We start from the raw sequence: 288358 nt of genomic DNA, 5'->3' as shown, positions 1-288358 counted from the left end.
TGCCGCCGGACTGGCGAGAGTTTGCAGCTGAGTAGCTTTGACATCTTGTGAATTCACACAAGCGTGCCGGTGTGAGAATTTCCAGCTGCCCTGAGCTGCGACTGGCTCACATGTTGCTGCGGGGGGGGTGGGTGCTGGAGCTGTGGGAAAAGCGCTGGAAGGTGAACTCTTTGGGCACGATTCTCCGGAAAGATATCTAAGTGTGGTCACAAGCAGGAACCGCCGCGAGCTTCCCACCGCTCGGCTTGGCGAGGCCGGCAACGCAATACAACATTAATTGGCCCACTTGACGAGGCCCCTAAGGCTTCACGCCGCAAATCAAGGCTCGCCAGCCAATTTCCAGGTCCGCACTGGCCAACCCCCCCCCCCCCCCCCCCCCCCCCGCCCCCCCCCCCCCCCCCCCCCCCCCCCCGCCTAACAAGGTTGAAATGCACTTAAACAGCACTTGCTCAGCCAAACCCACTCAGCTCGCAGCCATGGCGCCGAGACGACCAGCCCCAAGGTTTGGAGGCGCAGACCTGGGGAGGCTCCTAGGTACGGCAGAGGCCGAGGGGATCTCCTGCTCCCCGAGGGTCCCAAAGGGTGAGCCACAGGGCAGCCAGTGCTACCTGGCTTGAAGTGGCAGCGGCCGTCAGCTCGGGAAGCCTGACTAGGAGGACTGGCCTCCAGTTCCGCAAGATGGCCTACACCAGGCCACATGCGTGTGTTGACAGCTTCCCCTCGATCCTGCCCCCATGCGACCAGTCCCCCCCACCCCATCCTTCAACCTCCTCACTGCACCCACTCTCTTTACCCCAACCTTCCCTTCACCCCCCCCCCCCCCCCCCCCCCCCGTGTGAACCGCATGTGTGGCTAACCATGCCCTCTCTGTCTCCGCAGGAGAAACTGTCCGACAATTGGCGGGAGAGCGGCCCGTACTGGCGGAGGGGAGCCAGGCATAAGAATCCTCATGACCTTCGAGGAACGGGCCCTGGAGGTTTTGGGGATAGAAAAGGACAGAGCGTTTATCAATGTGGAGATCGGCGCACGCCGCAAAGGTGAGGATCCACCACGCCCCGCCCGGGAGATCTGTTAAACTTGAGTTGTTATTGCCATACTGACTGACCTATCCCTCCCACTGACCACCTGTCCATTCTCCCGCAGGTCTTCAGGAGCCCCGCGGTCAGTGGGAGTTACGGGTGGCCATTGGCAAACAGGCAATAACGCCAGCCCATCCTGGGTGGCCCCCTCCCTTGCCTCCCATGAGACCACTTCGGAGGAGAGCTCCGAGGATCCCACAATGTCACAGCTGTCATCCCCACCCTCCACCAGCACAGAGACACGTACCTCAGTGGGCATCGTTAGTCGACAGGGTTCTGGGGCACAATCTGCAGAGTAACACACAGTTGCTGATGCACGTCCGGTGGAGGCAGAACGCCCAGGCGAGACTGCAGTGGGAGGGCTGCTGGATCCCAGGTCCCAGCTGGGGTCCACTTTCCTTTGTTGCCATTTCTTTTCTTTCCTTTTATTATTCTGGTCCATGGACCCATAATCGGGATGTGCCTTTAAGCGGAAGACTCAAGGCTGTAACAGCCTGCTTGGGAAGGAGAACCCAAGCACGTTAGGAATCAGGTTTGGAGGGATTTGGTTCAATTCGTTAACTGGCAGCCGGTGGTTAGTCAGGGACAGTGATCTGGCTGTCAGTGATTGGTAAGTGATTAGTTCCTGTGCCTTGTTTTCTGAGAGAACTGGGCAGAAATGTTTCGACCTGGGATGTGAATGGAACTCTTCCTCTCTCTCTCTTCTGCTTACTGAAGTGAAAGAACTGCTCTATTGTTCTGAAAGCACATCCTTTGCTGTGAACCAGAACTGATGCTGAGTCTGCAGAGAAAGTAGACAACCTTGCCAGAGAAAACCATCTCAAGTACTAAAACGAAAGCCTGGACTTCAGAAAGGGCAACCCTAGTCCCTGCCACCCGTAACTCCCACTGACCGCGGAGGCCTCTGGCCTTGCGGCTGAAGGTTATTGCTAATAGGGAATTGGCAATCTTGGTTAGGTGAGCGCTTGACACATGCCAAGTAGATTCCCGTGGGTGGGTGGGCCATGTAGCATGTGGGAGTCATTGCCTCACATCCCAATCAGACCTTGATGCTTGGTCACTGTGCGGGAGGCAACACCACACACGCAACTTCCGAACACCCAGGGGATGGGACAGAGCTCCGGGGACATGTCCACGGCCAGAGGGTGGGTGAGTGCAATGGAGACGGCGGGGGGAGGGGGTGCTTGGAGAGATGGGCAAAGGGTTCTGGGGTCGGTTCACATTGCAGAAGGAGAGTCAGAGGCATCAGAATAGTTTTGCAAAAAGGTGTTTAATGTGTTGTACAAACCGGACACCCGATGATTTTGTGCACCCACCCCCCGCGCACCAACCCAGGGTGACTGCGCACTAGCCCAGGGTGACTGCGCACTAGCCCAGGGTGACTGCGCACCAACCCAGGGTGACTGCGCACTAGCCCAGGGTGACTGCTCACTAGCCCAGGGTGACTGCGCACTAGCCCAGGGTGACTGCGCACCATCCCAGGGTGACTGCACACTAGCCCAGGGTGACTGTGCTCCAGCCCAGGGTGATTGCGCACCAGCCCAGGGTGACTGCGCACTAGCCCAGGGTGACTGCGCACTAGCCCAGGGTGACTGCGCACTAGCCCAGGGTGACTGCGCACTAGCCCAGGGTGACTGCGCACTAGCCCAGGGTGACTGTGCTCCAGCCCAGGGTGACTGTGCTCCAGCCCAGGGTGACTGCGCACCAGCCCAGGGTGACTGCGCACCAGCCCAGGGTGACTGCGCACTAGCCCAGGGTGACGGCGCACCAACCCAGGGTGACTGCGCACTAGCCCAGTGTGACTGCGCACTAGCCCAGGGTGACTGTGCTCCAGCCCAGGGTGACTGCGCACTAGCCCAGGGTGACTGCGCACCAGCCCAGGGTGACTGCACACTAGCCCAGGGTGGCTGCACACTAGCCCAGGGTGACTGCGCACCAGCCCAGGGTGACTGCGCACTAGCCCAGGGTGACTGCGCACTAGCCCAGTGTGACTGCGCACTAGCCCAGGGTGACTGTGCTCCAGCCCAGGGTGACTGCGCACTAGCCCAGGGTGACTGCGCACTAGCCCAGGGTGACTGCGCACTAGCCCAGGGTGACTGCGCACCAACCCAGGGTGACTGCACACTAGCCCACGGTGGCTGCGCACCAGCCCAGGGTGACTGCACACTAGCCCAAGGTGACTGTGCTCCAGCCCAGGGTGACTGCACACTAGCCCAAGGTGACTGTGCTCCAGCCCAGGGTGTTGGCGCACTAGCCCAGGGTGACTGTGCACAAGCCCAGGGTGACTGCGCTCCAGCCCAGGGTGACTGCGCACTAGCCCAGGGTGACTGTGCACAAGCCCAGGGTGACTGTGCTCCAGCCCAGGGTGACTGCGCACTAGCCCAGGGTGACTGTGCTCCAGCCCAGGGTGACTGCGCACTAGCCCAGGGTGACTGCGCACCAGCCCAGGGTGACTGCGCACTAGCCCAGGGTGACTGCGCACCAGCCCAGGGTGACTGCGCACTAGCCCAGGGTGACTGCGCACCAGCCCAGGGTGACTGCGCACTAGCCCAGGGTGACTGCGCACCAGCTCAGGGTGACTGCGCACCATCCCAGGGTGACTGCACACGAGCCCAGGGTGGCTGCACATGAGCCCAGGGTGACTGCGCACTAGCCCAGGGTGACTGCGCACTAGCCCAGGGTGACTGCGCACTAGCCCAGGGTGACTGCGCACTAGCCCAGGGTGACTGCGCACTAGCCCAGGGTGACTGCACACTAGCCCAGGGTGACTGTGCTCCAGCCCAGGGTGACTGCGCACCAGCCCAGGGTGACTGCACACTAGCCCAGGGTGACTACGCACTAGCCCAGGGTGACTGCGCACCAACCCAGGGTGACTGCACACCAACCCAGGGTGTCGTACACTGCACTTCAAAAGTAATTCTTTGCTCATAATGTTCTTTAGGGCATTGATCCTGAGGTCATTATTTCATGTGGTGCCTTTCCTCTGGAATTGGAAGGCTGTGAGTTCAGAGCAAGGGAACAATATAGGCTGGCTAGGCAGTGCAGTACTTAGATGGTACTGCATGGTTAAAGATGCTATCGTTCAGATGAGATGTTAAACTGAGGCTCCGACTGCCTGACCTACACTTCAAAGGTAAATTGGTGGAATGGAGAGCTCTGGCCTGCTCTGAGGGAGTGGAGATACTTCATAATATTTTTTAGATCATTCTATTCAAGGTGAGAATGGTGCCGTCAATGCCGGTATTTTTTTTTGCTGATTCCCAGCTGCTCTTGCTAAGATGGTGGTCGGTGGTCTTCTGACCTGTTGCATCAACGTGATGAAAATCTGATGGAAATCTGTCGTCCTTACCTGGTGCGGCCTACATGTGACTCCAGACCTACAGCAATATGGTTGCTGTTCACTGCCCACTCAAGGGCAATTAGGGGTGGGCAATAAATGCTGGCCCAGCCAGAGACGCCCATGTCACTTGAATGAATAAAAAATCAAATTAATTCACCAGTTGGGCACGTGGCCTGTGGACTAAATAATTTCTCCAGGATTTATTTAAATAAGGCAGAATAATTTTTGATCCACCGATTTTTAATCATGAGGAACATGTTTCACTGCCATTGTGTCCAAAAGCTTCTGCCTGCCATGGTCTTGTCACTTCTGAGACCAAAGTTCTTGAGTTTAGTTCCCACTCTAGATTCACGAGCACATACTCCAGCCTGGCCCGCGGTCGGGGCCCACCGATCTGCGGGCGGGCCTGTGCCGTGTGGGCACTCTTTTCCTCCGCATCGGCCGTGTCAGCCTCCGCGATGGCCAACCTGTAGGTGAACCCCCCCTCGCATACGCAGGGATGGCATCAGCAGCCGCTGACACTCTCACGCATGTGCGGACACGCGCCGGCTGGCGGAGTCCCTTCGGACCCGGCAGGCGTGGCGCCAAAGGGCTTCCACGCCAGCCGGCGGGGCGCAAACCACTCCAGCGCAGGCCTAGCCCCTTTGGGGCAGGCCGACGCCGGAGTGGTTCACGTCACTCCATCCCGCCGGGACCCCCCGCCACACCGCGTACGGGAGAATCCCGCCCAATGTGTTCGAGAATCCCGCTTGGAAGTTCTCACGGCAGGGATGACCCAGCCATTGCCCAGAAACACAAACTCCCCCTGGACAATTCCGTTAGGCTGGAATCATCTGACGAAGCGATTTAAGTCGTTAACTCCGGATGATTCTGCCTGTTTGACACATGTTGGTGGGATATTCCGCTCCCGTTTTAGGTGGGCCAGAATGGCGGTGGGGGTGGAGAATCCAACTTGACTCCCAAAATGGCATTTCGCCTTTGGGATTTTCCGTTCCAATTGTCCCCATTCCCTGCCAATGATGCAATGGGATTGCCTCCATGAAAGGTCGGGAACCCCATTGCCAGAGATTTTCATTCGCGCGCATCCCCGCTCCATTATCCACACGTTAGGATTTTCCTCCCACTGGAATGACATCATGTCGGCTGGGTTTACAACAGTTTTTCCCAAACAGGGACCTGCCGAACAGTCCCCACCGGGAGCACATGGGTAGGTACAGCACCCAGGAAGGAGAGGATCAGGCCTCTGCAGTACCCTGGCAGTTGCCCAGAAATTGCCCCAGCACTTCGCCCAGCATTCGCTCAGCACTGCCCCTTGACACTGCCCCTCGGCACGTCCCCCAGGGCGATGTCAGGGGACTGTGCCAGGGAGGGGGGCTTCAGTTGGGGAAGACCATGGGGGGGGGGGGGGGGGGTTTCCCGTGTCCATGGAGGGGTTCCCATGGTGCCCTGGGAGAGGTGGCGGTGGGGGGGGGGGGGGGGGGGGGGGGGGGGTGGTCTGATGTGTCCATTATATTTTTCTGGCGGTCCGAGGGCGCACTGACCAGCGTGACGTCATGGGACTCACTTCCAGCACTTTCAAAAAATCAAGCGGGAAAAGCCATCAATGGAGCTAGAGGATTCCACACCGCCTTTCCCACCCAAGTTAACACTCCGTTAAAAATGCCAAAAGCCGAGCTATAGATATTCTGAAAGAGTTGGAAGAAAAATAACACTTCTAAATATTTTAAAGACCCAGACCAAGCCCAGCACAGGTGACCCGCCCTGAAGTTTTGTGTTCCAGAACTTGCCCTGTTTCAGCTCTTACGGTACAGCTCCAAAACTGGCATCCACCCAACAATGTGACAAATAGTCCAGGTGTGATTGATCAACAAATCCAACCCGGCCTATTACAGGTTCACTACCAAATATCAGCAAAGCGATGGAATATGTGGTCGACAGTGCTTTCAAACAGCCCATACTCAGCAATAATCTGCTCATTGACGCTCAGTTTTGGTTCTACTAGGCCTGCTTGGTTCCAACCTCAATACAATCTTGGTCCAAACATGTACAAAATGGCTGAACTCCAGAGGGGAGATGAGAGGGACTGTCCTTCACATCAAAAGATACTGGGCGGGATTCTCCCAACGGGAGACTAAGGGCGCGATTCTCCGCTCCTCACGCCGGGTGGGAGAATCGCGGGAGGGCCGGGCGAATCACGCCACGCCGCCTGGCACCCCCCGCGATTCTCCCACCGCCCCCCCTCCAAAACGCGACACGCCGCTCGGTGAATCGCTGCTCGCCATTTTTCCCGGCAACCGGCGATTCTCCGGCCCAAATGGGCCGAGCGGCCTGACGACCCCGACCGGTTCACGCCGGCAGCAACCACACCTGGTCGCTGCCGGCATGAATATCGCGCGACAGGTAAGTGTGGGGCCTGTGGGGGGGCGGAGAGAGGATTGAGCACCACGGGCGTGCTCGTGAGGTGACTGGCCCGCGATCGATGCCCACCGATCGTCGGGCCGGCGTCTCTAAGAGACGCACTCTTTCCCCTCCGCCGCCCCGCAAGATCAAGCCGCCACGTCTTGCGGGGCAACGGAGGGGAAGACAGCAACCGCGCATGCGCGGGTTGGAGCCGGCCAACCTGCACATGCGCGGCTGACGTCACTTAGGCGCCGCCGGCCGCGTCATTCTCGGCGCGCCGCTTTGACGCAAGCGTCAAGGCCCGGTGCCCGAGATTCGCGCAACGCCGCTCCTAGCCCCCCAGGGGAGGGGGGGGGGGCTGGGGGGGGGGGGGGGGTGGGAATCGTGTGCAGGTGCGGGGGGGGTCATGGTGGGACTCGCCCGGCGCCCCCGCGATTCTCCGACCCGGCGTGGCGGGGGGGGGGGGGGGGGGGGGAGAATTGCGCCCACTGAAAGTAAAGTATGATTTGGTGAGAATGAAGATGTCAGGCGTCTGTGAGACAGTTCTCCCAATTTTGGCACAAGCCCCCAGGTATTTGTAAGGAGGTTTTTTGCAGTGTCAACAGAGCAGGGTGTACCTGTCATTTCTGGTGCCTAAGTCAATAATGCCAGGTGGTCCACCTGGTTTTATTCCTTTTTGACTTTTCCATTGCAATTTGATATAACTGATGACTTTCCAGCCAGCCTCCCCGGACAGGCGCCGGAATGTGGCGGCTAGGGGCTTTTCACAGTAACTTCATTGAAGCCTACTCGTGACAATAAGCGATTTTCATTTCATTTCATTATTTCATAGGGCAGGTAATAATCAACCACATTGCTGTGGGTCTGGAGTCACTTTATAGGCCAGACCAGGTAAAGGCGGCAGATCTCCTTCCCTAAAGGACATTAGGGGGCCCGATGGGTTTTGACAACAGTTGGAGGCTGGCTTTTAATTTATTCAATTTATTTATTGAATTTAAATTCCACCAACTGTCACCATTTCCCCAGAGCATTAAGCCTTGGCCTTTGGTGACATTACCACGATGCTACCTTCTCACCCTAATCAAAGCTTAACCAGTTTGTGCTTTAACTTGGCCTAACCATTCCGCCCCTTCTCCCCCGTCGCCGCTTCAAACTGAGTGGCAGCATTTTCTTTGCATCCAATTTGCAGGATTCCTGCCCTGAACATTCATTCCTGAATTGAAATGAAGCACGTCAGAAGGATCTAAAAGTGATGCATGGTGGGGCACTTGGAACTTGCGTCTGGTTTTCCCGCTCCTGGCTCTCTTGTTTCACATCAGTATCATTGGCCATGTGGAATAGAAAACGTCCCCCTAGAACTGCAGCCTTCAATGTCACCAGCCTACCATAACTAATCAATCCCTTTACATGGATTTCTTTACAACCATTTATCGTAATGCTTCATGGATATACATCCATGTTTGATTTTTATAGAACATAGAAAACACAGCACAGAACAGGCCCTTTGGCCCACGATGTTGTGCCGAATTTTTGTCCTAGATTAAGAGCAAATTAATCTACACCCCATCATTCTACCGTAATCCATGTACCTATTCAATAGCCGCTTGAAGGTCCCTAATGTTTCCGACTCAACTACTTCCACGGGCAGTGCATTCCATGCCCCCACTACTCTCTGAGTAAAGAAGCTACCTCTGACATCCCCCCCATATCTTCCACCATTCATCTTAAATTTATGTCCCCTTGTAATGGTTTGTTCTACCCGGGGAAAAAGTCTCTGACCGTCTACTCTATCTATTCCCCTGATCATCTTATTAACCTCTATCATGTCTCCCTCATCCTTCTCCATTCTAATGAGAAAAGACCGAGCACCCTCAACCTTTCCTCATAAGACCTACTCTCCATTCCAAGCAACATTCTGGTAAATCTCCTTTCCACCTTTTCCAAAGCTTCCACATCCTTCCTAAAATGAGGGGACCAGAACTGCACACAGTACTCCAAATGTGGCCTTACCAAGGTTTTGTATAGCTGCATCATCACCTCACGGCTCTTAAATTCAATCCGTCTGCTAATGAACGCCAGCACACATAGGCCTTCTTCACAGCTCTATCCACTTGAGTGGCAACTTTCAAAGATCTATGAACATAGACCCCAAGACCTCTCTGCTCCTCCACATTGCCAAGAACCCTACCATTAACCCTGTATTCCGCATTCATATTTGTCCTTCCAAAATGGACAACCTCACACTTTTCAGGGTTAAACTCCATCTGCCATTTCTCAGCCCAGCACTGCATCCTACAACAGCCATCCTCACTATCCACAACTCTACCAATCTTCGTATCGTCTGCAATATTACTGACCCACCCTTCAACTCCCTCATCCAAGTCATTAATGAAAATCACAAACAGCAGAGGACTAGAACTGATCCCTGCGGTACGCCACTGGTAACTGGGCTCCAGGCTGAATATTTGCCATCCACCACCACTCTCTGACTTCTATGGTTAGCCAGTTCGCTATCCAATTGGCCACATTTCCCACTATCCCATGCCTCCTTACTTTCTGTATAAGCCTACCATGGGGAACCTAATCAAATGCCTGACTAAAATCCATGTACATCCACTGCTTTACCTTCATCCATGTGCTTGGTCACCTCCTCAAAGAACTCAATAAGACTTGTGAGGCAAGACCTACCCCTCACAAATCCATGCTGACTATCCCTAATCAGACAGTGTCTTTCCAGATTCTCAGAAATCCTATCCCTCAGCTATCCCTCAGTACCCCCCCCCCCCCCCCCCCCCCCCCCCCCCCATTACTTTGCCTACCACCGAAGTAAGACTAACTGGCCTGTAATTCCCAGGGTTATCCCTATTCCCTTTTTTGAACAGGGGCACGACATATACCACACTCCAATCCCCTGGTACCACCCCTGTTGACAGTGAGGACGAAAAGATAATTGCCAACGGCTCTGCAATTTCATCTCTTGCTTCCCATAGAATCCTTGGATATATCCCGTCAGGCCCCGGGGACTTGTCTATCCTCAAGTTTTTCAAAATGCCCAACACATCTTCCTTCCTAACAAGTATCTCCTCGAGCTTACCAGTCTGTTTCACGCTGTCCTCCCCAACAATATGGACCCTCTCATTCGTAAATACTGAAGAAAAGTACTCGTTCAAGACCTCTCCTATCTCTTCAGACTCAATACACAATCTCCCGCTACAGTCCTTGATCGGACCTACCCTCGCTCTAGTCATTCTCATATTTCTCACATATGTGTAAAAGGCCTTGGGGTTTTCCTTGATCTACACGCCAAAGATTTTTCATGCCCCCTCTTAGCTCTCCAAGTCCCTTTCTTCAGTTCCCTCCTGGCTAACTTCTATCCCTCCAGCACCCTGTCTGAATCTTGTTTCCTCAGCCTTACATAAGTCTCCTTCTTCCTCTTAACAAGACATTCAACCTCCCTTGTCAAGCATGGTTCCCTCACTTGACCATCTCATCCCTGGCTGACAGGGACATACATATCAAGGACACGTAGTATCTGTTCCGTGAACAAGTTCCACATTTCAATTGTGTCCTTCCCTGATAGCCTATGTTCCCAACTTATGCACTTAGTTCTTGTCTGACAGCATCGTATTTACTCTTCCCCCCCAATTGTAAACCTAGCCCTGTTGCACGCACCTATCCCTCTCCATTACTAAAGTGAAAGTCACAGAATTGTGGTCACTATCTCCAAAATGCTCCCCCACTAACAAATCTATCACTTGCCCTGGTTCATTACCAAGTACCAAATCCAATATGGCCTCCCCTCTGGTCGGACAATCTACATGCTGTGTTAGAAAAGCTTCCTGGACACACTGCACAAACACCACCCCATCCAAACTATTTGATCTAAAGAGTTTCCACTCAATATTTGGGAAGTTGAAGTCACCCATGACTACTACCCTGTGACATCTGCACCTTTCCAAAATCTGTTTCCCAATCTGTTCCTTCACATCTCTTCTGCTATTGGGGGGCTCATAGAAAACTCCCAACAAGGCGACTGCCCCTTCCTATTTCTGACTTCAACCCATACTATCTCAGTAGGCAGATCCTCCTCAAACTGCCTTTCTGCAGCTGTTAAACAATCTCTATTTAACTATGCCCCCCCCCCCCACCTCTTTTATCACTCTCCCTAATCTTGTTGAAACATCTATAACCAGGAACCTCCAACAACCATTTCTGCCCCTCTTCTATCCAAGCTTCCGTGATGGCCACCACATCGTAGTCCCAAGTACTGATCCATGCCTTAAGTTCACCCACCTTATTTCTGATGCATCTCGCGTTGAAGTATACACACTTCAACCCATCTCCGTGCCTGCAAGTACTCTCCTTCCTCACTGCCTCACTACGTGCTTTGACGTCCTGAACACCGGCTACCTTTAGTTGCTGGACTACAAATCCGGTTCGCATTCCCCCGCCAAATTAGTTTAAACCCTCCCAAAGACTACTAGAAAACCTCCCTCCCAGGATATTGGTGCCCCTCTGGTTCAGATGCAACCCGTCCTGCTTGTAGAGGTCCCACCTTCCCCAGACTGAGCTCCAATTATCCAAATAACTGAAGCCCTCCCTCCTACACCATTCCTGCTGCCACATGTTCAACGGGAGGCAAAAGTAGACATTGGGCCGCTCCAAAATGACGCTGGTAATCTAGTGATGGGAGACAAGGAAATAGCTGAGGAACTTAATAAGTACTTTGCGTCAGTCTTCACAGTAGAAGACATGAGTAATATCCCAACAATTCAGGAAAGTCAGGGGGCAGAGTTGAATATGGTTGCCATCACAAAGGAGAAGGTGCTAGAGAAACTAAAAGGTCTGAAAATTGATAAATCTCCGGGCCCAGATGGGCTACATCCTAGAGTTCTAAAGGAGATAGCTGAAGAAATAGTGGAGGCGTTAGTTATGATCTTTCAAAAGTCACTGGAATCAGGGAAAGTCCCAGAGGATTGGAAAATCGCTTTTGTAACCCCCCTGTTCAAGAAGGGAACAAGAAAAAAGATGGAAAATTATAGGCCAATTAGCCTAACCTCGGTTGTTGGCAAAATTCTAGAATCCATCGTTAAGGATGAGATTTCTAAATTCTTGGAAGTGCAGGGTCGGATTAGGACAAGTCAGCATGGATTTAGTAAGGGGAGGTCGTGCCTGACAAACCTGTTAGAGTTCTTTGAAGAGATAACAAATAGGTTAGACCAAGGAGAGCCAATGGATGTTATCTATCTTGACTTCCAAAAGGCCTTTGACAAGGTGTCTCACGGGAGACTGCTGAGTAAAATAAGGGCCCATGGTATTCGAGGCAAGGTACTAACATGGATTGACGATTGGCTGTCAGACAGAAGGCAGAGAGTTGGGATAAAAGGTTCTTTTTCGGAATGGCAACCGGTGACAAGTGGTGTCCCTCAGGGTTCAGTGTTGGGGCCACAGCTGTTCTCTTTATATATTAACGATCTAGATGACGGGACTGGGGGCATTCTGGCCAAGTTTGCCGATGATACAAAGATAGGTGAAGGGGCAGGTAGTATTGAGGAGGTGGGGAGGCTGCAGAAAGATTTAGACAGTTTAGGAGAATGGTCCAAGAAGTGGCTGATGAAATTCAACGTGGGCAAGTGCGAGGTCTTGCACTTTGGAAAAAAGAATAGAGGCATGGACTATTTTCTAAACGGTGACAAAATTCATAATGCTAAAGTGCAAAGGGACTTGGGAGTCCTAGTCCAGGATTCTCTAAAGGTAAACTTGCAGGTTGAGTCCGTAATTAAGAAAGCAAATGTAATGTTGTCATTTATCTCAAGAGGCTTGGAATATAAAAGCAGGGATGTACTTCTGGGGCTTTATAAAGCACTAGTTAGGCCCCATTTAGAATACTGTGAGCAATTTTGGGCCCCATACCTCAGGAAGGACATACTGGCACTGGAGCGGGTCCAGCGGAGATTCACACGGATGATCCCAGGAATGGTAGGCCTGACATACGATGAACGTCTGAGGATCGTGGGATTATATTCATTGGAGTTTAGGAGGTTGAGGGGAGATCTAATAGAAACGTACAAGATAATGAATGGCTTGGATAGGATGGACGTACGGAAGTTGTTTCCATTAGCAGGGGAGACTAGGACGCGGGGGCACAGCCTTAGAATAAAAGGGAGTCACTTTAGAACAGAGATGAGGAGAAATTTCTTCAGCCAGAGAGTGGTAGGTCTGTGGAATTCATTGCCACAGAGGGCGGTGGAGGCCGGGACATTGAGTGTCTTTAAGACAGAAATTGATAAATTCTTGATTTCTCGAGGAATTAAGGGCTATGGGGAGAGAGCGGGTAAATGGAGTTGAAATCAACCATGATTGAATGGTGGAGTGGACTCGATGGGCCGAATGGCCTTACTTCCACTCCTATGTCTTATGGTCTTATGGTCTTATGCACTCTCTCCCTATTCCTCGCCTCGCTATCACGTGGCACCGGCAACAAACCAGAGATGACAACTCTGTCTGTCCTAGCTTTTAACTTCCAGCCTAACTCCCTGAACTCGTTTATTACATCTACGCCCCTTTGCCTACCTACGTCATTGATAACATTGTGCACCACGATTTCTGGCTGCTTCCCTTCCCCCTTAAGGATCCTAAAGACATGATCCGAGACGTCATGGATCCTGGCATCCAGGAGGCAACAAACCATCCAAGAGTCTCGCCCGTCAACACAGAACCGCCTGTCTGTACCTCTAACTATTGAGTCCCCCATAACTAGTGCTCTCCTAATCTCCCCCCTTCCCTCCTGACCCCCAGAGCCGGACCTCGTTCCAGAGACCCGGTAACTGCAGCCTACCCCTATATATACTGAGAAGGATAGTTTGGGAGCAGTTACTAATCAGGAACATGATTGAAAGGTTCGGATATAATCACAAACTATGGTCAAGTGGTCTGTAATTACTGTAACTCCAAAACTAAATGATATGATATGACTTCCTGGTGCATGTCAGTATTTAAATCATGTGTCCATCCCTCTTAAAATTTCAAACAAGGGTTCTTGCTGTCGATGTATACAGTGTCTGTCAGCACGATGAATCCATGGTTTTTAATTCATTTTGTGGAATATGTCTGGTTAGGCCAGCATTCATTACCTATCCCTAATTGCCCTTGAGAAGGTGATAGTGGGTGAGCTGATTTCTTGAACCACTGCAGTCCATGTGGTGTAGGTGCATCCACAGTGCTGTTCGGGAGGGAGTTCCAGGATTTTGACCCAGCAACAGTGAAGGAACGCTGATGCATTTCCAAGACAAGATGGTGAGTGACTTGGAGTGGAACCATCAGGTGGTGGGGTTTCCAGGTATCAGCTGCCCTTGTCCTTCTAGATGGTAGTGGTCATTGATTGGAAGGTGCTGTCTAAGGAGCCTTGGTGAATTCCTGAAGTGCATCTTGTAGATGGTACACTCTGCTGCCACTGTTCATCGGTGGTGGAGGGATTGAATGTTTGTGGAATGGGTAGCAATCAAGTGGGCTCCTTTGTCCTGGATGGTGTCAAACTTCTTGAATGTTGTTGGAGCTGCACTCATCCACACAAATGGGGAGTATTCCATCACACTCCTGACTTGTCCCTTGTAGGTGGTGGACAGGCTTTGGGGAGTCAGGAGGTGAGTTACTCGCCACAGGATGTCTCTGACTGGCTCTTGTAGCCACAGTATTTCTATGTCTAGTCCAGTTCATCTTCAGTCAATGGTAACCTCCAGGGTGTTGATTGTGGGGGTTTCAGCAATGGTAGTGCATTTGAATGTCAAAGGGCGATACTTTGATCCTCCTGTGTTCAAAATGGTCATTGCCTGGCACTTGGTCGGACAAATGTTACTTGCCACTTGTCATCCATGCCTTTTAGCATGTGTAATAATCGCCAAACCAGGCAAAAGTGGCTAAATTAAGCAACCTGAGCCCACCGCTGAATTTTCTCATGGGGCAGTTTTCAATGATGTGAGTTATTGATTGGGGTGCACCACAGCTACAGTCCCAGTTCCTTGCAAGGCTCCACTTGTACTAATTTGCTACACAAAGGCCTTAGCCAGATGAACGGGTTGTGGGATCAGTGACAAGGAAGTGGTTTTTAATGATGGCATGTTGGTCCCATTCCTACTGCCGTAGGGCCTCAGCTGCTATTCCTTGGCACGGTGGTCTTAGCCACACAGGCTGCCAAGATGGGAGGCAAGCAGCAGGTGGATTGGTAAGGTCCTTGTATAGCGGCGCCCTTGGGTTGAGGTGAACCTTCTCCAGGAGCTTTCTTGTTGCAATTTCCCTCCTCATGTGAGGGGCGGCATGCTGCTCAGCATCGAGAGCCAGAGGAGTTGAGTTGATTGGAGGGTACCCAAGATGATACCCATTGTTGTGTTGAGCTGGGTATCTACAAGACTTGGTGCGGGATGAGTTGTGCCATACTGGTGCACAGTACTCTGCAGCCGAGTGGATGTTGGCTAGAGCTGAGGTCCTTAAGTTTGAGCATCTGCACCCCACGAAGAGCCAGCAAGTTTGCTGAGGAGGTTGTTTCACGTTATGATCTTTGCTGCTGTCTTTCACAGATGTTTTGTCTGCCAGTGTTCGGTCAGGGTAACATGGAGATAAGTGTCTGCACATTCTCCCCGTGTGTGCGTGGGTTTCCTCCGGGTGCTCCGGTTTCCTCCCACAGTCCAAAGATGTGCAGGTTAGGTGGATTGGCCATGATAAATTGCCCTTAGTGTCCAAAATTGCCCTTAGTGTTGGGTGGGGTTACTGGGTTATGGGGATGGGGTGGAGGTGTTAACCTTGGGTAGGGTGCTCTTTCCAGGAGCCGGTGCAGACTCGATGGGCCAAATGGCCTCCTTCTGCACTGTAAATTCTCTGAGCTAAGTGGGAAGTTGTTCGTGATTCAGTCTCTTGCCATTCAAGGAGGTGTTGAGTTCCTTCTTGGCTGGTATTGTGGAGGTGGAATATATTTGAGACTGTTTTGTTGCTGCTGGGCTGAAGATTTGGGCCAACTTTGCAATACCATTGTTTTTTTTTTGGAAATGTTTTTTATTGAGTTTTCATATTTCATATCCAACAAGTTACAAATTATTAGAAAAAAAACACGCAAAAATTAACATGTATATTTACAAGCAAGCATCTTCATAATAACAACTGTGGCCACCCCTTTTAACCGGCACACATATTTTACATTCCCCAATATGGCCGAGGCACATGTTTATAGACATTTATTTACAATTTAGTTTTGGGCCTTAGCTTGCAATCAGACTGTTGCTTGCGGCTTTGTCTTTTTTGGAATAATTTTTATTCAAGTTTTCAACAACAAATTTTATCACAACAGAGAAAAACAGTAACCTCTCCCCTCCAATACAATAACAATAAATTAACAAGAAAAAGAAATAAGCATAAAACCATGAGAACAAACCCCCATAACGAACCCGTAGCCACCCCCCCCCGGTTACCTTCCCCCGATTCCCGTCCATTTTCCCCTGATTCTTGGCCGCCCGACTATTCTTCCTCTTGTTCGTTGGCCACAAACAGGTCCCGGAACAATTGCGTGAATGGCTCCCACATTCTGTGGAAGCCGTCGTCCGACCCTCGGATGGCGAATTTGATTTTCTCCATTTGGAGAGATTCCGAGAGGTCGGACAGCCAGTCTGCAGCTCTGGGCGGTGCTGCTGACCGGCAGCCAAACAGGATTCTACGGCGGGCGATCAGGGAGGCAAAGGCAAGGGCGTCCGCCCTCCTCCCCAGGAATAGATCTGGCTGGTCTGAAACCCCGAAGACCGCCACTATCGGGCATGGCTCCACCCTCACCCCCACCACTTTGGACATAGCCTCGAAGAAGGCTGTCCAGTACTCCACAAGGCTGAGGCAAGACCAGAACATGTGGGCGTGGTTGGCCGGGCCTCTTTGGCACCGTTCACATCTGTCCTCCACCTCCGGGAAGAACCTACTCATATGGTTTCTTGTTAAGTGGGCTCTATGTACCACTTTTAGTTGCGTCAGGCTGAGCCTTGCGCACGTGGAGGTGGAGTTGACCCTATGCAGTGCTTCGCTCCAGAGTCCCCACCCTATCTCAATCCCCAGGTCATCCTCCCATTTCTTTCTTGTTGCGTCCAGTACGGTGTCGGCCGTTTCTACCAGTCGGACATACATGTCGCTACAGTTCCCTTTCTCTAGGATACTTGCGTCCAGTAGGCCTTCCAGTAGTGTCTGTCGTGGCGGTTGTGGGTACGTCCTTGTCTCCTTTCGTATGAAGTTTTTGAGCTACAGATACCGTAGCTCGTTCCCCCTGGCTAGCCGAAATTTCTCTGTCAGTTCGTGTATAGGTCCCTGTCAGTGTCCCTCCGTCCTGCCTCCACCTTTTGAAGGTGGCGTCAGTCAATGCTGGTGTGAACCTATGGTTGTTGCAGATGGGAGCCTTGTCCGACATTTTGGTCAGGCCAAATTACTGCCGCTGTTGGTTGCAACACCATTGTTTAATGTTGCCTCTGGTTTAGAAAATGTCTGAGCCTGAGAGGCGCAGCAAATATCGTCAGAATCCATGCAGGAGGAGGAGTAATAGTAACGTCATTTCTGCAGGTTTACCTTGAATTACTTTACATTTCAGCATCCAGTGTATATGTTAGAAAGCTTTTGTTTTCTCATGCACCTCTTATATAATTGTGAATAAACGTTTTACATGTTTACAATTTTGAACATTTGCTTATATCCTTCACAATATATTCACGTCCGCTTGCAGATCAGTGTAACTAGTTTTATCCCCCACCCTACTCTCCATACTTGTGGGGAAATGTGAACTAATCCACTTAGGCAGGGAGAATAAAATAATAAAAATGAAAAATGAAAATGAAATGAAATGAATAAAAAGCAGTTTGATATTTAAACGGAAAGAGATTACAGAACACTGCAGTACAGAGTGATCTGGGCATCCTGGTATTTGAGTCATATAAAGTTATTATGCAGGTGTTGTGATATAAAAGCCCCAATCACTCATAAAGGATTGGGTAAACACATTGTGGGTTCATTTATTTAGACTATGCACACAAGGGTAGTTTTACATAGATAGAAAGCTTGAAGATATCAGCAGCAGAGCTGTGCGCGTATGTTTGTGCTCGGCTCAAAAGGTAAAAGTGAAACTAAGACAAGATCGCATGACACATTTCCTTTCTAGTAATGACATGCTGCTATCTCTTAAAGGCCAACAGCAGGTGCAGCATGTGATTGCGAAAGCAAATGGAATATTGGCCTTTATTAGGGAAGTGCTGAAACAGCTTTTACAGGACCTGAGCGAGACTGCATCCGAAGTACTGTGTACAGTTTTAGTCTGTTCACGTAGGAAAGGATATAATTGCATTGGAAGAACTTCAGAGAAGGTTCACTGAACTGATTCCTGGGATGAAGGCTTTACCTGATGGGGAAAGGTAGGACAGGTTGGGCCCATACCCATTAGAGTTTATAAGAATGAGAGGTGAACTTATTGAAGGATATAAGACTCTGAGGGAACTTAACAGAGTGGATACTGAAAAATGAAAAATTAAAATTGCTTATTGTCATGAGTAGGCTTCAAATGAAGTTACTGTGAAAAGCCCCTAGTCGCCACATTCCGGCGCCTGTTCGGGGAGGCTGGTACAGGAATTGAACCATACTGCTGGCCTGCCTTGGTCGGCTTTAAAAGGCAGCGATTTAGCCCAGTGTGCTGTACCAGCCCCTGAATGGATGTTTCCCCCTGAGGGGTGCCTAGGTTTAGGGGACACTGTTTTAAAATTAGGGTTGTCCCATTTAAGAATGAGACGAGGATAATGTTTTCTCTCGGAGAGTCGTCAGTCTGTGGAGTTCTATTCCCCAGCAAGCAATGGAATCTGGCTCATTGAATATATTCATGGCTGAGTTAGACAGATTTTAATTGACAGGGGAATCAAGGGAGAGGGGGGTTGGGGGCAGACAGGAACATGGAGTTGAAGCCACAATCAGATCAGCCACGATCTTATTGCATGGTGGGGCCGACGCAAGGGGACAAAATACTTGCCTTCTTTCCTCTCGCTGAAGAGCTGGTTCAAGTATTGTATGTGACAAGTGCTGTTGGTCATTAACCTTAAAACCACATATTTCTAAATGATCCCTAGTAGTGGTCACTGAAGCAGAAGCTTTAAAGGGAGAAGTTCATTATCACTGTTTAAAGGTTCACATTAACCGAATAAAAATTGATTTCTGCCCCTCCAGTTCCTAGGCCTGGGAGAGCTCTGCAGAAGTATAAGCCGGACTTTAGTTTGCAGCTGCACTGGATCTCCCCGACTTGTACATGGAAGAGAAATTCTACCAGAAGAGTGAGGCCTAATGCTTCTCCTGGGGTCTCCTCCACTATGGTAACATCAGGAGATGTTTTCCCCTTGGTTTACCCAATCCAAAGGTGCTGCTTCATACTGACATGGCTCTTTCATTTGCCTGTGTCTCATACCTGCTGCCATAGTTAGTGTGAGACCCCATGGCTTTGTGCGATAGTGCATTGATAACCGGATTACATCTCCCGATTTCCAAAAGAAAATAAATAAAAGATGTTGCATGCCCACATACTCTTTCCAGCAGATATCGCTGGATAGCAGTCAGACGTGAGAGCCTGGGAAACGTTACCTTTTCCCTGCCAAGAGACACTGAGGTCAATGAGAGAGCTCCCAGAAGCACCTGTCCAAAAATCAGCCCCCCAGCACAGCATTGGGATCAATACGGCATTTGTACATCTATGCTAGGTGGTATCATTATCCCTGAGGGGAACCAGAGATTGTCAAACTGCACCTACACAACAACCAGAATTTGGAAATTATACATATAGAAACATAGAAATTAGAAGGAGGAGGAGGTCACTCGGTCCTTCGAGCCTGCTCTGACATTCATTATGATCATGGCTGATCATGAAGTTCAAGACCCTGATCCCGCCTTCCCCCCATATCCCTTGATCTCTTTAGCTCCACACAACCCCATTTCACTAGCTAACATGGAAATATGCACTGAAATTACAATTCACTAAGATTCAGAGCGAAATTCTTCTTTGCCCCATGCCAAAATTGGGAACGGCCATCGGTTAGAGAATGGGTCCCGACGCCGAAATCGGCAGGCGACGGTGTGACACCGGATCGTGATGTTCCGCTCCCTCCAAATCGGCATCATCGTGATGCGCGGCGTGCGCAGTCGCACCCAGTTGGAATGTCATTAGTGGCCCACCCACGATGCTCCGCCTCCGATGGGCCAAGTTGCAAACGGATCGTCTCAGCGGTCGTGAGCCTGGCATGACAGCTACGGAGAAAGAGAGAGGGCGTGTGGACAGTGTACAGTACAGCCACATTCGGTTGAAATCCGTGCCGCTGGACGGGGGCCTTCTGCCAGGGTTGGGGGTAGTGGTGGGGGGATTGCAGGAGGTGGGCTGTGGAGTCGGGACGGGGGGGGGGTTACACATTCCAGCACAGCCGCGCCATCTTTTGCAGCGCGATTGGTGCAGGCGGTGGGGGGGGTTTCCGTGCGTTCCGTGGGTGTTTCACATGGCACCGGTGCTAGCCCCTCACCACTAGCAAAATTGGTGCGGGTTTCCGTCGTGAAACCCCACGGATCCTCCGTTGGCGTCAGCGGGAACGGAGAATCCAGCACTCTGTCTTCTGTTTCCCACCAAGGAGACTGATGACACTCCTGAAAGGAATTTTGTTTTCTTTTATGCGCCACTTTCCTTTGAAACCTGTGAGATATCAAACATATATAACACTTCCTTTATTCAATCTTGACAGCTTCTAATGGGATTGCACAAAAGACATCTTTGCACCGAGAACACTGCACGGACTGCTGGTGAAAGAAACCAGCTGCTGTGTGCCGTTTACCTACAGCAGACAGCCCTGCGGCAGCACCTTCGTTTTCATAATGCAGATGTTGAAAGTTGGGAGCCTGTCAGGAGTGTACCCAAATGACTGGAGGCAATGTGCTTGGATAAGTAAAAGATCTAAGTGCTAACTCCTTTAATGTAACGTGAGAGCAGTTGGAGTACACTACCTTTTTGATGTAATAAATGAGGACGCTGAGTTAATGGATGTGCGCTGAATATAATTCAAACCCTGAGTGGGAAGGGAAAAAAGTACAGGTGTGATATTTGAACAGTAAAGACATCTAAAGATGGGGAAAACACCCAGAATGCTCCAGAGTGTGTGCACTTGTCATCCAAACCTCGAGGCCAAAGCATAGAGCTTTGGAAAGCATTAGTATTCCACAGAAGGCCATAGGTCAGCGTGAATGTATGCCTTATAGTCTAGAAATGTATGCTTACGTCATGTTACTGATTACATGAAAGTCTGGTGACAGCTGTGTTCATACCTGTGCATAGAACTTAGTGATAGAACATAGAACAGTACAGCACAGAACAGGCCCTTCGACCCTAGATGTTGTGCCGAGCAATGATCACCCTACTCAAACCCACGTATCCACCCTATACCAGTAACCCAACAACCCCCCCTAACCTTACTTTTTAGGACACTACGGGCAATTTAGCCTGGCCAATCCACCTAACCCGCACATCTTTGGACTGTGGGAGGAAACCGGAGCACCCGGAGGAAACCCACGCACACATGGGGAGGACGTGCAGACTCCGCACAGACAGTGACCCAGCCGGGAACTGAACCTGGGACCCTGGAGCTGTGAAGCATTTATGCTAACCACCATGCTACCGTGCTGCCCCAATATAAGATATAAGATAGAACTTTGTCAAATGAAAGATAATGCGTATTGTAAAAAGTTACATGCATGATTGTCAGCTGGGCTCAGTAAGTAGATGCTGAGTCACAAAGTTCCAGCTTCAAGTCTACCCCAGGGCCTGGGCACAAAACGTAAGGCAGACAATCTAACAACGTACTGAGGGAGTGCTGCACTGTCGGAGGTACCGTCTTTCAGATAAGCCTTTAAACAAAGTCTCGTCTGCATCTTTGTGTGGAAACAAAGATCCCATGGCACTACTTTGAAGAAGAGCAGGGGTGTGGTGATTGGCCCTTGAAAGGGCAACTCAGCAGATTGAGGGGTCAATCACTACAAGGGGAGTTATCTCTGGTGTCCTTGACCCTCAAACTACAATAGAAGAACATCATTACATTGCTGTTGGTGGGAGCTTGCTGTGCACAGAATGGCTGCTGTGTTTCCGACAAATGCGACAAAATCTCAGGAAGTAACTCCATTGACTTTAAAGCACTTTGAGGCCTCTGATGACTGTGAAAGTCATTTGGTGTAGTATATAGCATTTACAGCACAATCTGGCTCAACGAGTCCGCAATGCTCCACACAAACCTCCTGCCACCCTATTTCACATAATCCTATCAGCACAACCTTCTATTCTTTTCTCCCCATTAGTGACGGTCTTATATACATATGGCCTTCAGAATGATCCGTGTAAAGAAACTTCTCCCATTCACCCTCCTCACTGTAGAACCCTGGACAGAGAGAAGGAGCTGGATGCAGCAGATCTCTCAAAAAATGGGAATATTTGTCAGAACTGATGACCCTTTTGTTTGAAGGACTCATGTTGGCACAGTGGTTAGCACTGCTGCCTCACAGTGCCAGGGATCTGGTTCAATTTCAGCCTTGAGTGACTGTGTGGAGGTTGCACATTCTCCCCGTGACTGCGCGGGTTTCGTCCGGGTGCTCCCGTTTCCTCCCACAGTCCAAAGATGTGCAGGTTGGATGGATTGGCCAGGCTAAAAAAAAATTGTGCCGTAATGCCTAACGATCGGGACGTCAGATGGGGTTATGGGGATAGGGCAGGGGAGTGGCCCTGGGGAGGCCCACTCAATGATTCTCCCTCGGACTGATCTGATCCCTGTAAGACACTATTCATTTTGCCCAATGCTGCTCTTTCCCCTGTGGTATTTGATGTAACCAATTACCTATTTATCGATGTACTTTGTTGATTATTCTTTTTGTCTGCTGTTTACATCCTGTGTATTTTCCTTTGGCTGCAGAAAAATACTTTTCACTGTACTTCGGTACATGTGACAATAAATCAATCAATCGACCTGCCGCTTGGGAGCGGTGGGGGAGCAGCCCGAATAATCCCAGCCTCCGAGTCTCTAGCACAGGGTGGCTGGTGTGACAGATTTCAAAACCTGCCCAAACAATGTTCACAGGCGAGAAAACGTTCTGTACCACTTTCGACGTTTGACATTCTGTTTGACATTCCTGATCGACCATTCGCTCGGTCAGCTGCATCAGTTAATAATGAGTACTTTACAGACAGCAAATCCCAAACCATCACCAATTCCATATTTGTATAGGAACATTTGGCTCTGACTGAAAATGTCTTCCTCCCTCCATTCCCTCCAGTCGGAACTTTTACCCTGGGTGCAGCTACCACCTGCATTTGCCGGAACATCAAGTTCCAACCCTGGTTGGCCCAACAAATGTGCCTTAAGCAACTGAAAATGGTAATGATGGTAGCACTGGACAACATTTATTGCCAGAACTGATCCTTCTCCGAGTGCAATTTGCCCTAGTGTTGAAGTATTATTTTCCCCAGTTCGGGCTGTGGGATCACCCAAAGCAGTTTATACTACCTGTGACTTGTGACTAACTTCCCCTATTTTCTACCTTTCCCCTACTGCAGGTACCAGACTATTTCTGGGGAATAGGTCCAGAGCCTCTGACCAGTCTTCAGCACCTCATTCAATGAAGTTATTCATCACAGTCCAGATCTGAAGGTGCATATTCAACCTTGGTGGGACATTTCAGCTGACAGAATCCTGTCATTACCGAATTCCCCCTTTCATGTACTTACTAATTAGAATCACTGATAGAATCGTAGAATCATAGAATTTACAGTGCAGAAGGAGGCCATTTAGCCCGTTAAGTCTGCACCCGCCCTTGGAAAGAGCACCCTACTTAAGCCACACCTCCACCCTATCCCCGTAACCCAGTAACTCCACCTAACCTTTTTGGACACTAAGGCTAATTTATCATGGCCAATGCACCTATCCTGCACATCGTTACACTGTGGGAGGAAACCGGAACAACCGGAGGAAGCCCATGCAGACACGGGGAGAACGTGCAGACTCCACACAGACAGTGACCCAAGCCGGGAATCGAACCTGGTACCCTGGAGCTGTGAAGCATGTCGCCCATAGGGAGCAGGAACAGGCAGGGTCAGGTTATTGGGCACCAATTACAGATCATGGAGGTCTTGTGGCGCAGTGGGTAGCGTCCTTCCCTCTGAGCCAGAAGCACGGGGTTCAAATCCCACCCCCCAGACTTGAAGACCAAAGAAGGTGTGTTTATAACGCAGTCAAACAAGTTGAGTGTCAACCTGCAAAATCCTTCCAACATACCAATAGCTGGCAGTAAGAGCAGGAGAGACCTCTGGATAGCCACGCATGAAGTAACGCCCCCAAGCTATAAATCTCTGTTGATAGACTAGCGACCTGTTTCAGGTATTACTGGAAACAGATGGAAATCTGCCTCAATGCACCAGGAAGTGCGGGAAGAGAATTGGAATTACAGATAAAGTCTAAAACCTTCACCTTATGTGTCATTCAGTACCACACTGCAGTTATCAAGGACAGTCTCTCTGCATAACATTAAAATCATGTGATCGTCCTTGAAAACATTCCCTGGAATAGGTTTGCAAAAAGAAAAATATCCAGTCATTTGATCACAGACGCAATAGTAACACAACAAACGTGCCTCTATTTAAAAAATAAGTTGACATCAAGGCAGCAACTTTGTGAAATTCCACTCTTGAGTTTGTGCCCAATCGGGCCCGCAGCATGAGGGAGTATACCACTGAGCCTTGCAATACAAGCCCCAGCCTGTGCTCTGAATGGGCCAGAGACACAGCAATAACTTCTCCAGCAACATTGGCCTATAACACACTTGGCTGGAGTTCAGGAAATCCAGCGTGCGGTCAGCTCTTAAAGGAACAGGGCTCTTCATGGAAAGGGGAAATAATGGTGATGACAGAATGTCACTGCTGGCAAACTTGAAGCTGAAACTCCAGTGTGGCAGTGAGGGAATAGTGCACTGTCCTGGACGCCATCTTTTCTACGAGATGTCAAACAAGGTCCTGTGTGCTTTCTTTAGGTTGATGTGAAAGATCCCACAGCCCTATTCTGAAGAAGAGCGGGGAGTTTGCCACAAATGTTCGGGGCAAAACTTTTCCCTCAGGCAAGGTTACTAAAAAAATAGTAATTACCTGGTCATTATCACATTGATGTCGGTGGGAGCTTGCTGTGCACAAATTGGCTGTTGTGTTTCCTAAACCACAATTCAAAAGTACGACATTGGCTAACAGGTTCTGTGAGATGTCCCAAGGCTGTGATCATTCTTTCTTTCTACTTTCCTGCTCCCTTTGTTGTTGACAAAGTCAAAATCCTGCTGCATAAAGGGGCAGCACGATGGCCTCACGCGCTGAGAACCCAGGATCGATCACGGGCCCGTGTATCTGCCTGTATGAAGTTGCCACATTCTCCCCGTGTCTGCGTGGGTCTCACCTCCACAACCCAAAGATGTGCAGGGAAGGTGGATTGGCCACGCTAAATTGCCCCTTAATTGGACAGAAAGGATAGGCATGAAGAAGCCCTGTTTGTGGCCAGACGCCACATGCAGTCTAAGCAGAGATGTGAGCTGAATGAATGAACTCCCTGACCAGGTCAACAGTCATCCAGGTTCCTTGGCAGTGAAATCTGTCTCTGCGGCTGGCACAAGACGAGCGACAGCTGGAAAAGCGAATCAGGCGGAAACGCGTTGGGGGTGGTCAAAGGGGTTGCTGATTCGCACTTGCCCCTTTTACGATGTCATCCCTTTCAGTATGTGCCTAACCTGCATGACCAACTCTGCTAAAGGGTGAAGATGGTAACGCATGCTGAGGTGCTCATGCAAGCCCAAGATTAGCAGGTTTCTCCATGGGATCATCATCCATAGGTGAGGAGGATTTGAGAAGTACAATGGACTCCGGAGTACAACGTTCTCTGGTGTTCAGAAGAACAAGACGTGGTCCCACTGAAAGGTATAACGTTTGGAGGATTTTGATAAGGGAGATGCTTGGAGGTTGTTGCTCGTGGTTGGAGAGGTGACGTGGAAGATCAGCCATTAAATTACAGAGTTAGTTTCAGGAGGCACACAGCTACTCCTGCTCCTATCTCTTATGTTCGAGGATAGCACTACTCATCTAAAAGTTGTCCATCCACTCCATCTTCTCCAAATTAATGTAGAATAACCCTGCAACAATGTAAGCATTATGGCTGTTTTTCAGATGACTAAAATTTAAAGTAAGAAGTCTTACAACACCAGGTTAAAGTCCAACAGATGTGTTTCGAATCACTAGCTTTCGGAGCACTGCTCCTTCTGAAGGAGCAGTGCTCCGAAAGCTAGTGATTTGAAACAAACCTTTGATCATAGAACATACAGTGCAGAAGGAGGCTATTCGGCCCATTGAGTCTGAACCGGCCCACTTAAGCCGTCACTTCCACCCTATCCCCGTACCCCTCCTAACCTTTATTTGGTCATTAAGGGCAAAAAGAACCTGTTGGACTTTAACCAGGTGTTGTAAGACTTCTTACTGTGCTCACCCCAGTCCAACGCCGGTATCTCCATGTCAAAATTTAAAGCACATATAAAGATATTGAAGGAACGGATAGATTTACCAGAATGATAGCAGATTGAAGAGGTTGTACCCATCAGGAAAGATAGAATAGGTCAGGTCTCTTTGCTTTAGAAAAGAAAAAGTTGAAATGAAATGAAAATCGCTTATTGTCACAAGTAGGCTTCAATTAAGTTACTGTGAAAAGCCCCTAGTTGCCACATTCCAGCGCCTGTTCGGGGAGGCTGTTACGGTAATCGAACCATGCTGCTGGCCTGCCTTGGTCTGCTTTAAAAGCCAGCGATTTAGCCCAGTGTGCTAAACAGCCCCTGAATAGAATAGTGCACCTTTAAGATCATCAAAGCATTTGATATTGTGGGTGTGAAGAAAATGTTGGGGGGAAACCAAAGCTAGAGCCATGATTATGGGACAGACATAAATAAATTGGACAGGGGATTCAGGAGAACCAGAGAGTGGCTGGTTCCGCACAACAAGTAACCGAAAAGAATAACCTAGATGCATTTCAGAGGAAAATAAATAAACACATGAGGAGGAGAGGAGTCATGCTGATAAGTTTGGATGGAGAGGAATGGGAGGAGACTTGCACAAAATATAAACAGTGGCATTGAACCAAATAGCCAATTTCTATGCTGGAAACACTATGCAGTTCAATTTTTGAAAAGAAAAATACTGGAAAAGCAGATGGAGCCTTTGGTGCCAAACAAATTTTATTCAGCAGCCAACATCGTATTGTGTCAGCTTGGTCGAGACAGGTTAGCCTGAAAGGGAAGCTGGAAGCAGCGTCCAAGCTTAATGTTGAGCCGGAAAAACAAAACAAAAACGAAGGGCTGAATTTTCCGGCGCCTCCCGCTGGAAGGGGAGCCGCCTCCGTTGCCGGTGGCGGGAAAACCCCGCCCGAAGCCTTCAGCACTTTAGTTGTGACTCGCGCCGGTGGAACGCTGAATCGAGTCTTACGGGGGGGGGGGGGGGGGGGGGTGAACTGGGCGCTGAGTCAGTGCGTTCGACATTGAGACAACAAGGTGCTGAGTCAGCGCGGACATCTGTCTGCTTGGCCCGGCCGTGCCAGACGCGATGGCACCATGGCACCGCTCCCAATCTATCCTCCTGCACCTGTTACCATCCGGCCTGAGAAGAGAGCTCTCATCACCCTCTGTGTGTTCCAGCTTTATTAAATCCAGGGGCACATTCGGGGTTACTCTCAGTTGAAACTTTCAGGATCTGCCAGCAACCCCAGCAGCAACAAACAAACCCCTCAGCTTTAACATCTTCCGCCAGACGTGAATGAGGTGCTGGGGTGGAGGGGTTTTAAATGTCAGCCAGGTGCCACCCACTGGAGTCACCATTTTGACAGGCAGGGTTGAGGGCCAGGAGGTCAGGAGTGAAGACATGTAACTCAAGCCCTAAATACATTTTTGACTGGCATTGGAACGCATTGACAGTCTGGTGCGACCGAAATCCACCACCACGGATTGGCAGTGCTCGGAGAAGGCCAAAGAGGTAAAGATACGTTAGAATCGTAGAATGTGACACAGAAAGGATTCACTAGGCCCATCACGTCTACGCCAAACAAAAAATTAACCATCTCCTCTAACCCCACTTTCCAGCATTTGGGCCGCAGCCCTGCAGGTCACAGCACTTGAGGCGATATCTTTTTAATGTTTCTTTGGGGTTGACAAGGTGGCATCAGATCTGATATGGAATCCTTGGGTCTCCCCTGCCCTGGGTTTCCACTTGGGCTGCACAGTGACACAGTGGTTAGCATTGCTGCCTCACAGCGCCAGGTACCCATGTTCAATTCCGACCTTGGGTGACTGACTGCGTAGAGTTTGTGCGTTCTCCCCGTGTGTGTGTGGGTTTCCTCCGGGTGCTCCGGTTTCCTCCCACAGTCCAGAGATGTGCAGGTTAGATGGATTGGCCATGCTAAATTTCCCCTTAGTGTCCAAAAGGTTAGGTGGGGTTACAGGGATAGGGCCTGGGTGTGGGCCTAGGTCGAGTGCTCCTTCAGAGGCTGGGAGCAGACTCGATGGGCCAAATGGCCTCCTTGTACACTGTAGGGATTCTATGATAATCAAGTAACATCATCCCTCCCTCACCTTAGACCATAAGATGTAGGAATAGAAGAGGGCCATTTGGTCCTTCAAACTTTTTTCGCTGATCTCTCACCATAGCCTCCTGCACAACTCACCCAACTTTGGCAAGGGTTACCAAGATTGGCCTGGTGTCTCTAGGAATTGAAGTGCAACCCTGGAGAAAAATCATTGGGACTTTTTTTTTAATTGTCAATTTCTGAACATTTCTCTTTGTCAGTTATAACATTATTGAAAACTGGGACAAAATGGCTGTTCGACTAATAGTTAAGCATCGTCCAATTGGATAGTGAGCCTTTATGCTTTCCAATTTGTGTAGGAAGGCAGTGGGCTGGATTCTCCGCACCGCCGTGCCACATTTCTGTTTCATCCCGCCGGAGGGATTCTCCGTTATGCCGGCTGGTCAAAGGGGTTCCCCATTGTGGGGCAGCCCCACGCTGTCGGGAAACCCCTGTGCTGTCGGCAAAACGGAGCATCCTGCCAGCGGAGAATCCAGCCCAGTGTGTCAGAAGGATGGGCGCGTTGCCCGACTAATGGGTGAAGCATGAGGAAAGCCATGTGATAAAACCTCCAGGAATACATTCAATCACAGTTGGCAACCCTACTCCCACCTGCCAGCCTGATATCATTGACACCAGGTTCAGGAGGAAAGTAGGCCTGTTGTGTGTAATTGAGGCCTGAGAGTCAAAATGGCTCAGGTCTCACATTCCTCTTTGTTCCTGTCCCAGCAAATAAAAGACTCGGGGACAAATGGGCAGGTGTTACCCTTCATGTGGTGAGATTTCTTTTCCCTTCTGGAAAGCTTTAGAAGTGGGTTTCACATAAATGCACTTTTTTAAAAATCTGAATTGGAAAGCTGTCCAAGATTAAAATGAATTCAAAACACACTTGATATTCATGTTCTCTTTGTAATTGTATAAAAGAGCCAAATGCAATTTGATCATGGTGCATTTTGTTTTAGGTTCCAAGCTAAAATGCTTGCTTAAACCCCTGGGAAAATCATGACAGACTGACCTGGTGAAACTTTCCAGTTTGTGCTTGCTTGCTGGTGAATTTTTCCCTGATGTTCCTGAACTGGAGACTCGCTACTGCTGATGGCCATGGTAAAGGTCTTACAATTCCACCGGGCTAGAGCAATCAGAGAGATCAGTGGGCTATCTGCTGGGGTAGGATATCTATGCTCTAACCACTGTTAATACTCCAAAATGATGGAAGATGCTTAACTATTTGGATTAATAAGGACACGGGGGGGGGGGGGGGGGGGGGGGGGAGTCCACACCATGTAAACTAAAGACCTTATTGATTTAATTACAATTACAGTATGTACACTTCCTGGTAGATCTCTTATCAGGTCTCTTTCTGGTCGGTGCCTTACTGGCTGATCCTTTATACATTACTCAATGGAGTTCCCCCACCCCTCAGCGGGGTATCTCATACTCCGCAAGAATCACGGGGAAGATAATGATTCCCACCCCTTAAGTCATGTGCGGGATATTAGAGGTGCCTTATCAGGCCAGTCTTAAATTGAACAAGGTAATCGGATTCTGGAACTAAATAATACCTTCAATTTTAAAATTCTTGTCCTCATGTTCAAATCTCTCCCTGGCTTTGCTCTTGCCCTTCTTGATAACCTTCTTGATCCCAACAACCCTCCAGAACTCTGAGTTCCTTCAAATATTGCCTCTTGTGCATTTCCCCACTTACTTCATCCGACCATTGCCGCCCATACCTTCAGACATCCATGCCCTGAGCTCTGTATGTAATTCCCTCCCCAAGCCTCTTTACACCTCTACATCTCTCTCGTCCTTTTAGATGCTAATTAAAACCTGCCTCTCAGTGTCGTTGCTTTGTCTGATTGTACCCCTGTGTAGCACCTCGGGACATTTCACCAATCTATGTAAATTCAAGTTATCATTGTGGCAATGCTTATTTTTCCTCGCGAGGCCAGTGCAATGCCTGTGAGAGAGTTTGAGCAGATTTGGAATGGGAAAATCAGCATTCAGCAGTGAACCAGAAAAGCAACGTACTTTGAATTGCATTTGTGTTGCCTCTGCGCTGGTTTAGGGAAAGTGTTGTCCTCAGTGTTGCTCTACTGTTCTTAAAATCCCCAATTTTACAGCTCACAGCTACATTTACAACAGCAAAGTGCAATTATTATTATATGTGATATCACTGCAAACCAATCCCAATGTAAGGTTAAACATCACGTGATGCATGTAAAATCACTGATCTGCATCCCTGGTTTCATAATGCTTTTACTACTGGGCAGTAAAACACAGCTAAACCATAAATGTAAAGTTCCCAGAGCGAATTCAGCAGAAACTGTCTCCTGTACGCCAATAAATGCTCTTGATCTCTATGTTTGCTCAGTGTGGTGGAGTCATTTATTGGCCTGGACAATCGGGTATTCCCCGATTTATTATTTCATTGTATTCCCAAAACAAAGTTGAGAAGAATTCTGTAAGATTTAAAGAGACATGGGGAAGAATTTTAACAGATCAACATTGGATGGCCTCACATCGGGAAAGGCACCACATAATTACAAATCGTTCTTTCTTTCTTACATTACACATTTGGTGAGTACTTTGTTGACTGTAAAGTGCTTTGGGACATCCTGAAAGGCACTATATAAATGTAAGCTGCTTCTGTATTTTTAATCATACGCTCTTTTTCCTATTCTGAACATGTCTGCAAGTGAGTGTCAGCCATGCCTTCATTGGCAGCACACACCTTCAGTGGGAGTTCAAATCTCATTTCAGGGCTTGATCATAAAAAGCAAGGCTGACACCCCTATGCAATACTGTAGGAGAGTTACACTGTCAGAGGTACTGTCTTCCGGATGAGCTGTTAACCCAAGGACTCATCTCCTGCCAGGGCAGGCACAGTGGGTAGCACTGTTGCTTCACAGCCCCAGAGTCCCAGGTTCGATTCCCGGCTTGGGTCACTGTCTGTGCGGAGTCTGCACGTTCCCTGTGTCTGCGCGGGTTTCCTCCGGGTGCTCCGGTTTCCTCCTACAGGTTCCAAAAGACGTGCTGTTAGGTAATTTGGACATTCTGAATTCTCCCTCTATGTACCCGAACAGGTGCCGGAGTGTGGCGACTCGGGGATTTTCACAGTAAATTCATTGCAATGTTAATGTAAGCCTACTTGTGACAATAAAGATTATAAGATTATTATTATTATTTAAAGATTCCAAGGCGCTATTCCGAAGACGAGTAGGGGAGTTATCCTGGCTGATATTTATCCCTCGCCCAACAGCACAAAATAGGATTATCTGTCCATTTTGTCTTGGCCCTTGTGGGAGTTTGCTGTGGAATTCGTAGCTGCTGTGTACTTTGTTGACTGTAAAAAGCGCTGGTGATTATGAAGGGCACTATCCAAATGTAAGTCTGTTTCAAAATAAAAAGCCATTTGCAAAGTTTTCTGCCCATGGCTGTCTACCTGTCTAACGTTAGGTGAGCAGCACCCCTCGTTATTAGCAGAAGGCCAGGCACAGTGGTACACAGCACTAATAGCATTATGAATGTGCAGTCATTGCTGCATCACAAAGCACCTTCAATGATCTATCAATACAATTGCTGCTCTGGCACCATCGAAAAGCATTGGCGCAGAGAAAGAAGCAAAAAACGTACAATTATGTACCACACCAGTAAGTCTAGAAGCCCTTTACAGCCATTGAGGTATTTTGCAAGTATGGTTACTGTCGTGATGTACGGAAACACGGAGTTCAATTTCCGCACAGCAAGATTCCACAAAGAGGTGCTCCATGGAAAGGCATGTTGCAAGGAGTTTTTTTGCACCAATCCAAGATAAATTTGAACTAGGGATTAATAATGCTGACAGTGGATGCCCAAAATGTTTCATTTAGTACTCAACGTGTATTATTAAACAAAATGGAAAAGATAAAAAAAAGACTACTCAGACATTCCATATCCTTGCCAGATTCGTGAGTTCAGGAATGTCTCCTTTTAGCTCCCCCCTGCTTTGGTTGCTGATGCTGTGCATCATAGACCAGACTTGAAAAAGGAACAGCGAAAGAGTTCTTGGCTGGAGCGGCAATGTTGCACAATGGTGGCACATCGATATTATAGGGTCAAAGGTTGCATGCTCAAGTTGATGGAAACAATTGTTAAAATTGTGTTCTGGTTTTTCCTTTTAATGGACCGTTGGCGCTAAGTAACCATGCAGGAATAAGGGAAACGCTGTTCCTATAGGACGGCAGTAAGCACTCACACATATTTTGCTGCCAGCAAGAGCTTTACGGGCGCCACACAAAATGGTCTCCACCCCTCAGACCGTGACCTGTTCGGCCACTGGAGTCAGCAATTTGATAATGATCGCCACTGCCTAGGAACTCTTTAACTATAATCATTTTGTGCAAAGGTTTTGCATGCATCCAGAGGCAAGCAAAATAGTTGGCTGATGACACATCACCAATGTTGCAACTTGGACCATTTGTATTTGTCATATTACCCACAATTGCAAGTGATGCTGAACAGATTTCCAGTTGAAATGATCCGCAAGGACTCTGAATATAAAGATCATCGTCCGGAAATGTTTACAACTACTCCCCTCTCTCCAGTAATGCTGCGTGGCCTTCTGAGCATTTTCAGCATTCTCTATTTCTGAGTGAAAGTTCCAGCATTCATAGTATTCTATTTTTGTTTCAGTGTTTGAGGCGGAACAGCGGCACAGTGGTTAGCACTGCTGCCTCACGGTGCCAGGAACCCGGGTTCGATTCCGACCTTGGGTGACTGTCTGCTGTGAGTTCGCACTTTCTCCCCGTGTCTGCGTGGGTTTCCTCCAGGCGCTTTGGTTTCCTCCCACAGTCCAAAGATGCCCAGGTGAGGTGGATTGGCCATGATAAATTGCCCTTAGTGTCCAAAAGTTAAGTGGAGTTACGGGGATAGGGTGGGAGAGTGGGCCTTGGTAGGGTGCTTTATCGGAGGGTCGGTGCAGACCTGATGGGCCAAATGGCCTCCTTCTGCACTGTAACGATTTTATGAGGGATTCTATTAAGTCAGCTCTAGGGTTTGGTTTTGATGGTACTGCCTCATCCTATCCTTTATGAAACTCTTAAAAATAAGAACAAAACTGCTTATTTTTAAAATGCTGAATCAGTGCACCCAGATGATTCCAGGTCTGCTCCGGGTTGCCATTGGGTCTAGGATGGCAACAGATGTGTGAGCAAATTATTTTACTCATGTGTGATTGAAGATTCCGTAGAATGAGAAGGCCATCCTATGGTTGGTAAGTCACTGACAAGGTGTTGCTAATTTAACATTTTCCCTAAAAGAATGAGACAAGAGGTTCGAACAAATATGTTTGCCCAGTGGGGCAAGTGTTTGAAATGAACAGAGGTTGATCAGCATCTAAAATAAATTAGGGTGGGGTTTGTCTTGGGTTGATACAAAACGGGGGGCACCACATTGTCATGATATGCAGACATGCACATAATGAGATACAAACAGGCAGCTAATGAATACAGAGTACAGGGCATAACCAATCAGCAGGCAGAACACTTGGGGGTGGTTTCCCACTATAAAAGGCACGAGGCACTCACACTCTGCTTCTTTCCACTGGTGACATCTACAGTGTGAGTCAGGGTGTACATATATAACTCCTACAGCACGTGGCTAAGAGCTAGTCTGGTTCAGTCAGACAGATTAATCACACTAGGTTAGCAGAGAGTCGAACTCACAGAGGATTAAGCTACCTGTGACAGGTTCAATAAATCATATTGAACTAACTTCAAGGTGTGGAGTATCCCTCAGGTAAAGCTGCATCCAGTTGCAGCCCGTGTTATCTTACTGTGCTTAACACGACACGCAACTGCTGTCAAAGTTCACTTCCATGAACATAACAGAACTGAATATCAATTGGGATGAGTAATGGGATCGGCACCGTCTGCTTTGCATCTTCCTGTCCCCACAACTTAACTCACCCGATACGCACCAGGATGAATCTCACCAGCATAAAAGACAAGTTAGGACCAATTTTAACTCAGGACTGGAATCAGAGGTGCATGAGGCCCAAAGCCGTTGATAATCCATCAAACCCCTAGATCCTGAGGCCTGGGCGAATTTGACTTCCAGCTGTCATTTAAATCCCTCCCTATAGATTCCCACTCGAAGCCAGAGGATTGAGGTCGGTGATGGGCAGGACCGTGAAATCACTTAAGAGGAGGAAACTGGTCCAAATTGTGAGCCGATAAACTGGTGAGAGAAATGAGGGCCTGCTGGAAATACGCTGACAAGGTTCAATAGGCCCAATTATGGATGAGCCTTGGCCTCTTGCCTTGTGCCAAATGTTTGCTGATAGTTTTAGGCTGCAAAAAAAGGGGCTGTTTAGCACACTGGGCTAAATCGCTGGCTTTGAAAGCAGACCAAGCAGGCCAGCAGCACGGTTCGATTCCCGTAACAGCCTCCCCGAACAGGCGCCGGAATGTGGCGACTAGGGGCTTTTCACAGTAACTTCATTGAAGTCTGCTCGTGACAATAAGCGATTTTCATTTCATTACAAATGGTCTGTACACCTCCAAATGCAATCACAAATACGCTGTCAAATTCCCCAACAATCCAGCCAGCCACCACTAGAGCTACAAGGCTTTCAATACCTTGGGCGAAATTCTCCCCCCCCCCCACGACGGGTGGGAGAATAGCGGGAGGGCCTTCCCGACTTTTTTGACGCCCTCCCGCTATTCTCCCCCCCCCCCCCCCCCCGCCGAAATCCCGACACGAATCGCTGCCGCCGTTTTTTTACGGCCGGCAGCGATTCTCAGCTGTTAGAAGGGCCGAAGTCCCAGCCCTTTACGACCTTTTTACGAACGGCAAACACACCTGGTCCTGCCGTTCGTAAAAACGTCGTGACAAACTCGCAAAAAATAACCATGGCACCGATTGGCACGGCAGTACCACGGCCGTGCCAAGGGTGCCATGGGCCCGCGATCGGTGGGCACCGATCGCGGGCAGCGGGCCCGCTGCCCGCGCACTATTTGTCCTTCCGCCGCCCCGCAGTATCAATACGCGGGGCGGCTGAGGGGCAACCCGGCCCGCGCATGCGCGGGTTTCGCGCAAAAACGCGATGACGTCACCCGCGCATGCGCGGGTGGAGTCTTCCCACCTGCGCATGCGCGGCTGACGTCATATGACGCGTCAGCCGGCGCTAACTCCGGCAAGCGGGTTTAACGATTTTCGTTAAGCCCGACTTGTCGGGGCCTCCGACGTCGGGCTGCTAGCCCCGACGGGGGACCAGAATCGGTCCCCCGTCGGGAAGGGGCGCGCTGCCGTAAAACCCGCCCGGGTTTTACGGCAGTTTTACGATTTCTCCCGTTTTGGGAGAATCTCGCCCCTTATTCCTCAAAGTTATCTGGAGATAGATTGCCATATGCCATCAGCAAAATGAGAATGATGTTACCAGGTCATTATAGTTAACAATGTTCTCAAGCCTGGTTCAATTGACTGGGAACTAAAAGGTGGCTGTTTTAAATGTTATGGGTCCGGACCAGAACCCCAATTTTGCTTAAGGTTCCAGATTCAAACCTGACTATTTGCATTTGCTAAAACTGTGAGGAAACATTACTGTGCCACAGGAGTGATAACACTGACCAGTAGACAGTTTTTATATTAACCCTCCTACATTTATATCTAAATCATTATAAAGTGCAAACAGAACTCCAACACTGATCTCGGCACAGGCTTCCAGTCAGAAACACACCCCTCAACCATCACCCTCTGCTTCCTGCCACCCAGCCAATTTTGGATCCAATTCGCCAAATTTCCTTGGATCCCATGGGCTATCAGTCTCCCATGTGGGACCTTATCAAAAGCCTTGCTGAGTCCAAGTAGACTACGTGCGATGCATTTCCCTCATCTACACACATGGTCACCTCTTTGAAAAACTCAATGAAGTTGGTCAGACATGCTTAACCATGCTGAATTTTCTTAATTAATCCCCACCTGCCCAAATGCAAATTAATTCTGTCTCTAAGAATTGCTTCCAGTGCCAATAGTCTAACCACTGAGGTTAGACTAATTTGTTTGTAGTTTCCTGGTTTATCCCTTCATCCCTTCTTGAATAATGGTATCACATTGGCTATCCTCCAGTCCTCCGGCACCTCTCCTGTGGCCAGAGAGGAATTGAAAATTATTGCCAGCGCCCCTGCTATTTCCTCCCATGCCTCACTCAACAGCCTTGGATACATTTAGCCCTGGAGATTTGTCTACCTTCAAGTCTGCCAGACCACTCAAAGCCTCCTATCTGTCTATGTTAATTTCTTTAACTTTTTCACAGTCCTTCTCCCTGATTTCTATAACCACTTTTTTCTAATCACTGTCCCTCTCATGAATGAACACTGACACAAAGTATTCATTTCGAACCCTACCTACTTCCTCCGGCTCCAGATACAAATTATCACTGTGGCCCTTAATGGGCCCTCCTCTTTCCCTAGTTATCCTTTTTCCCTTAATGTACTTGCAAGACAATTTAGGATTTGTCTTTATTTTAACTGCCAGTATCCTTTCATGTCTCCTTTTTTGCTCCCCTAATTTCCTTTTGAAGATCCCTCTTGCCCATCCTCTACGCCTCCAAGGCTTCTGCTGTTTTGAGCCCTCGATATCTGCCATAAGCCTCCCTTTTGCTCCATATTCAGTGTTGGACATCCCTTGATATCCAGGGTTCACTGGATTTGTTGGTCCCTTCCTTTTTCTTTATTGGAACATGTTGGCCCTGCACTCTCATTATTTCCTTGTTGAATGTGTCCCACTGTTCTGGCACAGATTTACTTAAAAGTGTCTTTTCTGATCTGATATCTGATCTTATTAAAATCGGCCTTCCCCCAGTTTAGAACTTTGATCTCAGCCCATCGTTGTCCTTTTCCACAACAATCTGGAATCTAATGGAATTATGATCACTGTCTGCAAAATGTTCCTCCATTGATACTTCAGCCACCTGCTCAGCTTTGTTACCTAAAAGTAAATCCATGACCGCCTCCCTCTTGTAGGTCCTTCGACATACTGGTTTAAAAAGTTCTCTTGGACGCATTTTATGAATTTCGCTCCTTCTAAACCTTCCACGCTTTGGCTTCCTCAGTTAATATTGGGGAAGTTAAAATCCCCCACTGTCACTATCCTATTACTTTTACACTTCTCTGAAATTTGCCTACATATCTGCTCTTCTATTTCTCTCAGACTGTTTGGGGGCCTATAGAATCATAGAATCATGGAATTTACAGGTCAGAAGGAGGCCATTCGGCCATCGGGTCTGCACCGGCCCTTCGAAAGGGCATCCTACTTAAACCCACGTTTCCCGTAGCCCTGTAACCCTACCTCACCTTTTGGACACTAAGGGGCAGTTTAGCATGGCCAGTCCACCTAACCTGCACATCATTAGACTGTGGGAGGAAACCGGAGCACCTGCAGGAAACACACACACAGGGAGAAAGTGCAAACTCCACTTTGTCACCCGAGGCTGGAATTGAACTCGGGACCCGGGAGCTGTGAGGCAGCAGTGCTAACAACTGTGCCACCGTGCCGCCCCAAACACCCCTACCAATGTGAATGCTCCTTTTTGGTTTTTATGTTCAACCGTAAAGCCTCAGTTGAAGAGTCTTCTAAGATGTCATCTCTCCTTATTGTTGTAATTGATTCCCTGATCAAGTTGCGACACACCCTCCTCTTTTACCTCCTTCCCTAACTCGCCTGAAGATACTGTATCCTGGAATACTAAGCTGCCAATCAAGCCCCTCTCTCAACCATGTCTCAATGACAGCAATAACATTATATCCCCATGTTTTATTTTGTGCCCTCAATTCATCTGCTTTGTTCGTCAGACTCCTCGCATTAAAATAAATATCATTCCATCTTACCAAACCTCCTGGTGGCTTAACTGGTCTAATTAACTGGCCGTATGCCTTCCTGACTCGCTTGATGTCTCCTCTAATTTTGGCTGTGCATCTATCTCTGCTGAACTTTCTCTCAGCATCCCACCCTCCTGCCAAGTTAGTTGAAACCCTCCCCAACAGCATGAACAAACCTCCGTGCAAGGACACTGGTCCCATTTCGATTCAGGTGCAACCTTTCCTCCTTCTACACGTCCCACCGTCCCCAAACATGGTCCCAAGGTCCTAGAAATCTAAAGCCCTCCCTCCTGCACCATTTTCCCAGCCTCACATTCATCTGGACTAACCTCCTATTTCTACACTCACTGGCATGTAGCACCAGAAGTAATCCAGAGATTACTACCTTCCGTTTTTTTTTTATAAATTTAGATTAGCCAATTATTTTTTCCAATTAAGGGGCAATTTAGCGTGGCCAATCCACCTACTCTGCACATTTTTGGGTTGTGGGGGCGAAACCCACGCAGACACGGGGAGAATGTGCAAACTCCACACGGACAGTGACCCAGAGCCGGGATTGAACCTGGGACCTCAGCGCCGTGAGGCGGGTGTGCTAACCACTAGGCCACCGTGCTGCCCTACCTTCCGTTTTTTAATCTTCTTCCTAGCTCTCTAAATTCTGCTTTCAGGCCCTCATCCTTTTTTCTGCCTATGTTGTTGGTACCAATATGTAACACGCTATCTGTCTGTTTGCCTTCATCCTTCTGCAACGGTTCAGTGACATCCCTGACACCAGGGAGGCAACATACCATCCTTGAGTCCGTTTTGCGGCCTGTCTGGAGCTTTCATGATTTGCCACATAGTACAGGAGGAGCACATCACGGGTGCAAACTCTCCTGCATGACTACCTTTAAGACCCTTACTTACTCCCTTTTAACCAAATTTAAGCTATGTAAGAATACTATTTACCTCCCTTAAGCTAACTTTACTTCCCTCACCCTACTTTGTTTACATATATTACTTTATTGTAATGACCTTTGGCTTACACTTGTTTGTGCTGTCCAACAAAAAATCTATTCACTCTGCCTTCAAAATAGTCAATAATCCCAATTGCACTGCCTGCTGAGGCAGACAGTTCCAGAGTCGCAAAATCCTCTGATAGAAAAGGTTTCTCCATATCTCTGTCCTAGAAGAGCAACTTCGAAACTTAAACAGTGCCCCTTAGTTCTGGACTCACCACAAGAGGAATCATCCTTTCCACGTACACCTTGTCAAGACCATTCAGGATCTTATATATTTCAACCAAGTTACCCCTCACTCTTCTAAACTCCAGTGGAAACAAACCCAGTCTGTCCACCTGTTCATTCCAAGTATCAATCTCGTAAAACTCTCTGGATTGCTTGCAATGCATTTACAACCTTTCTTTAAAAGGACACCAAAACTGTGGACAATATTCGAGATGCGGTCTCATCAATTCCCTGCATAACATCCTTACTTTTATATTCAATTCTTGCAATAATAAAGGATAGCATTGCATTGGCCTTCGTGATTACATGCTGCACGCACAAGCTAACTTTTTGCCACTCATGCACTAAAACAGGAGGTCTTGTGGCGCAATGGGTGGTGTCGCTATTGCTGAGCCAAGATTTGCCAGATTCAATGTCCCACCCCAGGATTTGATGGCCAAAGAAGATGCATTCACAATGTAGCCAACAAGTTGAGTATCAACCTGCAAAATTATTCCAATATGTCAATAGCAGATGGTCAGAGTGAGTAGTCTCCTGGTCAGTTATGCTTGGTATGGGGTGGTGCCCCTCAATCTATAAGCCTCTGGTGACAGGCTAGTATCTGTATCTCGCTATGGGGACAGATGGAAGACTGCCTTGTGCACCACTAGGTATGGGAAGAGGAACAACAACATTGCACTGGAACACATGGATCCCTCTGCGCCGTAGAATTTGCCAGTCATTCTCTGCTGAGTAATACTGCTTTTTTAATTGTTCATGCCAAAAGGAAAAACTTCACTTTTTCCCACAGGAATCGGTTTGTGTTAGTCCACTCCGTCCATCAATGGTGGTCTTTGTTTCCTGCCATCCAATGCTGGGAATTTAATTTGAATGCATTTACATATCAGCATTGTGCCTGCATGCCGGAATCATCACCCCACATCCGGTGAACCTCCTGCATCACCAGGTGCACACCTGGTGAATGGAATTTCGGGGAGGAACACGGAGGTGAGTGCACACATCCTTGCGCCGCACTTGTGAGCGTCACCCGTGGGACATCAAGGAAGAGGCACAGTGCATTCATGGGCGGGGAAGGGGGGGGGGGGTGCACAGGGAAGTAATTTTTTCCTGGCTGTCTTTCAGCGCAGTACCAGGGCAAGGGCTCATGTGTGGTGAGACCAGGGGGAGCCAAGGCAGCACAGATAGATGGAAGTACACAAGAACACGCCGGTGCGTTAATTAATATGCCTATTAGAAACCCTTGGACGACTGGGCACATTTTAGAATCTGCTTGAGATGGCTAACCAGGGAGCAGTCACTTGTGGAGGCACTCACACCCCCTTGCAATGCCTTTATTCAGGTTTGGACCAGTAATATTCATGGTGCAGGCGCAGCTTTGCAGTGTGGGTTAGGAGAATTCCTGTGCCTGAGATAAGAAGACAGCATGGAGTTGACTGGCCGAAGCTGTGGCTAGTTGGTCAAGAGGAGTGGGACAGAAGTGGATAAGGTTTCGGGCAGCCATGAACGCACTAAACACTGACCATCCAACTGGTTGCCAGCATTCTCTGGCATGCATAAAGGGGCCTTGAGATGCAGCCAGAACTGTAGACTTAACCCACGAGGTCCCTGGGAGACCAATGCCAACCTACGTACCTCTTTCTTTCATCCTGTCGGGGAGTACATCAGAAGCATGTAGCCTGGTGACTTTTAAGGCTTACAGGGAGCAGAAATGAGGCTGGTCAAAGGGAGGAGCAGCACACTCAGGAACAAGGGGTGGCTGGAGCTCCTTCCCAAGCGTTTGTCATACCTGTTGGTGACCAAGAACCAGTGTTGCTGAAGACTGTGCATATCCAGAGAACTGGGGCATCACATATGCCACCCGCTGTAGGGTTTTGTGCCACGGGGACTTGGGAGGGAATCCATTGCCAGTGGCTGTGAAAGTGACAATGGAGTTCAGCTTTTGTGCCAGTGGCTCTTTCCAGGGCTCCACAGGCGACCTGTGCAGGATCCCGCAAGTTTCCACACACATATGCCTCCCGGAGGTCATGGATGCCACCTTCATGAAGGCACAAAAACTTGTGCATTTCAGCCAGGGTCAGGCAAGCCAAGAAGCAGGATTTGCGCAGGTCTTCGGCTTTCCATGGGCTGGATTCTCCCAAAATGAGACTATGTCCCCACGCCGGCATAAAAACAGTGGAGCTTTACTCCCGAAATTCCGATTAAAAAGTTGAACTAATTCAATGCCCTGCAGAGGGCTAGCAGGGACCCGGAGTAAATCTCACAGCTTTAGCTGTGGATATGGGCACCCGCACTTCTGGTTCGGAGTCCACGCATGCACACAGTGGCGGCCTCCAGCCGCCGTGCCGAGCTCCACGGCGACTCGGACAGCAGAGCCACACAGAGATGCCCCCCCCCCCCCGATTGGCCACGCACCCAAGCCTGAAAACACACAGATTTAATCCCCGGCTGCCTATAAGGCCCCCCTGGTCTCCAATTCCCCTGCCCCCGACCAGGGGGGCCGCGGACTGAGTCCACAGCCACCACGCCAGCATCCCGGCCGGCAATAGGTGGTTAGTTCCATGCCATCGGAAACCAGGCCGGTCGGGAGCGGGGGCTTGCTGGGCGGGCCTCTGGCAATGGCCCCCCTGGCAGCAAGACGTACTCCGCGGTAACGCCGATTTTCGGGACCTAGAGAATCGCAGGACTGGCTCCAGGTCGGATTACGGCGTGAAAGTGGATTTTCTGCCCCCGCGCCGGCCACGATTTTGGCGCAGGGGCTGTGGACAATCCAGCCCCATATGTGTAAGGTGCCATCGACTGCACTCATGTGGCACTCAGATCTCCATAGCAACAATCAGTGTGGTACATGAACCACAAGGCCTTCCACTTGCTGAATGTTCAGCTGGTCTGCAACCACAGCAAATGCATCATCCAGGTGAGTGCTCAATTCCCAGGGAGTGTGCACTGCTTACTACATCCTCAGCAGCTCTGAGGTCTCTGTTGTCTTCCAGGGTCCACAGAGGATGCAGGGCTGGCTCCTATGGGGCAAGGGATACCCATAGAGGATGTGGCTGATGGTGCCTGTGCGTGGCCAAAAACTGCAGAAGAGAGAAGATACAATGATGCTCATGTTGCAATGCGCACTTTGATGAAGCAGATGATTGACAAATAAGGGGTGGGATTCTCCCTTCTGGGGACTAAGTCCCCATGCCGGCGGGAAAACCAGCGCCAACCGCTCCGGCATCAACAGCCCCCGAAAGTAAGGAATTCTCTGAACGTTCGGGTGCTAGGTGGACGCCATAAGGGTTGGCGCTGCTCCAGCTGGTGCTGAAGGGCTGGCGTGCGTCTGCGCAAGCGCGGAACAGTCGGCGTGATCTCGCGCATGCACAGACCGGCCGGTGTATTTTCGTGTATGCGCAGACCGGCCGGCGTATTTCCGTGCATGTGCGGGTTGTTCTCTTCCCTGCGCCAGCCTCCGGGCAATATGGCAGAGCTCTACAGGGGCCCGGCACGGAGGAAAGAAGTCCCCCTATGGAACAAGCCCGCCCGCAGATCGGTGGGCCCTGATCGCAGGCCAGGCCTCCGTGGGGGCCCCCCCAGGGTCGGATCCCCCCGCACCCCACCTGAGGACCACCCCCGCACACTCACCTGCCAGTCTCACCGTACGTGAGGTGAGTAATTCACACCGTCGGGACTGGCCAAAACTGGACGGCCGCTCAGCCCATCGGGGCCCGGAGAATAGCCGGGGGGGGGGGGGGGGGGGGGGGGGCACTGTCAACGGCCCCCAACCGGCGTGGCGGGAATCCCGCTGCTGCCCGAAAAATGGCACCGGAGAATAGGACAGCCGGAGTCGGGGCGGCGGAGCGGGATTCGCGCCTCCCCCCAGGGATTCTCCAACCCAGCGGGGGGTTGGAGAATCCCGGCCAAGGTTCTGGTGCCTCGACAGGTTAACTGGAGCCCAGACATGCAGTCCCCAAAGAGTTTCACGCATCATCGTAGCTTTCTGTGCCCTGCATAAACTGGAGTTGCAACAGGGAGAGGACAGGCCTGAGGAGGAGATGCAAGCGCTGCGTGTCTCCTCTGATGAGGATGCCGAAGGGGAAAAGGGTTATGGTGGACGCGATCCAATGGCTACGCTGCACTGGAAAGGTAGATCGCCACGTCGCAGCAAGGCCGATAAAAGCCAGGAAACCGCGCTCCCAGGATCAAGGCCTTGCGAGACGTTCTGATGTAAATCTCGGCCATTGTTGACGGGATCACTTTCTGGCAAATCTGCCTATTAGAGCAAGATAGCATCACTCTAATATACAGATTCCTGAGGTACCTGAGGCTTTGAGATTCATCCCCTTTGTCTTGAAGACCTCGGTTGAGTGCCAGTCAGTACTGGTGCCCACATCAAGCTAACTGGCCTATAGTTTCTTGTTCCCTGCCTCCCCTCCCTTCTTGAATAGAGGAGTTATATTTGCTACTTTCCAGTCTGATGGAACTTTTCCAGAATCTAGCAAATTTTGTAAAATTATCACCATCACATCTACTACCTCACTTGCCACCTCTTTCAGATCCTAGGATGAAGCCCAATAGGACCTGGAAACTTGTCAGCCGCACAGCTTCATCAGTTTGTTCAGTACCGTTTCCATCGTGATTGTAATTTCAAGTTCCCCTCTCCCTTCCACCTCCCAATTTACAACAATTACTGGAATATTTTTATATCCTCTACAGTGAAGACAAAAGCAAATTATTTGTTAATTTAATCTGCCGTTTTCTTTAACTCCCTATTGTAACTGACTAGAGGACCAACACTCACGTTACCTGTTCATGCACCTTAGAATCGTCTTGCTGTCTGTTTTTGCATTTAAAGCTGTCCTCCTCTCATATTCTAATTTCTTTCTCCTGATTAACCTTTTAGTTATTCTCTGCCCTTCTTTATATTCTGACCAATTATCTGACCCGTCACTCATTTTTGCACAGTTATGTGCTGTTTCCTTAAGTTTTATACTTTCCCTAATATTGATAGTTAACCATGGATGGTAGATCCACCCTTTAGAAGTTAGAAACTATGGCCAGTCTAGTTGAGTTTCTTATCAATGGTACCCCAGGATGTTGATAGTGGGGGATTCAGCGATGGTAATGCCATTGAATGTCAAGGGGCGATGGTTAGATCCTCTCTTGTTGGAGATGGTCATTGCCTGGCACTTGTGTGGTGTAATTGTTACTTAGCAGTTGCAAACCCAAACCTGGATATTGTCCAGGACTTGCTACGTTTGGACATGGACTGCTTCAGCATCTGAGGAGTCACTAATGGTACTGAACATTGTGCAAAAATCAGCTATCGTCCCTACTTCTAATCTTATGGTTGAAGGAAGGTTATTGAACCAGCCAAAGATGGTCAGACCTCAGAGACTCCCCGGCGGAACTCCTGCAGTGACATCCTGGAGCTGAGATGAATGACCTCCAACAACCACAAAAATCTTCCTTTGTGCCAGGTATGACTCTAACCAGCGGAGAGTTTTTCCCCTGATTCCCATTGATTCCAGTTTTGTTCAGGCTCCCTGACATCACACTCATTAAAATGCAACCCTGATATCAAGGACAGTAACTCTCACCTCACTTCTGGAGTGAAACTCTTCTGTCCATGTTTGAACCAAGGCTGTATTGAGGTCAGCAGCTGAGTGGCTCTGGCGGAACCCAAACTGGACAGGTTATTGCTAAGCAAGTACCACTTGATTGCACTGTTGATGATCCCTTCCATCTCTCTACTGATGATCGAGAGTAGACTGATGGGGCGGTAGTTGGCCGGGTTGGATTTGTCCTGCTTTTTGTATTCGGGTATACCTGGGCAATTTCCCACATTAGAACATAGAACATAGAACAGTACAGCACAGAACAGGCCCTTCGGCCCTCGATGTTGTGCCGAGCAATGATCACCCTACTTAAACCCACGTAACCTGTATACCCGTAACCCAACAATCCCCCATTAACCTTACACTACGGGCAATTTAGCATGGCCAATCCACCTAACACATTGCTGGGGAGATGCCGGGTAAAATATCCTGCATGGGTCTCTCACTTTTCTATTCATTTATTCACATATTGTGGGTACTGTTGACAATATCAGCATTTATTGTCCATCCCTAATTGTCCTTAAGAAGGTGGTGATGAGCCATCTTCTTGAACTGCTGCAGGCTATGTGCTGATAGCTTTTCATAACGGTTTTGACACAAATGAATGGTTAGCTAGACCATGTTAGAGGGCATTTAAGAATTAACCACATTACTGTGGGTGATGCCAGGCTGGTAAGGACTGTGGATTTCACCGCCTCCCACCCCTGCCGCCAAAGGGTATTATCAAACCAGGTGGTTTGTTCCGACAATCTATTTGTTTCATAGTCACCATTACTGACACCAGCTTTTTGTTCCAGTTTAATTTCATGCACTGAATTTAAATCCTCCAGCTGTCATAAAGAACAAAGAACAAAGAAAATTACAGCACAGGGACAGGCCCTTCGGCCCTCCCAGCCTGCGCCGATCCAGATCCTTTATCTAAACCTGTCTCCTATTTTCCAAGGTCTACTTCCCTCTGTTCCCGCCCGTTCATATACCTGTCTAGATGCCTCTTAAATGATGCTATCGTGCCCTCCTCTACCACCTCCGCTGGCAAAGCGTTCCAGGCACCCACCACCCTCTGCGTAAAAAACTTTCCACGCACGTCTCCCTTAAACTTTCCCCCTCTCACCTTGAAATCGTGACCCCTTGTAACTGACACCCACACTCTTGGGAAAAGCTTGTTGCTATCCACCCTGTCCATACCTCTCATAATTTTGTAGACCTCAATCAGGTCCCCCCTCAACCTCCGTCTTTCCAACGAAAACAATCCTAATCTCAACCTTTCTTCATAGCGAGCACCCTCCATACCAGGCAACATCTGGTGAACCTCCTCTGCACCCTCTCCAAAGCATCCACATCCTTCTGGTAATGTGGCGACCAGAACTGCACGCAGTATTCCAAATATGGCCGAACCAAAGTCCGATACAACTGTAACATGACCTGCCAACTCTTGTACTCAATACCCCGTCCGATGAAGGCAAGCATGCTGTATGCCTTCTTGACCACTCTATCAACCTGCGTTGCCACCTTCAGGGTACAATGGACCTGAACTCCCAGATCTCTCTGTACATCAATTTTCCCCAAGACCCTTTCATTGACCATATAGTCCGCTCTTGAATTTGATCTTCCAAAATGCATCACCTCGCATTTGCCTGGATTGAACTCCATCTGCCATTTCTCTGCCCAACTCTCCAATCTATCTATATTTTGTTGCATTCTCTGACAGTCCTCGCTATCTGCAACTCCACCAATCTTAGTATCATCTGCAAACTTGTTAATCAGACCACCTATACCTTCCTCCAGGTCATTTATGTTGATTAGAAACAGCAGTGGTCCGAGCACGGATCCCTGTGGAACACCACTAGTCACCCTTCTCCATTTTGAGACACTCCCCTCCACCACTACTCTCTGTCTCCTGTTGCCCAGCCAGCTCTTTATCCATCTAGCTAGTACACCCTGAACCCCATACGACTTCCCTTTTTCCATCAACCTGCCATGGGAAACTTTATCAAACGCCTTACTAAAGTCCATGTATATGACATCTACAGCCCTTCCCTCATCAATTAACTTTGTCACTTCCTCAAAGAATTCTATTAGGTTTGTAAGACATGACCTTCCCTGCACAAAACCATGCTGCCTATCACTGATAAGTCTATTTTCTTCCAGATGTGAATAGATCCTATCCCTCAGTATCTTCTCCAACAGTTTGCCTACCACTGACGTCAAGCTCACAGGTCTATAATTCCCTGGATTATCCCTGCTACCCTTCTTAAACAAAGTGACAACATTAGCAATTCTCCAGTCCTCCGGGACCTCACCCGTGCTCAAGGATGCTGCAAAGATGTCTGTTAAGGCCCCAGCTATTTCAACCCTCGCTTCCCTCAGTAACCTGGGATAGATCCCATCTGGTCCTGGGGACTTGTCCACCTTAATGTCTTTTAGAATACCCAAAACATCCCCCTTCCGTATGACAACTTGACCTAGAGTATTTAAACATCCATCCCGAGCCTCAACATCGTCTTGTCCCTCTCCTTTGTGAATACCGATGCAAAGTACTCATTAAGAATCTCACCCATTTCCTCTGAGTCCACGCATAAATTCCCTCTTTTGTCTTTGAGTGGGCCAATCCTTTCTCTAGTTACCCTCTTATGGTGGATTTAAACTCATGTCTATTAGGGCTACTGGATGACTGAGCCAATATTGACCAATATGATACCAAACACACCAATTAATAATAATAATCTTTATTAGTGTCACAAGTAGGCTTACATTAACACTGCAATGAAGTTACTGTGAAAAGCCCCTAGTCGCCACACTCCGGCTCCTGTTTGGGTTTACGGAGGGAGAATTCAGAATGTCCAATTCAGCTAACAAGCATGTCTTTCGGGACTTGTGGGAGGAAACCAGTGCATCCAGAGGAAACCCACACAGGCACGGGGAGAACGTGCAGACTCTGTACAGATAGTGACCCAAGCCAGGAATTGAACCCAGATCGCTGACGCTGTGAAGCAACAGTGCCACCCTGCCCCCCCAATACCGTGAATTAGTGAACTCAGGAGGTTTACAGCTATGCTTTTAACTGCCTCCTGCATTTTTCACTATTTTTACGTTATTATTTTGGTTTGTTATGAGTGTGATATGCTTCTCCCTTTCTCCCGCCCCTCCCTCCCCTTTCCTCTATCTCAAGATGTGTATTCAGATTGGAGGAGTCAGCCGTAGATGCTGCACTTTGGTGATCCAAGTTACTTTATGTGTAACTTTTTTCTTCATACTCACTTCCTTTTGAACCCTCTGTGCTTATTGCTAAAGGAAACCTGCAGCTCACAGTGAGATGGTGTTTTCTCTTTGTGGCTTTAGTGCTAATATTGTGAAACCGGAAAGTAGAATGGCTGGTTTGTCAGACAGCAGCAGGCATCTGATGAAGGATACCTTGACTGGATACAACTTTACGTTTTATGTTTTCCCCAACCAAATGAATTTGGTTCAATTCAGCCAGATTTTGATTATTTTTCGGTTTTGTTGTTGACTACCCTCATTTACCCATTTCTTAATGATTGTTTCATGCGATGTTAATGTCGCTGCCATTTTGTTGCTTGTCCCTCGAGAAGCTGCTGGGGAGCTGCCACCTCCTCCGCAGTCCGTTTTTCTGAAAGTGGAAAGGTTCTCGTGTAACATTATGACACATTTTCATGGGCCATTGTCACCCACGGTGCCACAGAATGATTCACGCAGTTCCTCGCACAGCAGATCGCCAATCTCGAATGCGGAGAAGGTGTGGGGTTGGCGAGATGAGGGGGAGGCTATGTGGGTAAAGACAGAGGCGGGCTCGTGGAGGGAGTTGGGGTTGCGGGCGCTGCCAATGGTGCCACTTCCGATGGCTCCAGGAAGATATTCAGTGATTCCGGTGGTGGTGGCCACACTGAAGATCTGGAGGCAGTTTGGGCAGCATTTTAGGCTGGGGGCTGGGTCAGGAGGGATGCCGATTAGGGAGAATCACGGGTTTGCGCCGGGGAGGATGGATGCGAGTTTTCGAAGTTGGGAGGGGAGGGGGATTAAGGAAATGAAGGATTTGATCATTGGGGGGGGGGGCGATTTGTGAGCCGAGAGGAGTTGGGAGAGAAGTATGGGTTGGTACAGGGGGTGGGTTTAGGTACAGGCAGGTAGGAGACTTCGCAAGAAAGGTTTTCCCGCCCTTCTGATAGCGGCGTCCTCCTCGTTGTTGGAGGGGTTGTTTCGGCAATCTATGGGAGGATCCTGGAGGAGGATAGGGTGCCCAAAGAGGTAATTAAGGCAAAGTGGGAGGAGGAGCTGGGGGGAGCGCTGGAAGACTGTGGTGTGAGGTGCTGCGGAGGGTGAATACCTCGACTTTGTGTGCGCAGTTGGGGCTGATATAGCTGAGAGTTGTACACAGGGCGCACCTCACAAAATCAAAGATAAGCCGGCTGTTCGAGGGGATGGAAGATGTCTGTGAGCAATGTGGGAGGGGCCCGGCGAACCATGTTCACATGTTTTGGTCCTGCCCGAAGCTGGAAAGGTTTTGGGGGATGGTATTCAGTACAATCTCAGGGTCTTGCCCATGGATGTGGAGCCCAGTCCCCTGGAAGCCATATTAGGTGTGTCGGACTGGCTCGAGCGGGTGGGGGGGCAGGGTGGGGCAGGTGTTTTAGGTTTCTACCCTGTACCTCGGTGTGGCGGGGGAACAGCTGGAGTTCTTGACCCCGGAGAAGGTGACGTTCGAGCTGAGGGGGGGGGGGGGCGAAGGAAGGTTTCTACAATTTTTGGGGTTTCTTCATCATACACTTTCGGGTATTGGGGGGGGGGGGGGGTTTGGGTGGAGGGTTGGGTGGGTGTGATTGTTTTTCTATATTGTTGGATGCTATTCTTCACGTTTTTCTTTTGTCCGGTGAAAATGGTGAAAATCTGACGAATAAAAATATTTTTAGAAAAAGATGACCAAACTCGGGTAAAGCATCAGAACAGAAAATCCAAGTGGAGCCAAAGTGCTTCACCCCTGAAAAAGTGGGCAAGAAGAAATAGAAAGTGACCCTGGAATGGTACCAGGGACGAGGGGTTTGGGTTATGTGGAGAGACTGGAGAAGCTGAGATTGATCTCTGTAAATCGAGAAGATTAAAGGGAGGTTTAACAACGGTTTTCAAAATCATGAGGGAGCTTGATAGAGTAAATAGTGAGGAACTGTCACCACTTGGCAGGGCAGATGGTAACCAGAAGACACATTGAAGGTAATAAACCACAGAATCAGAGGAATGATGAGGAGATTATTTTTCTAAGCAATGAGTTGTTATGATTTGAAATACACACCGCCTGAACACAGGGTGGTAGTAGATTCAATAATAATTTTCAAGAGGGAATTGGCGAAATACTTGAAGAGAAAATGATTTGTCGGCCTATGGAGGAGAGGGGAGCTGATGGATAGCTCCTTTAAGGAGCCAAATCAGGTACATTGGGCCAAATGGCCTCCCTCTGTATTATATGATTCTATGATTCGGGAGACATGCTTGAACATGCTCGATGGAGGCCAACATTGCGCGGGCCTTTGTGCAAACATTAAACTGAAGCCCCACTGAAGCTGGTCAAAGAATGTGCCTCATACCTTATGCAACTTTTGCTCTTAACGTTGTCCTCAAAAGACTGACAAAGAAAATCACAGTACCTGGCAGGCATTTGAACCGAGACAAGCATGCAGCATGTGGATAAAGAAGAGGTGCAGGAATCTTAAAAAAATGAATTTAAAGGAAGGAAGGTAACCAGACAATAATGAGAAGCTTCTCAGATGGGTCATGAAGCAAACGTAAACAGCACAGAACGCCTTCCTGCAGGCTCGCCAATCAAATTGCGACATCTATGAACATCCGATTGGCAAATAATGTTACAACAATCCATGAAGGTCTGTTACAGGGACCACCAGTAGATTAAAACATGCAGAACTGTATAATATTACTACGGCTCTGAATCGCAGGCCAACCTTTGCAATGAGATCACTGCCTCAAGGGTGGTCTTGTGCTCTTGGCTCTGTGCCGAGGGAAAAGCAACATATTGATGAACCTGTAAATCAGGGCCCTGCACAGAGTCGCTCGCAAAGACCGGGCTTAAGTGGTGGAAATTGCTGGGAGCGGATGGGCAGTGTGTGGAACTCTGAGAGGCGAAAGTTTGCAATGGTTCTGATTATCTCCAGTGTGTCTGACATTGTGTTCGTACATGAAAGGGGCAAGGGTGTGGGGGGGGGGGGGGGGGGGGGGTGATGTGGTGGGGTAAAGGGGGTTGAAAGACGTTTAGATCCTTACAGTTAACGGTTTGTTGCTCATGGGTTGCACTGTCATCACAGTCCCCATGCCTCTGAAAGCTATCAGTTCCCCGTGAAACCCGATCCCTCTGTTTTCCTGTCTGTTCATTTTATGTTTGCGGCTGAAATTAATCCAAAAAAAAAACTAAAGGAGCTTTGCTGCAGCTGCTCGGCTCATTTTCGTGTTTGCCGTCTGAAAGTTGTGCAATGCAAGATAAACGAAGGGAAACGACTAAGCAAAATTTTCTGCTCATCCATCCCACCTCCCCCGCCACCCCACCCCATACCCTCCACCCTTGCCAAACCTTTTCCCTCCCCTTCATTGGGTTAGATCATCAGATTGGACCAGCAATCTCATTAACAATTCACCCCTGGAGCAAATGGGCAAAAATAATCTGTAGCAATTAGGTTGGAATGCTATTGCTTGCCTAATTTTCAATATATCTATCCACATATAGACATATATTTTACTTTAGTTTAACCTCCAAAACGTCGTGCCCACTTTCCCAACTGCATTTCGGCAGCAGGGCACTGGGGGATCCTGGCACATCTTCGTGTTGTGACACACACATGTCTTCTTTGCGGCAGGGGAATGCGGGTTTCCTTCCTCCTCTATTTTCACTCGAAGGCTTTTGCATGTTATTTTCTGATGGAAAGATTTATTTGGTCTGAGGTGAGGGAAACAGCACAGGAGCCTTTCTGCCGTGGTATGCCATCACAGATTGACTCTAGCCTGGGTGGCAGTTAACGTTCGAGGAAGGATGCCACTGCTCAGGACTCGCCAAGATACAGGCAGTCTATTGCGCGTCCCCCACGCAAAGTAGCGAGTGCAAAAGGGAGAAAGTTATAAATTCCCCGCTCCCCCCCTGTCCCCACACATTTTTAATTACCAGTTAAGAGAGGTCTTAAGATGTGTCCAAAGATGTGAAGGTTAGCTGGATTGGCCGTGTTAAATTGCTCTTTAATGTCCAAAGATGTGCAGATTAGGTGGGATTATGGGGATAAGGCCAACGAGTGGGCCTAGGTCGGGTGCTCTTTCTGAGGGTCTGTGCAGACCCGATGGGCCGAATGGCCTCCTGCACTGTAAAGATTCTATGGATTCTTCCATTTTCTTTGAAAATGCTCCTGCGCAGTACCTTGGGATGTTTCCCCAAGATTAAAGGCACTAATGCAAACATAATTTTTTGTGGTCCACAGTCATAGGCCATAAACTGGCAAGTTTATCATTTTTTCACTTACCCTAATTCAAATGCGTGCAAATCAGCAATACTTTTATTCCGGTTTTGCTCATACAGTTGCAAAAGATCCATCCAAGCTTAGCGAGAAATGACGATCTGTGAGTCATCGGGCGCGATTCTCCGGCCTCGTTGCGCTCTCGCTCAAGTGAAACAAGGCCGGTGAATAGCAGGAGAGGCAGAAAACAAGAACCGTGCCGGGCGCCAAACAGCTTGTGATGCAACCGGTCCGCCCCATAGGCAAAATCAGGATCTTGCCGTAGCGTGGCGAGAAACAAATTATCACCACTTAAGCCCTATTTCCATATAATTAACAAAAGCCACCCCATATCCAATGGGCTCCCGGCTTTCAGCGGCCTCCCCAGCAAGCGGTCATTCTGTCGCCGATTAGTACTCCTTTTTAAAAATATGAACCTGACGGAAGGGATCCTGTGGTGAGCCAAAGAGGTGAGTAGCCATCTTTGTTCACAGGCAAAGAGCCCAGGGGCACTGGGCTTGCCACCACAGAGATCTGTGGGAGGTGGGGGACCATCCACAGGGGTTAGCTGCTATGGGAGGGTGGGAGGGCGCGGGGGGGGGGGGGGGGGGGGGGGGGCAACTGCATGTGGCATCACCATGCCAACACCTGGATCATGTGTACCCATTCCGGGGCAGCCCTAGCCCCATCGACCACCCATAACCCCTACCAACTGCCAAGGCTTCTGGCCAAACAGCTGAAGGCTATTGCTAACAGGGAATTGCCAATTGTGGTTAAGTGAGCACTTCACACAACCCAAGTGGATTCTTGTGGATGGGCCATGTAGCATGTGGGTGTCATTGCTTAGCATCCCAATCACACCTTAATGCATGGACAGTATACCTGATCACTGCGGGAGGCAACACCACACACGAAGCAGCCAACATCCGAACACCCAGGGGATGGGACACAGCTCCGGGGACATGTCCATGGCCGGAGGGTAGGTGAGGGTCATGGAGCGGGGGAGATTCCTGGAGAGATGGACAAAGGGTTCTGAGGTCAGCCCGCATTGCGGACGAAAGTGACAGAGCGTCATACTGGATTTGCACAAAGGTGTTTATTGTGTTTCACAATTCCCCACCCTCCTGATGGTTCTGCTCCCTCCCCCATACGCAGACCCCTCACCCCCTACCTGCACCCCTCACCTTCTCCCTCCCTCTTGTGGTGCCCTCAGTGATCCTCGATGTGCTTGGCCCTCCTAGCTCTAACACTACGTCTAGGTGTGTTCCCAGGATGCACATCTGAGGTGGATGGCGCCAGCTGCTTACCTCGTCCAGTGGCCTTCAATGTCCCTGGCAGGCGTTCTCTGGGGGCTCTGAGACTGGAGGGGCCCGGCTCACTTGTCGGTGGCACATGCACAGCTGTGCCACCCTGTCCCACGTGGTGACTGCGGGACGCGGACTCAGAGGGGTGGAACTCGGGGGAGCTGATGGCCACCATCGCCACTCCATGGGATGGGTCCGGGTTGGCACACAGTGCCCCCCCCCCTCCTCCCACTCGGTGCGCACAGGGCACTGGGGTTCACCATTGGATACAGGGGCAGCTGGCTCGAGCTCCGGCTACCCCTGCATCAGCTGGCTCTGCCAGCCCTGGCGGTTCTCCATGGTCCGCACCATCGTGTCGATGTCCTCGGCGGTGCTCCTCAGTGACTAAGCCATGTTCTACAGCGCCTCAGCAATGCCCACGTGTGAATGGGATAAGCTCCGCAGCACCTCAGCCATTACCAACTGAGAGCGGGACATGTCCAGCAGAAGCTCATCAAGGTCAGCTTGGTACTGGGTGACATTCCCCAGCGAGGCGAACAGTCTGCTGAGACCCTCAGACATGGCCGTCGCTGACTGGGTGAGGCCTTGGACACCTTCGCTAATGGTGTCAATATCATGCACCAGGCTCTCCACTGCAGCCGCCACTCTAGCAGTGTTGGCTTCCGTGCCAAGCATTTCCGGTGACATCTCCTGCACCCGTAGCCTCTGGGACTCCTCCAAGCGGCTATGGATCTGCTGGTGCTATGCTGACATGTCCCTCTGAATGTCCCGGCCGCTCCCTAACTTCTCCATCAGCTCCGGGATGACCACTTCCACAGGCTTAGCATCAGGCTGGGACCCAGCTAGGCCCTGGGATCCAGCAGCCCTCCGACTGCTTTCTCGCCTGGGGGTTCCTGCCACCACCTGATGTACATCATCAGCTGTGTGGTGCTCCCCAGATTGTGCCCCAGAAGCCTGTCCACGAACATGTGCCACCGAAGTGCGTGTATCTGCGCTGGTGGAGGGTGGCGATGACAGCTGTGATGCGGTCAGTACAATGGCACCCTCGGAGCTCTCCTCCGAGGTGGTCTCATGGAGACTGGAGAGGGTGCCACCCGGGATGGGCCAGCACCGTCGGCTGGAGGACCGGCGGGAGAATGGACATGTGGGCAAAGAGAAGGATGGTCAGTCAGTAAGGCAATAACAGCTCACATTTGACAGGTGCTCCGGGTGGAGCCCTGTGGTCCCTCACCTCTGCAGCTTCTGCCAGCCTCCACGTGGGTGACCTCTCTATCCGCGGCCACACCAGTCACCTCCAGGGCATCCTCTCTAGTATCACATGAGACCACCTGGGAATAGAGCTCCGAGGGTGCCACTGTACCTCCAGGGCACGCTCCTCGAAGGTGGTGAGGATTCTGATGTCCGGCACACCACTCCCAGTCTGGGCCCTCTCCCAGCAATTGTGGGAGAGCTTTTCCTGAGGAAACACGTCGGGCGCATCGTTAGCCACACGCGTGGTTCACAGTGGTGGGAGAGAGCTGTGAAGGATGGGTGGGGAATTGAAGAAGGAGGGAGGTGGGGTGGTAGAAGGGTTGGGAGGGGTTGAAGGGTGGGGGGGTGGATGCTCCCGTGGGTGGGGGTGGGCAGTCTACCCACTCATGCTCCCCTGTGTAGGTCATTGACCTTTTTCCTGCACTGGAGGCCAGTCCTCCTGGTCATACTCCCGGAGCTCACAGCCACTGTCACCTCATCCCAGGCAGCCCTGGCTGCCCTGTGGCTCACCCCCCTGGACCCTCAGTGGAAAAGGACATCCCTCCTGGCCTCCACAGCGCCTAGCAGCCTCCCCAGGTCAGCATCTCTGAATCTTGGAGTCGGTCTCCTGGGCGCCATTGTTGCGAGCTGGCTGGGGTTGGCTGGGGTTGGCTGGGGTTGGCTGGGGTTGGCTGGGGTTGGCTGGGGCTGGCTGGGGTTGGCTGGGGCTGGCTGGGGTTGGCTGGGGTTGGCTGGGGTTGGCTGGGGCTGGCTGGGGTTGGCTGGGGTTGGCTGGGGCTGGCTGGGGTTGGCTGGGGTTGGCTGGGGCTGGCTGGGGTTGGCTGGAGCTGGCTGGGGTTGGCTGGGGCTGGCTGGGGTTGGCTGGGGTTGGCTGGGGCTGGCTGGGGCTGGCTGGGGTTGGCTGGGGTTGGCTGGGGTTGGCTGGGGTTGGCTGGGGCTGGCTGGGGTTGGCTGGGGTTGGCTGGGGCTGGCTGGGGTTGGCTGGGGTTGGCTGGGGTTGGCTGGGGTTGGCTGGGGCTGGCTGGGGCTGGCTGGGGTTGGCTGGGGTTGGCTGGGGTTGGCTGGGGTTGGCTGGGGATGGCTGGGGTTGGCTGGGGTTGGCTGGGGTTGGCTGGGGTTGGCTGGGGTTGGCTGGGGCTGGCTGGGGATGGCTGGGGTTGGCTGGGGTTGGCTGGGGTTGGCTGGGGTTGGCTGGGGTTGGCTGGGGTTGGCTGGGGCTGGCTGGGGTTGGCTGGGGTTGGCTGAGCAAGTGCAGCTTAAGTGCCGCTCGACCTTGTCAGCGGGGGGGCTGGCGGGCGCGGTCCTGGCAAATCAGCATCGAGCCTTTATTAACGACGAGCGCCAGGAAGCTCGTGGGAATTCCCGCTCACTACAACACTTAGAAACCTTTCCGGAGAATCGTGCCCATTATCTTTCTCAAATATCATTGAACATCTCAGTTAAGAATGCCACAGAGGGCAGCACGGTGGTGCAGTGGTTAGCACAGCTGCCTCACGGTGCCAAGGTCCCAGGTTTGATTCCGGCTGTGGGTCACTGTCCGTGTGGAGTTTGCACATTCTCCCTGTGTTTGCGTGGGTTTTGCCCCCACAACCCAAAGATGTGCAGGCTAGGTGGATTGGCCACGCTCAATTGCCCCTTAATTGGAAAAAATGAATTGGGCACTCTAAATTTAAAAAAAAAAGAATGCCACAGTTGTTCTTCTCACTTTAGCACTGACCAGTGTCAGTGAGACAACTGTAGAAAGAGACCGACTTCACCCCCTACCTTTTTGTTTGGCACAATTCCCATTCCCCTCCCCCCTTACGCCAACTCCAGTATTGTCAAAGGGCTGCAGGAAATGCCAACCAAGTGGAATCAACATGATGCACCATGTGATTTTAAGGTAAGGGCTGATGGTCATGAATTCCACCACCAGCAACCCCCTCCCCCACATCTACACCTGCCACCGACGTCACCCCCCCCCCCCCCCCCCCCCCATTTCATTCACAATCGGCAGGTCTTTGAGAGTAGAAGATTCCTCATCAGTGATTAGGTTTGGGCAGCATGTCATTCCCATTCACCAGACCACAATGAGTAATAGATAGAGATCTACAAAGAACAAAGAGCAAAGAAAAGTACAGCACAGGAACAGGCCCTTCGGCCCTCCAAGCCCGTGCCGACCATGCTGCCCGACTAAACTACAATCTTCTACACTTCCTGGGTCCGTATCCCTCTATTCCCAACCTATTCATGTATTTGTCAAGATGCCCCTCAAACGTCACTATCGTCCCTGCTTCCACCACCTCCTCCGGCAGCGAGTTCCAGGCACCCACTACCCTCTGTGTAAAAAAACTTGCCTCGTACATCTACTCAAAACCTTGCCCCTCGCACCTTAAACCTATGCCCCCTAGTAATTGACCCCTCTACCCTGGGGAAAAGCCTCTGACTATCCACCCTGTCTATGCCCCTTATAATTTTGTAGACCTCCATCAGGTCGCCCCTCAACCTCCGTCATTCCAGTGAGAACAAACCAAGTTTAACCGCTCCTCTAGGAGCAGGATAGATAAGACCTTGAAGTATTATTGGATACATGGGAATGACAGGATCTGAAATAGGACATCAAAAATGAAAACGGAAATTGGAACATAATCAGCTCGAGAGAAAGTTTTTTTTTAAAGTTTGGAATATGGGCCCGAATTTCAGCCTGCCGGCTAGTTCTGTGTAGCGAAGCTGTTGTCAGATAAGGAAACCTGGTAGAATGGGCTTTTCCGCAAGTCCTACAGAATTAATTGTCGGGTTGGTTTCAAATTCTCACCCACAGGCAGCCTGACCGACAGACTGGCAGCCTTTCGAGCAGGAAGCCTGTTTCACAGGGCCGAAATCTGTGATAGGTGTATCGGTGTATCGGGAGGCAGGGGAGAGATCACTGGGGGTTATCCAGTCATTGGGGGTGGGGCGGGGGGCTTTAGGAATCATTCTGGATTGCAGGGCTGATGGTTTCACAGCCATGGGGATAGCTGTTCCGTGGGCAGCACGGTCGCACAAGTGGATAGCACTGTGGCTTCACAGCGCCAGGGTCTTAGGTTCGATTTTCCGCTGGGTCACTGTCTGTGCAGAGTCTGCACGTTCTCCCCGTGTCTGCGTGGGTTTCTTCCGGGTGCTCCGGTTTCCTCACGCAGTCCAAAGACGTGCAGGTTAGGTGAATTGGCCATGAAAAATTGCCCTTAGTGACCAAAAAGGTTAAGAGGGGTTATTGGGTTATGGGGATAGGGTGGAAGTGAGGGCTTAAGTGGGTCGGTGCAGACTTGATGGGCCAAATGGCCTCCTTCTGCACTGTATGTTCTATGTTCTATGGTGGTCCAGTATGTCCTAATCACAGGAGGAGGGTCAGCTGATGGCCTGGGTTGAGTCCCAAACATGAGGGAGGGGTCTGATGGTAGTCATGGGGGGAGCAAACAGATCATGGTTAGAGATGGGGTGGTTTTCTGAGTAGCTTGTCAGTCTGAGGGAATAATCCTGTACCTCTGAGCCCACATGTAGTACTATAATGGTATTTACCTCATGCAGTGTCAGTCCTTCTCGACTACTAGGCTGCCCCGTTTACCAAGGCCTGTAAATCATTGCCACATCGGGTTAGATATATAATGACTTCTAAAATGAAGCCAGGCAGCTGCATTATAATATTTAAATCACCAACTCGCTTCCTGTGAGCTGATTAGTTGCTTGTGCCTTGTTCCACCTCTGTCAAAACTGGAATTGTGCAGGTTCGAGTCGGGTGAGGTCCCTGTTTGCATTTTAACCTTGTGCACACCCCCAATGCCACACATGTTCGGAAGTTTAAGTTCAGACCATCATCCCTTTCCTGTGGTTTAAACATCATTCCACAGCCAATGAAGCAGATAGATGGCCTGGTAAAAGGAGGAAATCTCCTCACGCTTTTTATAAGCTGAGCATGCAGGAACAGCACGGAAAGATTTGATCATGGAATTCATGCAGGAGCCTCCAGATTCCTGCGCTAACAGGTGCCAGCTACCTGAAGGTGGGCATTTGAAGGCAGGTCAGAGGGCCTGTATTCCAGATGCGGGGGGGGGGGGGGGGGGGGGGGGCAGCGAACCATGTCCATATGTTCTGGGCATGTCCAAATTTAAGGGGATTTTGGCAGGGGTTTACCGGCACCGTGTCCACAGTATTCAATACGGGGGCGGCAATGAATCCAGAGGTGGCAATTTTTGGGGGGTCGCAGGATTCGGGAATCCAGGAGAAAGGCAGATGTTCTGGCCTTTGCTTCCCTGGTAGCTCGGAGGCGCATATTACTAGTATGGAGGGTCTCAAAGCCCCCGAAATCGGAGATCTGGCTTTCGGACATGGCTGGCTTCCTCTGCCTGGAGAAAATTAAGTTCGCCATGAGAGGATCTCTGTTAGGGTTCACCCGGAGGTGGCAACCATTTGTCAACTTCCTCGCAGAGAATTAATCGTCAGCAGAAGGGGGAGGGGTCTAGGAGGCAATGATTAGGGGGTAAACAATGGTAGGACCTGAGGGAGTGGGAGGCGGTATTTGCACTATGTTAATATTTTCCTTGTTATGTACATTGTTGATTTTGTTGTTGTTACAATGCCAAAGAAATACCTCAATAAAATGTTTATTAAAAAAAAAGAGCCGAACAGCCTTCTTCAATTAGGCAGAGAACCTGTCTCTGGGAAAATCCCAATCGTGACTAAATTTACCCCGGGCAAGTTCAGGACCCAAAAATAATCCTGACTTCTGTGCGCTCATGCTGTCCCTTCCCAAAAGGGATAATCTAGCCCAATGTGTCAGCAATTAGAAGCTCCTCAATCTCTTCATCCTTCATCACTTACCCCTCTCTGACCTGTTCAACAAAGAAAATCAGATCCACTGATGTACTCTGGGTAACAGAGCATATCGCCCATTTGGGCTGATTGACCCTCAATAAGAGTGTTCCACTACAGCAAGGATGGTGCCTTCCCAAGGCTGAGGAAGAGGCCTGGTCGTGGTAGACCCAGAATTACTTGGAGCAAACTGTTGGGATAACACGCGTTGATATCCTGGTTTTACCAAGAGTCATCAAAATATTCATCCTCTCAGAGGCCTGCTCACCCATTTTACCTTCTCATCCACATGAAAGTAAAGAGATCTTATGCTCAATCAACCACTCGGCCTATCACTTTGGCAACACTTCAGCGATCTTTGTCCTGACATGATTTTGCCAATAATCACAATTAGATTGAAGCTGGATCTTTGTGTGATAGTGTAGAACAGGTAAAAGCAAGTCAACAGCTTGGTTTACATCCCACCTGACTTTTATTTCCATTGAAGTCAACAGAAATAAAAATTGGAAGGGGTGTACAATGTGGTGGCAACTCACTGTCAGTCGTTTTACCCCCTGAATCAACAGAGATCTATCCTGATAAATCAACAGCGGCCGAGTGAACACTTTTCCTTTATGGCTGCAATCTCTATGAATAAAAAGGTGGCAAAGCTGGATGGCAATAAAGCTCAGCGAGTTTCCAGCCTTCAGCCTTATTGAAGGCAGCTTGGAGTGGCCAGGCTGTGCGTTCCTCACTGGTATTGGTGCCAGTTTATACATTTACCTGAACCACAGGCAAGGCCCCAGCTTACACATCCAGCAATGCATCACAACCTTTGCTCGCACCGAAATGCCATCCTCGACAATGTGCCCGTGGAGCGGGACCTGGAACACACAGTCTGTGAGTCAGAAGTAAGAGCGCTGCCGCTGAGCAAAGGCTGCCATTCACTCGCACTTAGCCATCCAAGCCTGTCTGGTAAGAAACTATAATTATGCTTTTCGTGCGTGTCCTTTTTTTAGCTCTGTGTGGTTTTAAAACATTCTCATTGGGAGCAGTGTGCAATTGGAGTGAAGGTTTGTTTTTCCTACATTTCATCTTCGGAGACCTTTAAGTGTGGGTTTAGTTTTGAAACCTGTACTCAAGCCTTGCGGAACATTTATAAAACCCAGCGTGACCCCTCACCCTTGACCTTGTGAACCTTCCCCACCCCAGCCCCAAACATACACGGTAAGTCAGGGGTTGGTGGTTAGCTGACTCCGAGACTGGGCTTTAAGACCATGTGGATTGTGAAAGTAAGTGGAGACTAAGGGAGGTAAGGAGCTGCAAAGTTCCCTCACGGTGGGAAAGATTGTGAGAGTTACCAGAAATTTTAACACAGGGATGTGCTTAAACTGTACATTGTGGAAGAAAAGTGTCTATCTGTTAAAAGGGCGAATAATGGAACTCTATTCATTAGCACTGTATTACTGAAGGGGATTTTCTCAGTATTATATCCACATGCTTACAGAAAACCTCAGATATTACAGCTTTGTACAGTCAGCCTGTGGGGACGCTTAATCCTTAATTACATCATTTGGTCAACCTCACTAATAGCCATAATTAGTAAGTAAATGCAGACTTCTTAAACCACAAATACTTTCTAAAGTTTTAAACAGGTTTACCAAGTTCTTCTCTCAATATCCTCTGGTGGATAACAATACATTATTTTCGCAGCATTGCCAATACAATTGTTCTTTAATGTATTCAAAACGCCAATTGTGCTGTATGTTTTAAAACGAATGTCAATATCTTTTACTTCCCTCATTTTAAACCTACCCACGCAATCATTTACTGGGCTGAGGAGCCTTTCGCTGTTTTCATTTTCTGCCAAACCTGAACAACCTGACATCCCGGAGAGGGTCGATGGGGGTGGTACGGATGACGTGGTATATATTGACTTTCAAAAGGCACTTGTTAAGGTGTCAAATGGACTGGTTAGAGAATTTGAAGCACATGGGACTAAATGGCAGTAGCTAATGGACAGGAAGCAGAGAGTAGTGGTGAGTGGTTGTTTGTTTATGAGAGTGAAGGGAAGTATACAGTGATATTACTCAGGGGTTGGTATTAGTACACTGCTCTTTTCAAATTACTTCAATGATCTGCACTTAGGTTGAGATTGCGGATGGCAAAAAATAGGAAATGGAGCAAACAGTGAGGATGACAGGAACTGTCCTCAGGAGAATATAGACAGATTGGTGAAATGGGCAGACATCGGGAAGATAACATTTGACAACATTGGAAAGAAAAATTAGGGGAGGCAATTTAAATTAAATCAAATATTTTCTCAAAAGGGGTGCCAATAGAGAAAGATCCATACACAAACATTTGAACACGACAGGACATGTTAATCAAATTGCAAAAATAGTATTGGTTTAATAAATAGAGGCGTAGAGTGTGAAAGTAATGGTGAAGTTATGGTGAAATTTTGTGAATCACTGGTTAAACCACAGCTGGAGTATTTTGTCCGTTCTATGAATTCTGGGCACTATGCCTGAGGAAGAACATCAAGCCTTGAAGAGAGTACAAGGGAGACTTACCAGAATGATACCAGAGTCAAAGGATTTTATTTGGAGAGATACGATGCCTGAAAATTGGCCAGATTCACTATCAAGTCAAATGTCCATCACACATCCTTCATGGGCACAAGTCGATGGTCCCCAAAATTATCCCTTCATGAGGCTATATAGATTAGATGCAGCACAGTCTAATTTCTGCCCACTAATTCATCTGTCCGAAAGGAGGGCCATTTGTTTAAAATTAATTTACAGGATGTGGGCATCACTGTTTAGGCCAGCATTTATTACCAATCCCTAGTTACCCTTCAGAAGGTGGTGGTGAGTTGCCTCCTTGAACCGCTGATTACTTCAGGTGTAGGTACACCCACTGTGCTGTTAGGGAAGGAGTTCTAGGATTTTGCCCCAGTGACAGTAAAGGAACAGCGATATATTTCCAAGTCACAGTGCTGAGTGACTTGGAGGGGAACCTCCAGGTGGTGGGATACCCAGGTATCTGTTGCCCTTGTCCTTCTAGATGATAGTGATTGTGGGTTTGGAAGGTGCTGTCTAAGGAACCTTGGTGAGTTACTGCAGTGCATCTTGTAGATGGTGCACAAGGTTGCCACTGTTCCTCGGTGGTGGAGGGTTTGAATGTTTGTGGAAGGGGGAGCAATCAAGCGGGCTGTTTAGTCCTGGATGGTGTCCAGCTTCTTGAGTGTTGTTGGAGCTGCACTCATCCAGGCAAGTGGAGAGTATTCCATTACACTCCTGACTTGTGTCTTGTTGATGGTGGGCAGGCTTTGGGGGATCAGGAGGTGAGTTACTCGCTGTAGGATTCCTAGCCTTTGACCTGCCCTGGTAGCCGCAGTATTACTATGTCTAGTCCAGTTCAATTTTTGATCAAGGGTAACCCCCAGGGCAGCACAGTAGCACAGTAGTTAGCACAGTTGCTTCACAGCTCCAGAGTCCCAGGTTCAATTCTGACTTGGGTCGCTGTCTGTGTGGAGTCTGCACGTTCTCCCCGTGTCTGCGTGGGTTTCCTCCAGGTGCTCCGGTTTCCCACCACAGTCCAAAGATGTGCAGGTTAGGTGGATTGGTCATGCTAAATTGTCCTTAGCGTCGAAAGAGGTTGGGTGGGGTTACTGAATTAAGGGGATAGGGGGAAGGCTTAACTGGGGTGCTCTTTGCAAGGTCTGGTGCAGACTTAATGGGCCAAGTGGCCTCCTTCTGCACTGTAAATTCTATGATGTTGATACCTTCCATTCAGAGTAATTAAGCTCATGTCTTAAGATTGAATCTTTATATTTTAGCAGATGCTGGAAAGTGGGTTGAAGGGTCAGTTACATACAGTAGAGCATCATCAGCCTACATCAGACTGTGTGGAGTTTGCACTTTCTCCTCATGTCTGGGTGGGGTAAGAATCCAAGAATCCCCAAATCAAACTGCAGAGGAAAAAAGTTTCCTCCCACAGTCCAAAGATGTGGAGGTTATGTGGAAATGGCCATGATAAATTGCCCCTTAGTGTACAAAAGGTTAGGTGGGGTTACTAGGTTATGGGGATAGGGTGGAGGGCGCGGGCTTAATTAGGGTGCTCTTCCCATGGGCCAGTGCAGACACAATGGGTCAAATGGCCTCCTTCTGCACTGTGATTCTGAAGATTTATTCTGTTTTTTGGCTTCTTCAGCGCCATTTCTAATGACATTGGAGCTCATTGCGGTAATTGTTGGAGGAAATTCTGAAGCCAGCACGAAGCAGGGGAAGGATAAGGCATTCTTCTTTGGTGGGGGGATACAGGAGTGCTGGGGTCATGGTGATGTGGGGTCAGTGTATTGGATTTTAATCCACTTCTGGAATGTGACAGCAAAGCCAACTCTTCTGATTGACACTAGAAAGAATTGTCCCCCTAGGTCTAATGAATTACCCATTCCCAGGGAAAGTGTTCGGGCTGATGTTATCTCTGTATCTCCTGCCCAACCTCCTTAGGCATCCTGGGATGCACACTGTTAACAAGTTCAGTACCATTACTTACTGAATAATTGCCTCCAGTAGCATTTTGTTTCACATCTTCCTCATGCTCCAACATTCTATTTTCATCCATCCATCTCTGCGAAAGCTGAGGTGGAATATTTGCAACCCTTTTTACATCTTATATGCTTTGGAATGTCCTGACTGTTTCCAATTTTGCTGATGACCAGTCTTCTTTCATAGTCCCTCTTCACCTTGCAAATCCCTTTATCTGTGCCTTTTTACATTCCTCGTGACTTCCTTCTATATTCTTGTTGTTTTTAAACTTCATTTTCAATTGCAGCTATCTGTTTCTTTATGCTCTTGTTGCACTACGAGCTTGGTGCATGAGTGACTGACATAAATTCCCCATCAGGTTCATAGCCTAACATTTCCAAAGTTCGAAGAGGGACATCAAAGGGCTTGTTAACGAGACCCATTAAAAGCAGTGACTCAATCCCGGCTCCCAGGAATCTGGGGAGTCAACCGGCTATGGTTCATCAGCTGCGTGGATCAGAGTGGTGGAAATAGATCGCAATCCTTTTCCCAATTTGAAGAATTAAAATTGCAAAATTAGATACTCCTCTCTGATATTATTTTTTGTATTATTTCTCCCAAGTCTGACGCCCCTCCCCCACCACCCCGTTATAGCGGACAATCCTTCCCTGCTGGGTCCCACTGTGAGGGAAATGCTCAGCAAGCTGGAGTTGGACATGCTGCCAACGAGTGCCTTCCTTCTTTGGGTTGCTGCCTGATATGGTACAGCTGGCATGCCAGGACACAGAGTGACAGCTGCATGAGAGCACTTTGAAGCCATTGATTTTAAATCAGACACCCAGTTTAATAACAGCAGTAGACTTCCTTTGTTCCTGCTCCTCATGAATTAAAATGCTGGTATACACAAAATGTCTACCATCGGGAGTACAGTACTTCCAAGCATCCTAAATTGGGATGGAAGCCAAACCACAGCGCGTTCAAGGTGCAATCCCAGTCAATAAACTATTTTTAAAAATTATTGTAACCATTTACTTGCCTCTTTTTACGAGGGAGACTTACCATTGGTTCTCTGTTCAATAAAAATAAATAATTTAGTATACATTTTGATTAGCACCTTTGTTTTCCCCTCCTCTGCCTCGTGCGTTGACTTTTTTTATCAATCGTTTCTCTTCCATAATATCTCCCGCAAATGGACTTGGAAAGTTGTTGCTCTGAGTTCCCTTCATATTTGGGGAATTTGGCAGGTTATGAGCAAGATTTGCTGCTACAAGCAGACTGGCCCAGGCGTGGGTTGAGAGTGAGAGGGAGGGGACAAGGCAAGGAATTAGTACAATTTATAGTAATGTGCACAGTAGATCATTGACATATTTAAAAAGACCTTTCATTGCAGGTTCAACTCTACACTGGCCAACACACTTTGCCAAGAATGCATTTCTGCACAACCCTATCGCATACCTAGCACATCACAAACACTTGACAAAACCAATCAACTGTGGTCACTCTCCATGTTCAGGAAAAGGCAACCATCGGTTTCTACAAACGGAAAGTGAAATATGTTCTCTGGCCCGCCAACCCCGTTTTCCTGAATGGCGCGCCCCCCGCCGGCAGCGGGATTCTCTGTTCCCACAGCCGGCCAATAGGGTTTCCCATTGTGGCCACCCCACGCCGTCAAGAAACTCACGGGCGCGAGTGCGCTGATGGCGGAGCGAAGGATCCTGCCGATGGGGAGTTCTGCTGGTTATGTATCAGAGTAACACCATCGGCTGGTGTAATGCCACATGTTACCCAATGACATCATCGGAGAATTTTGTGGTCTTTTGTGGAGTTCACCATTGTACCCCGTCTTTGAGCAGCACCTTGTAAAATAAACCCCTTGTACCATGTTATACGAACTCGAAGTGTGCCACCTCTGATTCTTTCTGTTTACGGCTGCAAAAAAGATACGACAAAATAAATGATCAGTTAATTTCTTTCTAGTAGTTGCCAGTGGTGAAGGAAGCATACCAGTAGAACTCCTTACTCGATAAACCAAAGCTGTGGAAACACAGGTTTGACCCCTGCTCTGTGCTGGGTTACCTGTTTCTATCAGTGTCTACAATAGGCCACAGTTCAGCAAAACTGGGGGAGAAAGATATCACAATAGTGGCGCTGCTTATCATTGTCCAGTGACCCTCACTGCAAAGTGTGTTTTTATTATTCTTTCATGAGATGGGCGCATCACTGGCTGAACCAACATTTATTTCCCATTCCTAATTTTCCCTGAAGAGTTGTTGGTGAGCCACCTTATTGAACCGCTTCAGCCATGTTATACAAACAGCCACAGAGAGTTAGGGAGTAAGTTCCATGATTTTGATCCAGCGACAGTGATGGAATGGAGATACAGTTCCAAGTCAGGGTGGTATATGGCTTGGAGGGGAACTTTCAGGTGATGGTATTCCCATATATCTGCTGCCCTTGTCTTTCTAGTTATTAGAGGTTGCGGGTTTGGAAGGTGCTGTCAAAGACCTTGGCGAGTTGCTGCAGTGCATCATGTAGATGGCACACACTGTGGCCACTGTGCATTGGTGGTGGAAACGGTGGAGGTCAAAGGTGGTGGTGGGGTGCCAATCAAGCGGAACGCTTTGTCCTGGACGATGTCGAGCTTCTTGAGTGTTGTCGGAGTTGCACTCATCCAGGCAAGTGGAGAGGATTCTGTGTGTGTGAAGACAACACGGCTTAGGACGTTTCCTAAACCTTCGCACCCTCTCAACACTGGTCCTGTAGGAAGAATGGGTGAGATACTGAAGGACAGACAACAATTGTGAAAATTATCCTGGTAAAGAAATAAGGGTCTTTAGGAGAGGAGGGAATTGGAGGGCTTAAAAAAAACCTTAAATTAAAGAACCTCTTTGTGTGGGAAAATTGTACAATAAAGGGAAATCTTAATTTGATCAGTGCTGGTAAGTTGCCAATGATAAAATGTATATCCCTTCCACATCAGCAGCTCAAAGTAAGAATGCACAATTCTCCCCAGTGTACTTTAGTCCTCCTTGGAATATGTTTATGTCATTCCAGTGAATCTTACTGCACCTCGCTGCTTTCCACCCACACAAGAAACTAATGTTAACAGGTGGTAAAACAGCTCGGCTGAACATGTCTGGCACCAGTGGTTATGTTTGTGGCCCACTGACTCATGGCTTAATTATGAAGCCGACACAATGGTTTCAAAGTTAGTCTGTAAACCTAGAAGCATTCACAGAAAAATATAGTTAAAGGAGCAGGTTCTCAGACCCTGTGTGTTGGAAATCATAGTGAGCAAGGGAAGAAATTGAAAACTTGAAGAAAGGGCATTCCGTCGGTCCCTCACTATCGGACACCTGAAGGGAGATCCGTGGGAAGAATATTAACCGGTAGTCATAAGGAAAATAACTGATACATATCATCTCCTTTTGAAAGTGTTGGCAATGATGCAAAAAGAGAATGTGACACATAACAGGACTTCAACAAGGCTAATTTTCCCCTTTGTTACACTTGACTGAAACCGCAGTCGGTTTCACAGCGACGCTTGACACAGGCCGAGGTAACAGGAGTTTGGGAATTTGGTCACCTCAATCTATTTGTTTCTCTGCTGTACTGGCGCACGTTCTACATCCAAACATGAACTCAACTTCACCTCAGTGTGTATGTGCGTTCAGCAATTTTGAGTTCAGTTTGCGATGTGCCCGCTTTATTTTTTGTTTCCCAGACACTTCAGGCCAGATGAGGAGCGTGAACTACAGGGCGCATTGTTCCGGAGAACTACAGGCCCATGGTGTCGGACCTTTCCACCCATTAATGGTTGCAAATCAAGGTCCCCAGGCAGAGGTGTCACTGCCAGGAATCTCCTGATTGGAGAATCAGCCCTTTTGTCTCAACTTTGTTCTTTTTTCCATTTGTTGGCAACGCCTCTCGAAAGCTGACTTGAAGTATTTGCTTCTCATGTCGACTCCAGCTGACCCACGCACAACCTTGGCGCATTGCTCCAGCTCTGTCACTTATTCTCAAGAGCTCAGAAATGATGGGACTCTGATTTCTCCCGTCATCCCTCCACCTTTCAATTTGCCTGTGTTTGAAATCCAACCTTTGCATTGATTTACTCTGGGATACTAGCTTACCTGTGCTAATAGCTTGCTCTGAAATTAGGATTTTTATGGAGTTATTAGCTAATTTATTTGAGATGGGTAAGCAGTGCATAGAAATTGGACAGAATTATGCGACGTTTTGGCAAAGTGTCATCTCAGAGTGGCAGGTGGCCCAATGGCAAGTGGCTTGCCGGGCTTCCCGCGGCCTGTTTTAAATTCTTTGCCAATAGAAAGTGAGGAGGCGGCCTTATACACCCCCCCCCCTCCCCCCATACAGAGCTCCCCCACACCACCTGCCACTCCCCCGACACAGAACCCCACCGACACCTCCCCCACGGATGCCGCCAGCATTTGCCCCATACAAACACCCTCCCCCAGTGACCTTGGACTTTCCTGCCTCCACCTGATGTGTATCAGCAACTGTGTGGTGCTCAACAGATTGTATCCCAGAAGCCTGTCCACTGGTGCCGCCCACTGGGATGTGTGTCTCTGCGTTGGTGGAGTCTGGAGATGACAGCCGTGATACCTCGATGGTGGTCTCCTCGGAGCTCTCCTCTGAGGTGCCCACTTGGACGGTGAGGGGAGGCGACCCTGGGTAGCCTGCCCGGGGCGGGGGGGGGGGGGGGGGGGGGGGGAGGGGGGAGAGAGAGAGGGGGGGCAAACCCGGGTAATTTGGCCCCATCAGGTGGGGATTCTGCGAGAAAATTGACATATGGCCAGTGAGAGGGAAGGATCATTTTGTCTGGCATGAACGATTCACTTGAGGCAGGTTATCTGGGTGAAGGGACAGTGCATCCTTACCTCTGCGGCGCAGGCCTACCTCGCTGTCAGTGACTGCTCCCTCCTCAGCCAGTCCTATAATCTCCAGGGCCCGTTCATCATAGGGGGTGAGGACTCTGATGTCCGGAACCACACCATGCGCCTGGGTCCGTTCGCACCTATTATGGGCTAACATCTCCTGCGGGCACAGAGAGATGGCAATGTGAGCCTCACGTTTGATGCATGGTGGCGGGGGGGGTCTATGTCAGGTATTTATGGGCATTTCTCCTGGGTGTGTATGGATTACGCTGGTGGGTGCCAGGGCGTACTTGGGCACAGGCAGGTAATGTGCTGTGAGGGAGCGTGCTAGGTGCCCAACGTCGACTTGGTGGCGGATGGGGGGGGTTGAGTTGTGGTCAGGGGGCTGACACTCGGGTCTATTGCCAGAGGGCCAGTGTTAACTTACCCTTGTGACCTGGTGGAGGCCATGTGGCATTGGCGGCCCAGTTGCTGGTCATTCGATCCCCTCAGGGGAACAGGGTGTACCATCTCACATCCACGGCGTCCAGCAGCCTGGCCAGGTCGTCATACCCGAACCATGGAGCAGATCTACGTGTTGCCATAGCACGTACTGCCTGGGGGCTGGTTCGGAGGGAGCAGTTTATGAGCATCTCCCCATTGTTAGTGGGCAGCTGTCAGGTGTGGTCCAGGTGAATCAGCTGGTGGATCAGCCAGTTCCGCCCTGAAGCTTGTGGGGGAGGGGGGGGGGGATCATTTCTAGCACTCAGTACCATTAAATAGGTCCGCAGTGTCGCCGACTTGGCCATTGGAAAGCACCCAGGAAGCCAGCACTTAGAACCTTTCCCGTTAAATCACGCCCAGTGTTTAGATTGATACAAATGGGACCTCGGCTTCAGAAGTCAGGTCTCCCGTTATGTCATTGATGGAGAGAGGGGGGCAGGGACAATCAATCAGGGAAATCCCACAAGCATAAAAGCCGGTTTAGGATTCCTGTGCTATTCTCCATCCCCTCCACTGCTCCAGCCTACCCTCCCAAAAAACAGGAGCGGAACATCTCCCCATTTTCACAGTAACTTAATTGTAGTATTAATGTAAGCCTACTTGTGAAACTAATAAAGATTCATGTCTCATTACATTCACCCCCCACCATCTGGCCTGGGCTTGCGAAATCCTACCAACTGTCCTGGCCTGAGACAATTTACGCATCTTTAACCTGTAATTATCCCTCTCTCCAGTTGCTCCGTCTGGACCTGTAAAGACTTAATTACCTGCGAAGACTTGCATTCAAAGTATCGTCTTGCATCATTGACTTTGTCTCTATATGTGGTTGTGGAACCTACCTCGTCACTCACCTGATGAAGGCGCTGTGCTTCGAAAGCAAGTGAGTCGAAACAAACCTGTTGGACTTTAACCTGGTGTTGTAAGACTTCTTACTGTGCCCACCCCAGTCCAACGCCGGCATCTCCACATCATGGCTGATAAAGATTGTTATTGTTATGATTGTGTTAATGTTCATGAGCTATAATCTAGTGTACTTGTGTGCATACAACTTCTCAACATGGCAAGTGTCCTGCACTGTGGCCCTTGGCCTGTTACGCATTGGAAAGCGCATTGTGTATTTTGTCCACTTGAGGCTATCATACACACAAATGTGATCAGAAGGAGCCTGGAGGAAAACAAAGGAAACCATTGGTGTAACAATATGTGTAGTTCTGATTCTGACTGCTTCTTATTAAATATCTTACTGTTTCGTTCCAAGAATCTAACACAGCACTTCGCCTAGATTTTTGAAGCAAATGAGATAGGGAGGGTAGTAATTGGGGCAGGAAGAGGGGCTGGATCTTCTCCCCTAATTCCTGCAGGGACCTTCGGGCACGTCTGGCACTTTTTCAGGGTTAAATGAATAACTATATCTATTCCAAATCCAAGCAGATTCCATTACCTGCTCCTGCAGTTCTGAAGTCAAAGGCCTCAACAATGTCTCTCAATTGCAGTAACCAATCCCAGACATGATCTATAACCTTGGAAAGCAGACTCTGTTGCGTGTTTCTTTATTAATAATAACAATTGTTATTGTCACAAGTAGGATTACATTAACGCTGCAATGAAGTTACTGTGAAAATCCCCTAGTCGCCACACTCTGGCACCTGTTCGGGTACACAGAGGGAGATTTCAGGATGTCCAAATTACCTAACAGCATGTCTTTCGGGATTTGTGGGAGGAAACCAGAGGAAACCCACACAGACAGAGTGAGAACGTCCAGACTCCACACAGACAGTGACCCAAGCCGGGAATCGAGCCTGGGACCCTGGTACTGTGAAGCCACAGTGCTAACCACTATGCTACCGTGCTGCCTGTAATTACCTCCTCAGTTTCAATAAGGATCTCTGACTCCCATACACCACCCCCGCCCCCCCCCCCCCCCATCAGAGTGGGGGTAGGGTGCTGCTCTGATTCCCGCCAGCTCGTGGAGAAGCAACAGCACCTTTACAGATGCCAATTGATATTAATCCCTGAGGATTTGGGATCAGATCCACATTTTCTCCATGAGAATCCCACCCCTACTGTTCTTCTGCTTTAGGAGTCAGGACCCTCAAATTCGGTCCCCAGTGATTGGAGCTGTTGAATTTCAGAGCACATGCGCCTTCATCTATTTTCACTAGAGGACATTCTGAATGTCGCAAGGGTGAAAAAGCAGCACCCGTTCCCAGAGTTTGAATGTTTATTGTTCAAGCCAGTGCTTTGAATTAAGGTGAAATCTACCAGCTGCACTTTATGCTGACAGACCACCAATAAGGTGTACGGCTCTTTGATGCCCAGAATTTTGCCCAATCACCCCCAGCCAATTGGAACCATCCAGGTCTTCATTCAATAACCTTTCATTGGCAGGACACCCCGACTGGAATTTTCCCTAGGTAGTGATATAAGGAATAAAAATTCTACTGTGCAGGCTGCTCGCCCACACTCAGAGTACACATTGGGCAGTTTCCTGCTCCAAGCAATGACTTCTGCAGCGATTGATTTAATTGGCAAAATAAATCACAGGTCAGAATGCTCAATTTGTCAAACTGCACCAGGAGCTGGTGCAGCTGAATACTGGCCCCCAAAATGAGGGAAATATCACAATTCCTCTTACTTTAACCCAAGTGCTGTGCCACAATCCAGACTTCAGGAGCAGAAATGGCTGAATCTTTCTCAAATGCAGCCTCCGTTTTTGTCGTTAGTGTACATAAGTCGGGCTACCACACAGTGCTATAACCGACACGTCTTTGCAGTAATATTGCTCTCGTGGCAGCAGAGAATTCGCACCTGAATTCACATCCAGTTATCCCCCCCAAACGAGGGCCTATTGCCTGCTTTGGGAGAAAATTCTTTGGACTCTTTAACATTTTCTTAAGTACTTTCATTTTAGTGCAATTATAATAATAATCTTTAAATTAGTGTCACAAGTAAACATACATTAACACTGCAATGAAGTTACTATTTGGGTACACTGAGGGAGAACTCAAAATGTCCAATTTACCTAACAAGCATGTTTTTTGGGACTTGTGGGAGGAAAGCCACACAGACACGGAGAGAACATGTAGACTCTGCACAGACAGTGACCCAAGCCGGGAATCAAACCCGGGTCCCTGGCGCTGTAAAGCAACAGTGCAATACAATATTTAGGACCCCCACTCTCAAAGAGGAGAAAGGGGAAATGGGATATCTGAGCTCCGTTCTCCAATCTTCTCCACCTCTCAACATTCTCAATGTGCACAAGTCATTTACAGATAGCGGCAACAGCCTTCAAGTACAGACAGACACAACTATAAATCTATAGCTTGGTTGTTACAAGTGCCTCGCCTCATTGCTTTTATAATTCCTAGATGCCTTTGAGATGCTGTGCACCGTGCCAACTTCCAGCTGCCAGAGGCACAAATGTTTGTGAAGAGTTGAGCGGCCCAGACAAGTTAGGTCATTTGGCAACAGGAGTCTTTGGTTCGGTTTGGGAGGGAGGGTGTGGTTATAATGGAGGGGGTATGGGCAGGGGGGGAGTGGGCTGGAGAAGTGAGGAACAGGATGTAGGTACCTCCCTCTTGTATCTGAAATGGTTTACCTTATGTAAAGGAAGACAATGGCGCAGTGGTAACATCACTGGACAAGTAATCCAAAGGCTTAGGCTGATGTACTAGGGCTATGAGTTCAAATCCCACCGTGGCAGCTGTTGGGAATTTAAATTAAATTAATAAAATTTAGAACTAAAAGCTTGTTTCAGTAATGGCGACCATGCCACCTATCACCGATTGTTGTAAAAACCCATCTGGTTCACTAATGACCCTTTGGGGAAGGAAATCTGCCACTCTTACGCCGTTTGGCCTAAATGTGAGTCCAGACCCACACCAATGTGGTTGACTATTAACTGCCCTCTGAAATGGCCTGGCAAACCACTCAGTTCAAGGCTAATTAGGGATGGGCAACAAATACTGGTCTTTCCAGCGACGCCAAAACCCATGAAAGAACGAAACAAAAGTGTCAGTGGTTCACACACAAACTCCTCAGATTGGGGACATGTCCTCAAAGCTGTCCACTTTTACCTCAGTAACTTTCCCAGTCACTGACAGAGGTGGCAATAACATGCCATGGGGGGATTTACACTTCTCCAGGAAAACCATAAGACCATGGGACATAGGAGCAGAATTAGGCCACTCGGCCCATCGAATCTGCTCCGCCATTCAATCATGGCTGACATTTTTCTCATCCCCATTCTCCTGCCTTCTCCCCATAACCCCTGATCCCCTTATTAAAACCATGTCCCCAACCCATGTGCCAACCCATATGCCACCATTCAAACACACTGCAGAGCCCTCAGCGAGTGAACAGCCGTTTACCTTTTAGAGTAAAGCTCATCAATAGTTTAAATATGAAGAACTGAAACAAAAAAAATCACATTCCTCCCAAATGAGATACACATGGACAAAGCATTAATATGTTTCTGTTGGAATTTGATTCTATTTTATTATTCCAAGATAGAAAATTTCATAATAAGACATAAAAAGGCTTTTTAACTGCAACAGAGTCTGTTATTATATTAAAATTTGCATTTTAAGATACGTTTCACATGTATTTGTGGTTACTTGAGAATTTCCCATAGTCGTTTGATTGTCTGCCTACGCGATCCAGGTTCAACCCAATGTGACCGTCTTGAGATGCTTCACATAAATTACACTCTTCCTTGCACGCCAACAGTTTCCATGCGCTTTGCAGAGGAATGCCTTCATCTATAGCTGTAACTCTGCTCACCACCAGTAACCATTTACAATACAGAAGAAGGCCATTCAGCCATCAGGTCTATGCGCCCCCCCCCCCCCCCCCCCCCCCGCCCCGCGTGGAGCAATCCAGTCAGTCCCACTCCTCGGCTCCATCCCTGAAGCACTGCTTCCTTAAGACCTTTGATTGCATTTACGTCCTGTGTCAGAATACAGCGGAGGAACAGCGAACTCCATTTTAGCTACTCGTAATTGAATGCCCGCAGGTTGATTAGCAAATGGTCATCCTTGTTTTGCCATCCTTCCTTAGCCTCACACCATACTCCACCTTGTTGAGCCGCACGCACTCACACACACATATTTCACTCCACTACTGCCAGATAGATCCTTGGGCTGAGCCTTGTCAGTTCCACGGAGGCAGTCTTGAAGGGGGAGCCAGGAGGAAATTTTGACATGAGGATGTCGTGTCAATGGTCCAATGCCTTCCTGTCTCTGAGCTACCTTTCCAGAATCAGTTCATCAAAGGAGTGACGACTCGCCCAGCAGCAGTAGGTGGCCAATTCAAATAATTAGGCAGCACGGTAGCACAGTGGTTAGCACAGTTGATTCACAGCTCCAGGATCCCAGGTTCGATTCCCGGCTTGGGTCACTGTCTATGCAGATTCTGCACGTTCTCCCCGTGTCTGCGTGGGTTTCCTCCGGGTCCTCTGGTTTCCTCCCACAGTCCAAAGATGTGCAGGTTAGATGGATTGGCCATGATAAATTGCCCTCAGTGTCCAAAAAAGGTTAGGTGGGGTTACTGGGTTATGGGTGTGGGCTTAGGTGGGGTGCTATTTCCATGGATCGGTGCAGACTCGAGGGGCTGAATGGCCTCCTTGTGCGCTGTAAATTCTATGAAATTCTATGAAATTAAGTTCCCAGTTGTGGCACGATTAGAGATTGTGCTGGGGCCTTCCCAGTGGCAACCACCTCCCTCCTATCTCACTGAGGCTAAATCCTGTTAGGAGGTGCTTTGTCAGCTACTGGCCCGCGAGGCTTCTTTAAGTTCTATCCCCACTGGAGGAACAGGAATCTGAGGGCTGCTACTACAGTCACTTTCCATCCTCTGGATTCAGTTTTTATTGGATAATACAGAGTTCTAACATATAGCTAGAACCAGCCGAACCCAATGCCAAAACCTCCCCAAAGATTTGTCCCGACTGACTGCCCCAACGAGTATGGTTGATAGAGGCAGAAATTTAAGCACCCCCCGCGAGGCAGATTCTGAGGCAGGATGGGTGATGTTATGGGAAACGTAAAACTGTATGGATAGGATTCCCCCTCAAGATCCTAACCGCCCAAACACAAATGCAATTTCATGGTTGATTGGGCAGGGCTTCGGATGGGAAACCCGCCCATTCACTTATTATTACCCTGCCCACCTCAATTCTAGGCTGGAGGTAGCGGGTGTGGTTAGGGTGGTAAAGTTGCATTTGCAGTTTAGCCCACCTTGGCCTCTCTCTAACAGCCCTCTCAAGGTTGGGGCACACTTCCCCTCCGGGGTGTTGGAGCTGCGGGATCCAGTCCCCTCCTGGACTACCCCCCAACGCTATGATCATCCCCTGGTGACCCGACAACTAGGTGTCCAGCCTCCTGCCCCTGGCACCCCCGGAACATGCCTTTTCAAAGGTCGTGGAACTTAGTCCCAGGCAGACTGCTGCAGTACCACTTCTGGCCACTGCAGCGCTGTGCCTGGCCGGGTTGAAGATCTATCAACCAATCTGATTGGAAGATAGCTCTCGTGGGTGATACTTCCTTCCACGGGCAGACAGAAGTCCCGCCCATTGCCAATCAATGAAGAGTGCAGGAGAGCATGCCAGGAGCAGCACCAGGCACACCGAAAAATGAGGTGCCAGTCAATTGAGCATGAAACAGCAGTCGGAGTGTGAGAGTTGGCGGCTGTGTGTTCGGCACCGACTCTCAGGACAGCGAGTGCCCATCGCTCACCCATCCTTAAAATTCTACCCTGGGAATACAATCTGTTTTATTATACATGAGTGTCTGAAATATAATGAATTCAATGATACAATAACTGGAAAGTAAAAGCTCAGAATCGTTTTTGGTTTAAATCTACCACACTGACTCCTTCTGCATGAACAAGGTACTTCTTAATTCTTTGGCCCAGATTACACATCTTACTGTGTTTAAAACTCCTCCTATAATTATCTTCAACGTGATAAATAAAGAAATGGCTGAGGAACTAAATTCATACTTTGCTCCTGTCTTCACAAAGGAAGACATGAATATTCTACCAGAAGTTCTGAGAATAGCAAGTAAAGAAATGGGGCGGGATTCTCTGTTTCTGAGACTAGGGGGGTGATTCTTCGAGCCTCGTGCCGGGCTGGAGAATCGCCGCAACCGCGCCACGCCATGGGTGGTGCGGCGCCGGCCGCGGGCTGCTGGAATTGGCGGGGAAGCCGATTCTCCAGCTCGGCTGGGCCGCACGGCCATGCGCTGCTCACCCCAGTCCCTGCCGGCAGGAACTCTGCGCGTACGGTCGGGGGGGGGGGGGGGGCGGCCTGTGGGAGGGCAGGGGGACTCCATTCCCGGGGGGGGGGGCCTCCGTTGGAGTCTGGCCCGCGATCAGGGCCCACCAATCGGCAGGCCGGCCTCTCCTCCCCGGGCCTACTTTCCTGCGCCGCCAGCCCCTGAACACCAACGCCATGTTGAGTCGGGGCCAACGCGCTGAAGAAGTCCCCCGCGCATGCGCAGTTTGGCGCGGCCCAACTGCGCATGCGCGGCGCGGCGTCCATTTGGCGCCGGGAAGGGAGGCTGGAGTGGCGTGAACCGCTCCAGCACCATGCTGGGCCCCTGTGGAATCAGTCGTCCCTGTGCCCGTTTTACGCCGTTGTGAGACGCGACGGCGTTCACGACGGCGCAAACACTTGGACTCCATTTGGGAGAATCGCCCCCTAAGTGTTAACGCCGGAGCACGATTCATGGACTGCCACAACAACAAAACTGGCGCCGCACCACAGAGCGTTCCGTTGGCAAGGGCAATGTCGGCCGACGGTTTCCCTGGCAGCAGGGACAGGTGCCAGTGCTAAAGGCCCAAAGGTTCCAGCCACTGATGGGGCCAGGAATATGGACATGAGAGGGGGAGAAGAACATGTGAGGGCAGAGCCCACAGTGCCAACCGGGGGCACTGTGTAGCCCATTAGACGTGGTTGGGCACGGGAGTACGCACCATGCTAACATGTTGGCCTTTCACCCCCTGCAGACACTGGATATTGGAATTCAACCAGCAATGGTGGCCTTCCTCCTCGTCACTGCAGCCCTGGGTGATGCTCTGTGGCTGTAAGAGCAGGCACTGCTTGAGGAGGAGGAAGCAGCAGCGCAGCAGGCAACAGCGGAACAGGAGGCAGCCGCTGAGGATGGAGTGCCGGCCACCCAACAGTCTGAGAAGGAGGAGGGGAGCAAAGGAGACACCTCATGAGGCCTTGCATGTACCGGCAACGCCTGTCATTCGAGGACCTGCTAGACCGGGCATGCCATCGAAGACTCCGGCTGAGCAGGGAGACAGTACGACATATCAGCCAGATCATGGTGCACCTGACTCCACCGGGGTATGGGGGAAGGACACCCGCTCCCTGTGGTTGTCAAGGTGATGGTTACCCTCAAACTTTACGCCATGGGGTCCTTCAAGGTGCCAAGAAGGGATCTGTTCAGGATGTCACACAGCTCAGTGCACAGGTGCATCTGGTGCATCACCGAGGCCCTATATGCCCGTCCACACAATACATCCATTTCAATGTGGACCAAGGCCACCAAGATGCACGGGAAGGGGGGCTTACTGCCATCACTGGATGCCCTGGGTCCAGGGGGTGATCGATGGGATGCATGCCCCCCTACGAGCACCTGCAGGTGACAGGCCACTCTATACAAACCGAAAGGGATACCACTCATTGAACATGCAGCTGATATGTGGCCATCAGCTGTGCATCATGTACGTCTGCGCCCGATATCTGGGCAATGTGCACAACGCCGTCATACTGGCACACTCGACGATTCCTGGCTTCTTTGAGGTGCACCCCCGGCTTGGGGGGGAGGGGGGGAGGGGGAGGTGGGAGGAGGTTGGCTCTTTGGTGACAGGGATTATCCGCTGAGGTTGTGGCTGATGACGCCTATCTGGAGGGCACAGACCGACATGGAGACCCACTACAACAACGCCAGTGACCAGGGCCGAGAGCGAGTGGTGCTTCGGTGGTACAGGTGCCTGGACCGTACTGGAGGGGACCTCCAGTATGGCGCTCGCATCGTGGCGGATTGCTGTGTCCTCCACAACATCGCGCAGCAGAGAGAGGAGGAGGATGAACGTCAGTCCTTTTCTGACTGGGGAGATGCAGGAAAGGGAGGGGATGGGCAGAACATGGAGCCCAGGCAGGCATCAGAGGCCGCACGATGTGTACTCCAGGGCCAACACGCACTTGACGTTCTCATTGCCTCCAGGTTCACCGAATTGGGGGGGGGGGGGTGCGGAGTGACTGGCCAGGGGCATGGACATTGCATCCCACCTCCACACCACCCCCACTCGCTGTCGGCAAATCGCCCCAGGAGAGGCAGAGAATACCGACTCAGGCCCGCTATGATATGCCAATGGCATTCACTGTACGTGCTTCTGGAATGCATGGAATGCACTGACACCCATGACTGATTGAGGCCATGGTGACTTGTGACTTGGTATGAAATATGCACCTGCCACGATTTCAGCCTTGGAACCAATTCTCCGCCCAATCGCGCTTCCCGATCCGCGTCGGCCGATGGAGAATCTCGGCCATGGCTTTGGGGAAATTAATGGGATTGAAGCCGTACAAATCTCCAGGGCCTGATAATCTTCATCCCAGACTACTTATGGAAGTGGCCCCAGAAATATTAGATCCATTGGTGGCCATTTTCCAACATTCTTTGGAGCCTAGAATGGTTCCTACAGATTGGAGGGTAGCGAATATAACCCCGCTATTCAAAAAGGGAGGTCGAGAGAAAACAGTGGTGAATTTACCTAAGGAAGGAGCAGTGCTCCGAAAGCTAGTGTTTGAAACAAACATATTGGACTTTAACCTGGTGTTGTAAGACTTCTTACTGTGCTCACCCCAGTCCAACGCCAGCATCTCCACATCATTCTCAAGTGTATCAGCATTTGGAAAAGCAGTGGTATAATCAGACAAGTCAGCATAGATTTATGGAAGGGAAATCATGCTTGACCAATCTACTAGAATTCTTTGAAGATGTAACTCGTAGAGTTGAGCAGTGAGAACCGGTGGATGTGGTTTATTTAAACTTTCAGACAGCTTTCGACAAGGTCTCATATAGCAGATTACTATGTAAAGTTAAAGCCCATGGGATTGCGGGTAGTGTCTTGAGATGGATAGAAAGCTGGCTAGCAAGCAGGAAGCAGTGACTAGTGGAGAGGTGCAGGGATCTGTGCTAAGACCCCAACTGTTCACATTATATATTAATGATTTGGATGATGGAACTATATGTATTATTTCCAAATTTACAGATGATACAAGTTGGATGGGAGGGTGAGCTGTGAGGAGGATGCCGGGATGCTTCAGCGGGATTTGGACAGTCTGAGTGAGTGGGCACATGCATGGCAGATACAGTTTAATGTGGATAAACATGAGGTCATCCACTTTAGTAGCAAAACTAGGAAACAGATTATTATTTGAATGGGTGTAAATTGAGAGAGGTGGATATTCAGTGAGACCTTGGTGGCCTCGTGCATCAGTCCCTGAAAGTGCGCGTACAGGTACAGCAGGCAGTAAAGGAGACAAATGGTATGTTGGCCTTCATAGCGAGAGGATTTGAGTATAGGAATAGAAATATTTTACTGCAATTGTATAGGGCATTGGTGAAGCCACACCTGGTGTACTGTGTGCAGTTTTGGTGTCCTTATCTGAGGAAGGATGATCTTGCTATGGAGGGAGCGCAGTGAAGGTTTACCAGGCTGATTCCTGGGATGGCGGGACTGTCATTTGAGGAGAGACTAAGTCGGTTATGAGTTTAGAAGAGTGAGAGGGGATCTCATAGAGACTTACAAAATTCCAACAGGATTAGACAGGGTAGATTCAGAAAGAATGTTCCCGATGATGGGGGAGTCCAGAACTAGGAGTCATAGCTTGAGGATAAGGGGTAAACATTTTAGGACTGAGGTGAGGAGAAATTACTTCAGCCAGAGAGTGGTGAATCTGTGGAATTCGCTACCACGGAAAGTAGTTGAGGCCAAAATGTTATGTAATTTCAAGAAGGACGTAGATATAACTCTTGGGGCTAAAGGGGTCAAGGGATATGGGGAGAAGGTGGGATCAGGGTATTGAACTTGATGATCAGCCATTATTTGCTATATATGTTTCTATGTGAACAGTATGACTGCTAAAATTCCTGCAATTAACCAAAATGCAATATAATTTGAAACTGTGATCATTTCAGAAAGGCCACGACTTGCAGTTAGAATTGACATTATGAAGCTTTACTCTGGGTACCTAGTGATAGGAACAATATTGTGTGCCTAACTGGTTAATCCTATAACAGTAACTTGACTCTGCTTCATACTTTTCATGGCTTTACACCCCTCCTGCTGGTGCTAAGTTTTGCTTTCCTGTTGCTTCACATGCATCAGTAACCATTTATATAAAGTCTTTCATTTCTTCAGGTCAACTCAAAGTACTTTACAACTAACGGAGTACTTCTGTTGGTTGTAGCCTCTGTGGTCATTTAGAAAAACTTGGCAATCAAGTTCTGCCCAGCAAGATCACACAAAGAGCAAATGATCAGATAATCTCTTTTATTAAGAGTGTTGGTAGAGATAAATACTAGAAAGGCATCAGGCAAAGTCTCCTGCTCTTACTCAAATCATGAGCCCTTTTATGCCCATTTGAACAAATAGGTGGGACCTCAGTTTCACATGTCATCTGAAAGACTGAGGGTCAATTTGTATGTTGTGCTGATATCTCTGCAGTAGGGTTTGAACCTAAAAACTTGTAGGCTTAGAGGTGGCAGTGCTCTTAGACACTTGGGCACAGTGAGCCAGAGACAACAGCTATCTAACCCAGCATGTTTAATAGATGAATATCCATTGACTGAATTAGGTAGCAGAAGACGTTCTGATGATTTACCGCTGCTTTATTGTGATACTACAGTTAAGCACAAGCATCTCCTGCCTGGTGACCAGAAATTCCCGCCCAAGATCAGTGGGCCTTTACATGGTCCGCGTCCCATCCATGGCGATCTTGTGGGCAGATGTGGCCAAAAGATCGAGCCCCTGGTTTACTCTTAAAGGGACCTGCACTTCTACCATTGTCAAGGGGACCCTTTGACATCTGTCAGGTGCCAGCAGACTCTGATACCATGGCGGGCATCACATGTAAACCCAGACCTCTCTTCTACAGAGGTCACCATCGCTGCACCTCCCGGCGAGGGTTGCAGGGTACTGATTGACAATATTCCCTTCCTGACCGAAAGGCACAGACATCAGTAGTCGGACAGGAACTCCTTCTCAGCTGAAATTCATCATTGATTATGTAAAAATCATGGGACCATCTTACCTTGATGATAAAATAGCAAACTATAGAATATTAGCTGGTTTAGCTCAGTGGGCTTGACAGCTGGTTTGTGATGCAGAACAAGGCCAGCAGCTCGGGTTCAATTCCCGTGTCAGCTTACCCGAACAGACGCCGGAATGTGGCGACTAGGGGCTTTTCACAGTAACTTCATACTTGTGACAATAAAAGGTTATTATTATCTGGGACCCACTCGTGATCCAGAATATGTTTTTAAAAAAGCACTGAAGGATGAAGGGACCAAAGTGATGCGCATAGTCCCCAACATTTTGATTGTTAATAACCAATATTTAACTGTGAAATCTGCTCCAGAGCACATTGCCTATTCCGGACATCCTCACATTGCTTCCGCGTGCATTTTTAACATCCCGACACATCGATTGATGTTGAAGAGCCAGCAGACCTCCGAAGAAGCATCGGAGCCATGTGGGGGGCTGGGAGCAATTAACAGCGATATTCTAGAATAAGGAGTGGTTGGACGTTTGGAGCTAGTGGGGGGGGGGGGGGGGGGGGGGGGGCGGGGGGGGGAGAGGGGGGGGGGGTTGCAGGAGTGATGGGTGGAATCTTATTATTGACTAACTCAGCCTTGCTAATGGCTACGCTTAACATCGCTCAAGAAGAAAAGAGAGACAAACACTCCTCTTCCTTTCCGCCCTCTGCTTTCATTTCTTCTAACGTAACTTCAAATGATTCCGAATACTGTGGCACCAATTGCATGGAAATGAGCACCAGGCTTTGCAAAGCATAATAGTCTGGCAATACAAGGGAGAATTCATAGCGTACATCTTGCACACATGGTGATCTTATTTACGGAAATGCATCCAAACCATCACACTAACGGACTACAAGTTCTTTGTTGAAAGATGCAGCTTGTCCCCAGAGGTTGAAGATTTAATTTTTTTTATTGGTAGATTATATATATGTGTAGGAACACAAAAAAAAAGTTAGCAGCAGATGGATCGGTTAAATAGTGATGTGGTTAACTTGCAAAGGAAATTCAAAACTTTGTTCACAGAATACTTGCAGTGAGCCAGCTGCTGTACATCCAGACGCCCTCCAACCTAACAATTAGGAGTCCCAATCATTTGCATTGTCCGATTGAAAAAAAGGCAACGTAAGCCAGTAATAAGCCAGAGAGCAGAGAAAAACGTGCCATTTACCAACGGAGAATAAATTCACTGACTTGCCTTTCAAATCCATGGACTACAATTGGAATATAAAGGCACTCATGTATTTCTTTTTATAAATAACTGCTTGGAATAGGACATTGTGAAAAGTGCTGCGACAATTACTGGTGATACCCTGTCCAAGGTGAGTCTGTAAACTCTCTGTAACTTGCAAATACCCTTGGCTTAACTGAACAGTTTTTATAATATCCAGCTATTAATTTCTGAAATCACTGGTAATTCAGTTAGTACATCTACCAATCTGATGTACAAGGGCTCCTGGTTAAAGGTTCTGACATTTTTTTTGTTCCATTTTACTTTCCTCCTCTCTGGGAATTGTTGACTCCACCAGAGATGAGTCGGCACCTCTTCGTTATGTTGCTTCAGTGTCCATTCTTCAGGTGAGACTCTCGACGGTAAAGGTCGGCGGAAAATTCAGCTTGTGGAGGAGCATCAGAGAAGGCCCTGATCTCCTCACCTAATGGTTACCCAGCGTCCACCTCCGAACAAGGTTTGAAGAGGATGACAGTGAGTGGTGGGGGGGAGCTGTGTTGTGTGGGGGGTGCATTTGGGGGAACATCATCTCGGATCTTCACTTCAATTTGGTAAAGGTTTAAGTTTAAATAGCATTCAGAATTGGAGGAACACATATTTCAGCATCGTGAAAAATATTGTTAGTGTGTTTTTATTTGAGGGGTGATAAAGGATATCACAACAGCATATTAAGTAATGACCAAACATACTGGCCATCGATTGAAAGCGTCCTGAGCACAATTAAAGCAATCATGATGACATTTTGTGAATTTCTCCCTGTGTGAGGAAAATCTCTTTTTTGAGATCTGTAGCAAAGAAGTAGCAATGGAACTATTTATTTATCAAACTGTTTTTCCAGCAATCAAAAAAAAATGAAAGCTGCAGTGAAATTTTAATGGTAGATTAGTACAGCTCCACTGCCCTTAAAGCAACACAGGCTCTGTTGTGCAGAATCATATCGTTCTATTTGCATAATAAGCAAAAAGGGACTGTGAGTCAGTTTTGCAAACTCTAGCCTCTGCTATTTCCTGGCTGAGCCAGGGGGAGGGCAGGTGGGGCGGGAAGGGCATGCTACAATGAGAAAAAAAAAGGCGACATCACTTGGGGCACGTGATCAACGGCAGCCAATTAGGTTGAATTATCGAAGGGGAACAGTTAAATTTGTAATTTAGGTTGTGTGAAACTCTTTGGGCCTCATAAACAACCACAGAACCACAAGTTGGGTGCAGACCAGTCACACAACACTGGGTCCGGGATATTGGTCAGCACACAGCAACTCATTCTGATTCAAACCACAGAGTGCCAAGCATTTCGTACAGTGGTAAGCATCATCTAACCACAGCCAATCCACTATTTTTACAATTCAGACCTCAGAAAAGTACCTTATCGTGTTGTTTGCAGCGCTGCAGAAGCTGTGTGATAAGGTAAAAGGAAATTGCCAAAGATGAACGGTACAGTGGAGAGTGCGACTCTTAAATTCTCTTGGTTTTCCTTTGAAAAGGTGGGAGACTTGTGCAACCAGCTAGGACGGCTCCACGGGACACCATGGCTTCGAACAGCATATTTGAGTCATTTCCTTCATATCAACAGTGCTTCATGAGAGGTAAGTGCCGCTGTTTAAAGTGATTCGCTCTAGTGCACATTGAGAAATAGTCCTCCGAAGTTAAATGCAAGAAAGATGCTGTTATTCTGTGGCTGCCTGATGACTACTTACTGAGTTCAGAGCTGATGCAGGAAAAGTGTCTCACTTTAGTTGTCAATTATCTCCAGTTTGATAGACGCTTTTTCTGAAGAAACAAAAGTGCCACAGGCTCATCCGCTTTGTGCAGCCTTTCACACAATATGATGTGAGGTTTGTCTGTTGGTTTCAGTGAGAGATATTTGCACTTTTTAGGGCTGACTGAAGAAACACTGGAGTCTTTAGTTAAGCCAGTTTTAAAACATTGAATTAGTCACCCACGACAGTGAGGAAACAGAAGGACAAGATATACGTTCAGAAGCTTATGTCACTTTGAGTCATGAACAGTTGTTAGAATCAGGCCGTGCTCTTTTTAAAAACAAATGGTTATCATTAAGAAAAACAGGATGATAAAATGCATGAGCAACACCTTGAAGCAAACACAGATAACTCACTTTCTAAGCGGTTGCTCAATTTTACTTCGCATGTCACTGCTTTCAATGCAACTTTCACCCAAAGGGAGAAATTTGTACCATCGACTCATGGTGGTTGGATGATTTATGCATTCCTGCATCATCATTCAGCTCCGTCAAATGGCCACAGTCCCAGTGCAAACTTGCTAACAGCTCCCTTGGCTCTCTGAACAACTGCTTCCTCAGTGCTCTTAACAGCCAGAGGAAACAATATTCACCAAATAACCAGAAGGACCTTCCTGGATTCAGTTTGCTTTTTTTTTTCATGTTTTGTTTCCAACCGTGGCCACAGGAAAACTTATTGAGGAAATTTTTGTGAGGTAGATAAGGTAATAAATTGCGATGTATAAATAATCCTGCTTCACGCATGCAAAATGCAGGCAGCTGAGGCACAGACTGCTGAACAGCGCAGGGGTTAAGGGCATTTGTTAAGGCTCCATTTTTAGCCCATGACACTCGGGCAATCAGGCAAAAATGAAGAAAGAGCATCAAGCAGGCAGACCACCGTTAATCGGTCTGACCAATTGACGGCTGAACCAAAAAGAAAAGGAGCAATTACTCTATGCAAACTGCATTGGCATTCAATACAACTTGGATAGACTTCAGGAGAAGAGCCATTTTAAATATTCATGCAATGAAGCCATAAAGTTGGGAAATAAATCAGCATATTTAATCCAACTGTACTTGTGACAAGTTTGTTTTGTTATTTTGGTTTGCCTTCCTCTTTTCTTTTGCCTGTGCATTGAACACTGGTCAGCTTTGAGATAGGAGACAGAAACAGAATATCTCCTAGACGCATGCAAGTTAGATAAATAATCATGTCTGCGGGCAAATTGTTTCTATTGCACTTTTCTCTCAGCTATTAGCACAAACCCGTTGTTACAAGCGTCCCAGGCACCGCTCTCTCCGTCTATTGCAAAGGCACTGCCGAAATTTATTGCCCTCGCTCTGCTCACAAACCCCAAATCATCAGCTGCGGGGAAATAACAAGTGGTTCTCGTCCCATATATTTCACTTTATCAGTCCTTGCAGTTCTCTCAGAAGGAAATCCATAATTCTTGTAGCACGATACCGTGTTAAAAATGAGAACGGGAAAAAAAAAACAATTGTTCTATTCTAAGAAAACACTGGAAGAAAGCTGACGCATGAATTGAGTGTGGTACACCACAAAGGATATGGGTCTTTTCTATCACACCATACCAGGCTCTCCCTAATGCTCTCCGACTGAGGAAACTGCTGAAGTCGCACCTTGCAATGAAACACTGCGCCCCAAGAGGACGGATGTTTTCAGTTTACAGTGAGTTTAAACATTAATCCTCATTGGTGAATGTAAGAACAGCCTTATTGTTCTGTTGATATATCACTCAATGGTACATTGTGTTCCCGCAAATTTTCCATTGTGTGCTGGTAACCTTTTCATTTAGTATTCACAAACTCACAGTCCAGCTAGCAAAGGGGTTGGGAGGAGTGAGTCGTGAGAAAAAAAAGAATGACTTGCATTCATATTGCGCAGTTCCAGACCATAGGAATCCAAAGTGCTTTACGGCCAATGAAGAACTTTTGAAGTACCGGGCGGGATCTTCCATCCCCGCTGCAATGTGTTTTGTGGCTGCGGAGGTGGTCCACGGTTGGCCAGCGACGGGATCTTCCGGTCCTGCCCCTGTCAACGGGGTTTCTTGTTGTTCGCAGCCTCTGCCACCAGGAAACACAAAGGGGGGGTGGAGTCGGGGGGGGGGGGTCGCTGTTTACAGGACCAGAATATCCCACATGTGGGAATGCCAGAGAAGTCCGCCCATTGTCCCTGTTGTAAAGTCGGCCAATTTGTGCACAGAAAGATCCCACAAACACCAATGTGATGGTGACCAGGCAATCTGTCTTGGTGATGTTGGTTAGAAGATGCATATTGGCCAGGGAGAACTTCCCTTCACTACCCTGAAATAGTGTCAAGGAATCTGCTACGTCCATCTAAAAGGGCAGGTGGAGCCTTGATTCAACACCTCATCCTTGCATCTAAACTTCAATGGTCCTGATCCTCCTGGTCAAAAACTCACCAATGCTTCTGAAAAGGTGTGTTTACCGCCAGTTATATCAAGGCTGATCTTTACTCCGAACCCCATTCCCCATACATCCCGAACTTTGTGAAATGCTGCCGACGTTGCATCCATTATATTTCATTACAGGCCGAGACACTGTGTAAGCAAGAGTATTTTTCAGATATACTGAACTAACAGTGAGGCATTTCAGAATGTGAATCACTGCAGCCAAAGGCAGAGAAGGATAGGCTGAAGGAAGCTTGGAAACTGCCTGGTTTAACATCCAATATACTCACTGACAACCAAAGGACCACACAATTCCACAGCACAAACTACACTTGAAATGAGTAAATGTAAGTCACCTTGCTCTCATCTGGTGAACTAATACAAATGTTTCTCAAAAGGTCTGGAAACAGATAGAGTATTAAATCCCAGACCATCCATATGCAGGAAATTGAAAATCAAAATGACGGAATTACATTTCCTCCATCTCACTCCATTTCCCATGATTGACAAACTTACTGTTATCATCTGGACAATATTTACTCAAAAAACATAAATGAGCAAATTTAATAAACTGTTATTCTCTAAGAAATATGTCTTGCGCACATACCTTGAGCCAACTGTGCAATAAAGGACCCTTATGTTAATAGAATGGTAAACAGAAATGTTTTAAAGTCAGAAAGAATTAGCATTTCCACAGTACCTTTCACAACCTCAGGATAGGCCAAAATGCTTCAGTCAATTAAGTACTTTGAAGTATGCTCACTGTTGAAAACACTGTAGCCAATTTGTGTACAACCAGGTAATGGTCATGAGTTAAAACATCAGATCATGTCGTTTTAGGTGCAAGTTGAGAGACAAAGGTTGAGCAGGACACAGGACAGAATTCCCTTACTAAACAGCACCAAAAACGTATGTTGAGTGGAACTTCTGTCCATCTGCAATATTTGTTCGTTTCTTTACAAATTATTTGAGTAAAACATTCATACTGTGGCACTGAAAGATGATGACTCTTGGGTAGAACTTGCAACATAAATATCGTAAGAAGTCTTACAATGCCAGGTTAAAGTCCAACAGGTTGGTTTCAAATCACTAGCTTTCGGAGCACTGCTCCTTCCTCAGGCATCCCCACATCATGTCTAATGTGAATATCAGCTGTAAAGTGGTAAGCATTTGTCTTGTTTACAGATAAACCCATATTGATATTTAATTGAGTGAATGTGTTCATTTAGACAGATTCTATTCCCGAAGTGGTTACAAATATTGCACAAACTAAACTTTGCTTCCGTAAATATCAACCCACACCCTCCTGAGTCAACAGGTTGGCTCATTTCTTAGTGTCAGATGGGGTAAAGTGGTCGCTCTGTATATTGGTAGGCAATACTTCACCAATGCTTCAAGCTCCATGATGTTGCATTTCGTGCGAAGACCCCTCAATGACTGGCCAGTACTTAAGAACGATAACATTTTCAAAACTAACCAAGAGTCTATTTTTTCACCAATCAATTAATTCAAATCATCCCATAAAGGTCTCCGTCAAATTGTTTCATTGTGAAACCACACCTGCTGTAAAATCTCAAGTTCAAATATGTTGGCTATCAGCAGTGTTGGCATTATTCTTTCGCAAAACATTTAGAGAATGGAATCTCACTGGCACAGTATTCTGAAGCCCATAGGTACAGCCTTCACAGACTCACCTCCCTGAACTCCACAAGGCCACAGCACCCTTAAGCAAGATCACTCACTTGCCATTCAGCCCACATGACGTTTGACTCCAGTTTACTGACACGTGGGGCATCAGATATTTCTGATATCACTGTGTGGGAGCTTTAAACTTGAGAGGGCTGTGCAGAAGAACTGTGGTTGCAAATTCCAGATGTTGATGTAAACTGGTTTATATTAGTTTTCTAATTCTGAGTTGAATATGAAAGCAAGGATTCTTAACCAACTAGCACAGTTGGGATCTGTTCCGCATTTAAGAAACTAAGCATAATTTGTTAACCCTCTCCCACCATCTGGTTTTCCAATAGTAATATCCTCATCCCAGAAGTGCAAACTGGAATTATTGTCAGCATGTGGAGGCCAATAACCCAAGGGAAGTTTCAGACCGCTTGAATTAAGTCCAGCTAACTTCTTATTTTTGTAAGAGTTATCTATGAACAGGTGCTCCAGAGACTTGAGCAGATAACCTGGGCTCCAGTGCATTACCAAGGGAGTGCTGCTTTGCCCACTGCTGTTGGTGCTGTCTTGCGCCTGAGACATAATAATAATCTTCATTAGAGTCACAAGTAGGCAAGCATTAACACTGCAATGAAGTTACTGTGAAAATCTCCACTACGGCGCCTGTTCGGGTACACTAAGGGAGAATTCAGAACGTCCAATTCACCTAACAAGCCCGTCTTTCGAGGCTTGTGGGAGGAAACCGGAGCACCCGGAGGAAACCCATGCAGACATGGGGAGAACGTGCACACTCCGCACAGACAGCGACCCAAGCCGGGAATCGAACCCGGGTCCCTGGTGCTACAAAGCAACAGTGCTAACCACTGTGCTACCGTGCCCCAGCTAAGGTTTGCTCTCTCAAGCGTGTGTTAAATGCTCCATGGCATTGTTTCAAAGGAAAAGAAAGGGGTTCTTCCTGGGGCCCTGACCAATATTTACATTGTCTCTAAAAACAGATTATCTGGTCACCGCTACATTTGCTCCTTGTGGAACCGTGCCGGATGCAAATTGCATTTCCTACAACAGTGACTATCAAAATAATGTAATTTATTGGTTGTAAATTGTTTTGGGACATCCTGAAATTGTGAAAGATAAATGCAGGTCTTTATTTGTTCCCGACACTGCTGCAGTTTCCTGCACTCGTGGGTCCCTCTAGTGTGTTCCCGTGGCATCCACTCAGTGCCTTGCTTGTCAAATGCACGGTTTTTACTGATTTTCACCCATCGTCAGCAATCCCTTCACTGAAACATGACCAAAGTTAGGAATAGGTACTGACCGAGGAAACAAAAGTGCAATCGAGAAAACATTTAAGGGAAAAGAAAATAGAAATGGAGATGAGGGAAAATTGTGAGTTTAGGTGTTTACAAACTATCCAATCAGAAGCTAAATGCGATGACATAATGACCACTTCCAGCTGTCATGAGTGGGAGAGGGTGAATCAGAGTGTCATCATTCATTGTGCAAATCATCTCTTCGATAGTAAATGATGTGTTTGATTGGGTTCAGACATCACTTAAGCACTTAGCTACAGGTTTTAATGCAGCATTTTTTTCTCACATTCAACCAGCATAAAATACCAAGGCCCCAAAAAAGACCAGCAGCCAAGAGACTGGCAAATCCTTTTCTGGTTAGCGACCCAATTCTACCCCAACGAATGCCTCCTTTGTCAACAATGAACCTTCAGTGAACCTTTGGTCACTTCCTTGGCTTAGATTACCCCCAGAGGATTCCTATTTCCAGCTGATAGCTGCCAATAAATCTCTTCTCACCAGGCACCCTGGCCTTCATATCAATGCTAGGCTTCTGTCAGATGAGGCCATGTTAGGAGAAACTTATAGCAACATACAATACAATAAGTGCAATAGAATAGGTTAATCCTGAGCATTATTTATAAAGGGGTAGAGATAAAAACTGGTAAAAAGCTGGTTCAGGACTGATACCAAGAAGAACTTCTTCCTGGTAGGAGAGTTCCTCTCTAATTGGCTTCTGGGCAGGGAAAGCTCTGGATTCATTCACAATAGGATACGGAGATGAAGGTTCATAGGTTGCTGCAAAAATGGTAACTAGATGGGCCGAATAGCCTTTATCTTTATCTTTACCATTTCTTAATGTGTGACATGTGGGATTTCTGCCGCTCTGTAAACTCTTAAGAGAGTTATGAGCCAATTTTTAAAAAAAATTAGAGTACCCAATTTTTTTTTTCTATTATCGTAACCGATCCACCTAACCTGCACATTGTTGGGTTGTGGGGGTGAAACCCACGCAGACACGGGGAGAATGTGCAAATTCCACACGGACAGTGACCCAGGGCCGGGATTCGAACCCGGGTCCTCTGCGCTGTAGGCAGCAGTGCTAACCACTGTGCCACGTGTCGCCCCTGAGGCAGTATTTTTTTTAAAATTTAGAGTACCCAATTCATTTTTTCCAATTAAGGGGCTATTTAACGTGGCCAATCCACCTAGCCTGCACATTTTTTGGGTTGTGGGGGCGAAACCCGCGAAAACACGGGGAGAATGTGACAGTGATCCAGAGCCGGGACGAACCTGGGACCTCGGCGCCGTGAGGCAGCAGTGGTATCCACTGCGCCACCGTGCTGCCCCTCTGAGGCAGTATTTTAACTTATAAAGCACCATAGCATCCTATCGTACCGTAGCACCTTCTGCCACTTTCAGGGCAGTCTTAATTTTTACACCAAATGCAACAGGACAACCAAACTCAATTCCTCCCTTTTCCCCATATATTAGTCCAAATGGAATGTAGCAGTTTCATTAGGCATGCCCAGAAGAATATTAAAACTCAAACTGTTGCTGAAAGGGTGACTCATAGTCATTACACTGTACTGATAGGGTGCAGGGCACAGAAGGAAGGATTTGCATTTATGCAGGGTTTTATCAGTCTCAGGAATATCTCAAATTGCTGGTGTTATGGAGATAATTACAGCAGTCGTTTCAGGCACAACAGAAACCCACAGTCAGCAACGAGGTGAATTAACCAGTTAACCTGTTGTGATGGTGTTCACAAAATTTGTGGGCAAAACGTTTGAACTCTCGGTTCTTCTTCAATTGATGCCTGGGTGTACTTAAAATTAATCTGAATTCGCAGAATCGGCAGGCACAATCTGATGCAGCACCTCTCCTGGAAGACAGCGGGCTGGATTCTCCATTTCTGAACTTGAGTGCGGAGAATCTGCAGCGTTTTACGTGAAAAAATCGGCTGCGCCCCCTCACCCATCCTGCGACCAGTGAGGTGCTTGCAGCTGCGCCTCGTAAAACTCCCTGCTCCCACGATATGGATGGCCGGGTCCATGGCCGCGCATCCGCATGCCGAAGACATGCAGCGGTCACGCCATAAAACATGACGCCGTCCATGCGTGGACCCGACCTGCCAGATAGTGCCTCCCTGGCCACCCCCAACCAGTCCCCCCAGCCCTCGGGGAAGTTCCTCTAGCCAGCAGCACGGCTCCCACCCACCCCCCCCCCCCCACCTCCCCCCCTGACTGTGGTGGCGCTGGACACAGTCCACAGCCTCCACACCGGGTTCCTGACCGCTGAAACCACACATCAACCGCACAGTCGGGAACTCGGCCCATCGGGGTGGAGCATCGGGGGAGGGCCTTCAAGTGATGCGCTAAGGCCATCCCAACGGCGTGCGGCGCGTGACACACTGACGCATTTCAGTGGGGGAGGAGCATACAAAACCTGCGTCAAACAAGCGCCGCCCCCGATTTTGGCGTAAAAAGGGATTCTCTGCCCGATCGCCGATTATGTATCTAACCCCATCCACTATTCTCTGATTCCTTTCTCCCTCGTGTGTCAACATAGCTTTCCCTGAAATACATCTATGCTTGTCACCCCAACTTTGAAGGAACAGTAGTGGATATTTTAGGCTGGAATGACCATCTCTGCTTGGTCTGCCTTATTGTTCCTCCTCTTGCTGCAAGAAACTGAGAATGGGGATGCCAACAGGAGAGCCCACACTCCAAAGGGCTCGGAAGCTCACCAAGCAAGACACCAAGATCCTGCCAAAAACATTACCTTCACCTTCACAAATGCACCGCTGCCCCTTTGAATGCTTTACATTTGTGGTCACTCCCGTTACGTGACCACAATGAGTAACAAGTGTAATCGTGCATTAAATTATGTAATATTATGTTAATGGTTAAGTGACATTATTCAATGCTCATTTTAAAAATTATTATTAAGCACTACCTAATTTGGGAAGGGGCATTCACTGTCCACTCGAAGACATCTGAGAGATAACTTCGCATAAAATAGGCAGACACTTTTTCGAGCCCATTTGGTATTTCTGTGCTCCCTCATGTCCCTTTGCATCCAATTTCCAACCTAATATGAGTCCAACGTTGACCTTAATCAGTGGCAGGGTATTCATACCATTACCCTCAACTTCACCCGGGACTATTTCAACACTATTCCTGAACCTTCCCCATTGCACAATTCTCCTTCTCATTGGTATTTTACCCCTGTCCAAATTAAATTTCATCTCCGGCACTGGAGATTCGGTGGGGGTGGGAATCGCGCCGTGCCGGTCAGCAGACGCTCGCAGCCACCCCCCCCCCCAGCGATTCTCTGACCCGACTCCTTGGGCGGAATCCTCCACACCTTCAGGGGCTATGCCGGCGCCGGAGTGGTTTGCGCCCCGCTGGCCGGCGTGGAAGGCCTTTGGCGCCGTGCCAGCCGGGGCCGAAGGGACTCCGCCGGCCGGAGTGGGTCCGCGCATGTGCGGGAGCGTCAACGGCTGCTGACGTCATCCCCGCGCATGCGCGGGGGGGGGGGGGGGTGGGGGGGGGGTTCACCTACGCGTCGCCCATTGCCGAAGCTGACACGGCCACCGCATAGGAAAAGAGTGCCCCCATGGCACAGGCCCGCCCGCGGATCGGTGGGCCCAATTGTGGGCTAGGCCACAGTGGGGGCACCCCTTGGGGCCAGATCGCCCCGCGCCTCCCCCCAGGACCCCGGAGCCCTCCCGCGCCACCAGGTCCTTCCGGTAAGGGACCTAGTCAAATTACGCCGGCGGGACTGGCAAAGAACGGGCAGGACTTCGGCCCATCGCAGGTCGGAGAATCGGTGAAGGGGCCGCTATGAGCGGCCGCCGACCGGCACGGCACGATTCCCGCTTGTGCCAAATTTCCGGTGCTGTAGAATTCGGCGGCCGGCAGGGGCAGGATTCATGCTGCCCTTCGGCAATTCTCCGACCTGGCAGGGGGTCGGAGAATCCCGCCCCTTGTTTCCCTCTTCAAATTCAACCGGACCTCAAGGTGTGCATTTGGAAGGTTTGCATTGAGGTCCTCAATCCAAGTCCATTATATTGCTGCTGACCAGGGTCTACGGGGTGAACACATCATCTAAAGTGCAATGCCCATAATGGGCCCAATCGACAATGCCAGTTTTAAACCCAGCTGGCAAAATAAAGCTCTAAATGTACTTTGGTGTCAGCTCAGACTCTGCCTGGAGCACTCCCACCACTGAGTCAGGAGTTTGTGAGTTCAACTCCCACTCCAGAATCCTGAAAGTTACATTTCAGTGCCACTCCAAGGGAATGCGATAATCTTGGAGGTCTCCCGGGTGAAATGTTAAACAAAGAACTGTTTGCCCTCTCGGCTTGGGGATAATGACCCTATGACGCTATTGGGAGAAGAACAGGGAGTTCTCCATGGCGACTAGGCCAATATTCATCCCTCTACCAACACCACTTAAACAGATAATCTGACCATTTGTTTTGCTCTTGTTTATGGGAGCTTCCTGTGCACAATATTGGTTGCTCATTACAACAGTAACTGCACTTCATTGGCTAGAAAGTGTTTAGTGATGTTCTGAGGTGGTGAAAGGAAAACACAAGTGTATACAAGTGCAAAACTTTATTTTATTTCAATCTGTGTGATCCTTCATCAGAAGCATCTGGTCAAGGCTTTGCATCCGAAATAAAAACACAAAATGCTGGACAATCACAGCAGGTCAGGTAGCATGACCAGCGAGTTAATGTTTCTGAAAATCAGCTTTCTTTTGCTTGTTGGCTTCACAGATGTCACTCGGCAAGTCGTATGTTTGTCTTTTCTCTTGAGGTTAAAATACATCAAGTCCTATAATATACATTGAATGCAGCTGAGTAAACGTGGATTACTTTTACCCATTAAACAGTCAAATAATTGTCTAGGTTCAGCAGGTGGCCAATTACTGGCATTTGAATGATGGGCGCGATTTAACAAAAAAATAGAGTCCCGCTTTGGGCGGAAATAGCAAAGTGTTTCTTGGAGCCCTCAGCTCCGAGAATCACTCCGCTGTTTAACGGGACTTTGTTTTTTTTAGGGGTGCCTGCGAGAAATATCCCACGAAGGTCGCACTTGCCTTTGATTCCTGCACTGACGAGCTCAGCTCAGCTCATCAGTACTGGAAGATGGCAGGGTGCCATTTTTAAATGCAGCCCCAGTCTCTCACCACCCCCCCCCCCCCCCCCTCCGGCCACTGTCACCTCCGGACCCCCCAACACCCCAATTTACTGTTAGGGGGCCCTCGAGTCCCCTTCATCCCGCCTACTAAGGGCAGGGCACCCCGAGTCTGATCCCCAGCATCGAAAAGCTGACACCTTGGCACTGCCAACCTGCCGGTGCCACTGGGGCACTGGCATAGCCAGGGTGTCTGGATGGCTTTGGGTACCACCCTGCCCAGAACCCAACCACCTGAGGACCTCTGATCACCTGGGAGACCACCCTCCCCCCCCATGTACCGTTAGACCTGGTCTGTGTTTGTGGCAACCAGTGCTAAACGTCACCATGGCGAGGTGTCCCAGGCGTGGGCGTTCGATCCTGGGCCTTGGTATTCTCTGGTGTAGACGTATTTAAGGGAAGCTAACTACTCACTTAAATATGCAAATCTGGATCCCGCCCAGTGAGGGCGAGATCCTGATCGTGACGTCCCACGAGCCCTCATTAGATTTCACGAGGAGTCCCGAGTGTCGTAAATCACATGAGAGCCCTCTCGTGATATTTCATGGCCTCGGCTCGTCACCGAGTCGGGCGTGACAAGGCCATTCGGTCACGCCCTACATTCCTCATCCTTCTGCTCTATTGATGGTCGTAATATGTTGAAAATAGACATTAATGTTTGTGTTAAGTAGTGGCGGTACGGTGGCGCAGTGGTTAGCACCGCCTCACGGGGCCCAGGACCCGGGTACGTTCTCATCCCCCCCCCCCCGGATCATTGTCCATGTGAGTTTGCACATTCTCCCTGCGTCGGCGTGGGCCTCACCCCACAACCTGGGGAAAAAAAAGATATGCCGGGTAGGTGCATTGGCCACGCTAAATTGCCCCTTAATTGGGAAAAAAAAGAATTGGATCCTCTAAATTTAATAAAAATGTTTGTGTTAAGTTCAGAGATAGAGGAATGTTACATAATGCATTAAACATTTGGCCGCTAATATCACCAGTTATTTTTAAACTCTAGCTTAATTTCTTGTTATCTAAACTATTACGAGGTATTTATCCTAAGTGGCACAATTAGTTTCCTTTAAGAAAGCATCAAGCCTGCCTCAATCACTTGATTACAAAGATGTTAACTGTTTCACACAAAAGGGCAGTCTTCATGGTTTTAGTACATTGTACATGTGCTTGTACTGCTCCTACACACTTCTATAAAAACATCTTCCTTGTTAATGCTAATGGACTACGATAGCCTGTGAATAAAAAATTCCTTTGTGGGGATTCAGGTTTCATGCAGATTGCTGGCTGGATGGTGTTACATAACAGTCCATCTCTCTCCATTTCCTGGGTGTGCTTCAATTCCAGCACAGTGCCCCATGTGTATCCTGTTTGTTGCAGCTGCCTCAAATCCAGCGTCAGCCACTATTATTGTCGTTGCAAGTGTCCAAAAAACAATTATTCCTGATGATGACCAGTAAGCAAACATTATCTTAAAAGGAACAATGTGCTTTTTGTTGCTCTTTATTGACGCCGTTGTATTTTTTAAATCCTCACACATTTACTTAATAGGAGTCCTCTAATCCATTTCCCCTCTCCCATTACATCCCTCTTCTATTGAGGGTACCGAGTAGGATGAAGTTCATGGGCAGCAGTCCCCTCTGGTACATCAGGCAGGTGGTTATTCTTAACGTGGGGGTGGGGATGGGGAGGCCGGTGTTGGAAGTTGGGCACACCTTATTCCAACACAAAGTGGTGTCCTATTCAATGAGGCTCCTTTGTGGCGCACTAATCTATAGGACATTCAAGTAAATGGGGAGAAAAAAAACTGAAGCTCTGTTTTGAAGCCAGCTTTTCCGTCCACCGAGGTGGTAATTTTGCTGTCAGCTGAGACAGTGAGTAGCATTCTCACCTCTACATCAATGGGCTGTGGGTCCACCTCCCACTGCAAGAGTGGGATTTAATGCTGCCCCCACAGGCGGGTTTGGAGGTGAGGGAAGTCAGGTGGGTGGACGAGGAGTGGGGATCCCGCTACTATTCCACTTCTGCCCCAGTTACATCCGGGGTGGGAAGACCCATTGGCAGCCTTCCCTCCTGAATTCCAATTAATGCCCATTAAGGGCCTTATACTGCAGCTATCGGTATTCACCAGCAGCGGGCAGGGGATTTGCCACTTGGGGAACCGGTTGTGCAAATCCCTGGGTTTGCTTGTCAGCTTCCAGAAGGGAAATCCTTCATTCAAAGGTGCTCAGTGATCCCCATCCAATGAGAACCACTCCCTTCCTCTTCTTCCCACAAATCCCCACCCTATGAACCCCCCTCATCCCACCTGCACTCAACTTAAGTCTGTAGTCCCTTGTTGATCCTGGGCCTCTGCTGCGTGCATTGCCAGCAGCCACCACTACTCCTGGTGGCACTGATGGACAACCAGACACCTTGTGCGGGATTCACCAACACCCTGCCAGGTCAGAGAATCGCTGGGAGGCGGCTTGAATCCCGCCCTCGCGGCTGCAGAATTCTCCGGCGCCGGGGTTTTGGCGGGGGCGGGATTCGCGCCACGCCGGTTGGCGGCCGCTGACAGCGGCCCTCACCCCGTCGATTCTCCAGCCCGCAATAGGCCTAGTGGCTGCCGTTTTTGGCGGGTCCCACCGGCGTAAATCACAACAGGTCCTTACCGGCAGGACCTGGCTCTACAGGCAGCCTGCAGAGTCCTCGGGCGGGCGTGAGGGCCACCGATCCTGGGGCGGGCCTGTGCCATGGGGGCACTCTTTCCCTCCGCACCGGCCACTGTCAATCTCCGCCATGGCAGGTGCGGAGAAGAACCCCCCTGCGCATGTGCTGGGATGACGCCAGAACACGCTGACGTTCCGCGCATGTGCCAGCTGGCGCCGGCTGGCGCGACGCCAAACACTCCAGCGGCGGCCTGGCCCTTGAAGGTGCGGAGGATTCCGCACCTTTGGGGTGGCCCGACGCCGGAGTGGTTCACGCCACTCCTCGGCGCAGGAGTAGCCCGTCCCGCCGGTTTGCAGAGAATCCTGCCCCTTAATCCCAGGGAAGGGTGATGCAGGCCATTTAATTCGGTGAACCTTCCCCAAATGAGGTGACGCAGGCATGCAGACATTGCATTCCGCTCCAGAACTTGAGCACAAAAGAACTGGGACTCACTCTCCAGTGCGGTACTGAGGAAGGCTGCAGGGGCGCTGCTACTCCCCTTGGCCCCACAAGGAAAGGTTCTCTGAGGCTTACGTCCTTGGGCCTCTTTGGCTGCAACTCACCCAACCCGTCACATCACCTGACACATGTACAAAACCAATATTATGCCCAATCCATAAATTGCCAGTGAGGCCTTGGCGGATTCAAGCAGGTGTCCGTCCTTCCTGCCTGCTCAGAAGGGCAGATTGAGACTGCTGGAAAGAAGCCGGAGGTTGACAGATGTGTTTCCGGGTTGACGTTAACTGCCCACATGCCTGGCTGGCACTGAGTGGGCAGGGTGACAATCACCCTTGCAATACCGGTTGTTACCATGATATTGGATTGTGGGCTGTAATCATAATCTGAAGAGTCACCAGAAATAGACACGTTTGTTAATAATGCCAAGGGAACTTAGGGAATGACAAACTGTGGTATATCAAAACAGAAACCACCTAATGAGATAAGGACGAAACAGGAACCACACTTGGGGCTTGTGGGTTGCTCACCTTCAGGTCATACACTTGAGTTAATCTTTTAGCAATGTGCTCACATAGAGATATATAGTGTTCAAAAGGAATTGGACGCCCATATGAATTTGCAATAACTCAGCACATTCCATAAACAATGAACTGGAAAAGTTGTGAATGATCTTGGCATCAAGATTAATAAAGTCATGGCGGGGCCAAAAACAATAAAACTTAATCGGCGACAAACTGTCTTGTATTCTTAGAAACTGATGATATCTACTTAACCTTTATAGGAGTTTATTTGCATGCAAGAGGATTCAACTGGATTGAAATAGCAAAATGTGTTCCTACTCATGAGGGTTTTGCAGCATTAATAACTTGCATTCGCATAACATTTTGAACATAAAAAAATCCCAAGGAGAAAACACAGAGACAGAAAAAGGGCACGCTGATGCAAAGGAGGGGATATTAGCAGGGGCGATCATGGTCAAGTCATTGTTTTGTCGGAGGGTTCTGAAGGAGGATAGGTGGAGCAGCAGAGGAGTTTAAAAAGGGAATTCTAGAGGCCAAGCGGCTGACGACACGGTTGGCAATGGTGGATGCTGCACACAAGGCCAGAGGGATGGAGACTTGTGGGCCACAGGTGGGCCTTCGAAGCTGCAGGAAGTGAGGGAGGAATCAGCCCATGAAAGTATTTTAGCCTTAAATGGCCTATGACAATAGAGTAAGAATTTCAACTGATTTCTGAATTTTTAATTCAATATTTTTGAGTCCTATAATTTTGATTCCTACAACAGCAATATTTCCTTCACCTCTGACATCTTAGCTTCCTATTCTGACAAAACAAAACACCAACCTGAAAGGCTCACTCTGTTTTTCTCTCTCTGCAGATGCTGCCTGATTCACTGAGCATTTCCAGCATTTTAGGTTTATATATGTTCCATAACTAGGTTATTGTGGAGGAATTACCCCTTGCTAATTGGTCCTTGATATTCTACTGTAGATAATCTGTGCAGAGAGATTACTTGCTCATTGAAAGGCAAGACACATGGGCAAGATCCTCAGCTGTTCACGCTGGCTGGATCTTCCAATCCGGCCAACAGCGCACCCCCATTGCGGGTTTACGGTGACATGGGGTGGATTCAATGGGGAATCCCATTGACGGTGGTGGGGCCAGAAGATTCCGCCACCGTCCAACGGTGGGCCGCCTCCCGCAGCCGAGAAACATGGTGCCGGGAAGCCAGAGAATCTCATCTATTGTTATTGGGTGCGATCTACCGGCTGCGTTACGCCCGAGAGGCAGCCTGCATGGCGCAACACACTTAGTAGATGCCAGGAGATCCCTCTTCCTGGATCTACACAGCTCGCCACGCCTCGTGAGATCTAACATGATCTTGCAAGACTTTGCGGTGTGAATACCGCCCATTGTGGGAGGATCACTTTTTCGCAAATCTGCATATTAGCATGAGACAGCTTGTCTCACTCTAATATGCACTCCCACGATCTACACAAGGTGTTGGGATCTAACCCCTTCCCCTTGGAGCTCTCGGGTGACCACCAATCAGCATTGGTCTCCATAAATGGGGACCAGATGGAACAGCACTCGTGGGAGTCTCCCATGGGATTGGAGGCCCCCAGGTGCTTGCCCTCTGGATATAGATATAGATATAGAACAGTACAGCACAGAACAGGCCCTTCGGCCCTCAATGTTGTGCCGAGCCATGATCGCCCTACTCAAACCCACATATCCACCCTATACCCGTAACCCAACAACTCCCCCCCTTAACCAGGACACTACGGGCAATTTAGCATGGCCAATCCACCTAACCCACACATCTTTGGACTGTGGGAAGAAACCGGAGCACCCGGAGGAAACCCACGCACACACGGGGAGGACGTGCAGACTCCACACAGACAGTGACCCAGCCGGGAATCGAACCTGGGACCCTGGAGCTGTGAAGCATTGATGCTAACCACCATGTTACCCTGCTGCCCTAATAGCCAAGGCGGGTCGAAAGATTGGGCCGCCATTAAGGATGGTATCCTCCTGCACAAAGGAGTTCTGGCAAACAGAGTTCATCAGCGCAAGAAACGGGACTAAGTGCGGCCTCATCGGCCAGTTCCTCGCTGAGGCTCCAAATCTACCCGAATGGGAACAGAGTCCCATTCAATAGCGTGGGGTTTCTTTGTGTTCCGATGCCGGTAAAACCCGGCTAAATGCGTTCATTATGGGACTCTATTCCCATTCGCGTAGATCTCGCCCATTATTCTTCCAATATATTCCTGCAAATAAAATTAGCACAATGAGTTTAAGATATATGAACTAATGGTCATCAAAGCTTAATCAATAACTGCATGGAGAACAGTGGTTAGCACTATGGCTTCACAGCGCCAGGGTCCACGGTTCGATTCCCGCTTGGGTCACTGTCTCTGCGGAGTCTACATGCTCTCCCTGTTCCTGCGTGGGTTTCCTCCGGGTATTCCCACAGTCCAAAGATGTGCAGGTTAGGTGGATTGGCCATGGTAAATTTCCCTTAGGTTAGATGGGGTTGCTAGGTTACGGGGATAGGGTGGAGGTGTGGGCCTAAGTAAGGTGCTCTTTCCAAGAGCCGGTGCAGACTCGATGGGCCAAATGGCCTCCATCTGCACTGTAAATTATATGTTAACTGTACAAGTGAGGAAAATTCCAGTTTTGATTCCTCCTGCCCCCTTGCCCCATCTCCACCCCACCCCCACAATCTGTTCTGAGTTAGCCAAGGCAGAAGATCATTGCCCTAAACACACTCTGCTAAATCATCCTTGCAGTATGGCTTTATCGCTATCCACTATCCAATGACTGGAAAATCTGGGTGTCAGGTGAGGGCAGCATTGGGTTCAGCTGTAAGGCCTGCCATTGTGGGGTGGCCTATCAACCTGTATTAACCAGGACCATGCTTTGAATATGGTCATTTGAGTGAGGTGGAAGAGGTTGGCAGTACTTGCAAGATCCAATGACTCGCCATCTTCAGCAGCGGAGAAAATCTGGAAAACTTGCCAAGCCTTCGAGGATTAGGGGCAGAGTTTGTCTTCAGCATGTAGCTGAGCAAATTGTCCAACTTTTATCAAACCCCTTGATTTTCATTCTACTCCAATGGAATGGAATTGGAGCAGGTTCTCTAATGGATGGTTATTCTCCTCTACCAGATCGCAGACCAGCGGAAAAAAACTCTAAACCTCAAATATATTTATTTTACTGTTCAATTTTGAATTGATATTGAATCACATTTTACACCGCACATACTTAATTAAACTCGAATAAAAATTCACCATGTAAACATCAAATAAAGATCTATCCACATTGCTCAACCAATCTAAATTAAGGCTACATTCAATGGGCTGAGAGTATCGGTCAACAGTACCAAAAAGAAAAGTTTAATTGTTGTTAAATTTTAGTTTCAATTGCGGCAAAAGTGAAAGACCATCACATTACTAATTTGAGCACAATTTATGCCAGCTACAGCTAATGGCTGGTTTGTGTAAATTAAATTGTGTGCAGCGCCACAGAAATAGTAACTGAGCACAGCAATTGCTTCTTTGGCAGTTACTTCACCATTATAAACCAAAAAAAACAAACCTGGACTTCATAATGAAGGTGATTGTTAACAAATGGGGTTTACAATTTCTTGCTGTGTGTAAAATGAGATTAGCAGAGGCGAGGGTGCAGTAGTCAGTAATGTGAAGCAACAGTGCATTTGCTGTTAACAGAGTTCAAACATTCCTCTGACAGACTGCGCATCCAGTCTTGATCAACATAATTATCTTCAAAATTGTCCAGACTAATTCATTACCTCAGCCATAAGCCACTGAAGCTCCACATCAATCAGCTGCAGCCAGTTATTTTGTTGAGAGTGTGTATGAATGAAAACAATAAGTAACCAAAAATGCTGCAAATGCACAGCAGCATCAGTCAGCACCTACAAAAAAAGACAAAAGTTATAATGTGGACACACGACAGCCAATTTGAAACCAGCAAGATCTCTGAAACAGGACTGAGATAATGACTAGATAAGCTATTTTAGAAAACATGGTTGAAGGTTACATATTAGCCATGGTGCCAAGGAGGACTCTTTTAGTTGTCCTCAAGTAACATAATGATATCCACAAGAGGCGAGAGATAGCTTTGATTTGCGATCTCGTCTGAGAAGCAGCACCTCTCACAGTTAAGCTTGGGATGAAATTTTCTCAGGCAAGGGGAGGTGGATTCAGGTGCGTGCTGAGAGTTAAATTCCCTAACAGTGGCACCACTTGAAATTAAATGAAAATCGCTTATTGTCACGAGTAGGCTTCAAATGAAGTTACTGTGAAAAGCCCCAAGTCGCCACATTCCGGCGCCTGTTCGGGGAGGCTGTTACGGGAATCGAACCGTGCTGCTGGCCTGCTTGGTCTGCTTTCAAAGCCAGCGAATTAGCCCTGTGCGAAACAGCCCCAAGATCCCCTTCAATTCTTTTGCTAATCACCTTCAATCTGTGTCCTCTTCTTCTTGACACTAATACAAATGGGAACAATCTATCCACTCTGACTAGACATCTTTTCATTGTGAACAAGTCTATCAAACGCCCTCTCAAACCTCTCCTCTCTTAGGAGAACAAACCCAGGTTCTCCAGTGTATCCACAGAACTCAAATCGCTCATCCCTGAATGTCAACCTTTACTGCATCTTCTCTAAAGCCTTCACATCCTTCCTAAAGTGTGTTGCCCCAGATTCTGGACACAGTTCTCCAGGTGAGGTCAACTCAGTGGTTTATAAAGGTTCATTATATCGTTATTGCTTTTGTACTTCATAAAGAAAGACTTGCATTTATATAGTGCTTTCCACAATCATCTCAAAGCATTTTACAGCCAATGAAGTATTTTTGAAGTGTAGTCACTGTTGCAATGCAGGAAACACGGCAGCCATTTTTCACACAGCAAGATGCTACAAACAGCAGTGCGACAGTGACCAGATAATCTGTCTTTGTGATGTTTGTTGAGGGGATAAGTATTGTCCAGGACACTGGGATAACTCGCCTGGTCTTCTTTGAAATAGTGCCATGGGCTCTTTTACATCCAGTCAAGCAGGAAGAAGAGACCACAGTTTAATTCCCATCTGAAAGACAGTGCAGTGCTCTATCAGTACTGCACTGGAGTGACAGCTCAAACACTGGAGCAGGACTTCAATCAGGAATCTTGGGCTGGGTTCTCCGCACCCCAATGCCGAAATCGCGTCTGGGGAATCAATTTCCTGCATGGAATCGGGACCAGCCAAGTTCCTCGATTCCCCAGCCCCCGAGTATGCCACGCTGAGTATCCCCCACCTGCGGCCATTGCCAGAGGCCCGCCCCGCTATTCTCCACCCCTGAACGGCCAAAGACCCGAAGGCATTGATCTAACAAGGTCCCAGCTGTTCGGGATACTCGCATGGCGGCTGCGGACTCAGTCCACAGCCAACATGGTCGGAGGCAGGCCGGTCGGACGGCAGGGGGGGCCTCATATGGGACCGGGCTATTTTTGGGCGGGCGGTCCGGGCGTGCGGCTGATTGGGGGCACTATTTACACGGTCCAGCTCCGCAGTCTGAGTCCACCATGGATGGAGAATCCCGCTCAATAGGTTTTAAACAAGTAGAGAAGATGGAGAAGGGACGATAGAACAAAGAGGAATGCCTGTGTGCAAGTGGAAGGCTGGAGAGTTTCAATGCCAAAAGGGATGATTCTGCAATGCAATGGGGTATGTAATATGACAAGTCAAGAAACAAAAGATGGTTTAGAAGAGGCAACAGCAGACTTATTAATATTGACAAATTAGATCTAAAATTGGATCCTTTAGCAAGCTAAAGGTTATGGTCGACTGGAAGGTTGATTCCATTGGGGTACCACAGGTCTCAGAACTAGTTTCTTTTGCTTTTTGTAGTTTACATCAATGATTTGGACTGAAAAATAGGGGGTAGGAATGATACAGAAATTGGCCATGTGATTGATAATTAGGAAGAAAGCTACAGACTGCAGGAAGACACCAATAGACTGGTCAGGTGGACAGTAAAGGAGCAAATGGAATTCAATCCGGAGAAGTGTGAAGTAATGCACCTGGGGACAAACAAGGCAAAAGAATACACAATAAATGGTCAGATATTGACAAGTGTAGAATTTAGGGCGCGATTCTCCCAAAAGGGAATAAAGTCCCCCAGCGAGCGCGTTTAGCCACGTGTTTCCCAGCACTCGCAGTGCCGATAAACACATGGCAATTTAACACGACTCGTGTTGATTAAGGGACCTGAATGGGGAATGTGCATCCAAGGCCGCACATAGCCCAGTTTTTTACAGTGCGGAGCTCCACTCCCCAGAACTCTCCATTGCAGCAAGAGATTGGGATACCATTTTTAAATGGTGTCCCAATCTCCGAGGCCCACAAAATAATCCCCGATCTCCCCTCCGCAACCCGACATGATGTGGGAGGGCAGCCCCAGCCCGATCGCACGTGCACAAAAAATGCCAGTTGGTACCTTCGCCGTGCCAACCTGGCACCCTGGCAGTGCCCATGCCAGCATACGATGCCACCTGGCACCTTGCCAGTACCAGGCTGACACCCAGGTGGCAGTGCCAGGGCACCACCCTGCCCAAAGGTAATGCAGCTGGGGGCCTCCAATCCCCTGGGAGACTCCCACGAGTGCCACTCCATCTGGTCCCGGTTTGTGGAGAATGGAAACTCCCTGAAAAACCCGCCACAAATTAACTTAAATTAAATTGTCTCATCCAGTGCATGAACTACTGTTCAACATTCAATTCAACAATTTGACACCATTTCCTTTGTCTCCATTTCTTTCAAACGCCTGCTGTTGGTAATAACTCTGCTTATTCCATTTCGACCTCATCTCGACCCAACTGTTGTTCTTTAACTTGTCCCATCACCATTTCTTTTTGCATTGCACCATCGTCCTTTTTTGTCATTTAGGGCAGGATTCCTGGCCGCGTTCACCCGCCGATCGAGAATCCCGTTTGTGGTCAATGGATTTTTCCACCGTCGGGATCTCACCCGTGGAGTTCTTGTGGCGGGCAGGGCGGAAGAATCCAGCCCTCAATCTCGCCTGCCTTCTATCCTCTCCTAACCCTTCTCTGTCGTGGTTTCCCCATTTCACCAGCCTCTGTAATGTACCTGTCACAACTTAAACTGTAGCCAGTTCTGACGAAAGGTCATTGACCTGAAACGTTAACTTTGCCCCTCTCTCCACATCAGCTGGTTGCCTTGCTGAGTACAGATGGGATTTCCGGGCTTTATTTCGGATTTGCAGCATCTTTTGTGCTGGGATGGAGGAATTGGTTTCAGCTATGTAAATACAGGAAGCTAACACCCGACGTCAGTCCTCTGCGATTCCAACTTACAGAAGCACCTTTTGTGCTGTGTGGCAAAAGGCACACCCACATGCCTGGTGACAGTTAACCCTTTGTTGGAAGTTCTGAACGGGATGGGACTACACAAGAAGCAGCCAAGGTCCAGTGAATGAGGATTGCTAACAGCATAGTTATGATAGATAAAAACAAATTACTGCCAAAATGACCTGCTTTTTCACCACTCCCAGGTTTTGGGTAAAGGGAGGAGGCAATATATTGTGATACATCGGGTATCATTACACAGGGTATCTGTACTGTTGAGCAGGCTACAAGTCTTTTTCTATCTTTCAGTGTTCGCACAAACATGTGCACTGACAGTGAGCTCCTGCAAAGATACTCCTGACAGCACGGTACCACAAGTGATTAGCACTGTGGCTTCACAGCCACAGGGTCCCAGGTTCAATTCCCCGCTGGGTCACTCTGTGCGGAGTCTGCACGCTCTCCCCGTGTCTGTGTGGGTTTCCTCCGGGTGCTCTGGTTTCCTCCCACAGTCCAAAGACGTACAGGGTAGGTGGATTGGCCATGACAAAAAGTGCCCTTAGTGACCAAAAAAGGTCAGGAGGGGTTATTGGGTTACAGGGATAGGGTGGAAGTGAGGGCTTAAGTGGGTCGGTGCAGACTCGATGGGCCGAATGGCCTCCTTCTGCACTGTATGTTCTATCTATCTAAAATACATCCAGAAATATATGAGGGACTGGAGTATGAATTCTCCTGCCTCTGATTGTGATCTCCTATACAGTGATTCTGATTCTACTTTGTGGAATGCCAACAGACATATTTAAAACTAACAGACTCATCCTGAAAAAAATACTTAACTCACCCAATATAAAATTTGTTCTACCTTTACATTTCTTCCGCTTTCCTTTCTCAGCAATGGGAGTGGAACTTAGGACAATTCGCTCATTGACAGTAACATTTCTCATGGGGTTATTCATGGGGTTATCCTTTTCAACCTTGCTCCTCGTCTGAGGTGTGATCCTCAGGTTAAATCCTCAAAGAGGAAAGCAGCCTTTGGTCACCTGCGACAATGGTGAATTTACCTTTAAGTAACTGTGCTGATTTACATGGTGATTTCCCCCACAACCTGACAGTGTCATTAGGCTTCAGACAGCTTTTATTTTTATTGCTCTGAAAGATCATGCTCTGAAGAAGTTTCATTTGTGTAGTGATCTCTGTATATCAATATACATCATCAATGCATGTAAAACTAGTATAGTCAATTCAACACTAGGGGCGGGATCCCGCTGCTTTTTTGCCGGTCCCGCCGGCGTGGATCAGACTAGGTCCCTTACCGTCGGGACCTGGCGGCGTGGGCGGGCTCCGGGGTCCCCGATCGGGGCCCACTGATCCACGGGCGGGCCTGTGCCGTGAGGGCACTCTTTTACTACACGTCGGCCGTATCAGCCTCCGCGATGGCCAACGCGTAGGTGACCCCCGCCCTGCGCATGCGCGGGGATGACGTCAGCAGCCGTTGATGCACCCGTGCTGTGCGGACTCTCGCCGGCCGGCGGAGTCCCTTCGGCCCCGGCTGGCGTGGGCCAAAGGCCTTCCACACCGGCTGGCGTGGCGCCAAAGGCCTTCCACGCCAGCCGGCGGGGCGCAAACCACTCCGGGGCGGCCTAGTCCCTGAAGGTGCGGAGGATTCCGCACCTTTGGGGCGGGCCGACGCCGGAGTGGTTCACGCCACTCCGTCCCACTGGGACCCCCCGCCCCACCGGATACGGGAGAAATCCGCCCTAGATGTCTCACTATCAGATGATAGAAAAAGGACTTTCCTGCTCTTTATGAGAGTGTGCTTCAGGTGACAGACAAGACATAGATTAGCTAGAGAGAGACGAGTTATAAGTTATTTCATTATTACATTGTATAGTTAGTTAGTTATCTTTACTGTATTTTATTTATTTTACTAGTTGAGTATTAAGTAAAAAGGGCTCACAAATATTACTTATATTACTCAACAAATTAGTTCATCTTTACAAGAAGACTACTTTCATTTCATCAACTCGGCTGGTTCAAAAGAATAATATACTATATTACACAAGGTAATATAACAATACGGATCTGAAACATTCTCTCTCCACAGCTGCTGCCAGACCTGCTGAGGTTTCCAGCATCTGCAGTATTTTACTTTTATTTTTATCCATTAACGGGATGTGGGCTTCGCTGGCTAGGCCAACATTTATTGCACAGTGCTAATTACCCGTGAGAAGGTGGTGGAGAGCTGCCTTCTTGAACCCCTGCAGTCCGTGTGGTGTCGGTACACCCACAGTGCTGTTAGGGAGGGAGATCCTAGATTTTGACCCAGTGACCGTGAAGGAGCAGCGGTTTATTTCCAAGTCAGAATGGTATGTGGTTTGGAGGGGAACTTGCAGGTAGTGGTGTTCCCATGTGTCTGCTGCCCTTATCCTTCCAGGCGGAAGAGGTCGTGGGTTTGGCAGATGCTGTCAAAGGAGCTTTGGTGATTTGCTGCAATGCATCTTATGGATGGTAAACACTGCTTTCACTGTGCGTCAGTGCTTAAGGTGGTGCATGGGGTGCCAATCAAGTGGTCTCCTTTGCCCTGGATGGTGTCAAACATCTTGAGTGTTTTTGGAGCTGAACTCATCCAGGCAAGCAGAGAACATTTCATCATGTTCCTGGCTTGTGCCTTGTACAAGATGAACAGACCTTGTGGAGCCAAGAGGTGAGTTACTCTCCACAGAATTCCCAACATCTGACCTTCTCTTGTAGCTGCAATATTTATATGGCTGGTCCCTTTCAGTTTCGGGCCAATGGTAACTCCAGGGAGTTGATAGTGTTATGACTTTAAGGGCTAGAATAACCATCAGGCACTGACACGCATTGTCTGATGTCTTTTAGTGAGGGAAGTGTGGGCACTAACATTCATGAATCTAAAAAGCAACTTAACATTAGGCTATTAGCAGAGAACATCAATATATATTCAAAGTGATGCAATGAATGTCAGTTGGTGTCTTCCACTTTTCTACCAGAATTTCCTGGAAAAACATTTATGTACTAATGACATTGGTACATATTTGGACGACCTTAACTGGTCTGAGCCATGCCAAATGGTGCTCAATACTATTTCCAGGCATTGAGAAAGAAGAGGGAGACAGGCATAGTGATAATGTCACCAGACTGGTAACCCAGAGCCCAGACTGATGCTCTGACTTCAAATCCCACCGTGGCAACTGGTGGAACTAAATTAAATCAAATTAATTCAGAAATATGAAGCTTGTCTCAGTGAAAGTGCAGTAAGAAGTCTTACAACACCAGGTTAAAGTCCAACAGGTTTGTTTCAAACACGAGCTTTCGGAGCACGGCTCCTTCTTCAGGTGAAGGAGCCGTGCTCCGAAAGCTCGTGTTTGAAACAAACCTGTTGGACTTTAACCTGGTGTTGTAAGACTTCTTACTGTGCTCACCCCAGTCCAACGCCGGCATCTCCACATCAGTGAAAGTGAGCATGGAAGTATCAATTGTTGCAAAAACCCATCTGGTTCACTAATGACCTTTAGGGAAGGAAATCTGCCACTTTTTCCTGGTCTGGCCGAGATGTGACACCAGACCCACAGCAATGCGGTTATTGAATCATAGAATCAAAGAACTTATAGTACAGAAGGAGGCCATTCGGCCCATCGAGTCTGCACCGGCTCTTGGAAAGAGCATCCTGCCTAAGCCCACACCTCCACCCTATCCCCTTAACCTCACCTCACCTTTTTGGGTACTAAGAGCAATTTAGCATTGCCAATCCACCTAACCTGCACGTCTTTGGACTGTGGGAGGAAACCGGAGCACCTGGAGGAAACTCACGCACACACGGGAAGAACGTTCAGACTCTGCACAGTCAGTGACCCAAGCTGGGAATCGAACCTGGGATCCTGGAGCTGTGGAGCAACTGTGCTAACCACTGTGCTACCGTGCTGCCCGTTTTAAATCTTCTCTGAAATTGTCTAGGAAGCCTCTCAGTTCAAGGGGAATTAGGGATGGACAACAAATGTTGGCCCAGCCAGCGACACCCACATGCAATGAAAGAATGAATAAAGATGCACCTGAAAGTCCATCAGTGACTTCACAAGTTCAGAAATGCATGCATCGAAGAATAGGAGCAGGAGTAGGCCATTCAGTCCCTTGATCCTGCTGCGCCATTTAACAGGATCTCGGGTGATCCTCTATCTCTGTACCATACTCCAGCACCCTCCCCATACCCCTTGACACCTTTGGAGTCTAGGACAGGATTTACAGGATTTTCCATTAGTTACTGCAGTTTCCATCGAGTGTTTTATAATCAACAATACATCTTGGGCGGCAGAGTAGCACAGTGGTAAGCACTGTTGCTTACAGAGCCAGGGTCCCGGGTTCAATTCCCGGCTTGGGTCACTGTTTGTGCGGGTTCTGCACGTTCTCCTTGTGTCTGCGTTGGTTTCCACCGGGCGCACCAGTTTCCTCCCACAAGTCCTGAAAGTCATGGGGTGGGATTCTCCGCGAACCGGCGGGGCGGGCCACTCCAGAGCCGAGGAGTGGCGTGAACCACTCCGGCGTCGGGCCACCCCGAAGGTGCGGAATCCTCCACACCTTCAGGGACTAGGCCGGCGCCGGAGTGGTTTGCGCCACGTCAGCCAGCGCAGAAGGGGCTTGGAGCCATGCAGCCATCATGGACTGTTACAGCGGCTGGCCCGGAGGAATAGAGTGCCCCCACGGTACAGGCCCGCCTGCGGATCGGTGGGCCCCGCTCACAGGCCAGGCCACCAGGGGGCCACCCCCCCGGGGCCAGATCCCCCCGCACCCCCCTAAGGACACCAGAGGCCGCCCTCAGAGCCAGGTCCCAGCGGTAAGTACCTGTTGTAATTCACGCCGGCGGGACCGGCCAAAAACAGGCAGCCACTCGGCCCATTGCGGGCCGGAGAATCGCCGGGGGGGGGGGGGGGGGCACTGCCAACAGACCCCGACTGGCGCGGCGCGATTCCCACCCCTGCAAATCCCCAGCGTCGGAGAATTCGGCAGCCGGCGGGGGCGCGATTCACGCTGCCCCCCCCACCCCCCCCGGCGATTCTCTGACCCGGCGGGGGGTCGGAGAATCCCGCCTATGCTTCTTATGTGAATTGGACATTCTGAATTCTCCCTCTGTGTACCCAAACAGAAGCCGGAATGTGGCGACTGGGGGATTTTCACAGTAACTACGTTGCAGTGTTAATGTAATCTGACTTGTGACAGTAATAAAGATTATTATTATCTTGAAAGGACGAGACCTTTTACAAACAGTGAGAATCTCAGGCCTTGAAGGCTCACAGTTACAAAAGAAGCAAAATCAACGGGGCGTCATTTCCTCAACAAAGGATAAACAATACACCCAGCTGCATGCAGCCGGGGAGCAAATAGTTTGAAAAATCACCTACCCGCAGTAACCCATAGTTACACTTCTGAGCATTTGCCAGTGGTCGCCACAAGAAACATGCAGTGAATCATGGAAAATGGTGCAGTGGGCGCGTGGGGAAATAACTTGTCAATATAATTCAACGTTTCTTTTTAAGAAATGGCAATTGAGCAGAAAACGGTTTGAGTTTTGGTCAAGTTCAGATCTACCAACTAGTCCTGAAATGTCCAAATTTGCAATCGCCTAGTTTTGCAGTTTTCTTTGGCATTCATCCTTCAACACAGCCAGTTTACAAGTCCAGAGTACAGATTTCTAAAGTGAGAGCCATAAATGAGAGCCATAAGTGGCACATTGCTATACTGGGCCTATTAAAGCCCCAGCAAACCTATTATAAACATTGGCGTCAAACTAATTCTGGAGCTAGCGAAGGCTCGTGGCTGTACTCCATTATTTACCATTGATGGGGCTCTTCCACCTAGTGTTTATCAGCAAGTCAACTTCTCAATATTTGAAGTTATGGGCCTGATAATTTTTTTTAAATGGAAGGCTTTGAGTCATAATGGTTGATTTTAATACCATGATATTGACAGGTTCAAGAAAGATTGATTTTGTCTTTGCTTCACTGATATACATTTTCTTTTCCTTGTTAGAATGCCCCAGACAATGGGCATTGATGCCTGTTCCGCATATTAATCCTTAGTGTCAAACTGAAAACTGGAATCATGGGGATTTATTGTATGTTATGGGTTTAATTTAATTATTTCACTTTAATGCCAGTGCAGCTCAAGGTTTTGATACTTTATGATACCGATTCTGATTTTCAAAGCATGTCATCTGTAGTAATCCACGGGAGGCAGGAGTTCCGTCATCACACCAATATTTATTGACAATAACGATATTACAGGAGCAGCTACAAACAGTGCTGCTAGCAGTCCAGTCAACTTAAGACTGGCTCACAAAGCCTACACAGGTGATTATATGGGACCCCTCAATGAGCTATCATTGAGGGAGCTTATACTCCAATTGGCCAACCAATAAAGCCAATTGGAGTTCATTACAATCCAAATGAAATGTACTTTCCCTTCTTCAATGACATTTTCCTCTTTTAAATCCATGTACTTTTGATCGTTTTTGAATTCTCGTTGTCTATTAAGTTCTATCTACCACTGTTGCCTCCTTGCCATATCCCAGCCTAGAAATTGGCCATGTAACTGCACTCAGATATCTGCCAGTGAAGCATAGCAACATGGGAACAGGAGTAGGCCGCTCAGCCCGTAGGCCTCATCCAACATTCAATTAGACAATGGCTGACATCGACTCCATTTTCCGACCTGTGCTCCATATTTCTTGATACCTTTAACCAACAACGAATTATTCTGATCTTGAAATCTTGCCCTTGCATCCGCCATTTGGGAACGAGAGTTCTAAATCTCTGGCACTCTTAATGCGAGAAAGAGCTTCCGGATACACCTCAAATAGGGGGAAGGCAATTTGCTCCCATTTCAGCTCATCCTTTCAGAAAGACAAGCAGTGCCAACTGTTGCTTAAAAATTTTTAAACGTAAAATACACACACGCTGCGTGTGGCCAAGGTTTTGGATTTCACTATTCAAACCAAAGGTGTTTTCCAAGGTTTGGCTATTCTTTACCTGTCATCAGCCCTAAATTTATTTTTCACCAGTTTAATCCTGCTACATTTTTCTTTCAACAATATTTATTTAAATAATGTTCTAGAACGGAACACATCCAGTCAGTCCATAAGCATGGCCCAGGGCTTCCTGTGACTTGTTATTTTAATTACTGACATTTTCTTCTCAGTATTTCCAGTACTTTCTATTGCTATTTTCTATTCCGTGTCATTTTAATAAGTTTCATTTGAAGTACATTGGAACAGGGCAGCACAGTGGTTAGCATTGCTGCTTCATGTAGCCGTGGTATCAGGTTCGATCCTGGCCCTGGGCCACTGTCCGTGTGGAGTTTGCACATTCCCCCCGTGTCTGTATGGGTCTCACCCCCACAACCCAAAGGTGTGCAGATTAGGTGGATTGGCCATGCTAAATTACCCCTTAATAGGAAAAATTAATTGGGTACTCTAAATTTCTATAAAAAAATAAGTACCTTGGAACATTTCTTCACATCAATGGCCCTCTGTAAATGGTGGCTGTAAAAGATCAAGGAGTGAATTCCAACCCCCCAACCCCCACCGGGTGGCAGCGGGTTTGTTCCCGCCACTGGCCTCTTACTGCCTATCAAAGCCCAAGAGCCCAAATTTCTGCCATCTTTCATCATAAGGTCAAATTCAACTTCAGTCTCACTTAGTGCAAATCTCTGTGCACTTTTCAGGGCTTGAGCACATCAATATGTCTCAGTGGCCAGGGCTTGAGATATACAGTGGTGGCCAAACGTGACTCACCCTCTTGGATTTATTTTCTCAGTCCTGGTTAAGGAGCCTTGGTCTTTGCGCTCTGCTTCACTGCTGACCACCTTCATGAAATGTGACATTTGGGGAACAGAGGCATGAGTTGAGATGCAGTGTTGTACATTGTACACCAAACCGTCACATAACAAGCCATTGTGTGGATACCTTTTCTCAATATTGAAACGGGAGTGCTTAAGAAGCATGGCGGTGTACTTTTTAAATAGTTTTTTTGAAGATTGCATTAATACCACACATTATCTTATTACAGAAGTAAATCTAAGTGCTTAACCCAGTGATTTACTTGTTGATTTAAATGCTTTCAAAAATATTAAAATGTCATAAAAGCTTTTATCAGCTTCATTACACCCACCGCGAGGGGAAAAAATTGTTCCTTTCCTTTAAGCAAACATCTATAATAAAAATAAACACAAACATGGTTTAATTGTAATCTTTGTTGAGTGAAATTGCCCCCAAAATGCCACTGAACATGCAGGACAGGCCATACCTGTTGTGATGTGCGGTACAGTGCATGGCATCACGGTGGCACAGTGGTTATCACTGCTGCCTCACAGCACCAGGCACCCGGGTTCGATTCCGTCCTTGGGTGACTGTCTGTGTGGAGTTTGTGCGTTCTCCCCGTGTCTGCGTGGGTTTCCTCCGGATGCTCCAGTTTCCTCCCACAGTCCAAAGATGTGCAGGTTAGGTGGATTGGCCGGGGTGAGTTGCCCCTTGGTATCCAAAGGGTAGGTGGGGTTACAGGGATAGGGCAGGGAGGTGCGCTTTCAGAGGGTCGGAGCAGATTCATGGGCTGAATGGGCCTCCTCCTGCACTGTCGGTATTCTGTACATGTTACAAAGCATGAGTTTACCACATTAGCATTCAAGGAAAGGATCTGGATCAAAGGAGCCTGTTAACTTTTCATGTCACTGAATATTTACTTCTGATGGTTTTGCTTTGTGTTGGTGCTGTTCAGTAATTGATCTTGAGTACTTTGATTGTTCAGTGTGTAGCTTTTACAGCACTGCACTCACACTTTTCACTCATCAACCGCAGACTAATGGTCCAATTCCCACTTTCACAAATGCTAATCCCTTAATTGTTCGTGCAGCAGGTCAGTTTAACACCTCATTATTCATTAACTACTGCAGCCTGGCCACTGTAAAAACATAAAACCTCCAAGGGTCTTAAACTAGTCCTAAATAGTTTTATTATCCTCATCCAGCATACAATACAGTGCCATCTGGCACATGCGCAAGAGGGAGTCATAATATTTATGGAAAAAAAAATATTGATGACAAGAAGGAAATAACTACTCTAGACAAAGGAAAATATCGCAACGGGCAGATTTTAAGTGATTTACATTCTGGAAACTTTGGTGAGGAGCCCTTGAGAACTGCAGATAACATTTGGAATTTTAAATCTCTTTCCATTCATGACATGAAAGAAAGGAAGGAAATTTGGAATTACATTTGTATAGCATCTTTCCTGACCCCAGTGTGTGCCAAAGTGCTTTACTGCCGATGAAGCACTTACTTTTCCAATTTAGCAATGTTGCAAGGTCGTAAACAAGGCAGCCAATTTGCGCACAAAGCAATAGGTCAACCAGCAGCATGGCCGGATCATTTATTTTTGATGCTGCTGGTGTTGGGATTATTTTAGCCAGGGCACCAACAGAATTCCCCACGTCTTCTTCGAAATGCCAAGAGCAATGCTACTTGGCTGCTTCAGAAGCAGTCGCACTTGGGCTGTTATTGCTGGACCATTTCTACGGTAATTTAAATGGCAAGCATTTTTAACACAAAACAAAAATCTATTTTAAAGGAAAATTATAAATGGAGAATGTTTGAAGTTCAATGTCAGCATCTGAAAAGAGAAATGGTAGGTCGATATTTTCATGTCGACACTTTGAGAGACGTTAGGACATGTTTTTACGTTGTCCTCCTCAAAGGAGAGGAGACAACAAAGAATCATACAGTGAAGAAGGAGGCCATTGGGTCCTTCGAGTCTGCACCAACCCTTGGAAAGAGCACCCTACCTAGGCCCATGTCCCCACCCTATCCCCGCAACCCCAACTAGCCTTTTGGACATTAAGGGGCAATTTAGCATAGCCAATCCACCTAACCTTTTTTTTATTTTTCCAATGAAAGGGCAATTTAGCGTGGCCTATCCACGTATCCTGCTCATCTTTGGGTTGTGTGGGTGAGACCCACACAGACACGGGTAAAATGTGCAAACTCCCAATTTGCCTAATCTGCACACCTTTGGGCTGTGGGAGGAAACTGGAGCACCCAGAGAAACCCACGCAGACATGCGGAGAAAGGGCAAACTACACACAGGCAGTCACCTGAGGTCAGGAACAAACCAAGTCCCTAGTGTGTGAGGCAGCAGTGCTAACCACTGTCACTGTGCCACTGTCATGAATGATGACTGGATGACCCCTTTGTGGAACATATTTGTTCAGTCAGGAATCATGAACTTCAGCTTCCTGTTGCATGTCATTCGAATTCTCCACCTTGCATCCAAATTGACTTTATGTCCTCGGTCTTCGACAGTGTTCCAATAAAGCTTAATGAAAATCCAAGGAGCAGCAACTCATCTTTTGTCTTGGCATTCTTCACAGCATTCAACAGCCTTCGTCACTCAATATTGAGTTTGACAACTATAAATCGTAACTGCCTCCTTTTGTTCTCCATGTTTTATTGTCTTTCTCTGGCTTATCACTTTCTTTATCCTGTTAGGTTGCATTCGAGTGGGTGATATGTACCATTCTCCCCTCATCTGGGGAGAAGCAGAGTTTGGGTGAATTGTATTGGTATTGTCACTGGACTAGTAACCCAGAGAGCAGGGTTCAAATCCCACCATGGCAGATGGTGAAATTTCAATTCAATGAAAAATCTGGAATCTAAAGTCTAATGATGACCGTGAACCCATTGTTGATTGTCGTAAAAAAACATCGGTTCACTAATGTCCTTTAGGGAAGGAAATCTGCCACCCTTACTTGGTCTGGCTTACAGGTGACTCCAGACCCACAGCAAGTGGTTGACTCTTAAATACCCTCTGAAATGACCTAGTCAGCCATTCAATACAAAGCAGCGGTCGAGCCAATGATGCTCACATCCCTTGAACGAATTAAAAAAAAAATCTGGCCACATTTTTTTTTCACGATACCCATTACCACTCTCTTGGGCTTTTGCATAATTAACTCTTTTGTTACCCACCATCCCACGCTAGAGGTCCCCTTTTGCTCTTCCTGCCCATTCTCTGCCTTCCACAGGCGAAAAAATTCTTAACATTTCTATCTTTCTTCAGTTCTGATGAAAAGTCATTGACCTAAAATGTTAACTCTGTTTCTCTCCGCAGATGCTGCCTGGCCTGCTGAATATTTCCAGCATTTGTTGTTTTTGCTTTCTCACATTAACTGTTTCCTCCCACAGTCCAAAGAAACTGTGGGTGCTCAGAACACAGAGTCGGGCACACTGGCACTCCATCACTGGACACATGATGGGAAAATCTACCTCATAGTTCAGTCTAAGTTCAGGAGTTAGGCCTGGTGGTATTTTTATTCTAGCCAGCTAGAGAGCAAGTCCTCTTCTGTGTTCTCTGAAAAGGACAGCACGGTAGCATGGTGGTTAGCATAAATGCTTCACAGCTCCAGGGTCCCAGGTTCGGTTCCCGGCTGGGTCACTGTCTGTGCGGAGTCTGCACGTCCTCCCCGTGTGTGCGTGGGTTTCCTCCGGGTGCTCCGGTTTCCTCCCACAGTCCAAAGATGTGCGGGTTAGGTGGATTGGCCATGCTAAATTGCCCGTAGTGTCCTAAAAAAGTAAGGTTGGAGGGGGGGGGTTGTTGGGTTACGGGTATAGGGTGGATACGTGGGTTTGAGTAGGGTGATCATTGCTCGGCACAACATCGAGGGCTGAAGGGCCTGTTCTGTGCTGTACTGTTCTATGTTCTATGTTCTATGTTCTATGACGCTTGAAATTTCTTCTACAGTTCCTATATTCCATCCTACTCAAATTATGATGCCAAAAGGTTGTGAAGTAAAATAAACAAACTAGTACAAACTTCCTCTGCGCTCCATAAATAATCGTGTTTGTACACAGAAATACCCAATGGAGAAGACCCAAAGACGCCAACCTTGTGCAGTACTTTCAGCAGCCCTTCTGTTCTCGGCAAAGGAACCTTGTAACAGATGGAAAACAGTAGCCTCCCTCTCTCTCCTACACAACAGCTCTACAAATCAGGTCTGTTCCATCAGGGTCTTGTCACAAGCAACAACTCTCTCTCTCAGACAAATATGATAAATTATACTGCCCCCTCTCCTAAACTCAAATCCCATCTGGCTCCCAAAGTCCATTTCCATGTACCAGTTTCTTTCTCCACGGTTGCGTTCTCCTGCGCTGAATCCGATGTCAGTCCCATGATCCGCTTTCTACTTGAGTCAAGGTGACTCTTCTCCATCACGATCCAGTTTGATACAAACATATGAAAGATGGCAGGAAAAGCTGGCCCAACCATTCTGCCTCAACCCAACATGGTGCTACCTGTATACACCATTAAAATCAATGTTACACCATCCATTCCTCTATGAACTGAAACCCCTCCTCCCATTCTAGTACACCCCCTCTGCACCCACTCCAAGAACATTTGAAGGTCTGGTGCCTAAAATTAGACACAATGCTAAAGCTGAGGAAAATCAGTGGTTTGTGAAGTTTTAACAAGACGTCCTTGCTTTCATACACTACGCTTCTGCGCCTGGGACCTGGGTTCAAATCTGGCCTTATCTGTGTGGAGTTTGCACGTTCTCCCCGTGTCTGCGTGGGTTTCTTCCACTTTCTTTCCACTGTCCAAAGATGTGCAGGTTAGTTGGATTGGCCATGCTAAATTGCCCTTTAGAGTTCAAAGATATGCAGGTATGGTTATGGATATAGGACCGGGTGGACGGGGAGTGGAACAAGGTAGGGTACTCTTTTGGAGGGTCAGTGCATACTCGATAGGCCAAATAGCCTCCTTTTGCACTGTAGGGATTCGATGGTTCTATTTATACAACCTGTGTACCATTTTTAGCACCCCTCTCAACTTGTCTTTCCCCTTGCAAAATAACTGTAAATGAACAAGTTACCTGCAGGAAGGTTTTCCTGAGAATGAACTATGTTTTTGGAGGGATGACTGTGAATGTATTCACACATGGCCACATGGAAACAGTTATTGAGGAAAGAACAATCCAATCTCCCAGCACCTTGTCCTTGTGTTTACTGTTAATTTGCTGGAGTTCAGCTTCTTGCAGGGCCTGTCCAGGTCGTGAGCCACCATCCCGCTTGGTGCTGTGGTCGCATTAAAATGCACAGGTCGATGTAAAATTAATTTTCAGGCTGTTCTTTTTTAACTCATTAAATTAAGCTTAGTGAAATTGCACCTGCAATAAACTATTCAACACATAGACGTACACAATAAAAAAAAAGGGCCTTAGAAAACCAGAGACCTCAGCTTTTGAACTGAAAAGTACAAGGCAGCTGGGAGACCAGCATCATCTGGTTAGTTTTTACTTTGGGAAAAGTGATCTAAGGTCACCTCATAAGCAGCTAACAACAAGCACGGAGGCAGATGGGGATGTTCTTTGACAGAGCTGAATGCACCCACTATGAACAAAACCGCAGTAGTGGAAAGGCTGATGCAGTGGCAAATTGAGAAAGATTTATGTACACCTGCTGAATGGGGTTTCAGTCATATAAAGAATACCGGGAGTGTAGATTACATTCCATTTATATCATCGCACACAGCAACAGATCCACACAGACTCCAGCATACACAAAGGATTCCATTACAGTTAGGCTACATTTGCATGATGAATGTTAAAAGGAAAATCTATTGCCAAATGTTATATATATATATATATATATCTAATACATATATTTATCTATCGTTTCTAAATATATCTTCCTTTATGTTTATGATGCAGTCACATTATTAGGCATGTTTCAAATATTTTGCCTTGGATTTATGGCGGTTGATATACTTTCCATTCTATTTTCCGATGTTTTAGCATGGCATCATACTTACAGATGGTGCCCACATGGAGGTCTATGGCTTGCCCACCTCTAAGAAACCATTAGAGCAATGGTTCGGCGTAGGTTGGCTTCTCAGCTGTCCCATTTAAAGTGACGATTCCTGACTTTAAACAGCACCTCTGGAAAAGGTAGCAGTAATAATAACTGGGAAAGGTTCCCCAACAGCTATAACAGCCCACTTGCTTGGTCTGCAGAAGGCCTGAGCCTGACCATGGGAACAAGCCGAATTCCACCCTCTCAACACCTTACAGTTTGAGAGGAATGAGGGTAGGGTCAGTAGAATTAGAGGTTCACATCTGCCTTAGCAAAGGCAGACGAGAGAAAGAGAATCAACGTTTATAGCGAAAGAAATGAATGAAATGAAAATCGCTTATTGTCACGAGTAGGCTTCAACGAAGTTACTGTGAAAAGCCCCTAGTTGCCACATTCCGGCGCCTGTCCGGGGAGGCTGGTACGGGAATCTAACCGTGCTGCTGGCCTGCTTGGTCTGCTTTAAAAGCCAGCGATTTAGCCGAGTGAGCTGAAAGAAGGGCAAAATAGAAATGTTTAAACAGCATTTCCACTCCTCACTGAAATTTCAAAAAGCTTTACAGCCAATAGACTATTTCTGAAATGCAGCCACTGTTTTTCCAATTTAGGCAAGTGTGATTTTTATGACATTAATATTCCAAAACAGTAAATAACAATAATAGCAAAACAGCAAATAATCTGTGTTCCTGGCAATGATGGTTGAAGGAATAACGTTATTCAGGAGACCTTAGGCGGGATTCTCCGATCCGAGGGCTAAGTGTTGATGCCGTCATAAACGTCAGGGCGTTTTACGACGGCGTCATCTGGCCCCTATCATCAGCGATCCTGCACCGTACAAGTGGCCAGCACGGCACTGGAGCGACTCACGCAGTTCCAGCTGCCGATACGGGTGCCAGCACGGCTAGTGCGAGTTCGCACATGTGCGCCATGGCTGGCGCGAGTTCGTGCATGCGCGCCACGGTAAGCGCGAGTTCGCACATGCGCGCCACAGCCTGGCATGGAGGAACATAGGCCCCCCCCGGGATAAGCCCGCCCACCGATCGGTACGCCCCGATCGCGGGCCAAGCCACCGTGGAGGCCACCCCTGGAGTTGGATCCCCGCTCCCCCACACCAGGACGGCCACCGCAGCCTGAACGCCGAGGTCCGCTGGGTAGGGCCACACATGAACGCCGCCGGTGGGACTCAGCCAAACTCTGCGGGGATTCGACTCATCGATCATGGGGAATCGCCGGCGGGCGGGGGGGTGGGGGCGCGTTGAACGGTCCCCGACCGGCGCCTCACCGACCGCACCGGCGCCATTGGCGCCGATTCTCCGACCCGGTGCAAGGTTGGAGAATCCGATCCCTTATTTGTCTCTTGCTCACGGTTGTCAGAAACATTTGAAAATTGCCTCAGATACAAAGATTTACTTTAAAGGCCAGTCACTATTGTTTCATTGGCAAACCACCAGCAATTTTTCACAAAGCAAGATCCCGCAAACAGCATGATGAATGACCGACAAGTGATGGTTTTGGCTGAAGGAGTAGCCATGGCCAGGTCACTGGACACCCTCGCTGCTCCAAAAATAGCATCAAGGGGTCTTTAATGTCCAACTCAGGCTCAGGAATAGGCAGAGCAGCCTTGCTTTTAGGTTGTTATGACCAGGTGAGAAAGGGTGAACTGGCTCCCCTCTATTCAACCTCCTCTGTTGGGCACACAAAGATTGAAGTTTATTTTTCACGACGATAGGTATTTTCCAAATCGGAATGTACTTAGTTATTTAAGCAGTGAGCAATGAAGAGCCAATCAAACAAAGTTTTCTTGAGGCAAAGAAAGAGCAAATTAATTAACCACTAAAATCCAAGAAAAAAAATCCAAACGTGACGTAAAGCATTTGGACCTCATGCAGTCATTCAGGCACATGTACACAAACGTACATACACACACCACCCACACAACACACACATATACCGGAAAAAGGGGAGTTAGAGTCCAATTAAATGTGCTTGATTGGCCTTGAGGCATTGATTTTAAACTCTGTGATCGATATAGGTTAACTGGCTTCCTAGATAAAGTCCGATGTTGAAAATGTTGAAATTCTTACTTCACTTCCACTGGCAGGTTTCTGGCAGAGTTGAGCTTTCAAACTAGGCAACAAACATATTCCAAAAGAGAGGGAGGGAGAAAGAGCAACCTTCAGCCTGTTTATTCTGTTGCAGCCGGTGTCACTTGCAATCTCTCTCGAGTGGCTGGACAGCCTTGCCTTGAAATATTTTACCCACTGTGTATTTGCAGGAGGTTTTATGCGTGTTTGTGTGTGTGGCAGCCATTGTTTTAATATCCAGTATTTTCCATTTCTAATATATCTTCTTTAGGCATTTACAGGTTTCAATGGATGTCTGGATTATAGGAAATAATGCTCTCTTCACATTCCCCTGAGGGTGATTTGTTTGCTTCTCCCCTACACCTCGGACTGTGGCCTTGCATTATTAAGCAGTTTATTCAGTGCTCGACTTTACTAAATGGGAACAAAGTCCCATAGCGAGCGCGTTTAGCTGCGTGTTTCCCGGGACTTGCAGTGCCGGGAAACACATGGCTGTAAAACACCACTCGTGTTTGATAAGGCATCTCAGCGGGGAACATGCAGTCGAGGTCACACATTGTGCACTGAGGAGCTCGGCTCGGCAGAGAATGGTGTCCCGATCTCCGAGGCCCCCAACATGATTCCGCACACACTATGGGAGGATCTGCAGGTCCCTCTGCACCTTCCCCCCCCCCCCCCCCCCCCAATATAGGCCACTCCCAGTCAGATCACACCTGCACAAAATGTCAGATTGGCACCTTGGCAGTGCCACCCTGGCACCCCAGCAGTGCCCTGGCCAGCTGGCAATGCCACCATCACACCTTGGCAATACAGGCTGGCACCCAGGTGGCTCTACTAGAGTGCAAGGCTGGTACCAGCAGTGCCAGGGTACAACTCTGCCCACCTGGGGGGCTTTGATCCCCTGGGAGACAGTGCCATTCCCTCTGGCTCCCGCTTGTGGAGACCAGTCCTGAACAATGCTCGCCTGAGTTCTCTGAGGTGAAGCCGATAGATCCCACGCCTTGGGGACCTCGGGAATCTGCACATTGAAGAGAGACCGGCTGTCTTGCTCTAATATGCAGATTTGCTAAAAAGTGATCCCATCCACAATGGGCAAGATTTACATTGCGACGTCTCGCGAGATGTGAGGCGTTGTGAGCTGGGTAGATCCCGGGAGCGGGGTCCCCTGGGTTCTATTGGCCACGCTGTGCCACGGCGAGCTGCTTCCCGGGCGCACGTGGCCATACAATCACACCCAGCAAATTGCAAAACTTCAGGTTAGTTGAAAGTTGAAAAATCATATTTTCTAAAGTAAAGCAGCAAAGCCTCATTCATGCAAAGATGTGCGGGTTAGGTGGATTGGCCATGCTAAATTGCCCGTAGTGTCCTAATAAAAGTAAGGTTAAGGGGGGGGGTTGTTGGGTTACGGGTATAGGGTGGATACGTGGGTTTGAGTAGGGTGATCATGGCTCGGCACAACATTGAGGGCCGAAGGGCCTGTTCTGTGCTGTACTGTTCTATGTTCTATGTTCTATGACTATATTTCATCCAAAATCAGTAAATCTTTTTTTTTTTTAATTTAGATTACCCAATTATTTTTTCCAATTAAGGGGCAATTTAGCGTGGCCAATCCACCTACTCCGCACATTTTTGGGTTGTGGGGGCGAAACCCACGCAGACAGGGGGAGAATGTGCAAACTCCACACGGACAGTGACCCAGAGCCGGGATCGAACCTGGGACCTCAGCGCCGTGAGGCAGTTGTGCTAACCACTAGGCCACCGTGCTGCCCTCAAAATCAGTAAATCTAACAATGCAACACTCCATCACCAAACTACCGAAAGACTAATGAATTGCTAACTATACCAATGAACAGTGAGGTGAATGCTCCACTTTCCCAGTCCCGTGTTCCTCCGCAACAGGCCCGGGAGTGAGATTCTCCATTCCCGCAGCCGGGCAATGGGATTTTCCATGGTGCCCCCCCCCCCCCCCCCCCCCCACGCTGCCGGGAACTCGGCAGGCGGGAACGCGCTGCTAGCGGAACGGAGAATCCCACCGGCGGAGAATGCATATTTTAAAAGTCTGCCTTCTCGCATCAGTCAAACCATCCACGGTTCAGTGATAGCCCTCTCCCCTCTGGGATAGAAGATAGTGGGTTCAAGTCTCACCCCGGATTTGAGCAAATAATCTGGGGTAAATTCTAATGCGGCTTTGAGAAAGGGTTTCACGGGGGGAGGATAATGAGCTCAGTCTGCCCACTCACATGAACATTCAAAATCTCACAACACTGTACAATGCAAAGCTGAGGAATTCTCCCTTTAGTCCCGGCCAATATTCATCTCTCAACTAACACCACTGAAACAGATTATCTGGTTATTATCTTATTGTTGTTTGAAAATTGAATGCCCTGTTTCCCACAATATAACAAGACACTTCAAGAGTATTTAATTGGCTATAAAGTGCTTTCGGGGCATCCTGAAGTCATAAAAAAAATGCTATATAAATGCAAGTCTTTCTTTCATTAAAACAGCTGTTCTACACTCATCCTAACATTAATTACACTGATGCAATTTTAACAGAAACACATTAATAATGTATCAGATTACAGCTACTTGGTTAATGGACCATGTTAGCAGAGGAACAATAATCCAGGCAGGCAAAGCTATTTTCTGTTCTTTAATGCATTTGGACCCTCTTTAATCACACATATTTGACTTTTACTCACTCGAACAGTCCTTTCGAACTCCATTTATGATATATTAGAACAGATGTAAGCTTTTTTGGTACAAATACAGTCTACCTTGAGGAAATCATGGACGTGGGAGGCCATCAATTAATTACTAAGTAGGAATGACTGGGGGTGTGAAAATATTTTGGGACTTTTTTCATTTACAGCAAAATAAAGAAAGGAACAATTCAAGTTTGAAAGTTTGATTGTAGCTACAGGATTGTTGGATAAAGATTCCTCCAAATAATCTAAAATAATCTATTGTTTGCAAAATAGTTTCCAAAAGAGAGGTAAAAGTAATTGTTGTTTGATTAATGTTTTGATTGAATCTATTGATCAATGCAAATTGATCGGGTGCTTCAGCAACCATATGGATCTTGAATGGTCGAGATGAATTGCAACAGGTTTTCCAAATGCAAGAACTACATTTGAATGTGTAATAGTGTGAATCAGTCAATCAGGTTGCGTACAGATCTTTGTGGAGATTACTCCCATCCAGTTTCCTGTTACAATCAGGTTGGCATGAGGGGTTATTTTATCTGCTGCCCCCAATTAATTTTAAACTAACACTACATTGATGTTTTCAATAACAACATAAATGTAAAAATTATAGACTTGTGAAAATGTTTTACAGTGGTTAGCTGCCATAGCACGTATTGCAATAATCCCAATGGAAAAGTAATACTGTAGAAAGATTTGCCTTTATATCGCACTGGTCATGACCTCAAGACACTCCAAAACGCTTTCCAGCCAATTGTAACGTAGAAAATGTGTCACCAATCCACAGGCTGAAAGCTCCCACCAACACCCGCCCACCACACCACAGGTTCCCTGGCAGCGGAGGCTGCGAGCAACACAAATCCCTGTTGACAGTGGTGGTTCCGGAAGACCCCATTGTCGTCCAATGACGGCCTGCCTCTGCTGCCGCAAAGCATGCCACTGGGGGAGTTGGGGAGAAGGGGGTTAGTGGCGACATTGTGCCCACTATCTCTTTTAACTGACACAAGCAACAGGATACTACTGCTGTGAGAATTTGTGCTTCCTTTCGTAAGGCCCTCATCCATCCCTGTTCGGACTATCTGTCGATAATGTCGTGCAGCAGGGACTGACGGATTAAACATTCATCAAAATAGAGACAAGTTGGCTTATTTTGTTGACTTTGTCTGAATTTGATGCAAATCATTTTGGGTGTGTGGAAGTCAGAGAGCTTCAGTAAGTTACAATATTTGAAATATTGAAAAACTGTTTTCAGGCTCCAACAAGTAGAGACAACAGATCAAAAATTTTAACCACATCTGACTCAGGATGGTCTGTACTCAAGGAATTGATTGTTAAAAAAATATGTTTTTCCCAATTTTTTCATCCTGAAGGCACTGATTCATGCTGGAGTGTGATTGAAAGGGCACCAGCTCCCCTCTGTACATAATGCGAGTGGCAATTCTTCACAAGAGAACTTACACAGTGGGTGCTGTCCGTCTGAGTGCAATCCAGTTCCCATCTCCTGTGCATCTTCCAGCAGTGGTGAGAACCCAGGTTGTTTGTCCAATGCCCCCCTCCCGAACGCCCCACTCAACATTCCCAATTGATTCTAAACCTCAGCCAACCCTAATTGCCTTTGAGAAAGGAGCAGGGAGCTATCTCCTTGGACTGCTGCTACCAATGCAATGTCCATACACCAACCCGCTGGCTTGGTTCCTGGAAAAGTGACTGGTAGTTTGCTTAAAAAAACACATAATTTTCACTGTTACCTGCTCAGGCACGAGCTGTGGGAAGCCACTTCATTGAAGAAAAACCACAAAGCAATAAAGGGAAAGACGAGGAGCGCCGTGACCTTAGTTTGCCAGGCCGATTATATTGTCCACTGAAATTCTGAATGAGAGTATAAGCAAGGTAAGTGAGAATAACTCATGGTTGGGTGAAATATATAGAGCTGGCAATATCTCAACACCAGACAAAATATGTTGGATTTGTAGGAGCTGGAGAGGTTGTGTTTCTTCCAGACCCGCTGGTAGTCTTGTGGTTTCTCAAATTTCCAGAGAACACTCCCTTTTCCAGGCTCCGCACTCCTCACTAACAACAATGGAATCCACCTGTTGGTATTTATCCAAATGAGTAGAAATAACGCATGCAGAGACGGAGAGCATTGTCAGTAATAGATCGCTGCGCAGATGTGAGAGCAAAGAAAAGAGACCATTCAGCCCATCATATCCGCACTGCCTCGCTGAATACACAATTTTAAGGGTGGTGAGCGATTTATACTTGCCATCTGGACAGTCGGCGCGTAACATGCTACCACCAACTCGCGGAAGCCCACTGCCATTTAATGCACACCTGAGGGTTGATTGGCAATGGGTGGAACTTCCATCCACCCTTGAAAGGAAGCCCCACCTGTGAAAGCTGTTGGCCATGCACAGCGCTGCAGTGGCTAGAGATGGTATTGCAGCTCCCTGCCTCGGACAGAGTCCTGGGACCATTGGAAAGCTAAGTCCCAGGGGTCCCAGGGAAAGAAGGGTAGGAGACCCTGGAGAGGCCGGGAGGTGGGCGATTGCAGCATCGGGGGGAGGGGAGGGGTAGGTAGGGGTGGCGGAGAGAGGCCCGGAGCTCCAAGGTGCTGGGGGGGAGGGGGGAAGGTCACCCCCAATGCTGAAGGGGCCTTCATATTGAGACGCCCCCCCCCCTCCTGCAGCCCCTCCCCATTCCCACCTGAGATGAGGAAATGGTATTTTTTCTCTGTTTCACACTCTATCCACACCTGCTCCTGCCAGCTGACAAATTGAGGCTGGGCAGGAAAAGGCTCTTAAGTGGCCAGTAAGTGCCTTAATAGGTGAAAGGGTGGGTTTCCTATCTGAGGCCCTGCCCGCCCAAGTGTGGAAATACATCTAGGTTTGGAAGGGCGGCTCCCCAAGAGGAATTCCTTCCATTCAATTTTCTGCTCCGCCCTCACCCACCTCACCACCCACCTCACCCTCCACCTCACCACCCACCTCACCACCCACCCCACCACCCACCTCACCTTCCACCCCACCACCCACCTCACAACCCACCTGGGGGAGCATAAAATTCTGCCCTTTGTGTCATTAGACTTCTTCTTTGTAACACTGTACATTGTTCCTTTTTTGATAACTGTCTAATTCCTATTTGAATGCTTCAATTGAACCTGCCTTCACCACACTCTCAGGCAGTGCATTCCAGACCGAAACCACTCACTGTATGAAAACATTTTTCCTCATGTCGCTTTTGCTTCTGTTACCAATTAGGTCAAAGCTATCACAGGTTTCTCGCTCTTGATCCTATTCATGAGTGGCAATAGCTTCCCCTGATCTACTGCCCCCTCTTTCCCATTCTGCACCCCTCATGATTTTTAGTACCTCCTCTCAGCCTTCTTTTCTACAAGGAAAACAGTCTTGAATGAACCTGTTGCTAATTCCTCGGATGCATAAGAGGCAAGAGACAAACGTTCCTATTATCTCAGCAGTTGGAGCCTCGGGACTAGGGATGGCCAGGAACATGCACACATTTGTTTGAATCAGGATGGTGTTTTATGTCCATGTCTTTACGCTTGGCATCATGAAACTTGAAGTACATCAAAAATGGAATGCCTCCTCAAATCGTTTGTTGGCTTTACTTGCTTGCCAATGTCTTCAAAGCAGAATGAAGAATGATGTATGAATCCTGTCTACATCTTTTCAATTTTATTGCTTGACTTAGGAAATCAGAAGCAAGTTTATGAATTTGGAAGACTCTCTGCTATATCTTTCCTAATCAATAAATTTCAAATAGCCACGAGGCACTGGAAGCTTTTGAAACAATCCATCAGAGTGAAGAGCAATCGGTAATTTGATGATTCTTCAGAGGAAAAAGAAAAAGCCGGGGCTGTACCTATATGGATAGTTCATTCCGGAAGTCAGAACACACATAATAATCTCCTTTTGACCTTACAACTGTGTAACTTTGCTGTACCTACCTCCCACCTCACTCGCAATGGAAAGGATGAGATACATGTTTGATGGTTTATCCACCATCACATTTCACTCACAATGTCATAACATAAGAATGTGAGGATTGAAATAGGGAAGGGGTCCAAATAAAATCCCTTTGAATTGAGCTGGGGAACAATAAGAGAGAACAATTACATTTTAAAACTTATTCTCGGGGTCATTGGCAAGATAGCAACTATTGGCCACATTTGGTTGCTCTGAGGGCAGTATGAGTCAATGATTTGGAACTGGATTCATAAGCAGCCCAAACTAAGTAGGAGGCCTGTTTGTTTCATGTTTAAATGCACACTTTTGTCCCCCATTTTTTTGGAACAATGGAAACATGTTGAATGGATTAGCAAGTTGAGCATCAAGCTGTGGAACATCTTCATGGACATTCCTTCTGCGGCCAACAGGTCCATGAGTGGTACTTGCACCCAGAGCTTCTCTCTTAGAGGTAGAAGTGTCACCTACAGAGCCACAAAACCCCCTCAGCTCGTGCATAAATGAAGCATTTGTTTTTTTATGATGACATTTTGTCGCCATTTAGCGTGGCCAATCCACCTATCCTATACATCTTTAGGTTATGGGGGTGAGACCCACGCAGACGTGGGGAGAATACGCAAACTCTACACGGACAGTGGCCCAGCGCCGGGATCGGACCCTGATCCTCGGCGCCGTAAGGCAGCAGTGCTAACCACTGCACCCCCGTGCCACCCTGAGAAAGGGGATTTTAATAAGTATATGCAGGATGAACTTCTAAATCAATAATTTTCTACTATAGGAATGGGATCAGCTGGTTTTAAGTAATTTCATAGAATTCATAGAATTTTACAGTGCAGAAGGCAGCCATTCAGCCCATCGAGTCTGCACCAGCTCTTGGAAAGATCACCCTACCCAAGGTCAACACCTCCACCCTATCCCCATAACCCAGTAACCTCACCCAACAGTAAGGACAATTTTGGACACTAAGGGCAATTTATCATCGCCAATCCACCTAACCTGCACATCTTTGGACTGTGGGAGGAAACTGGAGCACCCGGAGGAAACCCACGCACACATGGGGAGGATGTGCAGACTCCGCACAGACAGTGACCCAAGGCGGGAATCGAACCTGGGACCCTGGAGCTGTGAAGCAATTGCGCTATCCACAATGCTACCGTGCTGCCCTGAAGGAGGCCATTCGGCTCATCGAGTCTGCACCAACCCTTGGAAAGAGCACCCTGCTTAAGCCCACACCCCACCGTATCCAGCAACCCCACCTAACTTTTTTAAACTCAGGGCAATTTAGCACGGCCAATCCACCTAACCCGCACATCTTTGGACTGTGGGAGGAAACCGGAGCCCCCGGAGGAAACCCACGCAGGCACAGGGAGGCCGTGCAAACTCTGCGCAGACAGTGACCCAGCTGGGAATCGAACCTGGGACCCTGGAGCTGTGAAGCAACAGTGCTAACCACTGTGCTACCGTGCCGCCCTGAAGCAAATCAATTAAAAGATGAGTGAAATTATTGGAAAATAACTACAATATAATTAGTTTCAGTGTTAAAATGGAAAAGGATAGTGTAAAGGATAAAGAACATAAGAAATCAGAGTAGGAGTAGACCAGATGGCCTGTCAAGCCCACACTATCATTCAAAACAATCATACTTGATCTTCATCTTTAACTTGTTCCCCATGTTCCTTGATTCCCTGAAAGACCAAAAATCCATCTCAGCTTTAAATATATGCTTGGTTAGACAAAAAATAAAGCATGGTAAAAAGAAAAGACTGTGCAGTTAAATGAATAAAGAACCTTGCAAGTGGAACCATATACGGCTCTATTTCAGTGAGAAATTGCTAAACAAGAAAAAGGGTGCAAATCAATTCTGTTCCAGTAAGGAATCAAAAGGAATGTTTTAAAGACTAAAGTTCCTTGAATTAATAAGAGGACTATATCAAGTATGAAACTCAAAAAGAGCATTACAAGGAAGATAAGGATTAACTGCTCGTGGAATAAATACAACAAATGTATAGAATGTGGGGAAGACCCAAAACGGAAGGTTGGACAGATTGAAAGGGAGTGCGAGATAAATTGGAGCAAAAGTATGAAGGGTAGTGATAGCTTCCTATTCACATATTAGCACTAACAGCATTGTTACTGTACGGGGAATACTGCTAGGAAATGGGAGAGGGAAGCCAGTGACCTGAAGGGTGAGGGATGGCGGAATAAATGAGTATTTTGTTTCTGACTTCACAGAGAAAATGAATATTGGGGTTGCAAAACTACCTGATTTAAAGACAGCAGATGTTTAGCAATGGAAAGCAGAGCACTGATAGAAGTGATTCTGATGTTCAAAGCTTGCACAGAGGCACGGTGGTTAGCACTGCTGCCCCACAGCACTGAGGACCCGGGTTCAATCCCGGCCCCGGGTCACTGTCCATGTGGAGTTTGCACATTCTCTCTGTATCTGAGTGGGTTTCATCCCCACAACCCAAAGATGTGCAGAGTAGGTGAATTGGCCTCGCTAAATTGCCCTTGAATTGGGAAAAGATAATTGGGTACTCTTAATATATTTTTTAAAATATAAAAGATTGCACAGGATATGATGGACAGGATTTTCATCCTCAAGGTGGGTAACAGGAGTCAGGAAAATGGCTGGCTCAGCCTGCCCACCTTGGGAGAAAGTGCCCACAAAGATGGGATAGAACATAGAACATAGAACAGTACAGCACTGAACAGGCCCTTCAGCCCTCGATGTTGTGCCGAGCAATGATTACCCTACTTAAACCCACGTAACCCGTATCCCAACAATCCCCCCATTAACCTTACACTACGGGCAATTTAGCATGGCCAATCCACCTAACCTGCACATCTTTGGACTGTGGGAGGAAACCGGAGCACCCGGAGGAAACCCACGCACACACGGGGAGGACGTGCAGACTCCACACAGACAGTGACCCAGCCGGGAATCGAACCTGGGACCCTGGAGCTGTGAAGCATTGATGCTAACCACCATGCTACCGTGAGGCCCCTTGTGGGATCTTCTTTGCTGTTGGGGGTGTTGGGGTGGGGGGGGGGGGGGGGGGGGAGAGATGCGGTTGCAGACTGGAGTTGGGCCAGTGAACCTAGGAAGAAGTTTGGTGGCAGTACCAAGGGCTGCAGGGGATGAAAACAGGATGTTTAAAAGAACCATCTTGGGCCATGGGACTTTGTCCCAGTTAAAATTAAAGTATAGAGGGCCGCCAGACTCCATCCCTCACACCCCCTCACCTCCAAACACACCCCATGATCCATCCATGCCACCTGTGATAGGAGAGGTAGATGCTGTCTATAACAGGCTATTTTACTTCTATGCCAATTGACATTGTCTAGAACCTAAGAAAGCTATAGTAGAATTTGGTTTCTTTTTACTTTTAAAAAAAGTAATTCATTCATAACTTTCTGTTACGTTGAAAAAAAAGTAATTCTACCACAAGCTAATAAAAGTGTCAGTCATCTAGACCCTTTAAAGTATCAATAACAAAAACCACAAACCCATGAAACCACTTAATATTGTGTAAACAAACATTGTGAAATTGACAGCAGGGTTCAGAGAGCCAGAGCTGTCTTTCAAACAATGTTTTCTCTGGGGCATAGGCATTTCAATAAGTTAAAGGATGCCCCATTATGCATGCATGGCATAGACCCAGACATCTATTAGAGTGCTAAAACACCTGCTCCACAGATAAAATTGCTTGATTGAGTACGAGGAACCATAGGGTCGAGTGGAAGGGCAGAACTTTGCACAGGGGGCATGAGGAGGGCCTTTTTAATATACCTTTTAAAAGATCCCCTCGTTCAGACTACGGTTTACAATTCCACTATGAACCACCGTTATTTAAATATTTAGCCCAATTCCATGAAAATTGAGGAGGAACAGGAGATACCCATCGGCACAATGGAGTCAGTCAGGTTGGACCTGTCAGGTCAGACAGCCTGGTAATGGGGTCAAGAATCCCAGAATTGAGACCCACTTGCCATTTTTAAAGGGCTCCTGAATCATCCCAACTCAATGAAAATCCAGATCGATGTTACTGGACCCCTTGGTATCCAGTTTAAGCTATCAGTTCTAAACTTAAGCATCCTTTGCTGCCAATTCACAGATTCAGATACAAAGCTTACAACTGACTGGCCTGCCATTTTAACATTGAGAACATGGCCATGTATAAATGCTGAAATTACAGATCTGAGTAATTTAAAATAAGTATGAAATAATGGAAATGTGCACATTCAGTTGAATGAACTTCATCTTCCACACATATCAATCTTCACTCTATTAAGTGTGGTCAGCTTGTCATCTGTCGGTCCATTCCAAAGCTACGCCACACAGAAGGGCTGAGTCGAATCAGGGCTGGGAATAGCATTCTATCAGCACCTAGGAAAGCTTTGTTGTTCACTTTTAAGTAAACATTGTGCCCTTCCCAGCTGGATTAAAGATATTTTTGTCAGTTTTTCCCGCCCCAGTTACATCTGTAAGGTAAATGTATGCCCAGTTCTTTTACAAGTTATTTTACTCTTGCATTACAAAATTGCCTACAATTGCAGATAGTTTCTAAACTCAGTTTATTGTTTGAAGTTTAGTATTTGCGCATAGGATGCGGAGCTAACATTTCATTGTGGCCGAAAGTTCCCTTTACTTCAGGTGATCAGTCACTTCTTGGTGTTGTCAGTCCGTTGATCAAGATGATGCTTCTGTCTTCTCTGTGTTCTTTTTCCTATCAACTGTAAGGGCTAATAGGGGCTAGTAAGGTGCTAGGAAGGGCTAGTAAGGTGCTAGTAAGGGCTAGTAAGGAGCTAGTAAGGACTAGCACCAATCGTTCTTGTGCTACAGCTTTTATACCTTCAGTGGAGCACGGTGGAATGTTCCTTTCAAGCAAGACAGGCCATTATTAGAATACGTATCTTGTATCTACTTCAAAACACCACCCACTTCCTCCTCTGATGGTATATTTGTTCTCAATCTTTTCCCATGTCTACTAAGGTGCTCGGAGCTGTTAACCATAACAAGTCTGCCTATCTGCAGTTTTGGTCTGCAGGTAAACACAAACATCAGGTGGGTTGACCTCCTGTTTCCATCAAATACACGCTGCGCCGATTACCACAGAATGTCTTTGCCTCTGACACCAGGCCTCCATGCAAGGCCTCATTTCATTCAGCTTGTGCTCAGTTTTGATGGTGGGGTAGCGCTCGCAAACTTTGAGCAACCGAATTTGAAAATGGTTGCACCTCGACGTGTGCAAATTACAATGCTTGAGGATTCAGGAAAGAAAGTGCATGACTTGGTTTAAGGACCACGAGGGGCCATAGCTGGGCCTTGATTGCCCACTTTGAGTTCATCAATGCTGACAGAAAAGTCAGAAGTTAACTTATTCCAACCTCCATTTTGATTTTGCTAATTTCCACAATATTGGGTGAAGGGAGAAAAATACAAAATGTACCGTCTAACAATCTTTCCATCATAACAGTAATGCTTCTGTTGCACTTTCACATTTCCATCACCCCACTCAAAGCTCATCTCTTCCACCATCACTGGTCTCCTGCCAGAACTCCTGCTATAACTGATTCCACTTTCACAATTCTCAAGTATTACATAGCTTTGCAGTCAAGCATATTTTCAGAAGTTATATAAAAACTGCTTTTCCAGATTTATCTTGGGGGCATTAGAGGCTCATAGAAGTTTGGAACACTTCCAATTGCCTGAATTTTACTGGCGGAACCCTAACTCATTGTGGCTTGCTACTGTTTATCAAGACACACATGGCTGCATTCGTAAACTGGATGGTCTTATAGTCGAAAGAGCTGTAGTCAGCCATAGTGTTGATAACCTGTACTGCTGTCAGATAATTATCTTAATGATAACACTTTTGTGAAGGGGATTTTCAGTTTCTAAAATAATCTGCATCATGTCCCTGAGGTTTCTGGGGGTGAAATTTGCTTTACATGGTAAATACTAAATGGGCCACAGAATGTTTGCAACCCGTTTCACAATCCTATGGATTTCTATACCGTTGCAGTCAATGGGAAAGCAAGTCGGGCAGTGTAAAATCACCTTGTGATGCACTTTGCCCATTTAGAGCTACCATCCCACTTATATTTAACCTCCATCCCATGTGATGGTTCGGTTGTTTGGAGTGATATTTTAAAAAATTCATCTCCAGGATGTGGGTATCACTGGCTAGTTCAGCATTTGTTGCCCGTCCCGAGTTGCCGTTGAGAATGCGATGCTGAGCTGCCTTCTTGAACCGCTGTCGGCACACCCACAGTGTTTTGAGGCAGGGAGTTTCAGGATTTATACAAATGTTTGAATAGCCTGGAATAAACTAGGTTATTTACAGTAGTGTCAATATTTTTCCAATATCAGTCACAAAAACTCAACAGATGCTAAACTAGCAAAGCGATAGTCCTGTTGCTTGTAGAACCCTAAACAATTGAAGCCTGAAATCTAATGGGCGCAATTTAATAGCTGCGTTGCGCTTAAGTGAGAGCACAACACGCTCTTAGATCACAGGAGAGGCCGAAAATGAGAACCGTGACGGGCGCCGATTGGTTTGCGATCTAACCGGCCCACTCCCATTGGCGAAATCAGGAACCCACTGTAACGAGGCGAGAAACCAATAACCACCACTTAAGCCCTATTTCCATACAATTAACGAGACCCCATATCTAACGGCCCCCCCGATCAAGCCGCCTCCCCAGCAAGTGGTCACATGGGCGCCGATTAGTACTACTTTTTAAAAACATGAAGCTGGAACCCAGCGCTCCCTCCTCCCGGATGGTGCCTATAGGCCCCTGGGGTTCACCTCCCGATGGAGGAGCAGCTGAATCATGCCCGGCTGCCCCACCGTCATCTGGCTCTGCCAGTCCTGGCGGCTCCCCAATGTCTGTATCATGGTGTCGAAGCCCCCAGCGATGTTCCTCAGTGACTGGGACATGCTCCGCAGCACCTCGGCTATGCCCACCTGAGACTGGGACATGCTGCACAGCTCCCCATGTGGGACTGGGACACATCTCCCAGCGACTGGGACATGCTGTACAGCTCCCCATGTGGGACTGGGACACGTCTCCCAGTGACTGGGACATGCTGTCGAGACACTTAGCCATGGCCATCACCGACTGAGCCATACCTTGGACACGTCCACTAATGCTGCCAACATTGCAGTGTTGGCCTTAGTGCCACTCATTTCTGGCGCTATCTCCTGCACCCTAGCTTCTGAGACTCCTCCAGTTGGCTATGGACCTGCTGGAGTGTCGCTGATATCCCCCTCTGGATATCACGGCCGCACCTTAGCGCCTGCATCAACTCCAGGTAAACCTGGTCCAGAGGCTCAGCATCTGACTGGGATCCAGCAGACATCTGACTCCTGTTCCCCTGGACATTCCTGCCCCCTTCCGATGTTTATCAGCAACTGTGAGGTGCTCATCAGAATGTGCCCCAGAAGCCTGTCCACTACTGTTACCCACCGAGGTTTGTGTGCCTGCACTGGTGGAGGGTGGGGACGACAGCTGTGCCACGAATACAGTGGTCTCCTCGGAGCTCCCCTCCGAGGTGTTCTCATGGGAGTCAGCGGGCGGGAGGGTACCACCCCGGATGGGCCGGCACTGCCGGATAAGGATCCTGCGGGAGAATAGACATGTGGTCAATGGAACGGATGGGTTAGTCTGTATGGCATTAACAACTTACATGCGACAAATCATCTAGGTGGAGGCCGGTGGATCCTGGCATACAGAGGGGGTATTGTGAGTCTCATGCTACGTTCATCGCGGGGGTGGGGTGAGGAGGTGATGGTGAGTATGAGGGGGATGGTGACTATGGGAGGGGATGGAGAGTATGGTGGGTGAAGGGGAGTATGTGGGGATTGGTGTACGGGGAAGTGGGGAGTTTAGGAGGGGCGGGGAGTATGAAGGGGGGGTGGGGAGTTTGTGATGGGGGGGCCGGCATAGGCAGCACTGCTGGACATGGGTGGGCAGGGGCAGAGCTAGGTGCATGCTTTGGGGGAGGGGGGGGGGGGCTGGGAGTGGTGGGCGGGATCAGTGCCAGGGGGCCGGTGCCAACCCAACCGTACAGCTCGGTGGAGGCCGTTGATCTTCTGAGGGCACTGGGTGCCGATCCTCGAGCTGACTGATGCTGCCACTTCCTCTCAGGTGGCACTGGCTGCCCTGTGGCTGACCCTCTGAGCCCCTCGTGGAAACAGGGCATCCCGTCTGGTCTTGGCCGCGTCCAAAAACCTGGCCAGTTTGGCATCCCCAATTCATGGGGCTGGTCTCCTCGGTGGCATGGCTGCAAGTTGTGTGGGATTTGATGTGCAGGATCGGTTTAACTGCTGCTCTCCCTTGTTAACGGGGGGCTGGCGAGCACAATCCTGGTGAATCAACTGGCAGGACAGTCATTTGAAATTAAAATCGCTTATTGTCATGAGTAGGCTTCAATGAAATTACTGTGAAAAGCCCCTAGTCACCACATTCCGGCGCCTGTTCGGGGAGGCTGGTACGGGAATTGAACCGTGCTGCTGGCCTGCCTTGGTCTGCTTTAAAAGCCAGTGATTTAGCCCAGTGTGCTAAACCAGCCCCTATTTGCTACATGAACCCCGTGGGGTCTTGTGAAATGGATCAATCACCGTTTTATAGCTCGTTGGGACGAGCGTAGGGAAGCTCGCGGCAGTTCCCGCTCGCCACCACACCTTTCCATTAAATCGCGCCCAGAATAAACGGAGGGGAGGTGGACAGGAAAGGAGAGCCAAAACATTTTTTTAAACATGCAGAACTTCATCCAAATCACATCTGCTACATCTTGAGCTGGAAGCGTTTCAGTATGGCCCAGTATTAGTCAATGGGGGAAATTGTTCCAAGTTTCACTGATGCCTCCATGGGTAGATGGTATGGTTCTTCACCATGAGATCAGGAAAGGTGGCACAGTGGTTAGCACTGCTGCTTCATGGCGTAAGGACCTGAGCTGCACAAGCCCATGATTAATGGGGCATATTCACAGTGGCTTTTACTGCATTTTCTTCCTGCCAGACGTTACACACCACTGAAGGGGCAGCTTAAAATCAGGGCTTAGATCTCAGCTGGGCCAGTGGTGAATGTTTTGTAGGATCAGCGACTCAAGAATAGAGAAGATAAAATAAGCACCGGGTTCTTCCCTCCAGTGATTACACAATGATTTCTGCTGGGAACAGCATGTCTGTGATTCACTAAAGACAACATCAGGTTTGGCTGTGATGTCTTTCATTTAGAATAGGCTATGACACTGGTAATATATGACCACATATAAATAGCCACTTGACTGGAGTGTTGCAAAATCACCGTTTGCAGGCCTGGAAGAACTTGAGAGCAGAGGGCTGGTGAAGATATTCTATTTCAGCTGAAGGTACTTGTTGAATCCGTGAGAAGCAGGACACATAGGCGATAGTAGAAATTACAAACAAAGGTTTCTTTCAATATAATTTCAATATTTCGCCACTCTCCTCAGGGTCTCCTTCCCCGACCTGAAATGAAATGAAATGAAAATCGCTTATTGTCACAAGTAGGCTTCAAATTAAGTTACTGTGTAAAGCCCCTAGTCGCCACATTCCGGCACCTGTTCGGGAGGGCTGGTACGGGAATTGAACCGTGCTGCTGGCCTGTTTTCAAAGCCAGCGATTTAGCCCAGTGTGCTAAACCAGCCCCTCCTGCAGCTGGACTGGGGTTTTATACAGCTGGGGCTCTCCCTGTAGAGGGGAAGCCCCACCCCCTTAAAGGTAAAGTGCGCCCCCCCCCCCCCCCTACCACCCCTCCCCCCCCACCACCCCACCCCCCCCCCCCCCCTCCCCCCCACCCCACCCTTAAAAGGGAAGTTCATATTCCGGGAAGGTCATGGGAAATTGTATTGTCCTGATCCCGGGGTCTCCATTGGGATTACAACACTACTGTTTGTGATATATTTTTAAAAATAAATTTAGAGTACCTAATTATTTTTTCCAATTAAGGGGCAATTTAGCATGGCCAATCCACCTATCCTGCACATCTTTTGGGTTGTGGGGGCGAAACCCACGCAGACACAGGGAGAATGTGCAAACTCTACACGGACAGTGACCCAGGGCCGGGATTCGAACCCGGGTCCTCAGCGCCATAGGCAACAATGCTAACCACTGTGCCACCATGCTGCCCTCTGTTTGTGATATTAGTGCTCGAATACTTAACACACTTCTATTAAATTCCTATGTCTCCAAACAGGAATGCCACATAGAAACAGTCGCACGCTAACATTGTAAAGTTTGTAGATCGTAGCTTCCAGTAGTCTGTTGCTCATGGAAAGTGGGAAAAGGCTTCCCTCACGACAAAGTAATCTTCTGCACCTCCCTGTCCTGTTGAGTTCATATTTCATTCCTCGTGTTAGAAAATGTTGACGTTTTGTACCTTGCACCTGTTTTACCTAGCAATTGGGTTCAATGGTTCCAATTTGCATTTCCAACCAAATAGTCACAACCAAAAATTGACGTACTTGACTGTGTATTAGAAATCTATAAATGTAAATGTCCACTGGACTCAGCGTTGGCATTCTCAACTTTGGTCACGAGTTTGTGATTTTGAACATATTATCTAGTTTCATATTTCAGTGTGGTACTAAGGAAGTATTTTCAGAGCTGTGGCATTTTTTTGTGGGTTGTTGACGTTGGGGCCAGTTTATCTCAGTTGGTTCATGGTGTAGAATGAGACCAGTAGCGTGGGTTCAATTCCCATACCGGCTGAAGTTATTTGTGACGGTCCACCTATTCAACCTTGCCTCTCACCAGAGGTGTGGTAATGCTCAGGTTAAATCACCACCAGTCAGCTCCTCCCCTCAAAGGGAAAAGCAGCCTATTGCCATCTGGGACTATGGCGTCTTTACCTTTACCGTGAATCATTCCAGCTGAGAAGGACGTTATTTGGCCCATCGAATCTGCCCCAACCCTCTAAAAGGGGCCCCTAGCTCCTTTGACTGGGGACCATTAAATGAGTCAATTTTTGGAGCAAGGAGATGGAAGAGGGGCTTGCCCTGTCCACTCTGCGTATTGACTTGGCGGCATGAAAAGAATGGGCATAAATGATCATATGCATTTTTTTCCATAAGAAAAACAGGGAGTTTGCCCAGTGCCCTGGTCAACATTCAACCTTCAAACTAAATCATCAAAAGCAGACTAACTGAAGATTCCTCTCATCGCTGTCAGAGGAATCTTGACGTCTGCTAACTGGCATTGCTTGCAAAACAGTGACGGCACTTCAAAAGTAGTTCATTGGCTGCAAAGCGCTTGGTATCCGAAAATCGCAACAGTGCAATACAAATGCAAGATTTTTCTTTGAGAGGTGGAGAAGTTTCTTTGTGGTCAGGTTGAGTGATTGTATCAGTCCAGCAGACTATAGATTCTGCTAAGCCACGAGCAGGTTAGTTTGTGAATAACCACCTAGTTTGCAGGCCGGGCTCACAGCAGAGGACGGCGTTCAAAGAAACTACTGATTAATGAATGGGTCCTAGATTATTGTTGTCCAACCTCCGACTGTCACATCTTTCATTACAGCTCCCAGAGCAAATGGGAATTTGCTGCCAGATATTAAACCCAAGTATTGAAAGAGAAATAATGCTTTTCAACTCGAGAGAGCTATCTTTTACTTTCTTTTAAGTCAGAATGGACAGGGGTAATGACCCTCTTATGGTAATTAAATATCCACAGGGAAACTTTGTGAAAATAATTTCAGCCATATGTTATAAGAAGAGAAAACGCTTGTAACAGTCAGCAGGTCAGGCAGCATCTGACCTCCATCAGAATAAAATAATTCTGTTTTTCGCACCTCAGATGCTGCCAGACCCACTGAGTATTTCCAGCATTTTTTATATTTTTATTTCAGATTTCCACAGTATTCTGGGGTTGTCTTTGGCAATATATTCACCATTCGTGAAGGGAAAGTGCGAGCCAAGCATGATGCACCATCAATAATGATCTTTAAATATTCCCAGGCACCCAGTGTTGCATTTACGCAGTATAAATGTCAAAACTGTCTCCCAACTGCCGGGTGCTGGAGTGTGCAAACCTTGTAGAAATGGCTCGCTGACAATTAAGAAAAGCCTGACTTACTGACAAGGCCCTACATGTACTGCTAACCTCAGTTATGAATGGATTTTTGGCAAGGGAGAACAGCTCACAACTATGATAAGGCAGGGCCAGGCATGGATGCCTGCCACTCAAAGAATGAACTTCATCTCAACTGTTCTGAAAACCTGGCAAAAGTATAACCTACATTAAAACAGGTCTCCGGGATTAGGCACGACCATGACTGCAAATTAGCAGCACAGGATGGACACCAAGGCCAATGTTGATTGCAAAAGATACCTGCAAAGCTGCTGCGCCGACTCAGCAATGTTAGGGAGTACATATTGAGTAAAGTCCTAGTAATGAAAAGAGTAAGGTTAAACAAAGAGCATTACATATGACATGCTGTAGATGAGCATATATTGCAGAATGAATTGCCACATTATAGATTAGTGTTTAGGGGATTTCTGATTGCCCTCTCAGTTGAAAGTAGTTGTAAAGTCGGGGTCAGACACTTTGGCTTAGAAAATGGTTGTGAGCATGATTGTCTGCTGCCAGTGTGTGTGTGTGGGGTGAGGGGGGGGGGGGGGGGGGGGGGGGGGAGGTGGGAAGGGGGAGGATAGCAGGATGTGGTGGGGTGTGGTGGGAGCTGGGCGGGGGGAGAGCTGCTTAAATGCAAGTCCTGCTCGGGTTCTGAGATCTTGATGGCAAATTTTAGGACAAAACGTTTGGGTCAAAATCCTGGAACTCCTTCCCTAACAGCACTGTGGGTGTACCTCAGGGACTGCAATGGTTCAAGAAGGAAGCTCACCATCATCTTTTCAAGGGCAACTAGGGATGGACCATAAATGTTGGCCTAGCCCGCGACATTCAACATTCCACAAATGACATTTTCGTAATGTGCGAACTATGCACACTCCACACTTCCGCACAGGGCCCTTGACCAGGTTAATCAGCAACCCCTAAATAAACCAGGTGAAGCTCATCAGGGCTAATCTAAGATCCAGAAGACAGGCCCAAAGTGTTCCTTGGGTTTGCCAGTTGATTCTGCAGCCACCAGTTAGTGCTGCACCAATTGGAACACTGTGGAGTGAATGTGAACGTGGACAATCAGAATATCAAGTTCACATGGGCAAATTCAGGAGCCAACACAATAAACATTTTAGCCACAACAGTAAAATGTAAAAAAAACCCGAAATATATGTTTTCAGTCTGTCTTTCTTCCATTGCGCAGAGAATAAGGACCAATTGCTCAAGAGGCAGTAAAAACCGACCCATGACATATCCCCAACAGATAGCTGAGAGGTTCCTGCAACCTGAAAGGTAATGGCAGCAATAGCCTTTGCGGCGCCTGGTGCCTGCATGGTAAAAGGGTGGCTGCCTCTACAGGTATTCCTAAATCGGCGGCACATCAAGATCACAACCTCCCCAGTGCCTCTGGATTTACTCGTGCATTGTTTCTCCACCAAATTCTGACAACAGACCAACCTTAAAGGAAAATGCTGAATATGAATCAACCAACGTCTATCATCCGGGCTCCCAAACTGTCTCCCACTCTTGCTCCATAAGCCACAAAATGACTACTGCACCCATGCTCTTGGATGGACAGCACATCCGTAATATTCTGCTCTTTCACAAATATTTTCCTTTATTTGGCTCATTTACCCTGGCAGGTCCGATCCAGAGTAAAGGGTTAAGGGTGGGGTTTTCTGGTCCTACCTGCCCCGGGGCCAGAAATACTTGCCCGAGGTCAACAGACCTTTCACTGGTCCATCAAATAACCTGTCCCGCCTGTGACGATTCCCATGGCAGCCGGTGGGACCAGAAGATATAGGCCTAATTATTCGACTCAGCTTTGCAGCTGTAGAATTTTGCATAACTCCATCATTAACGGCTTTTAACGTGGACTCTTCTGACAAATCAATTTTTTATCATAGAATAATACAGCACAGGAAGAGGCCATTTGGGCCATTGAGCCTGTGCCAGCTCTTTGAATGTGACGTTCAGTTACCTTCATTCTTTGCTCCTTCCTACTTTTTTCCGAAAGGAATTAACAGAGAATATAGCACATTATGTTGCAAAGCGGTGAAGAAAACAGGGTAGATTTTATATGTGAAGATAAGTCAGCTGTGCAATATTTACTGATCAGAAATAAGTTATTTGAGCGAATAATATAAATCTTCGATGAAAGGATTTAAATTATGTCGAAATTTTTTCATTCAATAGCATTTACTCACACCAAGCCTTATTGAAAAAGTTCTGTCTGAATACAGAAATTTGAACAAAAGACATTTTGGCCAGAAATATTCAAACTTTTCTGATAGTCTGATTGGTAAAGGTCATGTACAAGTGATCAATAAAGAGCAGAATGTCCCAGGATCAGTCTTTGACTTTTAAATTATCTGAAAAAAGTAAGGTTAAGGGGGGGGTTGTTGGGTTACGGGTATAGGGTGGATATGTGGGTTTGAGTAGGGTGATCATTGCTCGGCACAACATTGAGGGCCGAAGGGCCTGTTCTGTGCTGTACTGTTCTATGTCTATGTTCTATGATCTAAAGGACACCATAACTGGTCTCAGTGTCTCGTGAGTAAGGGAGATAAAGATGGGCTAGAATTTCCACTCCTGGTCACTGGACTGTGCGCCCCCCCCCCCCCCCCCCACTCCCCCCCCCACCCCCACCCCCCCACTTTCAGGAATGTGCATGTGCGTGGATGTCGAACGAGGGCAGGCCATGCCCTCCATGGTGTCAAAAATGCCATCAGCACTAGCTGTGTTCAGGCCACATTTGAAAATGGCCGCGCCGACAATCAAGCCTGGAGGCCTCAAACCCAATTAGAACCAATGCCTTCGGAAGAGGATGAGGGAAGGGAGAGAAAATTAGTTTTTAAAAAAAATATTGATTTCTGATTGAAAAAGTGGAGCATGCACGCCGCAGAAGAACAACTGCAGTTGACTGAGTGGCCAGTTTAAACATATGCATTATTGTTCGAGATAATACAACAATATATAAGACCATGCTCATCCACTAAACATGACAAGTGTCAATTATTATTGTGTGGCTTGTTTGGCCTAAGATTTGAAATGGAAATGTGAGCTGTTAGCCCCACTCTCTTCTTCTCTCTCTCTCTCTCTCTTTCTCTCTTACTCTCAGTACTTCCAGTAATTTGGGAGAAATACCCAAAATCCCACTGCCATAGGAGCGTGGATTTACCACGTGTACGTAGTGTGCAAGAGCACAGACAGGGATTTAATGTTCTTTCATCTGTCAGTACCAGAATCTAAGTCCCAGAGATTTACTGGATTTATGGTAATTTACATAGGTGCCAAATACTGATACCAGGAATGTCGGCCCTACTCTCCACCCACAGACCAACATAGCACATTTAAAAATTGTTGGAATGCATCTATGACAGATGCTGGGAATGGCTGAAAGCCACGCACTTGGCTCTCCTATTTTGTAAAGGGTTAAGAAAACTATAAGGCCTAGTGCTGTGTCATGTGGGTTAAAGTTAGCTTCCTTCTCTGAGTGGAGTGCAGGCACATATTGAATGGAGCTTTATATCAGTTCCAGTGTGTCACAGCAGTAAAAGTCAGAGTGACCCTTTGGATTTTTCTCATCTTTAACAATTGTTCACTTCAGTCATATATGCTTCCTGTCTGATAGCTGGGCTAGGCTGATATCGGCGGTGGAATTAACATCCTGTGAATTGACACAACCTGGGAAATATTTCAAAGTTTTTCAAGGTGATGTACCAGACAGCTTAATTAGACACTGTAATTATATGTGCCCGGGCTGACTATGTGCTGGCGTCAGTTTATACAGCTTTGGTAGCAGTGAGTGAATGTCCTGAGGCAGCTGAGGCAGATTTAAAGAATGTACCTCACCTCCTGAATCGCATTAGGTACATGCCCAGATTAGCATCCCTGGGACGGGTGCACAAAGTCAGGAGATTTCCCGGATCTGCAAACTCGACCTTTGAAACCGTTCATGTCGGATTTTCGGTCGGAGTGGGCAGGCTGCAATGGGAGTCAGGATGGGTGACCCAGAACAAGCTTGGAGGCTGCCAGGTGTGGAGGCAAGCAGAGTGACTTGTTTAAATAAATAAAAGAAAAGTTTAAACAGAAAAACAGTCATCCAGTCTCTACCCGTCGCCCCTCCTCCACACTCCCCATGCCGCATTCATGTCAACCTATGCCAACCCATATCCTCCCACCCACCCATGGTCCCTCATATTCCTATGCCAATCTATGCCCCAACCCATCACCTTTTGCCCTTACCTCCTCCATGCCAAATTACCCAGTGTGCCCTTGACAGTGTTGACACTTCCATGACAGCTTTGACAGTACCTTGACTACTGGACAGTTCCTTGACACCTGGAGTGTTATTTGAAAACTTGACAGATCCAATGAATTCCTGCATAAAAAGTGCTTAATCATGTTTAATCTTAATAATTGCCTCTCCTGAAGGTGTGCCAGGACCCTATCCAAAGGGATAGCTTACCTTTCCAAAGTGGTATCCTGGTTATCTAAACAAATGCACCAAGTTCAGTCCTGTTCTTACCCGTTCTAATCTGCACACTTCTTGCCTTCGAAAATCCCATTTCACTGGGAGAAGCTGACTGAATTCCATGGCCAACAGTCTGCATGAATCGCGCACGCATTAATCCCAGCCCAACTCCAGTTCTCCTCACCCCCCTACAAAGATGAGTAATACCGGTTTTGGGGGTGACACTTCTTTACAATATCCAGAGAGGCTCTCCATCATGTCAAAAATCTGAGCCACAACATCAATGGAGTTCCAGCCATTGAGCTAGTCAGATAGTTGTACACGTGCAATAATAGATTGGAAATTAGATTATTCATAAACATAACTTCACTTGACTGTGCACTCTGAAATCAATGTACCACCTTTTGAGCAACTGCCAAATTGATTGATAGGTGTTCTTTGTGCATCATTACATTCTGATGTCATGACAAGTATCTGATATGAAACACAGGAGCTGACAAATTGTCAATCTGTCCATCATTTACCGTGGGATCTGATCTGCATCAGGCTCTATTTTCCAGTCGATACTAGGGCGCAATTGGTACAAAGTTGCTGGCAGAAAAAGTTAATCAGTCAATATCCTGAATCTATTAGTTTCAAGGTATCAATTGGAAAGGAGTTAACAATGACATCAGTGACCAGCTGTCATATTATTTTGTGAATGTGTAATATTCCATTCAAAATATCGCTTCATATGGAAGTGTGGTAAGTAAGAGAAAAGGCAAGCAGTAATAACTAGTGACACCATACTTGTCTTTTAAAAGTCAGATATTGTAGAAGGGAAACAGGAGTTAGAAAATTCCTGAGAAACAATGGGTTCAGGTAAGAAGAAAAAATGAAGAAAAGCTTGTGGACAAGTAATAATAGCAGTCACATTGTGTATTGTTCATTAATCTATCTTTTTGCTGGTTAATTCCTTTCACTTCTTCACCCCCTCGTATCGCAAAGGCGTTAACATGGGTATGGTTTTATGGGCATCAGTCATCCTGCAGTACCTCACCCAAGATGGGCCGAACAGCCTCCTTACCCACTGTACGATTCTATAAAAGGAGCCTAATCAAAAATGAAATAAAACCAAACCAAAATTAACTAACATGAAATTCATTCGAAGCGAAAAGAAAGATTGGTATTTTGACCAAGGGACATAGTGCAAAATAAGTGGTATTGATTCGGTTGGCCATTACATATCTCTCCTGATTATCATTCCCATTAAAGTCGATGGTCCAAAGTCAGAATGTTTGTTGAAAACCCAGGAAGGGCGATAATCGCTAAATATGATTCATGTAAATCGGAACGGTCTACTTGTCTGTCTTCTGATTTATATTACGCAACATAAAGTCAATGGGTTGCCTTTAAAGGAAAGTGTCCCATCTATTAACGTATATAAAAGCAGTTTGGAAAGATTCATAGTGTAATTGAGATATTCTATTTTGACAGAGCGGTAGTGTGAAAATTCTACAGATTCTGGCTGGTTAGTCGAGACAATATTCAGGCAGTGCATCTAAACTTTTGACCCTTAACCTCCTAAAGTAGCTTTTTGGCACCAGATAGTGATTATTAACAGTTTCCGGTTTGCACAGACATTTTTATTATACTTTTGTGCGTAGCCTTTCTTTTAATGCTTGGAGCAAAGACAGCAATATATATCATGCACAACACCTGAAGGAATGCCCTGCATTTTGGGGGTACTCAGCTCCATGAAATACTAATTGGGACCAATGCTCTTCTGGCAATTAATAACCCAGAGGGTAATTAATAACCCAACTTGGCCATTGGCACAATGGGTTTATGCCAGCAACAAATCTACTTTCCTGCTGTTTTGTTTACTCCCTGGCAGTTAATAGTGGATTAAAATGTTCTAACAACCATCTGGCAATGCTTATCCCATAAACCGAGCCACCAACAGCAAAAAAGAGAAAGAAGGACATCTGCCCCCAGTGGTACGTTTAGTCTGTTTTCCATAAATTAAGAAAGCTGAGTTTCAAGCTCCCTGGCCCAGAACGGTTCAACTGTACTTTTGACCAGCTGATAAATCCATCGACTTTTAAAATTTGGACAAAATACAAAAGTATTGAAGAAGTGAATATAATTCCTCATTTTCTTCATCCATTGCACATCTTCTCCCTTCCCACTGCCATCCACCAGGTGGTGGATGGTAGACAGCTTTAACATTTATCAGCAAAACTCCATTCCGAAATCATGTCGCATACATTAGATCAAGAGGAAAACCCAGACTTTAATCAGTTATGATGCTTTGTAGATTTTCCTGCACTGAAAACATTCTGATGCTTCAACTGTCTTGGGAAATAAATAGACAAACAAAGGCAAACTCTCGTGCAAAATGAAACAGTTTTAACCATTCCCATTGTGTCACCAGGATGTGGACAATCAATCAGCTGCTTGATACACATAGCCAACTTTTCTGTTAATATTTCAAACTTCTCAGCAAAATTATTGTCCTTCATTCTCCTTTCAAAATTCTTGCAGGGCTATATAAAAACAAAATTGGGTGGCCAAAGGATGGAATTTTACTGTGTCTGTATAAGTTAACTGACACAAATGTTTCCTTTTTCATTTCCCCCTTATCTGTTCACTCACTCATGGCTTCTTTTAATGGTGACTGAGTTGCTTTTGTTTGGTCTGAAGCTGCAATTGTTTTTATCATTAAATGCACACTGGCTTTTTATAGGGAACGGCACCCACTTTACTGCTGACAAAGTTATTATTTGTTCTCCCTGGCAGTTCAGTGAACAGGATTTCACCGTTTGATAGCAGCTACTTATTCTGGGGCCATGAGAGAGAGTGGGGGGGGGGGGGGGGGGGGGGGGGGGGGGCGCGACATTACTCCATCTGACCTCTGGAGTTGCAGCATGGAGTTGCAGCAAAGTGTATGGCAGGTACAATCCTTGGACTGTATGTGGTGAATGCATTTTTGTAATTGCCTGGACAGGCTTACAGTGGTTTGTGGGATGGAGACTTGTCTTCCACTTTGAATACTTGGAATTCACTGAAGCAAGTCCAAAACAGACGGTCAATGAGTCCTGGCTGGTCTTCTGCGGTGATCTTCCTCGAGATCAGTTTAGTACTTGCAGTTTGGTTGAAGTCCTTTTTAATGTAGTTGGGAACGGTTTTGCCCCCACAATGCACTTCCGTCTTCCATCTGTCATCTAAGTTTCTCAGCCTTAGCCTGCAATGAACTCTACTGTTTTGCTTTGTAAGTCCATAGCTCCTGTCTTGTAACATTGTCAAGTTCTTGAGGACAGTAGATTTAGTTGCAGAAACCAACCTCCTTGGGTGATGAGTAACAAAAGTGTGTTCAGCTGGTGGGCAAACTCCTCTTTCCATTGCAGGCTTTTTTTCTTTTCATTTGATTGTTCTTTAGTGGATAGAGAAATTTGCATGTGTGACGTATCTCGAAAGCATCAGCAAACTAGATTCTGCAAACAAATTTCCCATTGGCATTGCTCAAAACGAACCATAGGTCACACAGTTTTATAACAGTACCGGTATTATGCCAGTCAATGCACAGCGTATTATCAGGAAAGTTGATTTACTGTGACACCATGAATCAAATTCCACTTGTAATCCGTGATACCCTCAGATTCTCGCTGGTATTTCAATGATGAATTCTGTCAGGGAGCTGTCACTTTACTTAAATCTTGCCAACGCCATTATTGATCTATCTGCCTAATGGGAGGGGGTAAGGGAGTGACAAAATACTGTGGGGTGTAATAGTAATTAGGTTCTATCGGGGTTAAAAATAAACCTTTACATTCTTAAGAAATTACATCAGGTCCTCTGGTGACACAGATGGATCCCACTTGAAGCTCCTGCAACAAATAATATAATAATAATAACCCTCATTAGTGTCACAAGTAGGCTTACATTAACACTGCAATGAAGTTACTATGAAAATCCCCTGGTCGCCACACTTATGCGCCTGTTTGGGTACCTTGAGGGAGAATTCAGAATGTCCATTTCACCGACCAAGCACATCTTTCAGGACTTGTGAGGGGAAACCAGAGTACCCGGAGAAAACCCACACAGACAAGGGGAGAACGTGCAGACTCCGCACAAACAGTGACCCAAGCCGGGAATGAACCCGGCTCCCTGGAGCTGTGGAGCAACTGTGCTAACCACTGTGCTACCACGCCGTCCATACGGTTATGCCATAAATAAACGTGTCGACAAACTTGGCAGAAACGGTCAAGAATTGGCATATCTGTGTCCTGTTCTAATTCCCAGCTATCCTGTCTCAGTTTCTTTGGAGTTACAGCTGGACCACTTTGGAAAGGCTGTGGATTTTCAGTCTCTTGATGTATAGACACAAGATAGATGACGCCAGAGCCAGTGGGGGATGGGGGCAGGGAGGGGGTGGTGATGGGAGTGAGGAGGGGGAATGTTCTAGAGAATGATCCTTTAATTTGAAAGCAGCCATATGGGACAGCTGGAGTTTGGTGCCAGTGGGTTGGAGCGACTGGGATTCGGCGGCACAGTAGAAGGAATAGATTTTGTGCTTTGCCAGTGTTGCGAAGATGGAGCCTGGGGTTTGGCAGAAGCGGGCATTGGAATGCAGGCAGTTATTTTCCACTCAGTGTAAATTTATCACACTGGCACTTAACCCTATGTCTGTATATGGTGTGAAAAGAAAACTATTAAATGAAAACAATGAATCTTAACTCTCTAAACTGATGGTGTTTTTGACAGCTGATTCATTATTCTCAGACAATTACATTGCACAGAAACAAGACTTTCAGAGATGGTGTTAAGGTTTGAAAGCAGAAACTTATTGGGAGGTTTCTGAAATTAAGCCTTTTACTTCTGATAGCAAATGAACTCTTACGACAACCACACATTGCCACAAGATTTAAGATTGTATTGTGCATTGGCATGCTTGGTAAACTTCAAACAAAGCTGCTTAATAGCGAAGAAGTTAGTATTGAACCTATTATGTTAAAATCTGTGGTTTTGTACTTTAGTTCCTTCACAAATCTACACAGCTCTTTACCACCTTCATATCATAATTTACAAGTTCCTAAAATCCTAATTCGGTTGAACAAGACTTTTGATTCAGTGTGCATTTTGTCCGATACTTTTCAACCTCAGTTTTGCCCTCAGAATGGAGTTTGGCCTGTCATCTAAGTTTCTCTGCCTTAACTTGCAGTGAACTCTACTGTTTTGCTTTATTTGTCATATGTGAGGCAGATGTATAGATCGACAGATCTATTGTTCTCCATAAGTATGTAAAAGAAAATGTGAGCCAACTAGCCTCTGGTTCAGCAATTTAAATGGCGAGTACTTCAACCTTATGCGGTCAAAGGCAGAGATACCTTTAATTTCAGTGTGTGAGCGTGTAGGTATGAGGCGGTGGAATGGGTGGGGTGCGAGAAAGAAGTTAGCCACCGACACAGGGAGTGGGCAACCCACAGCTAAGTGTGTAATGAAGTAAATCCACGTTAAAACCCGGAGTGTGACCATCTGTGGTCTCCTCACCTTCACACGATTCGGGAGTAAGAAAATACCAGAGTGCAAAACTGTCAGAAGGGATTTCCTCAGCAGTGAGAGGAGATCACCTGCAAAATGAGATTTTATGTCAAAAGCAGTGAAAGACATAAGCACAGTGTTTTGTCTGAGATCTGACCACAGTTGTCCTGAGCATCAGCAACAAGGAAGTAACTAGCAGCTGTGGGAAGCAAATTGTGGTAGAAATAATTCACAGTGCTGTCAATAATAAGTCTGAAAGCACCCACTCTCCATAAAGTCTACATCTCCAACCTGAACTTCACCTTTGTGAGCCAGTTGTTTCAAGTTAATTCCAGAGCAAAGAATTCTCTCTTTATGGGGTAACAAGTACTTTATGCACTTATAATTCAAGGCAAATGTAATTCTTTGATAGACTGCAATATATGTTGCATTTATGATAGATCCCAACATGTTTTAAATAATCCACTTCAAATAATCCTTTAACATTTTTGGCAAAAGCAACGTTTCTTTGAAAAGCACATCAGGGCTATAGTTTTCTCGGTTTTCAATTGACATGTTAAAGTAAGGTTTGACACCTTCACGACTATGTTGAATTATAAGGTGTGTCAAAATGAAGGATTATTAGAATTTTTTTCTCGGTATTAACTGATAAACATTTCAGTGTTCCGAAAGCTACATATGTACCTCCACACACTCACTTCAGTTTTTACCACTACCTTTAATATGCAGTGTGAATTCTTACTCGTGCTTTTTTCACATTGATGCAGAAGTAATTATTTTAAACAGTTTATCGACTGTGTTAATCTAACATACACAGGGATTTGATATGAATTCATTAGTCGGTGGGCCCATGCAATAAATTCAACCCAAAAAATCCCCCCCCTCCTCTACCTTCCCGGCTGTCCCTGTCTACAGCAACAACTTCGAGGTGAAGGGTGAGTAGACCACAGACAGCTGGGAGGGAAGGAAAGTGTTTGGATTCATTTGTTTTTCCCTGTTCCTGACAGGAAGAGTTGGAGAATCCCCTGAGCCCCTGCCCCTCTACTCCCATCGAGAATTGGGAATCTCCTTCAGCGTCTCACCATAGCTGACTACAAGAACAATAGTCCTTTCCTTTTTCTATATTTATTGATCCGTGAGCCTTTATTTTGGATAATTTTCTAACTAGTAGCTTTGACCAATTTAGGATTGGTGTGGGGAAGTTCTTCATGCAACGATCGAGATGTAGAATGAATGACCAAATTTACGGAGCTGGAATGATTTAAGATGGGGAATTATCTTTTTTGGATGAGTGAGCTCCAATCCGTCAAAATAATTTCCTCAGCTAGATCTTTATTATTAATGTTCTGTTTGTTCCTTATTTGCCAGTTCCTAACGGTAATATATTTGACTCTACCCGGATTATTGAGCTTGTACATTTGACATTATTGTTAATAAGAATATGAATTCCCCTTTAATGCTTGAACTCTCATGCCATAATTCACAATCTAAATATGAACATATAATTGAAATATTTTTTAATTAATTAATATTCATCTGCGTTACAATATTGGCTAAATTTTACAAGTAACGCATTGGCCGAAAAACACCTTGGAAAGTCCTGAAGACAGGAAAGACATTGGGCAGGATTCTCCATTGCCCGACGCCAAAATCGTATTCAGCGATCAGGCGGAGAATCCCTTTTGATGCCGGAATCGGGGGTGGCGTCTGTTTTCGGATGTACCAGCCCGTCCAAAATGGAGTCATCGGTGAGTACTCTGCACACCATTGGGACGGCCTCAGGACGTCACCTGAAGGCCCTCCCCCCGATGCCCTGACTCCCCGACGGTATTGATCACGTGTGGTCTGATGTTTCATCAACCCCGCGTGGTGGCTGTGGACAGTGCGCAGTGCTGCCACAGTCGCAGGGGGGGTCCATTCCGCTGGCCGGTGGGGGGAATCGGCGGGGGCTGGGGGGACTGGTGGGGGTGGTCCGGGAGTTGCGAGGGGGGTTGGGGGGGGGGCACAGGGGGGCACTATCTAGCAGGCAGGGTCTGTGCGCGTTCGGTGACATGTTATACAGCACGACCACTGCAGGCCGTTGCCATATGCATGTGCGGCCACGGACCCGGGAATTCTCCAGCCATTTATGTCGGGAACGCCGGGGGTTTTATGTGGTGCGGCTGCTAGCCCCACACCGGGCAGTGCATTGGTGCGGGGGCAGCGGCAACGTTTTATTGTAAAGCTAGGCAGTTCCTCCGGACATAGCCTCAAAATCGGAGAATCCAGTCCATTGTTTTTATTCATTTACGGATTATGGGGGTCTCTGGCGAAGCCAGGATTTGTTGCCCATCCCAAATTCTCCTGAAGAAGGAGATGATGAGCCGTATTTCTGAACCGCTGTAGTCCATGTGCTGTTAGGGAGGGAGAATTCTACCCTAGCAACAGTGAAGGAACGGTTATATATTTCCAAGTCAGGATGAAGTGCATCTTGGAAGGGACTTGCAGGAGGTGGTGTGCCATGTATTTGCTGCCCTTGTTCTTCGAGGTGATAGGGGTCATGGGTTTGGAATATGCACACAAAGGAGCCTTGGTGAGTTCCTACAGTGCATCTTGTAGATAGCACACACTGCTGCTAATGTGTGTCAATGGGTGAGGGAATGAAAGTTTAAGGTGGTGGATGGGGTGCCAATCAAGTGGGTTGCTTTGTCCTGGGTGGTGTTGAGATTCTTGAGTCTTCTTGAAACTGCATTCCTCCAGCAAGTGGAGCGTATTCCATCACACTCCTGATCTGTGCCTTGGAGATGATGGACAAGCTTTGGGGAGTTAGGATATGAGTTATTTGCCACAGGATTCCCAGCCTCTAGCCAGAGTAGCCACAGTATTTATATGGCTAGCCCAGTTCAATTTCTAGTCAATGTTAACTTCCCAGGTTGTTGAAAGTGGAAGAATTCAGCGATAGCAATGCCATTGAATGTCAAGGGCAGAAGGTTAGATTCCTCTTTATGGAGATGGTCATTGTCTGGCACATGTGTGGCATTACTTGGCCCAAGCCTGAAAGCTGTCCAGGTCTTGTTGTGTATGGACACAGACTGCTTCAGTATCTTGTTGCTGAGTAAGTGTTGCTTGATAGCACTGTTGACGATACTTTCCATTACTTTGCTGATAATCAACAGTAGACTGATGGTGTGGTAATTGGCTGGGTTGGATTTATCCTATGTTTTGTGTACAGGACAAAACTGGACACTTTTCCACATTGCCAGCAGGTTTGTAGCTGCACAGGAACAGCTTGGCTCAGGGTATGGCTAGTTCTGGACCACAAGTCTTCAGTACAATTGCTGGAATTTTGTCAGAGTCCACGGCCTTTGTAATATTCTAGTGCCTCCACTTGTTCAGTTGCAATCACGTGGAGTGAATTGAATTGGTTGTGATGCTGGGGAGCTCTTTTTAGCAATAACATCAAAGATTCTGCTACGTCATCACTTAAATATTTGCATTTATTTGCTTGGCAAAGATCAGCCTAGAAAGTGTCACCAAAGCAAAATCTGTACCAAACTTGAATGTGATTTGTTGAGCAATTGCTTACAGAAAATAGCCAGGGTTCACAGCTGAACAGGCAGAAGACAATCAATGAAGGAGTAACATCTTAAGAAGAAACAAACACAATCATATTTTGGTCTGACTTTCACATCCTGGCCTCTCCTCTTGGGCCAGAAATGTCTATTAGCAGCTGCCAGTTGACAAATTTCCCTCAGCAACAGCACTCAGCTTCAAACTGACCTTAGAATGGACCTAGTTACAGCAATTAGACTATGAGGCCTTAAAGAAACAAGTTAAGTTAAACATAGTTCCACCTTGGCAGTAGAATTGTGTGTTATGTGGTATCGGACACCTGTTTTAAGGCAGATCCTCGGCTTGCCATGAGCAATGCTGTGGGAGCTCACCAGGTTATTTATAAAATATCTTCAGTTTTTCTTTTAATATTTGGCTTGAAATCCTCAGTTTACTCTTGAACTCGATGTAATTATCTTTTGTACTTCATATTATGCATGTCTTCAAATGGCATCCTTGTTTTAAAAAACATGTAGTTAAATCCCTTTGTGTTTTCTCATCTTGTTTAAGGTTTGCTCTTTATTGAAAGAAGGGAGAGATCGAGTGAGCAAAGGGAGTGTGAAGTCTAGGTCTGGGACAAGGCAGGAGACAAGAGTGATGAGGAATATTGAGAGACCTGTAATTAATATTGGGTGAGAGGAAGGATCATGGATCGTGTTAGAATTGAGAACAATGGTGCTAGGGTTCATTGGGGGAGTAAGAATGGACTAACTGGGGTCTATAAATTAGGAGAGTGAACCTCAGAAGTAAAGGAGGGTGGAATTGAAATGCCCCCCCCCCCCCCCCCCCCCCCCCCACCGTGGGAAGCATTTAGATGAGGCTGGTAAGAATATTCTCCATACCAAAATGGATGACTGATAAGGGACATTCATAATGTTGTTGGGGTAGAAATGCTATTCTTAAGCACATAGTCGAGCAAGTGAGGAATTGTTATGATTGCAATTGCAATATTTGAAGGAATTGGGTTGTTTCTTTTATTGAACCAGGAGTGTGGGAAAAGAAAATATTCTACACAATATAACTGATGGCTAATAAAAGAAAAAATAAGAAATTGGAAACAAGACCTAACCAAAGAGATACTTAACTAATGAAACAATAATCAGTGAAAATTGAAGAGATTCAAACAAGATTCTACAATGTGGCATAGTCTTAAATTGACAAGAGAAAGACTCAAAATGAAGATTACATAGGATTACGGTGCGCAAACAGGCCATGCTGATTTTTAAGATCCACTTGAGCATTTTCCCATCTTTACTCATCTAAATCTATCATCATTATCCTTTATTTCCTCCTCCCCCTAGCTTCCCTTTCAGTGCATTTAAACTACTTGCTTCAAAACTCTTTATGGTAGCGAGTTCCACATTCTTTGGATGAAGATGTTTCTTCTGAATTGCCCATTGGATTTCCTGGTGGTTATCTTAAATCGATGGCCTCTTTTTATACTCTTCCCTCCAAGAGGAAGAATTCTCTCTGTTTCCACTCTCCCAAAACCTTTCAGAATTTTAATGACCTCTATTAGGTCACCCCTCAGCCTCCTTTTTTCACAAACGCGGTTCACAAACTGCCATGTTCGGACTTGAACTCTCATCACAGTAGCACGGTAGCACAAGTGGATAGCACTGTGCCTTCACAGCGCCAGGGCCCCAGGTTCGATTCCCTGCTGGGTCACTGTCTGTGCGGAGTCTGCACATTCTCCCCGTGTCTGCGTGGGTTTCCTCCGGGTGCTCCGGTGTCCTCCCACAGTCCAAAGACGTGCAGGTTAGGCGGATTGGCCATTCTAAATTGCCCTTTGTGACCAAAAAGGTTAGGAAGGGTTATTGGGTCACGGGTATAGAGTGAAAGTTAGGGCTTATAGTGGGTCGGTACAGACTTGATGGGCCGAATGGCCTCCTTCTGCACTGTATGTTCTATCTCCAGATCGTTTGCTCAGGCCTCTCGATTGCTAGTCCAATGACATAACCACTGTGCTTCTGTACCCTGTTTAATTCGACTTACAAGCAAATAAATGAATGTGAGGAATGAACCGCTAAGGAAGGCAGTGAGGGGTGATGATTCCCAATGCCTTATTAATGGCACTGTTAAGGCTTGATGACAATTGCAATTGTTAAGCAGGTGAAGGATAGTTGTGGAGCGATAAATGGGGATAGCTGGGACACGGTGTTGGAGTTGTGTTGAGTGTGAACTAAGCCGGTAAACTATTTCCAACAAAGAAAGCTGCTGGGTCTTTGCGCTAACTTTGTCGACTGGCTTTGATCCGAATAACAATCATACCAGCAAGTTCAGGGTAAAATTGGATAAATAGCTGAAGAAGAGTTTAATAGAGGGATGTGAAAAATTTTGTGGGATATGATATTTCCTGGACTTTAGCACCGGCCAGATACATCACTCTGGTATTTTCCAATCTTGTACATTCCTGTGTTTCTGAGTAAATTGATAGATGTTCACGAAAGACAGGCATGACATTCACAAATGGCACAGATCATGTTGATAGAATGCTGGAGGTTAATGACAGAGGTCAGATTGCAATGGAATAATGTTTGGCAAAACATAGCATTTTGTATAGAACCCATAATCATATCTGTCTCACTGGATTTAAACATGCATGATCAAAATGCTAAATTCAGACAATGTCGATAGTTCTCATTATCCTCAGTAGTCCAGCCAGCCCATCCCATTCAAGACTTTGTTACTTCCTGATCACCCGATTTGGATCTTTTTAAAATACTCAACACATCTCCTTTGCACACCTCATAAACACAATATTTCATTGCGGGATTTATTAAAGAAAAAGCCAAAGGGAAGGGATAGAGTATCTTTTCAGCCAGGGGACCGTACGAAGGACAAAATAAAGATGCTTTTATCCCCCCACACACTAAAGTAGCATTTTTGCAGCAAAATATAAATAAATTCAGCTCTAGATAAACATACACCTGATCCAAGTGGAGAATTCCAAAAGACCAAATCACTTCCTTTTCACTCCCATTATATCAACACACACGAGGGATGTGGTGGGCCAGCGACAACATCCACCCACACACTGTTGCCCTTTGCAAAGCTGTATGGGTAGTTTCCGTAGGCAGATCAACTGGAAATTGGTTTGTGTCCCGAAAAACCTCACCATACTCTCAATCTAACGGATAAACAGTGCCCCCGTCTTCCGACTGAGCACAAAAGTAGCTTCTATACCTTCACTACAGGCAGTAAACAGAATTACAATGATTCCCAATTTCTTACGTCCAAAAGTGGGCAAAAGGTCTGTTTTTAATGATCTGTCTGCAGAGACAGAAAAACACCGGGAAGGCAGAACCTTCTGTGCCTGAGGAAGATCTGAAGGGTGTAACATTGTAAGATCTCCAAACCTGTTCCATTTCGGATCCACCAGGCAGTAAACTGACCCCTTGGTAGCTATACCACAAGAAACTGTCCTGACTTACAGAGAGTCTATCACTTTGTGCGAATCCTGAAAACACCTTGACTTTGGCTGTTGAATTCACCTCAGTTATACTTCAGGTTTGAAGAAGACCTTCCACCAGGCCTGTGATGCAAATCTTCCAAAGCAAGATAACCATGCAATTTATGAACTCATTTTTTTTTTAACATTTAGTCTTCAAATGCACTTTCCCTGAGTGTGGTTGCGTGTGTATGACTGTGTGATTCGGTGCCGTAGAGTTAAATTTCTGGGTGAATGCTTAAATAAACAATCACCTTTCTTTGTCTAAACGCACAAGCAGTGCGGACACACAGGGATTTAAAAAAACACACACACCTTCTTCCCAAAAACTGATCACGGAGAGTTGGGAAGGGGATGATTTCTCTCTCATCCTGTCCGTAACACTATAGACTGCAGGAGGAAAGTGAGATTGAAGGAGGTGTGGAACTCTACTAAAGAGTACGACCTTTTAGGAAAGAGAGAAGCTCAAGTTATAGAATCAGAGGATTTCACAGCAGAGAGGGAGCCCAATCGACCCATCGTAACTATCCCATTGTATAAGGTACTACAGAGGAACAAGAAAAGAAAACGATCAACGTATTAGAAATGAGGAAGATAAATCCAGTCGCAGCATCTAACTCATTCGGACTATAACCCAGAGCCTTGAATTACACCATGTGAATAATAACATACAAATGCTTCACCTGTTTGGTTGCAAATTCACTATTTTAACAGAGGCATTAATTTATTTTGTTTAACGCGTCCACCACTGATATGTCCAAACTGTACATTAACAAATTTCATGTGAACACATCCAATGCTTGGACATAAATAATTACACATCATTTCAAAATCCTGATTGTCTGAAGCAGAGCCACACATGTTTGTATAGAAGTTTTTCAGAAACTCCTGCTATGCCATTAAGTGGCAGAATTATTATGGCCCAGATATTCCTCTGTCCCCTTCCTCCTCTCCCCACGTGAAGTGGAAGAGGATGCATGGAGGGTGCAGTGACATCCTTGCGCTATCTATATGTAGCACAAATTAGGTATGTGGATTCCATTTGTTTGAGGATCACTGGTGGGGTTTATTTGCAGCTGAATAAGTACGAGCAGTAGAGCAATCGCTAGACACATTCTGTTGTCTCGTAATACAGTGCAAAAAAAGACTATAGTTTCTGGTCATGAAGTGACCCCAGTTACCGGCTTATCTGCATGTTGTGGTTCTTAAAGGAGCATTACTCTTAAAGCAACATTACAACATCCCCAAAGATAAAACTTGTACTTTAGGAGTGATGTCACTTTAAGACACTGAGCATGCAGATGAGGCAGGTATGTCATCATGTGACCAGGAGTCACGGTCTCCTTCTCTCTCTGCATGTTGAGCTTTTTAAAGGGACGTCACTCTGAAAGCTATATTAAAACAGAGGGCAATAGTCCCTCAATGTCCCACCCAATGCTTAAAATTTATATTGGGATTTTATAGAATTGGCCTATTTGACTTATTTTGTTGCAGACATGTGCAGAAAGACTTTCTGCATGTGCCGGTTACAGTATCTCAGTATAACATTACAAAACATCATTTAATAAAACATCAGCAAACAATCTAAGAACATGCAGACATGCCAGCCAAAGTAATGTTATTGTTCAATTTCTTCATTCAAGTAAAATTAATAAAAGAAAGCTTTGAGAAAGTGGTAGCACCTGGTAGGTTGACAGTACATGGTGCATTCTGCGCCATTGGTAATCCTAAAAATTGTTTGTCTATTTCCCTCTAGTCCAATTCGTGTTCCATTGATCAACAAAAAATTGTGAGTGCCTGAGACCCTTACTGAGACCAATTTATGTGCTGATCTCTACCATCAACTTCTGTAACTCAACTCTCCCACAGCTACGAGCCAACTGAGGATGCAAACAAAGAAATGCTTGTATTTATATAACACTTTTGATGACCTCAGGACTTCCCAAAGAGCTTTGAAGCCAATTAAGTACCTTTTCAAGTGGGCTCCATGTTGGAAGGGGAGAATAACAGCACAGGAGGCCCTTTGACCCATTGTATTTGTGCTAGCATTCTGCAAGAGCAACACAGCTAGTCCCACTCACTCTTCCTTTTTCCTCTTCCTCTTCCATAGCCCTGCAAATCTTTTTCCCTTTTGCATGCTTTTCACATTCCCCTTTTGAATGCCCCAATTGCAGTTACCTCCAGATCTTCATTCCGGATCCTCACCACTCGCTATGTAACAGCCAAACTGAGCCCAGCCAGCTCCCAGAAATAGCGATGAGATACCAGACTGAAATATCTATTTTATTGACGTTGGTTGAAGGAGAAATATTTCCCAGGACACTTCCTGGCTCCATCTCCTAAATACCTTTAGCGTCAAAGGATCTTGTTGCTAGTGGCAGGAACAACCCATTCTTTTCTAATTCTTGCGTGCTGATGAAGAGTTCACCAGTGGTGATCACTTTGGGGCACTGAGTGAAACATCAAGCTGTGTTTTTTGCAGTGTTTCTGAGAGACGTGATGAGGCCCTATATTGTGCGAATTCTTTCCTTTTAGAGTGAGGTAATGTATAGAAAAAGTACTTCATAACCAATGTAATGTAAGGTCAGCTTAAGTGTACGTGCTGGGAGATGGTAGGCAGACCTACAGCAGATTGTAACACAAGTTTGTAGTGCATCTGATTTTTGTTTCCAATGTCCCTCAGCAATGGCAGCCCTGTGTTTCCGGGCAGGGAGAGAACCTAAAAGAGCTGATCGTCAATTCCGTAACAAAGGCATTTCATGCAAACGTCAGGGGGAACGTGCTGAGACGTGATCTTGCTTTTTAATTTTTTAAAAACTACTTTTTATTCTCCTTTTTCACATTTTCTCCCAAATTTACACCCACCAACAATAAACAATAATCAGTAATAAATTTGTCAATCCCCATATCAATAACAACGATCCCATCCTCCCACCAAACCAAAAAAAAAGCCCGCATGTTCACACAAACAAATGACAAAAAGGAATTAGGGATCACCCATTGTCGCCATTAACACACACAGCCCCCCTCCACCCAACCCTCCCACCCACCCCCCACTGAACTAATGTTCAATGTTATTCAGATCTTGAAAGTGCATAATGAATAATGCCCATGAATTGTAGAACCCCTCCATCCCTCCCCTCAGTTCAAACTTAACCTTCTCAAGAGTCAAGAATTCCAACAGGACCCCCGGCCACACCAGGGCACAGGGTGGGGAGGTTGCTCTCCAATCTATCAGGATCCACCTTTGGGCGATCAACAAGGCGAAGGCTACAACATCTGCCTCCACACCCGCTTCCAACCCTGGCTGGTCCGACACCCCGAATATGGCCTTCCTGGGCCGGCTCCAGTTTCACGTGCACCACTTTAGAAATTACTGTAAAAACCTCCTTCCAGTAATCCTCCAGCTTTGGACAGGACAAAAACATATGAACGTAATTAGCGGGGCCTCCCCCGCAACGTTCACACACATCTACTCCTTCAAAGAATCGGCTCATCCTCGCCCTTGTGAGGTGTGCTTTGTATACCACCTTCAACTGTATCAGCCCCAACCTCGCGCACGAGGTGGAGGCGTTCACTCTCCGGAGCACCTCACACCAGAACCCCTTCTCCATATCCTCTCCCAACTCTTCCTCTCACTTTGCTTTGATCCCTTCTAGTGGTGCCTTCTTCTCTTCCAAAATAGCTACGTAAACCGCCGACACTACCGCCTTCTCCAGTTCCCCTGTCATCAGTGAAGTGTTGGCTAGTGTAGACTTGAGAGATGAACAGACACTTCCAACACTGATGAAGGTTCAACTCAATTTTATTAACTACTTCTAACTAACTAACACACGATGACTGTAGGTCTAAATGACGCTAACTTACACTAGAGACCTAAGCCTTGTCCGAACCAGTTGATTCTCTCAGCACGTGTTGTAAGTCTGTGCAGGGCTGGATGAGTTCTTGTTACACTCAGAGGCAGCACCCAGAATGAGCGGGAACCGTGGTGCCCTCTGCCTTTATAGTGCGTGTATTCTAACTGGTGATTGGCTGCGGTGTTTGTACATGTTGATTGGTCCCTGTGTGTGTCCATCAGTGTGTCTGCACCACGATATACTGGTGTATATTATGACAATCAGCACCTCCTCCAGCAATGTGAAGGCCGGATTCACCGGGAAACTCCGTATCTCCTTTCTGGCAAAATCTCGAACCTGTATGTATCTAAACATTTCCCCCCTGCTCCAGCCCATACTTCGCTTCTAGCTCCTTCAATCCTGCAAACCAACCCCAAAGAAACAAATCTTTTAGTGTCTTAATCCCCTTCTCCTCCCATTTCCGAAAATTTCCATCCCACTTCCCTGACTCAAATCTGTGGTTCCCCACAAATCGTCATTTCCCTTGACCCTGCCCCCAACCCGAAGTGTTGGTGACACTGCCTCCAAATTCTCAATGAAGCTATTATTACCGGACTCCCTGAGTATTTCCCCGGGGCCATCGGGAGCGGCACTGTTGCTAGTGCATTCAATCGCTGCACAAACCCTCCTCCATTCTGACCCACTGGGAATCAACCCCTCTGACCCAGCCCCGCACCTTCTCCACATTCGCTGCCCAGTAGCAGTACATCAGATTCGGGAGACCCAAACCCCCTGCCTGCCTTCCACTCTGTAGCAGCACCTTCCTCACTCTGGCCACCTTCCCTCCCCATATAAATGAGGTAATCCTTCCCTCAATCTCCCTGAAAAAGCCTTTGGCAGGAAAATCGGCAGACATTGAAAAATAAACAGAAATCGCGGCAACACGTTCATTTTAACCGCCTGTACCCAACTCGCGGGTGACAGAGGGAGACCATCCCAACTTGCCAGATCGGCTTTCACTCTCCCCGCTAAACTAGAAATGTTGTACCTGCGGAGTACAGGTATCTAAAGTGAGTCCCTGCCCAACGGAATGACAGCCCCCCCACCGCTGCCCCCACCCCCGCCCCCACTCCCGGCCGAGACACCACAAAATACTCACTCTTGTCTAGATTTAGTTTGTACCCCGAGAAAGACCCAAACACTCGAAGCAGCTCCAATATTCCCCCTATCGACACACTCGGTTCCGACACGTATAATAGCAAGTCATCGGCATATAAGGACACCCTATTCTCTATCCCCTCCCGCACTATTCCTTTCCATACCCCCGAACTTCTTAATGCAATGGCCAATGACTCAATCGCAAGTGTAAACAGCAGGGGGGGGACATAGGACATCCCTGACTAGTCCCACGGTGGAGAGAAAAGTATCTCGAGCTGATGTTGTTTGTGCGGACACTCGCCCTCGGCTCCTTATATAGTAGCTTTACCCAGTTCACAAATCTTGGTCCAATCCCAAACTGCTCCAGAACTGCCAACAAGTACCCCCATTCTACCCAGTCAAACGCCTTCTCAGCGTCCAATGCCACAACCACCTGTTTCCTTCCCCTCCGTCGGTGCCATAACGACGTTCAATATCTTCCTAATGTTTGAAAAGAGCTGCCTCCCTCTCACGAATCCCGTCTGATCTTCATCTATCACCTTCGGGAGGCACTCCTCCAGCCTACCCGCCAGTGCCTTCGCCAATAATTTTGCGTCCACATTCAGAAGTGATATGGGCCTATACGGCCCACACTCCGTCGGATCCGTATCTTTTTTTAGCAACAGGGAAATGGATGCCTGCCCCAAAGTTTGTGGCAACGCCCTCTTCCCCATCACCTCCTCAAACATCCCCACCTTCAGGGGTACCAGCTTATCCTCGAGTTTTTTGTAATATTCCACCGGAAACCCAACTGGCCCTGCCACTTTCCCCGACTGCATCCTCCCAATCGCATCTTTTATCTCCTGCTCCACTATCACTCCTTCAAATGTAGCCTATTGGCCGGCTGGCAGACAGAGAATCCCGCCCAGAATCCCTGACGTCAAGCCCCTCCATCTCCATTAGGATTGATGGTCATGGACGGGATTCTCCCCTACCCGGCGTGACGGGGGGTCCTGGCGTAGGGGAGTGGTGCCAACCACTCCGGGGTCGGGCCTCCCCAAAGGTGGGGAATTCTCCGCACCTTTGGGGGCTAGCCCCGCGCCGGAGAGGTTGGCACCAGAAGACTGGCACAAAAAAACGGCGCCCCCGGCAGCGGGGCTGGCCGAAAGGCTTTAGCCGGTTGGCGCATGCGCGATGTGGGTTTCTCTTCCGCTTCCGCCATAGCGGAGGCCGTGGCGGCCGCGGAAGAGAAAGAGTGCACCCAGGGCACTGGCCCGGAGTCTGAGCGGGGGGCCCCGATCGCGGGCCAGGCCACCGTGGGGGCACCCCCCCGGGGTCCGATCGCCCCCCCGCCCCCCCCAGGACTCCGGGGACCCGCTCGCGCTGCAGATCCCACCGCCACCAGTGGTGGTTCAAACCTCGGCGGCAGGAGAGGCCTCCCAGCGGCGGGACTTCGGCCCATCGCGGGCCGGAGAATCGCCGCAGGGGCCTCGACGATCGGAGTGGCGAGATTCCCGCCGCCGCCACTTCCCGGGTGGCAGAGAATCTCTGCCACGGCGGGGGCCGGATTTTCGGCGGCCCCAGGCGATTCTCCAACCCTGCTGGGGGTCGGTGAATTTTGCCCCATTATTTCTGTCCTGGCAAACAGACAAAGCTTAAAAACTGTGGGCACGATTCTCCGCTAATGTGGAGAATCGTAAAGGCTGCCATGGGACAGGCCGTGACCCACAGCAGCCTTCACAGCCACTTCCGGGGCCGATTCTCCCCCCCCGGGCATGGCTAGTAGCGCAGCCCCGTGCGTCACGTCAAGTGTCACGGCGGCTGACGTGGCCGATGACGTCAGCCGCGCATGCGCAGTTGGCGTCTTTCTCCTCAGCCGCCCGGCAAGACGTGGTGGCTTGATCTTGCCGGGCGGCGGAGGGGAAAGAGTGCGTCTGTTTTGGACGCTGTTCCGACGATCGGTGGGCACCGATCGCGGGCCTGTCCCCTCCCGAGCACAGTCGTGGTGCTCCTGTGCCAGTAGGGCCTCTAGATGCCCCAAATGGGCATCTGGTGCCCGTTTCACGACGGCAGCGAGCAGGTGTGTTTGCTGCCGTGTTGAAACGGGTGTGAAGGCCCGGCCGCTCGGCCCATCGTCCTCGGAGAATCGCCGCTCGCAATTCGTGGCGTGGGTTGGGCGTGGGGGGGGGGCAGAATAGCGGGAGGGTGTGAAAAATGTCGGGAGGCCCTCCCGCTATTCTCCCACCCGGTGTGGGGGGCGGAGAATCACGCCCTGTACCTTTGCTAAAAGGAAGATAGAAAGTAAAGCTTGCGTTTATATAGCATCTTGTCTAACAGCAAGATGCCCAAAAGCCCTTCATGGCAAAAGAAGCACTCTTGAACATTAGTCACTGCTTTAATGTAAGAAACACAGCCAATTTACAGACATCAAAGTCCCACAGATAGCAAATGACCAAGTCATCTGATTTTAGTGATATTGGATGAGGGATAAATAAGGCCAGAGAACTCCCTGTTTCTTCATCGGAATAAAGCATCGTTTACGCCCACCTGAGAGGAAAGATGGGGCCTCAGTTAATATCTTATCCAAAAGACAGGTCCACAGACAATGCAGTACTCTATTGGTACTGCCCTGCAGTGCCAGCCTGAATTACTCGTTCAGGTCCATGGAATGAGACTTGAACTGACAACCTTCTGACACATAGATGAGAGTGCTGAGTCATCCACAGCTGGCACCTTGGCCCCATGTCGGATGGTGCGGGAGTGTGCGGTTTCAGGGAGGCAATCTGGCAAGGTCAGGGAGATGGAAAGCATTGCTGATTGATGGAACCATCAATTCAGCGAACACGTGTAGTTGGATCTGAACAGAGGCTTTAATACACTTACAATAGAGCCAGCCTATTCGTCGTTGAACTTCAGATGTAGATGGCAGGCTGGCTCGAAGGCACTGATCTTTATACATCGGTCCCAGAGGGAGGAGTCCTGGGCGGAGCCAAGGGAGGAGCCCAGTACAAACTCTCGCGTACTCCCAGAGCGACTCCCCCTGGTGGTTGGATAGTGCAACTGCACTTACAATGGGTAGATAACGAACATATATACATGGAGTGATATTGGCAACTATATATAGTGTGAATCACATTCGCCACACTGATCTTAACAGTAGAGCCTCATTTAAGTAATTTGCTGCAGCCTCCAGCCCAAAAGCCGCCAAATTGACAGTCTGGTTGTCAGGCAGGAGCACAACCAAGTGGCAGGAGGTCCCTGCCAGTCAGCAGATGCTAAAGAATCTGGGCAGTGATCAGGTTTGAGGTGGGGGAAGGGGTGTGGACATCTCGGTGGTAAGCCACTCCATTTGAATGGGGAGATAATTGGGACCACGTTCAGAGCCATGGGGGAGGCTTGATATTTCTTTGATTGTCAAGAGGAACAGACCTTCAGCAGTTCTGGAATCTCCTGCCCAAGAGGGAACACCACTGTGCAGGCTTGTCCTGCACTCATTGAGATGTGCCACTAATATCATCAAGCTCAATGTTTCACCCAAGCTGTGCAACCGCTCGGCAACCTGAAGGACTCCTTTAAGTTCCCACACACCGAAACTTAAAGGGGCTGCGCATTTAAACAAATCACCTGCACATTCCAAAAACAATGGCGGGAATGGTGATCAGGCCATGACTTTTGAATGTGAATTAGTCCCCAGCCTGCCTTTTACAGAAGCCACAACAGTGAACAGCCTGGACTTGGATATCCTTCTGTGCAATATTTAATTTATGTGTTTCTGGCCTAATTAAATTTTAAACAGGCAAGTATGGGGTTGGATTGGGCTCAATCTTGATGTTTTCCCATCCCAAACCCCCTGCTCAACTGTCTCTGGCCAATCATGAGTGCACGGTGGACGGGGGGGGGGGGGAGGTGTTACAATGTAGGGTCGTGTATCACTATCGGTATCATAACTGCAGACCCCATTTTGGTTGTTCCTGCGTTCAAAATGGACGTTAGAGACTCAATGGTGCTATTTGAAGAAATGCAGGGAGGTTTCCCAGTGTTCTGGCCAACATTCTTCCCTTAATCAAAGCCACCGAAAACATTTAAGCTGGTCATGCACGACATTGCCATTCAGGAGGTATTGTTGTGCACGAAACGACTGTTGTATGTTCCTGCATAGCAGTATTTCACATCAAAGTGTGATGGTGTCCTTTGGGGAATTTCTGTGAAATATGATAGTGTGCGATATGAATATAAGGCTATTTTTGTAGCTTTGAAGTTAAAATGAACTGAAAATTGAGAGAGAAAAAAATTGTTTGCAAGCATTCTTAATATTTCAGGTTTTTTTTTTAGTGAAATCTGCGTGCTTTACCAGAATACTTTGGCACATAGATTCCTCTGTAGTCGTGTTGGGCTTCGCTCTTAATCTTTTTCTTATGTTTTTTTTTGCTGAAAATGTTTACGAAGCACAATAAAATCCTGGGATGATCTCCACGGAACCAGTTTCATCACAAATCATGCTACTGCCGCAGATACAGCAAAGTAACTTAAAGGCACAATTTCTTGGCAGGCAAGAGGGTCAATGAGAAGCATCATATGGTCTCCTGGCTGGAGTACAAAGTGGCTCTTGTCGTTTGATCTACTGTCTTAAGCTGAAATGTAAAATCTGATAATTGGGTCAAGCAGGGGGGAAAAGAAATGCTCTAAAAAAGCTCCATTCATTTCCTTTTCCCTTTTCTCTCCTTTTAATGTCCGTTCACTCAGTTGGGCCCTGTTCGCTAAGAGTCAGCTGCAAGCAATGAGGGTGAGGACAGGAGATGGGTTTCCGTTAACTTGAGTCTCTTTTTTAAAAAAAACTCTTCCAGTCTCTCCTGTTGCTAATAACGCCCTTTATCTTATTGCCAAAACAATAATTCATGACATACATCAGTGCGACATTGCTTTTCTGCCAGCCTTTATATTATTTTTTAAAATGCACGCTTGTAAATTAAGGCTGCTTTTATATTGGCGTCAGTTGAGAGTCTTGCACAAATGTTCTGCAGGAAGTGAGTGACAAACGTGCCTGCTTCGAAAGCCAGTCCAGAATGATTTGACAATGGGGGCAAGTCCATGAAGCTGCAGCCTTCTGTTGTCACTATTGTTCACATGTATGGTTTTGGCAGGGTCTTTCCTGAAAAGCAATGTGTGTGTGTGTGTGTGTCAGGATGTTGCAGTGTGTTTGTGTGTGTGGCAGGGTGTGGCAGGTGTGACTGTGTATGGCAGAGTGTCACAGTGTGTGTATGTCAGTGTGTGTGGCAATGTGTGTGTGTGTGACAGGGTGTCGCTGTGTATATGTGTGGCAGGGTGTTGCAGTGTATGTGTGTGTGTGTGTGTGTGGCAGGGTGTCGCAGTGTGTGTATGTCAGTGTGTGTGTGTGTGAATGTGTGGGTGTGTGTGTGGGGGGGGCAATGTGTGTGTGTGGCTGTATGTGTGTGTGTGGCAGTGTGTGTGTGTGGCAGGGTGTGGCAGTGTGTGACTGTGTATGGCAGAGTGTCACAGTGTGTGTATGTCAGTGTGTGTGGCAATGTGTGTGACAGGGTGTCGCTGTGTATATGTGTGGCAGGGTGTGGCAGTGTGTGTGTTGGAGGGTGTGGCTGTGTTTGTGGCAGTGTATGTGTGTGTGTGTGGCAGGGTGTGTGTTTGTGGCAATGTGTGTGTGTGGCAGGGTGTGGCAGTGTGTGTGTTGGAGGGTGTGGCTGTGTTTGTGGCAGTGTATGTGTGTGTGTGTGTGTGTGGCAGGGTGTGGCAGTGTGTGGCAGTGTATGTGTGTGTGTGTGGCAGGGTGTGGCAGGGTGTGGCAGTGTGTGTGTGTGGCAGTGTGTGTGTGTGGCAGTGTGTGTGTGTGGCAGGGTGTGGCAGGGTGTGGCAGTGTGTGTGTGTGGCAGTGTGTGTGTTGGAGGGTGTGGCTGTGTTTGTGGCAGTGTATGTGTGTGTGTGTGTGGCAGGGTGTGTGTGGCAGTGTGTGTGTGTGGCAGGGTGTGGCAGTGTGTGTGTTGGAGGGTGTGGCTGTGTTTGTGGCAGTGTATGTGTGTGTGTGGCAGGGTGTGGCAGTGTGTGTGTTGGAGGGTGTAGCTGTGTTTGTGGCAGTGTATATGTGTGTGTGTGGCAGGGTGTGTGTGGCAGTGTGTGTGTGGCAGGGTGTGGCAGTGTGTGTGTTGGAGGGTGTGGCTGTGTTTGTGGCAGTGTATGTGTGTGTGAGGGTGTGGCAGTGTATGTGTGTGTGTGTGTGTGGCAGGGTGTGGCAGTGTGTGGCAGGGTGTAGCAGTGTGTGTGTGTGGCAGTGTGTGTGTGTGGCAGGGTGTGGCAGTGCGTATGTGTGTGTGGCTGTGTTTGTGGCAGTGTATGTGTGTGTGTGGCAGGGTGTGGCAGTGTGTGTGTTGGAGGGTGTAGCTGTGTTTGTGGCAGTGTATGTGTGTGTGTGTGGCAGGGTGTGTGTGGCAGTGTGTGTGTGGCAGGGTGTGGCAGTGTGTGTGTTGGAGGGTGTGGCTGTGTTTGTGGCAGTGTATGTGTGTGTGAGGGTGTGGCAGTGTATGTGTGTGTGTGTGTGTGGCAGGGTGTGGCAGTGTGTGGCAGGGTGTAGCAGTGTGTGTGTGTGGCAGTGTGTGTGTGGCAGGGTGTGGCAGTGCGTATGTGTGTGGCTGTGTTTGTGGCAGTGTATGTGTGTGTGTGTGTGGCAGGGTGTGGCAGTGTGTGGCAATATGTTTTTTTTAAATAAATTTAGAGTGCCCAATTCAATTTTATCCAATTAAGGGGAAATTTAGCGTGGCCAAGCCATCTAGCCTGCACATCTTTGCGTTGTGGGGGTGAAACCCACGCATACACGGGGGGAGCGTGTAAACTCCACATGGACAGTGACCCAGAGCCAGGATCGAACTTGGGACCTTGGTGCCGTGAGGCAGCAGGCTACCTACTGCGCCATTGTGCTGCCCGGCAGCATGTTTGTGTGTGTGGGACAGTGTGTATGTGTGGCAGTATGTGTGTGTGTATGTGTGTGTATGGTAGTGTTTGTGTGTGTGTGTGTGTGGCAATGTGCATGTGCGTCGTAGTGTGAGTGCATGTGTGTGCAGCAATGGGTTTGTGTATATGTGTGTATGTAGCAGTGTGTGTGTGCGGCAATGTGTATGTATGTATGTGTCTAAGTGGGGAAAAGATGCCAAGAGAAGCAACTCTACTCTTCAATAAGCATGCATATAGACACGCATGGATTATTTCTGCAACAAATATGTGGGCAAGAGTATGTGTGATCGTACACATGATTATGTCTGGTTAATGCAGAGAGATGGCAGATTATAATGAGGAAAATGTTTATGGATAATGGATGCAATTAGGGGGAAGACTATGAATTCAATGAATAGATTACAGATCATCATGTATTCTTCCCCTTGTATACTTCTCCATGTATTCTTTCCCATGTATTCTTTCCCATGTATTCTTCCCCATGTATTCTTTCCCATGTATTCTTTCCCATGTATTCTTCCCCATGTATTCTTCCCCATGTATTCTTCCCAATGTATTCTTCCTCATGTATTCTTCTCCATGTATTCTTACCCATGTATTCTTCCTCATGTATTCTTCTCCACGTATTCTTCCCAATTAATTCTTCCTCATTAATTCTTCACTATTAATTCTTCTCCATGTATTCTTCTCTATGTATTCTTCCCCCTGTATTCTTCCTCATGTATTCTTCTCCATGTATTCTTCCCCATTAATTCTTCCCCATTAATTCTTCTCCATGTATTCTTCCCCATGTATTCTTCTCCATGTATTCTTCCGCATGTATTCTTCTCCATGTATTCTTCCCCATTAATTCTTCCTCATTATTTCTTCACTATTAATTCTTCTCCATGTATTCTTCTCCATGTATTCTTCTCCATGTATTCTTCTCCATGTATTCTTCCGCATGTATTCTTCTCCACGTATTCTTCCCCATTAATTCTTCCTTATTAATTCTTCACTATTAATTCTTCTCCATGTATTCTTCTCTATGTATTCTTCCCCCTGTATTCTTCCTCATGTATTCTTCTCCATGTATTCTTCTCCATGTATTCTTCTCCATGTATTCTTCCGCATGTATTCTTCTCCATGTATTCTTCCCCATTAATTCTTCCCCATTAATTCTTCCCCATTAATTCTTCCCCATTAATTCTTCCCCATGTATTCTTCCCCATGTATTCTTCTCCATGTATTCTTCGCCATGTATTCTTCTCCATGGCATGAGAGGGAAGATGGACTGTGCTGTGAACTGCTATCAACAGTGGCCCCTCATTGGAGCAGATGTCCCAACTAAGCTAATATTGGAAGGTAGTCAATTTACCCTCCTCTCATATGGAAAGACTGTCACAATTGCTGATTGATCTGGCTATTAGCATGTTCTCTCTACTTCGAGAGTACTTATAACATGACCCCAAAGCAGCTTGCAACACACCTCCTGCAGCTTTTGGCAGATTTATTGTTTCTCGACCTTCATTCTTGGATGTGAGATATTGTCATCAGCGATTCAGTATTTCTCTCTCCTTTCCATGCTTTCCAATGACAGAGAAATACAAGAAATGCTACTCGGAGTCAGGGTTATCCAAATATCCAGAGAGCAGAGGAAAGGACTCAGTTAAAACCTTGTGATCTGTAGTTTGTATGATAGTTATTCTGTCTTCCTGTGGGAAAATGCCTTGTCTCCACTGGGCAAATATCCAGGGTAGCATGTGTCAAATCAGAAGCTCACCATGTGAGGAACTGCGGAACTGCGTCATAGCATTTCACAGTTTAGAATGTTGAAGCATTCCTGCGAATGCCCCTTAAGCAAGACACTGTCTGAATTATGATCTTCGATAAAAAGCTACAATACAAAACTCTAATATTCTGTCCACTGAGAGGAGGGCTTAATTTCTACAGGACACAGATTACATAAGTAGCTTCCACAATAAATGCAGGTGTAGGTAATAATCTCAAAGAAAGATGAATGCAAAGTTAAGGATTTCAAAATATCATATTAAGTATATTTATATCTGATTCTGCAAGAGCTGCAGATATGGACTGAAAGCGTACTTTGTATGTTTCATTTTCTCTTTCCTCTTCTGAAGGCATGTCTGCAGAGTCCTGACAGCCCCCCCCCCCCCCCCCCCCCCCCCCCCCCCCCCCGGCACTCACTCAAGCTTTAATTCTTTATTGTGAGACCACAAAGTGAGGGGGGAATTTTTGACGCCTACCGCCTGGCAGAAACAGTATGTTGGCATGCAAAAAGGATGTGAATTGACTGACTGCCTGTTTCCCTGTGGCAGCATGGCCATTCCTATCTCGTTCAAGGCCCTCTACTGCATGGCCAGAGCGTCTGTTGGACTCAGGCGGTGGGCCATTTAAATATGTAAATTGAGGTCCTATCACAAGCACAAGACCCGTGTCCAATAACAACAACAACTTTTGCTTACTTGGTAACTTTACTGCAATAATAAGTCCCAATTCACTTCACAGAAACGTTACAAAGCAAAGTTTGACATTAAACCACATAAGGCTTGGTCAAAGATTTAGGTCTTAAGGAGTGTCTCACAAGGAAAGAAGGAAGATGGAGAGGCAGAGAGGTGTAGGGAGGGATTCCAGTCCTCAGGTCCATGTAACTGAAGACAAGACATAGCCAGCAATGATGAAGCAATTGATAACAGAGAGCTCAAGAGGACAGAAATACAAAAGTACCAATATCTCAGAAGTTGTTGCGCTGGAGGAGGTTACAGATAGAGGGACCGGCAAGACCGTGGAGGAATTTCAAATCAAGGGTGAGAATTTTAAAATCAGAGAGCTGTTTGGCCGGGGCCAGGGATCATAGGCTGAGCAGGACTTGTAGCAAGTAAAGATGTGGGCAGCAAAGTTTGGATAAGCTCAAATTTGTGGAGGATGGACAGCAATGCACTGGAATAGACGCATCGCACAAAGGCTTTCATGAGGGTTTCAGCAGCAGACGGGCTGAGCCGGGGTAATGTTTCAGAGGTGAAATATGCAATCTCAATTATTCTGCCGATATCTGGTCATTAGCTCACCTTAGGGCCAAATCTGGCATCAAGATTGCAAACAGTCGGGGCAGCACGGTGGCCTAGTGGTTAGCACAACCGCCTCACGGCGCTGAGGTCTCAGGTTCAATCCCGGCTCTGGGTCACTGTCCGTGTGCAGTTTGCATATTCTCCCCGTGTCTGCGTGGGTTTCGCCCCCACAACCCAAACATGTGCAGAGTAGGTGGATTGGCCACGCTAAATTGCCCCTTAATTGGAAAAAATCATTGGGTAATCTAAATTTATAAAAAAAAAAGATTGCAAACAGTCTGGTTCATACGAATATACAAACATACTAAATAGGAGCAGAAGTAGGCCATTCGGCCCCTCAAGCCTGCTCCGCAATTTGATAAGATCATGGACGATCGGTTTGTGTTTCCGGTTCGATTTTCCTATCTGCCCCCGTTAACCATTGATTCTGTTGCCAACAAAATCTATCTACCTCCGCCTTAAAAATATTCAGTTGCCCCGCCTCTTCTGCCTTCTGAGGCAGAAAGTTCCAACATCACACAACCCACTGAGGGAAAATAATTCACCTCCATCTCTGTCCGAAACGGGCGACCCCTCATTTTCAAACAGCGCCGCGTAGTTTTGGACTTGCCCACGAAAAGGAACCAGCTTGCCAAGACCATTCAGAATCTTATATACTTCAATCAACCCTCAAACAGTTGCCACAGGGAGGGGTGGAGTCAGTAGCTTGGAAACTGAATTTGTTGTGGGGACTAAAGACAATGCCTCTGGCCTTTAATTAGAGGAGATTTCTACTCCTCCCGTACCAGGCACTGGACAAGCCATCTGATAATTTGGGGGCAGCGGAAGAGTCTAGTGAACAGGTGGCGAGGTAGAATCTGGTGTCGTCAGCATACATGCGGAAATTAAGGCTCTATTTTCAGATGGTGCCCTTGCTGTTCTGGATTATACCCCTCCCAAGAGTGAACAACACACCACCCGCCCCCCCCCCCCTCCTCACCACTGTTCCCTCCCGCAACCTCCCCACCCCTACCCCCGGCCACCGGACTTGCCACCACCAGTTGGACTATTAAATCATAAACTGGTTGCACTGGTGTGGGTTGTTGGTAGGCCAGGAGTGTGAAATCGAGGGCGTGCAGATTAGACCAGCTAGAACTGATCTGAACTTGGTCAAAGCTGTCAAAGAACTGTCAAGCTGTAAAATTACTGTCAGTTCTGCCAAAGAGCTGTCAAAGTGGTCAAACAACTATCAAACTGTCAAGAAACTGTCAAAGCAGTCAAGGTACTGTCAAGCTGTCAAGGAACGGTCAAAGCTGGAATTGCCATTAAAGAACTGTCAAAGGGTGCTTGGTGGTTGGTGTGAAGGTGGTAAGAGAAACGGTGGGTGGCATGGGGTGGTATAAATTGGCAGGGGATATGAGGACCATGAGACAGCTTAAGGGTATAGGTTAGCAAAGGGGTGTATGAGGGCCATATGGCACAGGTTGATATGGGTGGGGAATACGGAGTGCGTGGGGGTTTGGGTGTAAGGGTTGAAGGTCTATTTAGTGGTTTAATATTTATTTTACTTCATTTAACAATGTGCCGGAGGACAGAGTCAGGCCTTCCACCCCAGCTCATCCCTGCATTCAGCAGCCTTCACATTCATTCTGGGGACGGTAGGCCTGACTTCTAATCCAAGCTGCATGCCTCCAGAATGAAAATTGAAACTGTGGGCTGTTCATTTCAAAGGTTGGGTTTGCGGAGCCAGGAATTCTCCAGTCTCTGTGTACCTGACCCAGGAGTGAAAACCTGGGTCTGTGTCTCTGGCTGTCACCCTGGCGAATGCAAAGACCTTTCCAAACAAGAAACTCTTGCTGATTTTTGCATTTTCAGTTGGAGGCTGCACTCGCGGAGAATCAGCGCTTCACCCTTTTAGCTCTATCTCAAACTCTCTTCTAAGGCTAATTTCCTGGCTGGGAGTGTGAAAATAACTTTGGTTCTGGCAGTTAATCTTGGCCAAAGCATGCTCACTAAACAATAGAGCCAATGATACTGAACGGCACAAGGTCTGGGTTTATGAATTAGAAACTGGACTGAGATATTTCAGCTCCTGTACATAGTTCTGTGGCAGTTTTCTAAGTTATACTATGGGTAGGTTGGGGTTATTACATCACCATTTTCACTAATGATGTGGAGAATCTTCAAAGTAAACCCGGCGCGACTGGAGTGAATCGCAATAAAAAGAAACTGCCAAAATAACTCTCAGGAAAGATGAGGCACCAAGATGCGATTTTAACTCTCTCAACCCAGCAATAAAAGGCCGGCAGAGGTTAATACCGAGTAACCGGCTTACCACCTTGTCTCCATTCTACCGCTGCTTTAATTCACCTCCTCCTCTGAGATACTTAGGATCCCAGCGCAATTTTGAGAGTGCACTGAGTGGAGTCTGCACTCAAGGTTCAATGATATCTGATGGTAAAGAGGAAGAGGCCTCGACAATGTAAGCCCATGTTTATTTTAGTGAGGTCAGAAGGCAGATTGTTCTTCCAGGCTCAGTGAGAATAATTCAGGCCTTTGCCATTGTGGGCCCCGTTGCCATGCACCCCCCCCCCCCCCCCCCACCCTCATATTTTGCCAATCCCCCATCCCCCGACCTCCATATTTTAACACTCCTGCTGCCCAATCCCACTTCGAACTGTACAGAATTAACTAGTTGCTGGCCTCCTTTTTGGCTGGGCCTCTAACCGGAACTGTAAGTGATGCAATGTTTCACCCCACCCATGACTGCTCACCCTTCAACCCACGGTCCTTGCAAAGGAGCTGGTAATGCCTTGACGTCCTCTGGGTTAGAGACAAGGGCAATTTTGCATGGTAGCACAATGGTTAGTACTGTTGCTTCACAGCGCCAGAGACCCGTGTTCGATTACCACCTTGGTTCACTGTCTGTGCGGAGTCTGCACGTTCTCCCCGTGTCTGCGTGGATTTCCTCCGGGTGCTCCGGCTTTCTCCAACAAGTCCCGAAAGACGTGCTGTTAGGTGAATTGGACATTCTGAATTCTCCCTCTGTGTATCCGAATAGGCGCCCGATTGTGGTGTCTAGGGGCTTTTCACAATAACTTTATTTGCAATGTTAATGTAAGCCTACTTGTGACAATAAAAAAGATATTTGGATTTTTGATTTGATTTATTGTCAAATGTACCGAAGTACAGTGAGAAGTACTTTTCTGCAGCCGAGGGAACGTACACAGTACGTAGATAGTAGACAAAAGAATAATCACCAGAGAACATTGACAAATGGTACATCAACAAACAGTGATTGGTTACAGTGCGGAACAAGGGGCCAAACAAAGCAAACAAAGCAAATATATGAGCAAAAGCAGCCTAGGGCATCGTGAATAGTGTTCTTACAGGGAACAGATCAGTCCGAGGGGGGAGTCGTTGAGGAGCCTTGTAGCTGTGGGGAAGAAGCTGTTCCTATGTCTGGATGTGCGAGTCTTCAGACTTCTGTACTTCTGCCTGATGGAAGGGTCTGGAAGAAGGCAATGCCTGGGTGGGAGGGGTCTCTGATAATGCTGTCTGCCTTCCTGAGGCAACGGGAGATGTATACAGAATCAATGTGGGGGTGGCAAGCTTGTGTGATATGTTGGGCTGAGTTCACCACACTGCAGTTTCTTGCGATCGTGGACCGAGCAGTTGCCCGACCAGGCTGTGATGCAGCCGGATAGGATGCTCTCTTACGCCATTCTCAAAAGAGACAGCGTCACCCAGCAGAGGGATTTGATACATGATTGCCAACTGGCCACCTGATAGTTTGCATTACCCCTGACAGTGCCTTGTAAAACAGAACCACGTATATACAGTGACCAAGGAGAGAATAAGAGTTAAATCCCCTGTCTGAATAGTGAAAGTAAAGAGTGCGGGAAACATATAACAATGCAGCAATACTGTATCTACATAGTTTAAGCTATGATTGAAAAGGAGACAAATAAATCAAATCAAGAAATTGCTCAGAGGAAGAGAAATGAAAGAAAAAATAAAAATTGTAATTAAGCGACATAATTAGAATGCTTAGATCTTAAATTAATAAATCAGTTTCCAGACTAAACTAGACAAAACATATGTTCTTTATATAAAGGTTATAGCAAATATGGAAGTAAGTAAATGGATATACAGTTACTATACTGGTATTAAGTGGCTTATCAAGTCTTTTTGAACTATTTCTATATATAGCTTCGAAGCAACTCTGTTGCGCTTTTCATTTTTGCAGCCGTAGGGAAACCAATTAACCAGCTTCACTCTCAAATACAGCCCTTGTATTTTTCTCATCCAAATCTAAAAAGGGTTCTTTGGAAGTTACAGATCTCAATGAGGGAACCAGGAGGAAGCGAGACTTATTTTCAACATAAAGGAGAGAGAGTCAAGGGGTGTATCATTTTGTAACCTTCTCATGGAGACCCCAGTGCAGCATCAGGAAAGACAGTGACTGAAGCTTGGAAACAGGCCCATTCTTATGGCTTGTCAATGCTGCGTGATAACTGTGAGGGGGAATGAATTTGAATGTTGATTAAATACATTGAATGGATCATATATTCATTTTTAAAACTTTGTTCATGAGATAGTGGGTGCTGTGTGCAAGGCCAGCATTTATTGCCTACCCCTAATTGATCATAATATGGTCACGACGAGCAGCCATCTTGAACCACTGCAGTGTTGTTATAGCCACAATGTGGATCTTGGGAGTCCCAGGATTTTGGCCCAGCGATGTTGAAGGAACAACAATATATTTTCCAGTTATGATGGTGTGTTACGTGGAGGAAAACCTGCAAGTTGTGGTGTCCCATGCTGTCTACAGTCCTTGTTATTCTAGGTGATACAGGTTGTGGGTTATCTTTATTAGTGTCACAAGTAGGCTTACATTAACACTGCAATGAAGTTACTGAGTTGCTGCAGCACACCTCTTAAATGGTGCCCTGGTGGTGGGGAGGGAGTAAATATATAAGTTGGCAGATGTGGAACCAATAAAGCAGGCTGCTTTATCCTGGATGGTGTTGAGCTTTCTGTATGTTGTTGGTGCTGCACTCATCCAGGCAAGTGCAAAGCATCCCATCAGCTCCTGACTGGTGCCATGTAGATGGTGGACAGGCTCTGAGGTGTCAGAAGCTGAGTTGCTCAAACTGTGAAGTTTCAAAAGTGACTGAGCACTGTATCATCAATGAATTTCCCCACTTCTACCTTATGTTGGAGGGAAGGGCACTGATGAAGCAGTGGAAGGTATTTGAGTCGAAGACACAGCTCTTTCAGCGATGTGATGGAGCTGATATGATAGGCTTCCAGCAACAACCATGTTCTTTTGTGCTGGGTATGACTCCAACCAGTGAATCCAACCAGTGAAGAGTTTTCCTCTTATTCCTATTAACTTTAATTTCACTCAGGCTCCTTGATGCCACACTCCATCAAATGCTGCCCATGTAGCAAGAGCCTCCAGTCTCACCTCACCTCTGAAATTGAGTACCTTTGTCCATGTTTGTGTAATCTGGGACCGAATGGCCCCAGCGGAACCAAAACTGAACATGATTGGGCAGGTTATTGGTGAGTAAGTGAATCTTCACAGCACTGGCAAAGACATTTTCTCTCACTTTGCTGATGATCAAGAGTAAACTGATGTAGCTGTAACTAGCTGGTTTGGATTTGCCCTACCTTTTTGTGAATAGGGCCATACCTGGGCAGGTTTCCACATTGTCGAGTAAATACCAATACCAGTATTGCCGTTGTACTGGAACAGCTGAGCTAGAGGCATGGAGCACACGTCTTCAGTGTTACAGCCAAGATGTTGTATGGGCTCATAACCTTTGCTGTATCCAGTTCACTCAGCTGATCCCGGAATGTGGCGACTAGGGGCTTTTCACAGTAACTTCATTTGAAGCCTACTCGTGACAATAAGCGATTTTCATTTCATATCACTTGGGATGAATTAAAATGTCCAAAGACTGGCCACTGTGATGGTGGGGGCCTCAGGTGGAAGTCGAGATGGATTATCTATTTGACTTTTCTGGCTGAAGGCGGTTGCAAATTCTTCAGCCTTGTCTTCTGATCAGATGTGTTGGACACCTCCATCATTGAGACTGGAGATGTTGATGGATTATTCGCCTCCTGTTAATTATTTAGTAGTCCACCACCATTCATGACTGGAAGTGGCCGTGGGGCAATATTCTGATCTGATCTGTTCTTTGTGGGATTGCACAGTTTGCCTATCGCATGCCGCTTCCGCTGTTTAGAATGTATGTCGTTCTGCAATTGTAACTTTCCTGGACTGGCACCTCATTTTTAGATATGCCTGGTGTGGCTCCTCAAATACTCAACTACACTCCTCATTGTAGGTCAGGATCTCCCAAAAGATGGTGATGGAGGAATCAGGGACATTGCTGTAAGGTATAACTCCATGAGTAAGAATACGTCAGGCTGTGATTGACTATTCTGTGATTCAGATCTCCTAATGTTGGCACAAGTCCCCAAATGTTACTGAGTAGGTCTTTGCAGGGTCGACTGGGTTGGGTGTTCCTTTGTCATTTCCGGTGCCTAGGTCTATACCAGGTGGTCCGTCCAATTTTAATCTTATTATATTCTCTGTTGCAGTTTGATGCAAATCAGTGGCCTACTAGACCATTTCAGAGGGCAGTTAAAAGCCAACAATATGCCAAGGGCCTGGAGGTACATAGAGGTCAGACTGGGTCAGAATGGCAGATTTCCTTCCCAGCGGGACACCGGTGAACCATATGGGTCTTTACAACAAAATGATAGTTTTCACGATCATCATTACTGAGACTATTTTTTTTAAAATCCCATGAAGTAAATTTAAATTCCCCGGCTGCTGTGCTGGGATGTGAACTCACATCTCCCTGTTATTCATGCAGCTTTCTGGGATATTTGTCTATTAACAGATTACTGTGCTACTGTCCACAATCATAGAATAGTGCAGCACAGAAGGAGGTAATTTGGCCAACCCATTGTGTGCCACCTCGTTTAAAGAATAATCCAGTTCGGCCCACATCCTGCTGTTTCCCTATATCCTCGTATTTTTTTTCTCCTTCAACTATGTTACAATCTCAGTTAATTTTATCACAGTAAGAAATCTTCGAACACCAGGTTAAAATCCAACAGATTTGTTTCGAATCACTAGCTTTTGGAGCACAGCTCTTTCCTCAGGTGAATGAAGAGGTGGGTTCCAGAAACATATATGTAGACAAAGTCAAAGATGCAAGACGATACTTTGAATGCGAGTCTTTGCAGGTGATTAAGTCTTTACACGTCCAGACAGAGCAACTGGAGAGAGGGATAATCACAGGTTAAAGAAGTGTGAATTGTCTCAAGCCAGGACATTGGTAAGATTTCGCAAGCCCAGGCCAGATGGTGGGGGGTGAACGTAATGCGACATGAACCCAGGCCGTACTCATGTGTATGGAATTTGGCTATAGGTTTCTCCTCGGCGATTCTGCGTTGTCGCGCATCCTGAAGGCCGCTTTGGAGAATGCTTACCCGAAGATCAGAGGCTGAATGCCCTTGACTGCTGAGGTGTTTCCCGACTGAAACACTTCGGCAGTCAAGGGCACTGTATCCCTGATCATAATCACTTGCTGCATTAGAAATAAATCCCTGTATCGCCTTTGGCACTTCCCAGCTTTTGTAATCCATGTCTCTATTTATAAAGCCCAGAACCCTATATGCTTCATTAACTTCTTTGTTAACCTATCTTACCACCTTTGAAATTTGTGCATGAAAATCCTCAAGTCTCTCTTTTCTTGAACCCCCTTTAAGAATGGACCATTTAGCATGCATTGTCCCTCTTCATTATTCCTGTCAAAATGTACCATTTGACACTTTTCTGCACTGAATTAATTTGCCATGCGCAGGCCCATTCCGCCAGCAACCAGCCATGCCTAAGTGAACTCTATGACCATCTTCCTGACATCCTCACGGTTGACTACGCTTCTAAGTTTTGTGTAGTTTTGAACATGGTGCCATGTGCCCCCAAGTCCAATGTCTACCAAAAACAGTTGTGGTCTCCGCAATGAGTCTTGATGAACTCGAGTCTGAAAAACAACTACTCGCAACTCTCTACTTTCAACCCCTTAGTCAATTTTGAATCCAAGCAGCTACCGCCTATACTCTCCCATGGGCCTCGAAATTGCAAACAAACGTAATGTCTGCTCCTTTATCAAACTTCTTTTGAAAGTCCATAAACACAAATATGACCAGCACTGCCTTCATCCACCCTCTCGTTAAGAAACATAATCGAGTTAGTCAAAGACAATTTGCCTTGAAAAATCCATGCTGTCTCCCCTTTATTAGTCCATGCTTTTCAAAGTTGCTGTTCATCTTCTCCTGATTATTATTTCTAAAATCCTCCCCCATCACCGACATTTAAATTATTGACCTACAATCTCCACATTCATCCTCATCCCATTTCTTTGAATAAGATGCACAATTTGCAATCCTCCAGTCCTTTGGAAATTATCTTTGTAGATCTTGGCGCTCTCAGTAATTTCTTCACAAACGTGCTCCTCTATCTCCTTTCCACTGTTTAATGATCTATAAAATACACAAAGTAGAATAATATTCTCAATGGTTACTTGACTCCAACTATTTGATCCTTAATGTACAGTCTCTCTCTCTGTAGCACTGCAATATTTTCCTTGATCAGAACAACCCATCCTCCTCCTGTTCTTCATTTCCTATCTTTCCCAAGTACTATTTATACAGGATATATCTAATCCTCCTCTTCTTTGAGCCATGTGGCTGTTTGCACCTTCAGCTCCTCAAACTTACTAACAGCACTTCCAGAAATGTGAATCAAACCTACTTCAGACCACTTTGTACTTCCTATAATTCAAGCTAATTCTGTTTTAGTTCCAAGCAGCACAGTAGCATAGTGGTTGGCACTACGGTTTCACAGCGCCAGGGCCCCAGGCTCGATTCCTGGCTTGGGTCACTGTGTGTGTGGAGTCTGCACGTTCTCCTTGTGTCTGCGTGGGTTTCCTCCAGGTGCTCCGGTTTTGTGCCACAAGTCCCGAAAGACGTGCTTTCTAATTACATTTACAAATGGCGCCCAGATCTCTCACTACACTGAGCAGTTCCAGCGAGCAGAACTCCTCAGTGCAGAAAACGGGGCTATGTGTGGCCTTGGCTGCATGTTTCCCACTGAGGCCCCCTATTAACCCAAGTGATGTTTGATAGCGTAGTGTTTCTTGGCGCGGTGAACGCCGGGAAACATGTGGCTAAACGCACTTGCTGTGGGACTTTGTTCCCATTTAGTTAAATCGCACCCAATACGTTTATATTCCCTCAGTTACACAATCCCTTAGAAAACAAATATTTGTATTCTTAACCCCACATCAAAGACACTAATCGTTTAATATGATATTTGAGCTGTCAGTCAAACTGTGAACTTACAGCTCCCCACGGTAGTTAAAAGGGATGTAGAAAGCAGTCAAGTATTAATAACGCTATAATTATATCATTTAGAGTTATTTTAACAAACTGTTATACAGTTCTCTTTTACAACTCACAGATATGGACAGACAGTATTTTTAAAAAAATTTAAAGGGCAGGATATTTAAATAACTTGACAGCTTTACAGACTTTATCAGTCCTCGAGCGTTTACATCCAAGCTAACATTTGTAACTCATGCACTGTGGGATGAGGCCCTTGCTCCATTCAAAATTGGTCTGTTTGAACTCAGCACTGAGTTCAAAAGTCCATGCGTAGTTCAGGTTTCCCATATATTGGAGTCACATCCTGCCGCCAGTTTCCCCCACCACCTCCCTACAGAAATAGAATCTCCAGAAATGGAGGCGGGACCTCTAAATCTGGGATCACAGCTCTGTGAAAATCTACACACAACTGTCTCTCCCATTACTTTGTGTCCCTTTTTTGCTAGTTTTTAACAGTGTCTCTTGGTGCCAGCCCCCTGTCAGGTTAGTTTAAACCCTTTCCCACAGCACTAGTTGACCAGCCCGCTAAGATATTGGTCCCAGCTCTGTTTAGGTGCAACACAAATACCTTGAACAGATTTCTCCTGACACAGGACTTGTCTCCATACCTTGGAAACTGAAGCTATCCCTTCTGAACCATATCTCTACTTATGCATCAACCTGTCACAGAATCACAGAATTGTTATGATACAGAAGGAGGCCATATGTCCCATCATGCCTGCACCGCCTCTCCAAATGGGCATCATGACTTCATGCCATTCCCCTGCCTTTTCTCCATAACCCCTGCACATTGTTTCTATTTAAATAATCATCCAAAGCCCTCTTGAAAGCCTTGATTGAACCTACCTCCACCACAATTCCCAGCAGTGCATTCCCGACCTGAACCACTCATTGTGTGAAAAAGATTTTTCTCACATAACTTTGGCTTCTTTTCAAATCACTTTAAATCTACCCTCTCATTCTTGATCCTTTTACGAGCGGGAACAGTTTCCCAACCTGCTCTGTCCAGTCCCTTCACGATTTTAAACATTTCTATCAAATCTTCTCTTAACCTTCTTCTAGCCAAGGAGAACAGTCCCAACCTCTCCAATCAAATCTTCTCTTAACCTTCTTCTAGCCAAGGAGAACAGTCCCAAACTATCCTCATAACTGACGTTTCTCATTCCTGGAACCAGCCTTGTAAACTTCTTCTGCACCCTCTCCAATCCATTCACATCCTTCCTATAGTGTGGCACCCGGAACTTGACACAGTATTCCAGCTGAGCTCTCGCTAGTGTTTTGTATAAGTTCAGCATAACATCCTTGCTCTATATCCACTTTAATAAAGCCCAAAGCTTCCTATTTCTATTCTCAGTAATGTGTGCCATTGGAAATACCAGAAATTACTAAATTTGCAGATTTAACTTCATCCCTAGCTTCTTAAACACCAAGTGCTGGAACTTAACCCCTTTCTTTGATATATCATTGGACCACAACCTCTGGCTCATTCTTCTACCACTGCACACAATCAATCTGAATTCGAACAGACCCTTTTTGACTGGAGCAAGGGCCTTGTCCCACGATCATGTTCACCATGATGTCCCTTACACTGGAAACTAGTAGAGTAACATAGCATATTGGTTGCACATCAACGGTATCAGAACTGTCTTGTGCTGTCCTCGGGTCTATTGAGTCCCAAAACGAAATTAGTAGAATTACCCTCTGATGTTTGCATGGTTCTACCACTGTTGATAGATGGTATGTGCAACATGTTGAAGAAGAAGTGGCACGGGAGCACAGTGCACTGTTGCTTCACAGCACCAGCATCCAGGGTTCGATTCCCACTTGTGTCACTGTGCGGAGTCTGCACATTCTCCCCGTGTCTGCGTGGGTTTCCTCCAAGTGCTCTGGTTTTCTCCCACAAATCCTGAAAGACTTGCTTATTGGGTGAATTGGACATTCTGAATTCTCCCTCTGTGTACCCGAACAGGTGCCCGAGTGTGGCAACTAGGGGATTTTCACAGTAACTTCAGTGCAGCGTTAATGTAAGCCTACTTGTGAAACTAATAAAGATTGTTATCATTGTCACAAAATTGCAGTTCTTAAGTTGCTGGAGAAAGCTGATAATATTGATTTTGGAAAGTTGCTACGAACAGCAAAGGGGTCGAGTACCAATTTTGAAATTAGGGAGTAAGAAGCGGGGAGGAAAGTCAAATGGATCTTTTCATTCAAAGATTAATTAACTTACGGAATACTGTCAGGGAAGTACATGAAAATGTTCAGGAAAAGCAAATTCAGTGGCAGTTAGATACATTTCTGTGAGAGAGAGAGACTAATGTCTGTGGTGGGAAGGGAAGTAGATGGTAGGCTGGGGTGAGATCAATCAAATGAAAGAACTTAGAGACTCTGACTTGCATTTACATAATAGCTTTCAAGACCTCCCAAATTGCTTCCCAGTCAATGTACTGCTTTTGAAGTTTACTCTGTGCTTTTTGGAGGCAAACACAGCACCCAATTTACACATAGCAAGGCTCCACTTGAAAGAAATGACCAACTAAGCTGGGCCGGTGCTCCTGTGGGCTCGGAAGATCACCTTACCTTTAGAATGGAAAGGTATGCAATGTCACTGTTGTCTCATCAACGTTAAAGAGCAGTAAGAGAGTTAAAGTAAACAAAAATCCCTTGGAGATCTGGAGAACTCATGGGCGGGATTCCAAGATCTCTTTCCAGCCGTAATTAGTCAGAAGAAAAGAATGGGCTTTCAAATGGTGAGCGAAAAGCAAAACCAGATGAAAAGAGAGTTCAAGAGGAAGATGTGAGTAATATCAACATGTGTTTATTTTTAGATTTCTATTTTTTCCCCTAATGTTTTGAAAAAAAAATAACAGGGACTTTAATGTAACCATCAAACAGGCTGAGAGTTCTGCACGCACACATTGGGTGCACGACCTCGTACAGGCACTGCAATTATAAATCATTGCGTTCCTCCTGAACAATGCAACTAGTCTCAGCTGTGGCTCAGTTGGGAGTCTCATCACCTTGAAATCGAAAGGTTTACGCCCCAAGGACCGAGGTACAAAAGTCCAGGCTGATACTCCAGTGCAGTGCTTGGGGAATGCTGCACTGTCAGAGGTGCTATCTTTCACACAAGATATTCAATTGAGGCCCCATCTTCTCTCTCAGCTGGCTGTCAAAGAACCCAAAGCACTATTTCGAAAGAAGAGCAGGGTAGCTATTTCCCCACCCTGTCCTGGCCAATATTTAATCCCTCAATCAACATCACAAAAACAAACTTTATTTAGCCATTATACATTGCTGTCTGTGGGAGCTTGTTGTGTAAGAATTGTCTTGACATCCTATATTACAATAATACCTAACTTCAAAAGTAATTCATTGGCTGTGAAGTGCGGCAGGATATCCTGTGGTCATGTAAAGGCACCGTATGAATACAAGCTTTTTCTTCTGTTTTCTTTCTTTATTTCTTCCTGTCCTCCCTGAAGCCAATTACTTATAATGGTGTGACTCCCCAGATATCATCAGCTTCCTGGTATTTTATTGTAACTGTTCGTTGTGACATAGGCAGTGGGCAACGTCAGGCTGTCCACACTCTCACAACATTCAACAACAAGCATTTTCCAGCTGAAGTCCTGGGTAGCAACAGCTTCTCACCAACTTTAAAGTGGGCCGAGGCTCTTACTGGAGGCCAAATTTAAATGTAACATTCGTGGCTCGATGATGCCTTTGGGGCAACCAAATGTTTTTTACCGAAATGGCTGGAGGATCCTGACAGGATGCAGCAAAGTGACCAGCAGAGGCCAAGATAGGTGATATATTTTAATCTTGGAAGGATCAGGGAAGGCGTCCTTGGGCCTCTCCTGTTTTCTGCTTTGGCCGGCCCTCTCTCTTCACACAGTTTCAAAAACCATAATCACATGGGAATGAAGGGTACCAGTAAAACCTGACTGAACTGGTTTTGTACGGCTTGAAATCCTACTGGCGCCAGGATTACTGATTTCTGCTGGAATATGAAAATTTTGACTTGTTTTTCCATCTGGGTTGAGAATCATTCCTTCCAGCTCTCCACGCACCCACCCCCACTTACCCCACCCCACCCCAGCGAGGGTCCCATTCGCATAGGACACCAGTGGCCGTTGGCTACTGCCTCAGTTCCCACTCTCGTCCAGTGGCCTTGACATAACTCCTGCCAGTTTCCAACAGGGAACCATTTCAATCAATTAAGCGAACCTAGGGATGGGTAATAAATGCTGGCCCAGCCAGCAATGCCCACATCCCCGAATTAATTTTGGAAAATAAACAATTTGGGCCAGTATGAACGCATGGTCAACGATGTCAGCAATGAGCAGATTATTAACAAGGTGCATTTAGACCCAATAAAATTACACCTGTTCTAATGTATCAGCAATGAAGTGTGAAAGGATGATGCAAGTGAATAAAGTACAAACAAATGTAATTAAAGAGGCCCAGAATTCATTAAACTGAAAGTAGCTTGTGTATACCTGTCATTATTGCCCCTCTGCTATCACTGCCCATTAACCAAAGTAGCTGCAATTTGATGTATTATTAATGTGCATCCCTTTAAGCTATACAAATGTAATTAATATTGGGGTAATCTGTATTAAAAAAGAAATACACATTCACGTCCTCAGAATGTTTCAAAATGTTTTACAGCTAATTAAGTAGCTTTGAAGTGTATTCACTGCTGTATTGTAGGAAACACAGCAGGCCAGTTTACAAACAGTAATGTCCCACAATATGATCATGTCCAGATAATCTGAACATTGGATGAATAATTAGCATTGGCCAGGACGCCAGGGAGAAATCATCTCCTCTTCTTTAATGCCCACCTGAAAGGGCCTCAGTTTAATGCTTCATCTGAAAGACGGCACTTCCAACAGTGCCACACTCCCTCAGTCTTCCATTGAAGTCTCAGACGAGGATTGGTGATTCTTTCGGTAATATATTTGCCGATACAGGGTTCAATCCCATTCCAGAACCTGAGCACCGATCGCGGGCCAGTCCCCTCCCGAGCACGGTCGTGGGGCTCACTCCCCTCTCCGCCCCCCCACAAGCCACAAAACAGCTGCTGGCGCCATGTTCACACCGGCAGCAACCAGATGTGGTTGCCGCCGGCGTGAACCGGTCGTGAAAAACGGCAGCCCGCGATTCTCCGAGCGGCGGAGGGTGGGATAATCGCGGGGGGTGCCAGAGCGGCCCTCCCGCGATTCTTGCACCCAGCGTGGGAGCGGAGAATCGCGCCCGTGGCTTTTCACAGTAACTTCATTGCAGTGTTAATGTAAGCCTACTTGTGACAATAAAGATTATTATTATGTGCATGTTAGGTGGATTGGAAATACTAAATTGTCCCTTAATGTCCAAAAAAGGTTAGATCGGGTTACAGGATTAGGGGGATAGGGTGGAGGCGTAGGCGGTGCTCTTTCCAAAGGGCCGGTGCAGCTTTGATGGCTCGAACAGCCTCCTTCTGAATTGTATATTCTATGACTTAAGTTACTTATCTTATTGCTCGAACTGTATATATGTAATGGAGCTTTGAATTCACACAGAACGTCCAAGTGGAAAGTAAAGTATGGCGGCCACTCTGATCCCATCAGTAATCCAACCAGATCGGTTTGACCATCCAAATGTCAGATTATAATTTGACGTGAATGCAGAGACGGTTCTGTCCTAAATTGAGAATTATAGTCGCACTTCTATATTTGACACAACTATATTTCTCATTTATTTCATACAATAAGGAGAGGAAATCTTGACTGATTTTCTACCCCCACTCCGCCATCCCACCCGCACCCAACCACAAACCATCCGACTACTGAACAAGGAAATCAACAAGGAAATTAGCATCATGCTAACCTGAACGTGCATGCATTGAACTATAAGTGGTGCTAATAAGCATGGTAATCATTGCCAGATGCGAGCAGGCCATGAGATGTGCTAAATCTAGACCCTGTCAGGTAGATGGGAAAAGAATCACGGCTCTATATTGATAAAGAGCAGGAGGTCTCGCCCAGATGTCTGTGCTTGACCAACATCACTAAAACAGATGATCTGGCCGTTGTGGGAATTTACCTCTTTTCGCTGGATTGTTTTGCTATTGGTGGGAGATTTCTGTATGCAAATTAGCTGCTGCATTTCCTACATTGCAACAGTGGCTGCACTTCAAAAGTGCAACTTTGGCCATAAAGTACTTTGGGGCATCCTAAGGATTTTGGAAGTAATATAGTTCAGTATTATCAGAAACTTTATGTCAACCCTTGAGCACACATATTGGGCTGTAACACCCTCGTAGTGGCAATTGGCGTTCGACTGTCACTTACTTCCACCAAATTTCTTCTCTGTCTGTCTCCTCTGACTCAGGCCAGGCGAGGGGCAAGCCACACAGCTGTCTCTCAGGCCCAGTGTCGCACTTCAGCAGAGTTGGTATGAAGAGGACACTAGCTGTTGCAAATCAGATACATTTAAAGGTCCGATTGAACTTGACAAGCCAGGGGGTAGTAAGTGGCTAAGGTAACTGAATAGGATCTGGCGGGGGGCAATTGTAAGGAGGGTGGGGTCAGATATCCGGGGTTGGGAGGGGTCAACATCGGGAGGGCCAAACGTTGGGGTGGCACTGGGGGTTGGGCCTTGAAGGAAAAGCATGGGGGAGCGGAGGGTTGAACACCATGGTGGCAATGGGGTTGGGAATCGGGGGGTGAGGGGAGCGTCAAACATTGGAGAGGCTAGAGGGAGTCATACATTGGGGGTAGGTGGTTGTACATTAGGAATGGAGGGAATTGAGTCGGGGAAGTGTTGTCTGGTCAAGTTGAGAGGGTGTCAGGCCAAGGGTGGGAGATTGGGTTGAATTGGGGGAGTAGGATTGGGCCTGCGGGATGGGGGGGGTGGGGTTCAGGGATTGTCAGTGGGGAGATCGGTTGGGTACGGTTGGGTCGGGGGGGGTAAGAGTCAGTTCTGCGAGGTTTGGGATGAGAAATCCCATGCGGGTGGGAAAATCTCATGGGCCTTTGAGGGCCTGTGTGGAATACCATGGTGGGGGTGGGGGGAGGTCATTAGTCAGGGCGTGGCAGAAACATCCAATGTTGGGGATGTGGGGGAATCCCCTAGGGGCCGTGGGGTTTGGGGTCAGCTCCATGGGATAGGGTGCAACCGGGGTGTGGCAGAGTCCCTGGGGAGGGGGGGGGGGGGGGGGGGGGGGAGAGAGTCAGGTTCATGGGATCGGCGTGGATCTTTATTAAGCTTCTTCCAACTTCTGAATAACTATGGTAAAGGCCCACCCCAACCTCATGCACCTGACCCCTCCCCTCCCCCCAGGGACTCCCCTACACCCTCATTACATTAATAATACTATTACTACAATCCTATGAGAACCATCAGAAATTTGCAAATTAAATCGCTTTTTCAGATGGTTCCGTTACCCTGGGGAAGTTTGCACTTCTGGGCAATTCCTGTGCAAACCCTTACCTGTGAAGTTCCGAGAAGGGTTCTCCAGAATGTCTTTGGGGCACCCCCGACTCCATCAATCCGACATTGGGTCACTTGGAAGTCACGGTCCATTATGTTGATCTCCTGGTGGATTACCAACCTACCTGAAGAGTCAGATATGCACACATGCGTTTGTGTAAATGGGGCCTTTTATTCACATTCTTACCTGGCCAAGTGTCCGGGTGGAGAATGGGCAATGCAACCCCTGGTCTATCATGTTGAGTGGATGAGAGAGGAATGCAGCCGCTCATGGCAGAATGTGGAGGAGAGCTACGAGTGCTCCATTTAGCCACTGTGGAAGCTATTGCCTGGCTGGGTGATTACTGCACACATGTAACATTTAGGTTGTTATGAGCACAAATCTGACCCTAAAATTCCTGTATAACATCAGCGGAAGACATCATGCCCATTTCAAACCCATTTTCAAATCATGCTGCTGGAAAACATTTTTAAAAATTAAACATTAGAAATAGAATGAATCAAAACTAAAGTTACGCACGTTTCTTTGAAACAGTAAATCAATTATAAAGGTACAATTAATGGGGATATTCACCATTTAAAGAGTTTCCGGATTTTATGTTGCCCCTCATATAGTCTAATCCTTCCTGTTTTCCATTCCTTTCCTCTTGGGTGGCCTTCTATAATATCAGAATCAGTTTTTATCTCACTGTCTCCAGCTGTTTCATTGGGATTAATCAGGGATGTAAGCTAACTTTCATCCTTTTGCTCACAGCTGTATTATAATCTTGAGATAAATATCTCTTTTGAAACTCCTTTGGAGAGTAAAGGAACAGGTATGGTTTGAAATGATCAGATGCCTCCACTGGACGTGAGCTGGAATCTTGGAACAGAAGAGGGCGAGCAGGAACTATTACTGGGGGAGATTTTCCTGGGTCTCGGAGCGATGAAGTGGATGGCCTGGGCTCTGCAAATATGGGAAAATTAGGCAAGCTAGAACAAATTCCTGTTGGAATATGGTTCATTTTCTTCCGTGATCTGAGTAGAGGAAAATTAGGTGACTTCTCTAACATAAGAACATAAGAACATAAGAACATAAGAACATAAGAACATAAGAACTAGGAGCAGGAGTAGGCCATCTGGCCCCTCGAGCCTGCTCCGCCATTCAATTAGATCATGGCTGATCTTTTGTGGACTCAGCTCCACTTTCCGGCCCGAACACCATAACCCTTAATCCCTTTATTCTTCAAAAAACTATCTATCTTTACCTTAAAAACATGTAATGAAGGAGCCTCAACTGCTTCACTGGGCAAGGAATTCCATAGATTCACAACCCTTTGGGTGAAGAAGTTCCTCCTAAACTCAGTCCTAAATCTACTTCCCCTTATTTTGAGGCTATGCCCCCTAGTTCTGCTGTCACCCGCCAGTGGAAACAACCTGCCCGCATCTATCCTATCTATTCCCTTCATAATTTTAAATGTTTCTATAAGATCCCCTCTCATCCTTCTAAATTCCAACGAGTACAGTCCCAGTCTACTCAACCTCTCTTCATAATCCAACCCCTTCAGCTCTGGGATTAACCTAGTGAATCTCCTCTGCACACCCTCCAGTGCCAGTATGTCCTTTCTCAAGTAAGGAGACCAAACTGAACACAATACTCCAGGTGTGGCCGCACTAACACCTTATACAATTGCAACATAACCTCCCTAGTCTTAAACTCCATCCCTCTAGCAATGAAGGACAAAATTCCATTTGCCTTCTTAATCACCTGTTGCACTTGTAAACCAACCTTCTGTGACTCATGCACTAGCACACCCAAGTCTCTCTGAACAGCGGCATGCTTTAATATTTTATGGTTAAAATAATAATCCCGTTTGCTGTTATTCCTACCAAAATGGATAACCTCACATTTGTCAACATTGTATTCCATCTGCCAGACCCGAGCCCATTCACTTAACCTATCCAAATCCCTCTGCAGACTTCCAGTATCCTCTGCACTTTTCGCTTTACCACTCATCTTAGTGTCATCTGCAAACTTGGACACATTGCCCTTGGTCCCCAACTCCAAATCATCAATGTAAATTGTGAACAATTGTGGGCCCAACACGGATCCCTGAGGGACACCACTAGCTACTGATTGCCAACCAGAGAAACACCCATTTATCCCAACTCTTTGCTTTCTATTAATTAACCAATCCTCTATCCATGCTACTACTTTACCCTTAATGCCATGCATCTTTATCTTATGCAGCAACCTTTTGTGTGGCACCTTGTCAAAGGCTTTCTGGAAATCCAGATATACCACATCCATCGGCTCCCCGTTATCTACTGCACTGGTAATGTCCTCAAAAAATTCCACTAAATTAGTTAGGCATGACCTGCCTTTAATGAACCCATGCTGCGTCTGCCCAATGGGACAATTTCTATCCAGATGCCTCGCAATTTCTTCCTTGATGATAGATTCCAGCATCTTCCCTATTACCGAAGTTAAACTCACTGGCCTATAATTTTCTGCTTTCTGCCTACCTCCTTTTTTAAACAGTGGCGTCACGTTTGCTAATTTCCAATCCACCGGGACCACCCCAGAGTCTAGTGAATTTCGGTAAATTATCACTAGTGCATCTGCAATTTCCCTAGCCATCTCTTTTAGCACTCTGGGATGCATTCCATCAGGGCCAGGAGACTTGTCTACCTTTAGCCCCATTAGCTTGCCCATCACTCCCTCCTTAGTGATAACAATCCTCTCAAGGTCCTCACCTGTCATAGCCTCATTTCTATCAGTCACTGGCATGTTATTTGTGTCTTCCACTGTGAAGACCGACCCAAAAAACCTGTTCAGTTCCTCAGCCATTTCCTCATTTCCCATTATTAAAACTCCCTTCTCATCCTCTAAAGGACCAATATTTACCTTAGCCACTCTTTTTTGTCTTATATATTTGTAAAAACTTTTACTGTCTGTTTTTATATTCTGAGCAAGTTTACTCTCATACTCTATCTTACTCTTCTTTATAGCTTTTTTAGTAGCTTTCTGTTGCCCCCTAAAGATTTCCCAGTCCTCTAATCCTCTAACGGGCATGCACTCCAACTAATCCAGGTTTTGGATAGTTTTCATTCCCAAGCAATTTGCTCCACAGCTCCAGGAACATCAGTTCATTATAAGTGGGAATTTTCTTTTATTCATGTACACGGGATTCACCCATCTCTAATTGACGTTGTGAAGGTGGTGATGGTTATGACCAGATGATCTGTGTGGGATTTTCTACCCCTACCCCATGGTGTGTTTTCAGGACGCAGCCTGCCATTGGCTCGTGTCAGGATCTTCCAGTCCTGCCACTGTCAACGGGGTTTCTCCATCGTTCACACCCTCCACTGCCAGGGAACCCATAGAAGGATTTTGCCACCGGCGGGAACAGAGGATGCCACCGGCCAGAACAGCCTCAAAGATCCCACACTCTGTTGTTTTTTGTGATTTCATTGTCCAGGGCATGAGGGATAACTTCCATGCTCCCCTTCAAAATTACGGCATGGGATCTTTTACACCCACCAGAAAGAGCAGGCAGGGCCTTGGTTTGAAATCTCTTCCAAATAATGGTGCCGTCTCCCCTCAGTACTACAATGGATTCTTAGCATTGATGTTTGTGCTCAAGTCCCAGAGTGGGGCTTGAACACATTCTATCTTAGCACTGGCAAGACTTCTATCAACTGAAATTTCTGTGGGCCTGGAGCCTTATATGGGCCAGACAAGGTAAAGACAGCAGATCTCCATCCCTAAAGACTATTAGTGAGCCTCTTGCTCTTTTATGGCAATCTGGTTGTTACATGGCCACCATTAAAGAAAGCTTTTAACTCCATATTTATTTAATTAACTGAATTAAATTTCCGAGCTGCCTTAGTGAGATTTGACCACATGTCGCCACAGCATTCATCCAGGCCTCTGGATTGCTAGTAATATAATTGGGTTGATCAGTAAAACTGTGAATATTTCAGAACTCTGCTTGATTATCATTGAAATCAAGGGGCAAAAAATGTTCCCTCTGTTACCATTGGGTATAAACAATGGAGAAAATGTTACACATTCATCCTCAAAAACTGTTAAGTTTTCTTTTTTTTAAGAAAATATTTTATTGAGGCATTTATAATTTTAACCATTTTCAACATCAAATTGCAACAAGAAACACAACAATAGAACCATCAATCCCCAACCGACATGGCTGACACAAACAGTGCCATCTTTCTCAGACACCCCTCCATTGGTTCTCCTGCCCTTACTCATTTCTCCCATGCCTCCCCCCTACCTCCCCACCTGCTGATAGCTTAAATGTTCTCAAAGAATTCGATGAACGGCTGCCACTTCCGAGCAAACACCTGCAACGAACCACTCAAGGCAAATTTAATTTTCTCGAGTCTGAGAAACACCGCCATGTCACTAACCCATGCCCCCGACTTTGGGGGTTCCGTGTCCCTCCATCCTAGTAAGATCTGTCTCCAGGCCACCAGGGAGGCAAAGGCCAGGACACCAGCCTCTCTCACTACCTGGGCTCCCGGGTCTTCCGATACACCAAAGATCGCCACCTCACTTGTAAGACCTCTGACATGACGTCAGCAAATCTCTGCCAGAAACCCCTCAGCCCAGAACATATGGACGTGGTTCGCAGGACCCCCCCCCCCCCCCCCCCCCCCCCCCCCCCCCCCCCCCCTCCCCCCCGCACAGCACCCACACCTATCCTCCACCTCCTCAAAGTATCTGCTCATCCGGGCCACAGTCATGTGTGCCCTATGGGAAATCTTAAACTGTATCAGGTTGAGCCTGGCACACAACAAGGATGCATTAACTCTCCTGAGGGCCTCCTCCCATGACCAGGCCTCCAAGCCTCCACCCACCTCTTCTTCCCAGAAAACTGTTCAGTTTTCTAATGTACTTTATATAGAGATAGGTTTTCTTACTTTGAACTGTACATTTTATAAGACAGAGTACTTAGTCAAGACTACTTATCGCCACCAGAGAAGTTGTCCTTATTGACTTTTTACAAGGATTTGTGTGATGTGCTGTAACTTTATCAATAACCGGCATAGAGAAACATCAGATCATAGAATCAGAATGTGCATTTTACTTATTTAAAATAGAAGAAATATAGACAGATTAATGGTCCAGAAAAAATAAAAATATGGGCTGTTATGTCCATTGTTTCCTGCATAGCGGCGCTTGAGATACATACATATCTGAACATTGCCAAACCTGGTTTCAGGTCAGAAATATCTGTATGTATTCTTCAAAATTCATGGGATTAAGTGAATAAGCACAGCAGTTTAGTAATCTTGAATAACACAGCATTTGGGGAGCAGGACAGGACAGGGGGTCATGAATTATTGTTAACTATGGATCAGATTTTTGTGAAGTCGTTTATTGATTTTATTTTTCCCAGCATTTTCCATTCATTGGACTGGGGATTGTCAAAAAGTATTTATCCAACTTTTACAATGCAGTTGTAAAAGATAAATATCTACAGGGCCTCAAAATAAAACAAGGTTGCCTTAAATGCAAATGCTATGAAGCCGAGCAATTAATATAATTGTATAAATTATGAAGGATTAGAAATGGAAGCATTAAGGACATAGCAAATAACGGTAGCATTGCCAACTTTATTTTGTAGGATTTATGGACCATTAGACAACTCTTCAAGATGTCAATTAAACATTCAATTTAAAAACACATGCTTACAAATAACATTTATATAATTTGCACACTTAATAGTATCGTGGTTCATCAGAAGGGAACTGCATCACTGGTGCTAAACTACCAAACAGGCAGGAAGTTCACCTGGTGTTAGGTATGACTGGCAATGTCACAGAGTGCAGCTGCACGAATTGTGAATTCAAAGCAAACTTTCCTGGGTCTCCGGTCACTTGAAACAAAGGATGAGACAGTAACAGAGTTAAAATAGAAGGCGCCGGATTTATCGCCCCATTCCTGCACTGTTGCCATTTCCCCCTGGGAATTAGCTGTTTGAGATGAATGTGAGATGATGCTTTCCTGGCCTTCTCCCTCCCACGGTCGCAAGCAGGGCAGCACGGTAGCACGGTGGTTAGCACTGTTGCTTCACGGCTCCAGTGTCCCGGGTTCAATTCCCGGCTTGGGCTACTGTCTATCCCGTGTCTGCGTGGGTTTTCTCCGGGTACTCCGGTTTCCTCCCACAGTACAAAAATGTGCAGTATAGGTGGATGGGTCCTGATAAATTGCCCTTAGTGTCAAAAAAGGTTAGGTGGGGTTATTGGGTTATGGGGATAAGGTGGAGGTGTGGGTTTAAGTAGGGTGCTCTTTCCAAGGGCCGGTGCAGACTCAATGGGCTGAATGGCCTCCTTCTGCACTGTAAATTCTATGATTCTATGAAACCTTTCCCAAGCTTTCTTTTTTCTTGGTTGTGGCCAATGGCTGGGCTGCCCGACAGTGCTATAGGTGAATGCATTGGGAAACTTGCAGTCCACATATATAGATTTCCCCTTGGCATTGTCAGCTGGGTGGCCATCACGCAGAGTCAGCCACATGGTCCTTAAAATATGCCCCAGTGTACTTGTGAGTCACATGTCGGCTGCTGATTTGGGAAACAAACAGTGAAGTGAGAACTCATGTGTGAATTGAAAACTCAAAATTTGCACATCAACCAAGCAAAACGTGCATCTCCAGATCACATGACATATAGTGGGTCAACAAGTATCCCCATCTCTTGGCAAATACAAACAAAATCTTATGTAATATCTCGACTCCCAGACATCAGTGCCAAAGCTGCAAGGTGTCATTTTACTATTCATTCCTGAAGCTGGGCCAGGATTCTCCCCTACCCAGCGGGGCGGGGGGTCCCGGCGTGATGGAGTGGCGTGAACCACTCCGGCGTCGGGCCGCCCCAAAGGTGCGGAAGTCTGGAAGTCCGCGCCTGCGCCGGAGCGTCAGCGGCTGCTGACGTCATCCCCGTGCATGCCCAGGGGAGGGGGTCACTTCGGCCTCCGCCATGGTGAAGACCATGGCGAACACAGAAGGAAAAGAGTGCCCCCACGGCACAGGCCCGCCTGCCGATCGGTGGGCCCCGATCGCTGGGCAGGCCACCGTGGGGGCACCCCCTGGGGCCAGGATCCCGGAGCCCGCCCGCGCCGCCTGCTCCCGCTGATAAGGTAGGTGGTTTGATCCACGCCGGCAGGAGAGGCTTGACAGCGGCGGGACTTCGGCCCATCACGGGGGGGATCCGCCGACCAGCGCGGCGCGATTCCCGCCCCCGCTGAATCTCTGGTGGCGGAGAATCCGGGACACAGCGGGGGCAGGATTGACGCCGGCCCCCAGCGATTCTCCGACCCGGCGGGGGGGTCGGAGAATCCCGACCCAGACTTTCAGTACTATTGGGCTTTATTATGGGGTCATTTTGAAAGACGGCAAAGGTGGCTATTCCTTTATTTGAAAGTAAATTCTCACCTTTTCACTTTTATTTAATATTAAGTTAATGGCCGAGGATAGGTGACGTTTTTGATAGTGAACTGTCAGCATCCGCTTTCATTACACCTCTCAATCTGAGTAGGATTTAGTGCAAGCACAGATGACCACAGAAATCCTGAATTAGCAGTCAGTGGACCAAACCCCAACCCAACCCTCCATCGTCACCACCAATCCGCCAACCCTCCCCCACCAACCGCCCCCCCCCCCTCCACACACACACACACACACACACACACACACACACTCACAGACACACACATAGCAGACAATCAGTTGGTCTGGTGAAAACTTCACATTTTCCACTCAATTTATCGCCTGTAGAAAGCTGATAAATATTAAGCCCTCTTCAGTGAGGTGCAACATGACTTTTAACGGTAATCTGAGTAATAACTACTGCTGAACAATTGATCTGACCCTGAAAAGTAGTGTATTCTGATTAATTACTGTAATTTTCAAACTCTGGGCAGAAGTTGTCTTATTTTTTCAAAGTGTCAGGCTCAGACTGCAAACCAGCTCCCCAATTGCACAGACCAGTTTCTCTCTCTCGATCTTGAGACTCTTTAAAGGAGAAAAATGAGTGGGTGGGTTTTTCCAAGTCAATTTGGCAGGGTGGGGCCTGATAGAGCCAGCACCATCATGACAATCACCAGGGGCTTCACCCCCGATGATCATCGTGGGAACCCCCCCCACCACCACCGCAGAAATATAGCCTACGCACAGGCCCTCAGTGCCCTCAGTGCCCTCAGTGCCAGGGGGCACCTCCCTCCCAGCAGGGGCTTTGCTTAGCTTTGTGCCCCTGGAGGGATCCTCTTGACTGAATCCCATTTTTAAGGAGCTGTTGTAAACCTCGCCAAAGCAACGTCAGGCCGGCGAGGTATGAATGTTTAGTGAGGAGGGATGATGTGGCGGGGGGGGGGGGGGGGGGCCGTTAATAATATTAAAATTTAATATGATCCGCTTAAATGAAGTTTCTACGCATCCTGGGCAAGTAGCTCGAGATGTCACCAGTGAAGGGTGGGGAAAATCGGGAAACGCGATTTCTCCAAACAGAATCACAGGCGGGATTCTCCGACCCCCCGCCGGGTTGGAGAATCGCCGGGGGGATGGCGTGAATCCCGCCCCCACCGGCCGCCGAATTCTCCGGCACCGGAGATTCGGCGGGGGCAGGAATCGCGTTGCGCCGGTCGGTGGCTGCTCTCAGCGGACCCCGCCCCCCCGCCGATTCTCCGGCCCGCGATGGGCCGAAGTCCTGCTGGTTCTTTGCCAGTTCTTTGACTAGGTCCCTTACCGGTGGGACCTGGAGGCACGGGCAGGCTCCGGGGTCGGACCCCCCCCCGGGGTCGGCCCCCCCCCTCCCCCTCCACAGGCCACCACCCAACCCTTCAACGCTGAGGTCCCGCCGGCTCAGAGCGCCCCCCCCCGGGGTTGGACCCCCCCTCCCCCCCCACAGGCCACCACCCAACCCTTCAACGCTGAGGTCCCGCCGGCTCAGAGCCCCCCCCCCCCCCCTGGGATCGGACCCCCCTCCACCCCCCCCCCCCCCCCCCCACAGGTCACCACCCAACCCTTCAACGCTGAGGTCCCGCCGGCTCAGAGCAGGTTAGAACGGCGCCGGTGGGACTCGGATTTTTTTTCTCGGTCGCTCGGCCCATCCAGGCCGGAGAATCGCGGGAGGGCCGCGTATAAGCGGCCTGCGACCAGCGCCGCACCAATGGCGGAGAATCGCGTGCCGGCTTCAGGGCGGCGTGGCCCGGTCGCGGGGATTCTCCGGCCCGGCCCAGGGCTGGGTGAATCCCGCCCCCTATTCCTGCTCCTTTATCCCATATTTAATGTAATTGGTTGCTTCGGCAATTTGATGTCATCACTGCAGCCTTGTGCTGAGAATCTCCAATAAACTACGCTAGTCAATTGAATGTTGAGTTCGATAAAGTTCTTGCCACAGAGATCACCAGATCCTCGCGGTTAGCAGTGATCTCTGTCGCTTCATCGCTGACCACAAATTATAGAGCAATAATGTAGTCAACAAAACTGATGGAAAAAAACGGCAGAGGTTGAAGAAATCTGCTAGAATCTGAAAGTTGCATGTTGGTACAAGACGATTTGACGTCAAGATAAATTAGGGTCATTCACACTGGCAAGATCTTGCTGTTTCGCCAACAGCGCACTCCTGCTGCGGGTTTCGAGGTAGCGAGCGGTGCATTCGACAGGAAACCCCACTGACAATGGTGAGCCTAGAAATCTGCTCTCTGCCGCTGCAGGACATGCCAAAGAGGGGGAAGGGAATCCTGCCCTACACCTTTAAATCAATCTGGCCCTGACATTTGAAGAGTCTGAAAAAACATTTTGAACATTATCTGTACTACAATTCTCTGCTATCCTCAATGCCAACTTCCAGTTTCAGCAGCCATATTGAATACGATTGTAATTGGCAGCACAACAAAGACCTAATTGTCTTTGATAAAGCTGACAGGATTCACTCTCCGTAGTTCTAATGCAATTATGTGATTTTAATAAAAAAGTCATTGCAGTCGGTTTCAATCTGCTATAGGGGGAAGCAATCTAGCTGTCAATAATCCTCAGGTAGGCCTCAGGTCTATCAGTCAACAGTCCAACCACATCTCTACCTAGTCATTAGTGCACTTCCATCAACATTGAGAAACATGTCCATTGAAGGACTTGGGAATCTTTTGGGATCTGCCTGATATGTGAATGACCTTTTCATCGGCAATTTGCGGAAACGTTTGAGCATGTTTTGAACGGCTCAATGTGCACCAAGTCATGGAATTATGCATCAGGCCTCATATCATGTTGCACTGAAGTTTCCACATCATTGTTTTTTTTTTCACTTTAAGATCTTAATCAGAATGTCAAGTAAATCTAGTTAGGAATTCACTGCTCTGTTTGCCAATTATGAGCAATGTCATTCAAACAGCCTCTCAGCAACACATTGAGAAAAAGAGCGACACCCTAAACTAATTTCTGTGCAAAATAGTAAATAATGCGTTTCAGAACAGCAGAGAAAACAACAACAAGGAGCATGTAGAAAAATTGATTTTTTGACTTGCTAATGATGTTTTATTGAGCTGATAAAGTGCCCAATCAGAGGCGAAAAATGATGACCCCTTGTGGGAAAAATTGGTGCGCTTTGTTCAACGTGTACCTCCTGAGAAAATTGTCTTTTTTTTCGCATATAATTTCAATTGATGTTACTTCTTTTTTTATCATTGAGACCAAAAATTAATAAGAAATGCTGTTTACATTTTTTTTTAATTGTGAAGAAGTGAAGTCAACAGAAAGGCTATGTGGATGTCTGTGATATACTGTAACGTAATAATCTGGGTATCTTTGCCCATAACTTACTCAATTTTTAACTTTTCTTTCATCTTGAAATATGAAATGAGTGACACATCACTGCACATAATACTAGTGTTTCAATCTGTTACAATGCATCTTGCATTAGAGGAGGTATTTCATCATTTGGATGAATATTTCCCTTTAAGCTTCTAATTAGCGGGCGATCTCATGAAAATATTTTACCATAATCATATTTGTTACAATGACTCATGCATTCATTGCTCAAAAAATACACTAATTGCACTATATTGCAACGTGCCCATGGCCTTTAATTTCCACCAGTGCGTTATGGAAATTAATTTTTGCTGCATTTAGATTGGCATGCTGGGAGGTTTGCAGAGCTTCTTTGAGAAATCAGTCAGGACACACCTTGGTAATGCTGCAAAACCACCTAATGAGCTGCTAAGCATTCATTTAATGAGCTAAAAGCTGCAAGCGTTGCCTTGTTCTCCTTTGTCGTCCTGCTGTGCAGTGTGTACGCCTCTGGTGATCCTTCTTGTTCCGGTCCGTTTTGGTAAAAGTGCGAAGAATTCAACGTAGCCAAAAGGTTCAGCTTTGACTCGGGCCTGTAATTACGGCAATTCTGCTTTGAAAATTGAAACCCGTGTTGGAGCAATTATTTTGAGAGGCTGCCGCTTTTCATTCACCAACAGCTAAACGTATAAGTGCATTCACTCATGGAAGTGATCAATAATTTCTCAGGGCTGTGAGGTTGAAATGATATATAAAGTGCAGGAACAGGAATTTCATATTGAGAGCAGCTACAGGGTTAGCTGTTATCTGGAAACATTTTCCCCAGATGGTCTGCCAATGACGGTGTTTCCTGAAACACATTGCAGGACGAGAAAGCTTAAAAAGGAGAACTTCCATTTTTATAAACAGAAAATAGTCCATTGCACTTAGAAAAGAGAAAAAAAAAACTGTAAGTAGATATAGACTCCAGGTTGGTCTCTGGCAGGTGTGCTCAAAGCTTACCTGCTGCTCTATGGCTGATTTAATTTCCACTTGGCAATATTGCCACACCTCCCAGTGGAAAACCTAAAGCCGCCCATGCCCTTGCTCCTCCTGGCCCCCAAAATGAAACGAGTAACAACAAAAAGGTCAAATCTGATTGTTTTTCAGGCTTCTACCGTCCCTGTTTCTCTTCCTCGCTGGGTCAACCTTTTTAGGGTGCCCAGTAAAAATAGGGCAAAATGATCCTATCAGAAGCCGATACACCTTACCTTAGGAAGGACGTTGCTGGCACTGTGTCGGCGGTGGTTCTGTCCCTTGCTTCTGTGTCATCAGTTTCTGAGTTCAAGTCCCACTCCAGAGGTTGGGCACAAACGTCAAGGTTGGCACTGCACTGCCGTGCTGCACTGATTGGGGCACTGTCTTTCAGGTGAGGTGCTAAACTGAGGTAAAAATACAAAGTACCGGAAATATGTGGTAGGTCTGGAGGGAGATGCAGAAGTGGCATTTCGAAACAAATATGAGTCTTAGAACTGAAGGAGGGTAGAAATGTCACAGGTTTCAGGCCGTCAAAATGAGAACAAAATGGAAGAAGTGTGACAGGAAGACGAGAGGAGGGATTAAATATGAACAACGTCATGGAACAAGAGCTCAAGAGACTGGTAATCGTTGTAGGAAACAGACAAAGCATTCTTCCAGAGCGAGTGTAATGCTAGAATAATGGACATATGGTAGCACAGTAGCACAGTGGGCAGCACTGTTGCCAGGGTGGCAGTGTCTGGGTGCCCAGGTGTAATTGCCAAGTTGGCAGTGCCAAGGTGTTCAGGAGCCAGAGGGAATGCCAGGATGCCACCCTGTCCTGTCCCCGACCACCCAGGAGTCACTAATGGTCTGGAAGACCCCCACCCCACCAGGTGCCATGATGACTGGTCCACATTTGTGGAAGCCAGTACTAGACAATGCCCTAGCCAGGTCTCCCAGGCATGACCTTTAGCTCCTGGGTGCCGGGTGAATCTCACAAATGCATATTTAAATTAGCCTAACATAAGAACTAGGAGCAGGAGTAGGCCATCTGGCCCCTCAAGCCTGCTCCGCCATTCAATGAGATCATGGCTGATCTTTTGTGGACTCAGCACACTTTCCGGCCTGAACACAAGAACCCTTAATCCCTTTTTTCTTTAAAAAACTATCTATCTTTACCTTAAAAACATTTAATGAAGGAGCCTCAACTGCTTCACTGGGCAAGGAATTCCATAGATTCACAACCCTTTGGGTGAAGAAGTTCCTCCTTAACTCAGTCCTAAATCTACTTCCCCTTATTTTGAGGCTATGCCCCCTAGTTCTGCTTTCACCCGCCAGTGGAAACAACCTGCCCGCATCTATCCTATCTATTCCCTTCATAATTTTTAATGTTTCTATAAGATCCCCCCTCATCCTTCTAAATTCCAACGAGTACAGTCCCAGTCTATTCAACCTCTCCTTGTAATCCAACCCCTTCAGCTCCAGGATTAACCTAGTGAATCTCCTCTGCACACCCTCCAGTGCCAGTACGTCCTTTCTCAAGTAAGGGGACCAAAACTGAACACAATACTCCAGGTGTGGCCTCACTAACACCTTATACAATTGCAGCATAACCTCCCTAGTCTTAAACTCCATCCCTCTAGCAATGAAGGACAAAATTCCATTTGCCTTCTTAATCACCTGTTGCACCTGTAAACCAACTTTCTGTGACTCATGCACTAGCACACCCAGGTCTCTCTGCACAGCAGCATGCTTTAATATTTTATCATTTAAATAATAATCCCGTTTGCTGTTATTCCTACCAAAATGGATAACCTCACATTTGTCAACATTGTATTCCATTTGCCAGACTCTAGCCCATTCACTTAACCTATCCAAATCCCTCCACAGACTTCCAGTATCCTCTGCACTTTTCGCTTTACCACTCATCTTAATGTCATCTGCAAACTTGGATACATTGCCCTTGGTCCCCAACTCCAAATCATCTATGTAGATTGTGAACAATTGTGGGCCGAACACAGATCCCTGAGGGACACCACTAGCTACTGATTGCCAACCAGAGAAACACCCATTAATCCCCACTCTTTGCTTTCTATTAATTAACCAATCCTCTATCCATGCCACTACTTTACCCTTAATACTATGCATCTTTATCTTATGCAGCAGCCTTTTGTGTGGCACCTTGTCAAAAGCTTTCTGGAATTCCAGATATACCACATCCATTGGCTCCCCGTTATCTACTGCACTGGTAATGTCCTCAAAAAATTCCACTAAATTAGTTAGGCACGACCTGCCCTTTATGAACCCATGCTGCGTCTGCCCAATGGGACAATTTCTATCCAGATGCCTCGCTATTTCTTCCTTAATGATAGATTCCAGCATCTTCCCTACTACTTCCCTGGGCAGCACGGTAGCATGGTGGTTAGCATAAATGCTTCACAGCTCCAGGGTCCCAGGTTTGGTTCCCGGCTGGGTCACTGTCTGTGCGGAGTCTGCACGTCCTCCCCGTGTGTGCGTGGGTTTCCTCCGGGTGCTCCGGTTTCCTCCCACAGTCCAAAGATGTGCGGGTTAGGTGGATTGGCCAGGCTAAATTGCCCGTAGTGTCCTAAAAAGTAAGGTTAGGGGGGGGTTGTTGGGTTACGGGTATAGGGTGGAAACATGGGTTTGAGTAGGGTGATCATTGCTCGGCACAACATCGAGGGCCGAAGGGCCTGTTCTGTGCTGTACTGTTCTATGTTCTACTGACGTTAAGCTCACTGGCCTATAATTTCCTGCTCTCTGCCTACCTCCTTTTTTAAACAGTGGTGTCACGTTTGCTAATTTCCAATCCACCGGGACCACCCCAGAGTCTAGTGAATTTTGGTAAATCATCACTAGTGCATCTGCAATTTCCCTAGCCATCTCTTTTAGCACTCTGGGATGTATTCCATCAGGGCCAGGAGACTTGTCTACCTTTAGCCCCATTAGCTTGCCCATCACTACCTCCTTAGTGATAACAATCCTCTCAAGGTCCTCACCTGTCATAACCTCATTTCTATCAGTTGCTGGTATGTTATTTGTGTCTTCCACTGTGAAGACCGACCCAAAAAACCTGTTCAGTTCCTCAGCCATTTCCTCATCTCCCATTATTAAAACTCCCTTCTCATCCTCTAAAGGACCAATATTTACTTTAGCCACTCTTTTTTGCTTTATATATTTGTAAAAACTTTTGCTATCTGTTTTTATTTTCTGAGCAAGTTTACTCTCATACTCTATCTTACTCTTCTTTATAGATTTTTTAGTAGCTTTCTGTTGCCCCCTAAAGATTTCCCAGTCCTCTAGTCTCCCACCAATCTTTGCCACTTTGTATGCTCTTTCCTTCAATTTGATACTCTCCCTTATTTCCTTAGGTATCCACGGTCGATTTTCCCTCTTCCTACCGTCCTTCCTTTTTGTGGGTATAAACCTTTGCTGAGCACTGTGAAAAATCGCTTGGAAGGTTTTCCACTGTTCCTCAACTGTTTCACCATAAAGTCTTTGCTCCCAGTCTACTTTAGCTAGTTCTTCTCTAATCCCACTGTAATCTCCTTTGTTTAAACACAAAACACCAGTATTTGATTTTACCTTCTCACCCACCATCTGTATTTTAAATTCCACCATATTGTGATCGCTCCTTCCGAGAGGATCCCTAACTATGAGATCATGAATCAATCCTATTTCATTACACAGGACAAGATCTAGGACCGCTTGTTCCCTCGTAGGTTCCATTACATACTGTTCTAGGAAACTATCGCGGATACATTCTATAAACTCCTCCTCAAGGTTGCCTTGACCGACCTGGTTAAACCAATCGACATGTAGATTTAAATCCCCCATGATAACTGCTGTACCATTTCTACATGCATCAGTTATCTCTTTGTTTATTGCCTGCCCCACCATAATGTTACTATTTGGTGGCCGATAGACTACTCCTATCAGTGACTTTTTTGCCTTACTATTCCTGATTTCCACCCAAATGGATTCAACCTTATCCTCCATAGCACCGATATCATCCCTAACTATTGCCCGGATGTCATCCTTAAATAACAGAACTCCACCATCTCCCTTACCATCCACTCTGTCCTTCCGAATAGTTTGATACCCTCGGAAATTTAACTCCCAGTCGTGACCATCCTTTAACCATGTTTCAGTAATGGCCACTAAATCATAGTCATTCACGATGATTTGCGCCATCAACTCATTTACTTTATTCCGAATACTACGAGCATTCAGGTAAAGTACACTTATGTTGGTTTTTTTACCTCTGTTTTGAATCTTAACATCTCCAGTTTTACTCCTTTTAGTATTACTGGGCCTATTCACTGAGCTCCCCTCAGTCACTGTACCTTGTACTGTGGCCCTTTTTGATTTTTGACTATGTCTTCTCTGTCTTGCACTTTCCCCTTACTTCCTTTTGCTTCTGTCCCTGTTTTACTACCTTCCACCTTCCAACTTCCTGCATCGGTTCCCATCCCCCTGCCACATTAGTTTAAACCCTCCCCAACAGCTCTAGCAAACACCCCCCCAGGACATCGGTTCCAGTCCTGCCCAGTTGCAGACCGTCCGGTTTGTACTGGTCCCACCTCTCCCAGAACTGGTCCCAATGCCCCAGGAATTTGAATCCCTCCCTCTTGCACCATCTCCTTCCTACTCTTGCTCTTTCTTTTGGTCACCCAGGATAGATCCTATCTATCCTGACATTCCTACTCTGACTAGCTCGTGGCACTGGTAGCAATCCTGAGATTACTACCTTTGAGGTCCTACTTTTTAGTTTAATACCTAACTCCCTGAATTCAGCTTGTAGGACCTCATCCCATTTTTTACCTATATCGTTGGTACCTATGTGCACCACGATAGCTGGCTGTTCACCCTTCCCCCCCCAGAATGTCCTGCAGCCGCTCCGAGACATCCTTGACCCTTGCACCAGGGAGGCAACATACCATCCTGGAGTCTCGATTGCGTCCACAGAACCGCCTGTCTATTCCCCTTACGATCGAGTCCCCTATCACTATAGCCCTGCCATTTATCTTCCTGCCCTGCTGCGCAGCAGAGCCAGCCACGGTGCCATGAACCTGGCTGCTGCTGCGTTCCCCTGGTGAGCCATCTCCCTCAACAGTATCCAAAGCGGTATATCTGTTTTGCAGGGAGATGACCGCAGGGGACACCTGCACTGCCTTCCTACTCTTGCTCTTTCTTTTGGTCACCCATTTTCTATCTCCCTCATTAACTTTCACCTGCGGTGTGACCAACTCACTAAACGTGCTATCCACGACCTCCTCAGCATCGCGGATGCTCCAAATTGAGTCCATCCGCAGCTCCAGAGCCGTCAAGCGGTCTAACAGGAGCTGCAACTGAACACACTTCTTGCACGTGAAAGAGCCAGGGACAGTGGATGTGTCCCTGAGCTCCCACATCGCACACGAGGAGCATGACACGGGTCTGGGATCTCCTGCCATGTCTTAAACCTTAGGTAAACTTATACAACTACAATTTCAAAATAAAAATAAATAAATTAGACAATGAAAGAAAAACTACTTACCAGTCACTTACAAAGCACTCCGAAAAAGCACCTTCTCTCACTCTGCACCGAATTACCTCACTAACGGTTCATTTAAATCTGCTGAGCTGGATCTCACCCAGTGAGGGCGAGATCCAGATTGCGCTGTCTCATGTGATTCAACAGCCTCGTCCCACCACCAAGTTGGGGGCGACAAGACTGTTAAACCCCGCCCTTTGTATTCACAACCATCAGGAATAGAGAATTCCACCAGAAGTTTTCAGTTCCTTCTTCACCTTTTCAATTTTCACAAATTAGCCACCCTATCCCAGAATGTCACAAAACACTACCACATGCTTACTAGCCACAGGGAGTTTGGTAACAGAGAAGGAAAGAAAACCAGCTCTTTGGTAACTTCATATCAATAGCCCCCACAAATGTATCTTTTTTTTTTTTTTAAATAATTTTTATTGAAATTTTTCGATACAAACATTTACCCCTACTACATTTTAAATTATAACACAACAAATCCCCCCTGGAAAATCCTCCCCACGCCCTCCCCCGCGCGCACCCCCCCACCCCTCCCCCCCCCCCCCCCCCCCCCCCCCCCCCCCCCCCCCGCGCTACCAGTCTAGCAACCAAACCGTTTTTCCCTTTCTGCCGATGGCCTCGGGCAGTCATTGCCCGCGACCCCCCGCTGACGTGCTCCCTTCGTTGCTATCCCCCCCCCCCTCCCTTTCCCCCCCCCCCCTTTCTCCCCGGGTTGCTGCTGTTTCGGCCTCCAGTTCCTATCTCTGATCCAGAAAGTCAAGGAAGGGCTGCCACCGCCGGAAGAACCCCTGTACCGACCCTCTCAGGGCGAATTTGATTCTTTCCAATTGGATGAAGCTTGCCATGTCGTTTAACCAGGTGTTAACACTTGGTGGCCTTGTGTCCCTCCACTGAATCAAGATCCTTCTCCGAGCTACCAAGGACGCAAAGGCCAATATTCCGGCCTCCCCTGCCTCCTGTACTCCTGGCTCCACCCCAACCCCAAAAATCGCTAGCCCCCACCCTGGTTTGACCCTGGTTCCCACCACTCTCGATACCGTCCCCGCCACCCCCTCCCAGAACTCTTCCAGTGCCGGGCACATCCAGAACATATGTACATGGTTCGCAGGGCTTCCCGAACACCTAACACACCTGTCCTCACCCCCGAAGAACCGACTCATCCTAGTCCCCGTCATATGGGCTCTGTGCAGCACCTTAAATTGGATGAGGCCCAACCTTGCGCACGACGACGACGAATTGACCCTCTCTAAGGCATCCGCCCATGTCCCATCTTCTATCTGCTCTCCCAGCTCCGCTTCCCACTTGTCTTTCAGCTCCTCTATCGATACCTCCTCCACCTCCTGCATTATTTTGTAGATGTCCGAGACCTTCCCTTCTCCGACCCAGACCCCTGACAGCACCCTATCACTCACCCCTCTATCGGGAAGCAAGGGAAATCCTTCCACCTGTCGTCTGGCAAATGCCTTCACCTGCAGGTATCTAAACGTGTTCCCCGGGGGGAGCTCAAATTTCTCCTCCAGCTCTCCCAGGCTCGCAAACCTCCCCTCTATGAACATGTCCCTCAGTTGCCTGATGCCCGCCCTGTGCCAGCTCTGGAATCCCCCGCCAGTGTTCCCCGGGACAAATCTGTGGTTCCCTCTCAGTGGCGCCGCAATCAGACCCCCCACTTCCCCCCTGTGTCGCCTCCACTGCCCCCAGATTTTCAGGGTGGCCGCCACTACCGGACTCGTGGTATACCTTGTGGGGGGGAGCGGCCATGGTGCCGTTACTAGCGCCCCCAGGCTTGTATTGCCGCAGGACGCCCTCTCCATACGTTTCCAAGCTGCCCCCTCCCCCTCCATCACCCACTTGCGCACCATCGATGCGTTCGCCGCCCAGTAGTATCCGGAAAGATTGGGTAGCGCTAATCCTCCCCTGTCCCTACTCCGTTCCAAGAAAATCCTTCTCACTCTAGGGGTGCCATGTGCCCACACATAGCCCATAATGCTGCTAGTTACCTTCTTGAAGAAGGCCCTGGGGAGAAAGATGGGCAAGCACTGAAACAGAAACAAGAACCTCGGGAGGACCGTCATTTTGACTGACTGCACCCTCCCTGCTAGCGACAGCGGTACCATGTCCCACCTCTTGAACTCCTCCTCCATCTGCTCCACCAGCCTTGAAAAGTTCAGCTTGTGGAGGGTCCCCCAGTTCCTTGCCACCTGCACCCCCAAGTACCTGAAGCTCTTTACTGCTCTCTTAAAGGGGAGCCGCCCAATTCCCTCCCCCTGATCTCCCGGGTGTATCACAAAGACCTCACTTTTACCCACATTTAATTTATATCCCGAAAAGTCCCCAAACTCCGCTAGTATTTCCATTACCTCCGGCATTCCCCCTTCCGGGTCCGCCACATATAACAACAAATCATCCGCATAGAGTGATACCCGATGTTCCTCCCCTCCCCTTGTCAGTCCTCTCCACCCCCCTGAACCCCTCAGTGCCATCGCCAACGGTTCGATCGCTAATGCAAATAGTAAGGGGGATAGGGGGCATCCCTGCCTGGTACCTCGATGGAGCCCAAAATACTCTGACCTCCTCCCGTTTGTAACCACACTCGCCATCGGAGCCGAATACAGCCTTATCGACGCCTCTTGGGTCGCCTGGGCCCCCATCAGCCTTGTGGTCGTCGCGTTCATGGACTCTAAGAGTTCCACTTTCAGCTCCGTAAAACACCGGAGGAGAGCAGCCTGCTGCTCCTCCGCCCATTTTCTCCAATCTTCTAGTGCGCCACCGGCCGCCATTTTGGTCCTCTTCCCCCGCTTTTTTCGGGGAGCTGCTGCCGCTTTTTTTGTCGCCCCACTCCGAGTACCGACCATAAAGTTGGTCTCACTCTCCTCAGGGAGCCTTCCCCCACCGGGATTCGTCTTTACAGTACCGTCGGGGCCCTCCAATCGGCCCTTAAACACCTTTGTCGCAGGAGCTGCCAAATGTGCGACTTAGCTGGTCATAGCCGCAACCGGAAGTCGTCCCCACAAATGTATCTTAAGCATTGACTTTGAGTTGAATTGCTTATACAGAATTTGGGTAAATTCAGTAATCCCATGTTCCCAGCAATGACTTCACTCCAGACTATGATATTGTAAACGTATCTCTACCCTGCAGCCCTTCGAGTGTGATTTCAGTGAAGGGATCGTGTGATCACCGAGTTTACTTACCAGATGGCATGCTGTCTGGGGATATTTCCTGGTATATTCTGCAACGGAAAGAAATTGTGGCTCACAGTGCATTGTTTCTAAAAACAATTTTGATGCTTAACCAGGATCTGAAAGTCATGTCTTGACTTTATCTAACAGTGTAAAACAGATGGCAGCAAATCGTCCGCCTATTTTGCATCTCTCTCCATTTAAAGTCCGATTGTGAAAATAAAATTCAGGAGAAATATAGACGCTAGTATCCATTTGACCTTACCAAACAAGGTCAAGATTTATCCCATTGACTTAGTCAATGATTTTTGTATCTTTTTCTTATCTAAGAGGCATTAGGACACTGTGTTTTCATGCTCAGGAAGATATATTTTCACATTTTCCTGACCTTTGTAAGCAATGAATGCAATATTCACCGGGAACAAAAGACAGGAAAATTGGTCCCGTTCTCTTAACTGGCGCAATATTTTATTAAGGTTGCATATTTAGACAAGCAGCAAGCAGAAATTTCTATAATGGATCAAATTGATATTGGTTAAGCAGGAGAAAAGAGGAGAAAATCAGTTGGTGGATATCTCTCCTGAAGTGCCTACATGTCAGGTGAGTATAGGTTAAGACTTAATTGTGACCGCACACCCCACCCTATCACTAACAAATAACTTGCTGCGACTTACTATTTAGCCCCAAAAATAAAGAATGGCTTCTTGGACAACGTATTTTTCCCAGTGAAAATGGAACTATGCCCCAATGTAAGTCAACAGGGATGAAAATAAGGAGGGAAATGTTTCTCCTATTATGATACTCAATGTCACTTATTGGTTAAAAATGAAGAGATTTTGAGAAATATTCATTCAAAAATATGCTCACGAGTGTGCAAAGTTAATGGTGTATTCAGAATGCAGATTTTAACACAGAATCCATTGATAATGAATGTGATAGGTTTCTAAGGAACTTATTATGAAGTCATGACAAAGGTAAACAGATGCCTCCAGAGCAACATACTGAACTGTATTCTCAGTCGTAACTATCTAATGGGCTGTGACACGTCGTATTTGCCAACTGAGAGTTTTGTTCATTGTGTCTTTGTTATGACGATGTACTGGGGGAAAACCTGCAGTCCCGTCACTCTGGAAGGGGAAGCACTGGTGTATGAGTGCATGAAGGCATCTGATGTCTCAATCTTTCAAGGATGAAGCAAATTGACATAGGATGCTTGCAGGCTTTTCTCTTTATGCATATAACAATACCTGATTATAACTGATCATTGGCCATCTCTTTATCTAACTCAATATTCCCTTTTCCTACAAGTATTGAAAATCCAGACTTGGTGCCACCAAACCTCTAATGTCCATTGATCTTGTTTCCTCTCCTACTACTACCAGTCTGCATTGTGGGGCTTCAGCTGCTTTTCTTAATCTCACAAAAAAGCTGTATGTGCAAATATTATTTCGAACTGGGAAGAAGATAAAAGGTTGATATAACAGCATGGTCAATGATTCTCCAAACCGGCCAGTGGCAGAAATAAAATGCAAGCCGATTCTCACTTGATGTTTAAGGCCTCCGAGGTAAAGATGTATTTTAAAGAACTGAAGAATATGTCGGTAGGCCTGGTAATTCTGAATAATGAAATCATTAGTGAGGCACGCTCGGCATTGCGTCTAATACAGCATTCAGAAACCAACGGCAGGATCTACCTGAATGGAACAGAGTCCCATAACAAGCCCGAGTGTTTCCCAGCGCTTGGAGCGCCGAGATGCCCCACACTATTGAACAGGACTCTGTTCTCATTCGGGTAGATTCGGGGCGTCAGCAAGGAACTCTCCCATAGGCTGCACTTTGTCCCATTTTCTGCACAAGGAGCTCTGCTCGCCGGAACTCTTCAATGCAGGAAGAGATCGGGATGCCATTTTTAAATGCACATCCCTGTACCCAACTAGAGCACCACCTGGCCCGATCCCCACTGCGGAAAATGCCGGCTTGGCACCTTGGCATCCTGCCAACTAGCAGTGCCACCTCGGCTTCATATGTCACTTCACATTACCTCACATTTATCCATCTTGAAAATCCAACTCTCGATCCCAAGTCCATATGTTTGATTGAAATATTATTAATATCAGCCAGCTTAAATAATGTAAATAACCGCAGATCCAGAGCAGAATCCATGAACATAAGTCATCCCTCCTGAGCTATTTGTTGTGACCTTACATTTCTATTTCCAGTCCAGATAGCTCATTAACAATTACTTTCACAATCCCCTTGTCGGTGGTCCCTCGGATCGAGGATGACTTCCACTCCGGTGCGATGGGTTCTGAGGTGCCTGATAAGTCCAATGCGCCATCTGTAAACTTTCCACTTATGGGGCTGATGGTCCTTGGGGGTTTGGGTGGATGAGTTGTAGGTTTTTGTGCTCTCTCCAATGCCTCCACTTCTCTGCTGCACATTCCCAACAAAGTCTTTTGATGTGTTCAGAGCCTTCTGAATGAACTTTCTTCATTTTGTTCAAACACGAACCAGGGGCTCCCATGAGTCAACGCGGATATTTGACCTCTCCAGGGGAGATTTGGGGGCATCCCTAAAGCATTTCCTTTGTCCTCTGGGAACCTCTTGTTGTGGCCATGTCCCAAGTGAAGCAGTTTCTTTGGGACTCTGGTGAGAGGCATGTGAAGGACATGTCCTGCCCAGCAGAGTAGGTTTTAAGTGATGAGCGCCTAAATGCTGGGCATGTTGGCTTGGGAGAGGAGATTGCTGTGGTCTTTCGTCATATTGGATTTGGAGGATCCCCCCCTCCTTCCCTCTCTCCAATCCTCCCTTCCTGCTTTTCTCCCTTCTTCCTTTCCTCACATACCGCTTCTATAAATAAAAGCAAACTATATCCCTTGGGTAACTCCTGACAGAATTCCATTCTATTAACGAGGCAAGCTGATTGATTTTAAGACTATACAAAATATTGTTAATGCCCTACTCAACTTCACATGAATATTAATATGCAACTGAAAAATACTTCAAATCTTTCCACTCAGTAAGGTTTATAAGGGAGGAGAAGGTTGTCCTTTAAGCAGAGTGGAGTCCATGAATACATATGCCAGTAAGTCAAAATTATTCAATTAACAAAGGTTTAGCTGTCCAGTCTGTCTTATCAATTTACTCATCACACATCATGATTGCAAAAGATATGTATAATTTAACTGTCAATACAACTACCATGAAAAAAAAAAGAAATGAAAATCACTTATTGTCACAAGTAGGCTTCAAATGAAGTTATTGTGAAAAGCCCCTTCAAAGCTTGCAAAAAATCATAAATCCAGAATTAATCTTCCCAGAGCAACAATGTTAATATTGTTATTGAAAATCACACTTTCATGAAAGGTTAACCAGAAACTTTTATCTTCCAATTTTACAAAGTACATTTTCCAAAGTGTCATTACCATTTTTTAAATTTAGGATTATATCGAGCATATTCACCTCTCGATCTGACACAAGTAAGATAGACTTGTGGAACTGGCCATTTCACAGAAAATACCTTAAGTACAGTGGAGGTCCACCAGCATTCAAAATCATGAGAAGGACACGAGTGTTCCAGGTAAAAATGCGAAAGCCACTTATTTGAACCCGTGGTAGCACTCTCAAACCTGAGTCAAAGGTTTCAGGTTCAAACCCCACTCCAGAGACTTGAGCACATTAACCAGGCTGACACTTCAAGATATTAGTGACGGAATGTTATACCGTTGGAGGTACTTTCTTATGGAAACAATATTAACCCAAAGCCTCATTTGCCCTCTTCAGAAGATGTTAAGATTCCATGATACATGGGCGGCACGGTGACCCAGTGGTTAGCACTGCTGCCTACGGCATAGAACAGTACAGCACAGAACAGGCCCTTCGGCCCTCGATGTTGTGCCGAGCCTTGTCTGAAACCAAGATCAAGCTATCCCACTCCCTGTCCTTCTGGTGTGCTCCATGTGCCTATCCAATAACCGCTTGAAAGTTCCTAAAGTGTCCAACTCCACTATCACAGCAGGCAGTCCATTCCACACCCTAACCACTCTCTGAGTAAAGAACCTAACTTGGACATCCCTCCTATATCTCCCACCCTGAACCTTATAGTTATGCCCCCTTGTAACAGCTACATCCACCCGAGGAAATAGTCTCTGAACGTCCACTCTATCTATCCCCCTCATCATCTTAGAAACCTTGATTAAGTTGCCTCTCATCCTCCTCCGGTCCAAAGAGAAAAGCCCTAGCTCCCTCAACCTTTCCTCATAGGACCTATCCTCCAAACCTGGCAGCATCCTGGTAAATCTCCTTTGCACCCTTTCCAATGCTTCCACATCCTTCCTATAGTGAGGTGACCAAATGTGGTCTCACCAGGGTTCGATCCCGGCCTCGGGTCACCGTCTGTGTGGAGTTTGCACATTCTCCCCGTATCTGCGTGGGTTTCACCCCCACAACCCGAAGATGTGCAGGTTAGGTGGATTGGCCACTCTAAATAAGAAACCCTTATCAGAGAGCCCTCCCACCTAGGCATTGTCTTCTTCCTGACCCTTCCATCAGGCAGAAGGTACAGAAGTCTGAAGACCAGCCCATCCAGACATAGGAACAGCTTCTTCCCCACAGCTACAAGACTCCTCAATGACTCCCCCTCGGACTGATCTCTTCCTTGTAAGAACACAATTCACGACGCCCTATGCTGCTCTTGCTCATGTATTTGCTTTGTTTGGTCCCTTGTTCCACACTGTAACCAATCACTGTTTGTCGATGTACCATTTGTCAATGTATTCTGTTGATTATTATTTTTGTCTACTATGTACGTACTGTGTACATTTCCTCAGCCACAGAAAAATACTTTTCTCTGTACTTTGTAATCAAATTGCTCCTTAATTGGAAAATAAAGAATCGGATACTCTAAAAAAAATTTTTTTATTCCATTATACTATTTAGAGAGAAGCAGAAGAACTATCCTGATGCCTGACTCAACTAAAATCATTAAGTCAAATTGTTTCGTCATTTATTATTTTTTTTATAAATGTTTTTTATTGGGTTTTTGAACAAAGTATATTTACCGTAATGTACACAGGATAAGAGACATATATATATATGAAAATGAAAATCGCTTATTATCACGAGTAGGCTTCAATGAAGTTACTGTGAAAAGCCCCTAGTCGCCACGTTCCGGCGCCTGTCCGGGGAGGCTGGTACGGGAATTGAACCGTGCTGCTGGCCTGCTTGGTCTGCTTTAAAAGCCAGTGATTTAGCCCAGTGAGCTAAACCAGCCCTTTATACACGCATATATACACACATATATAGAAGAGAAGGGCACACCCAAACATCCCAAAGAAAAGAAAATAGTAAATAATAAAAAAAATACAATAAAAAATTAAATAGAATAACTGGTAGGGTATCGTGCACCAGCTCAACAGCAGCAACTCTGTACACCTGGCAAAATAATTTACAACAAATAGATGGGTGACTGGTTGTGGTGGGGGGGGGGGTGGGGGGTGGAGACTGGGGAGGTAAATATGGGTTTGGTGTTGTTGTCGCTTGCTTCTCCTGGACGGATCTCGCTGCCGTCTCGCGTTCGCCTCCGCTTCCGCGTTCCTCCCGTCTCTCGTCTTTATTCTCCTTGTTCTCTGCTCCTAGAGTTATTGTATCCCATGCCTTCCTTCCGGCTCTCATTTCCCTGCCTCTCCCCCACCCCCTGGTTCTCCTCTCTTGTTCCCTGTCTCTTCCCTCTCCCCCACCCCCTCCTGTGATTCGGCTTTCATTCTTCGGTTTAGCGGTCTATCGATTCTTGGCTACCAATTTTGTCATTTATCCCATTATAGTTTGAGGTATCTTGTTGTGTACAACATTACAGTCATGTTTTCTACATTACACCTATAACTGCACTTTCAAACCATTCCTTTTGCTGGGGAGTGCTTTGGACATCACGATAGGTACTATATAGATGTGAGCCCTTTCTTTAATTCTTTTGTCAAGGAACTGAATTTCATCAGTTTAATAATTATATTGAGGAGTCAATGGACAAGGAAGAATGGGGATGATTTCACATTCTGTGGATCTCCATTGTTCTGGCCTATTTGACCCCATGACTATTCTCTGTAGTTCTCTGTAGACCAAGGTCCATTCTGCTCTCTTAGGTGGATAGAAACAATGCCATGACATTAATGAAGATGAGCAACGAGTTCGCCCCAGTTTCCTGTCCAAAATTGGTCCCAACCAACATTATTAAAACAGATTATCTGGTCATTCACCAGGACCAGAACACCGCCTGGGGGGTGTTACCAGGGGGAGACAGCTGATGATCGGAGAGGTGGGGGGTCACTGGTGAGTTCTCTTTCCTGAGACAGGCAGAGAACCAAGGAGGGCTCCAAAGACCACGGCAGCTGTGTCCTCTGGTTTGGGTGAGCTCTGCTGATCCCTTGCTTCCACTGCAGTACAGCAGCACCCATGAGGAGTGCCAGCACTTGATGAGCCCCTGATTGAACTTGGCCACATCCATCCCCTTGATGAAACAGCTGGGCTATGAGGGTGTCCAGAGGGGCAGTCTGAGTCAGCTCCCAGATGACCAGAGCCTCTCTGAGAATTTACAGGACACAGTAGGCAATCAGATGTGTGAGCAGCCAGGAGCCTGTAGGTAGCACCAAAGGTGCATGTTTAAAGCACATACTTAAACAATGTCGATCTGAGCCAGGCTACCCCAATCCTGGGGGACACACTCTGAGTCCATGGACCTGTCACCAAGTCACTCCCCCAGCTCGGGCATCCCGCAGGCCTAGGGCGCAAACCTTGTCGCCAGGGGAGGACCGGATCATGGCGCCCAAATCAGCGCCAAGCGCAAATCTCAATTTTCGCATGACGCCCAATTCTCCACCCGATCGCGATTCTTGTTCCCAGCGTCGTGAGGTGGGAGAATCCAGCCCAATGTCAGTTAATATGGGAACCAGGAAGGGAAGTTGGGTGGTCAGCAGTTTTGTGAGAAAAGGGGTGAGGGAACTTGAGGTGGGTCTCATGAACTAGGTGAGCTTACTGAGGGTATGAGGGGAGATAGGAAATGAAGTAGAGAATGATATGATTGTAAATACATAAATACATTAATAATATTATATATGAGTGTTTCTCTTTTAATTGACAAACCTAAAATGCCTCCTTTCAAATCCTTCATGTATGTCTAATTTGTATTACTCCCCAAACACACATATGCATGGATGCCTCCTCAGAACCACACAAAGTGGCACACGAACAAACATACCTTGGGATGGAATCTTCCCCTTCTCCTTACAGCAAATGCTTATATCAAAAGATGAAAGTACAGGAAAGAGTCTTAAACAATTCAGTTACATTTTCAAATTTTGCTTCAACAAATAGCTACATGGCTGTCAATCAAAATGGTGGGGGGACGGGGAGGGGGATGGAGATGGCTTTGGGAGGGGAGGGTGGGGGGGGTCATGGTTTTCCTGTGTTCAAGTTTGTGAAACCCAGATTTGATAATATCAGTGAATCGCCATGCACAGATAATAATGTTCTCTTTGCATTTCTGTATCATCTCAGTTGTTTACTTTATTTTATTGTTTGGCCTTCTCACCTGGGCATCAGAGTAATAGAAACGTTAAAGGGTAGAAATCTGATTTGGTCTGTGATGAATAAACACTACCTGAACCAAGAAGCTTGAGGACTGTCAGAAACAGTTATTCGGCACCCGTTTATATATTTAAGGTGAAGGCAGCACGGTGGCGCAGTGGGTTAGCCCTGCTGCCTCACGACGCCGAGGTCCCAGGTTCGATCCCGGCTCTGGGCCACTGTCCGTGTGAAGTTTGCACATTCTCCCTGTGTCTGCGTGGGTTTCGCCCCCATAACCCAAAGATGTGCAGGGTAGGTAGATTGGCCACGCTAAATTGCCCCTTAATTGGAAAAAATTAATTAGGTACTTTAAATTTATATTAAAAATATGTATTCAAGGTGAACTGCAGGCACGAGGCGCATCTCCACTCGCCTGCAGTGGCCCTGAGGAAAATGCCTGGCTTGGGCATTGAAACACCCATTTCAAACTGTGAGCAAATCTCAGAGTAGTGAAAGAAATATGTCCATTTCCACTTACTGTCATCTAGCTTCACCTGTTTACTCCTATCTAATTGCTTTCCCAAAGTAACTGTGGAGGAAAGTAAATCCCACTGACCATTAACTTAAACCCTCCAGTTATCACCTTCTCAAGGGAATTAAGGATAAACAATAAAAATGCTGGCCTTGCCAGTGACGCCCACCTCTACGAAAGAATAAATAAAAAATATTTGTTCTAATACTGCTTGTATTACAGTGCAATGACAGTGGGCAGGAGGATAATGTAAATGTGGCACCTTTATTCACGGTATAAAGTCTATGTTACCAATGTAATTTACACATGATCTATGTACTTATATCAACTTACATATGTACTTACATCAAGAGGGTGGCATGGTGATGCTGTGGTTAGCACTGCTGCCTCACAGTGCCAGGGACCCAGGTTTGATTCTGACCTTAGGTGACTGTGTGGAGCTTTCACATTCTCCCAGTGTCTGTGTGGGTTTCCTCCGGGTGCTCCGGTTTACTCCCAAGATGTTGAGGTTGGATGGATTGGTCATGCTAAATTGCCTGTTATGTGTCAAAAGGTTAGGTGGGGTTACGGGTTTGCTGGGGAGTGGGCCTCGGTCGGGTGCTCTTTCAGAGGGTCGGTGCAGACTTGATGGGCCAAATGGCCTCCTTCAGCATTGTAGGGATTCTATGAAAATTCATTATCCCATCTGAACCATGCTGTCTCTGAGCGTGCTGTCTGGAAAACCCTCACATTTAAATTGGACACCAAAATAATCTTTTAAAGAGTTAATCTTACCCCCACTTACACCTGAGTCTTTAGCAGAAGGCAATAGCTATTTAAGATTTTCAGTGTTAAGAAAGCAACAATGGAAGCTGCATGATCACCCACCTGCTGTCCCATACCTTTCCTTTTCCCTGAACCTCTGCAGTTTTGGATTCATCAAATGCAACTCGTCTATAACCAGCGACCCGCACAACTGACACAGTCCAGTACGGCATCAAAGATCACCAGAGTGATATAATAATGGATTCAATGAAAAGTATACCGAAGTTATTAGGTGGTAGCATCTATTTTCCACTCGTCACTTGTACAGTTGCACTTTTAAAAAAATAGATGTGAACATCAAAGGAACCCAAAACAAGAATCCAACAATGTTAAAAGAATGAGAGAAAAGGTGATAGAAGTCTTGACATAGTGATTAAGTAAGTTAAGGTTTTAAAAGACTTTACGATGCAGAAAGAAAGTAAGCCCGATTGACTTAAGGAGGTTATGTTAGAATATCGGTGATATCCCCAATGCTTAAAGCAGCGCAGGTTGTCATACAGCTAGTCAGAAACACACACAGTAAATCCTCCACTTTGTACAACAATCTCGTTTCAGTAAACCTAGTATACTGTGTAAATATAGTATTTTGGGTCAAAGGTATTGTGCACAGGAAAGAACTCATCTTGTGCCACTGATCGTCAGCACCCCCTATGGGTGCAGTTCAAAACTACTGCTTATATTCCATTAAGTATGGTACAGTAATTACTACACAGTCTGAAAGCATTTGCTGACAGCCTGGCTCGAAATACTAAACTTCTAGCTTCCAATACCACAGTTAACACTTTGGCAACATTCTCAAAATGCATAAAATGTGAATTATAAATGTTTTATTTTGCCTTTCAGTTGTGGGTAAGTTTACTATTAATCAAACAGTAGGTTATTGAGCTGAGTATTATTCTGCCAATATCATTCTCATCTAAGGCATTTATAATTGAGTTGTTTAAAACTGGTCTCACGCTTTGAAAAATGATCATCCAAATGCCCAGTGAGAAGGGTTGAGCCAGTCAGTCAGGAACTTGTTTAAAAACGGGATTTTCTTTTCCCACTGGCAGCGCACCCCCTGGGGGTGTGAGGTACCTTCAATGGGAAATCCCACTGACGTGCGACGGAAAGGGGGAATCCTGCCGCCAGCGAATGGCGCATCACCGCGAAACGTGCGGCTGGGGGACCGGAGAATCCAGCTGGATAATCCAGTCGAAAACTGTCCATCTGGTTAATTCCTGATGTTCGTCATGCACAAGCAATTGCAGCTCCATCTTGGCCATTTCATGGTGATACGGTGAGGGATTTATACTGTGGGAAGCTGGTGTTAATTGGTGGAGTGGAATTTTACCGGAATTTGGCAAAGTGCCAGGCACAGCCTGAAAACTACCATGTAACTCTCCAGTTTTCACCCTGGAGCCCCTTTAAAGAAAAACAATGAGTGGGCGGAGCCTCATAGAGCAGGCACCCGGCTCCACAGAGATCGGGAGGCCACCTTACGCCATCTTTAAAGTGCCCCCCGATCAGGACTGAAATTGAGCAACCCGCAGCCCGCACCACGAAAGTAATGGGTGCTCCCCTCCTCTCCACCCCCGAACAATCATCGGAGGCTCACCCCCAACCCTACAGACAAACATTGGGGGATCCCCCCCTCCCCACTCCACTGCCCACCACCGGGGAGGTATCATCAGCGATCCCCCCACGGAGTGCCCGCTCCCCATGCCCCACCACACATTAATGAAAGCCTCCCCCCCCCATGAGGCTCCCACGAAGGCTGTCCCTGCCACTGTCCCCGACAGAGTGACAACCTGGCAGTGCCAACCTGTGTCGGGGAAGTGCCAGGGAGCAATGCTAGGGCACTGCCCGGGCATGCCCCTCACCTCCCCGGGGGTTACACCTTTGCACCCTGGAAGTATCCTCTCGACTGTTCCTCGTTCTTCAAAAGCTGTTTTAAAACTCTCCGATGTGACGTCAGGTGGGTGCGGGGTAAATCTTTGTTGAGGGGGAATCATGTGGTGGGACAGCACATTAAAGATATTAAAATTTATTGAAATCCATTCAAAACAGTGTCCCGCCCTTTGTGGGCGTGAACCTTGTGGCATCACCAACGAGGAGCGGGGAAAATCAGGAAACTTGATCTCACCATTCTCTCTGACGGCGATCACCGGCTGAAAATGTCCCCAATAGTGAGGGTCTAAAACTGGGGTTGGTAGCTTTACTGGATCATTAATCATAGGGCTCAATTCAGCCAAATTGAAATAAAGTCCCATACCGGCAGTCGCAGCGCTGAGAAACACATGGCGATACAACACAGCTCACGTTGTATAAGGGGCCTCAGCAGGTAACGCATGGCCGAGGCTGTGCATAGCTCTGCACGCTGGAACTCCTCAGTGTAGCGAGAGATCGGGATGCCATTTTTAAATGGTGTCCTGATCTCCGAGGCCCCTAAAGCGACCCCGACTACCCTTCAGCCAGAACATACTATGGCACTTTGGCAGTGCCAACCTGGCACCCTGGCAGTGCCCATGCCAGCTGGCAGTGTTGTCCGAGCACCTAGGCCATGCCAGGCTGACACCCAGGTGGCTCTGCCAGGGTGCCAAGATGGCACTGTCAGGGTTCCAGGCTGGCACCAGCAGTGCCAGAGCACCAACCTGCCCGAAGGGCATGCAGCTGGGGGCCTCCTGTCCCCTGGGAGACCTCCACGAGTGCTGTTCTGTCCGGTCCCTGCTTGTGGGGACCAGTGCTGAACAGCGCTAGCCCAAGGTCTCCGAGGGGATCCGAAGCGGATTAATCCCAGGTACCTCGAGATCTGCACATGAAAGTGGCACTAACTGTCTGACTGTAATATGCAGATTTGTTAAAACGTGAACCTGCCCATTGTGGGCGGGATTTACACTGCAATGTCTGACGAGATCGCCTTGGATCTCACAAGGCGTTGCAAGCCGTGTAGATCCCGGGAGCAGGGTCTCCCAGTTTTTATCGACAACGCTGCGCCATGGCGAGCAGCTTTCCTGGCACAGTGCGGCCATTGGATCCCATAGCCTTCCCACCGGGCAGTAAAATATCTCCACCAGGAACAAGCATCCTTCTCATGCAATCAGGAGCCTACTGACATAGTTAGGCACCTGATTTCAATTTGAAGTGAAAATTGTTTAAATAGAGCCAGAAGCAGCAGGGAGTAATCTGTATGACTCCATCAAAATACTGTGGCCTGCCTCGCCTCGCCTTGTCTTGATGTCACCTCCCACCTCTATCCAAGGCCTATGACTTCAGTGGAAAGGAAACAAGGACATGATGTAAAATGAGGCACTGATTCGCTACCACCCATTTGGCACATTCTACCAAAGTTCAATTTTATCCTGATAATGTGTTCACTAAGTCCAACTCTGTGCTACTGGAGCTGACTTTCCAGCACCCATTCTACTATAATTTCTGTCTTTCTACATTCTTCTTGTAATCAATGTGTCAGCTGGACATTAATCCCCACTCCACATTATCTTGGGCACTTAATCCAGGCTTCCATTCAGTGCTGACGGACTGCCAGAGCTTCTGCCCTCTGGGCGAGAATTGAGGGATCATTGCCTGCTTGGTTGGTGTCCAAAGATTACATAGAGGAGCACGGAGCATCCGCCTCTCAACCACAAATAATGCTGGAGGGCCAAACTCATAAATATTTACCTCAATTAAATTTAAAACTAGCTCTTCCAGAAACAGACACTTAGTGGTCAAGGGCCGCCATTAAAAGAGCAAGCAGTAAATTCCATGCAATGCTACAAGTATGATCATAGTCGAGTAGTGTTGGTTTGCTTTTAATGATAAACTTGAACTGTTCCCAAGGTTTCTGATAGAAGTCTTGTGACAAAAAGAATCTGTTGCCAATGAGGAGAGTGCTGCACATGGAACGTAGGAATTACTAGATATAAAAAGGCCAAAGCCCATCGCGATCACCATTTACCATACTGCTAGTCACATGATGCACATGATAATGGAGTTGTTGATTAATCATAGCAATGAATCTATCCATTAGTCCACAAAGACCCGATAAGAGGGAAGGAACAAACCCAGAGAGATTCGCGAACCACAGGTCCAAAGTCATATTTTTGCTCCCAAGCTTCCATTGAGCTGAGACGGTAATGGAGAGATTGAATTGGGCTGTTTCAAATTCTGGTGGGTTTGCATGGAGTAGATGGGAAGTAAGTGTCTCCACTTGGCAGGAAGGTCAATAACCATAAGACACATATTTAAGATTTGAACAAGCTGGAGCTGAGGAGGATTATTTGATGCAATCTCTTATGATGATCTGAAATACAATGCCTGAAAGTTTCAAAAGGAAATTGGATAGCAAACTTTCAGAACAATGGGGAAAGAGCAGAAGAGTGGGGCTAATTGGACATCTCCTTAAAAAAGGCACAATGGAATGAATCACCTCCTTCTGTCCTTTCAGATTGTGGAAGCAAATTGTATCCCTGTGGCACTGCCCGCAGCCATGCCTGTGTGACATGGCACTCCATCTTGATAAGGGCGCCCTCATAGGCATCGCTTGCATAAGGCAGGAACATACCATTATCCTCAACGCTCTTAGCAATGCTGGGTACTAAGGGCTCCATGATGCTAGATCCACTTCCTCCTTAGGGCATCCTTTTCTCCCGTTAGGACTGCTCTCTTCTAACGTGTGCCACCTTGTCCAGCAAAAGAGAAGGCAATGATACTGAGTGTGTAACACTGTGTTTGGCTAGGGTCTGTACAGTTAGAGGCATGTGGAGACAGCAAGAGGTGGATGTGAGATTGGCAGAAGCAGGTGAGGATGAGATGGAGTGTGTATGTTCGACATGAGTCTTAAGTTGCGGGAATGCTGCTAGGTGAGTGATGGGGTGTGGTACATGAGCATGATGAGGGGTGGGTGATGTGGTGAGTAGGAGACGTCATGTGAAGATACATTCATTGATTTTAAGAGCATAAGACCATAAGACATAGGAGCAGAATTAGGCCATTCGGCCCATCATGTCTTCTCTGCCATTACCCCTGATCCCCTTATTAATCAAGAATTTATCATCTCTGTCTTAAAGACACTCAGTGACTTGGCCTCCACAGCCTTCTGCGTCAATGAATTTTGACCATCCATGTTGGGTCACTAGATTTCTTGTGGCATTGCTGCAGGGTTCTCAGGTCCAGAGGCCTGGCCACCTGCACCCAATTCCTTCTGATGTTGTCCTGGAGGTCCTCCTAGCTTCCTTCAGGACCATGTCTTCTCTTCCCACCAACACTTCAGCACCACAACTTGGAGACTCCTCTCTGACCAGGCGTTTCATTTCACTTGTTTAGAATTGCAGCGATAGTATTCAGCCGCTGCTTCTTGCCATTCTGGGCAGCTTCCATTTTAAGAGGGACATACTGCCTTTAAAAACAGGGAGCTGCCCGCACCACACATTATCAGCACAACTCCAGTCGGCACCATGCTGAATGCAGAGGCAGCCAGCAGCAAGGGAGCCACTCGGCCCCGAACCCACAGAAATGGAAATGTGGCTGTTGCCTGCTTCCACCAGAGTCAGTTTAGACAGGTTGCAAATCGGGCCCCCCACACCCAATTAAATACCATCCAATTCTTAGCCTTCTGAGCTTCCATAAACTTGCCGTGTATCATGTCTCAAATTGATGCATCGAACAATTAGTGCACAGAATTGCATTTTCCCTAGGCTGAGAGGGACACAAAGCAGGCAGTATAACTTGGGTCTGCCAGTCCCACGTCACTCTGTATATGTACCAATTTGAGATCAGTGCCCAGAATAAGATCGCTTTACCTAATGGAATCAAGATGCTGCACAAAAAAGAGATGGCTGAGAGGGAGTGTGGGGGGAAAACAGTTTGAATGAGCAGGGAATTAGCTGGCAGCCATTCTTTAATTCAGTGTAAAGCCTTATAATGAAGGAACTGCTTGTTCTGTAATATTCTTTTTAATTGTACGGTTGAAACTTTGACAGGAAATAGAGACAGATGAAAGATCTAAAGAAATTACTGTGTGTGACAGTCAATGAAGTCATTGGAAATGCAAGTTTCAGGAAAGGATGGAGTATTGTGGAAAGAACAGGCCCATAATTGATGAGCTGTGCATCAGCAGCACTACGCTTCCTGAATACCGCAGTTGGTTTTATAAAATTCATTCTCGGGGTGTGGGCGTCACTAGCATTTTATTGCCCATCTCTAGTTCCCCGGAGAAAATGGTGACGGGCCTTCTCTTGGAGTTGTTGGTAGTTCAGCACCTTCAGAACAGAGATAAGAGTCACCCAGGTTGGGATGGGACTGGAGTCACATATCGGCTAGAGAAGGTAAGGAGGGTTTCTTTCTGAGGGACATTCGTGAACGAGTTGATAGTTTACCACAATCTGACGTGTTTTACTAAAATTGGATTTTTGTTTCCTGATTTTTAGATAATGGATTCATATTCTCAAACTGCCCTGATGGGATTTGAACTTATGTTTCCGGTTGATAGTCCAGTAACATGGTTAATTTGCCACTGTGCCAAATGGTGATTTGCTGTGCCATCCTGTGCACTGGGAATCAGATTTCATACATTTAAATAAAACTGGACCGTAGGAGTTGAACAGACAGTGGTCAACATGGTGACACTTCCCTGACAAGGAAGGCAATTATTTGCAAAATGGCCGCTGGCACCTTTTAGTTTTTGTATCTTAGCTGATTGAATGATACATTGTGCTGATTCGCATACAGCATATTGATAAAACAACAACTTTAGCACAGGGCTAAAGAGCTGGCTTTTAAAGCAGAGCAAGGCAGGCCAGCAGCACGGTTCAATTCCCGTACCAGCCTCCCCGAACAGGCGCCGGAATGCGGTGACTAGGGGCTTTTCACAGTAACTTCATTTGAAGCCTACTTGTGACAATAAGCAATTTTCATTTCATTTCATTTAAATAGCACCTTTCACATCCCACAGAACGTGACATCGAGTTACACAGGGAGCCAGAAGCTCGGCTGCGAGTTGATCAATGAGAATGGAGCCAGGCTAGTGCAGACACACGCTGCTGGGTGCCAGTGGAGAGGCAGTAGAAGAGAATCAAAGGTTGCAAGCGGGTTGAGAAGCAAGAGGACGAATAGTTGCCCTTTCTCTCAGACACATGGGAGGTCATGTGTGACCTCGATAGGAATTGGTACTGTAGTGGGCAGAAAAATGATTGGAGGCAGCACGGTGGCGCAGTGGTTAGCACTGCTGCCTCACTGCACCAAGGTTCCAGGTTCGATCCCGGCTCTGGGTCACTGTCCGTGTGGAGTTTGTACATTCTCCCCGTGTTTGCGTGGGTTTCACCTCCACAACCCAAAGATGTGCAGTGTAGATGGAATGGCCACGTTAAATTGCCTCTTAATTGGAAAAAATGAATTGGTTACTCTAAATTTTGTTTTTTTTTAAAGAAACCTGATTGGAGGGATTCAAACACGGATTAGCAGGGATAATGGGCACAGATTTGGGAAGCAACAACATATACGAGGACTTTGGCGAGGAAAGGAAGGTTAGAGGGGGGCCCATAGTTTGCGAAGACAGAGGGATCAAAGGTTAGAGTATTTTTTGCCGAGAGGCTGGATGACAGCAGATTTGAAGGATTAGGGCCAGTGTCTCAGAAGTGGGGACTATTCACAATATCAGCTAACATGGGAACCACGGAAAAGTTGGTGAAAAGTTGAGTGGGAATAAGGTCACGAGAGAAGGAGGTGGGTCTCATGGACAAGGTGAGCTCAGAGAGGGCCTGAGGGGCGGTAGAGAGAAATTAGAGAAGGATACAGGTTCAGGGATAGGGCAGGAGCAACCTGAGATGTTGCTTCCCTTGCTTTCAAAACACATACTGCATCTACCTGTGTAAGAAAATGTGTCTTTTACATTGCAAATGCTGCTATCAAATAGAACCAAAGGGTGAGGTATCATGTGAGGGAAGATTAAAGCAGGATGAGAAGGCAAGCGAGGAAGATAGCAACAAGGGAAATGGTGTGTGACAGGAAGGGGCAGAGTGTTTGAACTTAAGGGTGCATCAGCATTAAAGGCAGAAGGTGAAGGCGAAAATAATAAAAAGACAGAAGTAAAGGCTATCTGCATGCCCGCAGCATTGGCAAAATGGTGAATTGGCAGCACAAATAGAAGAATGACTTAATTGCCATTGCGGCGATGTGGCTGCAGTGTGACCAAGGCTGGGAACTGAATGTTCAAGGGTATTCGACATTTGGGAAGGAGGAGGGGGAGTGCTGTTAATAAAGGATAGGAACAGAAGATCAAGTTATAGAATCCGTTCATGTGCAGCTATGCAATGGGAAGGGATAGCAAAGGAGTTGTTTATAGGTCACCTTATATTAGTGGTTATGTAAATTACAGTATAAATCAGGAAATTAGAGAAGCATGTAACAAGAGTAATCGTGAGGGGTTTCAATCTACATGTAGACTGGGTGAACCAAATTAGCATTAATGCCATGGAGGGTGAATTTCTGCAATGTAAAAGAGATAGTTTTCTCGAACAATATGTTGAGGAATCAACTAGACAATGGGTTATTTTCGATCTAACTTTGTGTAATGAAGAAGGGATCATTGATAATCTTGTTGTAAAGGAACATTTAGAGAAAAGTGACCATACTATCTTAGAATTTCTCATAAGAATGGAAAGTGATGAGTTCAATCCAAAACTGGGTTCTTATCTGAAAAAAAAAGAAACTACAAAGGTGAGGGCAAGTTGGCTGTGATTAATTGGGAAGCTTAATTTATAGATGTGATGGAAGACAGGCAATGGCTAGTATTTACAGAATTAGTACATGCATTATAACAAATTTACATTCCTTTAAGGTATAAAACCCCAGCAAGGATATATGATCAAACTACGGCTAACGAGAGAAGTTAAAAGTTCTATTAGATCAAAGGAAGAGGCTTGTAAAGTTGCCAAAAAATGTAGTAAGCCTGAGGGTTGGGTGCATTTTAGAATTCATCAAAGAAGGACCAAGAAACTGATAAAGAAAAATAAAATAGAATATGAAAGCAAACTGGTGAGAAACATGAAAATACTGTAAAACCTTCTATAGGTATGTAAAAAGGAAAAGATTAGCAAAGACAAATGTGGGCCCATTACAGTAACAGGCAGGAGAATGTATTCTGGGAAATAAGAAAATGGCAGAGAAACTAAATAAATACTTTTTGTCTCTCTTCACAGAGGCATATACAAAAAAACTCCCTGAAATACTAGAGAACTAGGACAAGCAAGACGAAAGAAATTATTATTGACAAAAAAATAGCACCAGGAAATCAATGGGACCTGATGATCTACAACCCAGATTGTTGAAAGAGGTGGCTGTAGAGGCAATGATGCAATGGTGATCACCTTCCAAAATTCTATAGATTCTGGAATCTGGAGAAAATGTAGTCCCACTAATTTAAGAAATGAGCAAAAGAGAAAACGAGGAACTCCAGAAGTGTTCGTTTGATGTGAGTTGGGAAAATGCTCAAATCTGTAATAAACGATGTGATAACTGGGCTCTTGGAATATAATGGTAGGATTGGGCAGTGTCATTTACGAAAGGGGAATTATGTTTAACAAACCTTATGGAGTTTCTGAGAATGTTAGCAGCAGAAATGATAAGGTAGAACCTGTGGATTTGAATTTTTGGAAGACTCTTGAGAAGGTCCCACACACAAGAGGTTAGTAAGCAGAATAACAGCACATGGGATTGGGGGCAATACACTGGCATGGAATGAAGATGAGGTTACTGGGCAGCAAAAAGAGAATAAGAATTAATTGGTCATTCTCAGATTGACAGGCTGTGACTCGTGGGGGTACTGCAAGGGCCAATGCTTGGACCTCAGCTGTTCACAATCTCAATCATTTGAATGTGGGGAGCAAAAGGACACAAAACTTGTTGGGAAGACATGTTGTGAAGAGGATGCAAAGAGGCTTCAAGGAGACTTAGGCAGTCTTCCATCACATCTATAAATTAAGCTTCCCAATTAATCACAGCCAACTTGCCCTCGCCTTTGTAGTTTCTTTTTTTTTCCAGATAAGTGAGTGGGCAAGAACATAGCAGATGGAATATAATGTGGAGAAATGAAAAGTTATCCACTTTGGCAGGAGAAACAAAAGTACAGAACATTTCTTAAATGGTGAGATATTGGGAAGTGTTAATGTCCTGAAGGAACCTGGATGTTCTTATTCATAAGTCACTGGAAGTTAACATATAGGTGCAACAAGCAATTAGGAAGGCAAATGGTTTATTGGCCTTTACTACAAGAGGAATTGAGTACAGGAGTAAAGTAGCCTGGCTACAATTGTATAGAGCCTTGGTGAGACCACACTTGGAGTATTGTGTACAGTTTTGGTCTCCTTACCCAAGGAAGCCAGAGAGGGCCAGAAAAGATTCACCAGACTGATTTCTGAGATGGCGGGATTGCCCCATGATTGAGGAGACTGGGGCTATATTCTCTAGAGTTTAGAAGGACGAGAGGTGACCTCATTGAAACATATAAAATTCTTACAGAGCTAGACAGGGTGGATGCAGGAAGGATAGTGTCCAGAACCCAGGGATACAGTCTCAGAATCAGTGGTCGGCCAATTAGCACTGAGATGAGGAGGAATTTCTTCAATCAGAGTGTGGTGAAGCTTTGAAATTCCCTGCCCCAGAGGGCTGTGGGTGCTCAATCATTGGGTCTGTTTGAGACGCAGAGCGATAGATTTCTAGATATTGGCTGGAATTCTCCAACCATTGGGATTCTCTGTTCCCGCTGGCAGCACAGTCCCAGCGGCATGGGGCGGCTTCAATGGGAAATCGCATTGACAAGCAGCAGGAGTGGAGAATCCCGCCGCCAGTGAACGGCACGCGGCCGAGAAACATGCGGCTGGGATACCGGAGAATCCAGCCCATGAAAGATATCACGGGACATGGAGATTGTGCAGGAAAATGGTGGTTCCAATTGAATGTTGGAACAGGCTCAAGGGGCCGAATGGCCTGCTCTTGCTCCTATGTTCCTATTTCTTAATTTATATTATCCAATGGTTCCGGTGCAGAACTATCATAAGTGCCACTACAGTTGACACTGGGACCGTGGTTAAAAATGCAGAGGATCAATAAGCACTGTGGCAGCTGAAACTGTCCCAAATTCATAAACCAAAACATTCACCTGAAATGATACAAATCAACTTGTCTGAACAAAGCCCACGCTATTTTATCATTCGCAATCTACTTTCCGCACTGCTCTCAAGCTTTATTTTTCCACAGTGAGAGGTTAGAAAACACAAGAAGATAAAACCCTTTCAAGAGTGAGGCGGCTCAAATTTCCGACACTCTTGCTGCGAGCAACTGCTTTGCAACTTCAGCTGTTGTGTCAGAAAATCAATCAATTACTTCAGCAAAATCGTGATACTTTCTCGAGCTATACCAGCTTGTAAATTATTAACCACAGGTTTTTTTCCCAAACCGCCACCCCCCCCCCCCCCCCCCCCATCCCCCCCCCCCCTCCCCCCGCCCATGATGCTCTATTCTTAACCCAAACACTTTGCAGTGTGTGAATTGGTAAATGCAAATCCGCATGTCAGCCTTTTCAAACTAATTAAATGGTTTTAATCATCTGCAGAAGATAAATGGAAAATAGGGTGTAGGGATTCCTAGACTTCTGTCCATCTCATTTCTTTCCCCTGAAGTACAGAATTAAATGATTTACTTTGTGCAGCCTATATTTTAAACTGTTGTGGGCTGGAGCACTTTTTCAACATGACAGAACATCCCCCCATCACCAAGACGTAATCCCGACCTCAGCCAATTGTCCGGCCTTTAGATCATTCCTATGGTTCTAGCCTCTACCCAGGTGCCAATCTGAAATGCGACCTGAGAAAGACTCTGATGGACGTCTGAGGTCAAGAACAAACAGACATCCGTTGTGTCCAGTATTGCCATGATGCAAAGGTACTTCCCTTACTGACACATTGTTACAGTGACAAAAGCAAAGCAAAGGTGAAACATCTTTCGTGACCGCAGATTCCCAAAGCATTTTCCAGCCAATGAGGTACTTTTGTAGTGCAGTTGAAACTTAGGAAACATTGCAACCAATTTGCACACAGCAATGCGATATGTGATCAGATAATCTATTTTTTTTGAGGGTTAAGTCCTGGCCAGCACACCACACCAGGGACAACCACAAGACTCTACTGTAAAATAAAATGCTTGCCAAAAATGGTCAGATATAGTGAACATCTCTTGTGACTTCCAGCAAGTGATCTCAAGGAGCTGGTATACATTCAGCCTTTGAACTTGAAGAGGGCTTTTGGTGGGAACAGTTTTGATGCATTGTTAGGGCACAAAATGACAGCAATTACTTTTTCACATAAACCATTTGTGTATTGGGGGCCGATTTAGCTCAGTTGGCTAGACAGCTGGTTTGTGATGCTGAGAGAGGGCAGCAGTGCAGGTTCAATTTGCATACCAGGTTGAGGTTATTCATGAAAACCTCGCCTTCTCAGCCTTGCCTGAGGTGTGGTGATCCTCAGGTTAAATCACCACCAGTCAGCTCACCCCCTCAAAGAGGAAAGCAGCCTCTGGTCATCTGGGACTATGGCGGCTTTACATTTATAAATCAAATTACAAATACAGTGGAACCTGAAGGGTTAAGGGCTGCACGGTGGCGCAGTGGTTAGCGCTGATGGCTCACAGTGCCAGGGACCTGGGTTTGATTCTAGGCCTTGAGTGACTGTGTAGAATTTGCACATTCTTCCCGCGTCTGCGTGGGTTTCCTCTGGGTGCTCAGGTTTCCTCCCACAGTGCAAAGATACGTGGGTTAGTTGGATTGGCCGTGATAAATTGCCCCTTAGTGTCCATAGATGTTCAGGTTCGGTGAGGTTACGGGGATAGGGTGGGGGTGCGAGCCTACATAGAGTGCTCTTTCAGAGGGTTGGTGCAGACTCGATGGGCCAAATGGCCCCCTTCTGCACTGTAGATGTTCTATGGACTCTCATTGTCTCCTCATCTGTATTCTCCATTATCTCTGGGAATAAGTGGGAGGCCAATATTTTATTTTTCATTTCTTTGCACACTGTTCATACCAACAAGATAATCGGGTTCTCTGGCTTACAGTTTCTCCTGTGCCCCTAACTACTATTCCAACGCTGGGCCTGCCACAAATAAGAAATAATCAAAATGGTCACCTATTAGCAACTATAGCACCCTTACAAATCCCCTTAGCAAATGCTGTGCCAATATCTCAGCAGGACTTCCAGGTTTAAAATCAATACTAAAGTTGCCTGCCTTGATAAACTCTCTTGTGTCTTCCTATCTGCAAATCATTGTTTACAATTTTTTAAAATGACTTAATTAAACATTGCTTTTCTATATTTTCAAGAAAAGTGAGCAAGCTCTGGGACCCAGGCCGAATGGCCTGCTCCTGTTCCAATATAACATAGAGTAAGTGGAATTAGGTTTCAGAAAAGATTGCTCAGCACATCAAACTCAATCCATCAGTCAGGCCCATGTCTGCCATTTCTGACTGTTTCTCATAGACAGTGAGTTGCATAAGAATACCTCCAGACTTTGCAAAAAGAAATAGAGGCTTACGTTTAAACAGCACCGTATTACATCAATGAAGGATGTTCACATAATGAATCATTTTCAGAGTACGGTGAGTGTAGTTGTGTAGGCAAATGTAGCGGCTATTGTGTGCCAGTGAAGTCCCTCAAAAAGCAACAAGGTTAATTTGTTCTGTTTTCTTTTGGTCAAATGCACATCAGAATATTTTATGTAAATAGAACTTGCAAACAATCATTATGCAATAGAAGAAAGGGAAGATTTATCTTGTGGTTTGTGAAACAAATTTAGAAATGTGTTCTTTATAAACAAGTTTATGATTTGGTCACGCAGATTACAAGTTAAATGCAAATTGTATAAATTGAAGGATAAACTCAATGGATAATTTATCAGAATTACTTGTTTTTTGTTGGTTAAATGTAGGTGTTAATGCTGGGTAGCAGAATTCTCCCCATTTCATAGTGTTAGCATCAAGCTATACCAGTCAGCATCAGCACCATTCAATTCTGTCCTAAACATAAACAACCCCAACTTCAGAAAAGTACCTCCTCCTGCACTAGTGTGATAGTTTCCCTGTTCCTCACAACACCGCAGGTTCTGGCATCCAAAATTGGCAATCACAATTATTATTTTTTACTGCAGACATTTGTTAGGGACAGGATTGAGATTTTTCAAAGTCACTTTACATTGAAGCTTTAAGGGAAGTTTGTAGGACCCTTACAGTCAGAAAGCGATAAAGACTGAGTCCCTTAGTCTGCAGCAGGATGTGAACTCATGTCCTTTTGGTGAAAGGCCAGTATCTAACCCACTTTGTTACTCAGTTTCCTTACCCCATTGCTTGTTTTCCTAATCTTGTCGAATGAAACCCATGCTTCTTCAGGTCTGAAAGATCGAATCATCATCGATTGTCTTCGTTGCACAATCCATGATAATCTCTCAACCTTACATTACAGGATCTTATCATAACTCACTCCGGCCTCGCTCTCCAAGATGGAGCATTGTCATTATTTTCTTTGTTGCCCATTACACTTTGTGTACCCATCAACATTGAGAATTTAAGGAAGTAGAGGACTAGAAGAAACTATCGACCATCCATCTAGACACTTGTTAAAAGAAATACATCTCAATCACAGAAAAATGGACAATTCAGAAACCTCAGGGGCTGTTATTTGAATTCAAAAGCAAGTACGACAGTCTCCAAAAGCTGTACTCCACAATGAAATAAAGTTTTCTCAACTTTCTATGCTAAAACTAATGCCTGGGCAACCATCAAATCATCCATTCCAATCAACAGAAGAGGCCCACTTCATGTCAGTGCAATATATTGTTAAGTGATATGTCAGAAAATCAATTAATTACTTCTAAGTAGCAGTTAAGAGTATCCACACAATACTGCCATTTGAATTATTAAACAGAACAAAGGCTGAGTTTTTCAATCTGAAATTCTGCCTCAAAATAAAGTGCAGAAAGCTCCATGTGCCCTCCAGCCTCATCAAGATTATTGGACAGGCTGAAATACTGTCAGGAACTGTGCGTATGCTGAGGAATGGGGCGGAGGGGCTGGGGGGATGGTGTTGTTAGTGGGTGTCAAACTACTACAATGATAACCTTATCCTATTTTTCAGTGGTGACTATGTGTCGAGATCATGTCTGGCAGAAACCTTTTATCTCATTTCGACACAACCGAAGCCAGCTCAAGCTGACCACTGTGCTTCTGTAGCCATCAGGAAACACCTTGTTTGTAAGTTGCTGAAACATTGCGCTGACATTCAGTAGCAGGACTGTCACAATAGCGCACATTACCAAATAATATTGCCTCACCCGCCTGATTACAAGGAAAGGTTTGTGAAACAGGGCGTTAAAGAATGCAAACTGCAGCCATTTATTGCACTGGAGCAGTTTAATAGCAGTAAAGGTGTCAGGCAAGCCAAGACCTTTTGTGCCATCTAGTCAACCAGCCCACAATTATCATCTTGTTGACTGGATTACATAGAAATTAACTTCTGAGCTACCGTTTGTCCATTAATGTTGCATAGAAAGCTGTTACATGAATTGGAATCATAGAACCATAGAATCCTTACAGTCCAGAAGAATGCCATTCGACCCATCAAGTCTGCACCGACCCTCCAAAAGCGCACCCTATCCAGGCTCACTCCCCTGCCCTATCCCAATAACTCTTTAACCTAAACTACACATCTATGGACACTAAGGGGAAATTTAGCATGGCCAATCCGCCTAACCTGCACACCTTTGGACTGTGGGAGGAAACCAGACCACCCGCAGGAAACCCACACTGTCATGGGGAGAATGTGCAAACTCCACACAGTCACCCAAGGTCAAAATTGTACCCGGTCTCTGGCACTGGGAGGCAGCAGTGATAACCACTATTCCACCATGCCACCCCAGTTCATGAACATGATGTAATGCATTTATGATACAATTTATCATTTGTGTGAAGATCACATTTTAGGTTTTGTGGTTGATTTTTTTTAAATTTAAGTTACCTTTTGTATTTATTTTCTTCTCTTCCCACAACGCTTTCCTCTCTTTTCCTGAACTGGCAGGATTTTCCTGGAGTTCCATAGGTGCTAACTGCTTCTGAGGACCCACCAGAGTGGCCAGTTCTCATTCTGAAGCCCATGCAGTAAGTGTCAAGTAAGCACTCCACAGCATGGAACCAAGTCCAGTTCTGTGCTCAGGTACTTATTCCAGCCAGTGGTCACTAGATATCAATCACAAATGATTAACTTTGTCCCTCCCACCTTCTCCATTGAAGTATGTGCAGGGGTACGGGAGACAGACAGGGGAAAGGCTACGTCATAATGCTCGCTCGGGGAGCCGGTGCAGACACGATGGGCCGAATGGCCTCCTTCAGCACTGTAGCAATTCTGTGATTCTGGGGTGCGGCCAAGTGACAATAGTCACTAAAATGAGGCACTCCAATTTTCTCAAAATCACTGGACATCAATGTGCACACACCTACAAGTGATATCCCTGTCTCATATACATATTTTCTGGACTACAGTAGCACTCTGAGATGCAGAAGAAACTAGGGTGCAATAGCTGGAGGCAAGTGGAACTCTCCTGGCATTGTTCAATAGGCCTGACTTGTGTCAGCCTCCATAACAACCTAAGATTAGAAAAGAGATGAAACAGTATATACTTAAGAGGTTCAAAACTGAATATGATCATTTATAAAGCACAACTAAAACCCAATAAAGACCAACTCAACTGGCAACTGCCATGGTATGCCCTCTAAAATTATTACCATATCCTGTGTTCTATGCCAATCTGTAAATGTCACACTTTATCATATTGTACCATTTTCACTGTACCACATGCAGTGTCCACAGTACATTGAACACAATATGCAACAACTACAATTAAAAAGCAGATTGATAAAGTGTTCATCAATTTTGAAGTTGTTTTTCCTTATAATGTTGTGCTACATCATAACTTTACTCTTGCTGTAATAACTGTGCATTGTAACTTAATACATTCTGTATGGTCTATGAATGATCTGCTAACTTCTGCAGCCAGGCCATATGCAACTGGCAAACAACTGCTTATATTGATTAATATTTATCTAAATGAAATATTGACACAAGAACTGGACAAATTCATAATTTAACAGAATATAGGAAATAGGATTTTGCCAGCAAAAACAAAGATTAAATGGCCTGTTCAGGACCGGAAGATTGTCTAAAATGAGTGGGTGAGTTGGATGGCTAAATGACTTTTTCTCATTCGCACTCTAATCTTCTGTGCTTACTTCCAAATAACTTGCTAACTAAATAGAAGGCTTAAATAAATAGCATATTCAGCCCTGTGAAGCAAACCAGCTTTGCTGCAATAGCAATGCAGTTTATGCCCCTCGTTCGTATTCCCTCCCTAACAGCACAGTGGGTGTACCTACACCAGGACTGCAGGTTCAAGAAGGCAGCTCACCACCGCCACCTCAAGGGCAATTAGGGATGGGTGATAAATGCTGGCCTAGCCAGTGACGCACACATCCTGTGAAATAATGAAAAAAGATCCTCATACTGTATCATCTTCACTTAACATCTTTCCGGGGTTTGCTTCCTCAGAATTGGTGAATGTGGTAATGCTGATGGACTCACTCTTGAGGCTGTCAAATCAGTAAAACAAGAGCAGCCGCAAGGGAACCATCATAGACCTGAACAGGCAAAGGAAGCAAGGACACAAGAGGTCTGAAATAGGTCATCATACTCAGGTTTACACAGTAGCAGTGTTTATGGTGGCTGTGTTTTGATGGGAAAATTGATATTTATTTTCTATGCCACCTAACGGGGGTGAGAATTAGAGCCCAACCCTCGGTGCTTGATTTTACAGCCCCCGCCGATGTGTTTGTGGCAGGGGGCCATAGCGGGTGGCAAGCCCATCACCATTCTGCCCACTCCCGAGCTGCCTCCACAATATGAAATCGGCAGCCTTCCGCCATATTTAAATAATTAATTAAAAGCCAATGAAGCCGATAGCAAGCCTATTGACCAGGATAATATGCTGCCCACATCACAATACCGTCAACGGGGGCAGTTGGGCAGTAATAGGCAGGCTGTATTTTGTGGCCCAGATGAAATAAAAGGCAAGAAGATACGTGGCTGACTGAGGAGGGCGGGGGGGGGGGGGGGGGGGGGGGGGGGGGGGTGGCAGCACTGTATTTGCTGGGAGGGTGGGGGTGCTGCCATACATGTCAACCCCCTCCCCCTCCCTCCATGCCACCTGTCCTGCAAAACCTCATCCCTGGGCTCTCAAGTCCTTTCCCGCCCTATAATCCGGGGACTTTTCCTTTCCGTGGCAAACATCACTCCCCTTGGCTTTCCTTCTTTCAATCCTGGCAGTGCCAACCGCTGAGCTCTGGCTTTGCCGAGACTGCTGGAGCTGCTGCTCAATCAGATTGGTTGTCAGTTCTCGAGGGTAGTGCCTCTTCTCCGTGATGAGCAGAAGTGCCACTCCGAGCTTGTCTAGTGCGCCCTCAGCACATGACGGTGCAGGCCGGGCTTCTTTCTGGCTACCGGATAACTTTCCAATTTGGAGGGGGAGGGGAGTAGGTTGCAGCGTAGCCGTGGGATACACACTACTCTGCCCATGACAGTAAAGTCATCATGGCCCTGAACATTCATTCTGTTGGCTTCTTCCAAACTGCATCTGCTGGCTTTAAAACATCAGTCAGTTTTCTCTGTAGTCCAGCAGGTCACTGATACACTGTTTAGAAAGTGACAACAGTGCATTAACTTCCTCCTGGAGGCTGAGATACATGAAATAAAAGCTTTGGGATTCTCCCACTTCCCAAGCCGTCATCTTCTTCCCTGTCCCAGTCCCTGCTTCCTGGAGTTCTCTAGCCTGATCTCTGAACTATGCATGTGCCAATATCCAAACTGGTGTCTGTAGGTGTCAGGTTGAGTGACACTCCCTTTTCTATAATAACCTCATCTTCTGCCCCCTCAGGGCTGAGTGCTCCTTCTGCACTTGAAATGGAAGAAATGGAGCAGGATTGGCATTTGAAAGCATGGAATAAACTGAGGCAGATGAGTGGCTTTTGAGAAGGAGTATTTGTCATATGTAGTGTGTGAGGGTGAGATTAAGTGAGAAGGAAGTGGAGAAAATATTGATGAACAACTTATCCTCCAGTTTGATCAGCTGTCACACTCCTGATATGTTCCCTGCCCGCGATGTTAATCATTTGTTGTTTAAGTGAGGGCTTAAACCAATTTGTACCCCTACAACCTCAAGGAAAATAAGATGGGTTGGCCGGATCTTCGAATCATTGGACAAGAGCAGCTCAGATGCACCTAAGAATGAGAGAAAGGACATTGGAAAGGTGTTTTATCTGCTTTTGTTTGCTGTTTTTGCGTGCTAATTCTCTCCTGTATTTTGTTTGCAATAATCAAATGTGGAATTATATTTGTACTCTGATGGATACAAACTAATTTAGCACAGAGAACCAGGCTGCCATTGGTACAGCAGCCTCGCTGCCCATTGGCCCAGGCAAGTCATGTGCCTCTCTGCCAATTGGTTGTGGCTGGTCATGTGACTCCCCGCCGATTGGCTGAGAGGTTGGTAGTTCCGCCTACAAGGCAGGGTATAAGAGCTCATGTTGGCTGGCAGTCGGCCTTTCTCTGTACGACCACTGCCTGGCTCACATCTAGCGTATTAAAGCCTGTTGTTTGGAACTTCACTATGACTCGAGTCCAATTGATGGTGCATCAGTCACAATTAATTAGCACAGAATTTCCCAAACTTTTCCAGCCACTTGAACCCTTTTGATCTCCCAAGAATACTGATGGAGTCCCTGAGAAACATTTTGATTGTGTTGACGTGTTCAACAACAAAAATTGACTGCTTTCGCGCAATAGCTCCAAACTCACAAAAACAAATTTATAGTCATATGTATACATTGATGATAGTTATATGTACACAGTTATTATAGTTATATGTACACAGTTATTAAAGTTATACATATCCATCTATTATAATTAAAGGGTGCAATCTATCGGCATCATCCCGCCGACTCGGGATGCGATGAGGCCTGTAAATTTCGCTAGTGGCCTGTCGAGAGGCATCGTGATCTGAATCCCACCCGTTAAGGTCGCATACTCAAGTGTGCAGTTAGGCTCACTTGAACATGCTTGAGTCGGAGTTACCCTAGGCGCAGTATCTAACGGCCTTGCCCCAGAGACCCCGAGTGAGTGCCATTTGACATTGGTCTTGACCAACGTGGACCAAGCTGGACCCCTGGGTGGTTGGGCTGTGGGCAGGGTGGTATCCTGGTACCCCTGATGCCACCTGGGCACCAAGGTATTGCCAGCCTAGCACCACCATCTGAGCACCCTGGCAGTGCCATCAGAGTGCCACCCCGGCAATGCCAGAGTGCCAGGCTGGTGGTGCCCTGGTGACATCTTGCCCGTGCCAGGGATCGGGCCTGGGGGTGCCCAGCCCTTATGAGATTGGGGGCTCGGAGGCTGTGAATGGCATCCTGATTTCTTCCTGCACCGGGGAACGGAGTTTGTTAGTGCAGGAAATGGGTCTAAGTGCGACCTCAGCGGGATGTTTGCCCGGAGGCTTTATCCTCACCAAGGCCTAAAAATGAAGCAGAGTCCCATTTAATAGCGGGGTCGTTCTCGGCACTGTCGTGGTCTGTTTAATTTCTGTTAAATTGCGCCCAAAAACTTATCTTCTTCAACAAAGTACTTAAGTTTTACCTTTTTCTCATTTTTAATGGGTGGAGTACTTCTGCTTTTACTCTGAAATTAGTTTAATATCAGGAGTACTGCTAGGTTCTCAGATCAGACATGCGCACACACTTTCACCTCTCCCTCTCACACACACACACTCTTACCTGTCCCTCTCTCTCCTCACTTTCACACACACACATTCTCACCTATCTCTCTCACACTCACTCTCACCTTTCTTACACACATACACCTCTCACGCTCATATTGACTTCTATCTCTCGCACTTACACTACCACCCCTCACTCTCTCACACACACACTTACACTTACACCTCTCCCTCTCTCACAAACACATAACTCACACTCTCAATTCTCCTGATCTCACATACACACACTCCCACTCTCACCATTCCCTCTCTATCTGAATCACACACATACACTGACCTCTCTTGCTCTCTCTCACATACACATTCACACTACCATCTCTCTCACGCACAAATACACTCACACTACCACTTCTCTCTCATGCACAATCACACACACACAGCCACTCACACTCCCAACTCTCTTACACAAACACACACATATTCACACTACCACCTCTCACGCACAAACACACACACAATCACACTCCCAACTCTCCCTCTGTTTGAACGCGCACACTTACACTCCCAACTCTCTCACATACACAAACTGACACACACACTCCAACTTTCTCTCACACTATCGAATACACACACACACTCACACTTCCAACTCTCCCTCATGCACGAACATGCACACACTCCAAATCTCTCTCATGCATATCACACATACACTCACACTCCCAACTCTCTCAAACACACAAACTCACACACCCACACTCCAACTCTCTCTCACACTATTGTTTACACACACACACTCCCTCACGCACAAAACATGTGCACACACTCACACTCCAAACTCTCTCTCACACAATCATATGCATTCCCACACTCACACTCTCAGCTTCCTCTCTCACACACACAATAATAATAATCTTTATTAGTTTCACAGGTAGGCTTACATTAACACTGCAATGAAGTTACTGTGAAAAGCCCCTAGTCGCCACACTCAAGCGCCTGTTCGGGTACACTGAGGGAGAATTCAGAATGTCCAAATTACCGAACAGCACACATTCACACTTTCCCTCTCTCACACAAAAACACTTCTGAAAATATATATATTTTATTAGATTTTTCAATTTTTTTACAAATAACACCACAAAGGAAGCAATAAGCAGTGCAAAACAGGTACAGAACAGAACAGGAATTGTTGCAAATATAGGAAAAAGCAAATAAACTCTTTTCCCAAAATCCCTAAAAGCTGATGGTCTTTGACAAATTAGACAAACGGTTGCTACCTCAGGTAGAATCTCTCAGCAGAACCTCTGATGGTAAATTTAACTTTCTCCAAATGCAAAAAGGGGCTGGTTTAGCACAGGGCTAAATCGCTGGCTTTGAAATCAGACCAAGGCAGGCCAGCAGCACGGTTCAATTCCCGTACCAGCCTCCCCGAACAGGCGCCGGAATGTGGCAACTAAGGGCTTTTTACAGTAACTTCATTTGAAGCCTACTTGTGACAATAAGCGTTTTTCATTTCATTTCATTTTCAAAAGGACATTAGGTCCCCTAACCAGTCAGAGGCACTCAGTGGAGCGGGAGACTTCCTAGCAAGCAGTATTCGCCACCGAGCTATGAGTGAGGCAAAGGCGATAATGCCCACTTCTACCCCAGGGTGATTTTCCAGAGCCCAAATATGGCCACAACCGGCATGGCTGTAATTCTAATCGGAGAATATTAGACACAGTGTTAAAGAAGGAAGCCCAGAAGCTGGGGAGTCCGTGGCAGGACAAAAATATATGCATGGAATCTGCGGAGACAAGCGAACAGCGATGGCAGCTGTTATCAACATTCGAGAAAAACCCGCTCATCCTTGCCTTGGTCAAGTGTGTCCCGTGTAGCACTTTGAATTGAATTAGGTTTGAACCAGCACGTGAGGACGTGGAGTTGACCCTGTATGGTGCCTCTCTCCAAACCTCGCTTGTGAGTGTAGGGCCCAGTTCACTCTCCCATTTCACCCTCACCCCATTCAGTGGGGAGGGATCAGATGGGAGAATGTGGCCATTTCGGTCTGAGATAAACCTCCCTCTGCCCAGCTGAGCAGATGATAGAATCCTCTCCAGTAAGGTGGAGCCAGAGGAAAGGAAGGGGAAACCTGAAAATAGCAAAAATGACTAGAGTTGGGTTGCTGAAATGTGTCCACCACTTATCTAAAGCTGGCAAACCTCCCCTCCATGAACAGTGCTCAAGTCCCTCTAATCTTCAGAAGTTAAATGTTGAGTCCAGCCCTGAAGGTAAGAAAAGGTGGTTGTTACAGATTGGGGCAGTAAAGATAATAATAGTAATAATAACCTTCTATTTTCACAAGTATGAAGTTACTGTCAAAAGTCCCTAGTTGCCACATTCCAGCGCCTGTTTGGGTAAGCTGGTATGGGAATTGAACCCGCGCTGCTGGTCTTGTTCTGCATCACAAACCAGCTATCGAGCCCACTGAGCTAAACCAGCTGAAGGAAACAAGGACAGGATTTTAAAATGTTGTCGGCACTGTTTCCAGGTTCCAAGAACGGAGACCACCACTGGCTTCCAGGACAATCTAGCAGGAGAGAAGGGCAATGGTGCCGTAACTATGGAGAGGAGAGTGGATGTCGTGCAAGAACGAGCCTTCATGAGGCCCCTGATTGAACTGGGATCACTGATCCACAGGAAGAGTTTTTTGGATATTGGCGGCCCAGTAATAAAACAATAAGTTTAGGAGGGCCAAGCCTGTTTATCCCGCTGGAGTAGAACACTGCAGATTCTGGGATTCATGCCTGCCCAAATAAAGGCAGATATCAATTTGTTAACCTTGATAAAAAAGGATTTGGGCAGGAAAATGGAGAGGGAGTCGAGAAGGCATACTAAAAATGAAATCAAAAGAACTGAGATGAACTACGAAACGAAACTAGCGGAAAACATAAACTGATACCAAAAGCTGCTATAAGTATACAAAGAGGAAGAGAGTACCGAAAGTGAATGTTGGCCCTTTAAAGGACGATACTGGTGAGGTTATAATGGGGAACACAGAGATGGGGAAGGCACTGACCAATATTTTTCCTCTGTCTTCACGGTAGAGGTTAGTAAAAATTTTCCAAAATCGGCTATTAATGCAGAGGAACTTGGTGCGATAACCATCACTAGAGAGAAGATATTGAAAACACCAATGGGATTAAAGGCAGATAAATCTCCAGGAGCTGGTGGACTGCACCCTAGGGTATTAAAAGACGTGGCAGCAGAGGTAGCAAATGCATTGCTTATGATATTTTAAAATTCCCTGGATTCTGGACAGGTCCCATTGGATTGAAAATACACTAATGTGTTGGCTCTATTCAAAATGGGAGAGAGGCAAAAAGTAGCAAAGTATATTAAGGATGAGATGACTGAACATTTGGAAAGGCAAAACTCAATCCACCATTATCAGCATGGTTTTATGAAGGTTAAGTCATGCTTAACAAGCTTGCTTGAGTTCTTTCAGGGTGTAATCAGCAAGGTGGATAATGGGGAACTTGTGGATGTGGTACATCTAGACTTCCAGAAGGCATTTGATAAGGTGCTGCATAAAAGACTAATCCAGAAAGTCAGATCGTAGGGGATTGAGGGTAGAGTACTAGATTGAATTGACGATTGGCTGACTGACAGAAAGCAGAGGGTCAGGTTCTTCACTAGCTGGCAAACTGTAACTAGCATGTGCCGCAGGAGTCAGTCCTCAGACCTCAACTGTTTACGATCTACATAAATGATCTGCATGCATGGGGCAGAGTGTAACATAGCAAAATGTGCGGACGATACTAAAATAAGTGGGAAACCAGGCCGTGAAGAGAAGATAAAGAGTTTACAGATGGATATAGGTAGGCGAGGAGAATGGGCCAAAATTTGGCAGATGGAGTTTAATGTGGATATGTGTGAGGTTATCCATTTTGGTCGAAAAATAGAAAGGCAAATTATTATCTAAATGGAAAGCAGATTCAAAATGCATCTGGGCAGAGGGATCTGGGTGTCTTTGTTCATGAATCTCAGAAAGTCGGTATGCAGGTACAGCACGCAATTAAAAAGGCAAATGGAATGTTAGCGTCTATTGCAAAAAGACTGGAGTATAAAATTAGAGAAGCATTGTTGCGGTTGTATAGGGTGTTGGTGAGACCACATCTGGAGTATTATGTCCAGTTTTGGGATCCTTATTTGAGGAAGGATGTGGTGGCATTGGAGGAAGTTCAGAAGAGATTCATTAGATTGATTCCGGGGATAAAAGGGTTGACATATGAGGAGGGATTAAACAGTTTGGGCTTATACTCGCTAGAGTTTAGAAGAATGAGAGGAGATCTGATTGAGATATATAAAATGCTAAAAGGGATTTTAAAAGTAAACATAGACCAAATGTTCCCCCTTGTGGGCCAATTGAAAACGAGAGGTCACTGATATAGGTCGAGAGGTAGTAGATTTAAAACTGAAATGAGGAAGATCTACTTCTCGCGGAGGGTGGTGAATTCGTGGAAATCGCTACCCCATCGTGCGGTGGAATCTGAGTCATTAAGTATTTTCAAGAAGGAGATAGATATGTTTCTGATTTTTAAAACCAGGTTAAACGGATGTGGGGAAGAGGTGGAGAGGTGGATTTGTGACCGGGAAGAGATCAGCCATGATCATGACTGAATGGTGGAGCAGGCTCAAAGGGTTGAATTGCCTACTTCTGCTCCTAATTCCTATGGTCCTATGCTCATAAGGGACACTTGCCTTTATCAGTCATGACATAGATTATATGAGTAGAGAGATTATGTTGCAGTTGTGCAGGACTTTGGTTAGGCCACAACTGGAATGCTGCGTTCAGTTCTGGACACCGCACTATGGGAAGGATGTGATTGCACTGGAGGGGGTGCAGAAGAGATTCACCAGGATATTGCCTGGGTTGGAGCATTTAGCTATGAAGAGAGGCTGGATAAGCTTGGGTTGTTTTCTATATAGTGGAGAAGGCTGAGGGCGGGCCTGATTAAGGTGTATAAGATTGTGAGGGGCATGGACAGGGTGGATAGAAAGCAGCTGTTCACCTGAAGGGTCAGTAACAAAGGGGCATCATTTTCAGGTGAAAGGCTGGTGGTTGAGAGGAGATTTGACAAAAAACATTTTCACCCAGAGGGTGGTGGGAATCTGGAATACACAGCCTGGGAAGGTAGTTGAGGCAGAAAGCCTTACAACCTTTAAAAAGTACTTGGATGAGCACTTGAAATGTCAAAGCTATGGGCCAAGTACTGGCAAGTGGGATTAGTGTAGATTAGAGTAGTTTTTATGTTATTGGTACAGGGTTGAAGAGCCTCTTCTGTAATGTATGATTCTATGTCATTTTGTTTTAAATTGAAAATGGCCGGACCTACCTCGGAATCCCTGGATCGCTCCTACAGAACCCATAGTTCCACAGAACCTAGTTTGGGAAATGCTGAATTAGCACATATTATACAACAAATGAATCATGTATTCCTGTTGTCATTCTGCAGAGTCTCACAATAGTTGCAACGGTCATAAAATCACCTTAATTATTCCATTGCTTAATTTTGGGTGTCTATTCTATGAAAGCCATGTACTGGCAGTGTAATCATATCATCAAACTCCATCTCATCCAGAGTGTACTTTTGTGGACAAGCAGAAAACGCCTGTCATGAATCAGCGATCTCTTTCTTCATTCCAGCTTTTTTTGCTTCAATCTACTCATTCCCACTGAACTTTCTTCTCTTGTCATTCCTAAATTGCAAAGCTGCTTGCTATGGTCCTCTCTTTTTCTCTGCTGAAATTAAAATGTTTCGATCCATTACAAGAGAGGCTAATTTTCAAAAGTAATTAATTGGCTGTAAACTGCTTTGGGTAGCCCTACTGTTGTGGAAGACATTCGATCATTGAAAGTTCTTCTTCATTTCAAGACACATCACACTATTAGTTCCTTGCACAGTGTCATTTGTAAAGGCACCAGCCCTTTAAAATTGGCAGTAATTAATTATTTCAACTGCCAAATTCTAATATCACCGGCCCCATTTTATTAATCTATACCCTGTTTGGCAACAACAAAATGGTTGAATGCTGAGGCGGCACTGTGGCCTAGTGTTTAGCACTGCTGCCTCACGGTGCCAGGGACCCGGATTTAATTCCGGCCTCGGGTGACTGTCTGTGTGGAGTTTGCACGTTCTCCTCGTGTCTGTGTGGGTTTCCTCTGGGTGCTCTGGTTTCCTCCCATAGTCCAAAGGTGTGCGGATTAAGTGGACTGGACATGCTAAATTGACCCTTAGTGTCCAAAGATGTGAAGATTATGGGGATAGGGCAGGGGAGTGAGCCCAGGTGGGGTGTTCTTTTGGAGGGTCAGTGCAGACTCGATTGGCTGAATGGCCTCCTTCTACACTGTAGGAATTCTCTGTCAGTATAAATGCATAGGTGCATAGGATTTTACAGTGTAGAAGGAGGCCATTCAGCCCATCGGGTCTGCACTGACCTTTAGAAAGAGCACCCTACTTAAGCCCACGCCTCCACCCTATCCCCGTAACCCAGTAACCCCACCTAACCTTTTGGACACTAAGGGCAATTTAACATGGCCAATCCACCTAACGTGCACATCTTTGGACTGTGTAAGGAAACTGCAGCACCCACGCCGACACGGGGAGAAAGTGCAAACTCACCCGAGGCCAGAATTGAACCCAGGTCCCTGGAGCTGTGAGGGAGTAGTGCTAATCACTGAGCCATCGTGGCATATTTGTGGGTTTTTACTGTTGGTCGATTTAACAGAGACCATTTATTCAAAGTTAGCAAACTCCTCTGTTAAAGCAGTGGGTTGGGCACTCCTCTAATTGCACGATCTTAGATCTTACGGGCAGCACGGTAGCATTGTGGTTAGCACAATTGCTTCACAGCTCCAGGGTCCCAGGTTCGATTCCGGCTTGGGTCACTGTCCTTGCGGAGTCTGCACTTCCTCCCTGTGCATGCGTGGGTTTCCTCCGGGTGCTCCGGTTTCCTCCCACAAGTCCAAAGATGTGCAGGTTAGGTGGATTGGCCATGATAAATTTCCCTTAGTGACAAAATTGCCCTTAGTGTTGGGTGGGGTTACTGGGTTATGGGGATAGGGTGGAGGTGTTGACCTTGGGTAGGGTGCTCTTTCCAAGAGCCGGTGCAGATGCAGTGGGCCAAATGGCCTCCTTCTGCACTGTAAATTCTATAATAATGTTTCCTGGGCCTAGTGGTACTTGAGGCAGTCTAAGCATATGCTTGCATCTGCTTCCATGGCTTGTATTTTCTCTCTCTCTCCCCGCCCCCTCCCCCTCCCCCAGAACAGGTGAATAATTCAAACAAGTCTTTTGCCAGACATGATAGCTTGAGGGGCACCACTCCACATCAAACCTGGCTGACCAGGAAACTCCCACCATCTGGGCATGGGGGTATTGGAAGGATTAACGTCCTGATCATCAAACTGTCTTCCCACATTATGAATGCACCTTTCATGTCTATCAAGTCCTGGAGTGGGTTTCTAGATCAGGGGTAGGACACTGCCCAATGTGCCACAAGGCCTCATTACACTAACGGTGGTTTACTATAGTGCCAAATAGCCTGTAAAATGAATAGAGATAGGTAAAAAAAAAAAACTCGCTGCACTTGCAAGGAAGTGTTTCCTTGCTTTACCTGTTTCAACACAACACTGTCAGAATTATTTTTGAAAGTTTTTTTTTGTTAAGCAAGAACAAAATTTGACGTCCTGCTTGCAACTCAACTTTAACGTGATGGGAAAAGTGAGCATCATTTTAATGCCTAAATGAAATTACTAGGTTTTAGATGCCTCGGGCAAAAAGGAATCAAACTCTCTGGTGAATTTGGTAAGTGAAAAACTTATTAAGCATGAGTGCATGTCATTTCCCAATTTGCCAGTATTTAAGAATCTCTGGGGCATTTCGAAGTCCATGTAAAAGCCTGCACCTTACTCCAGCATTGGGGCATTCGGAGCTGCTGCACCCATCGTTCTTCACGATGAATGAAGGGCAGTTTGCCTTCCCCTCTCACCTGTCCTGGGCCATGTACCTCATGCCAGGAGGCAGGGCTGCAACCAACATTTTCGGTAGGGTAAAAACTGCCCTATTTCTTACTGCAAGCAGTTGTAACGTTTCTAAATACAGTATTGCAATTGACGTGATATGACTTTGTCTGGTGTAAACACCTCTGTTGTTTAAAGTTGACAGTGTGTGTGTGGACTAGCAGTTTACGATGTGCTGTGTGTTACATTTACGAATGCAGTTTTCATCTTTAGCCTGTCAGTTTATGTGGCGCGGGGGGGGGGGGGGGGGGGGTTCAGGACAGATCTACTGAAAGAAAAAGGCAGCGTTTTGAACGCCTTTTGGATTTTTATGCGGTGCCTGTGAAATAAATCGCAATTTAATTGTCACGGGATGTCAGGCTGCGCCGTGCTCTGTTTATTGTGCATCTCGCAAGACCTTAGGCACAACTTCACTTGGAGTCTCCTCTGGTTGTTTCTTCTCTCTCTCTCTCTCTCTCTGGAACATATTCGGAGTCTCGCGTGCGGGGAGAAAGGTGTTATGGTCTGTCCGCGACTTAAAACCAACAGATGAAATCGCCCGTTGGCTGAATGACAATCAGAGACCTGTTCCATTGCAAGTGCCTTGCAGTCGGTGTGTTAAGTGGGGAGAACGGTTTGCGAGGTGAACCTTGTGGCTTTAACTGTGGCTGCGCTGATGCATTAGCCATGCCTGTTAATACCCCCCCCCCCCTCCCCCTCCACCACTTCAGCTCAACTCCCGTTATCTTTCAGTTCAATCAGATGGTGTCACATAAAATGCAGCCCTTGAACACGTGAGTTGCTCAATGCAGATGCCAAGGTGTTTTGAGATTACTTGTTTTACGCTGATATATTGTAGCAGGTCCCAAGAATGGCCATTGCTCCTGCTTGCTCATTCACTGGCACTCTGTGTACAGAATGTGTGTTGAATAACAGGAAAGTTGCTGTGCAACAAAACGCAGAGAAGAGTATGCCCTGTTGCCATGCCCCACTCGTTCACGTTGACACCGGAAGAAACGGTGGAAGCTACTTCCTGGCAATAGTTTTAAATATTTGCTTTTTGGGTTGCAGGCGTAACCCCAGAGTGTGCAATTGTTGCCACCCGCCCCAGCTTCAGCTGGGCTACTGATTATTTCTTGCTGTGAGGTTAAGTAGTTATTTGAACAGCCGAGATGTCAATGGGGCGATACAGAAACTGTCTCGGCGGTTAACAAAACTGCAAAGGATGAAAGAATTTTAAGGGCACCGGTTGAAGCTGCAATCTCCTGGTGAATTTGCTTCTGTTAAAAAAAAGCCCTCCTTACCGCCACCAAGCAGAATGTGGCAGTGAATTCACATCACAGAGGGTGGCTGTATGGTTACGAGGAAAAAAAAACACACCTAAAATGTCATGTATTCATTGTAGAAATACAAAAAAAATGTTGTTTTAGGCAAAGCCACACACGCACACAGGCGGTCCAGTGTGGGTGGTAAATGGAAAGAATTCAGGTATGTAACCAGAAATTGGTACAATATTAAATAGCTTCGGAAAATCCAAACACGGAAACCGTGGTCCTGACTATAGTTAGTAACCGTGGAATAACAGTGTAGAGTCTCTGAGGACCAGACCTGGGACGAGACATGTTTCCAGACAAAGTTCGGGCTGGAACCCCATTTTCCCAGATTTTCTGTTGATGGCTCTGGAAAATGGACGAATGCTGTCAGGAATCGAGCTGCTTTAGATCGTTTCTCGGCACAAGCAATAAAAAGATAGCGTCTTCAATGTTAAGATTATTGATGTGTAACATGGGGGGGGGGGGGGGGGGGGGGCAGCTGAAATGGCCAGGAGTCACTCACATTCCCATGTGGATGTCCCACCCCCTCCATTGCTGCATCAACATTAATAACAGAAGGAGACACTAATATCACCCTCACCCCCTGACCTGTGCCCTGAGTTTTGGTTTTTTTTTCACCGAAAGACTGTAATAGATTTAAGAGTTTCAGCGACATTAGTCAGATAAAGCAAAACAAGTACCATGGTCAGCGAAAAGGTGGGTGCGGGGGATAAACGGGATCCAGTGAACCCTGGGCCAATATAATGCAACATATTGAAATAATCGTTGTGTTGTATAAGCCACCCGCAAACATCTTTTCCATAATGGTTCTCTTACGTCAATAAGGTGCCTGTCATATAATTCTCAAGAGTCATTTTTAATTTAAAAGCTGATAACTAGTGAGTTTTTCCCAACCATTCCCTGTTGCTGGGGGGAGTTGGGGGGAAAGGAATCGCCCCCAGTATTGTTTTTGGAAGTGCACGGGATATGTTGAGTTCTGCATTAAGGACAGGTTGAAGAGGCGGGGTGTGCAGACTGAAGGAGCTTCAGGATTTACTCAATGGATTTCACAATGTAAAACATTTGAACTGTGTCCATTTCGTCAACCTGGCGATTCAGCAGAGACACCTAAACTCGAGAGCAGATAAAGAAGTTTGTTTTCATGAACGTATCTGCCAGTGGTAAATTATGGCCTGGTTTTTTTCTTTCCATCTGGGTTCGCGAGCCCCAGAGAAAAGTGAGAATCACATTAGAATTTGACTGCGGAGTGGCGACAACGGTTTAACAGATTTTCAACAGAAAGGGCCACTGATATCAAAAAGTTAGACATATTTCATTAAAAAAAACTACCTCATAATTGTGTAACTTTGGCGCTTTGGAAAGGTCACTGGTAAGGGGATGTCGGAAACACGTCAAGCCATCCAGGGAACGGGCACATTCAACGGATGTGAGGGAGAGGTGGGCGGATATATTAAGAAAGATAGCCCCACATATTTACCGATTTTTAAAATTGTGAACTGCAGGATTTGTAATGTTGAAAAAGCAGATGGGAGCTTTGTAGGTGTGATAGGGTTCCAGATTTGATAACTAATTGAAAGCAGAGGAGTGACAAAGTTGGAATCAGTAATAGTCAATGGGTTAGATACCTGTAATCGTTACCCATGGAATCATTTGGAATTGAAGTGGCAAGCGATCTGAAACGCTTGTCAGAAACCGGCTCTGGGTTCTGGCAATAAAACACTCAGAAGATGATAGTGCGAGGATTCCCATATTGTAGTTTCCAAAGGAATTGCCTCCAAATACATTTTTAAATTGAAATATCAATTTTATATTCAACAGAATTTAAACAAATATATCGAACGCTCTCCCAGTTCGTGTATTGTGCTCCTCCGTTCGGAGAGAAGAAAATGATACTCCACTGATCACTGATTCGGCGTAGTCGGTATTTAAAATACAGATGCATTTAAAATGATCAGACCTGGTGGTCCACTTTGCAACAAAAATAAATGTGGCTTTTGGACAAGTTGCACATGGAGAGACCCACAACTTCATTTTCAGATTCCCTGGATGTGTTTTTTGTTCTTTTGGTTTGAGATTTGAGCGGTGGTGGGTTAATGGTTAGTTCCTCTGTGAAAGGAAATGGGGTGACTGAAGGATGCTCAACATCTTTTAAACGAGCAATTTTGCCACAGTCCCCACACGCGAAGGGACTGGAGAAAAGGGCGCATGCAAAGTAACCAGATAGGTATGGATACCGTGTGCTCCGTCCACGGTGAAATGTGCAATGGTCCCCGGAAGAAACAACAAGGCCTAGGCGACTATGTTTATGTGATGGATAATTAAAGGCGGTAAAAGGTTCACATCAGCAAAATTAACATTTATTCATCTGTAATTCGTGCTGCTTTCTATTATTTTTTTTGTCAAACTAATGGTAACAGACTGAAATAATTTCTGGTAACGAGCTTGGTGTGGCATAGTATTTAATCTATAAACAAGTGAATCTGCATCAGTGTGAAGTTATTGCAAACAAACATTTTTCAATCCTTAACCAACTCTGTGATATTAATTAAATCATGATATTAACACGGTAATCTGATACTCCAGCTTGTCCGTTTCTAACCACTTCTACCTCCATTCGAAATTCCTTGTATTAAAAGCGCCCGTCCCCAGATATGAAAATATCAAATCCACCATCGTGAACTTTCCTGAGATCCGTAAAGCCAGGCATCCCGGTGAGAGAAGATCTGTCACGGGACATTATTCCAGGTTTTTGATTCAGGTGTATTGCCAACACCGTGTCAGTCACTTGGACATTGTCAATAAATCGTTAAAGCTCCAGGAATACTGTGGGCGTGAAGGGATGTGGTGTTTAGACAGCAATCCGTGTGACCTGGGATACAGGCAGCCTCTCGCTTTCAGCTGTGTGGCAGGTGAATCTGGAAGACTCGGAACTCAAAATAGCCTTTTTTTTTGCTAAATGTGACCCTGGCTGTTTCTGATTACACTGTTTGGGCTTCCGTCCTTTGCTAGTCCTATCTCTAAACTGCTATCACTGTTACTGTTTCAATGAACCCAACCCCTGGGTTTGATCAGGGTTGCTGTAACGTGTTAACGCCAACTCTAACCCTAAGCGGACTGCACCTCTGACAACCCAGGAGTTGTGACTGTCGTGTCCCAGACTGAATTTGCAATAAACTAGTGTCATCCTATACCTAACCGAAACTGTGTGTTTTTGTGTCATTTCTTACCCTGGAGAGCAAGGCTGTCATTTAAACGGTAGTTGTGCTGAATACCCACTTCATTTTGATACTGGGCTGGGTAGGTATCTGAGAGTCTGTAATTCTACACCGGGCAGTTCGGTATTGAGAATTCGGACAACTGGGTGACTTAAATCCGCTGAGATCGCGTGTATTCAAACCAGTCATTTAATTTGGAAGTCCACTTTCAATTATGTATAAAGTATAATTAGGAACCCAACGTTGGCATCAGGCGAATGTGAAATTATTGTTCATTGTTGTTTGCCTGGACGAAAGATTGAGTCAAATATACCATAAAGAAAATGTAACGTATTTGTAGCTAACTATAGATGCGGGTTTTAATTTCTAAAAACATTGAAGATATCGTAAACAAAAAGGAACGTCTTTCCCAATTAAGCTGCAAATGTCGCTTTCTACCGAGCCCTTATAATGAAAATAGCATTTGAATCCTTACACAGAATAGTTTCAGATTATGAAAGAATGAAGCAAAAGGAGAGCAAGAGGAGATGGACAGTCGCAATTCGAAATCATTCAATTTAATAAGGCTGGCTATGGTATTTCAAAAAAAAAATCTATTACAATTTTGTCAGCAGACATTTATCCTGCCGCCTTGTGCATTTCGCCAAATAATAATTCAATCTTATGAACATAATTTAATTCATGTGAATCTCCGAAGTTAAATAAAATCAATAATTCTAATTGTCTTGATATTTTGGACGTTCAGCAATGTAGCGCTCCAAAGTTATTTTCTGTGAAATCGACTGGAAAATATTTTCTTTAAAAAAAAGGCTGCCTCTGCATTTTTCTTAATGCTCATATCTTTATTGAGACTCTTCCTGTTTAGTTACAGAAACTAAAATGTACTGCCAAGGCACGCAGACATGGCGCAGGAGGGAGCGGGGGGGTGGGGGTGAGTTGCTCGCTCACATGACACATATGACACATGGAATGAAAAATACACAGTGCATAATCTGTCAGGAGATAAAGTCACCCACGATATGGGTGGGGTTAATGGACATTTTGTTTTTCTTTTTTGTTAAAAAAAAGGTATTGCTTGCCCTGCAAAAAAATAACTCGAGAGCCAAAACCAGAGCTCCAGCTATTAGAGAGTTGTCAGGCTTGAGTGCAACACCAACAGCGCGCTTGAAGGTCCATTGCTGCCCCCTGGAGTCGATCGGTCCGCTCTGCCCACTCCTGCACAGAAGCCTTTCTGTGACTCTACCCAACCGCCTGCCTGCCTGACTGACTGAGGGAAGAGTGAACGCTGGCGGAGGGTTTTTTTTTGGTTAACCATTGGATTCATTTATTAGATCCTGCTCCATGTCAGGAAACGAGTGAAACTGCGGCCCGTTGCCCATCCCGTGAATCGGTTGTCATGCGAATCCCACGCTGTCTCAACCTCCCCGACTCTCGCTCACATTCTGTTGGTGCTTATAGACAGGAGCTGGATTCCTGCGGTTTCCGCAGGGGTCACAAAGCACTGAATACGTGGGATTGAAATCATACCCACTGATTATCAATCGGCGCCCAGACTATTCATATCACAATCAGAAATAAACATCGACTCGGAGGTGGCTGCCACCTCAAGAGGAAATCGCTGGGAGAAATTGCAGAGCTCTGTGCTTAGGCGAGAGGCATGCCTCAAACATTCGGAACTTTATACTTTAGAAATGAACAGTGTGCACCGATTGATCACTTTTGATCTTCAAGTCACATCTAGGGCGTGTGTACTGAAGTCATGCACGATTGGCGAAATGCTTTTCTTTATATATGTATAAACATACAGGGCATGGTGAAGTTGCCTTCATCCGGCGTTGATCCATTTCATGACATTTCTACAGCTTTAAAAAAAAGTGATAGTTATCCTAGATATACATTTATGCAAACTAAGGTCTGGAGACAAGAACCAGCATTCAAGTCCCGCCTGCTTGTCAGTCCTGAATTTGCATACCCATCCATGTTTGACAGTCAATATTGAAGAGTTAACATTAAAATCCCGAGATCCCGGAAAGCATAATATTTAGAAATAAAGAGAGCTGATATAAATTCCTAATCGAATTCCTGCGTAAATATTTAGCTGTCGGTACATAAACAGCTACAGTCAGGGAGCCAGACAGCAACAGCGAGTGAACAAACGAAACATTTTCCTGCTTTTGTTTTTTTGCACTTGGATGGGGGGGGGGGGGGGTCACTGAAACATATTTTACCCCCACCCACCCCCAAACAAAAAGAGGGGATTTCTCACTCTAGGATTCTTTTTGAGTTGTTTTTAAGCCGATCAATAATGGATGAGGAAGAAGGTGATATTAAATATATTTGCTGTTGCGAAATTTTTAAAAAAAGTTTCGAAACTAAAAGTTAGAATGTGTGCGAACAAGTTGAAAGGACAAAGTGAAGTGCGGGGCAGGGAGGTTAAGTGCTGGAGCGGTTTTGGTGGGTGGGGGGGGGTGGTGGGGTGGGGGTAGGCGGGAGCGCGGAGGAATCCCATTGACGGAGGCGGCGCTCGCCCCCCCCCCCCCCCATGTGCGCGCGCGCGCTCCCGAGGAAGTTCTGGCTCCCACACAGCCGACCTCCCCACAAGGCGCGCGCTAACTTTCCGGCCGCCGCTGATTGGCTGGATGGGGAAGGGGGGAGCCAATGGTCCGCCCCGGATTCTAGAAGGCGCGGCCGATTGGTCTGGAGCAGGAGCTATGCAAATGAGTGGGCTGTCGCAGCGGTAGAGAGAGAGAGAAGGGAGAGAGACTGGCCGGGGCTTTGGTGTGGAGAAATTCCGAGGCATTCACCTTCAATCAGGAGCAGAGGGAGTGTGGGGAGGGGAGGCTCATTCATAAAGAGCTGGAGTGCCCGCCGGGAGTGTTCCAGCTAGCCTGTGCAACATACAAAATACTTCTAATTTCTAACCCACTACCCCCCCCCCCCCCAAAAAAAACAAAAAGGGGAGAGAGGAATGCCGACTTAGAGCAAAAAAGAAACTTAATTTCTTCTGCAGCCTGAGAGGTCTTAATTTTGCTTTTAAAAAAGTTTCCTCCAGCCAGCTTTTGAAAGAAAAACTTTCAAGATTTTTTCTTCTTCGGATGTATTTTTGGGCTCAGAGTCATCTTCAGGGCTCTGGTGTGAAGTTCACGTTGGACTGAAGTCTGTGTGTGTGTGAGTGAGTGTGTGAGTGTGCGCGCTCTGAATTTCGCTCAGGAGATTATAGATGTGTGTTTGTGTGCCTCAAACCACAGAAGAGCCGCAAGCCCAACCGAGCTTCAAAACCACGCTGCACCCAAAATAAAGATCTCGAAAGCGAAAGCTCCGATAAGCGAACCGTGCCTGAAGCCCGTGGAAGAGCAGCACACTCGTGGATTGTTTCCTTTTAAAAAAAAAATCAATTCTGCCTGAACGGACCGAGCTGGCCCTGGTGTGGTTATTTACATTTAACCAAATAACATCCGATCGTTGGACCGTGCAATTGCATTTTTTTTTAAATACAAAGAGAAAGGACAGCAAGAACCGTCTCAATCGGTCTTCGGCCGGGATCAGTTTCAGATAACATCTCTTTTCCAAACTGTAGGATTATGCAAAGCGGGCGTCTGTCAGAAACATGCTATGAGACTGAAAAGTGAAAGGCTACAGGTGGACAGCCCATGACTGTGACCGGTAACTGATCAGAAAGTCCCCAGCGCCTGGCACTTGTTTACTTACTGAAACCGATGTGAAGTGAATCCACCCAGAGACTTGCTACATGGTGACCTGCACCCCCGGCTTGCAGGTGGATTAAGGCAGGCAGGCAGAGAGAGAGAAAGATCCAAGGCTTAAGTTTGTGCTGCTGCCCCCCGCTGTTCTTGTCCTCTCTCTTGTACCATTATTATTATTATTATTTTTCGAGATTGTTAAGTTCTGTTGTGATGCGTATCCCTGTAGATACCAACACCAGCCGCCGGTTCACGCCGCCCTCCACCACGCTGAGCACGGGGAAGATGAGCGACTCTCTCCCGCTGGCATCGCCGGAGAGCGCCCTGAGCAAGCTGCGAGCCACCGATCGCAGCATGGTCGACGTTTTAGCCGATCATCCCGGAGAGCTGGTCCGGACGGACAGTCCAAACTTCCTCTGCTCCGTCCTCCCGACTCACTGGAGGTGCAACAAAACCCTCCCCATCGCATTTAAGGTAAATGCGCCCGCGGTGCTTCGGCAGCTCCTCCAGTGGGTGTCGTTTGATGTCTAATAAGATAAAATGTGCCTTTAACTGTTGCATCTGAATCTTCAATAGGCCTGAGAGCACAAGTTAAAGTATTTTCATAGCTGCTAAATATGTTTTTTTTATAATTATACACATTCTAATTCCATTTATATGTTTTTATCACTGCAAGTAGATTTCGTGCAGATTATTGCAGAGAAATAAGTCAATTCTATAAAAAAAACTGTGTATTCCAGTCATTGCAGCCCTGACTGATTTTAAGGATACTCTCTGTCTCCGCGCGTTCTGTACATGCAGCCCGGAATTTAAATTTGGCTTTGCTGCACAGGGTGAATTCCCCTAGCTCCCTCCCAAGAGAACCAGTAGTTTTCTGGAGAAATGATCTACAGCAGAGACTATCATCAGCCAAGTCAATGGTCTGGGGAGATGGTGCAGTGTTACACACAGGGGTGGTGTGTGAGAATCAATGCAGTGTGTGTGTGCGGGGGGGAGGGTAATGATTTTTATATTTTATATGGGGATTGGGCAGAATGGGATTTCGTTGGCAAGTTGAGGTTTAATGGTGAGTGCTGCTCTTGTATTGCTGTCTGGGTTTGTGTGTGAGTGTGTGTGTGTGTGTGTGGACGCTGTGTCACAGTTGTCTTCCTCTCCCGGTGTGCAGGTGGTCGCCCTGGGGGATGTTCCTGACGGCACCCTGGTCACGGTCCTGGCCGGCAACGACGAGAACTATTCGGCCGAGCTGCGGAATGCCACGGCAGTCATGAAAAACCAGGTGGCCCGCTTCAACGACCTGCGATTCGTCGGACGGAGTGGCCGAGGTACTGGCACACACAAATAAAAGCCCCTGGGCAAGGGCGCCCACTGCCCTGTCTGCCTCTCCAGCTCACCCTCCCTCATCACTTTCCCTTTGACCCCCCCCCCTTCCCCCCTCAAATCCATTCCTCCCAAGTTTAGACGAGTTCAGGATTTGCTTTGCCTTGGAGGGGGGGGGGGGGGATATCTCTCAGGGTCTCTTTCACCTGCCAGCTTGGGGGGGGTTTGAGCACCCCCCCCCCCCCCCTTGCTTGTTGTTCACCTCTCCTTCCCCTTGCCCGGGTTAGGGGGGCACTTACTCCCGGGCCAGCACTGGGCACAATGCAAACTCAACGCGGCTCCTCCCAAGTATCCCTGTCACCCTGATAAATATCCCACTATTCTTGTAAGATCTAACCACAGTGTTAATAACTGGATTTCAACCCCCCCTGCAGATCAACTGAAAATCCTCAAACTGGCCAGAAATTCAGCACTGCTTCTCCTACAGTTTCCAAATTACATCAAAACATTAAAAAAAAAGAATTACGCCAGATGTTAGAAACATTGTTAAAGTCCACTATTTTCCATAAGATTACCTTAAACACATTAGCTTCCCTGGAGTATAAATTCCCTCAATTCTGGAGAGCCCGTTGCTATTATTGGACCGTGAATTAGAATTCAATGTCTCTTAAATAGCAGAAAGCATACACTAATTAGGTTCTGCTCGGCCTAATAGGAAAGTAAGAACCGAAGATGCGACAGTCTAAACTCGGAAATGATTCAGATATGGGATGGGGTTGTTTAAACATTGACCAGTTGACAGCGCGGGAAAAGTTGTTTATTTTATGGTTGTGACATGTTTTGTTTTGTGAATTGTTAACCGTTGTAAGGCAGTGTGTTTTCGTTCTTCCTTATCCCCACCCCCAAACCTGTCCCCCTCCCCCAATGGTCTCCGGGACCTGCTCATTTCTTGCTGTCCCTCGGTTCCAGGTAAAAGTTTCACGTTGACCATCACAGTGTTTACAAACCCGCCTCAAGTAGCCACTTATCACAGAGCCATCAAGATCACCGTGGATGGACCCAGGGAACCAAGAAGTGAGTACACCAGTTTGTCATTTCTTTCCCCTACCCCTCCCGAACGGACGGGAAGTAGTCAATCTGTCCTGCACTACATTGCAATCTTGAACATTATGAGCTCTATATAATCTCATTGCTTAAAACGCCTTATCTTCTAATTTTCAATTGCAGCAAATCCCCCCCCCCCCAAAAAAAAAGCCTGCAAGTTGTACACGGTTACAGCTGGTGAACTCAGGAACAGGGAATCCCTGTTTTGACTGGGGTATTTTTACAGACAGTTAACTGGATATTTGATTCAGCGTAGTCGCCTCTTGATTGACACGCAGATATTCCCAATGCAGAGATCGAGAGCACACAGCAATCCGAATAACGTTCAAATTAAATAATGCCACGGTCAATAATCCCGAATGCTTTTTAGACCGTCTCCCCCCCCCCCCCCCCCCCCCCTCCGTCCCCCCATCAAAAAATGTAAAAGCCTTTTGTTGCGACTGATTTGCTAGACGTTGGTGTAGTTTGAGTGACTCTATGAAACTGTCTGATTGTGAGTTAAATACGTCAATATAACGTTTTTACTCATTCATTATTGAAAAGAAAAGGCACCATTGTATGAGCCATACTCGTGGCAATACATTAAAAAAATATGAAAGCACGGCGCTTGCTAAATCAACTTTGTAGGTCTTTTGGCCTGTAAGAAGACTACACACAGAGACACGCCCGCATATACAAATAACACACCATAACATTCTTTCGATCTAAATAATCAAACATCGATGGGGCACTATTTAGTTACTTCGAGAAAAAATATCAGACAAGTGTGTGTGTTTGGCTACTAGAAAATTTTGCGTTGCTTTATAAATGGTCGCATTCGGAAGTTGCTACTTTACAACTTTGAATGCATTATAGTAGGGGAGAGTGCATTAAGGAAAGGAGCTGGTCAATAACAAACATCCTAATATATGGCTAAACCTAAACATCCCTGGTTCGCTTGTCTCACTTCTGGAGTATTTGCAGCCATTTGCCAAATGGACTGGATAGGTTAATCACCAAAAATTAATAATATCGACAAATTATTAAAGATGGCCAGTATGTATTAACGGAAGCTTTTATTTCATATGAATTAATAACAATTACAAGAAGGTTTATTTTACAAATACACCCACCATGGTTGTCTTGCACTAGAAATAAAAGTATCCATTGATAGACATTGATATATTCCGATTAATTTGCACATGCTTCTTATTATCATCACAAAAAGATGCTCCTACTATGAACCATAATACGTTGCTATGAGTCAATAGTAATATACAAAAGCCGCACACCAGAAATAGGTATTTTCTTTTCCCAGAGCTATCTGATAGTGAGTTAAGACCTATCAGAAACATTCCACAGCTTCCATGGGGAGTAGTTGCTACACTACAAAGCAAATAGCCTTATTCCCGTAACAGCATTCCCGAACAGGCGCTGGAATGTGGCGACTAGGGGCTTTTCACAGTAACTTCATTTGAAGCCTACTTGTGACAATAAGCGATTTTCATTTCATTTTTTCATTTTCAAATACAAAACCTGAATGACACTGCGTTGACTGTACCAATCCAGTAAATGCTTGAATGAGATTAAGCGTAGACTATCAATTAGAGTAATCCCATCCTTTCCAATTTAATCATCAAAAACTGACTGGAATTAGTTGCGACTTAGTGTTTAATTAATTTTTAATGAAAGATATAAAACTATAACTCTTAATGTCGAGCTAGTTGCAAGTATTTTACAAAACGGTCATTTCAGAATTTGTCACAAGTGACCATTTTGAGTGCATTCATAACAAAGTCATAAATCAGTAATGAAAATACAGTTATGAGGGACCGTAACAGCCAATGAATGTGATTTCATAATTTTGAGATGGTTTGATATTATAAGCCTATTTAAAATACAGGTCTTATTGTTTATCATTAATGTTCGTATGTGTCTACATACATTCTGGTTTTAAAATGGATATGTAATTTTATGGTGTAATTTTACATTTGGTTGGTTTGGCCACGGCAAATATTTGGCTTTTGAATGTCATCTGTTTCCATTTAATATTAAAACTAAGCTTTGGCCACGTTTATAATACTTAACAAAATTAATTGATATACAACTCACTGATATGAGTTGGAATACTCATGCTAATCTTTTGGTTAAAAAGTATCATACTATTAATTCCCAGTTGATCCTCAATTCTCCTGCACCCTCAATACACCCTTTCTCTTCAAGTCCTCTCTTTACCAGCATGTTATACTTAATCCTGGATATCTGGATCATTTGAGTGTATTTTTGTGAGAAAGGGGACCAGGAGAGATGTTGCTGATTTCACAAGCAAAAGAATGTTCTAAAATTGTTATACTGGCTTTTGGAAGTATAACAATTAAAATTGAAACTGATTAACTATCATAGTGTTTGATTTTTAAAATGTTTTAGTTGAATTCCTGGGTACTCTTTTAGTGGTATTTGTTTCATAAATTATTAATATTTTAATTCTGTAATTAAAATATTCATCTGAATTGAGGTTATGGGTTCTGATACACAAAATATAAATTTGTTTTTAATCTGTAAATAATTATTTCAGAATAAAAAGCCTTTAAAGCTTTTGTATCTACAGGGAATTGGAATAAATTGCAAAGCAGGGGAGGGAGGTTGGGTGGAATTAGTCGTTTTATTTGTGAATAGCAGAAGATTATCTTTTCACCTATTCATCTAAACCACAAAATTACCTTTGATCTTGTGTTTAGTGAACATCAGAGAAACCAACAGATTTCAGATAAAGATTCAGGTCACCTCCCAGTCAAACCACAGAACTGAAGTCAAAGTGATCGCTATAAACGGCAATTGGGTGGTGGCAGATTCACCAACACAGGGCTCTAGTTTGTATACTTGATTAGCTAAGAGGGCATTTATTAAACAAGGAAATTAAGGCTGGATAGTCAGCGTTATAACCCATGGTTTCTGACTTTCTCTTTAAAAATGTTATCCATCACTGGCCATTTTTAAGCTCGAGCATAAATATTTTAACACATATTTATAATTATATCCTGTAGAAAGGAATCCTGATGCATTTTCCACAGTTTCATTCACTGGGCGATTTTATTTTGAAAATAGTTTCAATATAAAGAAAACAGAACATAAGCAGTAATTAGGACAAGTGACAATTGAGAGGTGCTCAAGAACTGGCAATCTTACTACCCCTGGGTATTTTGATTGTAAAATTGGATTATTTGGGCAACGATATGTGGTATACAGGTAAGCATAGAAATTGACAGAAGGTCACATTACGCCAAATCACTTGCTCTGACAGCAGGGCATGTTGAAATTACTTGGAGGATTTGCTCTGCCTTGCAGGATTTACAGGGCAATTTCAAAATACTGTAATGAAGAATAATATTCAGAACCAAGGCAGTTACAGCATCAAGGGTATGGTAATGTGAAAATAGATCTTTTTAGCAAAATTATCACTAAAACTCAGGAAATTAATCAAAATTGCTATTCAAATATATAAAACATGGAGGGATTTTAAAAAAGTATAAGACTTGTACATTTTCTTATTGAATCGTTTCTCTCAAATGCCTCTTGTTCATCACAGAAGCCCATTTCGAAACACAAGGTGCATATTAACTCTGGTAGCATGAATATGGAGTGTTATATTAATCTTTTCTGTCCGGAATTTATGAGAATCACTAAAATAACCATTCAGTTTAAAGACAACTCAGTAACATCTTTGTTCATTTCACTGTTTGGCAAAATTTAACATTAAGATTAACACTGGCAATTGCTAGAAATGATCATATTTAGCTCTTGCTTCCCACCGTTTGATTATGTTTTCAGCAGTCTGTATTTACAAGTACAAATTTGAATTGATTAATGTATTAGGCCAGTGTTTGACCTTTTACACATGACCCCATCTGCCAGACTGTTTATTTACGGGACTCATGAACTCAAGCGCTGTGAATTATTTAATGTCTATTTGCAGTTTTTAATAATTACCCAAGTCTAAAGATACTGTGCTCAGGTGGGTGCTAATAGAAAAAAAGATTTTGTACGCTAAATACAAAATTGTGTCCAAACTATTTATTTATTTTATTTTGGTATGGGATCGTTGTTATTGATATGGGGATTGACATTACATTCATTACTGATTATTGTTTATTGTTGGGTGTAAATTTGGGAGAAAATGTGAAAAAGGAGGAGAATAAAAAATATTTTATTTTATTTTGTTCCTTATTCTTCAATGAGGGTACTAGCTGCCCATTGGCGCATGGTTCCATGGGTACCATTTACATACAAACATATATATTAGGAGCAGGAGTAGGCCATTCGGCCTATCGAGCCTGCTCCATCATTCAATAAGATCATGGCTGATTTGATTGTAACCTCAACTCCATGGGGACGATTCTCCAATATGGAGCCCAAGTGTTCGCGCCGTCATGAACGCCGTCGCGTTTCACGACGGCGCGAACCTGGCCCGGGTACGATCGATTCTGACCCCCCACTGGGGGCCAGCACGGCGCTCGAGCGGTTCACGCCGCTCCAACCTACCTTCCCGGCGCCAACCCACGCATGCGCGGGGGACATCTCTAGCATGCCGGCCCCGACTCAACATGGTGTCGGTGTTCAGGGGCCGGCCGCGCCATAAAGTAGGCCGGGGTGGGGGGGGGGAGGCCGGCCCGCCGATCAGTGGGTCCCCATCGCGGGCCAGACCCCATCGAAGGACCCCTCCTCGGTGAAGGAGCCCCCCCCACCACAAGCTGCCCCTCCCCCCGACCTTTCGCCGCAGAGTTCCCACCGGCAGCGACCAGGGGAGAACGGTGCGGGCGGGACTCTATCGTATCCGCGCAGCCACTTGGCCCAAATGGCGCCGATTCTCTGCACCTCGGAGAATCGCCCGCCGGCGTCGTGGCACAGTTGTGGCGATTCTCCGGCGCGGCGCGGGGCTCGGAGAATCGCCCCCCATATTCCTGCCTACCCCACAGGCTGTTCACCCCGGTGGTAACATTTCTAACATTTCACATGCAAGGTGCATCAAGTTGCTGCTCAAATGTGAAGCAACATGAAGTGTTACCAACTTGTAAGCTCATGGCCAATGCACCGTGCAGTATTCCTAATTCTGTAGGAGGAGCAAAGTGGAGGGTAGTGGATCCATCCTCATCACGGATAATGAAAATCTTGGAGGATACTTCATTCAACCTCATGCAGTTTGGAGGTTTCACATTATGAGGTGGCCTGGGACATAGCAGGGAGTCTATGCACACAGCTATAAAATAGTGAATGTAATAGGGTGAACTGAGAAAAGGGATGAAAACATATATGGGTGTCACGCTCGCACAGTGGTTAGCACTGTTGCTTCACAGCTCTCGGGTCCCAGGTTTGATTCCCGGCTTGGTTCACTGTCTGTGCAGAGTCTGCACGTTCTCCCCGTGTCTGCGTGGGTTTCCTCCGGGTGCTCCGGTTTCCTCCCACAGTCCAAAGATGTGCAGGTTAGCTGGATTGGCCATGCTAAATTGCCCTTAGTGTCCAAAAAAGGTTAGGTGGGGTTACTGGGTTACGGGGATAGGGTATGTGGTCTTAAGTAGGATGCTCTTTCCAAGGGCATGTGCAGACTCGATGGGCCGTATGGCCTCCTTCTGCACTGTTAATTATATGATCCTATGATCTATGTAAAATGGATCAAAAATCAGATATAAAAACTGGATTCAGACTGCAGTGATGATTCCACTTTGACAACTGAAAAATGTTGATATCACACTCTGAACATTTATTAGACATTACTATTATTTACTAAGCTTCTATTACCCATGAACACAGCAAAACCCGAAGTCAGCAAAGATCCGGGCCGGAGAGCTTCCAATTTTTGTGGTAGTTGGATGCCAATCATCTCAGCCCCAGGATGTTGTTGCAGGAACTCTTCAAGACAACACCTTGAGTCCAACTCTGCTTGGCATTAAACGTAATAATTGTTGCCAAATAATCCCTCCCCATCCCCACCCTGGGTGTAACCATTGATCAAAACCTCAACCAGATCAGCCATGTAAATACTTGGCTTTTAGAGCAGATCAGAAGTTGGATGTTCTGTGGTGAGTGGTTCACCTGCCGATTCCTTAAAATCTCTCCGCCATCTGTAGGACACAAGTTAAACTTCCCTGGATGTGTGTAAGTGCAGCAACACTAAAGTGGAAAAAGCAAATCCCCTCGAACTGCAACTTCATCCACAGGCGGAAACATCCATTCCTTTCGACAGTGTCATGGCCTCTTTGGCAGTAATGAGTAAATTCCCGACCTCCAGCACCAGCATGACTTGGAAACATAGAATAGAATCCCTACAGTGCAGAAGGAGTGCATTCGGGCCGTTAAGTTTGCACCGACCCTCCGAAAGAGCATTCAACCAAGTCCACATCACCACCCCAGTCCACTTGACCACCCCATCCCAATAACCCCTTAAACTAACCTGCACGTCTTTAGACCATGGCAGGAAACTGGAGCACCCAGGAGTAACCCATGCAGACACAGGGAGAACGTGCAAACTTCACACAGACAGTGACCCAAGCCGATAATTGAACCTGGGACCCTGGAGCTGTGAGGCAGCAATGCTAACCACTGTACCACCATGCCACTCTGCATATATGGCAGTTCACTTGTTTTTGTTGAGTTAAACTCTTGGAAATGTCTCCCTAATAGTATTGTGGTGGTAGCTTCATCAAACAGATTGCAGGGGCTCCAGATGAAGGCCCACCACAAGTTCTTTGAGGGACAAAGGGATAGGCACTGAATGCTGGCTTTGCCAGCTGCGGCCGTATCTCACGTATTGAATTAAAAGTAAAAGCAAAATATATTACATAATAAATTAAAAATGTTTGGATAGAGGTAGAAGACTATCCGCCTGTCGCCTCAACTCCCACCGTTCCATCACTCAGCCACCTCGACCAGCCAGACTAAGTTTCCTTTCCATTGATGTTATACCATGAAAGTCTGGGATTCTGAAAGCGGGGGGAAAAACATGAATTAGCACTGGCCCATATTCCAAATATGTGTGCATTAAGATTATCTTCAAATCTCATATTTATAGCAAACCAACAGAATACAATGTTATACCTTTTTTTGTTCATCACTACTTCACATTTAGTTTGTTCTGAGCACTTTTCTGAATTGTGGGCTGGTGTTATGCTGCAGACTCACATCTACGGAAAAGTAAATTAAAACCATCTGAAATTGTTATCTAATAAATAGATCACTATTATACAGTGGTATTTACACAATTAAACCTAAGTACTAGAAATTTAATATGGGCATTCATTTGCTCAAAACAATGTTTTCTTAATAAGGAGCTTTTTAGTAAAAGAATATTACCTCAAATTTGTAGGTACGTTATTGTCTAAATGGCTGGACATTGAAAAGCTGTTTCTCATTACTGAAACCAATGCTTTAAAATGGATTGGATTAGAATAGACTAAAATAGAACAGAATCACTACAGTGCAGAAGGAGGCCATTTGCCCCATTAAATCTGCTGTTGTGACGACAACCAAAGAGCACTGCAAATGTTGTACAGCCTTCCGTCCACTTAAACTAGGATGTTGGGGAGGCTGGATAGTTTCATCGAGAATCTTTAGCGACTGTCAAGATCTCGGAATACAAAACAAGCTTCCAGAGGGAGGCAGATCACCATCCTAACCCACGTCCCGCACGTTAGCCCTCCTCATTCCCTCATTTATTGGCTTGACTTTGGCATGAACATTTCTAACTTTTCCTTTCAAAATAATTACCAGTTGAACCACCTAGAAGAGGTACTTTCCGAGCATATAGTTGACTATGACGTCTCACAGAGCAGAACGGTTTCACGCCCTCCAGACTAAGTGGTCAACTTTATTATTTTATGGCCCTTCATGTACTTCTGGGCTAATTTTGTGCAAAAGCGTAATTGCAAACTACAATATGCCATAACTAAAGAGACCCTGACCAAAATAGGCAAATTATTTCCTGACCCTGGCCAAAATAGGCACCTCAGCGGTGCCTAGTGAGTTGCTCTTTAGGGCAGCACCGTAGCACAGTTGCCAGGGTCCCAGGTTCAATTACCGTTTGGATCACTGTGCAGAGTCTGCACGTTCTTCCGGTGTCTGCGTGGGTTTCCTCCGGGTGCTCCAGTTTCCTCCCACTAGTCCTGAAAGACGTGCTTGTTAGGTGAATTGGACATTCTGAATTCTCCTTCTGTGCACCCGAACAGGCGCTGGAATGTGGCGACTAGGGGATTTTCACAGTAACGTAATTGCCGTGTTAATGTAAGTCTACTTGTGACATTAATAAAGATTATAAAGTAAGCAGGTTCGCCAACTCTTAAAACTGTACTTATCCTACCTTTTGAACATTATTTCTATGCTTTCAAAACCCCAAACATTTTATCCTTCTGATAATTTTGCCAGCAATTCTTTTCAAAATAACTGGGGAAACAAATTGGATTTGGAGTTGTGATTGCAACACAATTAAATCGGCATATTCGAGTCGGGTCCAGTGAATTGTTGCCTGGAAAGCAGTACTCCATGTGTGTATTACTTGAAGTCAACATTAGTTTAATATCTAAACATATTTATAGTGTCAAGGGTATTATTCATTCTGCACAAGCTGACAGGCACTGCGTTGCCAAAAAAGCATCAATGAATTAGATAATTTTAGGCAGCTTGTTTCAGTTCATTCTGTGCGAACAGTACTATTGGACATTTTATAAGTGAAAGAAAATGCCTTTCCCTTTTGAATAAGGTTTGATTAATTCTGATCACATTATCTGAAATCACCAAGAGGTTTTACCTATTGATTTGAAAATCCTGGATGAATTCCCACACAAGAATCATTGATTGCCCCATTCACTTTCATAGATATGTAACACAAGGCTAGAAATGATCATTTGTAATATTAGTACAAAGATACTGACTTTGTACAATGTTTCTCAGACTGTAATAAAGCCATTAAAAATAAAACAGGTCTTTGTTGAAATAGTGGACAAGGGAGTGGTATAAATTAGACATAATGGGAATACAGTACAGTCGACAACCTCCTGTTGCTGACATTAGTTAGGAAAATATTCTTCTGCTATTCTGGTAGTGGCAGTCATCCATTTCAAATAAACAGGTGAAATGCTTGCATTAAAACATTGTCTCACAAATGTTGCTCCTTGCGTTACAACGTGACTGATAGTCTGAAAATATCAGCCATAGATATTTCTACGTTTCCAGTTATAGAGTAGAGATCACAGTTTTCCCTTATGCAAATAACTGAAATGTTTGTGTGCTAATATCACAAGCTACAATTTCTAGGAACAAGAGGCTCATATCTGCATGATAGCATTGTGGATAGCACAATTGCTTCACAGCTCCAGGGTCCCAGGTTCGATTCCCGGCTTGGGTCGCTGTCTGTGTGGAGTCTGCACATCCTCCCTGTGTCTGCGTGGGTTTCCTCCAGGTGCTCCAGTTTCCTCCCACAGTCCAAAGATGTGCAGGTTAGATGGATTGGCCATGATAAATTGCCCTTAGTGTCCAAAATTGCCCTTAGTGTTGGGTGGGGTTACTGGGTTGTGGGGATAGGGTGGAGGTGTTGACCTTGGGTAGGGTGCTCTTTCCAAGAGCCAGTGCAGACTCGATGGGCTGAATGGCCTCCCTCTGCACTGTAAATTCTATGATATTGTATTTTTGTTGTTTAATAGTTAAATGCGCAAGAGTCTGAGAAAACATGAAAAGTGTCTTGTAGTAATTGATACCAAGAACGGAATAGTGTATTACTTCCTGGCTGTTTGGCATTAACACATCAAACAGTTTTTATGAAAGAAAGGCTTAGGGCATTGTTGTGCAGTGGTTAGCACTGCTGCCTCACAGCGCTGAAGACCCAGGTCCAATACCAGCTTTGGGTCACTTTCTGTGTAGTTTGCACATTCTCCCCGTGTCTGCGTGAGTTTTACCCCCACAACCCAAAGATGTGCAGGATAGGTGGATTAGCCATGTTAAATTGCCCCTTAATTGGAAAAACAAATTTTTAAAATGGTTTATATTTAGGGCTTGTGTTTTAAGACTAAGCATGTTACTCAAAGTGAAGTGCTCATTATTGGTTTATAATGTTCCCTGCCTTCACTGTCCTTGCACGATAAGAGAGGAATTCTGAGCATATTCTAATGTATATGCAAATTGTTTGTGTTGTTTGTACGTGTGCATGATTGCAATATGGATGTATTTGTGTGCTGCTGACTGTGTGGGTGGTGTGGAGTGGCTGTACGTGTGGGCAGATATGTGACTGTGTGCGTATAATTTGTGTGGTGTGTGGCTGTATGTGTGGAGAGATTTGACTGTGTGTGGTGTCTGGGTGTTTTTGAATGCAAAAGCATAAACAAACAGATGACAAGTAATGTTTGGTTCTCACAAACTTTAAAAAACAACTTATTCAGTTCTCACAAGGTTAATGTTGAGATTTATACAGCAACACAGCTTCATTTGGATTTAGTTGGAAAGCCAACTGGAGTCTCTCCAAGCAATATGATACATTCTTATTAGATTGATGAGCATCATTAACCTTTCGTAATTTTAACGTATTTTCCTCTCTATCTTCTAAAAGATCACTACTACAATGACGGCAATATTTTCTCTCAAAAGCCATCCTCTTTACTTTGGCCATATCTCCACAAATGCTTGAAAACTACGATTTTGGACAATGCAGTCTTCATTATGTGCACAGCTTAAGAACATAAGAACATAAGAACTAGGAGCAGGAGTAGGCCATCTGGACCCTCGACCCTGCTCCGGTATTCAATGAGATCATGGCTGATCTTTTGTGAACTCAGCTCCACTTTCCGGCCTGAACACCATAACCCTTAATCCCTTTATTCTTCAAAAAAACAATCTATCTCTATCTTAAAAACATTTAATGAAGGAGCCTCAACTGCTTCACTGGGCAAGGAAGTCCATAGACTCACAACCCTTTGGGTGAAGAAGTTCCTCCTAAACTTAGTCATAGGCTTGTGTGACATAAGTATGTTTCGATTTAACTTAGTTGTTGTGCTGCAAAGACCTATTAACATTAACAGCATTTTACACGTGTCCGAGACATTATCCTTACTTTGGAGTTGCCTGAACCTCTGCTTCTGGCTCATTCTGTGGGTATACCACACATCTGAGATTGGGCAATACTGAGTTATACTGCCAACTCTGGCCTACCTTCCAGTCGCAAGAAAACAGTGCCCTTTCCTGCAAATGTCAATGGGTTTACACAGGCAATTGCTAACCAGCTAACAGTACTGTTGAAAATGTTAACATTGGGTAAGTGCTAACTGGAGTGTTGCTTCTGCTCCAGCATTGAGAATGTAAAGGTGAACTGCGTGGGAACTTTCTAAACTCTAGTTTTATCCTTGTAAAGCTGGCTTTGCACCAGTTGTAGCCATGCTACAGCTGGTGTGAAGCCTATGTTGTTTGAGACTGCTTCCTGGAGATGCTCATAGAGCTGAAGTTAAATCCTGAGCTGACAGAAGTTTGGCCACAGTGAGTTATGCTGCTCATTGACATAAAGCCAACATTGCGTTGCAGCAATGCAGAACGCTCAGCAAAGCTCTGCTGCCCATATCCTAACTTGAACCAAGTCCCATTCATCCTTCATCTCTGTGCTTCCTGACCCACATTGGCTCTTAACCCAGCAGCATTCGCAATCAGAATGTCCAGTTCACCGAAGAGCACTTCTTTTGGGACTTGTGGGATGTACCCGGAGGAAACACACGCAGACACAGGGAGAATGAGCAGACTCCGCACAGACAGTGACCCAAGCCAGGAATCGAACCCAAGTCCCTGGTGCTGTGAAGTGACAGTGCTAACCACTGTGCTACCGTGCCGCCGGTTAAGTGAGTGGGCAAAAATCTGGCAAATGGAGTATAATGTGGGCAAATGTGAAATTGTCCATTTTGGCAAGGAAGAATAAAAAGAAGCTTTTTATCTAAATGACGAGAGATTGCAGAGCTCTTATCTGGATGTCCCAGAGCATGAATCACAAAAGGCCAACACACAGGTATAGCAAGTAATTAGGAAAGCTAATAGAATGTTACAATTTATTGCGAGGGTAATTGAGTACAAATGTAGGGATGTTATGCTTCAGTTGTACAGGGCATTGTTGAGACCACATCTGGAGTATTGTGTACAGTATTGGTCTCTTATTTAAGTAAATATTTAAATGCGTTAGAAGCAATTCAGAGAAGGTTTACTAGACTAATACCAGGAATGGGTGGGTTGTCTTATGAGGAAAGGTTGCAGAGCTTAGACTTGTATCCACGAGGTCAGAGGAGTAAGCGGTGATTTGATCGAAACAGGGTGAGTATGGAGAAGATGTTTCCTCTTGTTGGAGAATCTAGAACCGGGGTCACTGTTTAAAAATAAAGCATTGCTAATGTAAGACAGAGACGAGGATCGTGAGTCTCTGGAACTCTTTTCCTAAAAAGGCAGTGGAAGGAGAATCTTTGAATATGTTTAAGGCAGAGCTAGATAGATTCCTGATTAACCAGGGAAGTGAAAGGTTATAGGCCGGGAGGGGGGGGGGGGGGGGGGGGGGGGGGAGACAGGTTAATTTGGAGTTGGCAATACAATCAGATCAGCCATGATCTTATTGAATGGCGGAGCAGACTCCTGATCCTAATTTGCATGTTCATATGAATTTATATGATTGAGAAGTTCTCTTGCTGAATTGGTCAATGTTCCGACCTGAACTGACACCAGCAAAAACATAGTAACTGGTCATTCCTTTATTTTCTGTCTGTTATTGAGATGAATTTAATAGGTTAAGTAAGCTGCAGGAGAAACGGGAACCTGTCAAATGATACAAAGGACCATCTGAGTGATGCAATGGAGGGCTTTAGAAAAACAAGTCGGTGCGAGTAACTAAGATGATGAGAAATACAGGGAAGGCTCCAGTTTTGCTACGTAAACAGGATATGGTGAAATTGTTGGCAGATTTTATAGGGGGAACAGAACTCCTTTCCAGAGATAAGCTCAGACATTGGTTTCACTCCACCTAATCCCGCTCCACCCTGAACACCGATAGACACACTCCGTATCCACTTTGCCAGTTTCCCCTTTTTAGCTCAGCATGGTACAGTGCCTCATAATTTGGCAGCTCTCCCCATTGCCTTTCTGACCTCTCCAATTTGGCCAACCAAGCTCCGTGCAAGCATTAGGAATTATATCCTCTCCTTATTCTTGACACTTTGCAAATATCTCACTTGTAAGAAATCTGAAAATATCAACAACTGTTGCCCTCCTTTATTGTAAATGCTGTCTGGTGACCTTTCATACATTAGTTGGATTTACACAAAAATCTTAAAAGGAGAGAGTTGAATTTGCAATGTACAACCTCTGTAACACATTGCTTAAAGGTTTGTGTTATTTTAAGAGCATTATAGGCATTGTACTTAATACTAGGGGTGTGATTTAACGGGGAAAAATCATTGTCCCATTTTGGGCACGTTTAGTGGGGTCTTTCTTGGCGCCTACTGTGCCGAGAAAGACATCGATATTTAACGGCACTTTACTGGGTTTTTTGGCCTCACCGAGGAACGCCATGTTTAGGCCACACTTACATCATTTCCTGCACTGTCGAGTTCAGCTTGCCAGTGCAGGAAGAGTATTCATGGAACGGGGCATCATTTTTAAATACTGCCCCAATCATTCGACCACCCCTAAGTATCCCCACTGCAGCCTCCGGATCCTCCACTCTGCCCATTTACCTGTTACAGGGTCCTTCAACCCCCCCCTCCCCCCCTCAGCCCATCTCTTAAGAACAAGGTGGCCCGAGAGTGATCCCAGGCATGGGCAACCTGGTACTTGGGCACCTTGGCATTGCCAGCCTGCCACCCTAGCACTACTAGCCTGGCAGTATCGCCTGGGCAGGGTGCCCAGTTAGCACTGCTAAGGTACCAGTCTGGCAGTCCCAGGGTGCCCAGGTGTCAGTGGGAGTGCAAAGGGACCACCCTGCCCAGAGCCCAACCACCCAGGGTTCTCTAATGGCATGGGAGACCCCCCGGTGCTGTTACGCCTGATCGATGTTTGTGGAAACCAGCGCGAAATAGCACCATGGTAAGGTCTCCCAGCTGCGACCGTTAGTTCCTGGGCCCTGGCAAATACAGCACAGACATATTTAATGGCAAACTTAAATATGTTAATCTGGATCTCACCCAATGAGGGCAAGATGCAGATCGCGAAGCCTTCCGACATTCCGTTAAATTTCTTGAGACTCTTCGAGCATTGCAAACCTCTCGCAAGATTAAATAGCCTTATTGGGCCACAAAGTCAGGTGCGATGAGGCCATTAAATTGCATCCAGGTTGTACAGGGAACTATAATTAATAATCGTTCCTGCAGCAATGTGAATAACCTGTTATGATGCCACCTCCTTAATAAGCACCTCATTTCAGATCACAGACAACCTATGAACAAGTAAGCTACTATTTAAGAGGTAATTTTCTGCTCTTTGCTCCTAGCGTTGTGTAATGCAAACTGAGAACACTTATTAGAGTATTAGGACAGAGGGTTGCATCTGTGTTATGCAGTCTATCTAATTTCTTTTCATTGCAATGGATGAAAAGTTCAGCGGACTGTATGCTATATTCTGTGCCCAGTATTCAGACACAGGCCCTTCGTGTGCATTGCTCCCCACTAAGTGTTTAAAAGTGGGTGATTTACCCAAAGGACCATTTTGTCAATACATTTCTTTTCAATGAACACCACTTTTATTTCTTCAGTTAGTACTCAAAAAGATAAAAGCTTAACTATTTTAGCTGAGGGAACTGAGCTTTTCTGCTTACTGGGGTTCTAGGAAATGCTGAATCCAGTCCCATTCTCCAGTAAAACCTTTTCTGTGAAGTTCTCAGTTTGTCTCAGATTGCGAAATACCAGCGCAGCCATTTCCTGTTGCCATTTGTGTGCAGAATCTTTTATAAGTCACTGCGTTTCTATCACATATGACTGGTAAGTGACTTGTTTGCATAGTGTTGAGACTTGCCTGCACCAATGTTCAAATCCAGTGGTGTACATGGGCCAAAGTGAAGACTGTTGCACTTTGGTAGAAAATAGCCTGAGCATTTCTGGGAAAGGCCACTAATTCTATAACAGTATTGGAAACGTAGGAGCCGGTTTAGCTCAGTTGGCTGGACAGCTGGTTTGTGAGGGAGAACGTAGGCCAAGAACCTGGGTTCAAACACTGTACCGGCTGAGCATATTAATGAAGGTTCAACCTTGCCCTCGCTTAAGGTGTGGTGATTCTCAGGTCAATTCACCACCAGTCAGTTTCCCCCTTTGAGGCAGCCCATTGTCATTTGGGATTATAGAGACTTTACTGGAAAGCCTGAAAACATTATGTTACATACAGGATGTTAATTCAGAAAATGAACTACATTCTTATCTACTCACCTTGTAGTTAATGAATATACTGGCTGCAATTTGCTGGCCTGGCCCACAGATGGCAAACCCCATGCCATGGGTTTCCCACAGGAAGCCCATTGTCACCAGCGGAACCAAAATATCCTGTCGCCAGCCAATGGGGAGCCATCTCTGCCACCGCGGAATATGCCACGGGGGGGGGGGGGGGGGGGGGGTGTCACAGAAAATTCTGCCCACCATTGCTCTCTTTCACCTGGGGTTTTATGAATCACAATTTTTTGCCCCCTCACTCAAATGTGTTTTTTTATTTGTTCAAGGGGTGTGGGCTTTGCTGGCTAGGACAGCATTCTACCTATTCCCAAATACCTTTTAGAAGGTGGTGGTGAACTGCCTTCTTGAACCGCTGCAGTCGATGTTGTTCAGGTACAGCCACAGTGCTGTTCTGTCAGGAAAGAGGAACGTCACACAATTTAAACCGCTTCTAAGCTAATTTGAAATAGGTTCAGGCTCAAAACCAGACTGAAAGCTACAGTCAACCTCTGGTAGCGTGGCCCCTTTCAGGTGTGGGCCCTCGAGGTCCCCGGGACTGGCTTGGGCCTACCGTGCAGCAGTGCTCGAACCCAACCAATGGGGAAAAAGCACGGGGCCCTGGGAGCAGGATCCCAGGCAATGTGGACCCAGGAGCCAGAGAATTGTTGCGACCCCCTCGGCTAGGGCACAGTCAATTCCAGCCCCACTTGACCAGGAGTCGCAACACAATTGAAATTAACAAATGATCCTTCGAGAAACACCCAAAGTCTCTGGTCATTGGCTGCCCACTAACTACAGTCGCCAGGTTTGTAGATTTAAACACAATTCATTTTTATTAATAACAATAACCATAATTAAATATGTTGCAAATACAATGCTTTTTAAAAAAATAATATTTAGAGTGCCCACTTTTTTCCAAGTAAGGGGCAATTTAGCATGGCCAATCCACCTACCCTGCACATCTTTTTGGGTTGTGGGGGTGAAACCCACGCAAACACGGGGAGAATGTGCAAACTCCACATGGACAGTGACCCAGGGCCGGGATTTGAACCCGGGTCCTCAGCGCCGTAGGCAGCAATGCTAACCACTGTGCAACCGTGCTGCCCTGCAAATACAACGCTGAGCAGAAATACGTACAGATCGAGAAAGAAGGTCTTGCCATAATCTATGGTGCCATGAAATTTCACCAGTATCTATAGGCGACGCTTCACAATAATAATGGACCACACGCCTCTGTTTGGCTCCTTCGTAAAGACAAGTCGTTATGTCCAATTTCCTCTGCCAAGGATCCAATCATGGGCTTTGTTACTGGCAGCCTACATTTGCATCTTGCAGCATAGGCCAGGCACGCAAACCTCAAAGGCAGATGCATCGAGTCAGCTCCCACTTCCAAAGAACATGACAACACCACCAGTGCCTCAAGAAATTGTCCGAGCACTAAGCTTTCTTGACACTTTGCCAGAATCGTCAGGTCATGTAAAGAACCGGACACAACGTAGTCCAAAGTGAAGCAAATTATCTTAACTGGGTGGCACCATGATAAATCTGACTATTAAGGCCTCACTCGCAAGCACAAACTCAGTTGCGAGGATGCAGTGGTGGTACCACTCAGGCAAGAGAGCCGCTGTTGCAGGAATTGCACAGCGCCGATCTGAGCCAAACAAAAATGAAAATGGTAGCTAGAAGCTACATTTGGTAGCTCGGCATAGATAAGAATATTAATCGCATGGTGCAACTGTGCGACCCCTGCCAGAGACAGCAGATTTGCCACCCACAGCCAACGTCCACTCATGGGAATGGCTTGGTTGGCTGTAGACGAGGGTAGCTATGGACTTCACAGGGCCTGCTGTGAGCTCCTTTATCTTTATCTTTCACCTTTTTCTTCAACTTTCCTTTTTCTCATTCCTCCCCTTCACACATTTTCTGCCTCTTTCTCTCTTGTATTCGCCTCTTCCTTATCTTTCTCACACTCTGCTGTGCTGCCGTTCCAGGGTCTTGCCCCATTCTTTACATTTTCTCACAGTTCATCGATCAGGATGTGTCTGCAATTTACTCTTTCTCCATCATTGCTGTTTTATTTGGTTGTCTGCTCTTTGTTTAAACATTTTCCGCACCCACTCCAAATTTGTTGCTAAGTAAAATGTAGAATTTTATTTAGCAACAAAAAAACTAGATTGACCAAGGAAACTGTTTAAAAAAAAAACTTTTTAGAACCTGAGGTTTATTTAGGCCGACAGACAAACCTGAGGTGACTTTCTTTTCTCTGAAAGGAGTAAGGTAGCATAGTGGTTATATTACTGGCCTCCTAAAGACAAAGGGTGGACTAATGATCTGGGAGTCATAGGTTTAGTTGCTACCAAAACAGCTGGGTAATTTAAATTCAGTTAATAAAATAAATCGGAATAAAAAGCTGGTGCCATTCATGGTGACCACGAAGCTACCAGGTTGCCATAAAAACACATCTGGTGCACTAATGCCCTTTAGGGAAGGAAATCTGCCGTCCTCACCTGGTCTGGCTGACATGTGACTCCAGATCCACAGCAATCTGGTTGATCCGTCTCTTGAAATGACCCAACGAGCCAATCAGGTTTCGAGGGATGGTCTTTCCAGTGACATTCACATTCCATGAAGGAGAAATTTTTTAAAAAGCAGACTGTTGCAAGAGAGCGTTCTTGGGGAATTTTTCAGAATGAATGATACTGCCAGTTTGTACATCAATTGTACATCAATTGGGCTTAAAAGTCAATTCCTGCAATAGGAAAGCAGCAGTATGATTGAACCTTTGGATGCTCGTGCGGCAAGGGAAGTACTTTGGCTTCCTTTCCACTGCTAACCCATCAGCACTGTACCATCTAATTCATTTTATTGAGTGTGAGGGTATTTGGTTCATGAGATGCTCCTTTCTTGCATGGTAATTATAAGGTGCTGACTTGGCCTGAGTGGCAACCTCCGGGTTCCTGCGTAGCTGCACAGTTTTAGAGGGTATGTTGCCCATCAGATGTACATTTTGCTGCAATAGGCAGTGTTGATTCACCTCAGTCCTGACTGGTTTCTCAAAGTTTGTCTTCAACCTGCACGAAAAGCAAGTCTGTTCAGGATTGCAAGTCGCTGGACTGAGACACAACTTTTGGTGACTCATCACATCTCATGAAAGAACAGATATTGCTCTTAATTTCTTTCAGCAGACAGCATCTCTATGATTGAGCAATGCCGGAAATCTGTGACGTACTTCTAGTTTTAGATCCTATAGTCACGTGCACCCATACACTACCATACTTGCCGCTGTTTCTATACTGACACGTCATGGAGGTTAGCAGATAGCAGAACTCTGAACCTTGGCTTCTCTGTGGCCATTGTTATCTGCTGGTGACAAAAATTACTTCCTAAAACGTGGCTATCTATTGACCAAGTGATAAAACATGCCCTGGTTTCAGATTAAGTGACTCTGATGCCCAGTTCACCACAGTACAAGATAAGAAACATCTTGGGCCAGATTTGGGCAGGGAGTGATGTAGGACTGGCAATCATTACATTTATGAGCACTCACAGACCTTTTACAGGCTTATGATCAGAGATTTGGGGTATTTAAAGACCTTTCTCAGTGTGCCATCCTCTGCTAATTGGTAGTGTGGGAAGGCAGATCAAGCAACTGCATGCCACTTCATACAATCACATTGAAGAGTCCTGACTGGGACATGCAGAGCTTACAGAATTATTCCCAGTCAGAACGATGGGACCATTTCTGCATTAGAAACCCACTCGATTAATCGGCTCTTTCCCCGAGCTGCAGTATCAACATCCCGCCTCTCGGCTCCACGACCAATCAGGGAGAATGGGCAGTGTGATGCCTCCATTTTGCCAAAAGAGAATTGCGAATTGCAAGCTCCATGGCCTGGGTTACAGGGGTCACTGAGTGAGGTTGATGCAAGCGCAGGAATGGGTGGAGATCTGGGAATTTTGCCTCCCTACCCCCAATCTCTCATTTACTTGCAAGTCCTGCAGTGGAGTCTGAGTGGCCCCAGTGAAGTGAACTTTCCAAAAGAGTGGGGGGGGGGGGGGTACAACACAGCCAAGCAGGCATGGATGGAAGTGATCAAGACAGTCAGCCGCAGATGTGCGGACCCTTCAGTCTTGATACAGTGCGCCAAGAGAATCCAAGGCCTCAGGAGGGACATGGCAGCTAAGTGGCACAATGATGCCACTCTGACATCCCCAGCATTCACCTGTGCAGCTCCACTCATTCCTCCCACTCTCCCTGGGCACCTCCTCATATTCCCATCTGGATAACCAAGAGTCACACTCACCCCATTGTCCTCTCACACTCAACCTCACAGTCACCCTCCACAAATGTGCTCCCCTCGCTGGTTATTACAAACACTCACTCTGCTTTCTCTCCTTGCCCGAGAGAGGCGGAGTAGACATGGGGTGAGGGTGAGATGGAGGTGACCTGTTAGTGACATGCATCTTATCAGCCAGCGCCAATTCCACCTGCCCCACAGGGAAGGACGTCTTGTTCCAGGAGACAGCAGATGTTAGCAGTGACCTGCCATCAAAGCCTGAGCCTCCCGAGGCACTGGTACTCAGATAGGTGGAGAGAGCTGTTCCTCTGCCTTTAAACCCTGCTTTAGGGATCTCATCTCCTCCCAGCTGGATCTTAGTGTCCCTCTCCTGTGCTTGGCGAAGAAACGCACGTTTGAAGGCAGCTACTACTGTTGCTGATGTTGCATCTGCTGCTGCTGGAGCTGTGGCTAATGATGTCTGCTCCTGTCCCACATCACAGGTGGAAGGTGGAGCTGCGTAAGCTGCTCCTAAACCATGGTGAAGCTTGGATGTGCAGCTGGAAGTGAGTGAAGCGCTAGACAGGGGAAGAGACTTCCCAGAGGTTGGCAATAACCGGTGGAGGCAGTGTTATCACATCCTGAGAGACAAATAATAATAATAATAATAATAACCTTTTAATGTCACAAGTATGAAGTTTCTATGAAAAGCCCCGAGTCGCCACATTCCGGTGCCTGTTCGGGTAAGCTGGTATGGGAATTGAACCCGCGCTGCTGGCCTTGTTCTGCATCGCAAACCAGCTGGAGAGAAAGAAGTGCTTTGAACAGCTGTCCGTCAATGGCCATGGCTGGAGCTCTTCCGTCTATCTGTTCAAAGCCTTCCCATCCTATCAATTTCATTGAAGAGGATCTTCCTCTGGGGAGGTGCAGACGCCGTGTGGAACCCCTGAACCGATGGGAACTCAAGGTTAAAAAGGCTGGTAATTACCTTTCCAATCGCCTTTAATTGCTTTTCTGCTAGACCCACAGGATTCGGAACATGCCCTAGGAATATTGAGGGGGCTGTGATTCTGAACCCTAATTTTAGGGACTTTGGCATCCCGCATGGAGCAAATCCTGTCTGCACATGGCTGGAACATTCTGTGTGCAGTATCTAAAAAGGATATGTGAGTTTCTTGGTTTATTGCGCCAAGGCCTCCCCCCCCTCCCCCCCACTCCCCCATCCCCCGACGAACATATTTTCAGGTGGAAATCAAAGTGCCATTTTTAATAAATAATTAAATGGCAAGTGAGCTTGTTACCAAGTCAGTTAGTCAGCTTATTATGCTGCACACACTATAATACAGTCAGCACAGATGGACGGGTGGGAGTGGGCAGTATGTGTTTCTTTCTAAGCCAGGTTGAACAAGAGTGGGAAGGAAGGGGAGGGGCACAGCATTTGGGCACGGGGGGGAGGGGGGGGGGGAGTGCCCTGTGTGCATCGGGGCACTCTCCATGATGTCACCCATGCCTTTGATGCTCACCGCCGACCCCCCAAAACAAATCGTCTACTGCAGAGGGCTGTAGATGCTCAGTCATTGAGTCTGTTTAAGACAGAGATTTCTAGATATTAAAGACATTAAAGGCTATGGGGATGGTGAAGGAAATTGGCACTGAGGCAGAAAACCAGCAATGATTTTGTGGTTGTGGAGCAGGTATGAGGGGCTGTACGGCCTACTCTAGCTCGTATTGCCTATGCTCCTCACCTGCCCCCACTCCCCCATTCCCCCCACCTCACTCACTCTACTCTAAGATCCCTTTCTGCCCTCAAAGCCTGGAGCTTCCCTGTCTCTGGCGGCCATCACTTCTTGCTCCTCCTTGCAGTTCCAGTAGTGCCCACTACTGAACTCTGGCACTGCCAGGAATACTAGAGCTGTTGGCCAATCAGATTAGCCAGCAGCAATTGAGGGCAGGAATTCTTTTTTCTGCTGGCCGGAAGTCTTACTCTCGGCTGGCGGTGTGTTACACCTGGGGGGTGGACTTCCGGTGTATCAGCTGCCGGATGACTTTGCTTCCCTAAAATCCAACCTTTAATCCAATGCACAGTCATGTATGTACAGAAAGCAAAATTAGGTGAGGGAAAGAAAAATGAGATTAAGAGAGAGAGAGAAAGATAAAAGAGACAGAAAGTAGATTTTTTTTTGACCTAAAGATTCCAACAATAATTAAATTCTGAACAGCGTAATTCTACTGCCCAAATTCTCCGGTTGTTGTGATTGTCTTTCCCCGTTGGCCGCGCAGCCCCGCCCACGGGTTTCCCGAAGGCGTGGTGCGGTTACAATGGGAAATTGATTAACAAGCGGCGAAAAGATAGAATCCTCCCAACGGCGCGGGGCCGAGAAACACACGGCTGGGGGAACCAGAGAATCTCGGCCTCCTTGTGTAAAATCAAAATTTCTGTGCCCGCGAGATTGTTTGCCATGAATCAAGATTTATCACACTTACTTCACTCATGGGAGATGGTGGCATAATGTTAATGATGCTGTGCTAGGAGTCCACAGGTCCAGGCTAATGCTCTGGGGAGATCAGTTCAAATCCCACCATGGCAGCTGGTGGAATTTAAATTCAATTGAAAATGCCAGCCTCGGCGAAGGCTGTTAAAGACATATCTGGTTCGGTAACGTATCCCCGGCAACGGAAATCTGGTCTGGGCTACATGTGGTTCCAGACCCATGGCAATGTGATTGACCTTCTGAAATGATGTGACAAGCAACTCAGTTCAAGGGTAGCTGGTGAATCCTGCACCCCATGAAGAATAAACAAACTTCTGAATTCAGCAACCCTAACTTTTTCTGGCATGTTTAGTGGGTAACTGGTACCTTAACATCATCCCATCCAGTGAGGTAAAGGGCAGCTTGTGGAGGACAAATCAAACAGCAACGTTCAGATTTCCGCTATTTGCAACACATTGACGGATGCCAGAAGGTGCCATCTGATTTATCCCATAATAAATGAGTCCTGACAATGTCACCATTACACCTGCAGCCAAAAATCAAGGCTGGTGCTTTGTTTCCTTTCATATTTGTCATCATCGCCCGGTAGCCCAAGTAGCTAGCACTGTGACTTCACAGCGCCAGGGTCCCGGGTTCGATTCCCTGCTGGGTCACTGTCTGTGTGGAGTCTGCACTTTCTCCCAGTGTCTGCGTGGGTTTTCTCCAAGTACTCCAGTTTCCTCCCACAGTCCAAAGACATGCAGGTTAGGTAGATTGGCCATGATAAATTGCCCCTTAGTGTCCAAAAAGGTTAGGAGGGGTTATTGGGTTGCGGGGATAGGGTGGAAGTGAGGGCTAAAGGGGGTCGGTGTGGACTCGATGAGCCAAGTGGCCTCCTTCTGCACTGTATGTTCTATGTATCTGGCATGAACAGGGCACATGGTAAAGGAAAATGAGTGAACACAGTGAGCTGTCGTTTTAACCTGACCATTAGCAGGTCGAGAGATAGGCACTTAAAATTGTGACTAAGGTATGGCCAAGTGGATTCTCCCATCAGGAATGGCACTGGGTCTTCCAGACCAGGAAGATCGCAAATTGGATCCTTGGTTTGTACTGAGTTAACTGATGTAACTGATATAGCATCACTAAGTCTAGCCTCAGTGACCTGGAGAAAGGAAAAATAAATCAGCTAGTTTTCCTCCTCCATAATTACCCAGAAAAATATACGGAGAATAACTGGACAGGGTCAGCTGTGAGGCCCTCTTTGGTCAAATTGTCCGCCAATACTCAGTGTGAAGAAGAAAGCTCACTTAAACAAGGAACTGAGGGGCTGCCCTGATCAATGGAAGATGTTCAGTAGTGGATATTATTAGCTCACACTTTCGGGAGGAGAAAGGAAAAAAATAACAAAGGAAGAAAGTATTGAATAAGTAAACTAAGAGGTGCTATCATAAATAAACAGGCAGCGGTATAGATTTATCATGAAGCAATGAGGTTACACTCAGCTTCTACAATATTTCTATCATGGATCTTCTGATGAGTTAGCATAGTAAGCCAAAATGTTTTATTGGGAGGGAAGTATTAAATCATGCAACATACAGCATATTATTTTGCTGTTAATGTGAGCCAGAGCCCCTTTAAGGCTTTAGAGTTTAATCTCCATTAGGTAGAGATTGAATGGGTTGATTGAAAGGGTAGTTGCTACTCAGGCCAGTGATAAGAAACCTGACCGTGTTTTGGGAAATGTCTATTAAGAGACTGCAGATACTGTGGCTTTGATAGCTTCTATTCCGAAAGAAGTGTTTTTGCGCAATCCCAATGAATCCCTTTGCTTTTCGCTAGAGTTTATTTTGAAGTGTAACACTGATATTTGGGTTAGACAGCATGTGGTGTCTGGAATGTGGTGAACAGGAAGTGCATGCTTGACGTTGTGGGCTAGATTTTCCTCTCACCTTTCACCGGCCTCCTTAATGTAAATTTGGCAACTGAGGCAGAGACGTCTTTCAAAGTAATTCTGCTATCGCTTCACTGACCATATCACTTCAGGGATTTCCTGCTATATGAGGGGACTGTTTTTGGAATGCCGTGCAGGTAAATAGCTACCTTATTTCCCCCCCATCCTCTACACCATAGCAATGCTGGGCGTAAGGAGTGCCCATTTGGCATCTAGCGTTGCTACAGGTAACAGAGAGGCCCAAAAAGGCCTGTGCAATCCGTCAAACTTGTTTCCCTATTACAACAAGTGCCCCCTGCTGAAGCATGTCTGCCACAACCAATATCCAACGCCGCCCCCGCCACCCCACACAACCCCCCCTGATGGACAAACTCACCTCATATATTGGAGTGACCCAGCCACACAAACGTAGGCCAGCAAATATCATTCCCCACCGAGGATGCACTTGGATTTAAGAGGTAGCAGAAAATCTATTCTTTTATTATTGATATGGAAAGATAAAGATATTTGACAAGTGTATACTTGTCTCTTGACAGGGAACCCAGATGTTTTTGTCAGTCAGTCCTCAATCTGATCCTCCCCGGATACTGGTTTGGGTCAGGCCAGACTAAATAACTAAACAGAGGTTTTTTTTCCCACTCTCTTTCGTTGCTGTCTTGGAGTTTGTCCAGAAGAACACCTGAATTCTGGCACCAGCGTAAACTGTCTGGGTCATGAATCAGTGATTGGCCCTTTTCATCTCGTGGCACAATCCTACCTCCTTGACTTTAAGCAACAACAGAAGGAAAATGGGGTGGGGCGTTAAAGAAAGGTGGTTTGTAATCAAACTTTTAACACACATTCTGATATGAAAATGAGGTCTGATGTTTCCTTTTTTAAGTTTTAAAAGAGCCAGGCAGGGATTTAGTTTGCCAACTCACGGGGGGAAAAAAGTCAAACAATAACTGAGACAGATTCACAGGAGGTGTAAAAGGGAACATCCTTTCTTGTTGGGTATTGAGAAAATGAAAAGGAAAGGTACAAGAGTGAAAAGAAAACTGGAACTAATTATTCAGCAAAAAAAAATCTTTGTTTGACGTTCTAATCCTGCAGCACAAATGATCGAGACGTTATTTTCCTTTTCCTTTAAAGTAAGACCGAATGTTTTCCTGTGTCCTGCAGGACATAGACAGAAGTTGGAAGAGCAGAGTAAAAATGCCAGCCTGGCCTTCTCAGAACGCCTCAGTGAATTAGAGCAGCTACGTCGCTCGGCCATGAGGCTCAGCCCTCATCACCCCACTACCGCTCCCAACCCGCGGCCCTCACTCAACCCCACAACCGCCTTTAACCCTCAGGCACAGAGCCAAATTCAAGGTAGGTACCCGAGATCTATGCAGAATGAGGCACGGGAGGACTAGAGTCTCTGATAATTTTTTTCAGCACTATGTTTGAATCTCCTTTTTTTTAAAAAGTACCCTTTTCAGTCTGTTATGATATCTTCAGCTTTTGTGATTTATTTGTAGCCTATTGTATCTCACGAAAGGTAATGGGCAGAAATGACTGTCAGTGATTGGATCATACATGTATTCCTGGGTGATTTCTCTCTCTGCTCCTTACGGGTTAGTGGAGAGAGGAATTTGGTAGGAATGTGTTATATGTCACTGCAGAAACATTGTCAAATATAATTTCTATTCTCAAGTGTCAGTTACTCCTTTCCATCAAGGCATCTCAATGTAATCTATCACAAGAGCTTTGCACCAGTGCTATTGTTTGGTGCCATGGGGTGCAATGAACGAACTGTGACGTTTACACCAAGCGGGCAAAACAAATTTTGCACCAATGTGTAATTTTCCCTGTTAGATGCACAACTCAGAAAAATCTGCATGATCATTCAGCTCACACATTAGACAGTAGGAACCTTTGTGGGGAACGAGCACCTAATATGCTCTTATCAAATTCCTCCACACTATTTTAATGGAGGAATTAAAGCATTCCAATACCAGAGAGCTAAATTCACCACAACCACATTTGACAGCATTATCACCAGCAGTTGTTTCTTTCCATAGATTTTTATTTTCTGGCATCTTTTTTTAGAATTATCAAGTTGGGAAATGAGACTTCTTCCAGTGTCGGCATCAGAGTCTCTCACATGTAATATAACTCAGGTGGATACGAGTAAAGCCCCCTCTCCTTGTCCCAACAATATGTCTCAGTTCTGACCGTTGAAGAGCATTCCTTACTACATCATGGTAGTATGGTAGCATAGTGGTTAGCACCAATGCTTCACAGCTCCAGGGTCCCAGGTTCGGTTCCCGGCTGGGTCACTGTCTGTGTGGAGTCTGCACGTCCTCCCCGTGTGTGCGTGGGTTTCCTCCGGGTGCTCCGGTTTCCTCCCACAGTCCAAAGATGTGCGGGTTAGGTGGATTGGCCATGCTAAATTGCCCGTAGTGTTCTAAAAAGTAAGGTTAAGGGGGAGTTGTTGGGTTACGGGTATAGGGTGGGTGCGTGAGTTTGAGTAGGGTGATCGTTGCTCGGCACAACATCGAGGGCCGAAGGGCCTGTTCTGTGCTGTACTGTTCTAAATTCTAAATCAGTTGGCCCAGATATCCTGTTAGCTCTGAAGGAACAACACTCGCTGTTCGCTGTCAGGCGCCAACAACGTTTTAGGGTGCAGACATCCTGTAATTGGGCAACTGTTCCAGCACGACATCATCTCTGGAGGATCTGTGCTCGGAGCAGCAAGGTTTTTCAACCAGTCAGACTGAGGAACCCTCACTGAGGCACTCAGGTAGACTATATTTGAGCTGACCCAAAAACCCATTCGCTTACTAAGAATTAAAATCAGGCAATGTACAAAGCCAGAAAGTACAAAGTCGGGAATAAAAATTAGATTTAAAGAATGTGGAGAAATTAAAATAAAGGTTTGGAAATACAGATGGTGTTAAGGGAGAGCGGTAAAAGAGACAAACTGAAAAAGTGTTCTTAAAAATTGCAAAATCAAACATTTGTAAATCTGCAACATTGACCATTTTTTAAATGTTTCCAATTAAGGGGGCAATTTGGTGTGGCTAATCCACCTACCCTGCCACCTATTGGGTTGTGGGGGTGAGACCCACGCAGACATGAGGAGAATGTGCAAACTCCATACGGATAATGACCCGAGGTCGGGGCCGAACCCGGGTCCTCAGCACTGTGAGGCAGCAGTGGAACCCACTGTGCCACCGTGCCGCCCTCTATTGACCTTCTTCTGAAGGATTGAGACTCCACGCTTTTGAAATTGTTTTTTTTGGGCCGATGTTTAGTGGTAGTTATTACTTATTAACAACTCATTCAAAACTTACTTAATCCTAAATCTCTCTGAACTAATTCAGCCGTATAAAGTGCTGGACTAGAGGTTATGTACCCCAAGTTCACACCGACTGTGCATATGCACACACCAGAAATTACTGTTATATTTACCCCGTAATAGCAGCAAGAAGTAATTGCTTCACCATTATTATTACAGCTAAATCCAGACCATTTTCCATTTGCTGGCCAAATTAGATTGATGATTACAGAGACATCTTTGTGGCAATCTTGGCGGGGTAAGCACAGGCCCCACCAGACGCTGGATTGAAACTGTTCAGCAACTCGTCACTGTGGTTTTGACAGTATACAAATATATAGCTGGGGGAAATTTTTCACAGCCACTTCTGCTTTCCTGGCATTACTCCATCAAATGTACGGCGGGTATGTGTCAACGAAGTTTCTGATGCACTTCCTATAAAATAACGTCACTTGAGCAAGGGTAGTTCTGAGGAATTTCCTGACCATAACTTGTTAGCTTATAGGGACCAGAATTAATTTCATGAAATGTCTCTTGGCTCAGAGTTCTAAGATTCAGACTCCGGTTTTAATAGGGTTCAAGCACACTCCTTGAAAGCCATTATACATTCACACTGACGCGTTGCTATTAATTGCTGTGGTACAGGTGTAACTGGCTGTTAGTGTATTGGTGTATTATCAATGTAAATCCTCATTTGCACCTTGGGCAAGTGCGAAGTACATTGCCTGCAGCACTAAAGAGCTATTTCTTTATGTAAATTTGGTGCAAAAATATGAAGCAGCAAGTTAAAAGCTACACAAAGTTAACTGAAATACAGGTTAATGTAATGTTGCTGTTATATTCAGATCTCAAAATGAAAATGATCAATCTTAGCTATTGGAAATTGAATGTTTCATCCAGCTCCAGACTATCCCTTGATACATGACTGAGTTTAGACATGATGTGGAGATGCCAGCGTTGGACTGGGGTGAGCACAGTAAGAAGTCTTACAACACCAGGTTAAAGTCCAATATGTTTGTTTCAAACACTAGCTTTCGGAGCACTGCTCCTTCCTCAGGTTTACTCCTCTTCATTCACCTGAGGAAGGAGCAGTGCTCCGGAAGCTAGTGTTTGAAACAAACATGTTGGACTTTAACCTAGTGTTGTAAGACTTCTTACTGAGTTTAGACACACTGAGACAGACTAGGGGAGGCGGTAGGCTCGTGGTATTGTCGCTGGGCTAATAATCCAGGCGTTCAAATCCCACCACAGCAGATGATGCAATTTGAATTCAATCAAAATCTGGAATTTAAAATAAAATCTAATGGGACAGGATTTTCTCAGCCCACGCCAGGCCGTTCCGCCGATTCTCCGGAGAGTAAAGAAT

General features: G+C 46.6%; 1 protein-coding gene across 2 annotated transcripts; it reads left to right on the top strand.

The window, feature by feature from the left end:
• The first annotated feature begins 84200 nt into the window (after positions 1-84200).
• Positions 84201-270307, top strand: runx1 (RUNX family transcription factor 1). Of its 2 annotated transcripts, none has more exons than XM_038801623.1 (6): positions 84201-84836; positions 85017-85118; positions 257406-257650; positions 258342-258498; positions 259463-259567; positions 262315-262566. In XM_038801623.1, exons 2-6 carry the CDS (start codon positions 85061-85063, stop codon positions 262458-262460), a joined length of 711 nt encoding a protein of 236 aa, XP_038657551.1. In that variant the 5' UTR covers positions 84201-84836; positions 85017-85060; the 3' UTR covers positions 262461-262566. The 2 variants fall into 2 exon arrangements, with proteins under 2 accessions (XP_038657551.1, XP_038657552.1); XM_038801624.1 differs by lacking the exon at positions 262315-262566 and adding an exon at positions 270162-270307 and having other exon boundaries at positions 84202-84836.
• Positions 270308-288358: the final 18051 nt, after the last annotated feature.

Source organism: Scyliorhinus canicula, chromosome 7 (genome assembly GCF_902713615.1).
Source record: "Scyliorhinus canicula chromosome 7, sScyCan1.1, whole genome shotgun sequence".
NCBI classification, from domain to species: Eukaryota; Metazoa; Chordata; class Chondrichthyes; order Carcharhiniformes; family Scyliorhinidae; genus Scyliorhinus; species Scyliorhinus canicula.
Note: the sequence above shows the minus strand (reverse complement) of the source record. Positions and strands in the feature narration are given on the sequence as shown.

Excerpts from the sequence above, each read along its gene's own strand:
- runx1 (XM_038801623.1), top strand. The coding sequence starts at position 85,061 with ATGGCTTCGAACAGCATATTTGAGTCATTTCCTTCATATCAACAGTGC. Across the intron at positions 85,119-257,405 it reads TCAACAGTGCTTCATGAGAG|ATACCAACACCAGCCGCCGG; the intron begins GTAAGTGCCGCT and ends GTATCCCTGTAG. Across the intron at positions 259,568-262,314 it reads TGGACCCAGGGAACCAAGAA|TGAACATCAGAGAAACCAAC; the intron begins GTGAGTACACCA and ends TCTTGTGTTTAG.